At 47.2% G+C, this 288,358-nt stretch overlaps 1 protein-coding gene across 2 annotated transcripts; it reads left to right on the top strand.

Annotated features, from left to right (window-relative positions):
* The first annotated feature begins 83,306 nt into the window (after window positions 1–83,306).
* Window positions 83,307–281,305, top strand: LOC138260967 (rho guanine nucleotide exchange factor 3-like). Of its 2 annotated transcripts, XM_069209525.1 has the most exons (12): window positions 83,307–83,607; window positions 107,993–108,050; window positions 111,197–111,259; window positions 200,276–200,383; window positions 201,290–201,448; window positions 228,680–228,742; window positions 229,218–229,314; window positions 241,519–241,595; window positions 243,232–243,489; window positions 245,603–245,773; window positions 253,280–253,469; window positions 278,658–281,305. In XM_069209525.1, exons 1-12 carry the CDS (start codon window positions 83,543–83,545, stop codon window positions 278,885–278,887), a joined length of 1,539 nt encoding a protein of 512 aa, XP_069065626.1. In that variant the 5' UTR covers window positions 83,307–83,542; the 3' UTR covers window positions 278,888–281,305. The 2 variants fall into 2 exon arrangements, with proteins under 2 accessions (XP_069065626.1, XP_069065627.1); XM_069209526.1 differs by lacking the exons at window positions 83,307–83,607; window positions 107,993–108,050; window positions 111,197–111,259 and adding an exon at window positions 163,925–164,443.
* The last annotated feature ends 7,053 nt before the right edge of the window (window positions 281,306–288,358 follow it).

Here is a 288,358-nt window from a genome sequence, read left to right as displayed (position 1 = left end):
CGGCACAAACAAACAGCCCGGCGGTCACCGCCAACAGCCAAGCGGCAGACAATGTACCGTCCACCCTATCACGACTCACCAATCCGCCACCTTTTCCGGGGCGGGAGCCCCGCCGATAAAAACACGGCGGAAACAGACATTTCCAATGGAAAACGCTCACCTCGACACACTCCACGCGGAATCGGGACAGCATGGAACCGGAACTCCACATCCTCCCAGCCATTGCCTTCCTGCTCTTCTTCCAGGATCACGAACGTCGCCGCAGACGACAACGGTGAGTACTGCACCTACGAGACAGGGGAGGGGGGAGGAGGAAAGGTTACGGGCACACACATACGCCACACACCCACCCCCACCCTCACCCCCACCGAAATACCTACACACCAATGCAGATGAAAAAGTCAGAGTGACACCCCCAAACCCCCAAAACAAAAAAGCAAAGACAAAAGGCAATGATTGTAAAAATAGAACTATATTATAGCAATAATTAAGTATAGCGAACTTAGCAATATATAAAGAATTATTACACATCTAGAACTATATATATATACAAGTAGCAAAAGTCTGGCACACTTTTGCAAAGTTCAAATGTCCGTGGGCCAATGTGCAGCAACACATGGACAAAGCCCACACACAAGATCGAGTCCATTGGAGAGAACACTGCTGGGGCATCACAAAAATAAAATACTGGCACCTCAGGGGGAAGGGAAGGGGGGGCACCTCAGCCACATGAGTCCACGACGCCAGATCCACGAAGGGCCTCCATGCCCACTGTGCCATCCTGGGGAGTGCAAAGCCACAGTCTCTCAAGTCTCTACAGTGGGTGGATTGCCCACTGTGCCATCCTGGGGAGTGCAAAGCCACAGTCTCTCAAGTCTCTACAGTAGGTGGATTGCCCACTGTGCCATCCTGGGGAGTGCAAAGCCACAGTCTCTCAAGTCTCTACAGTGGGTGGATTGCCTACTGTTCCATCCTGGGGGGTGCAAAGCCACAGTCCATCAGGTGGAGAACAGAGTCCACTGGTCATGGAGGAGGCATGGTGGGCAGAGTGCCTCGTGAAGCCCTGCCCGACACAGAACCGGGCCTGCCAATGGGCCAGCGGTGCTTGACAGGAGGGCCCAGCAGAGCGGTGCTTGAGATGAGGGCCCAGCGGAGCGGTGCTTGACAGGAGGGCCCAGCGGAGCGGTGCTTGAGATGAGGGCCCAGCGGAGCGGTGCTTGACAGGAGGGCCCAGCGGAGCGGTGCTTGACAGGAGGGCCCAGCGGAGCGGTGCTTGAGATGAGGGCCCAGCGGAGCGGTGCTTGACAGGAGGGCCCAGCGGAGTGGTGCTTGACAGGAGGACCCAGCGGAGCGGTGCTTGAGATGAGGGCCCAGCGGTGCTTGAGATGAGGGCCCAGCGGAGCGGTGCTTGACAGGAGGGCCCAGCGGAGCGGTGCTTGACAGGAGGGCCCAGCGGAGCGGTGCTTGACAGGAGGGCCCTGTTCAGCGGTGCCTGTCTTGGCGGGGCCCTGTTCAGCGGTGCTTCTCACGGCGGGGCCCTGTTCAGCGGTGCTTCTCACGGCGGGGCCCTGTTCAGCAGTGCCTGTCTTGGCGGGGCCCTGTTCAGCGGTGCTTCTCACGGCGGGGCTCTGTTCAGCGGTGCTCCTCACGGCGGGGCCCTGTTCAGCGGTGCCTGTCTTGGCGGGCCCTGTTCAGCGGTGCTTCTCACGGCGGGGCCCTGTTCAGCGGTGCCTGTCTTGGCGGGGCCCTGTTCAGCAGTGCTTCTCACGGCGGGGCTCTGTTCAGCGGTGCCTGTCTTGGCGGGGCCCTGTTCAGCGGTGCTTCTCACGGCGGGGCTCTGTTCAGCGGTGCTCCTCACGGCAGGGCCCTGTTCAGCGGTGCCTGTCTTGGCGGGGCCCTGTTCAGCGGTGCTTCTCACGGCGGGGCCCTGTTCAGCGGTGCCTGTCTTGGCGGGGCCCTGTTCAGCGGTGCTTCTCACGGCGGGGCCCTGTTCAGCGGTGCCTGTCTTGGCGAGGCCCTGTTCAGCGGTGCCTGTCTTGTGTTTCGAGTGAACCACACCTGGCCAATACTTCCCGCTCAGTCAGCATCGGACCTTTCCGTTGCGGGGCCCTCCTGTGATGGAGTCCTGGGGCCCTGGGTCTCCTCCGATACCCCTGGAATGGGGCTGGTGGGGCCCTCATGGCCAGGTCGGCTGCTCCCTGCCTTTTGCGCTTTGCTGCCCTTGCCCTCCTTGGCAGACTCTCCGTGGCCCTTGGCTCCCTTACCCGATGTGGCAGGTGACGGTGCAAGGCTACCCTCCTTGGGGGCAGGCGTATCAGGCCTGTCGCGCCTGCCCTTCAGTTTTTTGCTCCTCTTCCCAGGGGGGGGGCTGGCTGTGCCTTTGCTGCTGGCCGATGTCCCTGCCCAAGGAAAGGGCGGACTCCAAAAACCAGGCACGACGTTCTTGGGAGTTGCTGGGCTGGTGGTGGCTGAGGTGTTTTTGGAACTCTTACGAGATGGAGGGGGTGGGTCAGGTGAGGAAAAGAGGTCCAGTTTATAGAGGATTAGTTTTTTAGGAGCCATGGGAAGGGTAGCTGGAGTGGGTATGGGAGTGGAGGAAGAGGATGTGGTTGTAGGAGAGTTAAGTCTGGTGTCTTTGGGTGCAGATGCTTGGGCTGGAGGCTGACGTGAGGTGGATGGCTGTTGGTTGGGTGCCTGCCTGCGTTTGTGTGGTTTGGAAGCGGGGGTGACAGACACACTGGGAGAGGACACAGGGGACGTGTACATGGCAGTGGGGGTGGTGACTGCACGTGTGCGGACTGTAATGGAGGGTGTGCTGGTGATGGGTGTACTGGCTGATGGTGGTGTGCATGCAGGTGTGAGTGTAGACGTCACAGGGAGGGAGGAGGGAGACGAGGAGGTGGGGGACACAGAGGAGGTAGTGGCTGTTGGCATGTCTGCATCTGTATGTTGCTGGTGTGAATGCTTGTGTGTTCTGTGGTGCTTATGTCTGGATGAGCTTCCCTTGGGTGTTGAGGTGTGTGCAGGCTGGTCTGTAGGTGTGGATGGGATAGGCAGAGGAACAGGGGAGTGGGACTGGGTGGAGGGAGTTAGAAGAGGGAGGCTGGAGACAGGGACAATCGCTGCCGTCAGTGCTGAGGCCAGAGCGTTGAACGATCGCTGCTGGGCAGCCTGACCCGAATGAAGGCCCTCCAGGTATGCATTGCTTTGATGCACCTCCCTCTCCACACCCTGGATGGCATTCAAAAGGGTAGACTGCCCAACAATGATGGTCCTCAGGAGGTCAATGACCTCCTCACTGAGGGCAGCAGGGGTGACTGGGGCAGGGCCTGAGGTGCCTGGGGCGAAGGAGATGGCCGCCTTCCTGGCCGTGCGGGCACGGGCCGAAGGCCGAGGGGCTGCTGGGAGGGCGGAGCTGGTGCGCTGGGTGGCGGTTGTACCTGTAGTATCGGTGGGCACGGATGTTGCCGCCACCGCAAGGGAGCTCCCATCCGAGGACGTGTCGGTGCCACTGACGTCTGCACGGGTCCCCGTGGTGGAGCCCCCCTCGCCCTCCGTCTCACTGGTCATGTCGGAGTCCGTTGCATGGCCCTCCGTGGCCATGTGAGATGCAGCTCCCTCTTGCGCCGATGCCACTTCTCCTCCGCCTGATGATGCTAATGCACACATTCACAGAAAAACAAAGAAAATGGGGGGGGGTGGAGAAATAAAGACAAGTTGAGTGCATGCATTGGGGACACCGTTGGCGGAGAGGACAGACACAGAAGCCCCCTGCACTACGCTGCGCACTTGGGGTACACTACTCATTCACTGGGACATGCCCTACAAGCCTATGGGCGACAACTGCCCACACAGAATACACAGGTCCATGAATAGCGTTACTAGGCACCCTACAGAGGTGGGGGGCGGGGGCACAGGACCATACCTCACGGAGGGGCCTAGCCTACAGAAATCGCCCTGGCCTAGGGATACCCACAGCCCTCCTCCCCCACCCAGGCACCTCCACTGCGTGCAAATATAGCTGAATGTGCTGGTACTCACCCCCTTGTGTCTGCTGTGATGTCCTCAAGCGCCCATCTAAATCGGGGTAGGCCACCGCCAGGATCCGGGACATCAGGGGGGTCAAGGTACGACTGGCACCCCTCCTAGGTTGGGAGGCCATCCCCAGCAGAGCCTCGGCGGTCTTCCTGCTCCCGCGGCGGATGTCCTCCCACCTCTTGCGGCAGTGGGTGCCCCGTCTGTTGTGGACCCCCAGGGCCCGGACGTCCTTGGCGATGGCACGCCAAATATCGATCTTCTGATGGGCGCTGACCTATGTGACATGTACAGGGGGGGAAAAGAAACATCATCACTTTTCTGCATGCTCGATGTGAGTGGCCCCCCCTCCTCAAACTTGCCATGTGGCACATGCTCTCATCTGTCGTGCCATGCATTCGTAATTCGCTCCCCTCCCCTCCATCGTACATCCACCCCACTCATCACAGGCATTGCCCACTATGCATTGGCCCCCGTGTACTCACCTGTTGGTCTGGAGGACCGTAGAGTAGCGCATACTGGGGGAGGACCCCGTCCACGAGCTTCTCCAACTCTTCGGAACTGAAGGCGGGGGCCCTTTCCCCAGTCGCAGCAGCCATTGTCACTTCCAGACCGAGGTCACAGCAGCACTTGCAGTATAGGTCCTCTCCTGTGGATGCTCAGGTCTCGTGTGATTAAGCAGAGAGAAAATGGCGGTCACGCCCGCGGCGGTGCGTACCGCGGCGGTGCGTACCGCGACCGACGGCGCACATCGTCATTGGCTCCTGAAACCCATAGGGTTCAATGTTAACCAATGCTGCTTTGCGCCGCGGTCTTCGACCGCCTACCGCCACGGCGTGCCACGCCAGCGCAATGACCTCACTTCACATTGTCACACTTCACAGGTCAGGCAGCCGCCATTTCAAGGGCCCACATGGCTTAATTCCTACTGCGTCACACATGGCTAGGCCTTGCATCGACACTCATACAAGCTATTCAATCCAGAGAGATTTGTGTACTGTGCAGGCTGTGGGAACTTACCTGTGGGTTGATTGACTCTGTGCTCCATGTTGTCCTTCCTAGGCACCGTCCGCTGGGACTTGCGAGGAGACGGAGGAATGTTCCCGTGTACAGACCGCTGGTGGACCTGTCGACAATGGAAGAACCACATGTCATACTCACCTACAGACTCAACAGTGCCACTATACAGGAACTGTGATCCCAGCTGGAGCCAGACCTGATGTCACCCATCCGCCAACCCACAGGATTCCGCCTCTAGTGCAGGTGCTGTCAGTACTCCATTTTTTGGCTAGTGGATCATTTCAAACTACAGTGGCCATTTCATCTGGGATGTCTCGGCCTATGTTTTCAAGGGTATTGTCCAGAGTGTTGTCTGCCCTGATGAAATACATGCGGAGCTACATCATTTTCCCTGAGGTGGGTGACTTGCCTACAGTGAAGGGTGATTTCTATGCCCTTGGACACATTCCCAATATCATTGGTGCCATTGATGGTACCCATGTGGCTTTGGTCCCCCCAAAAGACAATGAACAGGTGTACAGGAACCGAAAAAGTTATTATTCGATGAATGTCCAGGTGGTCTGTTTGGCTGACCAGTACATCTCCCATTTAAATGCCAAGTTCCCTGGGTCAGTGCATGACGGGTACGTCATGCGAAATAGCAGCATCCCTTATGTGATGGAACAGCTACAGAGACAGTGTGTGTGGCTAATTGGTGACTCTGGTTACCCCAACCTGCCTTGGCTATTGACCCCAGTGAGGAATCCCAGGACAAGGGCAGAGGAACGGTACAATGAGGCCCATGGGTGTACTAGGAGGGTGATCGAGCGGACCTTTGGCCTCCTGAAGGCCAGGTTTAGGTGCCTGCATATGACAGGTGGATCCCTAATGTACTCACCAAAGAAGGTGTGTCATATCATCGTGGCCTGCTGCATGCTTCACAACCTGGCTTTGCGACGCCAGGAGCCTTTCCTGCAGGAGGATGGTCCAGATGGTGGTGTTGTGGCCGCTGTGGAGCCTGCAGAGAGTGAAGAGGAGGAAGACGAAGAGGACGACACAGACAACAGGGACACAGTGATACTGCAGTATTTCCAGTAACACACAGGTAAGAATCTACTCCTGCATTTTATTATATCTGTAACAGTACTGGCTCTCTACTGTCTGACCTTTCACCCCAATGTATGGTAACTTAGTTGTGAATTTGCCTTCCTATTTCAGTGATCTTGTCCCCACGGAGTGCCCTCTGGTTTATTTCCCCATGGACTACCGCTGTGTGACACTGGTATGTTGTCATCACAATGTATTTCGACATTTTTGGTTGGTTATATCGAATACATTTGGTTTAAAAAAATAAATAGCAGACTCCAGATGGTTTTTGTGCAATAATTGTGTTTATTGAAGTGCAAAAATTGGTGTATAGTTCAAAAAGGGTGATGGGTGATGGTGGAGGCATGTCCATGGCAGAGTCCAGACTCTCGTTCGCACAGGTGCATTGTCCATATGCCTGTGGAAGGTGGAGCAGGGGCAGTTCAAGGTTGGACAGGGTGAACAAGTGGGACAGTGGGATGACATCCGGGGGGATCCGTGCATGGCGGGGGTCTTGACATCCTACTCTGTCTTCTTCCTAGATCTCAGGCCTTTCTTGCGGGGTGGTTCATGTTCTGCAGGGGGTGGGGTCCGGGTGGCCCGTTGCTGTTGTGTCGGGGCCTCCTGACCACTAGCGCCGGCGGAGGTGGTGGGCTGTTCTTCCTCCATGCTAGTGGCAGGGGCCCTTTGGGGGGCCACATGGTCCCGCAATGTGGTGACAATCTGGTTGAGTGCCACCACGATTGTACCCATTGCGGAACTGATGCTGCGCAGTTCTTCCCGGAACCCCATGTACTGGCCCTCCTGCATGGCCTGGATCTCCTGGATCTCCTGGAACCTGGCCAGGACCGTCGCCATCGGCTCTTGGGAGTGGTGGTACACTCCCATGATGGTGGTGAGGGCCTCTTGGACAGTGGGTTCCCTAGGCCTATCCTCCCTCTGTCGCACAGCAGCCCTCCCAGTTCCCCTTTGTTCCTGGGCCTCTGTCCCCTGGACGGTGTGCCCACTACCACTGCCCCCAGGTCCCTGTTGTTGTTGGGGTGGTGGGTTGCCCTGGGTGCCCTGTAGTGGTAGACACACCGCTGCTTGACCTGTCCTGGAGACAGAGGCATGGGCCCGCTGGGTGGGTGCTGTGCTGGGGTTTCCAGAGGGGGGTAAGTCTGCTGGGGCCTGTGGCTGCCTGAGGGGAACCGACTGTCTAGAGGTCCCCGATGGTCCGGGCTGGTCATCAGGTTCTAGGTCAACAGAGCTGCTGTCATCACTGGGGGCCTGTTCTGGGGGTGGGATGGACATTTCTGGACCCTCCGGGCCGGTGTGTTGGCGTTCGGGCCCTGCAGGGGTAAAAGAGTATGGTTATTGCTTCTGTGTGTGCCATGGCGTGCGATTTGTGGGTGCCCTTGTCCCCCAGTGCTGGCATTCCCTTGTGGAAGGAGTTGTGAGGGTGGTTTGGGGGGGGGGATGGGTATGTGCAGTGGTCATGCTTAGGTGATGGGTGTCCATGGTTTGTGTTGGCATTCAGGGGTTGGTGTTGGTTTGGGTGGGTTGTGCTGGTGAAACATTAGCAGGGAGGATATGTGCTGGGGGGTTGGGGGTGAGGGTGGGGGTGGGGGTTGGCATGCTGGTGGTTGGGGGGGGTGAAGTAGTTGAGATTAGACTTACCAGAGTCCATTCCTCCGCCTACTCCAGCGAGGCCCTCAGGATGCAGGATGTTCAAGACCTCTTGCTCCCATGCTGTGAATTCGGGTGGAGTGGGTGGGGGTCCGCCGCCAGTCTTCTGCACAGCGATGTTGTGTCTTGACACCATCGTCCGCACCTTCCCCCGTAGGTCGTTCCAGCGCTTTCGGATGTCTTCCCGATTTCTGGGATGCTGTCCCACAGCGTTGACCCTGTCGACGATCCTTTGCCATAGCTCCGCCTTCCTGGCTATTGTGGTGTGCTGCACCTGTGTGCCGAAGAGCTGGGGCTCTACCCTAATTATTTCCTCCACCATGACCCTGAGTTCTTGGTCCGAGAACCTGGGGTGTCTTTGGGGTGCCATGGGGTGGTGTGGATGAGGTGTGGGGTGGTGTTTGTGGTGATGAGTGTAGTGGTGTGTGGTGTTTTGTGCGTAGATGTAGTGTGGGGGATGATGTTGGGTTCCTGTGTGTGTTGTGGTTTGTGTTCCCTGTGCTCTCTCTCTGTGTATTGTGCCTTGTCTCTGAATTTCGATTTGTGGGGGTTTGTGGGTGATGTGGGTGTGTGTTTTATATCGTATTGATTGTGTGGGAGTGGTGTTTGTATGTGTATCAGGTGTGTGTATTTGTAATTGTCCAATGTGGCTGAGTTTTCTATGTGTGTGTGTATTTTGACCGCAGCGGTGTGTACCGCCAATGGGATACCGCAGTTGAAAGACCGCTGAGTGGATTCGTGGGTCGTAATGGCATGGGCGTATTTCTGTTGGCGTGACGGTGGAGGTTTGGTCATCTCCAGTTTATCGCTGACCGCTGATGTGGCGGCCTTCAGTGGAGGTCGGGTTTTTGGCGGTTTGACAGTTGTGGGTCAGAATGACCCTGGAGGGTTACCGCGGCCGCGGCGGTGTTATGGCGGTCTTCTGACCGGCGGTAACTGCCTTTTACCGCCAGGGTCAGAATCACCCCCTATATGTGTAACTCCGATAATGATAAAATCACTCCATTGGTGGCCAATTCTGGCCAATATAGCCGTAGGAATGCGGTTTTTACTGCAAGCCCCTCTATTAACAATCACAACAGATGTGTCAATGGACGGATAGGGTGCGTTCCTACAAGATCCTCAAGTGAGCGGCAAATCGCCAACCTCTTACCGTATGTTTCACATCAACCTGTTGGAACTAAAAGCTGTCTTCCTGACGTTACAAGCCTTTCTCCCAAGGATTCAGGGAACATTGGTGCTTGTCAGGACAGACAATACCACAACAATGCACTATATCAAGAAACAAAGCAGAACTCGTTCCCCTCTCCTGTCACAGGAAGCTCAGGATATTTGGAAGTGGTGCATTCACCATTCAATATCCATCAAGGTGGAACATGTCCCGGGAACTCAGAATGCCATTGCAGATTCTCTGAGCAGATTACCAACATCGACCCACGAATGGGAATTAGATCAACATACACTAGATAAAATATTCCATCAGTGTGGCAAACTGAAATTAGATCTTTTTGCAACCTCTCAAAACACCAAATGCCAATTGTATGCAAGTAGGCATATCCAAAACAGGTCGTGGGGGGGGGGGGAGGTGCATTTTCAGTAGCATGGTTCAGGGATCTATGCTTACGCTTTTCCCCCAATCCATCTTATTCCAAGAGTGATAACCAAAATCAAATCAGAACCATACCATATAATTCTGATAGCCCCGGCGTGGCCACGTCAACATTGGTATACAGAACTTCTGCTGATGTCCCTATATTCACCCTTAAGAATACAGCCAATTCTGTCACTGCTCAATATGAACCAGGGACAAGTGAGACATCCAAATCCCAAATATTTGAACTTTTCAGCATGGCTCCTGATTTCAGTGAGTTTGGCCACTTAGACAACCCAGATGACTGTAAGGAAATACTAACCAAAGCCCAGACGGAGAGTACGAACAAAACATACCGCCTGAAGTGGAAAAGGTTCTGCTTGTGGTGCAAATCTGCTAAAGTACACCCCTTATCTTCAGCTCCGGAGAAAGTCTTACCTTATCTCCTTCATCTGGCACGCTCAGGATTGCAGCATGCATCCATTAAAGTTCACTTAGCAGCCATCTCTCGTTATAGAAGACAGGCAGGTAAACCATCTCTGTGGTCTCATAGACTCATAAAACATTTCATGAAAGGTCTCTTCAGGTCCTGTCCGCCAGACAGAGCCCCCCCCCCCCCACCAGCATGGCAGTTGAATACAGTTCTAAGCCAGCTTATGAAGCTACTGTTTGAGCTTATTCACAAGACAGAAATCAGATTTCTTACATTGAAAGTGGCACTCCTCCTCGCGCTTACATCCGCGCGTAGAGTGAGTGAAATACAAGCCTTCACAACTCTAAAACCCTTTTTACAATTTGCAAAGGATAGGGTAATCTTGCGTACAAATCCTAAATTAATTCCCAAAGTCCTAAGTCTTTTTCTAAATCAAACCAGCTTTTCATAGCCTACAGTAACCCCAGAAAGGGTTCCCAGTTACTAAGCAAACCATTGCTCGCTGGATTACATCAGCAGTTATCCTCTGCCATAAGAACACTGGTCCACCTTTAGACTCTAAGGTGCACGCACATTCTACCAGATCATTATCCACCTCCTGTGCATTGTTTTCAGGAATTTGACTTCTGGACATCTGCTGGGCTGCAATGTGGAAGAGAGCCCACACTTACACGAGACACTACTGCTTGGACATTGAAATGAGCAGAGATGCGGCGGTTGGTCAAGCAGTCCTTAGACATCTATTCCAATGAAGGTGAGCCATTTTACTGTCACCCGCTATACGCTTTATTTCTATATCTATGTCTACACATTTTCAATAGTTTCCCTGTGGTTCACTTTTCTTATGCTTAGCATGGTTGCGCGAAATCAAGCATCTTTTCATTGTAATATACAGATATATATATATTATATATATATAGCTATAGAAAATGTGCTTGTTACTGTTTGCTATTCTGATTCAAGCATGTGAATCTATGAAAGTTCCAATACTGGAGTAAGAAATAAGTTACTTACCTGGATCTGTAGTTCTCCTGTATTTAAAACTTTCATAGATTCACATGCGACCTACCTGCCTCACCTGCGGAGCTCAACTTCATATTCTCAGTGTTACCTGTGATACAGCACTACTGCTTGGAAAATCTGAGGGAAGGAAGCTCCCCACAGGAGGGTTCTAAAGGGTGGAGTGATCTCATTGATGCACTCTGAAGTTTGGTCCTTTTTACTAAAACTACTGTGATATGTTACTAATCTAAACAGTTTATGCACGTAATGTATTAGTATGTTAGAGAATGATATTTTTATAACACCGGGGACTCCCATCTCGATGATGGGGAAGGATTCAAGCATGTAAATCTATGAAAGTTTCCAATACTGGAGAACTACTGTTACATGTAAGTAACTATTTTTTTACCTCTCTGCTGCAGAAACCATAGTGTGCCTAAATTACCTCTGTTAGAAGTGAGACCCTCCACATAAATGAGGTGAAGTGGCTGTCATCTTCCTTAAAATGGTGGTTCATCTGGGCATAACAAAACAAGCAAACATGGTGAGTGCATCCGGATTAAGATGAAAGAAGGTGTCCGCACACTAATCTGATTTACTGGATCTGCTGCTCCCACAGAACACTTATACTTGCCACTAAGAACAAGAAGAAGGTAGCGGCCATCTGAGAACCGTACTGCAAAGAGAGGAGCCACTGTGAAATCCAAGATGGCAGCACCCACGCGGGTCCCCGCTGTATAAGACCTGTAGCAACTGCAGAGAACAGCCTGAGGAGCAACAAGGGCTCCGATCTGGACCACAATAGAGACAAGATGAACAACCAATATTATTGAGACAGAGACCTGAGAAACCAGATGACAAGTGGCCCGACCATGTGAGGTCTAGGCCTTCCATAACCTGAGCACCACACAAGCCACAAATGAGTACTACCCACTGGCCATCCGTTGCAACTCCACTGTCTGTATTTGAATTATAAATGATCAGGTTTGACCTAGAAATGGTAGGCACCTCACAGAGCCCAAGAGCACTCACAGACCCGCACAAGTAACCACACAGGGGCCCGGTGAAACTTTGCTGTTCGCACTCTCGCCAAAACCGAGAAAGGAATGTCCTCCCAAACAAAAAGTTAGTTGTGAGAAGATTTTGCTACTAGGGTGCGCAGAGGACCATAGTGAGGCTATACGAGCCTGTTGGTTGTTGCACCCCATAATGATAAACAATAGACACAGCTCTTGCATAGACGTCTTATACTAGCAGATGAAAGAAAGTTCAGTGATGGCAGACTGTTTTAAGATAATAGACCAAGGTGAGCCTACTGTGTGAGCTCCTTGTGAGAAACTGGACGGACGCTCAGCTTGAATGCCTCTGACGCTCTCGAAATTTCCAACCAAAGGAGTGCCAAGCAGAACGATATTGTCTGAAGTTTTCATAACATTTTCCCTGATGGCCTGAAATTGACCAAATTTCACAGGAGCAGTTTTACGGGAGCTGTGGGAACCTGAGATTAGGGCAGCCATTGAAACTCTCAACTGCACTGTAACCTACCTCAGCCAAATCTAAACACAAAGGCCCTTTTCATAGCCCACCTCTGACTAAAGACGTCTGACCTGCATCTCTTTTCCCGCTGTATTTCTTTTGTCTAATGGCTCCTTCCACTTTTTTAAGCGTGCCTCACCTCTGCATCACAATTTACATTTCATTCAAGCATTTTTTTTATTTTCCACCCTTCTGTGAGGCTGTGGATCACAGTTCAGGGAATTTGAATCGGTTTTAGACACAACTATCTTCTCCACTAGTTGGAACTATATTTAAAAATGTATTTTAAAAATCGCGATCCTTTCTTGAGACGCCATCTACCCATTTTTTCCTCGAAATCCTTTTTTATTGGCATTAGGTTATTGGCAAGTTCACATACATTAGTAACAAGGCCAACGCCATTTACTTATTGAAAACACATTTTCACTGTGAATGCATATGCAACTCCATTTTTTTCAGTGAATCGCTTCATGTAAATATGTTATTAGACCTGTTTGTTTATTTATTTTCTCTCGTAGGGGATTTCCATGTATAGTCATAAGCACTGAATAGTTCCGCGCGCCTGCGGGGACCCCGGAGCACTGTTGTGTAGTATATTCTTAAGTGCAATCATCAGCTCCTTGACAAAAAAGGTCTGTGAAAAACACTTAAGAATAACAATGTGCAGCCTATGTGAACAGCTACACAGGCCAAATTGTTAGAAGAAAAAACAGTTGTAGTGTAAATTTCACGTTTAAACCTCTATTTATTCTATAAATACATAAATAAATACATTCTCATATTTTATTTACACCTCTCATGAGAATAAAACAATGTAGGGCAGTGTAGCCCATAGGCTGCCATTATACAGAATGAAAATAGAGCTGTGCCTTTAAGAAAGTAAAGTCTTCCTGTTTCCCATCATGCACAGCAAAAGGCAGTTGCCTCAGTTCTTTTTTCCGGCTCCTTTCTGACAGGACCCTGAAGCATTGAGCTCTACCTCACAAAATCCTTTTGTGACAGAAATTCATTTAAAATCTTTTGAATTTCATTTTCACTCGACGTTTTTAACATTGAGTGATAATTTTCTGTTTTTTTCTGTTAGATTCTGACAGAATTTTGAGGTTTTTCTACTTCAGAAATGCCTTCACTGTTTGACAAATGTCCTTCTTGTGGCAGAAAAAAGGCCAAAACAGATCCACATCGGGTCTGCATAATTTGCCTTCCATCCAGCCACAAACCGGAGTCGTGTGACATCTGCAAAACCTTCTCCAGAAGGACCCTTCGTGACAGGGAGAAGATCCGACTCCAGGCGAAAGAGGACAGGAGGAAAAGTGGTCCTTCTACCACAGAGCGAGGAGAAGGTCAGTCTTCTACCAGGGCTCACACTGGTTCCTCTATAACTCCGACCAGACCGGCTCAAAAACGGCACAGGTCTCCGACGACGTCGAGGGCGTCGACGTCGAGGCAAGGAACGGCGCCAACATGCTCGCCGTCGAGGAGTGGTTCGCCGGCGAGAAAGAGACATCGCTCGCCGTCGACGACGATTTCGCCGTCGAGACGGCGTGGACTTTCGCCGTCGAGATCTGGGTCACCGTCGACACGGCGAGGACGTTCCACGTCGAGGAGATCTGAATCCGGTTCGCCGTCGAAACGGCGAGATCGATCAACGTCGAGGGGTGCTCGACGTCGTAGACTTTCACCGTCATCACAGCGACGTCGAGGGTCGTCGTCGAGAGATTCTCAACGGCGAGAAGAATCGACGGCGAAGGGCACTCGCCGTCACCGTACTTCGACGTCGAGGAGTGTGTCGACGTCGAGACAATCAAAAAGACCTAGGAGGGTTTATACAACCTCAGAATCCTCGGCTTCACTCATCCTCCTTCCAGCGTCTCCACAACTCTCTCCTCGACAATCACCATTGCCACAGACGCCGGTAACACCTACGGCGCCTCTTCCGGCTCCGCCTTCAGAGTCTGTTTTGAGGACTCCAACGCGGTCTGTAAGACGTTCGGGACATTCCTCTAGACGCTCTTCTTCCTCTCGGCACCGTCATGACCCACAGAGATCTCAGCATTCACATCACAGGCATTCTTCTTCGTCTACACGGGACTACTCTCCAACCCTATCGGACTCACCGTCCCCGAGAGTGTCCCCCATAGATGATGTGAATACGTTCCAGGAGGTCTTAGTACGAGGGGCAACCAAGCTGAACATCCCGCTGGCGGTACCTGCCCCATCGACGTCAGTGATCTTCGAGACCTTGCATCACAGGACATCTTCCAGACCTTTGCTTCCACTGGTTCCAGGTCTCCTTGAACCAGCAATGGATATTTTCCTTGCACCGGCCGCAACAAAGTCTGCTCCTTCCAGACTTATTAAAAAATATCGTCCACCAGAACAAGATCCTCTATTCTTGAGGTCGGACCCAGTTCCTGATTCGGTGGTCATAGTAGCGGCAAAGAAACTGCATTCAACCTCACCATCTTCTTCTTCACCTCCAGATAAAGAGAGCAGAAAGATAGATGCTGCAGGACGAAAAGTATGCTCTACTGCAGCCGTCACGATGAAGGCAGCCAGCGCTACTGCGTTATTAGGGCGGATACGATCGTGCCCTCTGGGACTCTTTGATGCAGTTTGCGGAACATCTTCCTAAGGATAAAAGGGAAGATTTCCTGGAGGTCGTGGGTGAGGGAGCCATGGTGTCTAACCAAATTATAAGTGCTGCAGCTGACTCTTCGGTGCTATCCGCACACAATTATGCACACGGGATAGCGCTCAGAAGGCATGCATGGTTGAGACTTACATCACTCAAACCTGAAGCGCAGCAGAGAATACAAAACCTGCCTTTCTCGGGCTCCACCTTGTTCGGTTCTCATGCCGATGACGAGATGGCTAGAATGAAAGCTGATCTAGATACCTTGAAAGCGGTAGGCATGGAAAGACCGAAAGAACAAAGAAAGGTTTTCCGGCCATATCAACGACGACTTTTCACCCACCGGTATCAGTCGCCACACTGGATGTCTTCGCGCCCCCAGCAGCAGCAACAACAGCAGTATCAAAGGGGTTTCTCTACTCAGCGAAGGTCGACAAGGGGTCGTTCAACACCTCAAACTCAGGCAACTCGACAGGCTCCCACGTCTAAGCCCTGAATCTTTGCTTCCCCCTCCTCCGTTATCCACTCCGGTAGGGGGAAGTATCTCAAATCATCTGGACGAGTGGCTACGCATCACAACAGACGCCTGGGTATTGAATATTGTGAGACATGGTTACGCTCTCAGATTCACCAGTTCTCCACCATCTGTTCCACCCAAAACAGCCAACCGCCATCTCGAAGCTCTACAGTTAGAGGTCAATATCCTATTGCAAAAAAGAGCCATAGAACCCGTTCCCATCAGCCAACAAGGGAAGGGGATTTATTCTAGATATTTCCTTGTACCGAAAAAAGACAAACAAGAGTTTCGTCCCATCTTAGATCTGAGGACAGCAAACAAATGGATTCGCAAAGAAAAATTCAGGATGTTAGCCTTACACCAAATTTATCCACATCTACGTCAGGGCGACTGGCTATGTGCGATCGATCTTTGCGACGCTTACTTTCATATCCCAGTAACCAAGAAACATCGAAAATTCCTAAGGTTCACCGTCGGGAAACGCCATTACCAATTTGCGGTTCTACCTTTCGGCCTAAAATCAGCGCCAAGAACTTTTTCCAAATGCATGGCGGTAGTAGCCGCCCACTTGAGGAAACAGCGAATATTCGTCTACCCCTATCTAGACGATTGGCTCATAAAGGCCTCCAGTTGTCTCGAGACACAGCAACATTTCGAATGGACTCTACAACTGCTGCAAAAACTTGGTCTTCAAGTCAATCTCCTGAAATCTACAGCAACACCTGTTCAGAGGTTGCATTACTTAGGGGCCATTGTAGATACCAGGCTAGGAAAGGTGTTTCCTTCGGAGGAACGACGGTTATCGATTCTCCAGAAGTGCAAACAACTGCAGGAAAGACCTCAAGCCACTGCAAGAATAATAGCTTCTCTACTGGGCTCAATGGCGTCTTGTATCCATCTGGTTCCCAATGCTCGCCTCCATATGAGACCATTGCAGGAAAACCTGGAAGATCAGTGGTGTCAACTGAGGGACGATTGGGAGAACAAAGTCCTTCTTTCTCCTCACACCCTACAATCCCTCAAGTGGTGGTGTTTACCCAGCAATCTCTTGGTGGGGATTCCGTTCCAACAACGGCCCCCATCTCAAACCATCGTAACAGATGCGTCACTGATCGGATGGGGGGCGCACATGGAACATCTTCGAGTCCAAGGCGAGTGGTCACAGAGACAGAGTCTCTATCACATCAACCTGCTGGAACTTCGCGCAGTCCACCTTGCGCTCAAAGCCTTCCTTCCCTCTCTGAGAACGGAAACTCTCCTTCTCCAGACAGACAACGTGGCCACTATGTACTACGTGAACAAACAAGGAGGCACCAGGTCCAGAATTTTATCCAGAGAGGCTCAGACAATCTGGCATTGGCTTCTAGCCAGGAACCTGTCACTAGTGGCAACTCACCTGCCCGGCATCCAGAATGTTCAAGCGGATGCCCTCAGTCGGGTAATGGACGAGAACCACGAATGGGTACTACACGACGACGTCGTTCATTCCATTTTCGCACTCTGGGGTACCCCCTCTACAGACCTATTCGCAACCCCAGAAAACAAAAAATGCCAAAACTTCGCCTCCAGATATTACCATCCAGGGACACTGGGGAATGCCCTGTGGATAAGCTGGTCAGGAGCATTTCTTTACGCCTTTCCACCGCTTCCCCTGATTCCGGCGGTCCTCCAGAAGCTGTCCAATGTTCAGACCAAAATGATCCTAATTGCTCCGGAGTGGCCACGCCAGTGGTGGTTCCCAGACCTTCTTCACCGGTCACTCAAACCACACATCAGGCTACCATATCGTCCGGACCTTCTCACGAAGTTCAGAGGGCAGATATCTCATCCCAACCCCTCATCGTTGAGTTTGGCAGCATGGCTCCTGAGCTAGTGCAATATGGACACTTGAACCTACCTCAGGACTGTATGGAAATTCTGAAGGAAGCAAAGCGCCCTTCCACACGATCAGCCTATGCAAGCAAGTGGAAGAGATTCTGCATTTGGTGTTTACACAACATTGACCCGGTTTCCTGTGGGGAACAATCTATCCTGCCATACTTGTTAAGTTTGGCAAAATCGGGCTTACAACTGTCGTCAATAAAAGTTCACTTGGCGGCGATAACGGCATACAGAAAGAGTCCTTCACAAACTTCCTTTTTTCGGATTCCGATTATTAAGGATTTCCTAGAAGGTTTAAAGAAGGTTTTTCCTCCCATTAGAAAGCCCTCTCCTCCATGGGAGCTGAACGTTGTCTTATCACGTCTGATGCTGCCGCCATTCGAGCCGATACATAAGGCATCGCTGCAGCATCTCACATGGAAAGCTGCTTTTCTGGTGGCAATCACTTCAGCGCGTAGGGTCAGCGAAATCCAGGCCCTTTGCGCTCAGGAACCCTACACGGTTTTTCATTCTGCGAAAGTGGTAATGAGAACTCATCCAAAAATTTTACCTAAGGTAGTCTCCGACTTCCATGTGAACCAAACAATTTCATTACCGACTTTCTTTCAGAATCCAGCTACCCCTGCTGAGAGAACTCTGCACTCTCTGGATGTAAAGAGAGTCTTGAAATTTTACCTGGACAGGACAAAAAGCTTTCGAAAATCACAACAGCTTTTTATTAACTATGGCCCAATCAGAACAGGTTTGGGCACATCTAAACAATCGTTATCCAGATGGATTGTTTCATGTATAATGTTATGTTATCAGTTAGCAAACAAATCCCTTGGTGGTAGGCCAAAAGCCCACTCTACCAGAGGGAAAGCAGCTACTGTAGCCTTGATGAGAAATGTCCCTTTGACAGAAATATGCAAGGCTGCCACTTGGAGGTCGGTCCATACCTTTACTAAGCATTACTGCCTTGATACAGACGCTAGGGCAGATGCTCAGGTTGGGCAGGCTTTGCTCAAGAATTTGTTTGCATGATTCATGTTTTTCTCAGTATTCTTATATCTACTCCACCGCGGTTATGGGCTTGCTACTCTATTCAGTGCTTATGACTATACATGGAAATCCCCTACGAGAGAAGGAATGGTTTCTTACCTGTAACTCCAGTTCTCTCGTAGGGGTATTTCCATGATAGTCATAAGCAACCCTCCCTCCTCCCCGGTGGAGTTGACATAGAACATGAATATTATGGAGGTTGGTACTCCAACAAATGTTTTGTTTTTTCTTCATGTCAGGTTAATAGCCTCCAAAAAAAAGAACTGAGGCAACTGCCTTTTGCTGTGCATGATGGGAAACAGGAAGACTTTACTTTCTTAAAGGCACAGCTCTATTTTCATTCTGTATAATGGCAGCCTATGGGCTACACTGCCCTACATTGTTTTATTCTCATGAGAGGTGTAAATAAAATATGAGAATGTATTTATTTATGTATTTATAGAATAAATAGAGGTTTAAACGTGAAATTTACACTACAACTGTTTTTTCTTCTAACAATTTGGCCTGTGTAGCTGTTCACATAGGCTGCACATTGTTATTCTTAAGTGTTTTTCACAGACCTTTTTTGTCAAGGAGCTGATGATTGCACTTAAGAATATACTACACAACAGTGCTCCGGGGTCCCCGCAGGCGCGCGGAACTATTCAGTGCTTATGACTATCATGGAAATACCCCTACGAGAGAACTGGAGTTACAGGTAAGAAACCATTCCTTCTTCTTCAGCTGTGACTGACTGTCTCTTCCACTCGTTGGCGTACGTGAGTTTACTGTCCTTTTCATCGTGCGTTTGTATTTTAAATTCTGTCGGTCTTTTTTATCTTTTCCCCTAAATACCTATATTTTATTCAGTCATGTGCTTATGATGTTCCCTGGTCTTTCATTTCTTCTGTCTATAATGTGTCTCAATCTTCTATATAGTTCCTGCTGATTTTTCCCCTTTCTTTTAGTTTTCTTCTGTTAGGGTTGTTCTACAACTAGAGTTTTTATACTCATTAGTGTTTTTATTTTTTACAGTTCTAAATTAGCGTTCTCAATACTTTGTGGTTTTTCAATTTATTTGAGGAATTCTTTGCCTCCGATAACACTCATTTAACTTGTTTTCTCTTTTTCTTTATTTCAAAGCATTTCTTCGGAGCCACTGCAGCAGGTCAGTCTTCAGTGTCTGCAGCCACTCCCTCAGCTGCTGCACCTCTTGCACACTGCTCCTCCACAGTCCCGGAGTGGGGAAAAGGCAGGGCGGCGCACGGGGGACATTCAATTTTTTTTTTTAAACCACTTGGCTGCACGCCGCTCTGCTCCTCTGCCTCCTCTGCTGCAGGCGTGCACGGGCTCCCAGCCTGCACTGCGGCCAATCCTGATGCTACTCAGAGCAGTGTCAGGATTGGCTGGGAGCGCCCACCCTGTACAAGCTCTCTCCAGCCCAGCAACACAGTGCCGGGCTGGAAAGAGCACACTGCGCGTGTGTATTTCGGCCGACACAGAGGAAACACTCCCCCCTCACTGCTCATCACCCCATGGCCCCGCCCCTTTACAAGAAAACGATAATAAACCGTGTTTATTATCATTTTCTTGTTGCAGCTTCTGGCAGGGCGGTGACGCTCTTCTGCTCTAAAGGAGGAGCTGCCCCTGCTTCCTCCATCAAAAGTCCTGCAGGTTGAGCAGACTAGGTTAGGAGGAAGTGGGGAATATAATTCAAATTTGGACCCTCCAGGGGCCCCCAATATCCTTAGGATGACATGGGACAGATGGTAGTCTCAAATGTGTTTATTACATCCATGAAAGTGGTAACAGAATATCTATTAAGTAGGTCTTTGCTTAGTATTCTGCAACTGGTAACTCTCTCACATTTCTCCTGTAAGTTACAGTTCTGTGTGGGAGAGGGGGTATAATACTGTTTTAGTTCCGTGCGCATACTTGTGATTAAGTGTTTTATCAGTATAAATGAGGCCAGCGCTCGCCTTAAATCTGATTTTTTAGGAGACTCTGTTCGGCGGAGTTGATTAGCGGTCAGTGAGTGCTTAATCGGTTTTCCCTGGGATGTGGCGAGTGCTTGTACATGATAGAGCGGTCCGTACTAATAATTTTACCTGTTTCGGACGCTCTTTAGGCCGATGAATCTTTTGACTTAGTGGGAACTCTCTGTACTCTTAATCGATCAATTGCATCAAATCAATAATCAATAACGAACATAAGCAATACCTTGATCAACATAACACTTGACAATTAATCCAGAATACATTTCGGCGAACCCTGACCTTTCAGTCAGGAATAACCACACCAGTTTATTCAAAGTTAGTGAATTTATTTCCCTATATTAACAAAGCTAGCACAATATAAATGTGTCTCAACACCAAATGATAAACATATATGAACATTAATAGCTGTCGATAACGGCAAAACAAGTGCAATCTATGTAGCATTTGAATCACAAGGCATTCGATAATAGCAATGCAAATCACTAATACGATAATCTGTAATGAACTAATTGCATACATTTAGTCAGCATAACAAGATCTCAAATTGCATCGTGCGACATATGGAATCCTCGTCTAACCTCAAATTAGCATCGGCATGTGGGACTTCATGCAAAAACAATTTAGCAACATTAATTTAGAAAAACTCCTAACTAGGGCTCTTATCAAAATCAGCAGTTGGTTACCTAAAAGAAACACAATGCAATTTTTCAATTTCCTTTCATATTTACCAATTACGATCAGCATACAAGGAAGTCTTCGTCTCACAGGTACCGTTCTTCGATCAGCATGGGTACCGTTTCGATCAGCATGGGACGGGGCAAAAGGGGCAAGGGTGGACGGGGCAATTGCCTCACGGCGGCAAGGTAAAACTATTACTTCATGCAAAGGGATCAAAGTTAAAGTTTCTAGGGCAAGAATCATTAAAGTCTCTTTCTCTCGATTAGAGAAAGAATCAAAGTCTCTCAAAATGGCGTCGCAGCAAAGTGGGCCATAATAGCTACGAAGTCTACAAAATGGCGGGTATCGAGCTGGTAATGGCTACTTTCTTCTCGTGCACCTGGGTTTTATAGACAACAGTTCAAATCCAGTAGGGTCTTCCATTGGAGGGTTCATAGGTTAGCTTCAAATTCTCCAATCAAAAACGACAGTTCTCAAGCTTTTACTTAAGCATACATTATCCTTGGAGATGGGTACGCAAGTTGCAACATTTTATGCCAATTAACTCACTTTCAGAGCTTCCATTGTCCGCACCTGCAAATCGACCTTGGAGTAAAGAGAAAATATGCCAGGCTGGCACGAAACCTTAAGATAAGCATGTGAACGGTTTCTGTGGAAAAATACAGCTTCAAGCAAAAATACACGTTTATTAGCACCGTGGAAAAATACGAGCATCTAAACCGTGAGACCAGGCAACTAGGCCAAAGCCTCCGCTAAAGTCATGCTAAGCTAAAGCATTTCAAACAAGCAAATCATAGCACACGTTTACGATTATGTCGGATTAGTGCAATTCTAATACACCACGTTATATAAAGCACGCTTATAAATGTTGGCAAACTACTCTGAGGGCACATTTTGTCCCCGTACAATCTTTATTAGTTCGGTTAAAGTCACACATGATTATTTCACACTACGTTTACGCGTTAATAGATGTAAAACCTTCATTTTCTGCTTCATCAATCCCTCCTCTGATGACTACTAGTCATCACACCAAACCACGCCCACAAATTTTATTCCATTAAAATTCTGTCAGTTCTCTTTTCCTTTTAATTCCCCTAGTTTGCGCTTTGTATTCTTCTGCCATTCTTTTCATAATTTTCTCTTCTTTTCTTCTTTTAATTCTTTCCATAATCATTATTATTCCCCTTTTTATTCCCCATATTCCAAATATGCAAATTATTACTATTAATATTCCTTCTATTATTTTCAGTAATATTCCATTCCAAATTCCCCCAATCCAATGTCCCACTGAAGCAAGTCCTTTTCCAACCTTCTCCCACACTCCTGGTTCTTTCAATTCCTTCAAATCTGCACTTTCTTTTGTTAGATTAGCAAGCATAGTTTTAATTTTCACACTATTGTCAGGAATATAGGTACAACAGTGTCGTGCACCAAGCATTTTGCAAACACCTCCATCCTTTGCTAAAAGAATGTCTAAAGCAAGCCTATTTTGAAGAGTCATAGCTCTTTCCGCTGCAAGCTCAGCATCTATCAGGATTATAGCACCTGAAAACTTTGTCAACATGTTATCCACTATAGTAGACAACTTTCTTATCTTGATGGAATTCAACACAACTCCCAATGAAGGAATCATGGCTCCAAATATATCTCCTACCACAGCAGCTGCGGTCTCTCTTTTCTGGATACGATGGGATCCAGATGTCTTTTGAATCATCGATAGGTCATCCAGTTGATAAACCTTTGGGAACACTATACCCAAATAACATCTCCCCCACCATCCCTTTGGAAGACGATAATAGGCATTATACCCACAAATGTAATATACACCTGGAATGACAGGGTCAAGTCCGTTCATCATGAATGTCCATTTGGCCTTAAAGATAAACGTATGTTTACACTCACTAGCTCCTACAAAAATATTGTCATAATAGGATTCACATCGATATATACAAAATTTCCCTACATGCCAAGCATCTAAAGCTATTTTCCCTTGTGTCTTTATTGCAGCAAAATCATAATTATCTACTGAAGTCCTCTTATGTAACTCCTTTTCTAATTTCGCCTTCATTTGTGCTCTTCTATCATCTGTGCGATCTAAAAAGCTTATTTCTATTGCAGAGAGCGAGCAGGTAAGGTTTTCCCTATGAGCGTGAGCCGTTTCAAAAGGTTGCATTGGCTCGAAAAATTCCCTCATTATTTTAGCATCCCAATCTTTAGCAGTCTGGCTTAGCTGCGCTATTATAGGAACATAAGCAAAAGTAACATCATAATTTGAATAAAAATACTGTATGTTAGTTTGACCATAAAACCTAGACATTACTATACTACATGTAATCCCGTATGTGAGAGGCATGTGGTGATAAGTCACCCCTTCCTTCACTGATGTCGGTATCTGTGTACACACATAACAATCCTTCGCATCCATAGTCTCAACATATTCTGTTAGCAAGCGATAGAAAACGTTATACGAAAGCTCCTTCCTATCATGCAAGAGCCTCTCATCTATTTCTAATCTTTTCAATGCGGTTAATTCAGTGACAGTAACAGGAGCAATAGTAGAAGCCTCAATATTCTCATTCTCACCCTTTCCATGCATTCCAAGCACAATTGCCATTATTATTAGTACGCATGCAATTATCAAGCCTATACACACATATTTACAATATTTCTTTCTATTGTTTTGCGTCATGATCTGTATAGAATCAGAGAGCTGGAAGCACCTATAAAGAAACTACTTAGCAATTCAGTTACAAAGCTGAACGAGCGCAATGTTCACACCGTCTTCTTCAAGAGGCCAGTCACTTATCGGTTAGCAGCATTTGTCTCAATTCGGCAATAACTCAGTCTTTATCAGTTTAGCAAATGTCTCATCCGGTTTAGCAATATCTCAGCTGGTTGTTTGTTTTCACGTTATATTGTAGCAAGCAATATCATTTATTGCCCTTTCAATCGACAGAGTCCATAAAACTTTTCTTTTCTATTGGTATCTCTTCTTCTTCTTCGTTCTCGATGCTTAGAGATACAAACTCGTCAGTCCAATCGTCATTGACTACATATGCCCATTCAGGACCGGAATATCTCCTGTTTGGTATCCTTTTCCTTTTCAATTTTGCTTCTCTTTTGGATTCTGCTTCGCTGGTACTTTCCTCTTTTGTCAAGTCTTTTTCTTCACTTGAGGATTGTTCCACAACAGTTACTTCCTTTCTTTTCTCTTTCACTTTTGGCCTTTCTCCGTCGTCCAAACTTTCTTTAGTCCTTTCTTTTATTGGTGATATACTCAGTCTTCTCTTTGCACCGTGTCCATTTGATGGACCTGCTGTCTTTTCTGTGGAAGCTTGAACTTTTTCGTTCTGTTCTGCCTTGTCCCCTTCTCCTGGGGAATCAATCACGTTCTCCTTTTCCTTTTCTCTATCGTCTGCTTCTGGGAAAGCCCTCCTCTGATCAGGCTCTCCTGCTTTTTCACCTTTTTCGAGCCCTTCGTCACCGTTACTTTCGTCAGGCTCTTTATCACTTTCAGCTGCTTCAGGTTCTTTGTCACCTTCAGCTGCTTCAGGCTCTTTGCTACCCTCAGCTGCTTCAGGTTCTTTGTCACCTTCAGCTGCTTCGTCGCTGTCTGAACTTTCTCCTTGGTCTCCCCCAAGCGAGTTGGTCTCTTCGTCCTCAGAGAATATCTCTCTCTCTTCCGTTCCTGCCTGTTCGCCTTCAGTTCGGTTTTGCTCTGTCTCAGCACTCAGCACTGCTTTGTCAGGCACTGGTAATTTCAGCGCTTCAACTTCCTCATCTGTGGGACACAACACCTTCTTTGTGTGACTGGCGTGAATCCAGTTGGGAACTCCCGCACACTTCACAGCGGTAGTTGTCGTCAGGATCACTTGGAAAGGGCCTTTCCAACGGGGTTCCAGACACGACTTTCTCACGTGCTTCTTTACCACGACCCAGTCACCTGCTTTCAGTGCGTGTCCTGGACCTTGGATCGGTGGCAAGGTGGTCGCTTCCACCTGGTGAGAGAAAGAGCGAACCACGTCAGCCAGACCCTTGCAGTAGTCTAACACCATATCATCTGTAATATTCAAAAGCGCGTTTGCGGGAACTGCAGGAAGTCTCATAGCCCTGCCCATGAGAATTTCATGCGGAGACAATCCAGTCTTTCTATCAGGGGTGTTTCTCATTGACATTAGCACTAAGGGCAATGCGTCAGGCCATTTCAAATTTGTCGATGCACATATTTTCGCCATTCTTGATTTCAGTGTACCATTCAATTGCTCCACCAGTCCTGAGGCTTCAGGGCGATAGCTACAATGTAGTTTTTGCTCAATGTTCAGCGCTTCGCAAAGTAACTTTATCACCTCGTTATTGAAGTGACTTCCCCTATCTGATTCTAAAGAGATCGGGAATCCGAAACGTGGTATTAACTCCCTCAGCAATAGCTTCGCAACTGTAAGGCTGTCATTTCTACGTGTGGGGTATGCCTCAATCCAGTGACTAAAAATGCACACAATCACCAACACATATTTCAGACCTCCATGCACAGGCATCTCAATGAAGTCCATCTGCATACGACTAAAAGGCCCGCTTGCCCTACCAATGTGGCTCGCGTTCACAACTGTTCCCTTTCCTGGGTTCATCTGCTGGCAAGTGACACATCGATGGCAAACTGCTTCTGCAGCTTGACAAAATCTGGGGTTAAACCAATCAGTTTTGAACAATCTTATCATGGCATCTCTCCCTAGGTGAGCTTGCCCATGATAGAACCGCACAAGCTGTGATAAGAGACTGTTTGGCAAAACAAATTTTCCCTCATGTGAAACCCATAACTCGTCTTGTCTCTTTATACATTGTGATTTAATCCAGGAATCTCTCTCATCTTCCCTGACGTTATTCTGCAGTGCTTTTAGTTCATCTATTGTATCTACGACCTTCAAGGCAAATGCTTCAGCTGGTTCGAGTTCTGGCTCACTTATCGAATTCCAATCATCCCTGAGTAATATACAGTTCAAGGCACAAAATCTTGCGACTTGATCCGCATATGCATTTCCCAGAGAAACATAGTCCTGTCCTTTCGTGTGAGCACTACACTTTACCACTGCAACTTCGGCTGGCACTTGAATGGCGTGTAACAATTCCCTTATCCTTTCCCCGTTCTTCACTGGGGATCCTGAAGAAGTCAGGAAACCTCTCTGTGACCATAGTTGTCCAAAGTCATGCACAATCCCAAACCCGTATTGACTATCAGTGTAAATGGTGACTTTCATCAATGCAGACAGTTGACATGCTCTTGTAAGGGCTACAAGTTCTGCTACTTGTGCAGAATAGACTCCTTGAAGCCATCCCGCTTCCAAGACCCCTGTTACAGTACATACAGCATATCCTGCTTTCAAAATCCCCATCCCGTCTCTTAGACATGAACCATCAACAAAAAGAATTTGGTCATTTTCATCAAGCTTAGTATCCTTAATGTCCGGTCGGGGTTTTGTGCAAAATTCAGTCACCTGAAGGCAGTCATGCTCGACGTCTTCAGCGTTCTCAATTTCGGCATTTTCTCCAGGGAGCAACGTTGCCGGATTCAACGTAGTGCACCTTTTCAGCTGCACATTCGGGGAGCCCAGAATTATCGTTTCATACCTTGTGAGTCTTGCTCCGGTCATGTGTTGCGTTCGGGAGCGGGTCAAAAGTATCTCAACTGAGTGAGGGACCATGACTGTTACTGGGTGTCCCATCACTATTCCTTCACTCTGAGTGAGGCTGATACCAACTGCTGCTACGGCGCGCAAACACCCTGGGAGTGCTGCTGCGACCGGATCCAAAGTAGCTGAAAAATACGCTACTGGTCTGTTTACGCCACCATGGGCTTGGGTCAAGACAGACAAAGAACATGCATCACGTTCATGACAAAACAATGTGAAAGGCTTTGTGTAGTCAGGCATACCTAAAGCTGGAGCCCTGCACATGCATTCCTTCAGTTCAACAAAAGCATCCATCTCATCTCCTTTCAGCTCAATTTCATCCAAGGCATCCTTCTGGGTCAACTTCAGTAAAGGCTTTGCTAGAGTCGAGAAGTTGGGAATCCACTGGCGACAATAACCCACCATTCCCAAAAACTTCCTCACCTCCTTCCTTGTCTTTGGTGGACTCATTTGGAGTATACTCGTTATTCTTTCCTTCATTATTCTCCTTGACCCTTTCTCTATCTGGTGACCCAAGTATTTCACTTTCTTCTGACAGAACTGTAATTTGGAGGGAGACACCTTATGTCCATTCCTCCCTAAATGGTTCAACAGAGCAATGGTATCGGCTGTGCAGCCACTTTCTGTCTTTGATGCAACCAGTAAGTCATCTATGTACTGTACTAGGGTTGACTCGAATGGCAATTCTAATGCTTCCAGGTCTTTCTTTAGGATCTGATTGAATATTGACGGTGACTCAGAAAACCCTTGAGGAATTCGACACCAACTGTACACTCTGTCTAGGAATTTAAAACAAAAGAGGAATTGGCTGTCCTCATGAAGAGGCACCGAGAAGAATGCCTGTGACAAATCGATGACTGAGAACCATTCGGCATCGCAAGGGACCTGGAACATTATCACAGCTGGATTCGGTACTACTGGGCAGCATTTGACTATGATGTCATTTATTTTCCTCAAGTCCTGTACGAGTCGGACCTTTCCACTTGGCTTTATTAGTCCCATTATTGGCGAATTACATGGACTGCTTAACACTTCTTTCAGTACCCCCTGTTTTACAAATTCGTCAATAAGTTGAGCAACTTTCATGAGGGTGTCTTGTGGCATGTGGTATTGTGGGGTCTGGGGAAAGATTGCATTGGGCTTTACAGTCACTTTCACTGGTTCCACTCCTTTCATCAATCCCACCTCTTTCCCTGTCATATCCCACACTTCCTTTCCCACTGTTTCCCGTAATTCAGCTGGGATGTCTTCTTCAGTTATCATCGGGAAAAGACAAATCAGAGGATACTCTTCATCTACAGTTTCCACCTCATCCCCCTCTACACTGTCCTCTTCTTCCCCATCACTGCTCGTCTGGATTGTTATTCCTTCGTTCGAACACATTATCGAACAACCCAATTTGCACAATAGGTCTCTCCCCAATAGTGCTATCGGGCTTGAGTCACATACCACAAACTGATGTACCCCTTGATAGTTACCGATGCTGACTGGTACCGGATCTGTTATGGGGTTCGTCAGGTGCCTGTTCGCTACTCCCACCACTTGAACTGTCCTCCCTGAGAGTGGCAAATTTGGTACTTCACTGCTCTTAACAGTTGAACGTGTGGCTCCCGTGTCAACCAAGAACGAGACACGATGACCCATTACTCTTCCCTCTACGTACGGACCCTTTTGATCAACTTCCAAGGATGCTGCAAGCACACAATCTCCTTCTTCTTCTGAACTTTCACTCTCCCATACATTGTTTATTCCACTCTCACTGTGTAGTGGGAACTGTTGTACGGTGCCATTTGTACTCATTACCTGACCCGAGACCTGTGGAGGAACCATCACTTGCTGCTGACTCATTGGTGCCAAGGGTATTTGCATTTGCTGATTAGGTACCATAGGTAACTGCTGTTGCATTGGCTGCATTTGCGTCATCTGCATACGGGGCATCTGCATCTGCTGCGGCTGCATAGGTTGCAATCCCTGCAACTGATTTACAGTTTGAAAATTTGGGTTTGGACCTCTCATTTTCAGTCCTTTCATTGTCTGAAATGCATTGACATCATTGTTTTGCTGACCAACACCTACACCTGCACCTGCACCTTCCTGCACCACCATCGGGCACTCGCGTTTCCAATGACCTACGATTCCGCACACGTGACACGGCATCACCTTCTTCATTGCCTGCACACCCGTCACAACAGTGTTCAAATCCGGACCATTATTCACAAAACCTCCTCTGCCTCTTCCTCTGGCCTGTGACTGAAACGCCATGTTTCCCTGCAACTGCGGCTGCGGTTGCGGTACCTGCTGTTGGAACCCTTGCATCCCTTGCAAACCTTGCAAACCTGTCTGGGCTGCTTTAAGCTGCATCATCATCACCTTCTCTTTCAACCTTTTCTGTTTCACTTCAATTTCGTCACTACAGTATTTCGCATAATTCAACACCTCATCAATCGGTTTCGACTGCCAGCAAATCAAATGCGATTTTATCATCTGACTTATCTCTGGTCTCAGCCCTTCCACAAATCTGAAGACAAAATGGAGCATGTCCTTCGCCTCTATTGTTTCCGTCCCACTGTAGTTCTTGAATGCCTTCAACAACCTCTCATAGTAACTATGAATCGATTCTTTAGTCTCTTGGGCAGTTCGATCAATCTTCTGCCAATCCACATTTTTCGCGGGTACCTTAGTCTTCAAATGCTCAATCACCTTATAGTACAAGCTCATCACCATAGGTGATGGTGCACCCGTCTCCCTGTCTCTCTCTGGTTCACTTGTCGGCCAACCTACCGCTCTTTTGCAGTCCTCCCACAAATCTGCCGGAACCACAATCTCAAAGAGAGTATTCAGGTCTTCCCAGAGACATTTTGCGAGCTTCACAAACCTATCAGTCTGTTGATACCATTCAATCGGCTTCTCCCTCAGTTTTGGAAAATCATCCGTAAAAGACTGAATGTCACTTCTGTGCCATGGTACATGTATTAATTTTCCCCCTGCTGTCTCCCTCATTGGTAACATAGTTACTGTCTCGCTGCTCTGTGGTCTTTTCTCATTATGCTCTGTAGCACTGTCCCTCCTCTTTTCCTTCCTCTTTACCCACCTGCTTTCCCACTTGTCTAGACACCTCCACACTTGGGCACTCTGCAGCAATTCTCTAAGGTGTGTCTTCATGCCTGCTGACCTCATGTGTTCAAAATCTGTGGTCCCAAAATCCAACCTGTAGCTTCTGCTCAAGTGTTTCATCTTGTCTATGTCAACCCCGTTTCTGTCAGCTGCTTCCTGCAAGCTCTTATGTACCTTGTTCACTTCCTTCGTAATCCTGGGACATAGATACCTCAGCTCTTCTTCTGTGTAGGACTCTAACCTATTCACACCCATAGTCCCTTCCACCAATTCTTGTGCTTCCATGTTCAACCTGACCCTATTCATATAGTCTTCTCCTTTCCCACTGGCTGAACTTTGTGTAGAATTCAGACTGTTGAACCACTGTGTCAGCTGTTGCGCATTCAACCCCATCAGTGTAGCGTTCACATCGACTGCCATTGATGGTTGCGGCAACTTTTCAGTGTTCGATGTGAGAGGTATTATCAGTGGGGGACTCGACCTCACCAGTGTTGACTGAGCACATATGGGACTAAACTCCATCAAGGATCCGGGTCCATTTGGCTGAACCGCTATCGGAGTTATCCCTGGAGTGTTTTCTATGCACCTTCTTTCTGTCCCGTTCTGCAGCATTGGTCCCTGACCGCTCATACCTAAGTTAGGCTGACTGTACAAAGGTACCGGTGGACCTACAGTAATGGGTAGTGATATCGCGTCTGGGTTTTGTCCATTTCCCATGTTCTGAGGCATGTTCATTCCCACACCATGGGTCATCATTGCCGGCATGCCCATCTGACTCCCCGTCATTTGAGCATGTGCGTTTCCCCCCTGCATCTGCTTTTGGGGCATCAAAAACTGAGTTGATTCAGCTTGTGTCAATGTCTGGTTGTGACCATTCTGTACTCCCCTTACGGTTGGATCTAGAATCATTCCTGCACTGTTATCACTGCTGTAGTACCCTGGCATCTGCGGCTGATAATTTTCTGCGGGTTTCAACATGGGCACATCTGGATATATTCTCCTAACCTGCAGTATCTGCGGGGTGAACAATAAACTCGAGTCCTTAGATCCTGATGACGCTCCTGAACTCTGGGTTTCACTGTTCTGTACCGGTGCCGGAGGGGCAGAACTGGTACTTGGACCTTGTCCATTCTCCGCATAAGGTGGTGGACGGTCGTTCAGCAATTGCATTATTAACTCCTCATCCTCTAACTCCTCTTCTCTTCTCAACTTTTCCCCGTCCTCTCTATCCTTGGAACACTTCCTGTCCGTCTTACAGGTAGCTTTCTTACCTGTCTCCTCTTCTTCCTTAGTAATCGCGGGAAACAATTTAATCCCCTGCAATATATCTGACCTCCACACCTTTTGTGCATTATCCCACCTAGCATCCGCTAGTGTCTTTTCTACCTTTCTCATCCTGGTCTCAAACTTCTTCTGCTGCTGCTGTCTGGCCATTAGTTCCCAAATCGCTAGAGCCTCAAACTGGGCTGGCCTTGGAGGCACCTTCATGTCGTACATCGTGAATCTCAAATTCTCTAGGATCCTTATATTGAATGTCCCATGTATCGGGAACGCTACGCTCCCATGTTTCTCTGTCAACTTGTGCCATTGCTTTAGCCAAAGGCACGGAGCTACCCCCTTCTCTTCCATTACAATGTAAGCTGGTGTACCTTCGGGTGGCGTTTCCTCTCCTACGCTCGCTTTAATGTAAGACTCCCCCTTCATCGCACTCCTAAATGCTTTAAAGAATTTCATTTTCTCGTCTTTTATTTCACAAAGTTTGTAATTCAATAGGTGACTTTAATTCCCGGAATACTCTTCACCTGCCTTTCCCCTTCCAATCGAGCCCCACGGACTGCGTCCAATCCGTGCGCGACCCTTCTCTGCAACCAACCTATCCCAGCGCGGCTCCTAGTGACGTCACACTCACACACTCTGCGGCTGACAAAGCCTCGCGGCTAGTCCTCCTTCACTCACCTCCTCTCGTAACAACTTCTTGCGAGCTACCAAAAATAAAACAGATCTGTCGGTTTACTACAGGAAGGGTAACTCAATCGCTTCAGGACCTTAGGGACCTTTCACTAGCCTCTGCCGCTATTCCGTCTTTCTCGGTCCCCACGTTCGCAAGCAAATCTGACCTGCAGACCTACTCTCAACTTGTCAATGATCTATTCTAGTGCACTTAGAATCTTGTCAAAGCCCGAAGTCGAAGTTTCTCTCACTCCCTAACACACGTACCGACTCGTTGACCACGCCCGATCAACCTACTAAACCGCCCAGACCACAACATGGATCAACATACTCCGGAGTCTCTTGACCTCGCAGGGCCCGTCTCAACAACAACAACCACGTGGACCTTTTTATGCACAAAGCGCCACACGCACATGAAGTTCGACGACTTCCCTACTCTCACACTCGGAGTCGCACCTCCGCTATCTCTATGAAGTTCGACGACTTCACTACTTCTACACTCGGAGTCGCACCTCCGCTATCCTCTAAAGAAAAAAATCCTCGCAACCTTTTCACACACCTTGCGGCAATAAGCTGTGCAAGCGCAAAACCCTAACTTCACTCATACCATCACTAGTACCGCCAACGCTGATTCCACACCTCCGTTCTCTCCATTCGCAAGTTCCGAGATCCCGGGAAAGTCGCGGTGGACCTAGCCCATCATCATTCTGTCAGTCTGTTTTATCCAAGAAAAATCTAATTCAACTTGTCAAGTGGGGTCTCAAAATGTAAAACCTTCATTTTCTGCTTCATCATACATAATATGGAATTCACATTCGGTGAGTACTATGGTTATCTGTATTATGAGGGAGATAGTCTTAATTAATACATTCACTTCAACAAATTCGAATGACCTATTTCGAGCAACAATAATAATTCAAAAACAATCTGGAAGGTTGCAAAAAGACTCCGAGAAAGATCCGTTTTATGTTCCTTCTTGCTGAATGAAGAAGGCGCTACTGATATACTGAAGTTTTATGAAGGTAGTGGCGAAAAATAGGTAAATCGTCTATAGTTTTTCTATTTTAATGTTTTGTACACTTATGTATATGTGATGTCTTTGCAACGGTTTTTATTAGCGAAGCAAACACAACATTTTGAAATTTTAAAATTCATTGACTGCTTAAGTGCAACAATACAATAGGTAAGAACGTGTAGAAAAGGAACAGGTTTGTTTACTAAAGTACTTGAGGATTATTGCTACCGTTTTAGGGTAGCTTCTACCGAATAATACTGCACATGATGGGTAATAGCTGAAACTTAGCACATTACTTGGAAATTGCTGCTTTGTTCAACCAGTGATAAAGTGTCACACAAAGCGTCACATAAGATGCATTGGAATGTCACACGTCAGCACCAGTGGAGCTGCAGAAAGTCACACACCTGGAGCTAAATGCAAAGTGCTGCAGAAAACAGCAAAGGGTTGGCATGCAGAGCCAGTACTTAAGGGCAGTCTGGCATGGAGTCGATACCTTGCAATGTATTGTGTTCCTCCTTGGCTCGCCCCCCGCCGGACCCATTCAGGAGCTCTCTGGCCCGGTTACTGTGCTGAGGTGGTGGGAGGGGGTGCTGCAGGGGCCTTTGTTACCTGGTGGAGGTTATGTCTTATGAGGAATGACATGGTTTTTCAACTGTAGCTCTCTCAGGGGATCAGTGTGGTCCATGAACTTAGGTACCAACCACACAAAAAGATCTAATGCATGTAGAGGGCAGTGCAAGAACTGCAGATGTATTTCAGGCGTGGTGTGGCTGGAAAATACTTTCCCAGGCTGTAGTTGTAGTCGCCGACCTGGTCAGGATTCACCGCCTTCGCCCATATATTACCAACAAGCCCGTCTGCTGTATCAGCGGATATGCCAGGATTGGCACTGCCAGATCCTCCATCCCCGCCCTCAGCGCCTGCGGCAGCACAGCCCCCACGGCATGGCGTGATGGACTTTATTACTTTTGAGAGACTTGACTTAAACATAGGCTGATGGTAGCCTGTGGCATAGCACCCACCCATGCAGCCAATGCAGCAATTGCCAAACACAATCGCAACCACCATTCGTCATTTATTTTTCCAATTCTGTTTTTAGCCAAGATATATGGCCTTTTTTGTTTTTCATTTTTATGTCCACTTCAGTCCTCCCGCTTTAGAACTAACTTATTTTCTTTTTTTAAATTTATTTTATTTATGTTATATTGTCCGTTTTTTTGCCTTTTATTTTCCTTTCGGGAGCCCAAACCCATCTCATCATGAAAATCTTTCAGTTTGGTTACTGCTGTTGTACACATAGCTGCACCGTTCATCATAGTAATACAATAGCACTGCGTAATATCTTTCTTCCATTTTACTTTTTATATCATTGTCTTTTACAATCTTACTTTGTTTACTCACATTCTTCCTATTTAACTACTTCCACTTTATCCGTTACTCTCTGCTTCTCTCTCACCTTGTGTGCCATTATCTCTTCCTCTTTCTCTGTCGCTGCTCTCTGACTTGCAGTCTGTTTGTATCATATGCTGCCGCCGTCTCAATGTGTCTTTCTCTCTGACATGCTCCCTATTTTCTACTGTCATAGATTCTACTGTCATCGGATCACTCTCTTCATCTCTATGATCCTCTCTTCATCTCTATTTCACAGCATCTCTTCGTCTCTATGATTCTTTCTTCACCTCTCTGTTTCACTGCATCATTCTCATTCTTTAAGCCATTCAAACTCTCATGATCGCTAACCCTTGCACTAATAATACTTTATCTGTCTCTAATTTCGTATCCTCCATCTCACACCATCTGTTTCTTCCACTCTCTTTGTTGTTCCTTTGGTCTGTCTTTCTTCATTTGTAACTTTTTAGATGTGACTTCCTTTTCTAACTCGGACCTGCTTTTCTGTTGCATTTCTCTTTTTATATATCTGTCTGTGGCTTTCTCTCTAAACCACCGGTCTCTTTCATTTTCGCACTTTAACATTTTCCGTCTCGGTTTGTCCTGTGTTCCACATTCACAGTTCACATTCTTTCTAATTGTCATTTTCTTGCCATTCCCCTCTCGCTCTCCCCCTCCTAGCTGTGGCCCTTGTTCTACTTTCTTGGTATGCCTCTACCCTCTGACTCCCTGCATCCCATCCCATTTCTCCCTATCCCTGTTCCTCCTCCTCCTCTTCTTCCTTCTCTTCCTTGCTTTTTCTCACTTTCTGTCCTACTCTTTTTTTATCCCCTTTCCTCTCTCCATCCCTGCATTCCATTCTCTTCTTCTCTGATCTTTCCTTGTCTTTCACCTTCTCCCTCTCGAAACCCACCTTCCTTCTCTCCCTCATTCCTTCTCTCTCACCTCCCATGTATCCCCTTCTCTACCTCCCTCTCTTTGTCTGTTTCTCTTGGTCACCCTTTTCCCTCCTTTAGTCTTCCTGGCTCCTTCCCATTGACCCTTCTCTTTCTCCTCTCTGTCTTCCCATTCTCCTTTGCTCTGCCTCAGTCTTTCTCTCTCTCTGACTTATTTTCCCTCCTTCCCCACCGTCTTTCCCTACCTCTCATTCTCTCCTCTGTTCCTCTTTCTCTCGGTCCCTGCCTCCCATCTCTGACTCTGTCTGCCCCTCCCCTCTTATTCCTTTGAGTCCATTGCTCAGCTCTTGGTCTGCCTCTGTTTACCTTGGTATTCTTTTTTCCCTCCTTTGGTCTCACTTCTCCTTCCCTGCATCCCGTCTCCCTCCCTGCTTTCTTCCATCTGATACTGCGTAAATATTGTCACTGCTCACAAGTAGGATAGAATGCAGACGTGGAAAAGAATCTTGTTTATTTACAGCGCTACAGAGAGCCTGGTACACTTCAGACCAGCAACTCTGCTGAATGAAACATGCACAGGATATATATATATATGTTCAAGACACCATTGGTTATAATTGAAACACATGTCAGGAAACACAAATATATCACAGTGGGTGGTCACATCCTTGAAAGGATGTGGCTATACATGTTCCTAACAGATATACCACTTTTGGACTTCTTAATTTTAGTCTTCTTGTCTTTCCTTCATTAGTTTCAAACACAAATTTAGAAAAGACCGAACCAGAGACTTTCCAGGATAAAAACACACAACACACCGATTTCCTGCAGGACTCAGCTGTCCTCTCTTACAGAAGGGCAAGTCTTGAAACTTGAGTAATTACGAGACAGGAAAGAATAACTCTATTCGACTGTCCCCGAGTGTCAGCAACAGTTGGCAGTTAACGGTATATGAACAGATGAGCATTTCTCAAAAGTAGACTAGAGCAGGAATAAGTAAAACTTGGATGGCATTGAATAATTAAGAACTGCATGAAACATAGAAATTGCACGTTCTCACATCCATCTCTCCTTCCCTGGGAACCTTGCTCTATCTTCCTTTCTTGGTCTGCCTCTGTATCTCCATTTCTTTCTTCTCTCTTCCTCTCTCTCAATTTTTCTTTCCCTATCTCCACCCTTACCTCCCAGTCTGTTCTTCCACTCTGTATCTCTTTCTCATTCTCTCTCCCTTATTTCCTGTCTCCCTACATCTTCACACTTTACCTCTCTTCTCCTCGTCCTTCTCTTCTTCCCTGCCCTTTTATATTGCACTGTCCTTCTGGCCAGCAATCTCCCATAGCTTGTAATATCTGTCGTGCCCACATTTCTTGATTTCTTATCCCTACTTTCATCACTTCATTCTCTCCTTACCTGTCTCCCTTTCTCTCCCCCTAGACTCTCTTCTTCTCTTTCACTCTCTCCGTCATGAGTCCCAGCCTCCCTTCCCTCCCTATATCCCTCTCTCTCACTCTTTCTTTTGCTCTACATCCCTTTCTCTTTTTTTTCCTATCTCTGCCTCCTTTTTTTTTCTTGCTCACTGCTACCGTTTCCTCACTCTTCCTCTATGCCCTTTTTACTCACTCCCTTTCTTGCCCGCCCTGTATCTGCACCTTTTTCTCCCTCCCCATCTCACTCTCTGTCTTCATCTCTTTCTCTTCTGAAAATCACAATTTTCCACACAATGGCGGGCAAACCTACAACACCTGCCTAAAATGACAGCTCTCTAATGGCAATCCAATTTTGATTTGCGATTTACGATGACTTATCCCCACTTTTCCTAGTTTTTCTCCCCAATCTCATGTTTCTGCATCCTCCCCTACTACTGTCCCCTTTCCGGGGGTCTGATAGCTTGTATGGGGAACTTTTCTTTCAATGTTGCTAAAGTCACAATTCCTAATTGAAACATGATTTTCGGAATTCTGAAAGGACTGAAATCAACCAAGCACATTTGACAAAAACTGTGATTGACAGGAGTTGTAAATTACAACTTTCTTTAAAGGTTAGCAAAAGGGTTAATCTTGGGAATCCCGCTGGCATCTTTTTTAAATGCTTACATCTTAATGCTTTATGCACTTTTAAACGCTTTACACCAGCAAAGGCACTCTTTTCAGAGGACATTCTTTCATGAAATTTTGCCTCAATATGTTTAGCTCTTTTGTTGTAGGCTCAAGCTTAATTTCCTATGAGAACTGAAATGGGAAACATTGCCTTTTTTATCCCCCATGCCCTTCGCCACACCGCCTGCCTCCTTAACAGTTTTTGCTGGCACAGAATTGCACAAAGTTTGGCATGCTTGATTTTAGCAACTGCTGTTCGATTTCTTTCAAGTCTGCCCACAGCAAAGTTGTAGACAAATTAAAAAATCTTTTCAACGGTAAGTACTGTTGAACCACACCTACATAGTGGTGACTGCAGCTGCTAAAAAAATAATATATATGTATGAATGTGAGAAAAAAAAAAAATATATATATATATATATATATTACTTAGTGGTGCTCGCCACTAGGTCGTTATAGTTAGGACCTAGTTGCCATAGACGGAGCATTTCTTGTTTTGCCAGTAACTTTGGCGCTGCTTGACGAATCTTCACGAAATTTTCAAAACTTACACTTTGGTCATTTTAGCGGCTGTCTTGAAAGTTTCGGGGCGCTCCCTCAAGCCAGGAATGGGAAAAAGGGGGGTTCCCAAAATGCATTTTCCCATTAATTTTTCCATGGCTTCTTTAGACACGCCTACACCCAAACTGCTTAATGGAATTACACCAAATTTGGCAGGAAAGTAGATGTTGTTGTGCAAATTGTGCTTTTTGTATTTTAATGTAAATCAGTTCAGTAGTTTAGGAGAAATTAAAGCAAAAAAATATAGGTATCTTGGGACACGGAGCTGACTGTCCACATGCAGATATCTGATTTTTTCCCAATACTTCAACAAGGAAGTGTTGGCAAGCATCTTGGGACTCGGCTTCAGCCTAGTCTAAGGACAAAAACTAAAAAAAGAACAAAAGCAGTCATGGTAGACACACCCTGACCCCTTAGCTCTGGTGCTGGGGCTTAAAAGTCTTTTTTTGTAAAATATCATAAAAATTTGCAGATCTGCAGATTTTTCTGATGAAAAAAAAAAAAAACTGGTGGCTTCCCACCCTTTTTGTGCAGCCCCCGTGTAGGCCAAGTCCTGAGGGCATGAGGAAGTTAGGAGGGGGGTGCTCAGGGCTCCCCTTCTAGGCTTGCCACAGTGCTGCAGACCACCACCTTCCTAGGGGTTTAATCAAATTTGATGCGGGAGTCACTCGGCCCCTTTGCAACCTCGGGGACCACCACCTACCCAGGGCACTAAATAAATAGAATGCGGGGGCTGCGCTGCCCGCCCGCAGCCCTGGGGACCACCACTTCCAGTGCTTTAAATAAATAGAATGTAGGGGGCGTGCAGCCCCCCTCCTCACCTCCCACAGCCTGGGGGACCACCGCCTCCCCAGGGCTACAATAAGAGAGTGAATGGGATCCATTTCAGAGCCCTGGGACCACCAACTCCCCTGGGCTACAATGAAATAATCCGGGGGGTCAGTTTTGAACCCCCAGTTGCCCTGGGGATATTAATTGTATGCAGGGGGCCGCATGCCCCTCCTTGCAGCACAGGGGACCACCACCTCCCTGGGGCCTTAAATAAATAGAATGCGGCCCAGGGGGCTGCAACCTCCCCGGGCTTTAAATAAATAGAATGCAGGGAGGGCTGCGTACCCTAAATAGAAAGCGGTGGGGGGGGGTTGTGTCCTGGGGACTACCACCTCCCCGGGGCTACAATAAAAGAGTGATGGGGATCAGTTTCAGAGCCCCAAGGACTACTACCTCCTCAGGACAATGCTTGTTGGAGGGGGGCCACGCGCCCCCCTCACAGAGCCACTAATGGCCCTGGGGACGACAACCCCCTGGCTCCGGCTCCTGCTATGCCCTGGAGTTCCAGCCCAAATTTAACAGCAATGCTGGAGTCAGTGGTGATAATCCAAGAATCCAACACAGAATTGTTTCCTGGGAAAGAATCATGCACAGACAAACTGACAAAGAGACAAAAGAAGCAAATAAGGAAAGCAAGGAATAAAAACGCAGTGTCCAAAGGGAAAGCAACTTGTAGTCTATATCCAATGTTTATCATAAAAAGAGGAGCTACCATGGTGGAAGAACACAACGAAAAACAAAGGACAATGCAAAGCGATAATAAGAATAGCAACAAGTTTGCTAATGAAGTAAGTCCATCCACGGAAGTGAACACAACTAATTTGCCATCAGTCCACCCCTAGGCAGCGGTACCTCTAGGTACAAGCGAGATACAGAACAGAACGGCACATAAAAAAGTATCTATAAACAATGCATTGTCTACTCTCCCACCAACACAAATTGTTCCAACACAAAATGTGGCAATACAAAATGCTTGGCAATTTGCAAATGTGAATGATTTAGCATCCCCGGGTGCAACTTGCCATACTAATATGAAAGTAGAAGTAATGAGGAAATCGATTTCCCCGTCCAAATAAATGGCAAAGTAAAACACAAGCATCCACACCAAAAAGAAAGTACTTTTAAACCATTAATTGTTAGACAAGTATACTGATCCATCGGATAAATCAACCCTGTTTAAAAACTAGTACAGCGGTTTCCAACATGAGATCATGTTTTCCGGCGGTTAGGCAAAAGTACGAGGCATTAAGGAACCCAGCAGTTTAGCAATTAATTTACTTACGCGTAATCCCAAGCGATCGTCAGATAGAAGAATCTTTTAAAAATCCTTTGAGGTACATCTGTCAAACTATGTAGATTTTAATGCAAATCTCATATATACTCCAGTGGAAGATGAAACACCGACATCGGCAAATGATATCTGGAATGTGATGCTACAGTATAATTTGCCATTTAAGAGAATGGACCGCCAGGGTCCATCCTTTGTTACAGCCCTAGCGTATCTTGGCATGAGGGCCATCATGGGAGAACATCTGAAAATACCCTTCCAAAATTCACATATTATGGGACACATTCACGATCAATACTGGATTACACAATTATCGCTATTCCCTCAATTAGTGAATTATTCAGTACATTTTACAGCAGCTAGTGATCACTGCCAACAATGGGTAACACTGAGGCTAAGTCCCTTGCAACACGCAATAGCCCAAGGAGATCTTGGAACTTTGACTTCTATAAGTTTAAAACACCTAAGATGGTCTTCCACATCCCTACCACACCCGCATGATATGGCAAAGCAATCTCTGCTGGAAAGTAATCTTATGGCAAACTAACCCATTAGTGGCCTGGCCAGAATTCTGTACTCAGTTGATTGCTGATTGCAGCTTGAACATAAGATCTAAGCAAGTCATCAGTATCAAGGAAACCAAAATCTCAGGAAGAACCCATTTACTGAAAAGGGAGTTAAAAAGGGCTGTTAGGAAACTAAAAACTTTAGATGTCGATCACACGGAGTGGGATAAAGTAAAGAAGTTGAGGAAAGACTAGAAGAAACAAGTATGGGCGGATAGGAATCCATTGAAAGAAGCGTTCTGGACCAAAGTAATCTATACCTCTAAAATGTAAACTCCAAGATTATTCTGGGAGATTATCAATGGTTTGAGCAGGCCGCACAGATCCGTAAACCACATAAATGTGCAAGAGTCTTGCTGGGTGGACTACCTTATGGAGATGTTCAGTAGTGGCTCTGTGCCGGTCACATATGCTTTACCAAGTAATAACAAGGCCAGCCAAGCCCAGCCAAGGGGCAGATTTTGGAGAAAATGAGCCAGGGTTGACTCTGCCCCACCATACACACTCTTCGTACCCCCAAGAAAGAATCAGAACCGTAATTACCAGAGATCGAAGAGATGGTGTCCCTGGTCCCAAATGCCATTCCACAGGCCATTTTTAAATGTGATGCCGATTATTGGGCCTGCATGCTGTTGGTCCTATTTAAAGAAGTGCGGCTGGCTGCCGATATTCCTGCTAGCTGGCATGGCTCTATCATCTACCCAATATTTAAGGGAGGAGACCGTACAAACCCAGGCAGTTATAGGTTAATTACTTTAATAGATGTAGAAGCTAAATACTATGCATCACTTCTCCTAGAAGATCTTATAGAGTGATCAGAAATAAATCACCTTCTCCCACTGAACCAGACAGGTTTTCAAAGGGCCTGGGTACAAACACCAATGTATTAGCCATCTTGTTACTAGCAGATAAATGTAAAAGGAAACATCAGGAATTAAGTTTATGCTTTGTGGACTTGAGGGCAGCATTTGACCATGTTGACCAGGGCATCTTATGGAGGAAGCTACGAAGGTGGAATGTCTCGGATAGACTACTCCGTGGAATAGATCAGCTCTATACAGGTACTTGGGTCTGCGTAAAGTTGGGTGATGGCATACGTATATCTAGGAAGAAATCAACCAACATGTGTTTAAACCAGGGGTGTGTTTTAGCCCCTCCACTTTGCAGATCTAACACCTAAACTGGATGAAGCTAATTCACATCCCCCATGCTTGGGTTCCCTCCAATTGATGTATCTCGCCTATGCAGATGACATTGTGTTGGTAAGCCTAACAAAGATGGGACTGCAACAATTATTTAACGAGCTAAGAAGATATGCAAAATCTAACAAATCTGAAATAAATACAACAAAAATCGTGTTGATGGGGTGATAGGATGGCTCCCTTAAAATATGGTTAGGTGAATCCCCATTGGAGGAAGTTAAATCCTATAAATACGTGTGCATTTACATCAATGGTAGATTTAATTTCCAGGATAGAAACAGTATCTCCAAAAAAAGGGACAAGCCCTGGTGATGGCTTCCCGTATATTAACAAATAAGCTGGATAGACCGTTGTTTAAACCACTGTTAACTGTAATGGCAGCAGAAATATTGCCTACACTGTCTTATGCAAGTATTGCCCTACAAGGAAAAGATGCAGACTTTTTGAACAAACTCCAGGCATTAGCACATAAGGTATTTTATCTCCCCCAAAACGCATCACCTGCGCAGGTACGATTGGAGTTTGGTCTGATTAATTTAAACCTGGGGAGAATGTATGCTTATATACACCACTGCTATAAAATCAAGCAAAATAAAGACCAATCCCAATTTAACAGTGCTGTATTGTTGGATTAGCCGATGACTACAAGTTGACATACAATCAAAATCTTCAAAAGGCCTTTCAGGATAAAAACACAACAAATCTATGGGCCATGCGATTGCCTTTTGCTTCCCTTAGGAAATTATTAAACAAAACCGCAAGACAACATTCTATGTTGGTGGATAAAAATAGGCTTGGCAGCCATTCGCTTGCATGGATGGTCCTGAAATATTATAAAAGTGTGAAATCTGAAGAGTATTTGTCCTTGACTTTTCCAGCTTTATGAAAAGAAAATTGATGTCTATTAGGTTTGGCCACCTTTCAACACTGGCTGATCAACCATCTTATAGATACAGTGGCAATGTGTCATGTATACTCTGGATAGAAGCAAAAGGACTTTACACATCTGATATGCATATGTCCCTATTTGTATATCCCCCGGGTTATGCTGCTAAAAAAGGTTTTAAGGCATATGGTATTAGAACAGGCAGAGGGGCAATCATTAGAAGTCTTGATCCGGCTAATCCTCAACTAAATACTAAATTAGTTACATTTTGGTTTTACATGCCCAAACAATCTCCCATCTACGTACATGCATTTCATAGTAGGGAAGCTACTCCTAATTTTGCACAAATCTTAGCCTGTCAAGTTGACATATAAATATAGTGATACAACTATGGCAGGACATCTTGTGTTTTATACCTTAGGCCCATTGTAATTTCGGGTAAATTATAATGCACACACGCACGTTAGCCTATGTACTTGCGCTTTTAGCAGGAAAAATCCTATATATTGGCCTAAGTTTACTTTGGGCAAATTGGTTAGAATCGTAAGGGTCAAATTATGGCAGCTGTTTACCCTCTAATTTTGTCATTGAGTTTGATGAGTCGAATCTAGTATTATCATACTTTCAGCATTAAATTGGCCCAGCATGTTTGTGACTTTATAATGATTGACTATTTAATAATGTACTGTTGTAGTTTTTAGACTTTGAAGCATTTAGAAACTTGCATGTTGCACCTTAGTTATGAAACTATCTCCGTAGATAAAGTGGTTCGTCTGGATTTTTACTACAGTTTACTTTATGTGATTTTATTGAATATCATGCCTTCATTGTTATGGTTTTTGTTAACTAAACAATAAAGATACTTTTGCTTTGCAATATATATATATATATGTATTTGCATACTTATATATTTGTGGGTGGGTGTACGCACTCACACTACTTCCTCTTGTTGCTTATGTTAAAGCTGCTCAAAAAGCGACTGTCATGTCTTATAACTCATACCTGTTTATTGCAGGATACATTGATTTTGCAAAATATGAAATGCAGATGACCTGCAAATCATTTAAAAAATGGATGGCCCAGAAGACTACTACAACTCAAAACATAATGGTTGCTTTCAAGCCTGGAATATATGGATGATGAATAGCAACCTTAATCTCAACACCACAAAGACAATTGCAAAAAATACCAGCCTACTGTCACTAGGCCCAAAGAACTTTAGGCCCCTCCAACAGCATCGAGTGATGTCAGGAACCTAGGATAAACCATGGATTCACATTGATACCACTTGCCGACCAATAAAGAGCACCTTGTATACAGTGAACACTAGCTATCACATTTTCTCACACCTTGGATACCAAGAAAAAGTACAAGCTGTCCTCACACTCATAATCTCCAAGTCTCACTATACCAATAATTTATACCCAGATTAATGGTACACAAAGTAAAACTAATCCAAAATGCTGCTGCAAGACTCCATCTCTGCCTTGACCTAAGGGAGCACATGACTTCAATTCAGCAATCACTCTACTGACTACCTAGAGACAGAAGGCAACATTCAAGGCACTCTGGAGTGTCCGGTGAGACTTCTAAGGAAAAGGACCACTTTTCCTACAAGTTAAATTCAAGCAGTACAAAGAAAATTGGACACCTCGCTCCAGACTTGCACCATAGATCATCATATAACTTTACAATAATAAATCCTTAGGAGGCACTACATTCTCAGTAAAAGACACAAGGCCCTGAAACTCACTATCAGTCAAGATATGAAGCATTCACGAGGAAATACACTTTTGGAGACAGTTGAAACCATGTTTACTTCCAAGATAACTACATCATCCCACGGTCCTGGGTTAAAATCTGAAAAGATAATTGCACTGTCAAGTTAAATTCTCACTTTACATCTCACAGGAATAAAACAGGCCAACCAGCACACTGTATTCCATATGCAGGTATGTTAAAAATGGTTGACCTATGGGTAGCCTGGGTATTATATGGTAATGTCAATTCATAGATCACCCTTCTGTCACACTCTAAAGCTAGCACTATAACACTCAGCAGTAGGCAGCCATCTTTAGCTTAATCCTCTTACACTCACATACCTTATATCTGCACCAGGTCTTGTTTTTCACCCAGTGCTGTACCAACGTTTACACTAGCTACCACCAACTTAACAGGCATGGAATAACTGAAGAGATCTGCCACATACTGTTGGCCAGTCGAAGGAGTCTAATCTAATCCCTACTGCAGGCCACAATTAGCTACATACTTTTTGTAAGCCTATTGGGGTGACCAAAGAAATGTTGGCGTACACCGGTACCAAATAAGCAGTTAGTATACATGTTAGTTACTTCTTGGGTGTCCAGCAAAGTAGGCTACATAATCCCAAAATATATTACTGTTGTTGCTAGCTCACCGATAGAACTACAGTTTATCTTCTCTGTCTAGAAAGCCTTTTTTCATTCCAAATGTCTTGAAAAGGTAAATGTGCTACCCAGTCAAATATGTTTTTTTTTAAGCCGGTTTAACCTAATGACTTTGGGCCTGATTTAAATATTGGTAGGCAAGTTACTCCGTCACGATGGTGACGGATTTTCCGTTTGCCGAAATCTAAATCCCATTATATCCTATGGGATTTAGATTTCATCAGACGGGATATCATCACCGTTGTGACAGAGTAACTCTTCTGCCAAGATCTAAGTCAGGCCCTTTGTCAGGTCTAGGAAAAATACATGCAAGTCTTCAGTGTGTATGATATGATCATATAAACATGAAATAGTACACTTGTGTTGTGTGATTCCCAACACCAAATACAGGAATTGTGTACAGTAAAATTCTACCTTTACAGGTGCTCCAAGGTTGTAAATACACAGATAATCCACTGAAAGTACACAAACTATTCATCAATCATAGCTTTTGTAACCAAATAGTCTATCATGCCAATATTAGACCATGCAGTAAACACAATGTACCAAGGAGCTATAACTCAACGTGTGCCCCATAGTAAATGCCAAATAGCCTTCATTGCGTACAAGGAATTATAATTGGATAGGAACATGGGTAATAGGAAGTGCCAATTGCACCCAGTAGTGTGTATAATGGAATAACAGTAGCGGGCTGATTATGGTACCTACTATGTAATTGAGTTTCTCACCTTTACAAAGTAAAGTGCGTGCATAAAATTCAATGTCAATGATGCTGTAAATTCTATATAAAACACAAACTCAATAAATAACAAAAAAGTGAATCGTAAAGATATCATAAGAGTATATATTTACAGAGTCAAGTATCTGAAAAGAAAAATATGCAAAGAATTTCAAATGAAGCCTCAAATAGGCTAAGTGACATATAGTTTTGATGGCAGCTCCATGTCGATCCATGCAGTCAGCAGTAATTTAAAAAATGTAACCATCCCACCTATGAGTAGGAATGCTAGCAAATAGTAATGGGGACAGCATTATTCAAATGCTCCCTTGTGAAAGTCAAAGGGCATACGTAGATGTCTTGTAAGGTCTACAAAGGTTAAAGCTATAGTAGGTGATCTAAGTCAAAGTATCCACTTATTTTTATCAAATGGCTTGATGACAAAAACATACAGATGGGAGCACAAGAAGTGCCACATGTGGCATTTCCCAAAGAATTGTGTGCAAAAGTCTATAGTGAGGCTAACTACAAAAATATCTTGCCAAGTGGAAGCACTCACTATGTAGTGGATGTTGTGTACTATTACTTTTTTACATGATCAAATAAAACTTACAGCAGACTTTCCACCACATGTGGGGGGGAACACCCTCTCGTCCCCCTGTACTGGCTTTACCGTTATGTAAATATTGCCACAGGATAGTGTGACTACAAAGATTGTTCCCTTTGTTGGACAAATGAGCATCCTCCTTTTCCAAAATGTCTTTGCTATGCAACTGCAGTGAACTAATGCTGATCAGGTCAAGTCAAAGTTTGTTTATTTCAGATAAAGATATCCATAACGCACAGCAAGTAAATACAAGAATCACTGTCTTACAAAACAATAAATACAATAGAATCACTGTTTATCCAGGGAAACCCTAATTGAAAAACAATTGCAAGAAAGAAGAAAAGGTAGCTGGCAACCACATATTAGACAAATATTAAATGTCTGCAATGCTAAATTTCTTTTGCATGATCCATACAGTACTCAGACATTTGGCCACATTATAGGCTATAACATCATTAGTACTAGATCTTAAAATTCTCAATGCTCCTCGATGTTACTTGACCCCCAACTTGCGACAAAAAAATTGATTTCTTTTGGGAACCGATATATGCGTTAAAAGAGAAAAACATAAGATAGAATAGATTGTAAAGAAAAGGCTCAAAGAGTGGTATATGCTTTTCATCCAGAAGCCTATCTGCAATGGCACCATACTTATACTTGTCCAGCTCTTCTTCCCATAAAAAATAAAAGAATCTTTCTTTAAGGACAGATGTTTTTATCTAGCAAGCCTCTGTTGACCTGTCTCGTAGTACTACCAGCCCTAATCACAAATGTTATTATTCTGTGTGCTAACTCTTCCAGCCCAAACCTATATGGGCCTAATTCTTCTGAGTGCTGTATTCTCCCCCAAGATAGCAGAGATCTAAGTTTTACAAAATGCACAATTGGCTGATGGACAAAATCAATATATATCGGTAAACTATGTGCCAACTCAATAGTGACTCTAAAAATGTATTTTCTACCACAGCTAGCTGAGTGGCTTTCTCATGACCCCACAGCCCAGTCTCATAGAACGCTGACCCCAATCCTTTCATCTTTTTAATTTCCAGGGCTGGTGAAATGGTTCGAGTTTTTGTTTTCCTATGCATTTTTTAATTTTATTGTTTATTTCATAATTCGGCAGATGTAGTAACATATCATGAAATTAGCAAAGCCAGATGGTACCTTACAATACATAATCAAGTTGAGAAGTCCACCATTTAAATTATCCAAAGATAAAACAGCATAGCCCGTGATACAGAATCCCCCCCATATTGTTAACAAATCGCTGGTTTTTCCCCAAATACCCTCAAATGTACGCATGGCGCTTATGAGTTGGGCATATAGTAGCTCCTTCAGTCGCACCACTTTCATCTTGACTTCCCCTGTTGTATAAGTAGGAGGAACTGGCGACTTCCAGGCTTGAAGAATCAATGATTTAGCAATGAGGGATGCAATAAGCAAAGTTTGTTTCGCACAAGTTGACAGACCTGGGTGTTGCGAGATTGCGTGCAATGCTCCAGATGGCTCTGAAGTAAGGGTAACCGAAATTGCGGAACTGACCCTTTGAAATATTTTCTCCCAAAATTCTACCAGATATGTACTCTTAAAACTTAAGTGAAACCAATCCCCCTGACTCGCCTAACAACTCCGACAGGAGCCGGACATTTCAGGAAATACTTCCTTTAGTCAGGCTGGAGTGTAATAGAGCATCCATTTGGAGTAAAATGCAATTTTTTTTTAATTTGCCCCTCTAATTGCTTTATGTGATAGGATATTGTGTCTTCACCATTGCTGTAGGTCGATCTTACATCCTGTTAAATTCTCAGCCCTCATCAAGAACTGAGAGACCATTTCTGACGAGAGCCAAGAGTGAAGGATCCTATACCAGCTCCCTGTACCTCGTAAATTACCATAGAAGGCCTGAAACATAGTAGAGCTGGATGCATCAGTTTATCTCTTGACCGCTACTAGAAAATACTGGTTTTGAGTAAAGGAGAACCTGAGATCATCTGAAATAGTAGTCCTCTCAGTTTGACATTGAGCCCATGTCTTAATTTGATCGCCTATTAAAAAGTCTGAGAATCTCTTGAAGCCTGCCTGTTCTTAATTTTGAACATACACCGTCGAAGCCTAGCATCCAAGAATCACGAAACCTGCATGCCGGATGAAATCTAGGAATTTGACATTCCTCCTGCACTGACAAAGTCCTGGCGCGGATAATTAACGGCAGCTTGTATCTCACACGTTTAGGGAGACAAGGTATTTTGAGGAAACGGGGAAGCTGAATGCCACTTTCTACTAACATACATTTAAGATAAAAATGAGAGTTAACTGATGAGATGACTCTTGACTCTTGAGGCCCAATCCAAAAAGGTTGCCTCATAATATTTCCTGAAATTACGAAGCGCTAACCCCCCATCCTCCACTGTGAGAGCAAATTTTTCGAACTGTAATTGTGGTTTCTTGTTGGCCCATATAAATTGTCGAATCATTGAACCTATGGCTTTAAGGAATTTTTGGGGAATTTTAAGGATTATGCTTGAAAAAATAAATAAAAACAGAGGAAGATCATCATTTTAACTAATGCCACCCGCCCTATGATCGTCAAGGAAGAGCCTTGCAATTTCTGAAGTAGGCCATGAGCTTTCTTGAAGACGGATGCATAGTTGAGCTGAAAAAGATTTAAAAAATTGTGTGTTACAAATATCCCTAAATATCTAATAGGGCTAGATAGCTGGGACTGGACCTGTATTCCCATTGGCAAAATCAATCTCTTAGCATTGTACAGAAGAGCTTCAGACTTGGAATGATTAATCCTGTAGCCACTGAGGTCCGAAAAGATCTTGATCTTTGCAAAAGCTCTATTGATATTAAGTGGATCAGCACAAAGATAAAGAATCAGGTCATCAGCAAATAGTTTAAGTTTAGACGCTTGGGTGAGTGGAGGATGTATGAGATTATCTTGACGAATAGCCGCTGCCAGAGGTTCGAAAAAAGTGCAAAAAGTACCGGCGAGAGGAGGCATCCCTGCCATGTACCCTGCAAGGCTTGCACAGACCCTACTATTTGTGCATTGTTTAAAATCCTGGATTGGGCCTTAAAATACAAGCTACACAGGGTCTGAATAAACTGCACAGAGAATCTAAACCTTTCCAAAATCGTAAACAGAACTTCCCATTGGATCAGACCGAATACCTTCTCTGCATCAAGCATTATAATTGCTGCAGGGTAATTGTTATGCAAAAAATAATCAATTGACTGGACCAAACAATTAGTATTTGTGAACAACAGCCTGCCTTAAAGAAAGCCACACTGATCCTCGTGGATAAGCCCTTGGGCTACCTGTGCCATTCTGACTGCCAACATTTTAGTAAAAAGTTTATAATTATAGTTTAAAATGCTAATCGAGTGATAAGAGCCCTGGTTTTCCGGTGGCTTTGTCCTTTTTTTTAAAACTGACAACTACGGCCCTGTTAAAAGAGTGCGGAGTCTCCACCCCTCTTAATATGGCATTAAAAAGGTTAACCAAGAATTCGGCTAATTGGCCCAGCAAAGTTTTATATACTTCGGCCGAAAGACCATCTTCTCTTGAAGCCTTTCCGTTGGGTGTGTCCTGTATTGCCTCTGTTACTTCCAAGAGAGTAATAATAGCTGATAGCAAAGCTTGTGTCTCTCTGTTTAACCTTGGTAGTTCGAGTGAGTTTAAATATTGATTGATATGAGATGAATTAGCTTGCGCCGTAGCAGTATAGAGATTTGTATAATGAGAGAGGAAAACCTTCTCTATATCTTTAGGCTAGTTCACAATGACACCTCAGTCCTCGTCGAATATAGCTTTAAGAAAATTGGTATTGGACTTTCTTTTTACTGACCAGGCCAAGAATTTCCCTACATGCTCATTTTCTTCGTACTGTCGCTGAAAGATTGTATGCCAGTTAAGTATTTCCCGGGACATATAATAATCTCTCAGTCTACAAGCCCTCTCGTGATTATGTAGTATTTGCTGACTCTTTGATGCTTGATCAAGTTCTTGTTAAAGTTTAAACTTTTTCTCTTTGGCTGCTTTATCCTTTTAGGCGTTAAAGAATACTGCTTCGCCTCGTTTGTGGGCTTTGGAGGCTTCCCAAATATTAAAATGGGAGGCTGAGCCTTTATTATTGTTCAAAAAATTAGTGACTGATGCTTTGAGGGTTGTAACCCAACCTTCATTTGCTAAAAGGGACTTATCAAAGCTCCAACCTGGACGACTCATCTGCCTGTTTGTCATATTAATGCTAACTCGAGGGACAGAATGATCTGAAGAAAGGTTAGCGAGGATGTCTGAACCCTGTCTAGCGAAAGAGAATGAGACTAAAATAAAATAAATCCTCGAGGTTGTATTATACCTTTTAGAAAAGCAGGTAAATTCCCTCCCCTGGGAATGGTCTGCCCTCCAAGCATCCACCAGTGCCAAATCAGAAACCATCTTTGTAAGCAATTAAGATGCTCTCAATTTATTCTGATTTTTATTCCTGCATGAAGTATCCATCTGTATATTATTAGATATAATATTAAAATTTCCTCCTATAATGAAAAAAGCAGGAAGAATAGATAGTTGATTATATAAAGCCCGCAAACAGCTTGCATCGTCCTCGATAGGGCCATAAAAGCTCACAAAATGAATATTCTTGCAAGCTATTGATGTACTGACTATTATCCATCTTGGCTGTGGATCCCTAAAGACCTGCTTTATTACCCCAGGAAAGTCCTGTGTGACTAAGATGAGCACCCCTCCGACCTTCTGAATTGGCTGACACAAAAAAGGACGGGGCGATAAAATTAGGAAGATTGAGCAGCTTTCCCTAGAGTTTTAGATGAGTTTCCTGACGAAGGAATATGTGAGATTTCGATACCTTCAGCCAATTGAGTATCGCTTGAAACTTCAGGTTGTTATTGACCCAGTTCAAGTTGCAGGCAGCAATTTTAAGCTATTCCCTGCCATTCCCTTTATTTGTGAAAGAGTAAAGGATTAGGGAGCCACAGCCTTGCCCTTGATGGCCCTTTTTTGCTTGAGAAAATGGACATACAGCTATTGATATATGTACCTTGTAAATTATCACCTATCTTTTTTGCCCTCCCCTGTACGGTAGACCCCCATCCAAAACATGTGCCCAAATGTGTCCCCCTCCCACTACCTCCAAGCAGGACCCAACCCATCATGGTCCCACAACCCTGATGTTCCCCCCCTCCGTGCCCAAACTCCCTACCCCCACCTCCAAATGCGAGTGCACTAACATGGAACCCAAATAATCTAGAACCATGAGACAGTAAGTGCAGACCGGTGGAATCACAATCATGCACATATAATACCATGAGAATTAACGAGATCAAACTTAAAAGAAAGAGGGAAAACATATTAATTATGGTCTTGGCCCTCACTTAATTCTTCATAGCAACCATACTACTTCTTCTTGAAGGAGTCCAATAAATCCCTTGCCTGTGATGACGCAGAAAAAGAGGGTCTAACATATATCCACATATCATGTAACAAAAAAAATTCGTATAATGTAGTGTGATTTTAGTAAAGAAAATAATGTACGGGGGAAATTGTGCCCTCGGAGTAGTTCGCCAATATTATATAAACGTGCTTTATTAATCATGAAGAATTGAAAAATGTAGTAATCCGTCATAATTACAAATGTGTGCCATGATTTCTTATTGAAACTGTTTGTGCTTAGCTTAAATTTAGTAGAGGCTTTGGCCTAGTTGCCTGGTCTCAAATTCTAACTGCGTGGCTTTTCCTTGAACTAATGTAACATATATTCTCGTTTAAAGTTGTATTTTTCCAGTAGAGATGACTAATACACTTATCTCCAAGGTTTCGTACTAGGCCAGTTTCATCCCCTTTGAAGCAAGGTCAGTCTCTGCAGGTGCAGACAAAGGAGGTACAGATATCAAAATAATTGGCAAGCCATGTTACAACTTGTGTTCCAAGGCTCCAAGGACAATGTATGCATAAATGAGTACTAGTAGAAAGACATTTTTCATTAGTCAATTTTAAGCCACCTTATGAACCCTCCAATGGAAGACCCTGCAGAATATGGAATGTTTCTTACTTAAACCCACTGGACAAAGAGAAGTCAGCCATTTTTCCTTGATGCCATCTTTGAAGCTGAATGTCAAACGCCATCTTAGACGACATCTTGATACCCTTTTCTCTATTACTGAGAAAGAGACTTTGAGAATTCTCACCCTAGAGACTTTAACTTTAAATTGCCCTGTTTTGCCCATGCAATAACTTTGCCCATTCTCCTTGCTGCTGCAAGGAAACTTGCCCTTAACTTTGCCCCTTTGAAATTCTGCCCCATGCTGATCGAACCGGTACCTGAAGGACGAAGACTTTCTTGAATGCTGAGACACTTGATTGATGTTGTAATCTGTTCGGTTTAGTAGGTAGATCGGGCGTGGTCAACAAGTTGGTATGAATATTGAGGTATGAAAGAAAATTTCGACTTTGAGATTTGACGAATTCTAAAGCGCGCTAGAATAGTTCATTGATCAGTTGAGAGTAAAGTTTGCGGGTCAAATTTTACTTGCGAAAGTAGGAGACCGAGAAAGATGAAATAACTGCCGAGGCTAGTGAAAAATCCCTAAGGTTTCTGAAGCGATTGTATTACTCTTCCTGTAGTAAACCAACAGATTTGTTTTCTTCTTTTTGGTTAGTGCTCGCAATATATTGCAGAAATTCGTTTTGAGTGAAGCTGAATGAAGGAGGACAAGCCGCGGGACTTTGTCAGCCGCAGTGTGTGAGTGTGACGTCACTAGGAGCCGCATTGGGATAGGTTGGTTGGTGAGAAGGGTCGCGCACGGATTGGACGCAGTCCATGAAGCGCAATTGGTGGGGAAAGGCAAGCGAAGAGTATTCCGGGAATTAAAGTCACTTATTGATTACTTATTTTGAAATAAAATAAAAGACGCAAAGATGAAGTTTTTCAAAGCATTTAAAAGTGCCATGAGGGGAGATGTTTACATTAAAGCAAACGTGGGAGAAGAAACACCACCTGAGGGTACACCAGCTTACATCGTAATTGAAGAAAAGGGTGTGGCACCATGTCTTTGGCTAAAGCAATGGTGCAAATTAACAGAGAAGCATGGAAGTGTAGCGTTCCCTATCCATGGGTCATTTAACCTAAGGGTTTTGGAGAATTTAAGATTTGCGCTATACGACATGAAAGTACCTCGAAGGCCGGCACAGTTTGAGGCGCTAGCAATTTGGGAGCTAATAGCTAGAAACCAACAACAAAAGACATTTGAGACAAGAATAAGAAAAGTAGAAAAGACACTAGCTGATGCTAGATGGGATAGCACACAGAAGGTTTGGAGATCAGACGTACTACAGGGAATTAAATTGTTTCCAGCAATCACTGATGAGACAGAGACGGAGGGAAAGAAAGCTACCTATAAAACAAACAGGAGTCAGTCCAGAGATAAGGAGAACAACAGAAACTTGAAAAGGTCAGACGAGTCAGACGATGAGGAGTTTATTATACAATTGCTGAATGATTGCCCGCCACCATATTTGGAAAGCGAAAAAGGATTCAGCATTAGTACTGCCCCTCCAGAATCATTACAGGGTAATGTGACACCGAATTTGAGAATATCACAAAGACAGAACGGTCCCGACATGCCTTTTTCACCACAAATACCACAAGTTCAGAGAATATATCCTGACGTCCCTAGATTGGAGCCTGTCGATACTTATCAGCCGCAGGTTCAAAGACACTGCTGTGATGAGCATAACTTGAGAACAACTTCTGGCTTAGGGGCTCAGGGAGGACAGAGTTACCAAAGACCGACGTTGATTCGAGACGAATCAACACAAATTTTGATGCCTCAAAAGCAGGTACAAGAAGTGCCGAGGTACACTCGAGTAACAGAGGGCCAGATAGGTATGCCAGCAATGATGAATCATAATGTGGGGATTAACATGCCACAGAATTCAGGGAACAGACAGAATCCAGATGCAATATCTCTGCCTATCACCGTGGGTCCACCAGTACCACTATATATACAGGCAAACTCAAACGCATGCGACCAAGGGGTAATGATACAAAGTGAGACAGGGAGAGGATGCACAGAAAACACTTCAGAAATGACTCCGATAGCAACACTGCCAAATGGATCTGGGTCCTTGTCAGAATTTAGTCCAATTCCAATTTGTGCTCCATCGACTGTGGTAAGCTCAAATCCACCACTATTAAGACCGCTAACTTCAAAGACTGAAAAGTTACCGCAACCATCAGTAGCAGTTGATGTAAGCGCTACATTGATGGGACTGAACGCACAACAGCTAACACAATGGATCAATAACCTGAACTCCCCACAGAGTACATCCAGCGGAAAGGGAGAAGAATACCTGAATAAAATAAGATTGGGCATGGAAGCAGATGAACTAGTAGAGGGAACAATGGGTCTGAACAGGTTAGAGTCATACATAGAAGAAGAGTTGATGTAAAGAAATGGCTCCCTGTTGCAGTTACCCCCCACTTTTTGCCTGATACTGATGCTGACTTGACTGAGAAGTGTGCTGGGACCCTGCTAACCAGGCCCCAGCACCAGTGTTCCTTCACCTAAAATGTACCATTGTATCCACAATTGGCACACCCTGGCATTCAGATAAGTCCCTTGTAACTGGTACTTCTAGTACCAAGGGCCCTGATGCCAAGAAAGGTCTCTAAGGGCTGCAGCATGTCTTATGCCACCCTAGAGACCCCTCACTCAGCACAGACACACTGCTTACAAGCCTGTGTGTGCTAGTGAGAACAAAATGAGTAAGTCGACATGGCACTCCCCTCAGGGTGCCATGCCAGCCTCTCACTGCCTATGCAGTATAGGTAAGACACCCCTCTAGCAGGCCTTACAGCCCTAAGGCAGGGTGCACTATACCATAGGTGAGGGTACCAGTGCATGAGCACTGTGCCCCTACAGTGTCTAAACAAAACCTTAGACATTGTAAGTGCAGGGTAGCCATAAGAGTATATGGTCTGGGAGTCTGTTTTACACGAACTCCACAGCACCATAATGGCTACACTGAAAACTGGGAAGTTTGGTATCAAACTTCTCAGCACAATAAATGCACACTGATGCCAGTGTACATTTTATTGTAAAATACACCACAGAGGGCACCTTAGAGGTGCCCCCTGAAACTTAACCGACTGTCTGTGTAGGCTGACTAGTTCCAGCAGCCTGCCACACCAGAGACATGTTGCTGGCCCCATGGGGAGAGTGCCTTTGTCACTCTGAGGCCAGTAACAAAGCCTGCACTGGGTGGAGATGCTAACACCTCCCCCAGGCAGGAGCTGTGACACCTGGCGGTGAGCCTTAAAGGCTCACCCATTTGTCACAGCCCAGCAGGGCACTCCAGCTTAGTGGAGTTGCCCGCCCCCTCCGGCCACGGCCCCCACTTTTGGCGGCAAGGCTGGAGGGAACAAAGAAAGCAACAAGGAGGAGTCACTGGCCAGTCAGGACAGCCCCTAAGGTGTCCTGAGCTGAGGTGACTCTGACTTTTAGAAATCCTCCATCTTGCAGATGGAGGATTCCCCCAATAGGGTTAGGATTGTGACCCCCTCCCCTAGGGAGGAGGCACAAAGAGGGTGTACCCACCCTCAGGGCTAGTAGCCATTGGCTACTAACCCCCCAGACCTAAACACGCCCTTAAATTTAGTATTTAAGGGCTACCCTGAACCCTAGAAAATTAGATTCCTGCAACTACAAGAAGAAGGACTGCCCAGCTGAAAACCCCTGCAGCGGAAGACCAGAAGACGACAACTGCCTTGGCTCCAGAAACTCACCGGCCTGTCTCCTGCCTTCCAAAGATCCTGCTCCAGCGACGCCTTCCAAAGGGACCAGCGACCTCGACATCCTCTGAGGACTGCCCCTGCTTCGAAAAGACAAGAAACTCCCGAGGACAGCGGACCTGCTCCAAGAAAAGCTGCAACTTTGTTTCCAGCAGCTTTAAAGAACCCTGCAAGCTCCCCGCAAGAAGCGTGAGACTTGCAACACTGCACCCGGCGACCCCGACTCGGCTGGTGGCGATCCAACACCTCAGGAGGGACCCCAGGACTACTCTAAGACTGTGAGTACAAAAACCTGTCCCCCCTGAGCCCCCACAGCGCCGCCTGCAGAGGGAATCCCGAGGCTTCCCCTGACCGCGACTCTTTGAATCCTAAGTCCCGACACCTGGGAGAGACCCTGCACCCGCAGCCCCCAGGACCTGAAGGACCGGACTTTCGCTGGAGGAGTGACCCCCAGGAGTCCCTCTCCCTTGACCAAGTGGAGGTTTCCCCGAGGAACCCCCCCCTTGCCTGCCTGCAGCGCTGAAGAGATCCCTAGATCTCCCATTGACTTCCATTACAAACCCGACGCTTGTTTCTACACTGCACCCGGCCGCCCCCGCGCTGCTGAGGGTGAAATTTCTGTGTGGGCTTGTGTCCCCCCCGGTGCCCTACAAAACCCCCCTGGTCTGCCCTCCGAAGACGCGGGTACTTACCTGCAAGCAGACCGGAACCGGGGCACCCCCTTCTCTCCATTCTAGCCTATGTGTTTTGGGCACCACTTTGAACTCTGCACCTGACCGGCCCTGAGCTGCTGGTGTGGTAACTTTGGGGTTGCTCTGAACCCCCAACGGTGGGCTACCTTGGACCAAGAACTGAACCCTGTAAGTGTCTTACTTACCTGGTAAAACTAACAAATACTTACCTCCCCTAGGAACTGTGAAAATTGCACTAAGTGTCCACTTTTAAAACAGCTATTTGTGAATAACTTGAAAAGTATACATGCAATTTTGATGATTTGAAGTTCCTAAAGTACTTACCTGCAATACCTTTCGAATGAGATATTACATGTAGAATTTGAACCTGTGGTTCTTAAAATAAACTAAGAAAAGATATTTTTCTATATAAAAACCTATTGGCTGGATTTGTCTCTGAGTGTGTGTACCTCATTTATTGTCTATGTGTATGTACAACAAATGCTTAACACTACTCCTTGGATAAGCCTACTGCTCGACCACACTATCACAAAATAGAGCATTAGTATTATCTATTTTTACCACTATTTTACCTCTAAGGGGAACCCTTGGACTCTGTGCATGCTATTCCTTACTTTGAAATAGCACATACAGAGCCAACTTCCTACATTGGTGGATCAGCGGTGGGGTACAAGACTTTGCATTTGCTGGACTACTCAGCCAATACCTGATCACACGACAAATTCCAAAATTGTCATTAGAAATTCATTTTTGCAATTTGAAATTTTTCAAAATTCTTAAAAGTCCTGCTAGGGCCTTGTGTGTTAAGTCCCTGTTTAGCATTGTCTTTTTAGAGTTTAAAAGTTTGTTAAAAATTTGAAATTAGATTCTAGAAACAGTTTTAGATTCTTTAAAAAGTATTCCAACTCTTAGCAGAATAATGTCTGATACAGAGATGCAGGTGGTGGAACTCGACACCACACCTTACCTCCATCTTAAGATGAGGGAGCTAAGGTCTCTCTGTAATATCAAAAAAATAACCATTGGCTCCAGACCTACCAAAATTCAGCTCCAGGAGCTGTTGGCAGAGTTTGAAAAAGCCAACCCCTCTGAGGATGACTTCACAGAGGAAGAAATTAGTGACTTGGAGGGCAATTCCCCCCTTCCAGTCCTAAATAGGGAGACCAGGGCCTCTCAAGCCCTGTCTCCAAAAATGATAGTCAGAAATGTTGCTTCCCTCACAGGAGGGTCCAGCATTTCTGAAATCACTGAGGATGCTCTCAGTGAAGATGACCCCCTGTTAGCCAGGATGGTCAAAAGATTGGCTTTGGAAAAGCAGCTCCTAGCCATAGAAAGGGAAAGAAAAGAGATGGGCCTAGGTCCCATCAATGGTGGCAGCAACTTAAATAGGGTCAGAGATTCTCCTGACATCCTAAAAATCCCCAAAGGGATTGTAACAAAATATGAAGATGGTGATGACATCACCAAATGGTTCACAGCTTTTGAGAGGGCTTGTGTAACCAGAAAAGTGAACAGATCTCACTGGGGTGCTCTCCTTTGGGAAATGTTCACTGGAAAGTGTAGGGATAGACTCCTCACACTCTCTGGAAAAGATGCAGAATCTTATGACCTCATGAAGGGTACCCTGATTGAGGGCTTTGGATTCTCCACTGAGGAGTATAGAATTAGATTCAGGGGGGCTCAAAAATCCTCGAGCCAGACCTGGGTTGATTTTGTAGACTACTCAGTAAAAACACTGGATGGTTGGTTAACTGGAAATGAAGTGTGTGACTATGTTGGGCTTTATAATTTGTTTATGAAAGAACACATTTTAAGTAACTGCTTCAATGAAAAGTTGCATCAGTATCTGGTAGACCTAGGTCCAATTTCTCCCCAAGAATTGGGAAAGAAGGCAGACCACTGGGTCAAGACTAGGGTAACCAAAACTTCCACTGGGGGTGACCAAAAGAAAGGGGTTACAAAAACTCCCCAGGAGAAAGTGGGTAACACTAGAAACAAAGAAAAAGAGTCCTCTGTAGGCCCCCAAAAACCAGAACAGGTGGGTGGGCCCCAGGACACAACCCAAAACAAAGGTGGGTACCAGGGTAAGAACTGGGATGCCACTAAGGCATGGTGCCACAACTGTAAACAGTCTGGGCACCACACCAAGGACACTTCTTGTCCCAAAAACAAACCCCAGAACAAAATTCCTGGGGTAACCAGTGTAGCCATGGGAGATGACTCCTCAGATGAGGAGGTCTTCCTAGCCTTCAACTGGAAACAGGGCCCAACAGGTGAGTTGGAGATTCCAGAGGGAAGTAGACACTTCCACCACCTACTGGTGAATGGAATCCCAACCACTGCCCTGAGAGACACTTGTGCCAGTCACACTATTGTGCATGACAGGCTGGTGCTCTCAAACCAGTACATCCCAGGTGAGACTGCCAGGGTAAGAGTTAGCCTAGACAGGGTCACTAAGAGGCCTGTGGCTTTAGTACCCATCGAAGTGGGTGGCACTCTTAGCTGGAGAAGGGTAGTAGTCAGTACAGACCTCCCCCTTGATTGTCTCCTTGGAAATGACTACCCAGAGGTTAGTCAGGGCCCAAGAGAGGAACTGGTCCAGTGCCAGTCCTCTCCCAAGGATTCTGGAAGTCCTGCCTCTGCAGTAAATGCAAGCAGGCCCCAGAAGAAGAAGAAAAGAAAACAGAGTAGGAAGGGTGGACAACCGTTAGCCAAGGTTACAGCAAGCCAAGGAGATTCTGCTCCAGTAGGGGAGAACTCCAAAAATGGCCCTGATAAAGTCCAACCTGACCCACAAGAAGTCCTGGCTAGTCAGGCAACTGTTAAGCCTGAGTGGGTGGCTCCTCAGCTAACAGAAGAAAGAGTGGAAGAAGGGTGTTTACTACAAGATGTGGTAACCCCCCACTCTAATACAGCAGACAGGCAACCTGAACCCAAAGAAGCCTGTAACTTAGCCCCTTCCCTTTTAGGTGAAGAGCTAAAGGTGTGGTTCTGGGCACTGACAGCTGTCAGTGGCCTCTGCTGGGTGTTAGCCTTTATGGCTGCACTATCCTTAGCATGGTGGTCTGACCCCATGCCAAATAGCAAGTTAGGCCCCCTGACCCTATTGGTCATGGTGGGGTTACTCCAGCTCTGGCTAACCTCTCTGGGTAAGCTAGGGGTGACCCTGGCCAAGATAAGGTTAGCAGAGGTGGACACCTCTAAGACCAAAATAGAAAGAATGGGTGGAGACATTGAAGAGGCAGACAAGAGGCAATTCAGACTAGGTCCTATCACTGTGGAAGTGGGTCAGTTCCCCAAAGGGAATGACCTGAACAGAAGGATGTAAGGCAGAGTAGGCCCTGCAACTAACCAGCCTATTTCTCCTACTCTTCCTCGCCTGACAGACTAGGAAGACTCTCCCAGCTTGGGCTGAGTCTCCTGGCCTGTAGGCTGGGGGGGGCTTGTGTAAAGAAATGGCTCCCTGTTGCAGTTACCCCCCACTTTTTGCCTGATACTGATGCTGACTTGACTGAGAAGTGTGCTGGGACCCTGCTAACCAGGCCCCAGCACCAGTGTTCCTTCACCTAAAATGTACCATTGTATCCACAATTGGCACACCCTGGCATTCAGATAAGTCCCTTGTAACTGGTACTTCTAGTACCAAGGGCCCTGATGCCAAAAAAGGTCTCTAAGGGCTGCAGCATGTCTTATGCCACCCTAGAGACCCCTCACTCAGCACAGACACACTGCTTACAAGCCTGTGTGTGCTAGTGAGAACAAAATGAGTAAGTCGACATGGCACTCCCCTCAGGGTGCCATGCCAGCCTCTCACTGCCTATGCAGTATAGGTAAGACACCCCTCTAGCAGGCCTTACAGCCCTAAGGCAGGGTGCACTATACCATAGGTGAGGGTACCAGTGCATGAGCACTGTGCCCCTACAGTGTCTAAACAAAACCTTAGACATTGTAAGTGCAGGGTAGCCATAAGAGTATATGGTCTGGGAGTCTGTTTTACACGAACTCCACAGCACCATAATGGCTACACTGAAAACTGGGAAGTTTGGTATCAAACTTCTCAGCACAATAAATGCACACTGATGCCAGTGTACATTTTATTGTAAAATACACCACAGAGGGCACCTTAGAGGTGCCCCCTGAAACTTAACCGACTGTCTGTGTAGGCTGACTAGTTCCAGCAGCCTGCCACACCAGAGACATGTTGCTGGCCCCATGGGGAGAGTGCCTTTGTCACTCTGAGGCCAGTAACAAAGCCTGCACTGGGTGGAGATGCTAACACCTCCCCCAGGCAGGAGCTGTGACACCTGGCGGTGAGCCTCAAAGGCTCACCCCTTTGTCACAGCCCAGCAGGGCACTCCAGCTTAGTGGAGTTGCCCGCCCCCTCCGGCCACGGCCCCCACTTTTGGCGGCAAGGCTGGAGGGAACAAAGAAAGCAACAAGGAGGAGTCACTGGCCAGTCAGGACAGCCCCTAAGGTGTCCTGAGCTGAGGTGACTCTGACTTTTAGAAATCCTCCATCTTGCAGATGGAGGATTCCCCCAATAGGGTTAGGATTGTGACCCCCTCCCCTAGGGAGGAGGCACAAAGAGGGTGTACCCACCCTCAGGGCTAGTAGCCATTGGCTACTAACCCCCCAGACCTAAACACGCCCTTAAATTTAGTATTTAAGGGCTACCCTGAACCCTAGAAAATTAGATTCCTGCAACTACAAGAAGAAGGACTGCCCAGCTGAAAACCCCTGCAGCGGAAGACCAGAAGACGACAACTGCCTTGGCTCCAGAAACTCACCGGCCTGTCTCCTGCCTTCCAAAGATCCTGCTCCAGCGACGCCTTCCAAAGGGACCAGCGACCTCGACATCCTCTGAGGACTGCCCCTGCTTCGAAAAGACAAGAAACTCCCGAGGACAGCGGACCTGCTCCAAGAAAAGCTGCAACTTTGTTTCCAGCAGCTTTAAAGAACCCTGCAAGCTCCCCGCAAGAAGCGTGAGACTTGCAACACTGCACCCGGCAACCCCGACTCGGCTGGTGGCGATCCAACACCTCAGGAGGGACCCCAGGACTACTCTAAGACTGTGAGTACAAAAACCTGTCCCCCCTGAGCCCCCACAGCGCCGCCTGCAGAGGGAATCCCGAGGCTTCCCCTGACCGCGACTCTTTGAATCCTAAGTCCCGACACCTGGGAGAGACCCTGCACCCGCAGCCCCCAGGACCTGAAGGACCGGACTTTCGCTGGAGGAGTGACCCCCAGGAGTCCCTCTCCCTTGACCAAGTGGAGGTTTCCCCGAGGAACCCCCCCCTTGCCTGCCTGCAGCGCTGAAGAGATCCCTAGATCTCCCATTGACTTCCATTACAAACCCGACGCTTGTTTCTACACTGCACCCGGCCGCCCCCGCGCTGCTGAGGGTGAAATTTCTGTGTGGGCTTGTGTCCCCCCCGGTGCCCTACAAAACCCCCCTGGTCTGCCCTCCGAAGACGCGGGTACTTACCTGCAAGCAGACCGGAACCGGGGCACCCCCTTCTCTCCATTCTAGCCTATGTGTTTTGGGCACCACTTTGAACTCTGCACCTGACCGGCCCTGAGCTGCTGGTGTGGTAACTTTGGGGTTGCTCTGAACCCCCAACGGTGGGCTACCTTGGACCAAGAACTGAACCCTGTAAGTGTCTTACTTACCTGGTAAAACTAACAAATACTTACCTCCCCTAGGAACTGTGAAAATTGCACTGTGTCCACTTTTAAAACAGCTATTTGTGAATAACTTGAAAAGTATACATGCAATTTTGATGATTTGAAGTTCCTAAAGTACTTACCTGCAATACCTTTCGAATGAGATATTACATGTAGAATTTGAACCTGTGGTTCTTAAAATAAACTAAGAAAATATATTTTTCTATATAAAAACCTATTGGCTGGATTTGCCTCTGAGTGTGTGTACCTCATTTATTGTCTATGTGTATGTACAACAAATGCTTAACACTACTCCTTGGATAAGCCTACTGCTCGACCACACTACCACAAAATAGAGCATTAGTATTATCTATTTTTACCACTATTTTACCTCTAAGGGGAACCCTTGGACTCTGTGCATGCTATTCCTTACTTTGAAATAGCACATACAGAGCCAACTTCCTACAGTTGAGATACATGTGCCCTAGGATTATAAGAGAAGTGAGCAACATACATACGAAGTTACAAGAAATTGCAGACAGAAACGAGATCGATATAGGTAAGACCAAACACTTAAGCAGAAGCTACAGGTTAGACTTCGAGACAAAAGACTTTGAACACATGAGATCGGCAGGGATGAAAACGCACCTTAAAGAGATACTGCAGAGCGCACAGGTCTGGAGATGTCTAGATAAATGGGAAAGTAGATGGGTTAAGAAAAAGGACAAAAAGAAAGAAAGTACCCCAGATCGGAATGAAAAAGCACAACAGAATGACGACCTGATAACCATGTTGCCAATGATAGAAACAGCAGGGGGAAAACTTGTACGCGTACCATGGCACAGGTGCGATATTCAATCCTTAATGGATGATTTCCCCAAATTGAGAGAGAAACCGATTGAATGGTATCAACAGACAGATAGATTCGTGAAACTCGCAAAATGTCTCCGGGAAGACCTGAACACTTTATTTGAAATTGTGGTTCCGGCAGATTTATGGGAAGATTGCAAAAGGGCTGTAGGTTGGCCGACGAGCGAACCAGAAAGAGATAGGGACACAGGTGCACCATCACCTACGATAATGAGTTTATACCATAAGGTGATCGAGCACTTGAAAACCAAGGTTGCGTCGAAAAATGTGGATTGGCAGAGGATTGACAGGACAGCACAAGAGGCTAAAGAATCGATACATGCGTACTATGAGAGATTGTTGAAAGCGTTTAAAAATTACAGTGGCACGGAGACGATTGAGGCAAAGGACATGCTCCATTTCGTGTTCAGATTTGTGGAAGGGTTGAGACCCGAGGTCAGTCAGATGATTAAAATGCATTTGATTTGTTGGCAGTCAAAATCGATCGATGAAGTGTTGAACTATGCAAAATACTGCAGTGATGAGATTGAGACAAAACAGAAAAGGTTGAAAGAAAAGGTGATGATGATGCAGCTTAGAGCAGCTCAGACAGGCTTGCAAGGTTTACAAGGTTTTCAACAAAAGATGCCACAGCAGCAACAACAGGGAAATGCTATGTTTCAGCCGCAGATGCGAGGCAGAGGTCGAGGAGGTTTTGTGAATAATGGTCCTGATTTGAATACTGTTATGATTCCAAATGGTATACAGGCAATGAAGAAGGTGATGCCATGTCACACGTGCGGAATCATCGGGCATTGGAAACGGGAATGCCCAATGATGGTGCAGGAAGGTGTAGGTCAGCAAAACAATGATGTCAATGCATTTCAGAATATGAGAGGACCGAAATTGAGAGGTCCAAATCCAAATTTCCAGAATAATATGAATCAGATGCAGGGTCTACAACCCATACAACCGCAACAGGTGCAAATGCCCCGTACGCAAATGGCGCAGTTGCAGCCAATGCAACAGCAGTTTCCCATGGTACCTAATCAGCAAATGCAAATACCCTTAGCACCAATGAATCAGCAACAAGTAATGCTTCCTCAACAGGTCACGGGTCAAGTGATGAACCAAAATTACACAGTACACCAATTCCCTTTACACAGTGAGGATGGAATAAACGATGTATGGGAGAGTGAAAGTTCAGATGAGGAGGGAAACTGTATGCTTGCAGCATCTTTGGAAGTTGATCAAAAGGGTCCGTATGTGGAAGGAAGAGTTATGGGTCATCGCGTTTCATTCTTGGTTGACACGGGAGCTACACGCTCTACTGTTAGGAGTATCGAAGTACCAAATTTGCCACTTTCAGGGAGAACAGTTCAAGTAGTGGGAGTAGCAAATAGGTACCTGACAAACCCAATCACTGACCCAGTGCAAGTCAGAATTGGTAACTATCAAGGGTCACATAAATTTGTGGTGTGTGACTCAAGCCCGATATCACTGTTAGGGAGAGACCTATTGTGCAAATTGGGATGTTCGATTATGTGTCCAAATGATGGAATTAAAATCCAGACAAACAGTGATGGGGAAGAAGAGGACAGTGTAGGAGGAGACGAAGCAGAAACTGTTGATGAGGAGTATCCCCTGATTACTCTTTACCCAATTCTCACTGAAGCAGACATTCCTGCTGAGTTACAGGAAACAGTTGGAAAGGAAGTGTGGGATATGACAGGGAAAGAAGTGGGATTTGTCAAAGGAGTAGAACCAGTGAAAGTGACTGTAAAGCCCAATGTAACTTTTCCTCAGACCCCACAATACCATATAGCGCAAGACACCCTCATGAAAGTCGCTCAACTCATAGATGAGTTCGTAAAACAGGGAGTACTAAAAGAAGTGTTAAGCAGTCCATGTAATTCACCAATTATGGGACTGATAAAACCGAGTGGAAAGGTCCGGATTGTTCAGGATTTGAGGAAGATAAATGACATAATAGTCAAATGTTGTCCCGTAGTACCAAATCCAGCTGTGATAATGTTTCAAGTTCCCTGTGATGCTGAGTGGTTCTCAGTCATCGACTTGTCACAAGCATTCTTTTCTGTGCCTCTTCATGAGGACAGCTAATTTCTCTTTTGTTTCAAATTCCTGGACAGGGTCTACAGTTGGTGTCGAATTCCTCAAGGGTTCTCGGAGTCACCATCAATTTTCAATCAGATTCTAAAGAAAGATTTGGAATCGTTGGAATTACCGTTCGAATCAACCTTAGTGCAATACATTGATGATCTGCTAATCGCATCTAAGACGGAAAGTGACTGTACAGCAGATACTATTGCCCTACTGAATCATTTGGGAAGGAACGGACACAAAGTGTCCCCTTCAAAATTACAATTCTGCCAGAAGAAGGTGAAATATTTGGGTCACCAAATAGAGAAAGGGTCATGTAGAATAATGAAAGAAAGGATAACAAGTGTACTCCAAATGAGTCCACCGAAGACGAGAAGAGAAGTGCGAAAGTTTTTGGGAATGGTGAGCTACTGTCGCCAATGGATTCCCAATTTTTCGACTCTAGCAAAACCTTTACTGAAACTGACCCAGAAAGATGCACTGGATGAAATAGAGTTGAAAGGAGATGAGATGGATGCCTTTATTGAGTTAAAGGAATGCATGTGCAGGGCTCCGGCGTTAAGTATGCCTGATTACACGAAGCCTTTTACACTGTTTTGTCATGAACGTGATGCATGTTCCTTGTCTGTCTTGACTCAGGCCCATAGTGGCGTTAACAGACCAGTAGCATATTTTTAAGCTACTTTGGATCCGGTCGCAGCAGCACTGCCGGGGTGCTTGCGTGCCGTAGCAGCAGTTGGTATCAGCCTAACCCAGAGTGAAGGAATAGAGATGGGACATCCTTTAACAGTCATGGTCCCTCACTCAGTCGAGATACTTTTGACACGTTCCCGAACACAGCACATGACTGGTGCCAGGCTTACAAGGTACGAGACGATAATTTTGGGTTCACCAAATGTGCAGCTGAAAAGGTGCACTACGTTGAATCCAGCAACATTGTTTCCCAGCGAGAATGTCGAAATTGAGAACGCTGAAGACGTCGAGCACGACTGCCTTCAGGTGACTGAATTTTGTACAAAACCAAGACCTGATATCAAAGACACCTGATTGGAAGACAATGATCAAATCCTCTTTGTTGATGGTTCATGTTTAAGAGATGCACTGGGAATATTGAAAGCAGGATATGCTGTATGTACGATAACAGGTGTTCTGGAAGCATCCTGGCTTCAAGGAGTTTACTCTGCACAAGTAGCGGAATTGTTGGCACTTACCAGAGCCTGCCAACTTTCTGCATTAATGAAAGTCACCATTTATACTGACAGTACGGATTTGGAATAGTGAATGACTTTGGACAGTTGTGGTCACAGAGAGGCTTCATGACCTCTTCAGGATCGCCAGTGAAAAATGGTGAAAGAATAAGAGAGCTGTTACATGCCATCCAATTACCAGGAGAAGTGGCAGTGGTAAAATGCAGTGCACACTCGAAATCACAGGATTAAATTTCTTTGGGAAATGGATATGCAGATCAAGTCGCAAGATTTTGCGCATTGATCTGTATATTGCTCAGAGATGAATGGAACTTGATAAATGAGCCAGAACTTGAACCAAGCGAAGCCTTTGCTCTAAAAGTCGTAGATACAATAGATGAATTGAAGTCTTTACAGAACGACGTTAGTGAAGATGAGAAACTCTCATGGAGTAAATTGCAATGTGTAAAGAAACCAGATGATTTGTTGGTCTCAAGTGAAGGGAAATTGGTTCTGCCTAACAGCCTGTTGACACAATTGGCCAGGTTCTACCATGGACAGGCTCATCTTGGAAGAGACGCCATGGTCAGGCTATTCAAAACTGATTGGTTTAACCCCAAATTCCGTCAAGTTGCTGAAGCAGTTTGCCACCGTTGCGTCATTTGTCAACAAATGAACGCGGGGAAAGGAACAGTAGTAAATTTGAGCCACATTGGGAGAGCTGGAGGTCCATTCAGCAGGATGCAAATGGATTTTATTGAAATGCCTGTGCATGGAGGCTTGAAGTATGTGTTGGTGATTGTGTGTATTTTTAGTCACTGGATTGAAGCATACCCCACACGTAGGAATGACAGTCTCACAGTTGCCAAACTACTCTTGAGGGAACTAATACCACGTTTCGGATTCCCGATCTCTTTAGAATCAGATAGGGGAAGTCACTTCAATAACGAAGTAATAAAATTACTGTGTGCAGCGCTGAACATTGACCAAAAGTTGCATTGTAGCTACCGCCCTGAAGCCTCAGGTCTAGTGGAGCAAATGAACGGCACATTGAAGTCAAGGATGGCGAAAATATGTGCATCAACAAACTTGAAATGGCCTGACGCATTGCCCTTGGTATTAATGTCTATGAGAAACACCCCTGATAGGAAAACTGGACTGTCCCCGCACGAGATCCTCATGGGCAGAGCCATGAGGCTTCCAGCAGTTCCTGCAAATGCTCTGTTGAATATTACAGATGATATGGTGTTGGACTACTGCAAAGGTCTAGCTGATGTGGTGCGCTCTTTTTCTCACCAGGTGGAGGCAACCACCTTGCCACCGATCCAAGGTCCAGGACACGCCCTGAAAGCAGGCGACTGGGTCGTGATAAAGAAGCACGTGAGGAAGTCGTGTCTGGAACCTCGTTGGAAAGGACCTTTCCAAGTGATTCTGACGACTACTACCGCTGTGAAGTGTGCAGGAGTTCCCAACTGGATTCACGCCAGTCACACGAAAAGGGTGACGTGTCCCACAGAAGAGGAAGTTGAAGCACTGAAATCACCAGTGACCGACAAGAAAGTACCAGGCACCGAGACAAAGCAGCGAGAACCTGGAGGTGAACAAACAGAATTAGAGGAGGGAGAGATACTCTCCGAGGAAGAAACAGCCGATCCATTTGAGGAGAACGGAGGAGAGACATCAGAAAGCGACGGAGACCCTGAGGGTGACAAAGAGCCTGCAACAAGTGAAGAAGCAGGAGAGCCTGATCAGAGGAGGGCTTTCCCAGAAACAGACGATACAGAAAAGGAAAGGAAAATCTGATCGACCTCCTGGAAGGAGAAGAAAAAGAGGAGGGACAAAGTGAAATCGCTCAACCCCTTCTGGAATCGGTTGCAGGTCCCTCTGGTGAAAACAGTGCGAAACGTAGGCAAAGTATATCACCAGTGAAACTAAGGATTAAAGAAATACCAAATGAGAATGAAGAGCCAAAATTGAAAGAGAAAAGAAAAGAAGTGTCTGTCGCAATAGCAACACCAAGTGAAGAGAAAGACCTGACCAAGGAAGAAAGCACCCGTGAGAGAGAATCAAAGGGAGATGCAAAATTGAAAAGAAAAAGAATACCGAGCAGAAGGTATTCTGGTCCGGAGTGGGCATACATAGCCACTAACGATTGGTCAGACGAGTTCTTATCTCTCAGTCTCGAGAACGAAGAGGCAGAACTTCACTTTGGCACTTGAGAAGTGAAACTCCATGAATTTTACCGAATGAGACATTGATAACCTGATTGACTTTTAAACCGGCTAAGACATTGCTAAACTTGATTGACTCTGAAACTGATTTTAAGACAAAGCTGCTAACCGATAAGAGACTAAGCTGCTAAAGAAAACTGTGTGAACATTGAACTCGTTCAGCTTTGTATATATCTGCAAATCCGATTTGATAAAGTGTCTTCAACTTTCTGATTCTATACAGATCATGACAGGCTACACTACACAGGGGCATAAAATGAAGTGTTGTAAATACGTGTGTATAGGTCTAATAACTGCATGCGTACTAATCATTGTAGCAATAGTTCTTGGAATGCATGGAAAGGATGAGAGAGGGACGAATGATGCTTTTACTTCTAGACCTGCTACTACTACTGAATTAACAGCTTTAAAGAAACTCGAACAAGATGAAAGGCATCTGCATGATAAAAAGGAACTTTCGTCTAATGTTTTCTATTGCTTGCCGAGTGAGTATGTTGAGACCATGGATGCGAAAGATTGTTATGTGTGCACACAAATACCTACCTCAGTAGTGGAAGGGGTGACGTATCATAGCATGCCTCTTGCGTATGGAATTACATGTAGTATAATAATGTCCAGATTTTATGGTCATCAGTACATTCATTATTTTTACTCTAATTATGATGTTACATTTGCATATGTCCCGATAATCGAGTATCTGAGTAAAGTAGCCAGAGATTACTATATAAAGTTGATGAGGGGCTTCTTTGAGCCGTTGTCACCTTTCCACACAGCTCACGCACATAGAGAGAACCTTACATGCTTGCTTTCACCGCTGGAGATAAACTTCTTAGACCGCACTGACGATAGGAGGAAAGAAATGAAGGAGGAATTAGAAAGACATTCTTTTAGCAAAGGATGGCGGCGTTTGCAAAATGCTTGGTACACGTCACTGTTGTACATATATACCAGACAGCAGTGGGCGAATTAGAAAGATGCTTACTAATTTAACTAACGAAAGTACAGATTTGAAGGAATTGAAAGAACCAGGAGTGTGGGAGAAAGTTGGAAAAGGATTTGCTTCAGTGGGAAATTGGCTCAGCAACATTTGGAACGGATTATTACTGAAAATAATAAAGGGAATATTAATAATATTAATTTGTGTATTAGGCATTTGGGGAACATGGAAAGCTATCAAAATGTTAAAAGCAAGGAACAAAAGGAAAAGAGAAGAGAAAATAGAGAACAAAATAGTAGAAATATACAGAGAAAAATCAAAGGGAACCAAAAGAAAGAGGGAATTAACTGAAATGCCAAATTACTAAACAGAATTTTAATGGAATAAAATTTGTGGGAAGATTTGATGTGATGACATAATTAGTCATCAGAGGAGGGATTGATGACGCAGAAAAAGAGGGTCTAACCTATATCCACATATCATGTAACAAAAAAAATCGTATAATGTAGTGTGATTTTAGTAAAGAAAATAATGTACGGGGGAAATTGTGCCCTCGGAGTAGTTCGCCAATATTATAAACGTGCTTTATTAATCATGAAGAATTGAAAAATGTAGTAATCCGTCATAATTACAAATGTGTGCCATGATTTCTTATTGAAACTGTTTGTGCTTAGCTTAAATTTAGTAGAGGCTTTGGCCTAGTTGCCTGGTCTCAAATTCTAACTGTGTGGCTTTTCCTTGAACTAATGTAACATATATTCTTGTTTAAAGTTGTATTTTTCCAGTAGAGATGACTAATACACTTATCTCCAATGTTTCGTACTAGGCCAATTTCATCCCCTTTGAAGCAAGGTCAGTCTCTGCAGGTGCAGACAAAGGAGGTACAGATATCAAAATAATTGGCAAGCCATGTTACAACTTGTGTTCCAAGGCTCCAAGGACAATGTATGCATAAATGAGTACTAGTAGAAAGACATTTTTCATTGGTCAATTTGAAGCCACCTTATGAACCCTCCAATGGAAGACCCTGCAGAATATGGAATGTTTCTTACTTAAACCCACTGGACAAAGAGAAGTCAGCCATTTTTCCTTGATGCCATCTTTAAAGCTGAATGTCAGATGCCATCTTAGACGACATCTTGATACCCTTTTCTCTATTACTGAGAAAGAGACTTTGAGAATTCTCACCCTAGAGACTTTAACTTAAAATTGCCCTGTTTTGCCCATGCAATAACTTTGCCCATTCTCCTTGCTGCTGCAAGGAAACTTGCCCTTAACTCTGCCCCTTTGAAATTCTGCCCCATGCTGATCGAACCGGTACCTGAAGGACGAAGACTTTCTTGAATGCTGATTGTAATTGGTAATTATGAAAGGATAATTGTATTATGCATTGTGTTTTCCCCTCTAGGTACCAACTGCTATTTTGATAGGGCCCAAGCTAGACGTTTTCCAAATTTGTGTTGACTAAATTCGTTTTGCATGAAGTCCCACATGTCAATGCTAATTAGAGGTTAGTCGAGGTATGAACTTGATGCACCATGCTGAATTGAAATCTTGTCGTGCTGACCGATGTATGAAATTAGTCAAATTCAGTTGCTTATATTAGTGATTTGTATTGCCATAACTGAATGTACTATTATTCAGATATTTCGTAGATTGTGTTTCTTCCGCCGCTATGGACAGCTAGTAATGTTCGTATACATATATCATTTGGTTTTGAGACTTATATTAATTGTGCTAGCTTTGTTAATATAGGGAAATAAATTCACTAACTTTTAATAAACTGGTGTGGTTATTCATGACTGAAAGGTCATGGTGCGTCGAAATACCAACTGTTATTTGATTCCTAATATGTTATTTCGATCTATTAATTGAGTATTGGTTATCGGTTACAACAGTTATTGATTATTGATTTAAGTGACCCGACTATTCAAGGATGAGGAGAGCCCAACTCGCCTAAAAGGTTCACCGACCTCCAACGTGTCCAGGTACAGGTAATTTGTAAGGGCTGGACACGTTACCACCTGCTTGACACTCTGAAAGATGTGTGCCTGGCCCTTATGAAAGACTTTAAGTTTGGAAAGCTGGACAATGCCCGCTGAGCTCCCTAGTCTTTTGAAATCGTCGATAAGACCAACAAATTCACGACGTCGACGTGCTGCTGTCACAGACACATCGGAGAAGACCTGAAAGGACAAATCTCACTCTAGGTTAAACATTTTCCTGTTTATAGCTTGTGATAGGATTTGCTCCTTAATCCTGAAGTCCCCAAAATTCACCAAAATTGTACGTGTATATTTGGAATTGGAAGGTTTCCCCGAGGGGATTCTATGGGCCCGCATGATGGAGAGGTTTGGATATGCTGCAGCCTTATCCGGAAGAATGCATTTAGAAATTAGATCTGTAACTACTTTCGAAACCGGTGATGCTGATTCCATCTCTTCCAGGATTCCAACGAATCTGAGGTTGGAGAGTCTGATCTATTTTCAAACTCCTCTAACTTATATTGCATTTCCTCAAGCTCTGACTGGATCTGGCTGGTCGCAGATCCGCTGGTATTTTAAACATCCTCTAGGTCCGAGACCCTTTGTTCCACCTGAGAGACCCATAGCGTCAGATGCGTGATATTACAGTTGAACTGGGCTGGATGATCATTGGTCTTTCTATATGCTTCCTCATGGGAAATTTTCACGTCCTGTAGTTCCCTGAGGATCTGATTTAACATAGCCTCCATCGTTAACCTGGATGATGAGGCTAGGCATGGAGAGTACGCGCTACATGTGCTTGTAGATGGTACCGAAGTAGGATTAATATCTTTACTGAAAGCTAAGTCCGGTGTAGGCAGAGAAGGGTCTTGTGAAATTGGGATGACTGGGGCTCCTGTGACAGTGTTATCTGGGTTATTAGATTCCTCCCTAACCAAAGAGGTGTGTTTCTCTCCCCCCCTTTTGTATTGAAAGCAGAGGGTAAGAGGGCTTCCCTTTTTGATGTGGCTCCGTCGAAGATGGAGTACGAGATGGCAAAGCCACAAAATTAATAGAGGAAGACAGCCGTGGTTGATTACTATTGGGAGAGTCCCTTCTTTCTTGAGGTGAAGGGGATGAAGAGAGTTCAGGGGTCGCTGACATGTGAACTTCCTCTGTTTCCTCGCGTGACATATCGCTAGTGGTTGTTGAAGAAAATAAGGTTGACGCAGGGGCATTTGATGCCCCCTGAAGCTTCTCTATATATTCTCGATGTAGGCTGAGCCGTTTTCTTTCTACTAGAGGAGTCACACTTTTTTTCCTCCGCTTGCTTTCAGTGCTTTACTGGCTGTATGTAATTTAGATGAAGCATCCCAGGTCAAGCGCTTCATGCCGGCTGAGAGGGGATCTAGGGGGTTTTCTCTTTTTTTTTTAATCCCTCTCTTCCCCTCTCCTTTCCCTTTTTAGAGGACTAGCTGGAGGGAAATCAGAGTGTATCAAGCTGTATCTGTACTAAACAGACCGCTTCCGCTACTGCCTCCAGTCTCACACTCCACCACTCGGAGCTGCGTAGAGCAAGGTCCAAAGGTCGCTATGTACCCCCTATAAACCTGTTGTATTTGAAACCTTGATGCGATTATTATCAGAGTCACTGGGTATAGTATAACACAGCAGTCAACAATACAGGTAATACTGGCAATGGCAGTTAGAGTGAACGAAGTTCAGAGAGCGCTGAGACCCGACTTGAAATAGTCTTTAACTGGACAGGGACTGGTGTCCTCTTGGTTTGTCCTTTACCAATTAAGTCAACTTGGGGTATTTACATATAGCACAAGGCCAACTTATTTAAGAGAAAACATGCCCCCTTGAAGACTCTCATCCATAACTGTAGTTGAAAACTTTTCCTTAGATTTAAATGCTTTTACTGCCCCCTTTTTTTTTCCTTTTCTTTTCCTCCCTCTCCCTCCTTTTCAACACTCTCACTGCTCCTGTGATTAAAGCCAGTTGGAATCCTTGGCTCTCCCTGATCACATAGAAACAGGCTGCAGTTAATCCTGCTGAAGTGGGACATTGGGGAGGGGGGGTTCCAGCTTAAAAGTTCAAAGTACACCTTTTCCCCAAACGATCCTCCCCCCCTCCGCTGTAAACTGGGTTTTCTCCAATATCATGCATTCAGAGGTTTTCTAGTTACCAAACTTGTCCTTCTTTCCCCCACCTCCAATATCATGCGATGCTGTGCGCCTTCTTCGCTGCGGCCCATTACCTGCCATGTTGCTCCATTCGGCTTGGTGACATGGTGATGAAGACTGCAGGAAACTGATAGAGCCCACTCCGCTGCCCTTGATCTGCACTCTGCTCTATGCAGGTCTGGATTCCCGATTACGCGATCGTCTGCTTGCTGTCTGAGGCATATCCAACGCCACTCGTTGCATGGCTCCTTACACTCACACTAGCCGGCCGGCCATCTTGCTGCCTGCCTGCTCGATTGCAAATTCAGTCACGGAGCATGACGGGAGCTCCAAGTGACCCACTCATATCCTTTCTACGCATTCTTAGAATGGCAGATGATGTTTAATTTTAGGGCACTCTTGCTAATTTGAAATAGTCATTTTATATGTTGACCAGCCATAAACCCAGATATTCAAAGTCTGCAACCCATTCTCTCCTTGCTTACAGAATTCCATGGATCGATTTACCTTGGCCTTCAGGCGACAGAGGTTTTAAAAGCATATACTCCGCAAACAACAAATCTGGGACTTTCAATAAGCCAATTTCCAGTGCATCACTGCTGGGGATATCTAAGTGTGATACATATTGCTGATGTACAACAAGAGAAGGATTGGGGCTAGTACACAACCCTGCCTGACCCCTTTTTCGACTGCTATTTGGCTTGTTAATTAATCCATACTTCCCCACCTCAACTGGGCGTAATTGTTATTTTGAAGCAATACTATGATGGAGAGAACACTCCAGAGTTTATGAAGAGGCATCAAGTCAACAAATGCAACATAGAGATGGCCCTTATCTAATGTGACTATCTTGCTATATATGACACAGCATTAAAAATATTGTCTTTTTTCGAAAACCAGCTTGTACATCAAATACAATTCCATTTCCTTCTATCCATGTCATTATATTGTTCAGTATATGGCGGCAAAAGGTTTTTTGCAAGCCATTAGTTAAGGTTATGGACATATGATTGTGGGGGTCATCATGAGCACCTTTTTTTAGGTCAAGCCTAGGCAGCGCGCATGCCCTGTCTACAAGACCTGCTGTATTCAGTGAAAGGACATTGATCCTGCTTGCTGCCTACCATAGGTTGACTGCAGTGTTGCTCTTCTTTGCTGCCTCTTAAATGGTTCACGCAGCCGATAAGTCAGTTCCGTTCGTAGCTGAGGAGTACCGACCAAGTACAGTTTCCTTACACTTTGAATTGTTTTCTGTTGTTTGGCTGAACTCTTTTTTTAATTGTTTTCTGTCTCGTGTTCCGATTTTGAAATGTTGTTTTACTTCCTGTATGTGTTTACTCAACAGGAGTATTTGTATTTATATATATTTTTTTTTTTTAGGAACAGGAGAACAGACGCCGAGACTCGGACCCGGCTCCCCAGTTCCTAATGGCGTCTCTTAGGCGTTGAAGCCCTATAAGTGTACAAGATAGTGTTTGATATTCCAATCAGCTAATCTAAGAAATGCAGTGAAGCATCGCTCAGTACTCGTCACCTGATAAACATCTGCAGTATGCTTCCATGCAGGGGATCCGCGGGATGTGCAGATGTGCTGCTTGTCGCTTTCTGTAAATTGACTTGTTGAAGACTTGCAGATTTGTATTTTTGTTAAGATGTCTATGGAATCGGCGCATTTTGTGCAGCATGGTAAAAGCTAGCTATTATAGTTAGAACATCACTTTGCATCAATGGTTTAGGGCAAGCTCGTTCATTTTCCTCGAACAATTCCTGTTATGACAGGCCACACCGAACACTAGAATCCATTTGTGCTCTATGTGGAGCAAACAGCGAGATAAGGCAATACATTATCCAGACTTTTTCTTCCGGAGATTGTAAAATGGATTGAAAATATGTAGTGACTTTGCCCTTGAAGCTGCTTGCCCATTGAGCATTGGATGAGCTTCCTTGTTTACTGTGCATCCCCGAGTACTGACCTAGCGATGAACCGCCTGATTTCTTAAAAATGGTCTAGTGGAAAGTGGGATAGCTCCACACACCTTTATTTTGTCTTGAGCTACCACTGCTCTAGTGAGTAGTGCTCCTAGACTGTTGAAGAGCTTCTCCTGCACAGGCAATGATATTGTTAAGGTAGGAGGGTAGCTTATTGTGTTTTTTTATCAAAATATCTAGTGCCTCGTCTACTTTATTATAGATTTGGGTTAGTGTTTGCGGGCGTACTTAATTTGGGAGTGCTTCAGCGTCTGCTGCTGTTTGAGAAACACAGCTCTCCAGATTGTATAGAAATCACAGTGTCTTGGTGCTAGATATCCCTGCATTACGAGATGTAAACATTATGGTCGCTATCCACTCTCTGTAGGATGATCATATCTCTCATTGAGGGCCAGAGCCACAGATCCAACATTATATAGACTATTCTTCTGGTGCTTCTTGCTCCTTTAAAAGGATGCTCCAGTTAGGTCCCAGGGGGACCGAGCATTACATACTAAAGGAGTGGTTCCCAACCTTTTTACTTCTGTGGACCCCCACTTTATTAATACTGGAACCCGGGGACCCCCATAGAATCGTTATTGGAATCCGGGGACCCCCACTGAGCCATTACTGGGTGTGGGGACCTAATCTGTTAAAGTTATAAAATGTTCTAAGCAGTCGTGAACCCCCTGCGGAAGCTTTGCGGACCCCCAGGTGTCCCTGGACCACAGGTTGGGAACCGCTGCTCTAAAGCCTTAAATTAACGGTCATCCCCAATAGTCGGGTGGATATCTTTGTCTATGGTTTTATTAGTGGGAGCTCTGACTTTGGGTTATCTGCTTTTGATCCTCATCCATGACTTGTGCAGAGTTGTTCAGGGGCTGATATGTAATATTAAAATTCCCCTGCGACAATCAGAAGTCCCTTGTCTGGGTTACTTCTATAAAATTCTCAAGCTGATATAATGTTGCTGATTCTATGTTTCTGCCAGTATTTCTATTATGAATACTGATGACACATACTAACCCCCTCTGGAGTCTAGCATTCCAGATCCAGGATGTCGGGGAAAGTTATGGTCCTCGTTTTGATTCTATAACTAAGGGCTGTTTTAACCCATATCGCTATCCTCCCTGATAGTCTGCCTCTGCCATTTGAGACAGCTTTAATGCAATAACTAGTAAAAACTATCCATGAACTGGATTCATTAAACAATCATGTATCGAAACAGTCAATAAAAGTTCCTCATTCAGGGTCTGTGACTTTTGCATTGAGGTCTAAGGTCTAAAATCTGCTGGCCGCCTTCCCCGAAAGCATAACCTTGGCTTCCCTAGTGATTAATAATTTGAGCTACTTGAGGGCTATCTGGTTTTTGCACTTCACTTAGCATGGCCACGTCTGCACAGATTTTTTTTGTGGCTTCTTGCTTAAATATTGGGGGATTGCATGGCAATTTGTGGGGACAGTTCTTTCACCAGTGCCTTCAGTTAATCAATTTCCACCTTTAGGTATTTCACAATAAGAACTAGATCATCGGGCTTGGTTACATGGGGGTTCTAGGGTTTTGACATTGATGACTTCCATTAGCCATGGACTCATTGTTGGACTCTACAGTTGGCAGCGGTTCGAAATTGGTTCTACATATCACTGTTGTTTCTTGTGGGGAGATTGTGAGTTTTGTTGAGGATGGTGGTCTTGCGGCTCAGTAGTGTTCACTGTCCCATGGGGTAGGAGCTGCTTGCCTCCTGCCTTAATTACTTTCTTCTGATTCTTAGGGCCATGTGTACTAAAGCATTTTCCCATAGACACAGAATGGGTAAAACCCTCTGATACATTTGGCCCTTAGTGACCAGTTTTCCTATTGGGTTGTCGCAAATAGTTGAAGTTGCTACATTCTTTGGATTTAAAATAGTCTCTACCTCCTCTGATAAAAGGGCTCAGACTGGCCCCTCTTGGCCCAGGCATAGCCATGGTTTGTCTCGTGTTGCAGAGATGTGCTTTTCCTTTCCAATGCTTTTTGGCCCCTCCTCCAGAACGTCGAAGATGAGCCCGGCTCCAAGGGGCGCCTGGACCTTGCGCTCCATAGACTGCTAGCTGGTAAATGGTGCCCCACGCTGTGGGGATGCGTGCTTCATTTTCTGTGCCTTTTGGCCCCCCCTCCAACATATGGTAGATGAGCCTGACTCCATAGGGGTCTGGACCTTGCAGCCAACAGACTGCTATCTGATAGATAGAATCCAAAGGCTAATCATGAAGTGTGTGGGCGGATCTATAGTTTATCCAAAGCTTTGCTTAAATGTCGTCACAAAGAAGTTTGTTCAGGACACACCTGGCAGTCCCAGGTAGCACATGGGATCTTCTCGGACCACAGTAATTAATCAGGCATCTTTCACTTCTGCCAACCCATGATTCCTATGAACATCTCCAAATTCCCTGTGTACTTTCTGATGCCACATTGTGTGAATCACCCCCTTTTTCAGACCAATCTGCAGTTTTAAGAGCATAAGTCCTCACTTCTGACCGCTAGCGGTTGGTGCTCTATGTCCTCTACCAGGGCCCACCGGAAGCTTTTTGGTTTGTGAAATCTTTCTGCTACCGTTCAGATGAAGGAATGCCCATACCAGCACACCATGAATGATGCACCTCATTAGAGAGACCATCATTATGAGAGACATTTTGTTGCTTATAACCTTCTCTCCCATCTTTGCTGACACTCGCTAAGCAGGCCGGCGTACCACTCAACAGCTGAACTTCCAGCTCCCAGGGCCTAAAGCGAATCAGGGTTCAGCTGCCGAAGTAGGACTCTCGATCCTGAATGAATGGAAAGAGAGACCTCAAGTCATCTTCCCTAATTGGGCAAAGCCCACTTGAAACTCCTTGTGAATTGAGTTTGAGCTATAGGAGACGCCTTCCTGTAGCCAGATGTTTGGATGGGATCCAGTGGTTGAAACTGAAGATTTTTTTTAACCATTTCGGTTTCCCAAAGTGCAGGACTGTACCGCCTTGCAGGGGGATCTTAAGGATTTTGGGGGCCTTGGGCCAAACGTATTTTTGGGGGCCCCTTTTTGGAACATCTTTGAATACATGATCCAGTTTCATCTCTTTCATGCCCTCTTTGGCCAGGTCACTGACAGTGCACAGTCACACTCGTCCAAATTCTAAATGTTTGTATCTAATATCTAGAGATAGCGATGTGTGTTTGCAATATTGTAATAGCAGCAACTCACTAATATTATGGCAAATAATCTCTGTGACACACTCCCATTTCCCATATGTGAGGTCTGCTTTGATAAAAAAAAATAGGAATGCTGCTCGAAACATGAACACAACATTTCTCTGCAAAATGACTATAAAAGACTCACACATCACCCACATTAAAAATAACAAAGGAAAACAGTATTTAAAACAATCTGTTTAAGAATTATTCAAGGTCGTGAGGGCAAGACTCTCTAGAGATAGAACAGAGCTGGCTCTATCAGGAGTCCCCTGAAAGGGTTTGGGCCTTGGGCCAGAGCCCACTTTGCCCCTGCCTCAAGACGTCTACGCTCCCTTGTGTAGTCGAACCCCTCATCTCTGCCCCTCGCGAGTAGAAGCAGACTTCCTGTGGGGTCAGGCAGTGCCTGGGTGAGCTTCTGTCTCTGCAGTGACTCATCTGTGAACCTGGCAGCACAAACCGCTGCACTTCCTATTACTGTCACAGAAACAGGCCCTCTGAAGGGCATTGTTTCACCAACTAGACCCACTTCGGAGGAGTCTCGCGAAGGCCCTCATTGCCAGGGACCTCTTATTTTCGACAGGCAGTAATATCAGTTACCAGCCCCATCAGAATTATGGGGGCTGTGGTGTTCCCGTTCATCTGTTCATTTTCACGGAGATTTCGGCTGCTGAAATCAGCCCAAGTCTCTGCCTGTAACTAGAATTAGAGATTTTGCCTCGTAATTTCTTGTATTTAAGGGAACCCTTAAAATCTAACTTGTAGTGCCTGAATTGTCCCCACACCCAGGATTTACCAGTGCCCCTGGTATTGGTCACTCCGAGGGTGGTGAAAATCCAGGTACCTGTACAGTACATTCGCAATGAGGTCTCAGGTCACGAGCTCCAAACACGTCAATGGGGTCTCACTCCTACTTCATAAGTGGGCTTACGCTCATCAGTACCTCATCCCTCTTGTCTTATCACCAGGCTGGTAGACTTGAGTGGAGTCTCACTCTTTCCATATCACTGACCTCGTACACTTCTGTGGAGTCTCACTCTTTCCGATCACTCACCCCGTACACTTCTGTGGAGTCTCACTCTTTCCGATCACTGACCTCGTACACTTCTGTGGAGTCTCACTCTTTCCGTATCACTGACCTCGTACACTTCTGTGGAGTCTCACTCTTTCCGATCACTCACCCCGTACACTTCTGTGGAGTCTCACTCTTTCCGATCACTGACCTCGTCTCACTCTTTCCGTATCACTGACCTCGTACACTTCTGTGGAGTCTCACTCTTTCCGTATCACTGACCTTGTACACTTCTGTGGAGTCTCACTCTTTCCGATCACTGACCTCGTACACTTCTGTGGAGTCTCACTCTTTCCGTATCACTGACCTCGTACACTTCTGTGGAGTCTCACTCTTTCCGTATCACTGACCTCGTACACTTCTGTGGAGTCTCACTCTTTCCGTATCACTGACCTCGTACACTTCTGTGGAGTCTCACTCTTTCCGTATCACTGACCTTGTACACTTCTGTGGAGTCTCACTCTTTCCGTATCACTGACCTTGTACACTTCAGTGGAGGCTCACTCTTTCCATATCACTCACCCCGTACACTTCAGTGAAGTCTCACTCTTTCCGTATCACTGACCTTGTACACTTCTGTGGAGTCTCACTCTTTCCGTATCACTGACCTTGTACACTTCAGTGGAGTCTCACTCTTTCCATATCACTCACCCCGTACACTTCTGTGGAGTCTCACTCTTTCCGTATCACTGACCTTGTACTCTTCTGCGGAGTCTCACTCTTTCCTTATCACTCACCCCGTACACTTCTGTGGAGTCTCACTCTTTCCGTATCACTGACCTTGTACACTTCAGTGGAGTCTCACTCTTTCCATATCACTCACCCCGTACACTTCTGTGGAGTCTCACTCTTTCCGTATCACTGACCTTGTACTCTTCTGCGGAGTCTCACTCTTTCCTTATCACTCACCCCGTACACTTCTGTGGAGTCTCACTCTTTCCGTATCACTGACCTTGTACACTTCAGTGGAGTCTCACTCTTTCCATATCACTCACCCCGTACACTTCTGTGGAGTCTCACTCTTTCCGTATCACTGACCTTGTACTCTTCTGCGGAGTCTCACTCTTTCCTTATCACTCACCCCGTACACTTCTGTGGAGTCTCACTCTTTCCGTATCACTGACCTCGTACACTTCTGTGGAGTCTCACTCTTTCCGTATCACTGCGCTTGTACACTTCTGTGGAGTCTCACTCTTTCCGTATCACTGACCTTGTACACTTCAGTGGAGTCTCACTCTTTCCATATCACTCACCCCGTACACTTCTGTGGAGTCTCACTCTTTCCGTATCACTGACCTTGTACTCTTCTGCGGAGTCTCACTCTTTCCTTATCACTCACCCCGTACACTTCTGTGGAGTCTCACTCTTTCCGTATCACTGACCTCGTACACTTCTGTGGAGTCTCACTCTTTCCGTATCACTGCGCTTGTACACTTCTGTGGAGTCTCACCCTTCCCTTATCACTGACCTCGTACTCTTCTGTGGAGTCTCACTCTTCCCTTATCACTGAGTTTATACACTTCAGTGGAGTCTCACTCTTTCCTTATCACTGAGTTTATACACTTCAGTGGAGTCTCACTCTTTCCGATCACTGACCATGTACAGTTCAGTGAAGTCTCACTCTTTCCGTATCACTGAACTCGTACACTTCAGTGAAGTCACACTCTTTCCGATCACTGACCATGTACAGTTCAGTGAAGTCTCACTCTTTCCTCGTACAGTTCAGTGGAGTCTCACTCTTTCCGATCACTGACCATTTACAGTTCAGTGGAGTCTCACTCTTTCCGTATCACGGACCTTGTACACTTCTGTGGAGTCTCACCCTTTCCTTATCACTGACCATTTACAGTTCAGTGGAGTCTCACTCTTTCCTCATCACTGAGTTTATACACTTCACTGGAGTGTCACTCACTGACATCGTACACTTCAGTGGAGTCTCACTCTTCACTGAGTTTATACACTTCAGTGGAGTCTCACTCTTCCCTTATCACTCACCCCGTACACTTCTGTGGAGTCTCACTCTTCCCTTATCACTCACCCCATACACTTCAGTGGAGTCTCACTCTTTCCTTATCACTGACCTCGTACACTTCTGTGCAGTGTCTCTCTTTCTGTATCACTGACCATGTACAGTTCAGTGTCGTCTCACTCTTTCCTTATCACTGACCATGTACGGTTCAGTGTCGTCTCACTCTTTCCTTATCACTGACCATGTACGGTTCAGTGTCGTCTCACTCTTTCCTTATCACTGACCATGTACTGTTCAGAAGAGTCTCACTCTTTCCTTATCACTGGCTTTGTAAATGTACTTCAATGGATTCTCACTTTTCCTGTCATTGACTTTCTACACTTTATTGGAGTCTCGCTCTGTGCATCACTGGCGTCGTACACTCCAAGGGAGTCTCTTATTAACTGGACTCGTTCTCCAGGGCAGTCAGTCTCTGTCCTGAGCTCTAGCACCCCACACCATGCTGATACGGACCCCTGACACAGCTTTGCAAAAGCACCTCTATGCTGGCCGCAGCCTTCCCCCATAAGTGCAGAGATCCCCTCCTCTGCATATCTTCAAGTGCAACTCCCTGTAATACACGTGATTGCAAAATTAAAGTTACGAACTCTTCCTGTTAGAGAACCAGTTTCTTGGGTGCTACCAAATGTTGGTCTGTTTGAGGAGCCCAACACCTCCTGCTTTCCAGTATTGAGACCCCCAGGCAGTTCTGCCAACACCCTTTGCTATTTTAGCCCAACGAGCATCAATTCGGACCTCCAGACCCTACTCATAACCTCTAATGCACCTCAGGCCAAACCTGCAGGCCCAGAAGCTTCCAGGGCTTAGTCTTGGCTTTAAGCAATGCACCTAAATCTTCACTTGCAGCATTCAGCGCTACGCCAGTTCTAATACCCCCCAGCGCTGCAAGGGCACCTTATTCCAGCCTTGCACACAAGGGTCCCCTGTCCTCCGGTTCACCAGCCGCACTGATGGTTCGTAATCATCGCTTTTACCGGAGGCAGCACGATTTTGCAAGCAGGAAGCCTCCCTCCCTGCACCTAGTGCAGGGTCTGTACATGTTCTCAGCGCTGACAGGAAGCAGCGGCCACAGACGGAAACTTCAAGCCAGCCTAGATATTTTCACAGCCTCTTCACTGTTCTGCCCTCTTCTGAAGCGGGCGCATCACTGTCCAGGAGAGCAGCTGGGACAGGGGGTGGCAGGAGGAAGAGCAGAGTAAGAGGGGTCCCCCATGGAGCAGTCCATGGCCAGCCACTGCGGGGGATCTCTGGTACTCCCCTGACCAGGGCTAGGGAGGACTCCGGAAGGCACTGACTCAAAATGGAACTGAGCCCAGAGACACCTGCCGGCGAGGACTCCGATGTGGACCTCTGTGAAACAGCCTGGTAAGACCGACCCCATCACCGCTCTACAGCAGTCTAGAATGTGCTCTCGCTGACTTAGAAACACTTTTAGAAAACAGAGGAGGGTCTACATTTCAGATCAGATCATTCAAGACAAATTAGTAGGTTGCGGCCTGTAAATTGCTAATATACAAGATTATTTCCTATTACTCTTACGCTTTTGCAACATTGTTGATAAATCAATGTGCTCAGTGTAGCAAAGAATCTGGCAATATTTCCCTTGTCCTTGCAGTCTGCCACATTCTTAGAAATTAGGGTAAGTTTCAAAATGAATTAAGAGTTATTCTTGAAAAAGAAGTTATTTGAGCCAAGACTCATAGGATGATGGGTCTGTTTGAGGATCACTCTGCCCACAATCCACTTTCCTTTTTTATTTCCCTAGCTCTTGCTCAGATTTGTATCCAGAGATTGGACCAAATGAACTTTGCCCTCTGCTGGTGGTTGTTTTTTAAAATGAACTCCACCTTTTATTATTGGGTGGTGTAGATCCAGGGTACAGATGGTAATGATACTTTAACAAACAATCTGAGGTCCCTTCATTGGGCTCCTGATCTCGCTCGCCTCACCCACACACATCACAATGAGCATATTTTGACTTTTTAAACATCTTTTTCTAATAAATTGACTCATAAAAATAACACGTCAACTTATATGTTTTTCTGCTATGTGGGTTTCATATTCCTTACCAAGTAATTGAGTTGCAATGTATATATTTGTGTTATCAATTAAAATAAAATTATTAAAATATACATGCAAGTATGACATAACCTCATAAAAGTTTACCGACTTGTTTTGGTTCAGTCTAGTTTAGACATTACTACCCTCCCTCAAACAGGGAAAATACATCACGACTGTACTGAAACAAGTTGTTACAGCAGAGGTGTGACGCCACAGCGGTGTGAAAGGCAGGTCACTGAACAGAATCACAACTATTGCTTAAACAGTTAAAATGAGAACTAGCTATCCAGTTTCCTTACTTCTCAATGTTTCCCCTGAAAATTCACAGGAATTAGGTAATATAGAGACATTTATGGGGCATTGTTTATTTATTGCGCTGTTGGAGTTTCTTACAATGAATCAAGAGTTTATCTGTAATGTACAGGATATTTTAACAGTCAGTTTTGAAAGTGACTTCCATTAAACTATTGAAAATATATGTTTGCAACAACTCACAAAGGGTACCTTGGTGAGTGTATTTTCACAGTTCAAATTCCACTTGTTGTACTCCTCTGGAACTTCAATATCTCTTTTCTAAGAAGGAACATGAAACTAAGGACTTACAAGAGGTTTTGGTGAACGGTAGCGAAGTAAACAATTCTTAAAAGGATTAACATAACTTCTGGCCGATCGTTGTATGTCAGGATGTGGGTGACAAAATTATCATCTCACATAAAATGTGTCCTAAATATTGAGTAAAAAAAATATTGTATCAGTTGGTGTCAATTTTGTTTATTGAATTTAATGAGCAATATTTTTTAAAGAACATTTAGGACACAATATTTTAGTCAGATGATATGTAGTCCATAATCTTCTGGTAAGATACCTAGCATACAGTATAAAAAATTGCAAACCACGTCTCTCTCCTTAGCTCTATTGAACAGCTTCATCTATGGTGTTTTATTACCTATAATCCGCAGTGATTTGCAATCTTCATGTAGCACATGACAGAGGGCACCCTATTCCATATAGCACTCATTCATTAGGATTGAATTACAATATGGGCTATTCCTGCACTCTTTCACTTTTGGTAGATGTCAACCACTGTTACTTTCAAGATGAGAATGTGGCGTTACAGCCAGCGCTGCCAACTTTGGAACTGGGGAACTAGTATCGGGTCTAAACATCTTGTGATTCTGGGAAAATCACGGAATTTCCACATGCATAAAAAACATAAGCAAGCATTGGCAATGCCAATAGGTCCTGACAATCTGGCAATCCGAGAGCTATAGACGCTGGCAATGTAAATGTATTTGTGTACGGCTCTCGGGCTGTTTTTATTAATATACACAAATGCATTAACATTGCCAATGTCTATAACTCTCAGTTAGCCAAGTCCTATTGTCTTTGCCAATGCCTGTTTGATTGTGTTGTCCACGGGACACTCTCCAATGCTTCGAACTATTGGTACTACTATTTAACACCAATCACGAGCCTCTGAATGAATCACCAATGCCTTCACGCCAGAGAATGCATCAGCTCAGATTTGCCTATTGTGCCTAAGGTTCACTCTTCCGAAAGGAGAAGAGAAGTAAACAAGTGAAGCAATTAAAAGTAAAACGCAATAGAAAAAGAAACTGAGACCCTGATATAGCAAGGAGCTTGGAATATATCGGGATAGAGGAATGAAATGAAGTGAAGCAGATAAAACCCAGGGAAAAATGAAAGAACAGTAACACTGGCAGGGAAGATAAGAAAAAAAAGCGACAAGCAGCGAGAGGCGTTTAGGCACTACTAATGATCGGGGAAAGAGGAGCCAGGCAGCAACATGCGATTTAAAAAATAAATAAGCTTGGCGCTAATTAAAACAACATCGCTCCTAATGTGTTGTGGGACTGGTCACCCATTAAAAAAAAAAAAAAAAAAGTAGTTCTGAAACAGTGGATAGAAAATGGCTGCTGCAGTGGTGCTTTTGGGAGGGCATGATTTATGCATGCCCTTGTCAAATGGGGATAACGAAAAATGGAGTGACGATGGTGCCAGCAAATGGGAAGCCTATGGATGGGCAGTAAGCCCACGAAGTAAATACAGCATGTCTCATTTTGAGACAGTGCATGCTTGCCGTCTAGAGACGAGACATAAAAAATAAAGATGACCTTTTGTGATGTGACTGGTGCTCAGGTGAAGCACTCCAATACCTTGGGGTTGAGTCCATGGTATATAAAAATGCAAGAAAAAATACTAACAATCATAGCTGGAAAGATTTTCCTGAAATTCAGTAACTCCATCATGGAACATGATGGGGCTAAAACACGTACTCTAGGAAGCAGCTGCCCTTTTGTACCTTCCACTCAACCACCAACCCTAGATTATTTTCTGCAGACACGGACGCCATCATTGATGGAAATATATCCTTGATTAAAAATGTGTTTTATTGTAAAATCATGTCATCTTCAAAATTTGGCAGCCAGGACATCATTAATTGTAGTACAACACTGTTCTAAACATTATTCTAATCCTCTCCTTACTATATAGCATTTCTGCACTCTGCACAAACCTGGAGTTACCCACCACCTTTCGGACAACTGCCTCTATCCAGAAGTACACCTTACACCTGCGAGAGGGGGAAGATTCCCCAGTGCTAGACCAGGCCAGGCACCGTGACCCACTACAGATTGCACAATGCTAATTTGCTTTTCAAGTGCAGTGCTGCCCTAATTAAGTTTAGTCAAGTGCCAGTGTGCCGCTAAACAATTGGTCTGTTTCTAGGGCTTTAGTTACAATGAAATAGGTTCCAAATATTTTTTTCTTGAAACATACCATTCGAAATAATATTCTCAAAATGTAAGCTTCACGCAGTTTGGTACTGAGGTTGTAGAACACCTGTCTAAAAAATAATTGATTTGTGATGTGATAGACCGATTGGGCTATTCTAATTCCACATTGCCGGTATGTTAAGGTAGGCTTATATCAGCTATGCTAGTCATAGACCCCTTTGCCAACCCACTGATGACAAATAAAAAAACAAATGCTGTTATAAAAATGAAATGGAACCCCTTACACTTATTTCAAACTTTTCAGTTTTAGAATTATTCTTTTTAACATCTCGTTTATATTTTTAGGTTAGTATTTTACTTATTCACATCTTCTTGCATTGAGTTGAGTGACCTATACAAAAGAACGTTTTCGATTTCCAGCTGCTCTGTGTACAATTTAAAAAAAAAATGAAATATAACTTTAAAATCAAATACAGGCCCTCATTCCGACTTCGGCGGGTGGCGGGCACCGCCCGCCGTTCGGAAACCGCCGAAAGACCGCACCGCGGTCATAAGACCGCGGGGGTCATTTTGACTTTCCGCTGGGCCAGCGGGCGATCGCCAGAAGATCGCCCGCCGGCCCAGCGGGAAAGCCCCTGCAACGAGGAAGCCGGCTCTGAATGGAGCCGGCGGAGTTGCAGGGGTGCGACGGGTGCAGTGGCACCCGTCGCGATTTTCACTGTCTGCAAAGCAGACAGTGAAAATCTGTATGGGGCCCTGTTAGGGGGCCCCTGCACTGCCCATGGCAGTGGCATGGGCAGTGCAGGGGCCCCCAGGGGCCCCACGACACCCGTTCCCGCCATCCTGGTTCTGGCGGTTGCTGGCGGGAAGGGGGTCGGAATCCCCATGGCGGCGCTGCAAGCAGCGCCGCCTTGGAGGATTCCCTGGGCCAGGGGAAAACCGGTGGGAAACCGCTGGTTCCCCTTTTCTGACCGCGGCGGTAGAATAGCCCTGGAAGCACCGCCAGCCTGTTGGCGGTGCTTCCGCTGCCCTCCGCCCTGGCGGTCAGAGACCGCCAGGGTTGGAATGAGGGCCACAGTGTCTTATTTATAGGGCACCAAGTTGGAGTCCAACTCGGCAGCTTTTCTTGAACTTATGATTTACTGCCAGCTCTATCCTGATGTTCTCTTTGATAAACTAGCCATGGTTTTCTTCCTCAACGCCCGTCAAGCATGGAAACAAAGTGTGGTTTCTGGTCCTAGCAGTCAGCAAGGACTTAGAGAGATTGGCGAAGCCTAGAGGTCTAGGTGACAAACAGGGTAAGTGAGACTCTGGAGTCCACGTTCATCGCACCTCATCCAGGTCTAATGTGGATTAGACCCTCAGAAAGTTCCCCACAGTGAGTATTTCAGCTCGCAGCATTGGGTTCTTATGTGGGTCCCTATGGGACAGGGTTTGAAACATCAACCCAGTTTGAATCTCTGTGGAGATGTAAAGTCTAGAATACCCCATAACAAAGTTCAAATGTGGAGCAGTAAAAGTATTGTGTGAGCAGCTCTCTCGGCTATTCCCTTTCATTAGCTGTGCTGTGTAAAATCTGAGCCATCACAGCCTCAGGGGAAGACTGGAGCTCCAAGCCTCGCCAGCTGTTCCTCCAGAGCTTGGGGCTCACAACGAGGCTGATAGGCTGCCCAACAGTGCAGTATGAAATGGGTGCTCGAGTACAACACTAGCAAATAATTCAAGAATATAATTGTTTGCAAGTTAGCAATGCTGTAGCCTTGTAATTGCAGGCATGTTATTTTTCCTTCTGTTCAGCTTTCTCCATTCTCGACCTAGCACCACTTTGAATGGTGCTAGGGTTAGTGACAAAACTGCATTTGGTGAGGCTGGAGAGCGCATGTGCCTCTCCACCTGTGCGCTGCCTATGCTTCTTTTTCTGCCCCCACCCTCCATTACATCTTGCAGCATCTTCTACTTGCCAGTACACTTCTTCAAGAAGTGTGGGGGCAGCTCTGCTCTCATGCCTATCTACGCCCCTATAACAACCTGTTCTTTATGTAGCACCCTTTGGAGGAAGTTTGTACCAAACCTCGGCATTGATCACATATGAGTAATTTCTACCACCAGGGCCACTCTGGCTCTGATATGCACAAAGGGTTGGAAGACTCCCAAAGGGAAACCCTTCTCACAGAGTGTCAAATCGTGACGTAGTTCTGAGGCCCAGTCCCTTTCCCTGGTTCTCAGAGCCATCTGGTAATGATAGGACCTCTCTAAATCCCTTAGAATTGGCAGCCGTCAAGTCTCTTCAACTCATTCAAGCTCAAGAACAGGAGGAAGGATAGGGAAGATTTCTTAGCAAGGAACCTCAGGAAAAGGTCCCGTTAGCCTGGAAAGAAGACATCCTGCAAAATACAAGTGGTCAAGTTGGAGGAGGACAGAAAACGGGATATCTAGCAGAAACTGGCAAATGTCTCATCTGCCCTCCTTACAGTCCCCTGCTTCTTTTGAAGACCTAAGAACACAGTTCACAAAATACCCAGTGCCAGATAAAATGGTATTGGAGGAGAGCCCTGCTTAGGTGACCCCTCTGATGCCGTTCCCACTTGTGTCCCTATTTCTGGAACAGTCATTTAAACCACGATTGTCCAGGACAGAAAAAGTCCAGAAACGTCCCCAGCATGGGAGGAGCTTGACAACTGCTTGGGGTCTGTCTGCATAAAAAAAAACATAGGTGCAGACCATTCCCCCATGCCAGAATGGCAGACCTGCTTCATATTGTTCACTCAAAGCAGCTCCCACCATTGAGCCGAGAGATGCCTGAAGGGGAACTATGCCAAGGGCGAAAACTTGTGATTCAGCTTACAATGAGAATCCAAAGTCAACCACAAATTGTAATTGCCATGTTAAATATGCAGGGGAACTCAACCCGCTCCTTGCCGCCCTTAAAAGTACCGGCTCCAAGACTTCCTTGAAGTCTCAGATGATTGCTTGACAGGACCAGTGCTCACATGACTAGAGACAGAGGATTGTGGCAATGAAGAGAGATTATGTACTGAAGGACTCTGGCGATGCAGGGTGGACTGCGTGAAAAGATGCATTTCGGAGACAGAAGATGGTTGTGCTTCTGAGTTCTTCGGCTCCCGACATCAGTACAAGATGTAGCATTCTTCTGAATTAAGTGAACAGAACCCTATTAAAGACCAGAGGTGTCACTGCATTTATTCAGGCCCCCAAAATAGATCCAGAGGAAACCTTCCCTAACACCTCAAGAGCACTTTTGAAACCTGACAGTAGGCAAAAGCACCACACCCCCTTGACCACGATGCAAGCTTTACAGCCTGTGCTCAACCAGCTCTTTCTGGCTTCACTGGTTCATCAACTTTCTCAGTCGTGTTCTTGGCACAGAGAGTTGCTTGCACTCAAAACACTTTCCCACCTCTTTTATAACATCCAGCCTGCCCTGGTTACCCTTTGGCTCACAAATGCTACGCCCATCTGGGCCCAGGGTCCATCCAACCAAGCTAGGCCCCTTGATCCTTACTTTCATGCTCACTTCCATGTTGCAGAGCAAAAGAGTCAATGGCCAATATGCACACCAAAAACAAGCAACGGGGGAGGCTCAGTAGCATCCACTAACCCCCCCCCCCCCATCCACCAAAGCAGCTAAGTGGGGGCTGCCTCTGGCCTGATGGGCTACCAAGATGGATCACAGCAAAATCCAGACTAGGTTTTTATGGGTTTTTGGTGATATGTAGGCTGATCATGGGCCTCCTACTGCCATCATATGGATGTAAAGTTCTATCGGATAGTTTTGGTTACCATCACAGTGGTCACTACCACAGCGCTATTGTGTACTCTGCAGCTATTACTTAATTCCTGATTTTGTCATAAGTAGGAACTAAACCTTTCGAAATCAGGGGAATTCCAGCCTCCTTAATTAAGCACATAACACAGTTCACACTCTTCGATACTCCAGAGGGAGATTCCTCAAGATGCTTGATGACACTAGATGCTTAACAGATATTACTAAGCCTTGAAAAAGTGGCAAATAGACAAAACACGTGTCGGCTAGCAACATATAAATTGCCAATAAAGATTGTGGGACTGCGTAAAATATGTTTTCAATAAATCTCTTACATTTTGAAACTAACCATGAATGACTGGTCAAGTGTGCTTCGGTATGAGTTTGTTACAATTAAGCCTTTATGGACCTCTTTTGCCTGCGGGTTTGGGGACAAAAAGCTCATAAATGGCAAAGGGGCTGAGGGCTGAGTACAGACATAGATGTGCAAATAGAGCAGGGGAGAAAGGGAAGAAACAAAAAGTAAGGGATCAGAAGACGAAAGATGCGGAGATGCAAATGGGGAAGAAAGGAGAGATTAAAGGTGACAGGAAGAGAGGTGAAAGGAATGGTGAAGGGGCAAATGGATGAGAGGAAGACCTTAAGGAACCAAGAAAAGGTGAGAGGAAGAAAAGATGGAGAATTGGTGAAAAGATGGAGGAAAAGAAGGTTAAGTAAAGGGTGGGTAAATGGATGAAGGGTGGAGGATAGATGGAGGGGTGAAAGAACAAATGGCTGAAAGAATTGATGGCTGGAAAGGAGGAAGGACCTCTTCTATGGAGATTCATTCTTTGCTTATGCAATATCATTAGAAGCATACGTCAAAGTGGGGGTGCGTTAATTTTCTGGCTCTTCCTTGGGGTGAGGTGACAAGCTTAAGTGGAACGTTCTATCCTGTTCCGTCCCGCTCCCATTGTGGCCTTGCCCCAGGAGTCAGGGTACATTACTCCCTTTCATTCTTCAGCTAATGTCCCCATCTCAAAAAACGACGAAGCTCACTTTTTAAAGCTGGAGAAGTATATCTCTTCATTTGCTGGTCATAGGCAGTGGAATAATCATCCATTAACCAGAAATACAGAAACAACGGTGACGAAAGGTCTAGAGATCCATAAATGTGTCAGCTGATGCTTTAGGTATATAATAGTCTGTGATCAATCATCATGGCATTATGGGTGCCATTTTGGAGTCAGGCACTTCAGTTTCACTTATCGTACTAATGTGTGATACTTTTGAGCACCTTAAGGTGCCTCAAGGGGTGCACTGTGAGCAAATAAATGCAGAGAGAAAGAACATTTGATGAGCCAAGTGACTCTTATTTGCACATCAACGTATCTTTTCTATGGTGCCAGAAAAGTGGGTTTCAAAACAAATGGTCCCCACATGAAAGCTCAGCTTTAGCCATGAGCCCCTCTGTAGGCAAAAGAACTACATGAACAAACTTCCAGCCACACAAACACTCAGTGTCAGTGAATACGATAGGTATGCTACGGATGTTGGTCAGCAAAGCACTGAAATAGAACACTGGAGCCATCATTAATTGCAGCAGGAACAGTAGTACGAGGTGTGAGGGTCTCAAAGCATCTATGTTGCAGCTGTCATGTACCACCCTGGTCGGAGGGGAGAGGAGGGTGAGAGGCCCATTTTACTTGCTTTTGTTAGGTCCCATGGCCCCCATTCTACGTCACTGCGATAGAATAGAAACTAAGACCCTCATTATGACTTAGGCGGTCTGTCAGCAAGACCGGCAAAGCCACGGGCGCCAGAAGACCGCCAGTGCCAGGGCGGGGATGTTGTATCTGGAGGGGGGGGCGCTGTACTTGGTGGGGGGTTAGAGGGGATTGTGCATGGGAGGAGTCATCTACTGGTGACAGGGAAGAAATTCCCTGTCACCTGTAGCATTTCCGCCAGGGTTTTCTTGGTGCTACCACCATGGAAACCCTGGTGGAAAGGCAGCTCATAATACGGCAGGCGGTCTTCTGTGGACCGCTGGGTCAGAGATGCTCATCTTCGGCCCAGCGAGTCTGAGCACCCTGCTGGTACAAGTGGGGATGTGGCGGGTTAGCAGAGGCCAACTCGCCAGACTAATAATGTGGCGGTCTCCACAGCCAGCCTGTTGGCGGTAAAACTGCCACCTTTGCCCTGGCAGTCAGAAGACCGCCAGGGTCATAATGACAAATATTACCAATGTAGGTATGAGGGTACAGAAAGTGGTAAATACATAACAGTTCTGTGTACTTCCCTTCCGCGTACTTACAGATGTGTTCGCTTTTTCTCCCAGAAGGTAGAGATGTACCTCCTCTATTTCCATCTACAGTCCCATCTGGTGTTTCAGCACGGGGACAAGCCCACAGCTCTGCAGCTGTACTTCATTTTTGCCAGTGGTTGCAAGTAGTGGCTGTGGGCACCTGCTCTTGTTTTTGGGGACCAGGACTTATTGTTCACCATTAGGTTTTGGTCAAGAGTAAAAGAAAAAAAAAAGTGGAAAAAGGAGGAAGAAGAATTCCTTAAAAATATATGTTAGGATTATACAGATGGAGCAGAATGTTCCCATTGTTGGCCGAACCTCATCGGCTTCCAGTTAATTAGCTTACCTGGCTCAAGTGCATGGGCATAATTCACTGTCCCTTTTAAAAACAAGGGACACTTTGGGGGTGAGCCCGCCAAGCGGGAACCGCCAGAAGACCGTACCGCGGTCGAAAGACCGCGGCGGTCATTCTGGGTTTCCCACTGGGCTGGCGGGCGACCGCCAAAAGGCCGCCCGCCAGCCCAGTGGGAAACAGCCTTCCCACAAGGACGCCGGCTCAGGATTGAGCCGGCGGAGTGGGAAGGTGCGACGGGTGCAGTGGCACCCGTCGCGTATTTCAGTGTCTGCAAAGCAGACACTGAAATACAAGGTGGGGCCCTCTTACAGGGGGCCCCTGCAGTGCCCATGCCATTGGCATGGGCACTGCAGGGGCCCCCAGGGGCCCCGCGGCACCCCCTACCGCCATCCTGTTCCTGGCGGGAGACCCGCCAGGAACAGGATGGCGATAGGGGGTGTCAGAATACCCATGGCGGCGGAGCGCACTCCGCCGCCATGGAGGATTCTCAAGGGCAGCGGAAAGTCGGCGGGAGACCGCCGACTTTCCGTTTCTGGCCGCGCCTGAACCGCCGCGGTCAGAATGCCCAGCGGTGCACCGCCAGCCTGTTGGCGGTGCTACCGCGGTCATTCGCCCTGGCGGTTTTTACCGCCAGGGTTAGAATGACCACCTTTATATACTGGCAAAGTAAAGCCTTACAAGCCGCATAGATACTTGTGCTCTCCCAGAGGAACTTTGCTTTGCACTCTGTACTATGAAAGATCAAGTTTAGGTGGCTGTTTTTTAGGCCGGCAAACTACACAACAGGTCTGGATTGTGACGATGCAGCTGGCAAACAGACGTATTGCTAGCAATATCCTTAAAGTTAGCTTTGGGTTCCCCCTTTCAATCATTGGCTTTCTTCAATCAGCCTCTCTCAGACATTGGCTTGAGACTTTGTCAATCACATATTTCCTCACCTGAGTAGGGCATAATATCTCTTGGCTTTTTGAGTGTATCCTTATGCCTCATTCAAATTGAAATGCACGAGGGACTACTTTACTACTTTATCCCTCTCGCTCTGCTGCTGGCCTCCTACTATGTGCCTTGAGCTAATGTTCCAGTGCTCCATATGTTGTTAGCACATTAACTCCAGAGTTATTTGCTTTTCCAATGCTTGTTTCTTCTGGTTGCTAAACAATGGAATCTTCTTCCTTTAGCTCTGAGGTCTCTTCTGACCATCTTACCTTCAGAAAAGCCTTGAAGCCTTTTTTTTCAGCAAATATGCAGCCTTATCTTCCAGTCGAGGTGTTATACACACACCTAGCGCTAGGACACCCCTGAGATAATAATTTTTCTTTTTGAACATAACAAGAAAGAAAAGAAAAATATGAAACTAGTGACAAAGTCAGAAGAGACAGAAAGCATAGTTACAAAATCACCCTGCAGGAGTGAAATAAAGAGACAGGAAGTGTCGGGTGGTGAAAGAAAGAGGCGTTAGGAAATGTTGGTGTTCGGCAACCCTAACATTTTTAAGTACTGAGGAACTTTGGGTCCATGCTACACTTTCACAAATTAAGCAATGAGTGCTGTGCACCTCTGTCTGACTCCGCTGCTATCCCCATACTGAACTACACATCTGCTTGTGCACTGAAACTCACAGGTGTGGCCCCTGTTGTTCTGGTACAGAAAGCCGCATTTATGTAGTGCTTACTACCCCTGACGAGGCACAGAAGTACGATATGGCAAGTAGCACACTTCTCTGGAACCCACAGTTAGTGGTTAACCCAGTAGCTGTTGGAATTAGCCTTCTGCTGTCAAGGAGAACATTCTTAGAGAAAGGAGTTATGCAAAGGATGCAAAGTAAGGAGAGGGCCCTTCAAAAGAAAAATGAGAGGCATCAATCATACTTTCAGTCAAGCTCAAAATGTTCATGCAAGGTGTTAGGAACAAAGGGCCACATGAATGAAAAAATGTGTTTGCGATGTAACTAATTGCACATTTTTGCGAGTCGCAAACAGTGATGTACTAAAGTGTTCCAAGCACTTTCAGGCATTCCCAGTGGGTTGCAAATGGATATACTTAATTAATATTCATGAGGTTAGTTGCAATTTGTGACCCATCGAGGATGACCAAATATCACATGGATGGTAACCTGCTGGGGCCAGAAGACCACCATGTCTGTGATTACTTTTTAAGTAAAGCAATTTTTTAATGCAGCCCGTTTTCCTTAAAGGAAAACGGGATGTGTTTCAAAAAGAAAACCAAAAAGTTTTATTTGTATTTTTCCTAAGAGTAAGCAGTGGTCTGTTGACCGACGCCTGCTCTTAAAAAATGTTTTCATCCACATTCACAAAGGGGAAGGGGGCCCTTGGGGATCCCTTCCCATTTGCAAATGGGTTACCACCAATTTGAAATTACTGCTTACCTGCAAAGGTTTTTTTTAACACATTTCGGTAGCAAAACATTCTTACATCCCACTGTGAGTCGCTATTGGAAAGGGACACCCTTAACACGCCCCTGGCTAATACCGAATCGCAGACCCTATTAATAGGTTACTGAATCGCAAAAAGGGCCTTAGTACATCCCAAAATGTTTTTTTGCAATTGCACACTGTCCTATTCTGCAAATCGGACTGTTTGAGACCGGTAAAAACTTTCGTATATATGGCTCATAGAGTAAACCTTTGCAGTAGCTTGCGGTATGAGGATGCAAACCTGTAGAAAGACACATCATTATTTGCATGTGAGATGGAGCGATACTACCCACAATACAAATACGTGTGCACACATGCACATACACTTACCTCCCCTCCTGTCGCTTATGTGAAGCCTGGAGTCCGAGCACCTCTACCTTCGGCTTCTACTCAGTAACGTGGACTTGTTCTCTTCAACCCTGGATGCTGCTCTCTTGGTGCACCCCAGGCCTGACCCGCAGCATCCCTTTCTACTCCAGCCCGAGACCCACACACAGCTCTGCCAGTGCACCTCAGTACTGACCTGCAGCGTCCCTTTCTACTCCAGCACCGAGACCCACACACAGCTCTGCCAGTGCACCTCAGTCCTGACCCGCAGCATCCCTTTCTACTCCAGCACCGAGACCCACACACAGCTCTGCCAGTGCACCTCAGTCCTGACCCGCAACGTCCCTTTCTACTCCAGCACCGAGACCCACACACAGCTCTGCCAGTGCACCTCAGTCCTGACCCGCAGCATCCCTTTCTACTCCAGCACAGAGACCCACACACGGCTCTGCCGAAGCACCTCAGTCCTGACCCGCAGTATCCCTTTCTACTCCAGCACCGAGACCCACACACAGCTCTGCAAGTGCACCTCAGTCCTGACCCGCAGCATCCCTTTCTACTCCAGCACCGAGACCCACACACAGCTCTGTCAATGCACCTCAGTACTGACCTGCAGCGTCCCTTTCTACTCCAGCACCGAGACCCACACACGGCTCTGCTGATGCACCTCAGTACTGACCCGCAGCGTCCCTTTCTACTCCAGCACTGAGACCCACGCACAGCTCTGCTGATGCACCTCAGTCCTGACCCGCAGCGTCACTTTCTACTCCAGCACCGAGACCCACACACAGCTCTGTCAATGCACCCCAGGCCTGACCTGCAGGGTCCCTTTCTACTCCAGCACCGAGACCCACAACCAGCTCTGCCAGTGCACCTCAGTACTGACCTGCAGCGTCCCTTTCTACTCCAGCACTGAGACCCACGCACAGCTCTGCTGATGCACCTCACTCCTGACCTGCAGCGTCCCTTTCTACTCCAGCACTGAGACCCACGCACAGCTCTGCTGATGCACCTCAGTCTGACCCGCAGCGTCCCTTTCTACTCCAGCACCGAGACCCACAACCAGCTCTGCCAGTGCACCTCAGTACTGACCTGCAGCGTCCCTTTCTACTCCAGCACCGAGACCCACACACAGCTCCGTCAGTGCACCTCAGTCCTGACACGCAGCGTCCCTTTCTACTCCAGCCCGAGACCCACGCACAGCTCTGCTGATGCACCTCAGTCCTGACCCGCAGCATCCCTTTCTACTCCAGCACCGAGACCCACACACAGCTCTGCTGATGCACCTCAGTCCTGACCCGCAGCGTCCCTTTCTACTCCAGCCCCAAGACCCACACCGCTCTGCCAGTGCACCTCAGTCCTGACCCGCAGCGTCCCTTTCTACTCCAGCCCAGAGACCCACACACAGCTCTGCTGATGCACCTCAGTCCTGACCCGCAGCATCCCTTTCTACTCCAGCACCGAGACCCACACACAGCTCTGCTGATGCACCTCAGTCCTGACCCGCAGCATCCCTTTCTACTCCAGCCCGAGACCCACGCACAGCTCTGCTGATGCACCTCAGTCCTGACCTGCAGCGTCCCTTTCTACTCCAGCACCGAGACCCACACACAGCTCCGTCAGTGCACCTCAGTCCTGACCTGCAGCGTCCCTTTCTACTCCAGCCCGAGACCCACGCAGAGCTCTGCTGATGCACCTCAGTCCTGACCCTCAGCATCCCTTTCTACTCCAGCACCGAGACCCACACACAGCTCCGTCAGTGCACCTCAGTCCTGACCTGCAGCGTCCCTTTCTACTCCAGCCCGAGACCCACGCACAGCTCTGCTGATGCACCTCAGTCCTGACCCTCAGCGTCCCTTCCTACTCCAGCACTGAGACTCACACACAGCTATGTCAGTGCACCTCAGTCCTGACCCGCAGGATCCCTTTCTACTCCAGCACCGAGACCCACACACAGCTCTGTCAGTGCACCTCAGTCCTGACCCGCAGCGTCCCTTTCTACTCCAGCCCGAGACCCACACACAGCTCTGCTGATGCACCTCAGTCTTGACCTGCTACGTCCCTTTCTCCTGCAGTATCGAGACCCGCACACAGCTCTGTCAATGCACCTTGATCCTGACCTGCAGCGTCCCTTTCTACTCCAGCACTGAGACCCACACACAGCTCTGCTGATGCACCTCAGTCCTGACCCGCAGCATCCCTTTCTACTCCAGCCCGAGACCCACGCACAGCTCTGCTGATGCACCTCAGTCCTGACCTACAGCGTCCCTTTCTATTCCGGCACCGAGACCCACACACAGCTCCGTCAGTGCACCTCAGTCCTGACCCGCAGCGTCCCTTTCTACTCCAGCCCGAGACCCACGCACAGCTCTGCTGATGCACCTCAGTCCTGACCCGCAGCATCCCTTTCTACTCCAGCACCGAGACCCACACACAGCTCTGCCAGTGCACCTCAGTCCTGACCTGCAGCGTCCCTTTCTACTCCAGCCCGAGACCCACGCACAGCTCTGCTGATGCACCTCAGTCCTGACCCTCAGCATCCCTTTCTACTCCAGCACCGAGACCCACACACAGCTCCGTCAGTGCACCTCAGTCCTGACCTGCAGCGTCCCTTTCTACTCCAGCCCGAGACCCACGCACAGCTCTGCTGATGCACCTCAGTCCTGACCCTCAGCGTCCCTTCCTACTCCAGCACTGAGACTCACACACAGCTATGTCAGTGCACCTCAGTCCTGACCCGCAGGATCCCTTTCTACTCCAGCACCGAGACCCACACACAGCTCTGTCAGTGCACCTCAGTCCTGACCCGCAGCGTCCCTTTCTACTACAGCCCGAGACCCACACACAGCTCTGCTGATGCACCTCAGTCTTGACCTGCTACGTCCCTTTCTCCTGCAGTATCGAGACCCGCACACAGCTCTGTCAATGCACCTTGATCCTGACCTGCAGCGTCCCTTTCTACTCCAGCACTGAGACCCACACACAGCTCTGCCGAAGCCCCTCGGTCCTGACCCGCAGCATCCCTTTCTACTCTAGCATCGAGACCCATGCACGGCTCTGCCAATGCACCTCAGTCCTGACCCACAGCGTTCCTTTCTATTCCAGCACCGAGACCCACACACAGCTCTGTCAATGCACCACAGTCCTGACCCGCGTGTCCCTTTCTACTCCAGCACCGAGACCCACACACAGCTCTGTCAGTGCACCTCAGTCCTGACCCGCAGTGTCCCTTTCTACTCCAGCCCGAGACCCACGCACAGCTCTGCTGATGCACCTCAGTCCTGACCCGCAAGCGTCCCTTTCTACTCCAGCATCGAGACCCACACACAGCTCTGTCAATGCACCTCAGTCCTGACCTGCAGCGTCCGTTTCTTCTCCAGCACTGAGACCCACATGCAGCTCCGTCAGTGCACCTCATTCCTGACCCACAGAATCCCTTTCTACTCCAGCCCCGAGACCCACCCACAGCTCTGTCAATGCAGCTTGGTCCTGACCTGCAGCATCCCTTTCTACTCCAGCACCGAGACCCACACACAGCTCTGCCGAAGCCCCTCGGTCCTGACCCACAGCGTTCCTTTCTATTCCATCACCGAGACCCACACACAGCTCTGCCGAAGCCCCTCGGTCCTGACCCACAGCGTTCCTTTCTATTCCAGCACTGAGACCCACACACTGCTCTGTCAATGCACCTCAGTCCTGACCCGCCGTGTCCCTTTCTACTCCAGCACCGAGACCCACACACAGCTCCGTCAGTGCACCTCAGTCCTGACCCGCCGTGTCCCTTTCTACTCCAGCACCGAGACCCTCACACAGCTCTGTCAGTGCACCTCAGTCCTGACCTGCAGCGTCCCTTTCTACTCCAGCCCGAGACCCACGCACAGCTCTGCTGATGCACCTCAGTCCTGACCCGCAAGCGTCCCTTTCTAATCCAGCATTGAGACCCACACACAGCTCTGTCAATGCACCTCAGTCCTGACCTGCAGCGTCCGTTTCTTCTCCAGCACTGAGACCCACATGCAGCTCCGTCAGTGCACCTCATTCCTGACCCACAGAATCCCTTTCTACTCCAGCACTGAGACCCACCCACAGCTCTGTCAGTGCACCTCAGTCCTGACCTGCAACGTCCCTTTCTACTCCAGCACCAAGACCCACACACTGCTCTGCCGCAGCACCTCAGTCCTGTCCCGCAGCGCCCCTTTCTACTCCAGCACCGAGACCCACACACAGCTCTGCTGATGCACCTCAGTCCTGACCCGCAGCGTCCCTTTCTACTCCAGCACCGAGACCCACAAACGGCTCTGCTGATGCACCTCAGTCCTTACCCACAGCGTCCCTTAGTACTCCAGCAGCGAGCCCCGCACACAGCTCTGCCAGTGCACCTCAGTCCTGACCCGCAGCGTCCCTGTCTACTCCAGCCCCGAGACCCACACACGGCTCTGCTGATGCAACTCAGTCCTTACCCACAGCGTCCCTTTCTACTCCAGCACCGAGACCCACACACGGCTCTGCCGGAGCACCTCAGCACTGACCCACAGGGTCCCTTTCTACTCCAGCACCGAGACACACATACAGCTCTGCTGATGCACCTCACTCCTGACCCGCAGCGTCCCTTTCCATTCCAGCACCGAGCCCCGCACACAGCTCTATCAGTGCACCTCAGCACTGACCCGCAGCATCCCTTTCTATTCCAGCACCGAGACCCACACACGGCTCTGCTGATGCACCTCAGTCCTTACCCACAGCGTCCCTTTCTACTCCAGCACCGAGACCCACACACAGCTCTGCCAGTGCACCTCAGTCCTGACCCGCAGCGTCCCTTTCTACTCCAGCACCGAGACCCACGCACAGCTATGTCAGTGCACCTCACTCCTGACCTACAGCGTCCCTTTCTACTCCAGCACTGAGACCCACGCACAGCTCTGCTGATGCACCTCAGTCCTGATCCGCAATGTCCCTTTCTACTCCAGCACCGAGACCCACACACAGCTCTGCTGATGCACCTTAGTCCTGACCCGCAGCATCCCTTTCTACTCCAGCCCGAGACCCACGCACAGCTCTGCTGATGCACCTCAGTCCTGATCCGCAATGTCCCTTTCTACTCCAGCACCGAGACCCACACACAGCTCTGTCAGTGCACCTCAGTCCTGACCCGCAGCATCCCTTTCTACTCCAGCACCGAGACCCACACAGGGCTCTGCTGATGCACCTCAGTCCTGACCCACAGCGTCCCTTTCTGCTCCAGCACTGAGACCCACGCACAGCTCTGCTGATGCACCTCAGTCCTGATCCGCAATGTCCCTTTCTACTCCAGCACTGAGACCCACGCACAGCTCTGCTGATGCACCTCAGTCCTGATCCGCAATGTCCCTTTCTACTCCAGCACCGAGACCCACACACAGCTCCGTCAGTGCACCTCAGTCCTGAACCGCAGCGTCCTTTTCTACTCCAGCACCGAGACCCACCCACAGCTCTGCCAGTGCACCTCAGTCCTGAACTGCAGCGTCCCTTTCTACTCCAGCACCGAGACCCACACACAGCTCTGTCAATGCACCTCAGTCCTGATCCGCAGCGTCCCTTCTACTCCAGCCCCAAGACCAACCCACAGCTCTGTCAATGCACCTCAGTCCTGATCCGTAGCGTCCCTTTCTACTCCAACACTGAGACCCACCCACAGCTCTGTCAATGCACCTCAGTCCTGATCCGCAGCGTCCCTTTCTACTCCAGCCCCAAGACCCACCCACAGCTCTGCCAGTGCACCTCAGTCCTGATCCGCAGCGTCCCTTTCTACTCCAGCAGCGAGCCCCGCCCACAGCTCTGCTGATGCACCTCAGTCCTGACCTGCAGCGTCCCTTTCTACTCCAGCACGAGACCCACACACACCTATAAACAGCTCTGATAAAGCACCTCAGTCCAGACCTGTTAGATTCCCTATATGGGATGTATTTTCTGGAGCATTAACTTAGGTCGTAGATGCCGTGTGGATGTACGAGTGTTTTGTACACCATAGCAACAACACTGAGGCCGTGCATCACTTTGTCAATGCAATATAAACTTCATTATTGTAAGTGGCTCAGATCCGCGCCCTTGCAGCTTGCACACTTTTTAAAGTAACCCAGTTTAAATGGCTTTGTGTTCCTGGAGGCTGACGCATCTGCCTCTTTCGCTGTCCTCAGCGTGTTTTTGATGTTTCACTGCATCTGCCAAGAAGGTAGAAAGGAAGTGAGCAGGAAAGTGTCAGTAACAGGAACCGGCTCTATTTATAAACCACATCCCAGCTGCACAGGCGTGTGTGCGAGAGAGACAAGTGGGGCGTGTCCTCCTCACACCCTCAGCCACATCCTGGGTTCAAGGTCTATGCAAGAGCATTGTGTGGAAGAGGAGAACCGCACGGCTAGGCCTCAGAGCCTAGGCCCAGACCTTTGAAGTGTTACAATTCGCATGTCACGACCGAGCGATGGCAGAGTCTCGGCTCAGAGCCTGAGAAGGGCCTATGGACGAGATCGCATACTCCAGGATTAAGCTTCACCTGAGTCCAGACCCCTGAGATGTGCCTAATGAAGAGGTGACATACAAAGACCCTAGGCCTCACCTGCGTCCAGGCTCCTGAGAGGGGCTTATGGTAGCATACACTGAGACTGGGCCTCACGTGGTTCCAGACCCCGGAGGGGGGCCGATGGTAGCATCCACCGAGGCTAGGCCTCACCTGAGTCCAGACTCCTGAGAGGGGTCTGTGGTAGCATCCACCGAGGCTAGGCCTCACCTGAGTCCAGACTCCTGTGAGGGGTCTGTGGTAGTAAACATTGCAACTAGGCCTCACCTGAGCCAGACTCCTGAGAGGGGTCTGTGGTAGTAAACATTGCAACTAGGCCTCACCTGAGTCCAGACTCCTGAGGGTGTTGTGGTAGTATACATTGAGACTAGGTCTCACCTGAGTCCAAACTCCTGGGAGGGGTCTGTGGTAGCATAGACCGAGGCTACGCCTCACCTGTGTCCAGAACCCTGAATTATCGTTGAATATACAGAGGATAGTCCTCACCTGAGACCCCAGAAATGGGCCTAATGGTGAGGTAGCTTACACAGAGCCTACGTCTCATATGGGTCCAAACACCTGAAAGGGCCTATGGTAGCATACACCACTCACCAGAGTCCAGAATTGTGGGATGGGCCTAATAAAGTGGTAACGTACACCAAGGCTAGGCGTCACCTGAATCCAGGCTTCTAGGATGAGCCTTTGGTAGGATATGCAGAGTCTACTCCTCCCCTGAGATCAGTTCCCTGAGAAAGGCATGTGTAGGAGGTAACCTATACCAAGACGAAGCCTCGCCAAATCTTGACCCCTTAGGTGGGCTACAGAAGAGGTAACATATATCAAAATAGGGCCTCACCCGATTCCATACCCCTGAGATGGGCCTATGGCAAAGTTAACATATTAGAGTAAACAAATAGGCCTCAGAGTCTTACAAAACCTGATTGGGGTCTTTGGGTGAAGTAGCATATACCAAGGCTAGGAACCTTTCAGAAGGGTGTTGTTAGACCTGGCATCTTTTGCGTGGTCTCCCCTGTCTTTTTTGTCTATGCTTCCTATGTTTTGACTGTGTTCTGGACTTTGTTTTTGCTGTTTTTGGTACTCTAGGCACATTACCACTGCTGGCCAGTGCTAAAGTGCAAATGCGCCCTGTGTAAATTGCATGTGTAATTGGCTTTTCCATGATTAGCATATTTGATTTACTAGTAAGTCCCTAGTAAAGTGCACTAGAGGTGCTCAGGGCCTGTAAATCAAACTCTACTAGTGGGCCTGCAGCACTGATTGTGCCACCCACATGAGTAGCCCTGTAAACCTGGGTCAGACCTGCCAATGCAGTGTCTGTGTGTGCAGTTTTGACCTGCAAGATCAACCTGGCAGCACACACCTTCCTTTTTAGTATATGTAAGGCACCCCTAAGGTAGGCCCTAGATAGCCCCATGAGCAGGACACAGTGTATGTTAAAGGTAGGACTTGTACTGATGTGTTTTACATGTCCTGACAGTGAAATACTACCAAATTTGTTTTTCACTGTTGTAAAGCCTTTCTATCTCATACATGGGGGATGCTTTTAAATAACTCCTGAGTGCAGTTTCCCATTGGGAGCAGATAGAGATAGGGAGTTTGGGGTCCCTGAACTCACAATTAAAAAATACATATTTTTGTAAATTTGTTTTTGAAATTGTCAGTTTGAAAATGGTACTTTTAAAAAGTGGGCATTTTCTTGCTTAAACCATTCTCCGACTCTGCCTGCTTGTGTATTCCCTGTCTAGGTCAGACTGACAGTTGGGGTGTTTGTGAATCTCCACTAGACAGAGACACAAAGGGAGCTGTGGTGTAGCCTGCCTATCCTGTTGGGCCATCTGGGCTAGAATGGAGGGAGGAGTGGTCACTTACACCTGAATGGGCTGTGCCTTTCCTCACACATTGCAGTCTCCAACCCTCTGGTGTGTGTCTGGAGCCATGCCTGGGCAAGGCAGGATCTTGTGAACAACAGAGACTTTCCTTTGAAGTTTGTCTACGAAAGGGTTACAATTAGTGGACACAAAAGCCCAGAATTTCAGGTTACTTCTGACCCCAAGAGAAACCTCTGCCAAGGAGAAGAGCTGAAGAGCTGGAGTAGGAGGACTGCCCATTTGCCTGTGACTGTGCTTTGCTGGGTTGGCCTGCAGTTGCTTATTCTGCCTGAAGGAGGACAAAGACTGGACTTTGTGGTATATTCCTGCTTGTGAAGTGTCTCCAAGCGCTTGTACTGAGCTTGCCTCCTGTTTTGAAGTCTCAGGGCCATCAAAGACTTCCTCTGCCAGCACCTGGACTTTCTGCTGAGACTCCTAACCTGCCAAGTGGTGCGCTATCCAGTCTCTGGGTCCTTGAATGTTGAAGCTGGTAGAACAAGGATTGAAATCCATGCACAGGAAGCCGCGCAGGGAACATTTTTACGCACCACTTGCAACACGGCTGTAAAAACGACGCACCACCCGCCTTGTGGTTGGGAAATCGATGCATCACCTGCATCGCAGCTGGAGAAATGACGCAACACCTGCTTGCGGCTGCTGCAAATGATGCAAACCCTTTGCAGCACGGTTTTTCAATCACCGTCGGCCGGACTTTGCTCGCATCATCACTGGGTGTCAAAATCAACGTGAAACTGTGCAGACCTAAGGTGCCCCGTCTGGAAAACGACGCACGGCCTCACTTGCGAGTGAGAAAACAACACATCGCTGACTTTGTCAACACGCGCTCACCCGTGCGGCTTTAATTTTTTACTCAAACCAGGTTCTTTGTGCAACAACAATGTTTCTGTTGTTTTCTATGGAGTAAGAATATATTATTTTAAAAATTCATACATTTACTTCTGTATTTTGGATTTTTGTCATTGTGGTCTTGTTTGATTTAGATAAATATTGCCTATTTTTCTAAACTGGTGTGGTGTCCATTTTGTAATATTTTCACAGTATTACTGTGTTATAAATACTTTACACAGTGTCTTTGAGATAAGCCTCAAGCTATCAAGGGGGTAAGCAGGGGTTATCTTAAGTGTGTATCTCCCTTGCCCGGACTAGAGTGAGGGTCCCTGCTTGGACAGAGTGCAAACTGAATGCCAACCAGAGATTCAATTTCTAGCAGGTGTCATGGGTCAGTGATTGATGTTGGGAGTTATCACTCGTCTAGCACAAAAGATACGCATAGTATGGCTCGGTTTGCCCTGAACAGACCATGGAGCCTGTTTCGTGTCTGAATAAATTGAGAAGGCATTATGGTTAAGAACATTTTAGAATTTGGTTTTGGTCTCCTACAAACATGGACACACCACCCTTCTCAAAAGAACGCCTGACTTGAGGCTATCCCTACTTCATACAAGACTAGACATCAGTGACCGCACCAACAATTCAAAAGGGCATTATTTTTTTTTTTTTTACAGCTTTGTATAATCATCACAAGTCTAGATCCTGGTTGCATCGCTGGAATCAAGATCCAACCAGTGAAAGATCAGCCCAGTATTATACAGGGGTTCTAGTGTGGGAAACCAAAGGTGACTAGTGCCGTGCAAAGTTACATTTCAGGGGTAGTCTCTCTCTCCAGCATGTGAGAGGAGGAGGAGAAGAAGAAACCAAGGAGATGCTAGCACTAACATCATCAGTCAGTGGAAAAAGAATGTAGGAAATAGCCAAAATGTTAGTGGATGCTCCACACCGTGAATAGAGATTGCCCATGAACCACGAAGGAAACAAGGAAAGAGACCATGAATGAAGAAGGAATCCCAGTCTTTCTGAAGGTACTATGCTACCAGAGAAAGCATCAGTGTTTCAGCTTCACGTGTCCAGGTGTTGGTGGTACCACATTACATGGATCAGATTACATAGCTAGCTGTCACTGCCTGCTTCTGTGCCTAGGAGGAGAGTATCAGACATGTAACACAAAGAAAGACTGGACCCAAGACCACAGGCTCAGCAACATGAGATGAAATCCAGGGCCAGGTACCACATAGTGCAACTGTGGTTCAGAGTCCACAAGACCCCCTGAGACAGGTCTCAGTGCTTGAGCTGATTCACCTGAGAGGACTTCAAGGGTGAGCTATAACATAACATGACTGTGGCCCAGAGTCTGCCAAATTCCCTGAGATGGATCTCAGTGCCAGTGCTCATTCAGATGAGAGGAAATCCAGGGTCAGCTACAACATAACATGGCTGTGGTTCAGAGTCCACAAGACCCCCCTGAAACAGGTCTTAGTGCTTTTGCTCATTCACCTGAGAGGACACCCAAGGTCAGCTACCGCATAAAGTGATTGTGGTTCAGATTCCACAAGACCCCCTGAGACAGGTTTCAGTGCTTGTGCTCATTCATGTGTGAGAACTTCAAGGATCAGCTGCAACATAAAACGACTGTGGCCCAGAGTCTGCCAAACTCCCTGAGATAGATCTCAGTGCCTGTGCTCATTCACATGAGATGACATCCAAGGTCAGCCCCAACATAACACAACTGTGGTTCCAAGTTCACAAGTCCCCCTGAGGCAGTTCTAGGTGCTTGCACTCATTCACCTAAGAGGACTTCAAGGGTCAGCTACAACATAACACAACTGTGGCCCTGAGTTTGCCAGACTCCCTAAGGTAGATCTCAGTGCATGATAGACTTCCAGGATCAGCCACAGCATAACATGACTGCTTTCCAGGGTCCGCCAAACCCCTTGAGATAGGTCTCAGTGTCTTCGCTCAATCACCTGAAAGAGCATCAACTGGCAGGTATGACATAAGACAACTGTAGATCAGTGTCCACCAGATCCCCTTAGGAAGGTCACATTGCTTGCGTTCATTCACTTGAGTGGGCATCAGGGGTGAGGTATCACATATTACAACCGTATCCCAGAGCCGGGGCCCATACATCTGCTAAGGTGTTAGTGATCATGTAACCCAAGATAGGACTAGACCTAAATGCCCAAGGACAGTCATCGCAGCAATCATTATGTGTCTGGACAGGCGTTTTATAACTGGTCTACTCTGAGCCACCTGCAGGTCAATCACTACAAACTAGAACATTTCTAGTCACTTATGTGCATAAGAGTGAATCCAATCAACCTAAGAGTCTCTCGTCAAATCAACACTCAACTCCCTCTTGTGTGTACTTGTCCCCAGAATACCACTGCATTTTTCTTTGATATTCCCTCATAAGCAGAACTTTCTCAACCAGGGGCCTTGGGCATCTGAACCATTGTTTGTCTTTTGTTTGCAGGACCCCGGTGCAGCGAGAAAGATCCTACACATCAGGCTCCTTATCTGACTCTTCTGGGGTGAGTACACTGTGCATCTGTCACTAACCAAATAACTGCATTTATGTAGTACCTTTTACCTTCCATATGATTGCAGACACAAAACACTTTTACTCCCAAAATTTTAAACCACAAGGCATAGCGGTTCTAATTGGCACCTCACCCAGATACCGACACATTGTAAGCAAGGACGTATTTTTGACTTCAGAAAAAAAAGTTACATGATTCCTAAAATTCTACGACTGGGTCCTTATGTTTCTGTCTCAAAGTCTTTACTGAACTTTCCATGAGTCATTGTTTTATATGTGTTGAAGGTAGCTGAGATGGTGTTAGGGACCGGGCAACAGTGACCTGCCCTCACTTTCTTAAGAGACAGTGGGAATGCTGCCATGTGGTGGCCCGGCTTCTTGTGCCAGTCTGCGTCATAGTAACACAGAGGGGTTGTGATGTGCTATGGATGGAGTGATGGCTGGTGTACAATGTTCAGTGAGGAGTGTGGTTTCGTCTTGGAGGAAGGCAGTGGGGAGGTGTAGTTGGTGATGTCAAGATCTTAAGTCGTTGTTGGAAGGTGATCTTGCATGCAGTAAGAATTGCGAAAAAGAATTTGAGTTGGTCATTTGTCCAAGTTTTTCAGTGGCTTTCTGTCTGTTTGTAGATTTTTTTTCATAGAAGGGGTGGAACTTGACTTACCTACTGAGTTGAAAAGTGTATTTGGCTAACTCCATTGTGGAATGTGGTTTGTGGGGTTCTGAAGAGAATTTGTGCATCTGAAGGGGTTGGCTGTTGGAAGTGGGATTGCAGCTGAATTGAGTTACTGTGTTTTGCTGTTGGGCTACTGTAAATTCACCTCTTTTTCATCCGATTGATGGACTTGAGCTTATAGAGGAGTTTGAAATGTCCAGCACTGGTTGCTCTACAGTGGGTCAGTTACCTCTCTGATCTAATTTTTATGTTTAAAAACAAAGAACATGGAGTGAGGCACCAACAATTTAAAGTAAAATACTGTTGCCGTTTACACACTCAACACAACCAAGATGTAGTACGCCCAATATTTATTTCATTAGCAATCTTGATTCATTGAGCAAATGGGCTTCTCGCCTATATAAAAACAAAGTTCTTCAAAGTTCACACTTCAGTGTTTAACAGATTTTCGTGAGCGTCCTTTAAGAGACTTTCATTGTCCAATAAAGCACGTGACTTCAGTCGACACATGTTAGTCCCTCATTATGACCACGGCAATCCGTGGATTCCCGTGGTGGAAGTGGCGGTCCCAATGCTGTGGGCCCGGTGGTGCAGACTGCCGCATTAGGAGCACGGCAGTGTGGCTGACAGACTACAGCCACACCTCTGCCAGGCCCGCCAGTGCGGGCAGACCTCCGTGGCTAGCGGGGGCCTCCTCCAGGCTAGCGGAATGCCCCACAACGCCAGCCGTATTTCAAAGGTGCTTACCGCCCTGCCATGAAAACCCTGGCAGTAACGCACCCGACGACAGGAATAAACATTCCTGACGCACATACACACACCTGACACTTTCACATACCCGTACGCACACATGCACACACACGCAAACCTCACACACATGCACGGCAGGCACCTCCCCATTACAGTCGACCCACCTACCTGACTGGGCCACACTGCAGCCCACGTCGAGGGGGTCGTCTGGGAAGGGGGAGAGGTTGGCTGTGACGGCAGCAGCATACCTGACTGTCACCGCCGGTGACAATCATCATGGGCCCCAGTCCCCCATTGCAGCAACGCGATCCTATTGGACGGTACAGGCGGTGTGAACCGTCAAGGGTTCACCGTCATGCAGGGACCGTTGTGTACAAAAGTGCATCGTAATATGGTGGGCGGAGTCGTGGCGGTGCTGGTGGTGGGACTGCCTCTCTCACATCCTTGTTCAGCCTGGGGACCTGGTGGTGTCGAATTTCGGGCTGTTTTATGGCGGTTTTCGCTTTATGAGTCGTAATGCTGCTGTGACCGTGGTGGCGAGTTTTTGCATGGCGGTCCGGCCCAACAACCGCCGATCTTGTAATGAGGGCCTTGGTTACTTTTTCAAGGTTTATAGATAGCCGAAAATAAGCTAATTAATATATATATATATATATATATATATATATATATATATATATATATATATATATATGTATAATAATCCTTCTGTCAGCCCTCTAGCTATGAAAGTGTATGTCTCTGTGATTTCAGACTGACTTACTGAATCTATCCTCCTCTATCATGAATAAAAATTGGCCAGTTTGACAATCTAAAAGAGTGGACTGTAATCCTTTCTAGTATGACAAAAATCCTTATTATGGTCTCCGCATATTGACAGAGTTTACAATCTGAATTACAAATGGCTATTAACCAAACCACATCTTGCGTCCAAACCTTTGGCGAAGAGGCCTTCTGTATGTAATCATTAAAATATGGCTATTAATGTTGACACAAATGGCTCAGTGAGGTAAGCTATGGTGCAGGGACATTACAATCTCAGCGACAACAATTTAGTTGAGATCTTTAAACTGTGTACTAAAATGGCTCATAGTAATGCCTGATACTTGCAGAGCTCAGGAAAGTATAGTTTGAAGAGATAAATAAAAAAGTTATTCTTTTTATCGTACCACCGTAAGAGGGGTTGTTAAATATATTGAACGCATACTTACTAAGTGCCAAATAAGCAAGTACTTATTCATGCAGGCCCAGGCCTGTGTTCACTTTTTAAAGAAAACAATAGATAGATTCACATATCAGCTATGGTCTGAATTTACTTTGTGGCAGAACCGGTTCCTGTGACATCAGTACTCTTTCCTTGTGTTACTACAAACATGCATCTACATGGTCTTCTACAGAAATTGCTAGCCAACACCCTGTAGTCAGGTATAGAGCACCACCAACGGAGCCCATCTTCTGTGCCGGCAGTGGTCAGGCTCTCCTAAAGGATAGTGAGCTAGGCGTTCATCCCCTGGATCCAACCGTGGAAGGAGCACATCTTAGACTGCATGGTGGTCGAATGATGAGAAATTTCACCTCATGACACAGAAGACATGGTGTCATTAGGCCATACATGCCTTTAAAGTACAAAGTATATTTCATGAGGTTATCCCCTAACACATATATGCGTGTGGTTGGAGCCACCTCTAACAGCTTTGCTTTCTTTCCCTCTGCAGAAGAAGCGGAAGCAGGGGTCTCCAGTGGAGGAAAGGAGGGAAGTCCAGACACCAGAAGATAAGGTAACCACTTCATATTGTTGCAGAGAGGCCACTTTCTGAACTAAACATGTGTTTAAGAGCCTTCTATTGCACCAGATGTCTATTCAAGATGGCTGAAATGGCGAAGCTGCAGCATTTTCCACAAAATTATGCATTTGCGGCATTTGAGATATAATGCACCATCTGCTGCATAGTTTGCACATTTCACACAAAAAGTTTGTAGCTCAAACGGATCAAAAGATACTCAACAAACAGCACAACAGGTTGTTCCGCACATTGGCGGGCCCTTTGCAAATGTTTACCTCTCATCTTTTAGTTCTAATTGCTGTATTCAGGCGTTAAACTGCTAATAATCATGTAATAATGAAACAATACTTCTACAGATTATGCCACATTATGTTGCATAATGTGCCTTTTATAGAACCGTAAATTTGTAAAACTTTCTACATAATTTGGTTCTGCACTGGTGCATAACTCCAGAGACACTGGAAGCATGTATTCATTAAGATCAGTCATGGAGATCATTTTCAGTTTGTCAAAACCTCTGAAAACAGAACACACTCTAAACCAATCATTGACAAAGCTAATAAGTCTGGCCTTTGCAAGACTCAGACTTTTTTAAAATTTTAAAGGAATTTACCATTAAAAGTTATTAAAAGTGAATTTGCCACCAACACAAAAGGTGGCTTGTATATTTCTCCAAACATGGTGAAAAATGACCCACCGCAAAAGTTAATATATAAAACCATGAAACAAAAATAGAAATGAAAGCGAAGATTGGCTCACCAGCACTGATAGTGAAGCAAACTACTTGCTAGGTGCAAGTGCACATGCACTCAACCAAAATGCAAAGATTTGCGTGGATTTGCAGAGCACATCCACGCCAGGAATAAAAACCCTGTGTCGCGACTACGGCAGCACAGGCACTCAGTATCCTCTCTCAGGCCTATTTTATATAATTGTACAGGAATATACTAAAAACTGTGTATAAACATGCAGTTGAGTCAGTCTGTGTCTGTCATGTAAGGACACTTTTTTAATATCTGATCAGCAATATCTCCATAACTCGTATGTTATTTTCCTGTCTAATTTAGCCTCCACTGCATCCATGTCTTTGCGGGAACCGTGGATGCAGAGCTCCACGATAGCGCACATAGGCAGGAAATTGTATGCAATGGGCTAGGACTACATATCCCATCTGTTAGCAATGGTAGGGTCCAGGTTCGGTTGGGAGTTCTGGAAACGTTGCCTTGAATACATTGCAAATTTTATAATATAGAAAAATATAATGTACTGTTATCTCTGAAGTGAAGTGTATATTATCTAGATCACATAACACACTGTAGTCATAGAGGTCTCCGAGTATGGCTACATGCATTCTTTCATGCTGTGCATGAGCACCTCTCTCCTGGTGAATTGGAAACCAGGCGCATCAATCCAATCTCATAGCTGGGGAATATACACCCTACCTCCATTTTTATGGCGTAGCAGGAGGCAAGCATATTCAGTATTCCTAACTCGATCCACTCAGTTATACTTCCTGCAAGTCTACTCAAATAGCTTTGCAGCACATTTTGTGAGAGCACATGTGGTGTCATCGGATAGATGTGTAACCAACTGCACGCACATTGGATCTGTGAGATAAAATAGTGGCGCTCAAAGTCTGGGGCCACCAGGCAGCCTTGTTCATAAGGGAGGACAAGCAAAGTCCAAGCAGTACGGGGTTGTGAGCCCGCTCAGGCTAGTTGAACCATTAGTTGATTGAGGTTATAAAAAATGGTTTCAGTGAGGGCAATTGGTATGTTCAGGAAGAGGTACCGGTGTTTCGGTAATACCACCATTTTCATTAAGGTGATCATACCAGTCACCATCAGCCGGAGTTTCACCTGTTTGGCGACACTGTCAGAGTGTTCAGCGAGCACCACTCCATTGTTATTACGGATGTCCTCTATGCACTTTAATCCCGAGACAGCGAACAGTACTCTGCTGTAGTGGAAACTCAAGCGGGCAAACTGTGGCAGCATCTTTCAGAGGGAAGACCAAGGACTTATTCCAATTAATCTTCAATCCCAATAAATTGCTGAATTGTACAATTCTCACATCCTATGCCCTTTCTCCAAGTACTGATCTGGATATGTGCCACACTCTATATACGTCAATATAAATGTAGAGCAGATGGTTACAGAATTCTTGAAATATTTTTCTTTTTGGAGCAGTTCCTGCTTATGCGCAACAAGTGTTTAAATGGGCCTGCCCAAAGTCATCGATGATTAGTGTGGTCAGTCACTTTCGTAAACAAACCAGTCAACTATTTTCAGTAAATGTAAGAAGGCAAGATTGTGACTGTTAAAATTTAGCGTGAACTTTAAATCATGGCATTGTGAATTAGGTCCATCCCAAATACAAAAAGGGGTTGATTTAATGAAACCAGTTCCGTAGATGACTTTTAAATGAGTTTGCATCAAAACATACCCAGAGGTCTTCAGTGCAACACTTATGAGGAATAGCAAGATTCTTGAAAAAGAGCTGTTGCTTTGACCTTAATCTGTAGAGTGAATGATTATTTTTTTTAAATGCAATTTTTGAGAGGGATAGATCAGTCGACTTAATTATTAATCGTGTAGAACTTCTCTGAGATTTAGAATGACTATTCAAAAACAGTTCAAGAACTTCCAAGGTTTGATCCTGGAGCATGGGAGTACATGTCATTTCCGCATCAAACTGAGCCAGCAGATATTTGGTGGAGTTCAATGCATATGTTGTAACAATCTGCAAAATGTGTAGAATCTTTCACATAGGATTTTGTGTGTGGTACAAACATCTTTAGGAAAAAAAGTCTTCATACTTGGGATCACAGCTCCCGGAACGTCCCAGAGCCTGAGATCATACATCTCCTTGGGTGGAATTTTAGAGACTTTTATACATTCTTGGAAGAGGGTAAAGGGACCAGGATATTTTGTGTTAAGAAAATCATGTCATAGACTTCTAAAGTCAAGTCCTTAAATTGTGCAAGTAGTGATTTTGTGGGATGCCTGTCTGGGATGCCAATCTGCGCGGCAACAGTGGGTGTTGTTGTTCAATTGTCTTTGGCCTTCAGGCTTACACTGGCCGTCGGTATGGTACCAGAATATCGAGCTTTAAATATCAGGCTACCAAACTATCATATCAAAAATGCTGACAACCAAAATATCGACAAGGTAAGTGTTTATTATATAGGTAAGTACAGTTTTCCTATACTTAACTTTACAGATTTGTACCTTAACAATATGTAAATCTTTAAAGTATGTAGCTGTGGAGTTAGGAATAGAAAAGTTATATTCACAAATTTACCTTGGTAATGTATTGGTTGGGGATATCATTTTGGTGAAATAATTTCGTAGGATGATATTTAAAACTTGATATTCTGACGTGCACTCCAGGCTTATTTTTCCCCAGGATGTCTTCGACTTTACCAGCCATCCTGTTTAGAATCACGTCTTTGGGGCCCAGTACTCTCATGACTTATTGTTTTTCCTGAGGAACAGCTGGAAGACATTTCATTCTCTAAGTGTGTACTTCTGCTGGCATGGTGACAGCTGAAGGGGTGAAACTGAAAGGGTTGCTAAGTCCCATGGTGTTTATGAAGATTTCACAAGCATTTTCTGGGAAACATATACATAGTCTGATCTTTTTAAGAGATTGTTGTACCTCAAGTTTCATTTTGCTATCATCATTTTATGACTAGAAATAACACCAGTTCCTTATGTAACACAGATATTTTTTAAAGAGTCAGCAAATGTTTAGATGAGTTGAAAATCAGAATCTCTTTTAGGGAGTCTCCACTGCCTGTCAACATTTTCTGGTGAAAACGGATCATCTGCGACTTCTACTTAACAGGTCTCTGTTTACAAAATTATTGTAGTTGAACAAGCTTTCCGTAGTTATTTGGACATTCATTGCCCATTATTAATGGGGTGCTGTCCGTTTAAGCACTCAAATCGGACGAAGAGATATCAGAAAAAGAGATGAATACCTTCCTTGATCTTTCTTGGAATTTGTGGGGTAATTGTTCTTGTTAGGTTGTCGGCTTATACGCTCTGATCATAAAGAAGAATACACAGTCTCTGTACATTGCAAGGAGCCCCCATCACATTGGTTCCTTTCAAGATACTAGGGGTTTGGTGGATGGTCACTGTCTTTTTTGGTGGCCGGCCAACACTCTTTTTTTTTTTACATTTTTTGTATTTCAGAAACAAACTCCCAAAGATGGAGTTTGTTTCTGAAAATCAAAAAACTAATGCCCTACAGATCCTGGGAGTTTGCTCCCAGGGCTGAGAATCATTATTGTGTTTTCTCTGTCGATCATCACCAGGTTTATCCTGACGGTACTGGACAAAAAAATAAAGACATTACAGCGTCCACCCTAAATAGTGCGGACAGTGTAATGTCCTTTCTTGCATGGCCCCTACTTCATGGGGCTGCCAGACGAAGTATCCCGTTGAAGAAGCCAGCAGGGGTTTCATCAATGGAATACTTAAGGCCTTCCTGGCTCTAAGGGCCATATGTACGAACACATTTTCCCATTGACACAGTATGGGAAAAACCCTTTGCTACATCTGGCCCTAAATGAGGTGGGCAGACCAAAGCTTTGGGGACGGTACTCTGTCACATTTACAATGGAGTGCCCTGTCCTTAAGACTCTAAATTCATGCCCTTGGAGTTTGGGTACTGTGCCACAAACATGGCCAAGTACCCTGTCTGCCAATCCCTTGGTCTATCTGTTCTACTTTGAGGTGGGCAGATTGTCTGTTTTTCAATTATGTGGCCCCCTCTGGCCCAGTGGTAAGAAAACTTACTCCAACGGCCCAAGGGAGCATTAGACTGCCCTCCCTATATAGAGTGGAAGGTCTGGTGTTCTTTTTGTATGTCCTTCACCGCCAGGTAAAATGTTTCAGGGCACCTCCTTCGTCCCCCCATTCAGCCTGAGGCCACTGAATATCTTGGAGATAACTGAGACTCTGGGGGTCCTCATCACATTTTGCATTGGGGGCATCATTTGGATTGTGCCACTGTGGTTGGTAGAGGTTATAATTCCTGCCAAACTCTAAATAAAGCCCTTTGTTTCTATGCATCAGTGTCTCGATGTGCCCATGTTCAATGTCAGTGACCTTCTGTAAGTAATGGCAGCGCTAGTGTTCTAGTTAAGCATCAATATCACCTTACCATGTGTCCACATCAATGCTTCTGTCAGTGTCACGGTTCCTATATTTGTTTGTCAGTGCCCCTCTCTAGGGGCCAGATGTAGCAAAGGTTTTTCCCTATTCTGTGTCTATGGGAAAAAGTGTTTGTACATATGGCCCTAGCTGTATTCATTTGCAAATGTTGGTGCCCCAGTGTCTGCGTCTTCCCGGCAGATATTGCGCGTCAGTATAGGTGCAGTAGTGCCAGCAGTCCAGTGTCGGTGCCTCCAAGCTGGTACCCTCATGCCTGTGTCTTCATCTATGGACTGCAGCATCCCTCTGTCAGTGCCCAGTGCTGGTGCTCTTGTCTCTGTGTCTCAGGACATGTTTGTTGACTTGTTACTGTTCCTGGAGCAGTGTCCCCTCTCAGTTTCAGCACACACGTGTCAGTGTCCCTCCGTTTGTTCCTCCTGGCAGTGTCCCGACTTCCCTCTTTACCTGTAACCTAGAGCCACTGTCCCCATGTCATTCCTTCTATGTCATGGTCCTTGTGCCAGTGTTAACATCTCAGAATCAATGTCCCAATGGTTTCATGGTCTCTTATCAGTTTCCTCTCATCCCATTGTACCCAGTGTGGGTACCCAGGCAGCATCACAGTATCACCATGTCATGGTGCTCTTGTGTCAATGTCACAACATCTGTGTCCCAGTGACAGTGCCCCAGTGTCATTGCCCTTGTGTCTATGTAGCCATATGATTGCTGGTGCTGATGTGTCAATGCCCTAGTTATCAATCTTTGAGACCTAAATCAAATTCCCAGTGTCTCTGTTGCCGTGTCAGCATCACGATGTCATGGTGGTAGTGTCCATGACAGTGCCTTCCTGTGAGTGTCTTTGTATCAGCACCCACTGTCACTATCCGAAAGGCAGTACAGTAGTGTCACATCCCCTAGTCAGTGTCCCTGTGTGTGTCAGTGTCCCGGTGTCATGCCACCCTTCAGCGATTGTGTCCTAGTGAGTGCCAGTATCTTATTGTCAGTATCCATGCGTCTTTGCGTTCCTGTGTCAGTTTCTGAATGAAACTACCTAGTGACAGTGTCCTAACATTAGTGTTTGTGCCCCGTGTTTGTGCCCCATGTCAGTGCTCCCCTACTACTATTCCCATATCAAAATTGGTGCTTCAGTGCAGGGTTGTACTAGAACAGAAATAGGCACAGGCACCAAAATAAAAATGCTCCCTGTAGGAAGCTAGCCTGGTGTGTGCTGAGTACCTACGGTATTATCACCTTATACCAGGTCCGGGTATCCCCTATTAGTGAAGAGTAGGCAGTGTCTAGAAGCCAGGCTTTCTAGAGGTAGCTGTGGATGAGCAGCCAAGGCTTATCTATGAGACATGCAAAGCTCATGCAATACCACTGTAGTCACACAGCACTTACACACATGAAAGAAAGCACTCAGTTGTGCAAACATAAAGGTACTTTATTTTAGTGACACAAATACCAAAATACTATATGGGCAATACTCTGTTATCAGGTGAGTAAATATACTATTATATACACCTTAGTTGTCAGGAAAGCACATAGAAAGCAATAGAAAACAGTGCAATAGCAATAGACAATAGTGATCCTAGGGGGAGCCCAAACTGTATACTAAAAAAATGGAATGCGAATGCGGGACCTCTACCCAGGTAAGTGGAATCTGTAGAGGGGAGCTGTAGGAACTAGGGACCCCAAAAGGTAAGTACCAGAGTGACCTCCAGTGATCAGGAGAGAAGAGGTAAGTACCTGATTTTTCAAAAACCCACAGAGAAACTTTGGAAAAGGACTGTACAAGACTCAAGCAACACTGCAAGAAACAGAAGATGGATCCTAACGGAAGAGGACCTGCAAATGAAGGGGACTAAGTCCAGTTCCAGTTGGAGTGTCCGATTGGGGCAGGAGCCACTACCCACACTTCTGGAGATGCAGGACCAGGTCGACAGTGAAGACCAGGAGTTGGCTATGCAGCACAGGAGCACAAGAACAGTTCCAGGAGTGATGCAGTCGATGTCCCACGTCGGAAGAAGAGTTGCAGTCCGTCAGTGGTGTGGAAGAACTACCAACAAGCCCTGGCAAAGGCAAAAGTCGTAGAAGAAGATTTGCAGAGCTGCCGGGGACCAGGAAGGTCCGAGGGGACTTAACCCAAGAAGGGGAGTGTCAGGCATCCCCCAGCAGTCAAGAGAGTAAGAAGTCGTGGATGCAGCCCCCACAGGCAACTCACAGGCAGCAGGCACAGGAATCGCAGTGAGGCCCACTCAGCACACCTGGAAAGGAGTCCCACGTTGCTGGAGCAGCAAGCAGGAGACCACGTGTTGAAGGGAAGAGTGCTGGAGGCCGGGGCTACACGGAGCCTGAAGATCCCTTGGAAGAAACGCCAACAAGCCTTGGTAGCTGCAAGAGTTGCGGTGCATAGGGGTACTGACCTGCAAGGAGAGGCAAAGACTCATCACCTCCAATGTCAGACAGCTGGTAAAGGGGACCAAGTGAACTACTCAGCACCACCACCTGTATTGGGGAAAGTAGATCCACTTGGCGGGTCATCGTTACAGCTGGTGCCTGCCTACGACCTATCAGGAGGGGGTGTGATGTCACCTGCCTGACCTAGCCACTCCCAGGTTGCTGCCAGAGGCCTCTGCCCACCTTGGATTCAAGATAACAGAATCCAGTGACCCTCTGGAGGAGCCCTGGGCACCACCCCTTGGGTGGTGATGGACAGGGAAGTGGTTACTCCCCTTTCCATTGTCCAGTTTCACGTGAGAGCTGGGTCTGGAGGTCCCTGAACCGGTGCAGACTGGTTTATGCAAGGAGGGCACAAATGTGCCCTTCAGAGCATACCAGTGGCTTGGGGAGGCTAGCCCTCCCAAGCCAAGTAACACCTATTTCCAAAGGGAGAGGGTGTTACCCCCCGTCCCAGAGGAAATCCTTTGTTCTGCCTTCATGAGCTTGAGCTGGTCAAGCAGCAGGAGGGCAGAAACCTGTCTGGGGGGTGGCAGCAGCGTGGGCTGCCCAGAAAGCCCCAGAAAGCTGGTAGGAGCAATGATGGGGGGCCTCTAAGGAGCTCCCAGAATGTATGGAATCATACAACCAATACTGGCAACAGTATTGGGGTATGATTCCAACATGTTTGATACCAAACATGCCCAGGTTCGGAGTTACCATTATGGAGCTGGACATAGGTACTGACCTATGTCCAGTACACGCGTAAAATGGCATCCCCGCGCTCACAAAGTCCAGAAAAATGGAGCTGGAGTTCGTGGGGGCACCTCTGCTCATGCAAGGGTGCCCTCACACACAGGTACCTGACCCTGTCCTCTGGGCTAGGAGGGCCTGGTATACAGGTGACTTGCAGTGACCTGGTGCAGTGAGATGGAGAGAGTCCTTTATCAGCCCCAGAAATCCCCAGCTACTGGACTGAGGCACAGTCACCTCATTTTATGGGATTGCCACCTGGCGAGGGGGTGTTTATGATGCGGTGCACTAAAACCCACAGGTGGAGATTGGGAGAGAACCTGCGTACCTGGAAGGGAAAGGCTAATAACACATTGTCAATTTATGTTAAATAAATCAAACAACTCTTGGCCAAGAAGCGTCTTTAAAATGGACCTTCTAAATTGTGAAAAGCAATTAGGTCCTCATTCTTTCATATTTAAAAGTGAGGGCCAGATTATGACCTTGGCGGAGGGTTTTACTCCGTCCCACATGTGACGGATCTCCCGCCTGCCGTATTACAAGTTCCATGATATCCTATGGAACTTGTAATATGGTGGATGGGATATCTGTCACATTTGGGACGGAGTAATCCCCCGTCACATTTGGGATGGAGTCCTGAGTTTTCTATCCAGTGTTTATCACTTGTGACGAGGATACACAACATTTCGATGGAGAATCTGTTCTTTAAAAATGACAATACCTTACAATATTTTAACCATATACTAGTAGTGTCTTCTCTAAAATGCACCACTGGACCTCCACTACCCCCAACGAATGAGTTGGCTCATTTAACGCGCCAAATCTTTCTCTGACACTTTGATTTTTGAGATCACATATACATTTAGTATTCGGGTGTCGGTGGTCAGGAGCTCACTATAAAACTGTTCCAGCACCTCTGCTTAGGCAGAACCTTTTTTATAATTTTTTTACACGTCTTGGATTCAACCATGACCAAATGACAAAAGCAGGGGTGTGAGCTTAATGCTGTGCATGGCAAAACTAAACCTCTTCATTTGTTTCGCTTTTGCCTTCTCTAATCATTAACTCCAAGGCTGTCTCAACTCAAAAAAATCCCCCCTTTTTGCACATATGGGTACAGTGCCTAGTAGACTTCAAGACTTTGTCATGCTTAATAAGGCTCTGGTTCCTTTACGAGGGATAGAAGGGGTGGTGTTGTACCAAAATATGGAACTTTGAATATCGACCTCCACTTTATGTTCACTGCATAGTTTCGACGACCAATTATTGGCATGGTAAGCAGTTATGGAGCTAATTCTGTTATTTCCAAATGAATTCCAAATTAAACTAAATCTGATATTTTCAATTTGCTATTTGCAAGTAAGTAATGGGTTGCTTACTATGCACACAATTTGCTAGATTGCAGAGCCCACCGATTGCGATTCACATTTCAGCAACATAATATTTAGATCAATTAAATGTATTTACTTTAATTTACTGCCTCCGAATTAAAAATATTTTTATTTATACATTATATGGAGTGGTTTACAGGGGGAGGTATGAGAAAAGATCAGTATTGTGATGGAAGGGGAATTTAATTTATTTAAATTAATTTACTTGAATATTCTTTGATACAGTTTTGTGAATTGTGGCGATAAAGGGAAAAATCATTAGGATAAGAGGAGTCTACCACAGCTAGGTTCGGACTATATAAATATCTCATACGTACACTAAACTTTTAGCTACTTTAAATAGTATCTGTTCTATGTATGCTGGAAAAATTGGCTGTTTTGTGTTTGGCTAGTTTGAGTGTGAGAATAATTTAATTGGAGTCCTTTGCCTGTAGTAGAGCACAGGAGTACTGTGTCTTCCGTAGGCCAGAAGGAGGGAGATGTTGTCCCTCTCTAGACACTGACATGGGCTGGTTGTGTCAATCAATTGATACAGACTTACAGAGCCTCTGACCTCTGTACCATCTAAGTGAACTGGCACGTGTGTGCAAAATGTTTACGCCTCCAGGAAAGAAACTTTTTAGGCAGAGGTGCACAGAGCCTCCCACACACAGAGGCAAAGAGCTGTACCCTGCTTGTGTAATGGCTATACCTAGAGGGTGACCCAGTGCGTGGATTGCTTAATGGGTTGTAAAATTAACAGTTTATGTTCTGTTGCTGAATCCCACCCGATGCATGTGAGTAAAATATAAAACAACATTAGAACCAACACTCCCTTCTCCTAACTAACAGATATTATCCAAACAAGATACATAAATAAAATACATAGTGTTAAACATTAAGGGCCATATGTACGAACACTTTTTCCCATAGACACAGAATGGGTAAAATCTTTGCTACATCTGGCCCTAAGATGTGAAAGTCATTCCATCTGAAACCATCCCCATCAGCCAAGCAGAAATAGAAGATGAAGGTGTGACAGGTACTCCGATCAACAGAATACTATGCAGAAGAAACAGAAAATAAATCACACAAGGATGCAGAGCCTCATGACTTCAATTTCAAAATCGGGCTTCTAAGGTTCATATAATAGCATAAAAGTTGTAAGCGTCTGTTTAAAGCTGATCCTAGTGGGACTGAGGAAATGTTGCGGAATCAGGTTCTAGATTTAGCTGTTACTACTGCCAAGGACCGGCACAGCTCAGCTGGGAGTGTATTATCCTCAATGGTTGATTCACCAGTTTAAATCTGTGACCTAGGCTACCCATTCAACAACTGGCCACCGGTCCCAATGATGGCCACCTCACCCTGATGGAGGGGAGCATAATGATCGGATGAGGGGGTTGTGGCATTACCCCGTCACTCATCTTTCCTGCCAATGTCTCCATAAAACGGCCAATGAAAATGTGGACTGGCTCCCTGTACATCAGTCATCTGTTATTTGCATGGAGGAAACAACCGTAGCTTTGGGAGTCTGTTTTCTCAATTTCATTTTTAAATATTTTTATTAAAGTTTTGCAGACTAAACAATAGCAACACACAAACTAAAAAGAAGTGGAGGTCAGAGGAACCCATGTTACTTGTTGACAGGTATAGCAGGCATCCTATGTTGCATTTGTCATAGATAAAATAACTGTCTGAACAGAACAGCTTGGGAGAATCATTCAAGAATGGTACAAAACCCTTCGGTAGACCATGCTACTTTCCTATTACAAATATTACGTAACCGGACAGGTAATGAGGCAGATATGTGTTCATTAAACAACACAGTTCATGTTACCCTTGCAAATAAGATCATGATCCATTAGGGATTTTAACTAATGGAATGGATTTTGTTTCAATCTGTTTAATTTCAATGTGTGTTGGTTCTGCCTTGTCAAGGACCATCATGCTCCAGTTATCTGTATCATCAGAAGTGTGTGTTCCCGCAACAGACCCTAGATATGTGTGGGTCTTGCCCTTGTTGGTTGGAGGGATACATACATTATCATCACAGTGTACAACATCTTCCTATTTTCCCAATACAAAAACGTTTGCTGAACAGGCACTTTAGAGACAATGGCACTTTAGAGATGATATCTGCTCCGCAACCCATCAATGCAGTCAATGCTGTGAAAGGAGCTGCCAGACCATCCTTCAGAGGGATTCCTACCAGGCAGGGCGATAGCCTTCCACCATGGACCCCACCACTCCTCCCACAGAGGACCCACAGACCACCCGCCACAATGTATATAAACCCGCTCAGAGCTTCTTATTTTCTTTCTACTTGGATTTACCTAACCTAGTTCATCACAGTAATTAAAAACATGATCATTTATTTACATTTATTATTTTGTGAGATCCAGGCTCAAAGGTTTTAGCGCACATTACACAGAAGAGCAACACGATGGGTGAAGGTAAATACACAATGCATAAAATGTGTAAATTGCTTCATTGGGTAGGAAAGTACAGGAAGGTGTACATAACTACGTACATTAAGGAGTAGAGTTTAACATTATCATCATGGTGTAGCAAATGGCCCGAATATCCTGGTTCTGGGCAGTGTGCAGTTTAGAATTTTACTTTTGTGGAAGTTTCTGGGTCATCCAAATGGGAGACGTGGTTACTTGTTTGCTAGGTCCTCCAGACTCAGAAAGGTAGCCTGAGGTTGATGAAGAATAAGACTTACCTTTCTCCTGGCACTAACTACTCAAAGAAGAACAAATATTGCTTAAGTGTATTTCTGAGCTTAGGTCTGCTGGAGACGTTCAGTTTCACTTCCCACCTTTCAGCACTGTGTGGTAGCCAAGATGCCTGGAAAGCCCCATTGCTACTTCTCGGAGGTTTGGAACTTTCCATCCTATACAGAATACCTTATGTTTGGTTGCTAATGGGTATTTTTTTCACTCTAGCATAGAGAAAATCTAAGATTTTGTTAAAGACAAAGAGGCAGATATAAACATACCTCTTCCTTACTTAGAATTCTGAGAAGCAGTGAAAGAAAAGTGAAAGTTTTGTGATGCCACAATGAAGCAACTCAATAGAAGACTACCAAACCAAGTTCCTGTCCTCTTTAACTCTACAAACAAAGGTGGCTATTTAGAGTTTGGAAGATGTGGGGCAGCTACCGAATATTAGTGGATGGCTTGTACGCTCTATTTGAAGGGACAGCAAATTCTTTATGACCGGTACCCACATCCACCAAACTCTAACTAGCCCTGAAAATGGAGAAAGACAACAAACCATGTGGGCAAAAAGGCAACATGTTCCATTTTCCAACACATATTATGAACTGAAGGACAGACAGAAAGAAGGCATAGGACCTGGGAAAATGTGTATTGGGCAGAAACCTCAAGGTGGACATCACCTTAACAGACACAACATCAGAACGCCTGGGAAGAACGGAGGGGTTATAATGTCCACCTTTTAGTCTTTAATAAAATCTTGGATTTATTTCTAGAATCAAGTTTGGAAGATCCCAATTTAAGGCAGAGTGACGAGGGACACTTTATAGTTATGTTCAAAGCACTTCAGGAATTGCGTAAACCATGTTACCCACCGACAGAAGTTCCTGAAGATCCTCTATAAAATGTAAGTATGTGATCTGCAGTGGCTGTTCTTAGAGGCTTTGTGTTGTGATTGACACTCTAAAACAATCCACAATGCCCAGTGAAGGTGCCAAGAGAAAATAAAGTTAAAGGATGGAATGGAAATAGCCTTAGTCTTGTTCATTGGGCATGATAAAGAACATAGCCACATTAGGGTAGAAAAAGGGTAGAACCAAGACAGAGTCTGACAAGAGACTTGGCACAAGTGCACATTCAGTTTCAGGCAGAGGCCCTTGAGATACAGGTCTCTGTTAAGAGGAATAAAAGATGGTTTACCATTCTACTACTGTGTGTCTTTTGAGACAGCAGTGGCCATCTGGTGAGGCAACAACTGCGTCAATCACATAACTAGGTTTACAGGCGAACAGCTGACTGTGGTATCTACATGAGGGGGATTGTCTTTCTAAGACCTTTAGACTCGGACCATATCTCTTTTACGTTTATCAAGAAATGTGATTTGTGTGTTTGCACGTTACTTTTTTAAAATATGTCCTGATGAAGGTGCCTGTGCTAGTTTAGAGGTGCTGAAACTAAGTTGATGACTTGAGAGTGTGATATGTGAGAACTAATGTCTACAGTGACAATAAAAAAAGCATATTTTTAATGGTTTTTGAAGAGGGTCTAAATATATTAGCAGGCTGTACCAACAACACTTTTTATAAATATATATTCACAGATGTCTGAGGGAGCACTTTCACATAATATTTTCATGGGGCATACATGATGGGGGATCCTCCAGATTGCTACCTGTGCACTGCATTGTGTGGCCCAAATTCATATTTGTAATCAAAAAGATGGCAAGGAGTTAGCTAAACCCAATATAAACATGTTCATCGGCCACAGTCTCCTAAAGGAGGCTTGTTGCAGGAACTCATCATAGTCCTTAAGAGCTGGGGGTGATGGGGAGAGCACATTTTGAGTTGAGATTTGATTTCCTCAGTTTCCCACACAAGAAGCTTCATGGTGTCCCCTGTTCTTGGCTCCTTTTAGTACAGCTAGTCTTTATATATTGGACCAGTTATGATTTTGGAGACCCATTCCTTATGGTAAAGGAATCAGTGAGAACCTTTACCTATATATGGGCAGCCAGCTGACTACAGAACAAGGATACTGTGCTATAAAGTTATTAGATTTAGACTGATCACTATTAATATTTTGTGCCTGTTAGAGGGGTGCCCGTGAAAGGAGTCCATGGCAGTTCTAGGGAAGTGAAAACCTCCCCGGTAGAGCAGTACCAGTGAAGGAGAAGCCAGGCGGTTTGATGACCTAGTCATTGCCGGAATCACAACCAAAATCATACATGGAAAAACAGTTCAAATCAGCCCTACACTACAGTAAGCTGTGACTAAAATGGAGAAGTGAACATGCAAACAGTGCAGGGAGTGGAGGTTGGTTCCCCCAGAGAAGGCAAGTGTTGCTAATGAAAGGAAATAAATGAAGCAACTAGTTTACTACAGAGAGGTTTAGCATAGAGGCTGGAGTCCGCAAGTAGTGTCCTTTTATGGAGTGGCTAAGGTGTGGCATCACCATATATGTATTTATTATTCTTCAGAGATCCAACAAAAAAAGAGATGTGCATATAATGTGCACCTCCTTGTCTTACCATAAAATGATGCCTTAGTTGATTTAATTTTGTTAGCAGAGGGACATCACAGTATGTGCATCTGTAAATTTGTTGTGCTTCAGTTTGGACTTTTTGTATCATTTCAAGCATCCCCAGTGCATCCTCTTGCTTCTGTTTGTCAAACTTGAACTACCTGTTGTCGTTGTTTATTGCCATTAAGGTAACTGTGGTTTTAACTCACAAGGGCATTTACAGTCTGCAAGCAGTTGGGGTCATTGGTAACATCGTTTGCATCAGCATTTATATCAAGTAGAATCTGTGCATCATTAATTTAACTCTGATACCTGGATCCACGAAGACAAATAAATCAAATAGACACTGAAAAGAAGGGAGGACTGGCCAGAGCCCAGGAAGACCCTTGAAGAGGGCTTATTTCTCCAGGGCACTGGTTATCTGGCAGTGGGAGACTCTGTTTCCTATAGGGCAGCTGTAAGGAAATGGCTCCCTGTTGCAGTTACCCCCCCCCACTTTTTGCCTGATACTGATGCTGACTTGACTGAGAAGTGTGCTGGGACCCTGCTAACCAGGCCCCAGCACCAGTGTTCTTCTACCTAAAATGTACCATTGTCTCCACAATTGGCACAACCCTGGCACCCAGGTAAGTCCCTTGTAACTGGTACCCCTGGTACCAAGGGCCCTGATGCCAGGGAAGGTCTCTAAGGGCTGCAGCATGTCTTATGCCACCCTAGGGACCCCTCACTCAGCTCAGACACACTGCTTGCTAGCTTGTGTGTGCTGGTGGGGAGAAAATGACTAAGTCGACATGGCACTCCCCTCAGGGTGCCATGCCAACCTCACACTGCCTGTGGCATAGGTAAGTCACCCCTCTAGCAGGCCTTACAGCCCTAAGGCAGGGTGCACTATACCACAGGTGAGGGCATAGGTGCATGAGCACTATGCCCCTACAGTGTCTAAGCAAAACCTTAGACATTGTAAGTGCAGGGTAGCCATAAGAGTATATGGTCTGGGAGTCTGTCAAAAACGAACTCCACAGCTCCATAATGGCTACACTGAATACTGGGAAGTTTGGTATCAAACTTCTCAGAATAATAAACCCACCCTGATGCCAGTGTTGGATTTATTAAAAAATGCACACAGAGGGCATCTAGAGATACCCCCTGTATTTTACCCAATCCTTCAGTGCAGGACTGACTGGTCTGTGCCAGCCTGCTGCTGAGAGACGAGTTTCTGACCCCATGTGGTGAGAGCCTTTGTGCTCTCTGAGGACAGAAACAAAAGCCTGCTCTGGGTGGAGGTGCTTCACACCTCCCCCCTGCAGGAACTGTAACACCTAGCAGTGAGCCTCAAAGGCTCAGGCTTCCTGTTACAATGCCCCGGGGCACTCCAGCCAGTGGAGATGCCCGCCCCCTGGACACAGCCCCCACTTTTGGCGGCAAGTCCAGGAGAGATAATGAGAAAAACAAGGAGGAGTCACTGGCCAGTCAGGACCGCCCCTAAGGTGTCCGGAGCTGAGGTGACTCTGACTTTTAGAAATCCTCCCTCTTGCAGATGGAGGATTCCCCCAATAGGGATAGGGATGTGCCCCCCTCCCCTCAGGGAGAAGGCACAAAAAGGGTGTAGCCACCCTCAGGGCTAGTAGCCATTTGGCTACTAACCCCTCAGACCTAAACACCCCCCCAAATCGAGTATTTAGGGGCTCCCAGAACGCAGCAAGATAGATTCCTGCAACCTAAGACGAAGAGGACTGCTAAGCTGAAAAACCCTGCAGAGAAGACGGAGACACCAACTGCTTTGGCCCCAGCTCTACCGGCCTGTCTCCCTCCCTTCTAAAGACACTGCTCCAGCGATGCTTTCCCCAGGACCAGCGACCTCTGAATCCTCAGAGGACTGCCCTGCTCTAGAAGGACCAAGAAACTCCAGAGAACAGCGGCCCTGTTCACCCAAGACTGCAACTTTGTTTCCAAAGGAGCAACTTTAAAACGACTGCGTTTCCCGCCAGAAGCGTGAGACTTGCAACTCTGCACCCGACGCCCCCGGCTCGACTTGTGGAGAACAAACACTTCAGGGAGGACCCCTTGGTCTCCCATTGATTCCAATTGAAAACCCGACGTGTGTTTGCACACTGCACCCGGCCGCCCCCGTGCTGCTGAGGGTGTACTTTCTGTGCTAACTTGTGTCCCCCCCGGTGCCCTACAAAACCCCCCTGGTCTGCCCTCCGAAGACGCAGGTACTTACCTGCTGGCAGACTGGAACCGGGGCACCCCCTTCTCCATTGAAGCCTATGCGTTTTGGGCACCACTTTGAACTCTGCACCTGACCGGCCCTGAGCTGCTGGTGTGGTAACTTTGGGGTTGCTCTGAACCCCCAACGGTGGGCTACCTTGGACCCACACTTGAACCCCGTAGGTGGTTTACTTACCTGCAAGAACTAACAATTACTTACCTCCCCTAGGAACTGTGAAAATTGCACTGTCTAGTTTTAAAATAGCTATATGTGTTTTATTTGAAAAGTATATATGCTATTGTGATTATTCAAAGTTACTAAAGTACTTACCTGCAATACCTTTCATTTGAGATATTCCATGTAAAATTTGAACCTGTGGTTCTTAAAATAAACTAAGAAAATATATTTTTCTATACAAAAACCTATTGGCCTGGAATTGTCTCTGAGTGTGTGTTCCTCATTTATTGCCTGTGTGTATGTACAACAAGTGCTTAACACTACTCCTTTGATAAGCCTACTGCTCGACCACACTACCACAAAATAGAGCATTAGTATTATCTCTTTTTGCCACTATCTTACCTCTAAGGGGAACCCTTGGACTCTGTGCATACTATTCCTTACTTTAAAATAGTGCATACAGAGCCAACTTCCTACATTGGTGGATCAGCGGTGGGGTACAAGACTTTGCATTTGCTGGACTACGCAGCCAATACCTGATCACACGACAAATTCCAAAAATTGTCATTAGAAATTGATTTTTGCAATTTGAACTATTTTTCTAAATTTTTAAAAGTCCTGCTAGGGCCTTGTGTTAGTCCCTGTTAGCATTTCTTTTAGAGTTTAAAAGTTTTGTGAAAGTTTGAATTACGTTCTATAACTAGTTGTAGATTCTTAAAAAGTATTCCAACTTTTAGAAACATATGCCCTCATTCCAACCGAGGCGGGCGGCGGTCACCGCCCGCCTGGCTGGAACCGCCATATGGCCGCACCGCGGTCGGAAGACCGCTGGGGCCATTCCGACCTTCCCGCTGGGCCGGTGGGCGCTAACATTGTTAGCGCCCGCCGGCCCAGCGGGAAGGCTGCCTGCAACACAGAAGCCGGCTCCGAATGGAGCCGGCGGTGTTGCAGGTGTGCGACGGGTGCAGTTGCACCCGTCACGCTTTTCACTGTCTGCTAAGCAGACAGTGAAAAGCTTCATGGGGCCCCCAGGGGCCCCAGGACACCCGTTCCCGCCAGCCTGTTCCTGGTGGTAAAAACCGCCAGAAACAGGCTGGCGGGAAGGGGGTCAGAATCCCCATGGCGGATTGGGCCAACCGGGGTTACTCCGGCGGGAAACCGCCGGACCCGGTTTTCTGACCGCAGCTTTACCGCCGCGGTCAGAATGGCCCAGGAAGCACCGCCAGCCTGTTGGCGGTGCTTTCCGTCGTTCGCGGCCCTGGCGGTTTTTACCGCCAGGGTCGGAATGACCCCCATAATGCCTGGTGCAGATGAGAATGTGGTGGAACTCAACCTCACACCTTACCTCCATCTTAAGATGAGGGAGCTAAGGTCTCTCTGCAAAATAAAGAAAATCCCAGTTGGCTTGAGACCCTCCAAACAACAGCTCCAGGAGCTGCTGGCAGAGTTTGAAAAAGCCAACCCTTCTGAGGATGACCTCACAGAGGGGGAAGATAGTGACTTGGAGGAGAATTCCCCCCTCCCAGTCCTAATTAGGGAGATCAGGGACCCTCAATCCCTGAGTCCAACCATAATAGTCAGAGATGCTGCTTCCCTCACAGGAGGGGCCAGCACCTCTGTTATCACTGGGGAGAGCCTCAGTGTAAGGAAATGCCTCCTTGGCATGGTTGCCCCCTGACTTTTTGCCTTTGCTGATGCTATGTTTACAATTGAAAGTGTGCTGAGGCCTGCTAACCAGGCCCCAGCACCAGTGTTCTTTCCCTAACCTGTACTTTTGTATCCACAATTGGCAGACCCTGGCATCCAGATAAGTCCCTTGTAACTGGTACTTCTAGTACCAAGGGCCCTGATGCCAAGGAAGGTCTCTAAGGGCTGCAGCATGTCTTATGCCACCCTGGAGACCTCTCACTCAGCTCAGACACACTGCTTGCCAGCTTGTGTGTGCTGGTGAGAACAAAACGAGTAAGTCGACATGGCACTCCCCTCAGGGTGCCATGCCAGCCTCTCACTGCCTATGCAAGTATAGGTCAGTCACCCCTCTAGCAGGCCTTACAGCCCTAAGGCAGGGTGCACTATACCATAGGTGAGGGTACCAGTGCATGAGCATGGTACCCCTACAGTGTCTAAACAAAACCTTAGACATTGTAAGTGCAGGGTAGCCATAAGAGTATATGGTCTGGGAGTCTGTCAAACACGAACTCCACAGCACCATAATGGCTACACTGAAAACTGGGAAGTTTGGTATCAAACTTCTCAGCACAATAAATGCACACTGATGCCAGTGTACATTTTATTGCAAAATACACCCCAGAGGGCACCTTAGAGGTGCCCCCTGAAACTTAACCGACTGTCTGTGTAGGCTGACTAGTTCCAGCAGCCTGCCACACTAGAGACATGTTGCTGGCCCCATGGGGAGAGTGCCTTTGTCACTCTGAGGCCAGTAACAAAGCCTGCACTGGGTGGAGATGCTAACACCTCCCCCAGGCAGGAGCTGTAACACCTGGCGGTGAGCCTCAAAGGCTCACCCCTTTGTCACAGCCCAGCAGGGCACTCCAGCTTAGTGGAGTTGCCCGCCCCCTCCGGCCACGGCCCCCACTTTTGGCGGCAAGGCTGGAGGGAACAAAGAAAGCAACAAGGAGGAGTCACTGGCCAGTCAGGACAGCCCCTAAGGTGTCCTGAGCTGAGGTGACTCTAACTTTTAGAAATCCTCCATCTTGCAGATGGAGGATTCCCCCAATAGGGTTAGGATTGTGACCCCCTCCCCTTGGGAGGAGGCACGAAGAGGGTGTACCCACCCTCAGGGCTAGTAGCCATTGGCTACTAACCCCCCAGACCTAAATACGCCCTTAAATTTAGTATTTAAGGGCTACCCTGAACCCTAGAAAATTAGATTCCTGCAAACTACAAGAAGAAGGACTGCCTAGCTGAAAACCCCTGCAGAGGAAGACCAGAAGACGACAACTGCCTTGGCTCCAGAAACTCACCGGCCTGTCTCCTGCCTTCCAAAGAACTCTGCTCCAGCGACGCCTTCCAAGGGACCAGCGACCTCTGAATCCTCTGAGGACTGCCCTGCTTCGAAAAAGACAAGAAACTCCCGAGGACAGCGGACCTGCTCCAAAAAGACTGCAACTTTGTTTCAAGGAGCAGCTTTAAAGACCCTGCAATCTCCCCGCAAGAAGCGTGAGACTTGCAACACTGCACCCGGCGACCCCGACTCGGCTGGTGGAGAACCAACACCTCAGGGAGTACCCCCGGACTACTCTCCGACTGTGAGTACCAAAACCTGTCCCCCCTGAGCCCCCACAGCGCCGCCTGCAGAGGGAATCCCGAGGCTTCCCCTGACCGCGACTCTCTGAAGTCCCGACGCCTGGAAAAGACCCTGCACCCGCAGCCCCCAGGACCTGAAGGACCGGACTTTCACTGGAGAAGTGGCCCCCAGGAGTCCCTCTCCCTTGCCCAAGTGGAGGTTTCCCCGAGGAAGCCCCCCCCTTTCCTGCCTGCAGCGCTGAAGAGATCCCTTGATCTCTCATAGACTAACATTGCAAACCCGACGCTTGTTTCTACACTGCACCCGGCCGCCCCCGCGCTGCTGAGGGTGAAATTTCTGTGTGGGCTTGTGTCCCCCCCGGTGCCCCACAAAACCCCCCTGGTCTGCCCTCCGAAGACGCGGGTACTTACCTGCAAGCAGACCGGAACCGGGGCACCCCCTTCTCTCCATTCTAGCCTATGCGTTTTGGGCACCACTTTGAACTCTGCACCTAACCGGCCCTGAGCTGCTGGTGTGGTGACTTTGGGGTTGCTCTGAACCCCCAACGGTGGGCTACCTTGGACCAAGAACTGAACCCTGTAAGTGTCTTACTTACCTGGTAAAACTAACAAAAACTTACCTCCCCCAGGAACTGTGAAAATTGCACTGTGTCCACTTTTAAAGTAGCTATTTGTCAATAACTTAAAAAGTATACATGCAATTGAAATGATTCAAAGTTCCTAATGTACTTACCTGCAATACCTTTCAAACAAGATATTACATGTTAAATTTGAACCTGTGGTTCTTAAAATAAACTAAGAAAAGATATTTTTCTATAACAAAACCTATTGGCTGGATTTGTCTCTGAGTGTGTGTACCTCATTTATTGTCTATGTGTATGTACAACAAATGCTTAACACTACTCCTTGGATAAGCCTACTGCTCGACCACACTACCACAAAATAGAGCATTAGTATTATCTATTTTTACCACTATTTTACCTCTAAGGGGAACCCTTGGACTCTGTGCATGCTATTCCTTACTTTGAAATAGCACATACAGAGCCAACTTCCTACATTGGTGGATCAGCGGTGGGGTACAAGACTTTGCATTTGCTGGACTACTCAGCCAATACCTGATCACACGACAAATTCCAAAATTGTCATTAGAAATTGATTTTTGCAATTTGAAAAGTTTTCTAAATTCTTAAAAGACCTGCTAGGGCCTTGTGTTAGATCCTGTTTAGCATTTCTTTTAGAGTTTAAAAGTTTGTAAAAGTTTGAATTAGATTCTAGAACCAGTTGTAGATTCTTAAAAAGTATTCCAACTTTTAGAAGCAAAATGTCTAGCACAGATGTGACTGTGGTGGAACTCGACACCACACCTTACCTCCATCTTAAGATGAGGGAGCTAAGGTCACTCTGTAAAATAAAGAAAATAACAATGGGCCCCAAACCTACCAAAATACAGCTCCAGGAGCTTTTGGCAGAGTTAGAAAAGGCCAACCCCTCTGAGGGTGGCAACTCAGAGGAAGAGGATAGTGACTTGGAGGAAAATTCCCCCCTAACAGTCCTATCTAGGGAGAACAGGGTCCCTCAAACCCTGACTCCAAAAATAATAGTCAGAGATGCTGGTTCCCTCACAGGAGAGACCAACACCTCTGAAATCACTGAGGATAACTCCAGTGAAGAGGACATCCAGTTAGCCAGGATGGCCAAAAGATTGGCTTTGGAAAGACAGATCCTAGCCATAGAGAGGGAAAGACAAGAGATGGGCCTAGGACCCATCAATGGTGGCAGCAACATAAATAGGGTCAGAGATTCTCCTGACATGTTGAAAATCCCTAAAGGGATTGTAACTAAATATGAAGATGGTGATGACATCACCAAATGGTTCACAGCTTTTGAGAGGGCTTGTGTAACCAGAAAAGTGAACAGATCTCACTGGGGTGCTCTCCTTTGGGAAATGTTCACAGGAAAGTGTAGGGATAGACTCCTCACACTCTCTGGAAAAGATGCAGAATCTTATGACCTCATGAAGGGTACCCTGATTGAGGGCTTTGGATTCTCCACTGAGGAGTATAGGATTAGATTCAGGGGGGCTCAAAAATCCTCGAGCCAGACCTGGGTTGACTTTGTAGCCTACTCAGTAAAAACACTAGATGGTTGGATTCAAGGCAGTGGTGTAAGTAATTATGATGGGCTGTACAATTTATTTGTGAAAGAACACCTGTTAAGTAATTGTTTCAATGATAAACTGCATCAGCATCTGGTAGACCTAGGACCAATTTCTCCCCAAGAATTGGGAAAGAAGGCGGACCATTGGGTCAAGACTAGGGTGTCCAAAACTTCCACAGGGGGTGACCAAAAGAAAGGGGTCACAAAACCTCCCCAGGGGAAAGGTGGTGAGACAGCCAAAAATAAAAATAGTCAAGAGTCTTCTAAAGGCCCCCAAAAACCTGCACAGGAGGGTGGGCCCAGAGCCTCTTCACAAAACAATCCTGGGTACAAGGGTAAAAACTTTGATCCCAAAAAGGCCTGGTGTCGAAACTGTAGTCAGTCTGGACACCAAACTGGAGACAAGGCCTGTCCCAAGAAAAGTTCCACTCCAAACTCCAATCCAGGTAACACTGGAATGGCTAGTCTCCAAGTGGGATCAACAGTGTGCCCAGAGCAAATCAGGGTCCACACTGAAGCTACTCTAGTCTCTGAGGGTGGGGTGGATTTAGCCACACTAGCTGCCTGGCCTCCTAACAAGCAAAAATACAGGCAGCAGCTCTTTATTAATGGGACAAGTGTAGAGGGCCTGAGGGATACAGGTGCCAGTGTCACCATGGTGACAGAAAAACTGGTTTCCCCTGGCCAATACCTGACTGGAAAAACTTATACAGTCACCAATGCTGACAATCAAACTAAAGCACATCCCATGGCAATGGTAACTTTAGAATGGGGAGGGGTCAATGGCCTGAAACAGGTGGTGGTCTCCTCAAACATCCCAGTAGACTGTCTGCTTGGAAATGACCTGGAGTCCTCAGCATGGGCTGAGGTAGAGCTAAAAACCCATGCAGCCATGCTGGGTATCCCTGAACTGGTGTGTGTAAAAACAAGAGCACAATGCAAGGCACAGGGTGAAAAAGTAGAGCTGGAGTCTGGAAAAATGGCCCAGCCTACCAAGAGAAAAGGAAAGTCAGTTGGGAAACAAACTGCAACACAGTCAGAAAAAGAGAACCTCTCTTCTCAGGAAGAAGTTCTGCCCTCTGAGGGAACTGAGCCTTTGGAACTTGAACCTTATCAGGTTGAGCTCTTAGGCCCAGGGGGACCCTCAAGGGAGGAGCTGTGTAAGGGACAAGAAACCTGTCCCTCTCTTGAAGGCCTTAGGCAGCAAGCTGCTGAAGAGTCCAAGGGCAAGAAAAATGGAACACATAGGGTCTATTGGGAAGATGGACTCCTGTACACTGAGGCCAGAGACCCCAAACCTGGTGCCACTAGGAGAGTGGTAGTGCCTCAGTCGTTCAGAGAGTTTATTCTGACCTTAGCCCATGATATTCCCCTTGCTGGGCATTTGGGACAAACCAAGACGTGGGAGAGGTTAGTCAACCACTTCTACTGGCCCAATATGTCCCAGAAGGTTAAGGAGTTTTGCCTCTCCTGCCCCACCTGTCAATCCAGTGGTAAGACAGGTGGGCACCCAAAGGCCCCCCTCATTCCACTTCCAGTGGTGGGGGTCCCCTTTGAAAGAGTGGGTGTGGACATAGTTGGTCCACTAGAACCTCCCACAGCCTCAGGAAATATGTACATCCTAGTAGTAGTGGATCATGCTACTAGGTATCCTGAAGCTATTCCCCTTAGGTCGACTACTGCCCCTGCAGTAGCCAAGGCCCTCATTGGTATCTTTACCAGAGTGGGTTTCCCTAAGGAGGTGGTGTCTGACAGAGGTACCAACTTCATGTCAGCATACCTAAAACACATGTGGAATGAGTGTGGAGTGACTTACAAATTCACTACACCATACCATCCACAAACTAATGGCTTAGTTGAGAGATTCAACAAGACATTAAAAGGCATGATCATGGGGCTCCCAGAAAAACTCAAAAGGAGATGGGATGTCCTCTTGCCATGTCTGCTTTTTGCTTACAGAGAGGTGCCACAGAAGGGAGTAGGATTCTCACCCTTTGAACTTCTGTTTGGCCACCCTGTAAGGGGACCACTTGCTCTTGTTAAAGAAGGCTGGGAGAGACCTCTTCATGAGCCTAAACAAGACATAGTGGACTATGTACTTGGCCTTCGCTCTAGAATGGCAGAGTACATGGAAAAGGCAACCAAAAACCTTGAGGCCAGCCAACAGCTCCAGAAGTTTTGGTAGGACCAAAAGGCTGCACTGGTTGAGTTCCAACCAGGGCAGAAAGTCTGGGTTCTGGAGCCTGTGGCTCCCAGGGCACTCCAGGACAAATGGAGTGGCCCTTACCCAGTGCTAGAAAGGAAGAGTCAGGTCACCTACCTGGTGGACCTGGGCACAAGCAGGAGCCCCAAGAGGGTGATCCATGTGAACCGCCTTAAGCTCTTCCATGACAGGGCTGATGTGAATCTGTTGATGGTAACAGATGAGGATCAGGAGGCAGAGAGTGAACCTCTCCCTGATCTTCTGTCATCAGACCCAAAAGATGGCTCAGTAGATGGAGTGATCTACTCAGACACCCTCTCTGGCCAACAGCAAGCTGATTGTAGGAGAGTCCTACAACAGTTTCCTGAACTCTTCTCCTTAACCCCTGGTCAGACACACCTGTGTACCCATGATGTGGACACAGGAGACAGCATGCCTGTCAAGAACAAAATCTTTAGACAGTCTGACCATGTTAAGGAAAGCATCAAGGTGGAAGTCCACAAGATGCTGGAATTGGGAGTAATTGAACGCTCTGACAGCCCCTGGGCTAGCCCAGTGGTCTTAGTCCCCAAACCTCACACCAAAGATGGAAAGAAAGAGATGAGGTTTTGTGTGGACTACAGAGGGCTCAATTCTGTCACCAAGACAGATGCTCCTCCAATTCCTAGAGCTGATGAGCTCATAGATAAATTAGGTGCTGCCAAATTCTTAAGTACCTTTGACTTGACAGCAGGGTACTGGCAAATAAAAATGGCACCTGGAGCAAAAGAGAAAACAGCATTCTCCACACCTGATGGGCATTATCAGTTTACTGTTATGCCCTTTGGTTTAAAGAATGCCCCTGCCACCTTCCAAAGGTTGGTGAATCAAGTCCTTGCTGGCTTGGAGTCCTTTAGCACAGCTTATCTTGATGATATTGCTGTCTTTAGCTCCACCTGGCAGGATCACCTGGTCCACCTGAAGAAGGTTTTGAAGGCTCTGCAATCTGCAGGCCTCTCTATCAAGGCATCCAAATGCCAGATAGGGCAGGGAACTGTGGTTTACTTGGGCCACCTTGTAGGTGGAGGCCAAGTTCAGCCACTCCAACCCAAGATCCAGACTATTCTGGACTGGGTAGCTCCAAAAACCCAGACTCAAGTCAGGGCATTCCTTGGCTTGACTGGGTATTACAGGAGGTTTGTGAAGGGATATGGATCCATTGTGACAGCCCTCACTGAACTCACCTCCAAGAAAATGCCCAAGAAAGTGAACTGGACTGTGGAATGCCAACAGGCCTTTGACACCCTGAAACAAGCAATGTGCTCAGCACCAGTTCTAAAAGCTCCAGATTATTCTAAGCAGTTCATTGTGCAGACAGATGCCTCTGAACATGGGATAGGGGCAGTTTTGTCCCAAACAAATGATGATGGCCTTGACCAGCCTGTTGCTTTCATTAGCAGGAGGTTACTCCCCAGGGAGCAGCGTTGGAGTGCCATTGAGAGGGAGGCCTTTGCTGTGGTTTGGTCCCTGAAGAAGCTGAGACCATACCTCTTTGGGACTCACTTCCTAGTTCAAACTGACCACAGACCTCTCAAATGGCTGATGCAAATGAAAGGTGAAAATCCTAAACTGTTGAGGTGGTCCATCTCCCTACAGGGAATGGACTTTATAGTGGAACACAGACCTGGGACTGCCCATGCCAATGCAGATGGCCTTTCCAGGTTCTTCCACTTAGAAAATGAAGACTCTCTTGGGAAAGGTTAGTCTCATCCTCTTTCGTTTGGGGGGGGGGTTGTGTAAGGAAATGCCTCCTTGGCATGGTTGCCCCCTGACTTTTTGCCTTTGCTGATGCTATGTTTACAATTGAAAGTGTGCTGAGGCCTGCTAACCAGGCCCCAGCACCAGTGTTCTTTCCCTAACCTGTACTTTTGTATCCACAATTGGCAGACCCTGGCATCCAGATAAGTCCCTTGTAACTGGTACTTCTAGTACCAAGGGCCCTGATGCCAAGGAAGGTCTCTAAGGGCTGCAGCATGTCTTATGCCACCCTGGAGACCTCTCACTCAGCACAGACACACTGCTTGCCAGCTTGTGTGTGCTGGTGAGAACAAAACGAGTAAGTCGACATGGCACTCCCCTCAGGGTGCCATGCCAGCCTCTCACTGCCTATGCAAGTATAGGTCAGTCACCCCTCTAGCAGGCCTTACAGCCCTAAGGCAGGGTGCACTATACCATAGGTGAGGGTACCAGTGCATGAGCATGGTACCCCTACAGTGTCTAAACAAAACCTTAGACATTGTAAGTGCAGGGTAGCCATAAGAGTATATGGTCTGGGAGTCTGTCAAACACGAACTCCACAGCACCATAATGGCTACACTGAAAACTGGGAAGTTTGGTATCAAACTTCTCAGCACAATAAATGCACACTGATGCCAGTGTACATTTTATTGCAAAATACACCCCAGAGGGCACCTTAGAGGTGCCCCCTGAAACTTAACCGACTGTCTGTGTAGGCTGACTAGTTCCAGCAGCCTGCCACACTAGAGACATGTTGCTGGCCCCATGGGGAGAGTGCCTTTGTCACTCTGAGGCCAGTAACAAAGCCTGCACTGGGTGGAGATGCTAACACCTCCCCCAGGCAGGAGCTGTAACACCTGGCGGTGAGCCTCAAAGGCTCACCCCTTTGTCACAGCCCAGCAGGGCACTCCAGCTTAGTGGAGTTGCCCGCCCCCTCCGGCCACGGCCCCCACTTTTGGCGGCAAGGCTGGAGGGAACAAAGAAAGCAACAAGGAGGAGTCACTGGCCAGTCAGGACAGCCCCTAAGGTGTCCTGAGCTGAGGTGACTCTAACTTTTAGAAATCCTCCATCTTGCAGATGGAGGATTCCCCCAATAGGGTTAGGATTGTGACCCCCTCCCCTTGGGAGGAGGCACGAAGAGGGTGTACCCACCCTCAGGGCTAGTAGCCATTGGCTGCTAACCCCCCAGACCTAAATACGCCCTTAAATTTAGTATTTAAGGGCTACCCTGAACCCTAGAAAATTAGATTCCTGCAAACTACAAGAAGAAGGACTGCCTAGCTGAAAACCCCTGCAGAGGAAGACCAGAAGACGACAACTGCCTTGGCTCCAGAAACTCACCGGCCTGTCTCCTGCCTTCCAAAGAACTCTGCTCCAGCGACGCCTTCCAAGGGACCAGCGACCTCTGAATCCTCTGAGGACTGCCCTGCTTCGAAAAAGACAAGAAACTCCCGAGGACAGCGGACCTGCTCCAAAAAGACTGCAACTTTGTTTCAAGGAGCAGCTTTAAAGACCCTGCAATCTCCCCGCAAGAAGCGTGAGACTTGCAACACTGCACCCGGCGACCCCGACTCGGCTGGTGGAGAACCAACACCTCAGGGAGGACCCCCGGACTACTCTCCGACTGTGAGTACCAAAACCTGTCCCCCCTGAGCCCCCACAGCGCCGCCTGCAGAGGGAATCCCGAGGCTTCCCCTGACCGCGACTCTCTGAAACCTAAGTCCCGACGCCTGGAAAAGACCCTGCACCCGCAGCCCCCAGGACCTGAAGGACCGGACTTTCACTGGAGAAGTGGCCCCCAGGAGTCCCTCTCCCTTGCCCAAGTGGAGGTTTCCCCGAGGAAGCCCCCCCTTTCCTGCCTGCAGCGCTGAAGAGATCCCTTGATCTCTCATAGACTAACATTGCAAACCCGACGCTTGTTTCTACACTGCACCCGGCCGCCCCCGCGCCGCTGAGGGTGAAATTTCTGTGTGGGCTTGTGTGTCCCCCGGTGCCCCACAAAACCCCCCTGGTCTGCCCTCCGAAGACGCGGGTACTTACCTGCAAGCAGACCGGAACCGGGGCACCCCCTTCTCTCCATTCTAGCCTATGCGTTTTGGGCACCACTTTGAACTCTGCACCTAACCGGCCCTGAGCTGCTGGTGTGGTGACTTTGGGGTTGCTCTGAACCCCCAACGGTGGGCTACCTTGGACCAAGAACTGAACCCTGTAAGTGTCTTACTTACCTGGTAAAACTAACAAAAACTTACCTCCCCCAGGAACTGTGAAAATTGCACTGTGTCCACTTTTAAAGTAGCTATTTGTCAATAACTTGAAAAGTATACATGCAATTGAAATGATTCAAAGTTCCTAATGTACTTACCTGCAATACCTTTCAAACAAGATATTACATGTTAAATTTGAACCTGTGGTTCTTAAAATAAACTAAGAAAATATATTTTTCTATAACAAAACCTATTGGCTGGATTTGTCTCTGAGTGTGTGTACCTCATTTATTGTCTATGTGTATGTACAACAAATGCTTAACACTACTCCTTGGATAAGCCTACTGCTCGACCACACTACCACAAAATAGAGCATTAGTATTATCTATTTTTACCACTATTTTACCTCTAAGGGGAACCCTTGGACTCTGTGCATGCTATTCCTTACTTTGAAATAGCACATACAGAGCCAACTTCCTACACTCAGTGAAGATGACCTCCTGTTAGCCAGGATGGCCAAAAGATTGGCTTTGGAGAGACAGCTCCTAGCCATAGAAAGGGAAAGACAAGAGATGGGCCTAGGTCCCATCAATGGTGGCAGCAACTTAAATAGGGTCAGAGATTCTCCTGACATGTTGAAAATCCCTAAAGGGATTGTGACTAAATATGAAGATGGTGATGACATCACCAAATGGTTCACAGCTTTTGAGAGGGCTTGTGCAACTAGAAAAGTAAACAGATCTCACTGGGGTGCTCTCCTTTGGGAAATGTTCACTGGAAAGTGTAGGGATAGACTCCTCACACTCTCTGGAAAAGATGCAGAATCTTATGACCTCATGAAGGGAACCCTGATTGAGGGCTTTGGATTCTCCACTGAGGAGTATAGAATTAGATTCAGGGGGGCTCAAAAAACCTCGAGCCAGACCTGGGTTGATTTTGTGGACTACTCAGTGAAAACACTGGATGGTTGGATTCAAGGCAGTGGTGTTAATGATTATGGTGGGCTGTACAATTTATTTGTGAAAGAACACCTATTGAGTAATTGTTCAAATGATAAACTGCATCAGCATCTGGTAGACCTAGGACCAATTTCTCCCCAAGAATTGGGAAAGAAGGCGGACCATTGGGTCAAGACTAGGGTGACCAAGGCTTCCACAGGGGGTGACCAAAAGAAAGGAGTCACAAAGCCTCCCCAGGGGAAGAGTGTTGAGACATCCAAAAACAAAAATAGTAAAGAGTCTTCTACAGGCCCCCAAAAACCTGCACAGGAGGGTGGGCCCAGAGCCTCTTCACAAAACAATTTTGGGTACAAGGGTAAAAGCTTTGATCCCAAAAAGGCCTGGTGTCGTAGCTGTAATCACCCTGGACACCAAACTGGAGACAAGGCCTGTCCCAAGAAAAGTACCACTTCCAACTCCACTCCAGCTAACACTGGAATGGCTAGTCTCCAAGTGGAATCAACAGTGTGCCCAGAGCAAATCAGGTGTCACACTGAAGCTACATTAGTCTCTGAGGGTGGGGTGGATTTAGCCACACTGGCTGCCTGGCCCCCTAATATGCAAAAATACAGGCAGCAGCTCTTAATTAATGGGACAAGTGTAGAAGGCCTGAGGGATACAGGTGCCAGTGTCACTATGGTGACAGAGAAACTGGTTTCAACTGGTCAATACCTGGCTGAACAAACTTATCCAGTCACCAATGCTGACAATCAAACTAAAGTACATCCCATGGCTATGGTAACTTTAGAGTGGGAAGGTGTCAATGGCCTGAAACAGGTGGTGGTCTCCTCAAATATCCCAGTCGACTGTTTGCTTGGAAATGACCTGGAGTCCTCAGCATGGGCTGAGGTAGAACTGAAAACCCATGCAGCCATGCTGGGTATCCCTGAACTGGTGTGTGTCAAAACAAGGGCACAGTGCAAGGCTCAGGTGAAAAAGTAGAGTTGGAGCCTGGAAAAAGGGCCCAGCCTACCAAGAGGAAAGGAAAGACAACTGGGAAACCAGCTGCAACACAACAACAAAAAGAGAACCTCTCTTCTCAGGAAGAAGTTCTGCCCTCTGAGGGAACTGAGCCTATGGAGTTGGAATCTTATCAGGTTGAGCTCTTAGGCCCAGGGGGACCCTCAAGGGAGCAGTTGTCTAAGGGGCAAAAAACCTGTCCCTATCTTGAAGGCCTTGGGCAGCAAGCTGCTGAAGAGTCCAATGGCAAGACAACTGGAACACATAGGGTCTATTGGGAAGATGGACTCCTGTACACTGAGGCAAGAGATCCCAAACCTGGTGCCACTAGGAGAGTGGTAGTGCCTCAGGAGTTCAGAGAGTTCATACTGACCTTAGCCCATGATATTCCTCTTGCTGGGCATTTGGGACAAACCAAGACGTGGGAGAGACTAGTCAACCACTTCTACTGGCCCAACATGTCCCAGAAAGTCAAGGAGTTTTGTGTCTCCTGTACCACCTGTCAAGCCAGTGGTAAGACAGGTGGACATCCAAAGGCCCTCCTCATTCCACTTCCAGTGGTGGGGGTCCCCTTTGAAAGAGTGGGTGTTGACATAGTGGGTCCACTTGAACCTCCCACAGCCTCAGGGAATATGTACATACTAGTAGTAGTGGATCATGCTACTAGATACCCTGAAGCTATTCCCCTTAAGTCGACTACTGCCCCTGCAGTAGCCAAGGCCCTCCTTGGTATTTTTACCAGAGTGGGCTTCCCTAAGGAGGTGGTGTCTGACAGAGGTACCAACTTCATGTCAGCATACCTGAAACACATGTGGAATGAGTGTGGAGTGACTTATAAATTCACTACACCCTATCATCCACAAACGAATGGCCTTGTTGAGAGATTCAACAAGACATTAAAAGGCATGATCATGGGTGTAAGGAAATGCCTCCTTGGCATGGTTGCCCCCTGACTTTTTGCCTTTGCTGATGCTATGTTTACAATTGAAAGTGTGCTGAGGCCTGCTAACCAGGCCCCAGCACCAGTGTTCTTTCCCTAACCTGTACTTTTGTATCCACAATTGGCAGACCCTGGCATCCAGATAAGTCCCTTGTAACTGGTACTTCTAGTACCAAGGGCCATGATGCCAAGGAAGGTCTCTAAGGGCTGCAGCATGTCTTATGCCACCCTGGAGACCTCTCACTCAGCACAGACACACTGCTTGCCAGCTTGTGTGTGCTAGTGAGAACAAAACGAGTAAGTCGACATGGCACTCCCCTCAGGGTGCCATGCCAGCCTCTCACTGCCTATGCAAGTATAGGTCAGTCACCCCTCTAGCAGGCCTTACAGCCCTAAGGCAGGGTGCACTATACCATAGGTGAGGGTACCAGTGCATGAGCATGGTACCCCTACAGTGTCTAAACAAAACCTTAGACATTGTAAGTGCAGGGTAGCCATAATAGTATATGGTCTGGGAGTTTGTCAAACACGAACTCCACAGCACCATAATGGCTACACTGAAAACTGGGAAGTTTGGTATCAAACTTCTCAGCACAATAAATGCACACTGATGCCAGTGTACATTTTATTGCAAAATACACCCCAGAGGGCACCTTAGAGGTGCCCCCTGAAACTTAACCGACTGTCTGTGTAGGCTGACTAGTTCCAGCAGCCTGCCACACTAGAGACATGTTGCTGGCCCCATGGGGAGAGTGCCTTTGTCACTCTGAGGCCAGTAACAAAGCCTGCACTGGGTGGAGATGCTAACACCTCCCCCAGGCAGGAGCTGTAACACCTGGCGGTGAGCCTCAAAGGCTCACCCCTTTGTCACAGCCCAGCAGGGCACTCCAGCTTAGTGGAGTTGCCCGCCCCCTCCGGCCACGGCCCCCACTTTTGGCGGCAAGGCTGGAGGGAACAAAGAAAGCAACAAGGAGGAGTCACTGGCCAGTCAGGACAGCCCCTAAGGTGTCCTGAGCTGAGGTGACTCTGACTTTTAGAAATCCTCCATCTTGCAGATGGAGGATTCCCCCAATAGGGTTAGGATTGTGACCCCCTCCCCTGGGGAGAAGGCACAAAGAGGGTGTACCCACCCTCAGGGCTAGTAGCCATTGGCTACTAACCCCCCAGACCTAAACACGCCCTTAAATTTAGTATTTAAGGGCTACCCTGAACCCTAGAAAATTAGATTCCTGCAACAACAAGAAGAAGGACTGCCTAGCTGAAAACCCCTGCAGAGGAAGACCAGAAGACAACAACTGCCTTGGCTCCAGAAACTCACCGGCCTGTCTCCTGCCTTCCAAAGAACTCTGCTCCAGCGACGCCTTCCAAAGGGACCAGCGACCTCTGAATCCTCTGAGGACTGCCCTGCTTCGACGACGACAAGAAACTCCCGAGGACAGCGGACCTGCTCCAAAAAGACTGCAACTTTATCCAAAGGAGCAGCTTTAAAGAACCCTGCAATCTCCCCGCAAGAAGCGTGAGACTTGCAACACTGCTCCCGGCGACCCCGACTCGGCTGGTGGAGAACCAACACCTCAGGGAGGACCCCCGGACTACTCTACGACTGTGAGTACCAAAACCTGTCCCCCCTGAGCCCCCACAGCGCCGCCTGCAGAGGGAATCCCGAGGCTTCCCCTGACCGCGACTCTGAAACCTAAGTCCCGACGCCTGGAAAAGACCCTGCACCCGCAGCCCCCAGGACCTGAAGGACCGGACTTTCACTGCAGAAGTGACCCCCAGGAGTCCCTCTCCCTTGCCCAAGTGGAGGTTTCCCCGAGGAAGCCCCCCCTTGCCTGCCTGCAGCGCTGAAGATATCCCTTGATCTCTCATTGACTTCCATTGCGAACCCGACGCTTGTTCTAACACTGCACCCGGCCGCCCCCGCGCCGCTGAGGGTGAAATTTCTGTGTGGGCTTGTGTCCCCCCCGGTGCCCTACAAAAACCCCCTGGTCTGCCCTCCGAAGACGCGGGTACTTACCTGCAAGCAGACCGGAACCGGGGCACCCCCTTCTCTCCATTGAAGCCTATGCGTTTTGGGCATCACTTTGAACTCTGCACCTGACCGGCCCTGAGCTGCTGGTGTGGTAACTTTGGGGTTGCTCTGAACCCCCAACGGTGGGCTACCTTGGACCAAGAACTGAACCCTGTAAGTGTCTTACTTACCTGGTAAAACTAACAAAAACTTACCTCCCCCAGGAACTGTGAAAATTGCACTGTGTCTACTTTTGAAATAGCTATTTGTGAATAACTTGAAAAGTATACATGGAATTGAAATGATTCAAAGTTCCTAATGTACTTACCTGCAATACCTTTCAAACAAGATATTACATGTTAAATTTGAACCTGTGGTTCTTAAAATAAACTAAGAAAAGATATTTTTCTATAACAAAACCTATTGACTGGATTTGTCTCTGAGTGTGTGTACCTCATTTATTGTCTATGTGTATGTACAACAAATGCTTAACACTACTCCTTGGATAAGCCTACTGCTCGACCACACTACCACAAAATAGAGCATTAGTATTATCTCTTTTTACCACTATTTTACCTCTAAGGGGAACCCTTGGACTCTGTGCATGCTATTCCTTACTTTGAAATAGCACATACAGAGCCAACTTCCTACATTGGTGGAACAGCGGTGGGGTACAAGACTTTGCATTTGCTGGACTACTCAGCCAATACCTGATCACACGACAAATTCCAAAATTGTCATTAGAAATTGATTTTTGCAATTTGAAAAGTTTTCTAAATTCTTAAAAGACCTGCTAGGGCCTTGTGTTAGATCCTGTTTAGCATTTCTTTTAGAGTTTAAAAGTTTGTAAAAGTTTGAATTAGATTCTAGAACCAGTTTTAGATTCTTAAAAAGTATTCCAACTTTTAGAAGCAAAATGTCTAGCACAGATGTGACTGCGGTGGAACTCGACACCACACCTTACCTCCATCTACAGATGAGAGAGCTAAGGTCACTCTGTAAACTAAAGAAAATAGCAATGGGCCCCAAACCTACCAAAGTACAGCTCCAGGAGCTTTTGGCAGAGTTTGAAAAGGCCAACCCCTCTGAGGATGGCAACTCAGAGGATGAAGATAGTGACTTGGAGGGAAATTCCCCCCCTCCAGTCCTACTTAGGGAGAGCAGGGCTTCTCAAGCCCTGACTCCACAAATAATAGTCAGAGATGCTGGTTCCCTCACAGGAGGGACCAACAACTCTGAAATCACTGAGGATAACTCCAGTGAAGAGGACATCCAGTTAGCCAGGATGGCCAAAAGATTGGCTTTGGAAAGACAGATCCTAGCCATAGAGAGGGAAAGACAAGAGATGGGCCTAGGACCCATCAATGGTGGCTGCAACATAAATAGGGTCAGAGATTCTCCTGACATGTTGAAAATCCCTAAAGGGATTGTAACTAAATATGAAGATGGTGATGACATCACCAAATGGTTCACAGCTTTTGAGAGGGCTTGTGTAACCAGAAAAGTGAACAAATCTCACTGGGGTGCTCTCCTTTGGGAAATGTTCACAGGAAAGTGTAGGGATAGACTCCTCACACTCTCTGGAAAAGATGCAGAATCTTATGACCTCATGAAGGGTACCCTGATTGAGGGCTTTGGATTCTCCACTGAGGAGTATAGGATTAGATTCAGGGAGGCTCAAAAATCCTCGAGCCAGACCTGGGTTGACTTTGTAGACTACTCAGTAAAAACACTAGATGGTTGGATTCAAGGCAGTGGTGTAAGTAATTATGATGGGCTGTACAATTTATTTGTGAAAGAACACCTGTTAAGTAATTGTTTCAATGATAAACTGCATCAGCATCTGGTAGACCTAGGACCAATTTCTCCCCAAGAATTGGGAAAGAAGGCGGACCATTGGGTCAAGACAAGGGTGTCCAAAACTTCCACAGGGGGTGACCAAAAGAAAGGGGTCACAAAACCTCCCCAGGGGAAAGGTGGTGAGACAGCCAAAAATAAAAATAGTAAAGAGTCTTCTACAGGCCCCCAAAAACCTGCACAGGAGGGTGGGCCCAGAGCCTCTTCACAAAACAATCCTGGGTACAAGGGTAAAATCTTTGATCCCAAAAAGGCCTGGTGTCGAAACTGTAGTCAGTCTGGACACCAAACTGGAGACAAGGCCTGTCCCAAGAAAAGTTCCACTCCAAACTCCAATCCAGGTAACACTGGAATGGCTAGTCTCCAAGTGGAATCAACAGTGTGCCCAGAGCAAATCAGGGTACACACTGAAGCTACTCTAGTCTCTGAGGGTGGGGTGGATTTAGCCACACTAGCTGCCTGGCCGCCTAACATGCAAAAATACAGGCAGCAGCTCTTTATTAATGGGACAAGTGTAGAGGGCCTGAGGGATACAGGTGCCAGTGTCACCATGGTGACAGAGAAACTGGTTTCCCCTGGCCAATACCTGACTGGAAAAACGTATACAGTCACCAACGCTGACAATCAGACTAAAGCACATCCCATGGCAATGGTAACTTTAGAATGGGGAGGGGTCAATGGCCTGAAACAGGTGGTGGTCTCCTCCAACATCCCAGTAGACTGTCTGCTTGGAAATGACCTGGAGTCCTCAGCATGGGCTGAGGTAGAACTAAAAACCCATGCAGCCATGCTGGGTATCCCTGAACTGGTGTGTGTAAAAACAAGAGCACAATGCAAGGCACAGGGTGAAAAAGTAGAGCTGGAGTCTGGAAAAATGGCCCAGCCTACCAAGAGAAAAGGAAAGTCAGTTGGGAAACCAACTGCAACACAGTCAGAAAAAGAGAACCTCTCTTCTCAGGAAGAAGTTCTGCCCTCTGAGGGAACTGAGCCTTTGGAACTTGAACCTTATCAGGTTGAGCTCTTAGGCCCAGGGGGACCCTCAAGGGAGGAGCTGTGTAAGGGACAAGAAACCTGTCCCTCTCTTGAAGGCCTTAGGCAGCAAGCTGCTGAAGAGTCCAAGGGCAAGAAAAATGGAACCCATAGGGTCTATTGGGAAGATGGACTCCTGTACACTGAGGCAAGAGATCCCAAACCTGGTGCCACTAGGAGAGTGGTAGTGCCTCAGGGTTTCAGAGAGTTTATTCTGACCTTAGCCCATGATATTCCCCTTGCTGGGCATTTGGGACAAACCAAGACGTGGGAGAGGTTAGTCAACCACTTCTACTGGCCCAATATGTCCCAGAAGGTTAAGGAGTTTTGCCTCTTCTGCCCCACCTGTCAATCCAGTGGTAAGACAGGTGGGCACCCAAAGGCCCCCCTCATTCCACTTCCAGTGGTGGGGGTCCCCTTTGAAAGAGTGGGTGTGGACATAGTTGGTCCACTGGAACCTCCCACAGCCTCAGGAAATATGTACATCCTAGTAGTAGTGGATCATGCTACTAGGTATCCTGAAGCTATTCCCCTTAGGTCGACTACTGCCCCTGCAGTAGCCAAGGCCCTCATTGGTATCTTTACCAGAGTGGGTTTCCCTAAGGAGGTGGTGTCTGACAGAGGTACCAACTTCATGTCAGCATACCTAAAACACATGTGGAAGGAGTGTGGAGTGACTTACAAATTCACTACACCATACCATCCACAAACTAATGGCTTAGTTGAGAGATTCAACAAGACATTAAAAGGCATGATCATGGGGCTCCCAGAAAAGCTCAAAAGGAGATGGGATGTCCTCTTGCCATGTCTGCTTTTCGCTTACAGAGAGGTGCCACAGAAGGGAGTAGGATTCTCACCCTTTGAACTTCTGTTTGGTCACCCTGTAAGGGGACCACTTGCTCTTGTTAAAGAAGGCTGGGAGAGACCTCTTCATGAGCCTAAACAAGACATAGTGGACTATGTACTTTGCCTTCGCTCTAGAATGGCAGAGTACATGGAAAAGGCAACCAAAAACCTTGAGGCCAGCCAACAGCTCCAGAAGTTTTGGTATGACCAAAAGGCTGCAATGGTTGAGTTCCAACCAGGGCAGAAAGTCTGGGTTCTGGAGCCTGTGGCTCCCAGGGCACTCCAGGACAAATGGAGTGGCCCTTACCCAGTGCTAGAAAGGAAGAGTCAGGTCACCTACCTGGTGGACCTGGGCACAAGCAGGAGCCCCAAGAGGGTGATCCATGTGAACCGCCTTAAGCTCTTCCATGACAGGGCTGATGTAAATCTGTTGATGGTAACAGATGAGGATCAGGAGGCAGAGAGTGAACCTCTCCCTGATCTTCTGTCATCAGACCCAAAAGATGGCTCAGTAGATGGAGTGATCTACTCAGACACCCTCTCTGGCCAACAGCAAGCTGATTGTAGGCGAGTCCTACAACAGTTTCCTGAACTCTTCTCCCTAACCCCTGGTCAGACACACCTGTGTACCCATGATGTGGACACAGGAGACAGCAGGCCTGTCAAAAACAAAATTTTTAGACAGTCTGACCATGTTAAGGAAAGCATCAAGGTGGAAGTCCACAAGATGCTGGAATTGGGAGTAATTGAGCGCTCTGACAGCCCCTGGGCTAGCCCAGTGGTCTTAGTCCCCAAACCTCACACCAAAGATGGAAAGAAAGAGATGAGGTTTTGTGTGGACTACAGAGGGCTCAACTCTGTCACCAAGACAGATGCTCATCCCATTCCTAGAGCTGATGAGCTCATAGACAAATTAGGTGCTGCCAAATTCTTAAGTACCTTTGACTTGACAGCAGGGTACTGGCAAATAAAAATGGCACCTGGAGCAAAAGAGAAAACAGCATTCTCCACACCTGATGGGCATTATCAGTTTACTGTTATGCCCTTTGGTTTAAAGAATGCCCCTGCCACCTTCCAAAGGTTGGTGAATCAAGTCCTTGCTGGGTTGGAGTCCTTTAGCACAGCTTATCTTGATGATATTGCTGTCTTTAGCTCCACCTGGCAGGATCACCTGGTCCACCTGAAGAAGGTTTTGAAGGCTCTGCAATCTGCAGGCCTCTCTATCAAGGCATCCAAATGCCAGATAGGGCAGGGAACTGTGGTTTACTTGGGCCACCTTGTAGGTGGAGGCCAAGTTCAGCCACTCCAACCCAAGATCCAGACTATTCTGGACTGGGTAGCTCCAAAAACCCAGACTCAAGTCAGGGCATTCCTTGGCTTGACTGGGTATTACAGGAGGTTTGTGAAGGGATATGGATCCATTGTGACAGCCCTCACTGAACTCACCTCCAAGAAAATGCCCAAGAAAGTGAACTGGACTGTGGAATGCCAACAGGCCTTTGACACCCTGAAACAAGCAATGTGCTCAGCACCAGTTCTAAAAGCTCCAGATTATTCTAAGCAGTTCATTGTGCAGACAGATGCCTCTGAACATGGGATAGGGGCAGTTTTGTCCCAAACAAATGATGATGGCCTTGACCAGCCTGTTGCTTTCATTGGCAGGAGGTTACTCCCCAGGGAGCAGCGTTGGAGTGCCATTGAGAGGGAGGCCTTTGCTGTGGTTTGGTCCCTGAAGAAGCTGAGACCATACCTCTTTGGGACTCACTTCCTAGTTCAAACTGACCACAGACCTCTCAAATGGCTGATGCAAATGAAAGGTGAAAATCCTAAACTGTTGAGGTGGTCCATCTCCCTACAGGGAATGGACTTTATAGTGGAACACAGACCTGGGACTGCCCATGCCAATGCAGATGGCCTTTCCAGGTTCTTCCACTTAGAAAATGAAGACTCTCTTGGGAAAGGTTAGTCTCATCCTCTTTCGTTTGGGGGGGGGGGGTTGTGTAAGGAAATGCCTCCTTGGCATGGTTGCCCCCTGACTTTTTGCCTTTGCTGATGCTATGTTTACAATTGAAAGTGTGCTGAGGCCTGCTAACCAGGCCCCAGCACCAGTGTTCTTTCCCTAACCTGTACTTTTGTATCCACAATTGGCAGACCCTGGCATCCAGATAAGTCCCTTGTAACTGGTACTTCTAGTACCAAGGGCCCTGATGCCAAGGAAGGTCTCTAAGGGCTGCAGCATGTCTTATGCCACCCTGGAGACCTCTCACTCAGCACAGACACACTGCTTGCCAGCTTGTGTGTGCTAGTGAGAACAAAACGAGTAAGTCGACATGGCACTCCCCTCAGGGTGCCATGCCAGCCTCTCACTGCCTATGCAAGTATAGGTCAGTCACCCCTCTAGCAGGCCTTACAGCCCTAAGGCAGGGTGCACTATACCATAGGTGAGGGTACCAGTGCATGAGCATGGTACCCCTACAGTGTCTAAACAAAACCTTAGACATTGTAAGTGCAGGGTAGCCATAAGAGTATATGGTCTGGGAGTTTGTCAAACACGAACTCCACAGCACCATAATGGCTACACTGAAAACTGGGAAGTTTGGTATCAAACTTCTCAGCACAATAAATGCACACTGATGCCAGTGTACATTTTATTGCAAAATACACCCCAGAGGGCACCTTAGAGGTGCCCCCTGAAACTTAACCGACTGTCTGTGTAGGCTGACTAGTTCCAGCAGCCTGCCACACTAGAGACATGTTGCTGGCCCCATGGGGAGAGTGCCTTTGTCACTCTGAGGCCAGTAACAAAGCCTGCACTGGGTGGAGATGCTAACACCTCCCCCAGGCAGGAGCTGTAACACCTGGCGGTGAGCCTCAAAGGCTCACCCCTTTGTCACAGCCCAGCAGGGCACTCCAGCTTAGTGGAGTTGCCCGCCCCCTCCGGCCACGGCCCCCACTTTTGGCGGCAAGGCTGGAGGGAACAAAGAAATCAACAAGGAGGAGTCACTGGCCAGTCAGGACAGCCCCTAAGGTGTCCTGAGCTGAGGTGACTCTGACTTTTAGAAATCCTCCATCTTGCAGATGGAGGATTCCCCCAATAGGGTTAGGATTGTGACCCCCTCCCCTGGGGAGGAGGCACAAAGAGGGTGTACCCACCCTCAGGGCTAGTAGCCATTGGCTACTAACCCCCCAGACCTAAACACGCCCTTAAATTTAGTATTTAAGGGCTACCCTGAACCCTAGAAAATTAGATTCCTGCAACAACAAGAAGAAGGACTGCCTAGCTGAAAACCCCTGCAGAGGAAGACCAGAAGACAACAACTGCCTTGGCTCCAGAAACTCACCGGCCTGTCTCCTGCCTTCCAAAGAACTCTGCTCCAGCGACGCCTTCCAAAGGGACCAGCGACCTCTGAATCCTCTGAGGACTGCCCTGCTTCGACGACGACAAGAAACTCCCGAGGACAGCGGACCTGCTCCAAAAAGACTGCAACTTTATCCAAAGGAGCAGCTTTAAAGAACCCTGCAATCTCCCTGCAAGAAGCGTGAGACTTGCAACACTGCTCCCGGCGACCCCGACTCGGCTGGTGGAGAACCAACACCTCAGGGAGGACCCCCGGACTACTCTACGACTGTGAGTACCAAAACCTGTCCCCCCTGAGCCCCCACAGCGCCGCCTGCAGAGGGAATCCCGAGGCTTCCCCTGACCGCGACTCTGAAACCTAAGTCCCGACGCCTGGAAAAGACCCTGCACCCGCAGCCCCCAGGACCTGAAGGACCGGACTTTCACTGCAGAAGTGACCCCCAGGAGTCCCTCTCCCTTGCCCAAGTGGAGGTTTCCCCGAGGAAGCCCCCCCTTGCCTGCCTGCAGCGCTGAAGAGATCCCTTGATCTCTCATTGACTTCCATTGCGAAACCGACGCTTGTTCTAACACTGCATCCGGCCGCCCCCGCGCCGCTGAGGGTGAAATTTCTGTGTGGGCTTGTGTCCCCCCCGGTGCCCTACAAAACCCCCCTGGTCTGCCCTCCGAAGACGCGGGTACTTACCTGCAAGCAGACCGGAACCGGGGCACCCCCTTCTCTCCATTGAAGCCTATGCGTTTTGGGCATCACTTTGAACTCTGCACCTGACCGGCCCTGAGCTGCTGGTGTGGTAACTTTGGGGTTGCTCTGAACCCCCAACGGTGGGCTACCTTGGACCAAGAACTGAACCCTGTAAGTGTCTTACTTACCTGGTAAAACTAACAAAAACTTACCTCCCCCAGGAACTGTGAAAATTGCACTGTGTCCACTTTTGAAATAGCTATTTGTGAATAACTTGAAAAGTATACATGCAATTGAAATGATTCAAAGTTCCTAATGTACTTACCTGCAATACCTTTCAAACAAGATATTACATGTTAAATTTGAACCTGTGGTTCTTAAAATAAACTAAGAAAATATATTTTTCTATAACAAAACCTATTGACTGGATTTGTCTCTGAGTGTGTGTACCTCATTTATTGTCTATGTGTATGTACAACAAATGCTTAACACTACTCCTTGGATAATCCTACTGCTCGACCACACTACCACAAAATAGAGCATTAGTATTATCTCTTTTTACCACTATTTTACCTCTAAGGGGAACCCTTGGACTCTGTGCATGCTATTCCTTACTTTGAAGTAGCACATACAGAGCCAACTTCCTACAATGGGGCTCCCAGAAAAACTCAAAAGGAGATGGGATGTCCTCTTGCCATGTCTGCTTTTCGCTTACAGAGAGGTGCCTCAGAAGGGAGTAGGGTTCTCACCCTTTGAACTTCTGTTTGGCCACCCTGTAAGGGGACCACTTGCTCTTGTGAAAGAAGGCTGGGAGAGACCTCTTCATGAGCCTAAACAAGACATAGTGGACTATGTACTTGGCCTACGTTCAAGGATGGCAGAGTACATGGAAAAGGCAAGTAAAAACCTTGAGGCCAGCCAACAGCTCCAGAAGTTTTGGTATGACCAAAAGGCTGCAATGGCTGAATTTCAACCAGGGCAGAAAGTCTGGGTTTTGGAGCCTGTGGCTCCCAGGGCACTTCAGGACAAATGGAGTGGCCCTTACCCAGTGCTAGAAAAGAAGAGTCAGGTCACCTACATGGTGGACCTAGGCCCTAGCAGGAGCCCCAAGAGGGTGATCCATGTGAACCGCCTAAAACTCTTCCATGATAGGGCTGATGTGAATCTGTTGATGGTAACAGATGAGGACCAGGAAGCTGAGAGTGAACCTCTCCCTGATCTCCTCTCATCAAACCCTAAGGATGGCTCAGTTGATGGAGTGATCTATTCAGACACCCTCTCTAGCCAACAGCAATCTGATTGTAGGAAGGTCCTGCAACAGTTTGCTGAGCTCTTTTCCCTAACCCCTGGTCAGACACACCTGTGTACCCATGATGTGGACACAGGAGACAGCATGCCTGTCAAAAACAAAATGTTCATACAGTCTGACCAAGTTAAGGAAAGCATCAAGGTGGAAGTCCACAAGATGCTGGAATTGGGAGTAATTGAGCACTCTGACAGCCCCTGGGCTAGCCCAGTGGTCTTAGTCCCCAAACCTCACACCAAAGATGGAAAGAGAGAGATGAGGTTTTGTGTGGACTACAGGGGACTTAATTCTGTCACCATGACAGATGCCCATCCCATTCCTAGGGCTGATGAACTGATTGACAAATTAGGGGCTGTCAAATTCTTAAGTACCTTTGACTTAACAGCAGGGTACTGGCAAATCAAAATGGCACCAGGAGCAAAAGAAAAGACAGCATTCTCCACACCTGATGGGGATTATCGGTTTACTGTTATGCCCTTTGGTGTAAAGAATGCCCCTGCCACCTTCCAAAGGTTGGTGAATCAAGTCCTTGCTGGCTTGGAGTCCTTTAGTGCAGCTTATCTTGACGATATTGCTGTCTTTAGCTCCAACTGGCAGGATCACCTGGTCCACCTGAAGAAGGTTTTGAAGGCTCTGCAATCAGCAGGCCTCTCTATCAAGGCATCCAAATGCCAGATAGGGCAGGGAACTGTGGTTTACTTGGGACACCTTGTAGGTGGAGGCCAAGTTCAGCCACTCCAGCCTAAGATCCAGACTATTCTGGACTGGGCAGCTCCAAAAACCCAGACTCAAGTCAGGGCATTCCTTGGCTTGACTGGGTATTACAGGAGGTTTGTGAAGGGATATGGATCCATAGTGACAGCCCTCACAGAACTTATCTCCAAGAAAATGCCCAAGAAAGTAAACTGGACTGTAGAATGCCAACAGGCCTTTGACACCCTGAAACAAGCAATGTGCACAGCACCAGTTCTAAAAGCTCCAGATTACTCCAAGCAGTTCATTGTGCAGACAGATGCCTCTGAACATGGGATAGGGGCAGTTTTGACCCAAACAAATGATGATGGCCTTGACCAGCCTGTTGCTTTCATTAGCAGGAGGTTACTCCCCAGGGAGCAGCGTTGGAGTGCCATTGAGAGGGAGGCCTTTGCTGTGGTTTGGTCCCTGAAGAAGCTGAGACCATACCTCTTTGGTACTCACTTTATAGTTCAAACTGACCACAGACCTCTCAGATGGCTGATGCAAATGAAAGGTGAAAATCCAAAACTGTTGAGGTGGTCCATCTCCCTACAGGGAATGGACTTTATAGTGGAACACAGACCTGGGACTGCCCATGCCAATGCAGATGGCCTTTCCAGGTTCCTCCACTTAGAAAATGAAGACTCTCTTGGGAAAGGTTAGTCTCATCCTCTTTCGTTTGGGGGGGGGGTTGTGTAAGGAAATACCTCCTTGGCATGGTTACCCCCTGACTTTTTGCCTTTGCTGATGCTATGTTTTGAATTGAAAGTGTGCTGAGGCCTGCTAACCAAGCCCCAGCACCCGTGTTCTTTCCCTAACCTGTACTTTTGTTTACACAATTGTTACACCCTGGCATCCAGGTAAGTCCCTTGTAACTGGTACCCCTGGTACCAAGGGCCCTGATGCCAGGGAAGGTCTCTAAGGGCTGCAGCATATCTTATGCCACCCTGGGGACCCCTCACTCAGCACAGACACACTGCTTGCCAGCTTGTGTGTTCTGGTGAGGACAAAACGAGTAAGTCGACATGGCACTCCCCTCAGGGTGCCATGCCAACCTCACACTGCCTATGCAGCATAGATAAGTCACCCCTCTAGCAGGCCTTACAGCCCTAAGGCAGGGTCCACTATACCATAGGTGAGGGCACCAGTGCATGAGCACTATGCCCCTACAGTGTCTAAGCAAAACCTTAGACATTGTAAGTGCAGGGTAGCCATAAGAGTATATGGTCTGGGAGTCTGTCATACACGAACTCCACAGCACCATAATGGCTACACTGAAAACTGGGAAGTTTGGTATCAAACTTCTCAGCACAATCAAAGCACACTGATGCCAGTGTACATTTTATTGTAAAATACACCCCAGAGGGCACCTTAGAGGTGCCCCCTGAAACCTTAACCAACTACCTGTGTAGGCTGACTGGTTTTAGCAGCCTGCCACACTCGAGACATGTTGCTGGCCACATGGGGAGAGTGCCTTTGTCACTCTGTGGCTAGTAACAAAGCCTGCACTGGGTGGAGATGCTTATCACCTCCCCCTTGCAGGAGCTGTAACACCTGGCGGTGAGCCTCAAAGGCTCACCCCCTTTGTTACAGCGCCACAGGGCATTCCAGCTCGTGGAGTTGCCCGCCCCCTCCGGCCACGGCCCCACTTTTGGCGGCAAGGCCGGAGGAGATAATGAGAAAAACAAGGAGGAGTCACTGACCAGTCAGGACAGCCCCTAAGGCAACCTGAGCTGAAGTGACTCTGACATTTAGGAATCCTCCATCTTGCAGATGGAGGATCCCCCCAATAGGGATAGGAATGTGACCCCCTCCCCTTGGGAAGAGACACAAAGAGGGTGTAGCCACCCTCAGGGCTAGTAGCCATTGTCTACTGCCCTCCCTGACCTAAACACACCCTTAAATTCTGTATTTAGGGGCTCCCCTGAACCTAGGAACTCAGATTCCTGCAACCTAAGAAGAAGAGGACTGCTAAGCTGAAAAACCCTGCAGAGAAGACGGAGACACCAACTGCTTTGGCTCCAGCTCTACCGGCCTGTCTCCCTCCCTTCTAAAGACACTGCTCCAGCGACGCTTTCCCCAGGACCAGCGACCTCTGAATCCTCAGAGGACTTCCCTGCTCTAGAAGGACCAAGAAACTCCCGAGAACAGCGGCCCTGTTCACCCAAGACTGCAACTTTGTTTCCAAAGGAGCAACTTTAAAACAACTGCGTTTCCCGCCAGAAGCGTGAGACTTGCAACTCTGCACCCGACGCCCCCGGCTCGACTTGTGGAGAACAAACACTTCAGGGAGGACTCCCCGGCGACTACGAGACCGTGAGTAGCCAGAGTTGCCCCCCCTGAGCCCCCACAGCGACGCCTGCAGAGGGAATCCCGAGGCTCCCCCTGACGGCGACTGCCTGACTCCCAGATCCCGACGCCTGGAAAAGACTCTGCACCCGCAGCCCCCAGGACCTGAAAGATTGGAACTCCAGTGCAGGAGTGACCCCCAGGAGGCCCTCTCCCTTGCCCAGGTGGTGGCTACCCTGAGGAGCCCCCCCTTGCCTGCCTGCATCGCTGAAGAGACCCCTTGGTCTCCCATTGATTCCAATTGAAAACCCGACGTGTGTTTGCACACTGCACCCGGCCGCCCCTGTGCTGCTGAGGGTGTACTTTCTGTGCTAACTTGTGTCCCCCCCGGTGCCCTACAAAACCCCCCTGGCCTGCCCTCCGAAGACGCGGGTACTTACCTGCTGGCAGACTGGAACAGGGGCACCCCCTTCTCCATTGAAGCCTATGCGTTTTGGGCACCACTTTGAACTCTGCACCTGACCGGCCCTGAGCTGCTGGTGTGGTAACTTTGGGGTTGCTCTGAACCCCCAACGGTGGGCTACCTTGGACCCAAACTTGAACCCCGTAGGTGGTTTACTTACCTGCAAAAACTAACTAACTCTTACTCCCCCCAGGAACTGTGAAAATTGCACTGCCTACTTTTAAAATAGTTATATGTATTTTATTTGAAAAGTATATATGCTATTGTGATTATTCAAAGTTCCTAAAGTACTTACCTGCAATACCTTTCATTTGAGATATTACATGTAAAATTTGAACCTGTGGTTCTTAAAATAAACTAAGAAAATATATTTTTCTATACAAAAACCTATTGGCCTGGAATTGTCTCTGAGTGTGTGTTCCTCATTTATTGCCTGTGTGTATGTACAACAAGTGCTTAACACTACTCCTTTGATAAGCCTACTGCTCGACCACACTACCACAAAATAGAGCATTAGTATTATCTCTTTTTGCCACTATCTTACCTCTAAGGGGAACCCTTGGACTCTGTGCATACTATTCCTTACTTTAAAATAGTGCATACAGAGCCAACTTCCTACAGTTGGGTAACTGGAAATGAAGTGCATGACTATGTTGGGCTTTATAATTTGTTTATGAAAGAACACATTTTAAGTAACTGATTCAATGAAAAGTTGCATCAGTATCTGGTAGACCTAGGTCCAATTTCTCCCCAAGAATTGGGAAAGAAGGCAGACCACTGGGTCAAGACTAGGGGAACCAAAACTTCCACTGGGGGTGACCAAAAGAAAGGGGTTACAAAGCCTCCCCATGAGAAAGTGGGTGACACTAGAAACAAAGAAAAAGAGTCCTCTGTAGGCCCTCAAAAACCAGACCAGGAGGGTGGGCCCCGAGACACAACCAAAAACAAAGGTGGGTACCAGGGAAAGAACTGGGATGCCACTAAGGCATGGTGCCAAAACTGTAGACAGACAGGGCACCACACCAAGGACACTTCTTGACCCAAAAACAAAACCCCTAGCAAAATCCCAGGGGTGACCAGTGTAGCCATTGGGGATGACTCCTCAGATGAGGAGGTATTCATAGCCTTCAACTGGACAAAGGGCCCCACAGGTGAGTTGGAGATTCCAGAGGGAAGTAGACACTTCCACCACCTACTGGTGAATGGAATCCTAGCCACTGCCCTAAGAGACACTTGTGCCAGTCACACTATTGTGCATGACAGGCTGGTGTTCTCAAATCAGTACATCCCAGGTGAGACTGCCAGAGTAAGAGTTAGCCCAGACAGGGTCACTGATAGGCCTGTGGCTTTGGTGCCCATAGAAGTGGGTGGGACTTTTAGCTGGAGAAGGGTGTTAGTCAGTACAGACCTCCCCCTTGATTCTCTCCTTGGAAATGACTACCCAGAAGTTAGTCAGAGCCCAAGAGAGGAACTGGTCCAGTGCCAGTCCTCTCCCAAGGATTCTGGAGGTGCTGCCTCTGCAGTAACTGCAAGTAGGCTCAAGAAGAAAAAGAAAAGAAAACAGTGTAGGAAGGGTGGACAACCTTTAGCCAAGGTTCCAGCAAGCCAAGGAGATTCTGCTCCAGTAGGGAAGAACTCCAAAAGTGGCACTGGTAAAGTCCAACCTGACCCACAGGAAGTCCTGGCTAGTCAGGCAACTGTTAAGCCTGAGTGGGTGGCTCCTCAGCTAACAGAAGAAAGAGTGGAAGAAGGGTGTTTACTACAAGATGTGGAAACCCCCCACTCTAATACAGCAGACAGGCACCCTGAACCCAAAGAAGCCTGTAACTTAGCCCCTTCCCTTGTAGGTGAAGAGCTAAAGGTGTGGTTCTGGGCACTGACAGCTGTCAGTGGCCTCTGCGGGGTGTTAGCCTTTATGGCTGCACTATCCTTGGCATGGTGGTCTGACCCCATGCCAAATAGCAAGTTAGGCCCCCTGACCCTGTTGGTCATGGTGGGGTTACTCCAGCTCTGGGTAACCTCTTTGGGTAAGTTAGGGGTGACCCTAGCTAAGATAAGATTAGCAGAGGTGGATACCTCTAACCCCAAAATAGAGAGAATGGGTGGAGACATTAAAGACCCAGACAAGAGGCAATTCAGACTAGGTCCTATCATTATGGAAGTGGGTCAGTTTCCCAGAGGGAATGACCTGAACAGGAGGATGTAAGGCAGAGTAGGCCCTGCAACAAACCAGCCTATTTCCTCTACTCTTCCTCGCCTGACAGACGAGGAAGACTCTCCCAGTTTTGGCTGAGTCTCCTGGCCTGTGGGCTGGGGGCTTGTGTAAGGAAATGGCTCCCTGTTGCAGTTACCCCCCCACTTTTTGCCTGATACTGATGCTGACTTGACTGAGAGTTGTGCTGGGACCCTGCTAACCAGGCCCCAGCACCAGTGTTCTTTCACCTAAAATGTACCATTGTCTCCACAATTGGCACAACCCTGGCACCCAGGTAAGTCCCTTGTAACTGGTACCCCTGGTACCAAGGGCCCTGATGCTAGGGAAGGTCTCTAAGGGCTGCAGCATGTCTTATGCCACCCTAGGGACCCCTCACTCAGCACAGACACACTGCTTTCTAGCTTGTGTGTGCTGGTGGGGAGAAAATGACTAAGTCGACAGGGCACTCCCCTCAGGGTGCCATGCCAAACTCACACTGCCTGTGGCATAGGTAAGCCACCCCTCTAGCAGGCCTTACAGCCCTAAGGCAGGGTGCACTATACCACAGGTGAGGGCAAAGGTGCATGAGCACCAAGCCCCTACAGTGTCTAAGCAAAACCTTAGACATTGTAAGTGCAGGGTAGCCATAAGAGTATATGGTCTGGGAGTCTGTCAAAAACGTACTCCACAGCTCCATAATGGCTACACTGAATACTGGGAAGATTGGTATCAAAGTTCTCAGAATAATAAACCCACACTGATGCCAGTGTTGGATTTATTAAAAAATGCACACAGAGGGCATCTTAGAGATACCCCCTGTATTTTACCCAATCCTTCAGTGCAGGACTGACTGGTCTGTGCCAGCCTGCTGCTGAGAGACGAGTTTCTAACCCCATGTGGTGAGAGCCTTTGTGCTCTCTGAGGACAGAAACAAAAGCCTGCTCTGGGTGGAGGTGCTTCATACCTCCCCCCTGCAGGAACTGTAATACCTAGCAGTGAGCCTCAAAGGCTCAGGCTTCCTGTTACAATGCCCCGGGGCACTCCAGCCAGTGGAGATGCCCGCCCCCTGGACACAGCCCCCCCTTTTGGCGGCAAGTCCAGGAGAGATAATGAGAAAAACAAGGAGGAGTCACTGGCCAGTCAGGACAGCCCCTAAGATGTCCTGAGCTGAGGTGACTCTGACTTTTAGAAATCCTCCCTCTTGCAGATGGAGGATTCCCCCAATAGGGATAGGGATGTGCCCCCCTCCCCTCAGGGAGGGGGCACAAAGAGGGTTTAGCCACCCTCAGGGCTAGTAGCCATTTGGCTACTAACCCCCCAGACTTAAACACACCCCTAAATCGAGTATTTAGGAGCTCCAAGAACGCAGCAAGATAGATTCCTGCAACCTAAGAAGAAGAGGACTGCTAAGCTGAAAAACCCTGCAGAGAAGACGGAGACACCAACTGCTTTGGCCCCAGCTCTACCGGCCTGTCTCCCCCCTTCTTAAGACACTGTTCCAGCGACGCTCTCCCCAGGGACCTGCGACCTCTGAAGCCTCAGAGGACTGCCCTGCATCTAGAAGGACCAAGAACTCCCGAGGACAGCGGCTCTGTTCACCCAAGACTGCGACTTTGCTACAAAGAAGCAACTTTGAAACAACTTGCGTTTCCCGCCGGAAGCGTGAGACTTGACACTCTGCACCCGACGCCCCCGGCTCGACTTGTGGAGAACAATCACTTCAGGGAGGACTCCCCGGCGACTGCGAGACCGTGAGTAGCCAGAGTTGCCCCCCCTGAACCCCCACAGCGACGCCTGCAGAGGGAATCCCGAGGCTCCCCCTGACCGCGACTGCCAGCTTCTAAGATCCGACGCCTGGTAAAGACTCTGCACCCGCAGCCCCCAGGGCCTGAAGGATCCGACCTCCAGTGCAGGAGGGACCCCCAGGTGGCCCTCTCCCTTGCCCAGGTGGTGGCTACCCCGAGGAGCCCCCCCCCTTGCCTGCCTGCATCGCTGAAGAGACCCCTTGGTCTCCCATTGAAACCTATTGAAAACCTGATGCGTGTTTGCACACTGCACCCGGCCGCCCCCGTGCTGCTGAGGGTGTACTTTCTGTGTGGACTTGTGTCCCCCCAGGTGCCCTACAAAACCCCCCTGGTCTGCCCTCCGAAGACGCGGGTACTTACCTGCTGGCAGACTGAAACCGGGGCACCCCCTTCTCCGTTGAAGCCTATGCGTTTTGGGCACCACTTTGACCTCTGCACCTGCCCGGCCCTGAGCTACTGGTGTGGTAACTTTGGGGTTGCTCTGAACCCCCAACGGTGGGCTACCTTGGACCCAAACTTGAACCCCGTAGGTGGTTTACTTACCTGCAAAAACTAACAAACACTTGCCTCCCCCAGGAACTGTTGAAAATTGCACTATCTAGTTTTAAAATAGCTATATGTCAATTATGTGAAAACTGTATATGCTATTTTGCTAATTCAAAGTTCCTAAAGTACCTACCTGAAATACCTTTCATTTGAAGTATTACTTGTAAATCTTGAACCTGTGGTTCTTAAAATAAACTAAGAAAATATATTTTTCTATACAAAAACCTATTGGCCTGGAATTGTCTCTGAGTGTGTGTTCCTCATTTATTGCCTGTGTGTGTACAACAAATGCTTAACCACTACCCTCTGATAAGCCTACTGCTCGACCACACTACCACAAAATAGAGCATTAGAATTATCTCTTTTTGCCACTACCTCTAAGGGGAACCCTTGGACTCTGTGCATGCTAGTTCTTACTTTGAAATAGTACATACAGAGCCAACTTCAGCCTAGTACCTATAAGCTCAACCGAACTATGCAATTCTTCAGCCATTGCATTTTGCATTATGTATCCTTTCAGAGGTATGGATTTACCTCTTAATTCATCAACTGAGGCATAATTTTCCGATTAAAAATATGTTTTTAACTTGTATGGATCAGAAGTTACAAGATCATCACTTGGTAGTTCACAGATGACCCTTTGCAAATGTTCACTGGACCCTCTCCCTTAACATAAAATGGTGGCTGCAACTTTCTGTTCCAGTTGTGTACAGCCAATTAGAGCACTTCTATTTATGAGCGTATTTGCTAAAATTCCCGAATATTCGTGATATATTCACAACCTCCGCTAAACAAATTTGGATTTTCTTTAATTTCTCATAAACTAAACGGATTTACACCAAATAAGCGAAAGCTTAATCTGTGTACTGAAAGTTAGCTTTCTGCCAAATTTGGTGTATTTCCATCCAGTGGTTCGAGCTGTAGTCACATTGAAAGGTCCTATGGGAATTAACTTGGGAGAAAAAACTTTTTTGACCCTCCCTTTTTCTCGGCCCCGCCTTGACGGATCACCCCGAAACTTTCTGTGTGCAAAAAGAATCACTGGGGCACTTTTTAAAGAAAATGTTGTGAAGCTTTGTTAAACGGTGCCAAAGGTATAGGCAAGTCAAAAAATGTTTTTTTCTATGAAAATAATATATATAATTTATTTTCATGCACTTCATTGCTTGATTTTACTGCCAAATCGGTGCCAAGTAAGTGCCACACCAAGTGTCACGCATTTGGTCCTTAAGTGCCATTCCTAAAGAAGTAAACAGAAACCATGGAAATAAAATGTCATACTCAGTGCTTTAAATGGACAGGTACTGTCCGGTACTGAGTACCTGCACTTCTTGAATTTGAAAGTGAGAGTACCTACACTCCTCAGCGTTGCTGCAATACATTTAATGGGAGACTACCGGCACTTCTCTGGAGCAAGCAGGTACTCTATAGTGAGTACCTGCAGGTCTATATTTCCATTTAAAGCACTGGTCATACTTAAGCCTTCTGAAAACGTGGGAGCTATGAGTGTCACTCATAAGTACTCCATAACCGTGGAAATGTCATCCGAGACCTTGGCAGCTTTGCATATAACCGCCTAGTATTTAAAAACGCAAAAAAATCACGCGCTTCCTCTGACTTCGCTAACGGGCGCCGGTAGCCGTTGAAGGAAAGAGGCGTGTCCTCGTGCGGGTGGGCGCGGCTTCCGCTCCTGGGGCGCCGCGCGCCTCGGGCCATGTTTCTCTCGATGGGCGGTTCCCGCGGCGCGCGGGCGGGGCCAGCGTGGAGGGGGCGTGGCCCGACGTCAGCCTCGCGCCCCGTGTTCAGTCTGCAGCTGACCTCCGAGGAAAGCAGGTCGGGCTCATGGCTGAAGTTGTATCCGCCTGGGCGGAAACTCCGTGTCCAGCGACGGCCACCGCCCGAGATTGTATTTATTAAAGTCCTGCCGGGAACCCCCCATTTCCCATGAGGGCAGTGTACTTCCAGCCTGCTTCGTAGGGCGTTATCGGATGGAAAAGGCCCCGCAGTACCTGCAGACCCGCTCTTTACCCTGCGGTGCAAGCTGCCCTGCACGGACAGCGCCACCTCCGGGAGATATTTGTCTGTGACCGTTCCTGCCCCAGCCCTGGTGCAGGAGCCATGGGAGTGCCCCAACTGCCCAGCTTTCTGCTGCCCAAGAAGATCGGCCCTGGGGAGATTGAAGCTCTTCAGAGACAGGTAAAGGGGGGGGGGGGGTGCTGGGGCTCCAGCGGAGCGCTCTGCGTGTCCGAGAAGGGGTACGGGGCCACGCTGGCTATCCGTTTCACTCTTTGATGCAAATACATCATTTCCCGTCCCTGGCTTTTCAAAAGAAGTGTTTCGTTGCTTAAATTGAAACTAACGAGGACTGCAAATCCCAGAATGCCCTTTGTTTTTTAAATGACAGACTTGTGCTGCCCTGGTGGCATGGAGCCATTTGAGGACACGAGGCGCACAAAATGCGCCTTTATGTCTGAAAATGGCACTTTAATCTCGGCACACTTCGAACTGGAGATAATCATTAGATCTGGATTTGAACCTAAATTGATCCCTTATACACTCTGTGCTGTTATCACTGTTCTGCGGAGAACGCTCAGTTAGTCCAAACTTACCTATATGTGTATTGGGGGGTGAGGAATGCACAGGTGACTCTAACAAGATTTCTGGAAGAAAAGGGCAAACAAGTTTTGGTGCTTTTTTTAAAAAACATATTTTGTAAATAAAAAGTCACCGGTTTCACAGACGGGTCTGACGATAATCTCGCGAAATACTTCCAAATGTAAGTATGTGCACAGTCCCAGGGAGCATTATTTTTCTCCTGCAGCATATATCTATGGGACGGCAGGAAACGTGTGCGCGCTCAACCGCTTTTAGTGCTGAATAGGGTGAGAGGCAACAGCCCTCTGTTGACCCTTGACCTCCAGCAGGGGCGAACTGGATCAGAAAATTGTCCCGGGCACCAAAATTAAAGTGACCCCCATTAGTAAAAGTGCTTAAAAAGTGGCCCATGTTTGAAAATTGTGACAGTTTTGAACTGTAAAACCCGCTGTACAAGTATTTTGCAAGGTATAGTCGACAACATGGATATGAGCTTGCTGCAGGCAAAGTTTGTTTTATTATCGGGGAAATCAATAATATGTCTGGCCCATAAGACCATCAAACAGGTCCGCAAACAGCTAGAAAACCGACCCCGGCACTGAACTTTCAGCCCAGTCCGTCGGGCACTGCCTACTTGCTCGCCCACCCTGCCATCCTGCATACTGAATTGTTTCCCCTGTCTCGTATGGCCAGCTCACTCCTGCACGGGGTGCATTCCCAGAAGCTGATAGGGCCAAATGGTCCACGCTGTGAAGATGCAAGGTGTGAGGGGTGCTTGCTCGCCCCACCCCTGGATGCTGGGAGTAGGATGTGATTTCCGTCAGATGCTGGCATTGGGTACCTGTGGCACCACCAAGTTAGCAACAGGCAAAGCTAACCTTTGTTCAATTAGCACCATGGACGAAGCCAAATTTAGCCCCCCTCCTACTCGTCCTCTAATTGTCTGTGTCAAAAATTTGGGAGAAGAAGGAAGAGCTTCACAGGGAAAAAAAGACAATTTGCAGATATGGGTGCGGCAGCTTTCAAAAACAGTATTAAAACACTTTTTGGTCCCAGGTCTGAGGTAGACTGCGGCAGCCAGCTCCTGTGCCACTCTGGATGCTGGTGCCCCGGCCGTGGGCACAACTTGCATATGCTAACAAAAAGGCTTGCCCTGGCTATAGGCGGGCTCTCCCTGCACAAGCAGTACAGGAGGGAAGACATGCGTAAGCTATAGAATCTGGCAGGGGTTGTTTGGTGTACAGCAAGGACCTTCAGTCAGTGAGCTAAAAGGAACAGTAGGTGCACCCCACAGATGAGGGTGAACTTTTGGTTCAGTAACTTGTGCACACTTGCATGTTGGACATCCCCCAGTGGACCCATGTGAGTGCTAGAGGTCTCACGTTGTGCTCTCATGAAGGTTGCAAGTTGTCTCATAGTGCGCTATTGCTGCTGGATCACTCATTGCCCTACTTAAGTGGCATTTTGGAAGAGGTTGTACTCTTTAGTTCTGAGGAGGAGTGACTCATTACAGCAGCACTTGGGTGATGGGGCTCACTCATTGCAGCAGCACTTGGGTGATGGGGGTCACTCAGGTGCTTGTGATGATCTCATTGCATCGTGTAGGTGCTGATGGGGATCACTCATTGCTTCGCTTAGGTGCTGGTGGGGATCACTAATAACGCTTGCTTGGAGTTGGTTGGGTCTCTTATTAACAGTCAAAATGGGGAGCACCCTGTCTTCCATTCCAGCATTTGTGAACCCAAGGCATCATGGTAAATGCAGTCATTAGCACGAATTTGAATAGAGTTTTGAAAGTTTTTCACCATAAGTTGGTGCGGCGAGTGCCGTATCTTCAAAAAGACTGCTAATGACTGCATTTACCAAATGCTGGAATGGAAGACAGGGTGCTCCCCATTTTGACGGGTCTCTTATTAAACCTGCTTAGGTGCAGGGGAGTTACTCATTGCACCCACTTAGGTGTTACTCATACTTGCTGAAGTGTTGGGGGGGGTCACTTGTTGCGGTCACTTATGTCCTTGGAGATCACTCATTACACTCACTTAGGTGCTGGGGGTTACTACTGTGCTTAGGTGCTGGGTGGTCACTCATTACTTTCTCTTATATGCTGACAGTTACTCACTATACCTGCCTAGGTGCTGGAGATCACACACCTGGCTAGGTGCAGCTGGGGTCTCATTACACTTGCTTCGGTGCTGGACCTCAAGCATTGAACATACCTTGCTGCTAGGGGGATCACTCATTACTCTTGCCTAGGTACTGCTGGGATTGCTCTTTACGCCCTCATAGGTGCTGGAGGTCACTCACTACACTCACTTAGGTGCTGATGGTCACTAATTGTACTTGCTTAGGTGCTGCGGGGCACTCATTGTACTCACTTTTAAATTAATGAGATCTATAAAGCTCAAACCTTGGTCAAAGCAATGCAGTCCTGTGCACGAAGGGGATTCTCCAGGGAACAGGCCTCCAGCCTCCCAGACTCTGGGGAGTGGTTAGAGGCAGGGCCACATCGCTGCGAGGGGGCGGGGTATTGCCCCTCTGGCTGCAGACGAGGTTACTGAAGGGGCAGAAGGTAGGGCGATGCTAATGTTTGGAGAGGGGGAGGCACCAGAGGTACTACAGAGAGGGTGTACTAAGAGGTTACACTTTGACTAGACGTTGGGCGAGGAGGAGAGACTTATCTCTTTCCTGAAGCAGAGTTGGAATGGAGCTTGGTGGATCTGGGCCGGGCTGGCACTACCAGCATTTGGGGCATAACAGAAGAAGACGTGATTCCTCATTTTCTTCTTGCGCCTCTTGGATCCCAGCCTTATTCTGCCCCTGCTACGTGTCTTGCGTGACCCCGTCCACAGTGCTGTATCTTACCTGCCAGGTAGGGTGTTGTGCCGCAATTGATTGCTTTCACCTAAAAGTTGAACTGCTGGGGGGCTCTATTGCACCTGCTTAGGTGCCGGTGTCACCTATTGCATCCACTTAGGTGTTGTAGGTCACACTGTGTTTATGATTGTGCCAGTGGATTGGTAGATTTTAACGTGTGGTATTTTTAATATGCATTCAGTGTGTCACGTTTCCTGGACTTGTACCTGAAAAGATTTTGCTCCTCAGCCTCCCATATGAGTGCCAAGCTAGGGCTCGTATGTGCCATCTTGATTGGAGGTGGACTTGGCTTCTTGACAGCATGCAGCAGACGTGATGGCACCGTCTCCTCTCCTTTTAATGGATGCTTTGCCTTTTCTGGGAGGGAGTCCACCTGGCAGTCACTTGTTGCAGTGGGTAATGTTATGTTAGTTGTTTATAAAGCGCACTGAAACCTGAGGGGTGTCTTGACGCTAAAGAAGTTCATAAACTGGAACCAGAAAAGGATGTCCTTGCCTAGTGGTTGGTTTCCTGGATCTAGATGGCTTGCCCTGACTCAAGGAAGAGGGAGTACAGGCCTTCCCTTGTCTGTGTCCTGAGGACCGTCCCCTCCTCGTTACAGTGATGGACCAGATGCGGGGCAGGGCAGCCTAGGTCCATCACAAGCTTTTGTTTGGAATATAAGACTGGCACTGACCTTGTATGTATGTTCGGTAGCTTGTGATCGGCTGGATGGGGAAAGCAGAGAGAGGCTCTTGAACCAAAGATGTCATTCATCTGTTATTGCAGCTAGACGGGCCCAGCTTTACTCGTGCCGCCAGGTCTTGCATCAGCTCTTGGTACTTGTGCATTACCAGTAGCACCATCCCCAGGCCACCAGGAGTGTACGCAGCAGAATCTGAAAACTGCCTGTGCAAACAGCACGTTGATGGAGTGGAGAGCCACCTGGGGGGCACAATCCCCCCTCCTCTATCAACTCTGTGTTTAGAAAGATGATCCACCTCTCTTACTTTCTTCAAGGTCTTTCCGTCTTTATGTGTCTTAGGTATTTTCATTGCTTGTTCTCACAGATTACCCAGTGAGCAGATGTTTGCTCCAGCTCGGGATTAGTGACCAGGGAGTTCCCATTTCAAGTGAGGAAACGGGCCAGTGGGGGTGTAAGGGAGAAGCAAACCGTGGGCATGGGCGCCATCTCCACTGCCCCATCTTAAAGTGACTTGACACCGGTGCCCAAAGCTAGCTTCAGGAATGTTGGTCTTGTGGCCTCCCCGATCCTTTCAACGCAGGCTGGGACCAGTGACCTACATTACCTGATCTCTCTGGCTCTGTTGGTCCCAAGCTAGTAATGCAAGGGGTGCCGCAGGGCAGGCCATGGAGCCCACCTTGTTTAATGTTCACGTGGCTCCCCCGTACATCTGATTGGAAGCTTTGGCTGTAATTTTCTGACTTGCGTAGATCACATCTATTCGAAGACCCCTTTGGGGATCCGGAAGCCAATTTAAAAAACTGTCTCGGCAATGACTTGTTGGGTGAGGTGAAGTGTGCTGAAGATGAATCGTAAGACGGGGGTCCTTGCCTGCAGCTTCGTTGTAGAAAGCCTCTTCTCGAGGCCGCCTATTGCAGTGTGCTCTTTGTGGTAGTTCCCCAATGCTTAACACCGGAATAGAAAAGCCCTGCACGTTGGGCGCCCGTCCACTCCGTGGCACTTACCTTGGCATGCGTGGGGCAGAGTGGGCGAGTGTGCAATCCCACTGAAGGTGCACCAACCCGGCCTGCACACGAGGGGGCGCAGATCTTCCTGCAGGCGGGAGTAGTGAATGACTGTTCCTGCCATATCACCCCCGTTCAAGGGGCGTCCTCGGTGGCACCGTGACTGTGTCCCTCCTGATGGCCTCTTCGCCTCCTCGACTGCGGCTACATGACTGTGCGAGCGCAGAGGCAGTGTGCATTCACTTGCAGGGGCGGGGACCGCACGAGAGCTGGTGCCCTCTGCTGCAGGGGGGCTGCCCAAGCAGGTTCTGTAATATCAAGTTGCCCCAGTGGGAGCGCGCGCCCCTGGTGCCCCAGGGCACATGTGATCCCTGTGGATAGCTGTTAATGGCTGCCGTACCCCGTGTCCTCGTTTCAATACGAGGCCTTTTCATTCGTATGTTAGGGCTCTGACATCAGTGTGGCTTACTCGGGGTGCTATTTCGGTTCATAAGCAAATAGCATGTTATTACAGCAGTTTTGATGAAACTAAGCAAACGTGTTGGGCAGTAAAAACTTTGGGGAGCAGTGGAAGATTTGAAGAACAGTCTCGTGTTTTAACTCGGTTTTGTTTTTGGTGTTGTTTTTTTTATTATAGTAGCGTGTTTGGTGTTTAACGTAGAGGGCGAGGATAGCTTTGTCTCTCAGTGGGGCGCTCGGAGCACAAATATCTCTCTTCGCAACCTGCTACCAAAGGCGCGATGCACTCTCCCTCAGAGGGGCGCCCGTGCCCAGGAGGGAGCGCTGCTTCTGGTCGAGCCTCTGTGTTGGGGGTGCTGTGGACACCCTTGTTTGCGCTCACACAGGAAAGGGAGAGTTAGGACGAAGGCCCTTCCCGCTTGTTTCTGTGAGGAAGAGGATGGGCGTCCTCGGTATACCAGCTGCATGCTGGGGACTGGGACGTGTTCCGCTGCTATCCGGGTCCAGTTGTCCGGCGGGAGATGCCTTCCTGCTTCTTGTTGCCCAGTGCAGCCCACGCTGCAGGTGCAAGACCCCCTCATCTTCACAAGCCACGGGGTGGGGGCCGGCTTGTGAGCCTGGCACGCGGAGCGCCGACAAAGTGGGGGCTGAGGTTTATTGGGGATCCTTGCTGTTGGACCAGTCGCTTATTTTCTGAACCCACCTTCTCGGTTCACGGCAGACGTTTGTTGATCTCGCCTACAGACTCAAGCTTTGGACAGCAGAGCTATCCCTCACGGTAGAGAGCTCTTACAATGTCCAGAGTTCTCTTGCACAGACTTTACTTGCCTGGGCTTTCGCCTCCAGGACTATCCTTCTCGGTACCTTATAGGATCAAACATCACACAAGAGGTCTTCCTTCGCAGATTTACTGATGTCAGAGGTTACAGAGATCTTACAGGCCTCAGACACCACTACTATCCATTTGATTAAATAGATGCTGCAGGCCAGTGTCTTGACAGCAGAGCTATTTCTCAAGAGTCGCAATACAACCAAACCAGGACTGCACACCAGAATGTTAAGGCACCCACACTTACAAATTGGTATTTGTGTATTTCACAATTCTGAGGTTTTTTTGTGCCTGAGGGATCTCATTTTTGAGAAAAAATTGTCACAAATTGGGCATCTAAAAGTACTTCTGGCTGATTATATTTGGCAAAACCAAGTGGGATTTCAAGGCAGGTTTATGTGGGCTTTTTGGGTTTAACTAACATCATTTCTAGAGAAATCAGGAGCAGGTAGTTCATTTTACGGTGCATATGCTCAGTAATGTTGGTGGAACGAGTTTTAAAGGCAGTTTGACCGGATAGTAGAAACCGAGGAGCTATAGGTGTTCTACAGGAATTTGAATCAAAAGGCGTGGTAAACTGTGCATTGATAACATAGGTTAAAACCGGCCTTCTCCAAAATATTTTGGAAAAACTTGTGGAACATCCCGTACAAAGTAACTTATATTTATCCTCTTTGTTGATGTGTGTTCTTCAAAGCGTGCATTGATAAGAAAACCAAGACGACCTGGTATTGGCTCTCCATTCTGGAAAAGAGGAAACCCATCAGACTTCAGGACACCGGTGCAAGAGGATACACTGTTCATCTGAGTCCCACTACTTTCAACCAGCACCCCCGACACACACTCTAGACGGGCTCCCCTACAATTCCACATAACACGCAAGGCCTGGTGCATCACCTACCAGGCTCTTGTTCTGTCCTGTGTGCTGCTGTGCCATATCCACCCTGGTCTTTAGGATGCACAGGCCTCACAGGTGCCAGCCTCAGGTGGCACTGCGGACCCTCAGGGGATATATATCTTATAGGCTCTGACAGTTGGGCTTTTCCTCAAGGTACCCAGATCTCCTGGGCTCAGGGTTCATGAAGAACAACTATTTTTTTCCAGTAGCACAGATCTCACCGGCTCAGACAGCAGAGATCAGAGAATAAGGCCTCCGATAGTTACACTTTTTTTCGTGGTTCACAGATCTCACAGGCTTCGGGCTCAAACAACAAAGCTCTTCATGGTACACAGATCACACAGGCTTAGGACTCGAACAGCAGAACTCTTCTTCGTGGTACATTGATCTCACGGTCTCCAGCTGTAGAGCTGTTCTTCTCGGTACACAGATATCCCAGGCTCCGGCCTCAGAGCTGTTCTTCTCGGTACACAGATATCCCAGGCTCCGGCCTCAGAGCTGTTCTTCTCGGTACACAGATATCCCAGGCTCCGGCCTCAGGGCTGTTCCTCACGGTACACAGATATCCCAGGCTCCGGCCTCAGAACTGTTCCTCACGGTACACAGATATCCCAGGCTCCGGCCTCAGAGCTGTTCCTCACGGTACACAGATATCCCAGACTCCGGCCTCAGAGCTGTTCTTCACGGTACACAGATATCCCAGGCTCCGGCCTCAGAGCTGTTCTTCACGGTACACAGATATCCCAGGCTCCGGCCTCAGGGCTGTTCTTCACGGTACACAGATATCACAGGCTCTCGTCTCAGGGCTGTTCTTCTCGGTACACAGATATCACATGCTCCGGCCTCAGGGCTGTTCTTCATGGTACACAGATATCACAGGCTCTGCCCTCAGAGCTCTTTTTCATGATCCGAATCAACAGGCTGTTGCCTCAGGTGTTCTTCATGGTACACAGGTATCACAGGTTCAGGTCTCTGAGCTGCTCTTCATGGTGCACGGATCTCACAGGCTCCAGCCTTGGAGCTCTTCTCCATGATACACAGATTGTTGTAGTTGGACTCTTGCTCTAGGCAAGACTGCTGGTTTAAGGATGGCAGCACTTTTGTTTGTAGGCGACTAGGCCAATCCTACAACAAGTTGCAACTCTCAGCCCAACCCTCCTGGCTCACAAGCAGTAAGTACCTCACCAAAAACCCAAATAGCAAAAGGAGATTTGTGGCCGCGTTTATGCATGGACTCGAGTGCGACATCTCAGGAGAGTCGTGGTTAATCAGAGATTATCCATTTCTCACATGAACAACAAGTCTCACTCGCACACAGGCAAAGAAGTAGATGCAGTAAAGTTTTTCAATAGGTTTCATTAACAAGACTGCAATCTACTGTAAATAGCATGGGCTGCAATGGTTAGTATAATGAACAATGCAAGAAACAGAATTATAAAAATGAGTCATGAATACAAAGACCCCCACCATCTTGCAATAACATAAGATGTAAAGTAGGTGTTAAATTAACCCTAATACCTTAGTATGATGAACCTTATCATTAACCTAAAGAGAGCTAGGTGTGATAAACCTAACCTGCCAGTACCATGTCCATGAGAAGAGCCCCCCAACCCTTGTTACTTTGGAATGAGGTCTCTAATTCAGACTCCTTGAGGACACAAAGACTGGGTTGCATCAAGGCGACACATAGCATAGGTAGCATTGATGGCATCCGGTAGGAATCCCTTTGCTAACCCTGTCTGCATGAGATGTATTTATACAGATCTGGTAGGACCCCTGACGCAGTTATACAAGCAATTCCCTGAAAAAGTTCATGTTGCTGTCATACGTAAGTGGGAAAGTACATGATGTGAATACCTACTTATTTCATTTGTCTTTGACGCTGATAGTGACGCCTTCACAGAGTGGCACTGATAACGTGAAATCAAAATATCTACCTAATTATAAACATAGCAGCCATCCTAGAAGAAGTAATTAAATAAATGCGCTAAAACAAAGCAGGCTAAGCAGGTTAAGTCACTAGGTGATGGTGGGCACAGGCCTGCAAGCCAGAAAGCTAAGCAAACTCCTGGGTCCCAATAAAACTAAATAGGATCCACTACAAGATCTGGCCTCGGCACTGCTGTTCATGTTACACAGATCTCACAGGCTTCAGCCTCAGAGTTAGTCTTCATGGTACATGGATCTCACAGACTCCACACCCAGAGCTCTTGTTTATGATACACAGATCTCACAGACTCTGTCCTCAGAGCTCTTCTTTGTGGTACATGGATTTCACAGGCTCTGGCCTCAGAGCCCTTCTTTGTGGTACATGGATTCCACAGGCTCTGGCCTCAGAGCTCTTTTTCATGGTACACGGATCTCACAGGCTCAGGCCTCGGAGCCGTCCTTCATGTTACACAGATCTCACAGACTTTGGCCTCTGAGCTGTTCTTCATGGTACACAGATCTTGCAGGTTCTGGCCTCAGAGCTCTTTTTCATGGTACACGGATCTCAAAGGCTGAGACTTCAGAGCTGTTTTTCATGATTCACGGATCTCAGACTCCAGCCTCAGAACTATTCCTCATGGTACACAGATGTCGCAGGCTCTGGCCTCGGAGTTGTTCTTCATGGTACACAGATATCACAGGCTGAGACCTCAAAGCTGTTCTTCGTGGTACACAGATATTACAGGCTGAGACCTCAAAGCTGTTCTTCGTGGTACACAGATATCCCAGGCTGAGACCTCAAAGCTGTTCTTCGTGGTACACAGATATCCCAGGCTGAGACCTCAAAGCTGTTCTTCTTGGTACACAGATATCCCAGGCTGAGACCTCAAAGCTCTTCTTCGTGGTACACAGATATCCCAGGCTGAGACCTCAAAGCTCCTCTTCGTGGTACACAGATATCACAAGCTGAGGCCTCAGAGTTGCTCTTCATGGTACACAGATATTGCAGGCTCTGACCTCAGAGCTGTTTTTCATGGTACACAGATATTGCAGGCTCTGACCTCAGAGCTGTTTTTCATGGTACACAGATATTACAGGCTCTGACCTCAGAGCTGTTCTTCATGGTACACAGATATGATAGGCTCTGACCTCAGAGCTGTTCTTCATGGTACACAGATATTACAGGCTCTGACCTCAGAGCTGTTCTTCATGGTACACAGATATGACCGGCTGAGACGTGCAGTAGAGTCAGAGGTTCAGGGATGGATGGAACTAGACTGCCATGAAGTTGTCCTAATGCAGAGGCAAACGAGATGTATGCCTTGGACCTCTTGTCTCGGTCTGGAGCTGGGTGTGCTTTTGTGCTCCATGTCAGGGTTGAGGAGCACTGATGCAGCTGCTTGTGGGGTTTTACTTGAATGGTAAGATGTGTGGCCTGTCTGGACGGAGGCGCTTTGGCAGAGCTGCGTGAAGTTCTAAGCGCTAGTGCAGTTTAAGGCGGACCCGCATTTACAGAGGTGTGTGTGGTGTCCCAGCAATTGGTGTAGAGGAGGTAACTGTCACCAGGCAAAAACGATAACCAAACATGGTTGTGATTTATAAGAGTTGTCGGAGATATGTGGGTGACCTTTCTTTAGCCAGCCCATATGTTTTTCTCACTCAGTTAAGCCTGAATTTACAAATCTCCAAACATGCCCTTATACATGTCCAGCAGCACGGGTTTTCGCTCGGTGCCAGCTTCCTGTTTCCCAGGATGCCGCTGGTTGCCACAGAAACAGGACAACACAAGCCTGGCTGGAAATTCGACAGAAACAGGCATTTCCTTACAGGAAGGGACACATTGTTTCCCTGAAAAAGAAACTTCAACCTCCCCTTTCAGGAAGGGATCCTTAAAATAATGACCCGGTAAGGCCAGAAACTCGCAGCGGCGTTATCCAACTGGAACCCCCACTCTGCCGTGGAAATTTCCGAACTTTACCCCATACACTGTCTTGTTTCCAGCCGTCCGGTATGTGTTGTTTCAAAAAGTGACCCATGAAAGTCGTCAGTGGACATCATGCGTCCCTCCCTTACCCTCCGGCCCGAAGCGCTGTCTGTCCCTCCCATGCCCTGCGACATGCAGAGCATTTAAGTCCACAGAAGTGATAGTCAGTCACTTACCTGTCATGGGGTACACAGAGAGCTCCTAACCCTCCTCCCCCTCCTCCAGTGCCACCCCCCTCTTGTGTGGACGGTGCACAGGGTGCTTCAACCTCAAGCCTGCGAGACCCTCTCCTGGGGTACACAGAGAGCTTCGACGACCCCCCCCCCCCCCCCCACCCCGCCGTGCTTCCCCCCTCTTGTACTGCTAGACCCTCCCCTGGGGTACACAGAATTTCAGCACCCAGTGCTACCCCCTCTTGTGTGGATAATGCACAGGGAGCTTAAACCTCCAGTACTGCAAGACCTTCCCCTGCCGTAAACACAGAGCTTCGACCCACACGACTGCTGTCCCTTCCCTGTCCTAGGCTATGACACACCGGTGTTTTCAGGCCTCGGCACAGTCAGTGTCTCTGTTGTAGCGTAATGCAGACTGTACCAGTCTCCGGTACTGTTAGCCCCTTCTTTGTAATGCAGTAGTTTTTGGGCACCAGCCCTTAGTACAGTCAGCCCTCCTGTCGCAGTGAGATCCACAGAAGGCACCAGTCCAGGGCAGTCTGCCACTCCGCTGTAGTGTAATGTACTGAAGGCACCAGTCCAGGGCAGTCTGCCACCCTGCTGTAGTGTAATGTACTGAAGGCACCAGTCCAGGGCACAGTCTGCCACTCCGCTGTAGTGCAATGTACTGAAGGCACCAGTCCAGGGCACAGTCTGCCACTCCGCTGTAGTGTAATGGACAGAAGGCACCAGACCAGGGCACAGTCTGCCACTCTGCTGTAGTGCAATGTACTGAAGGCACCACTCCAGGGCAGTCTGCCACTCCGCTGTAGTGCAATGTACAGAAGGCACCAGTCCAGGGCACAGTCTGCCACTCCGCTGTAGTGCAATGTACTGAAGGCACCAGTCCAGGGCACAGTCTGCCACTCCGCTGTAGTGCAATGTACTGAAGGCACCAGTCCAGGGCAGTCTGCCACTCCGCTGTAGTGCAATGTACTGAAGGCACCAGTCCAGGGCACAGTCTGCCACTCCGCTGTAGTGTAATGTACTGAAGGCACCAGCCCTCGGCCCCTCCTTTATAGTGTAATGTACAAAGGGCACCAGTCCAGGGCACAGTCTGCCGCTCAGCTGTAGTGTAATGGACAGAAGGCACCAGTCCTGGGCACAGTCTGCCACTCCGCTGTAGTGCAATGGACAGAAGGCACCAGTCCTCGGCCCCTCCTTTATAGTGTAATGTACAAAGGGCACCAGTCCAGCGCACAGTCTGCCACCCTGCTGTAGTGTAATGGACAGAAGGCACCAGTCCTCGTCCCACCTTTATAGTGTAATGTACAAAGGGCACCAGTCCAGCGCACAGTCTGCCACCCTGCTGTAGTGTAATGGACAGAAGGCACCAGTACTCGTCCCACCTTTATAGTGTAATGTACAGAAGGCACAAGCCCCTGGCACTATCAGCCCTCTGTTGTAGTAGACTGTACAGAAGGCACCAGTCCCCAGCACTGTCAGGCCCTCCGCTCTAGTGTAATTTACAAAAGACACCAGTCCACAGCATTGTCAGGCCCTCTGTGCTAGTAAAATGTACAGAAGGTACAAGTCTCTGGCACTGTCAGGCCCTCCGTTGTAGTATAAGGTACTGAAGGTACAAGTCTCTGGCACTGTCAGGCCCTCCACTGTAGTATAATGTACAAAAGGCACCAGTCCACGCACTCTCAGCCCTCCGTTGTAGTAGAATGTACATAAGGTACCGGTCTCCGGCACTGTCGGGCACCTCGCTGTAGTGGAACGTACAGAAGGTACCAGTCTCTGGCACTGTCAGGACCTCCTTTTGTAATCTAATGGATGGAGGGCACCTGTCCCGGTCACTGTCAGTGCATTTATTGTATTATAATGTACAAAAGGCACCAGTCCACAACACTATCAGCCCTCTGTTGTAGTAGAACTTACAGAACGTACCAGTTTCTGGCTTTATCGGCCTTCGCTGTAGTACAATGGGCGAAGGGCACCTGTCCTGGTCGCTGTAAGTGCATCCGTTGTGTTATAAAGTACAAAAGGCACCAGTTCACAACACTATCAGCCCTCCGTTGTAGTATAACGTGCATAAAGGACCTGTCACTGGCACCGTCAGGCCCTCTGTTGTAGTATAACAGACAGGGAGCACCAGTCCCTGGCACTGTCAGGCCCTCCATTGTAGTATAATTGACAGAGTGGAAGTGTGGTCCCTCCGCACTAGTATAATAGATGGGAGGGCACAAATGCCTTGCACTGTCTGGCCCTCCATTGTAGTATAATGGACAGAGGGCACCAGTACACAGCACTGTCAGGCCCACCCTTGTAGTATAATGTACAAAAGGCACCAGTCCACAGCACTTTCAGGCTCTTTGTTGTAGTGTAATGGACCGAAGGCAATTGTCCACGGCCTCTCAGCCCCTCCTTTGTAGTATAATGGGCAGAGTGGCACTGTGGACCCTCCGTTGTAGTATAATAGTTGAGAGGGCACAAATCCCTTGCGCTGTCGGGCCCTCCATTATAGTGTAATGGACAGAGGACAGCTGTCCCTAGAAACATTCAGGCCCTCCTTAGTAGTACAATGTACAGATGGCACCAGTCCCCAGCACTGTCTGACCCTTTGTTGTAGTATAATGTACAAAATGCACCAGTCCAGAGCACCGTCAGGCCCTCTATTGTAGTATAATGTACAGAAGGGACCAGTCCCCGGCACTGTCAGGCCCTCTGTTGCAGTATATTGTATAGAAGGTAGGGGTCCCAACACTGTTGGGTTCTCCTCTGTAGTATAATGTACAAAAGGGATCAGTCCCCGGCACTGTCAGGCCCTGTGTCATATTATAAAGTACAAAAGAGACCAGTCGCCGGCACTGTCGGGCCCTCTGTTGTAGTATGATGTACAGAAGGCACCTGTCTACTGCGTCTCAGTCTCTCCTTTGTAGCGTAATGGACAGAGGGCACCCTTCCCCGGTGCTGTCAGTTCATCCATTGTTGTATAATGGACAGAAGGGACCAGTCACTGGCACTGTCAAGCCCTCCGTTGTAGTATAATGGATAGAGGGCACCAGTCCCTGACACTATCAGGCCCTCCTTTGTAGTACAATGGACAAAGGTCCCCATTCCTCAGCACTATTGGGCCCACCGTTTAGTACAATGTACAGAAGGCGCCATTCCCAGCACGATCGGGCCCTCTGTGGTAGTGTATTGTACAAAAGGCACCAGTCCCTGGCACCGTCAGGCTCTCTAGTATAATGGATGGAGGGCACAAGATCCTGGCACTGTCAGGAGCGTTCTTTGTAGTATGCTGGGCAGAGGGCACCAGTCTCCGGCACTGTCAGTTCATCCATTGTTGTATAATGTACAGAAGGTACCAGTCCACGTCATTATCAGCCTTCCGTTGTAGTATAATGTGCAAAAGGGACCAGTCCTTGACACCGTCCGGCCCTCCGTTGTAGTATGATGGACAGAGTGGCACTGTGGGCCCTCCTTTGTAGTAAAATTGGCAGTGGCCACCAGTCCCCGGCATGGTCAGGCCCTTCGTTGTAGTATAGAAGGGACAAGTCCCCTGTACTGTCCGATCCTCTGTTGTAGTATAATGTACAGAAGAGACCAGTCCCTGGCACTGTCAGGTCCTCTGTTGTAGTATAATGTACAGAAGAGACCAGTCCCTGGCACTGTCAGGCTCTCCATTGTAGTATAATGTATAGAAGGTAGGGGTCTCCAGCACTGTGAGGTCCTCCTCTGTAGTATTATGTACAGAAGGGACCAGTCGCCGGCACTGTCAGGCCCTCCGTTGTAGTATAATGTATAGAAGGGACCAGTCCCCGGCACTGTCAGGCCCTCCGTTGTAGTATAATGTACAGAAGGGACCAGTCGCCGGCACTGTCAGGCCCTCCGTTGTAGTATGATGGACATAGTGGCACTGTCAGGCCCTCCGTTGTAGTATGATGGACAGAGTGGCACTGTCAGGCCCTCCGTTGTAGTATGATGGACAAAGTGGCACTGTCAGGCCCTCCGTTGTAGTATACTGTACAGAAGGTAGGAGTACACGGCACAGTCAGGCCCTCCATTGTAGTATAATGTATAGAAGGTAGGGGTCTCCAGCACTGTGAGGTCCTCCTCTGTAGTATTATGTACAAAAGGGATCAATCCCCGGCACAGTCAGGCCCTCTGTTGTAGTATAATGTACAGAAGGTTCCTACCTAACTAGTGTCAGCCTGTCTACCAAGGCAACAGAGCAATCCCTCTCTCAAGTATTACTCATTTGCCCTTCAAAAAGGGCCTCTCCCTTGAGGCCTGCCTTTTGGGCCAACGCCAGTGTGGCTTCTTGCAGAAGGGAGGTAAAACACTGCAATCTGAGCATCAAGTTGGGCTTAATGTAACAAGTTGTTTGAAAATGTAAATATGTTGCACCCTGTTTTAGGTTCTCTGGAGGCCTGCCATAGAGGGGTTCTTGTAGTATTACAGAGCGGGGTTTGGCTGTGCCATTGCTTTAAACGGCAAAGTTAGGCTAGCAGTTTAAAGCTGCTCTTACAGTCTGCAGTGGCGGACTGGGGCACTTGTTTTACTTGTGTAACACTCTGGGTGGCACAACCAGTGCTCAAATCCCTGTGGTGACTCTCTAACTTAGATGCGCTGGGTACTATATACTAGGGACTTTTTAGACGAGTCAGCCTATGCCAATTGAGTATAGCTAATGTAACATACACGCTTTGGGGTCAGGGAACTGGCACAGAGGTCTGGGTAGGAGACCTCTGTGCACTCTGAGTTGAAAAACCAGCAGCATGAGTCCAAAAACGTGGGGAGCAACCATACATAAAGTGCCACTTCCGTACATGTTTTTTCTATATTGATCCATGAGACCGACCAGTCGCCTGCAGTGGAGAGCATTGATAAGAGACCAACAGCGGATTCGTGTTCTTCTTTTTATACCGATCATTGGGATAGACCGGTTCTGTGCAGTAGAATAACTGGATTCCAACAGCTGTTCTGCGGTCCTCCCTGTACTGATTCACGGGATAGACCAGTCGCCTGCAGTGGAGTGACTTGAACGATTTCCAGCAGCGGATCCGACTTGCCCTTTCTGTACAGATCACTCAGTCGGACCAGTACTCAGCAGTACAGTGGAATACCTGAATCCAGTACCTGTTCTGAGGTCCTGTCCGTACCGATCCACGGAAGAGACCGGTGGCCTGCAGTGAAGGGAATGGCACAGATTCGAACAGCGGATCCGAAGTTTCCTCGGTCGTCTTCAAGCACGTGTATACTGTAGTAGCAGTGTCGTTAGCTACGTATCGTCTGGCGCGATAGCTACGTATCGTCTGGCGCGATAGCTACGTATCGTCTGGCGCGATAGCTACGTATCGTCTGGCGCGATAGCTACGTATTTTCTGGCGCAGTACCTATGTATTCTACATGTTCTCTGGTGCGATAACTGCGTATTCCATGACACAGTACCTATGTTTTCTCTGGCACAATAGCTTGTGTGTTCTTCGGCATGATAACTATGTATTCCCTGGCACGATACCTGTGTATTCCCTGGCACGATACCTGTGTATTCCCTGGCACGATACCTGTGTATTCCCTGGCACAATACCTGTGTATTCCCTGGCACAATACCTGTGTATTCCCTGGCACGATACCTGTGTATTCCCTGGCACGATACCTGTGTATTCCCTGGCACGATACCTGTGTATTCCCTGGCACGATACCTGTGTATTCCCTGGCACGATACCTGTGTATTCCCTGGCACGATACCTGTGTATTCCCTGGCACGATACCTGTGTATTCCCTGGCACGATACCTGTGTATTCCCTGGCACGATACCTGTGTATTCCCTGGCACGATACCTGTGTATTCCCTGGCACGATACCTGTGTATTCCCTGGCACGATACCTGTGTATTCCCTGGCACGATACCTGTGTATTCCCTGGCACGATACCTGTGTATTCCCTGGCACGATACCTGTGTATTCCCTGGCACGATACCTGTGTATTCCCTGGCACGATACCTGTGTATTCCCCGGCACGATACCTGTGTATTCCCCGGCACGATACCTGTGTATTCCCCGGCACGATACCTGTGTATTCCCCGGCACAATACCTGTGTATTCCCCGGCACAATACCTGTGTATTCCCCGGCACAATACCTGTGTATTCCCCGGCACAATAGCTTCGTATTCTCTGACTCAGTAACTGTGTTCTCTGGCAGAATAGCCATGTATTCTGTGGCATAGTGATTGATGAGCATATATTCTCTAGCACCATAACTGATCGGCATACATTCTTTGTACAGTAACTGATTTTCAGGCACCCTAATAACTGTATATATTTTCCGGTAGGTGATAGACCGGTATGTATTCGTTTGCACTGTAACTGATGAACATTCATTCCCTGGCACCCTGTGACCGTATGTTCTTTGCACAGTAACTGAAGAATTTCTTCTCTGGCACCTGGTTGACTGCATATAATCTCCGACGGGGTGTTACCTATATTATATATAGGCTATATATACCTTTGCAGGGTGACCAATGATCATGTGCTTCCTGACACATGGGCTGGGGTGCACAGCATCTCTCGCTACACCAGACCTGAGAAGCGTATGGTTTTTGCAGAGAAACCAATGGCCACAGAGAATATATTTATTGCCTAGTACAATAACTGATGGGAACGGTGAGCACAAAGTTGTAGAGAGAATGACATAAGTAAGAAATGCCAAGAAGGCGGAGTTCTAGACGGACTGTGGACGAATGATAAGAGGTGTATTGTGCAGAGTCCAGAGTGATCATGCATTAGAAGCACTACACCGAGGTAAGGCGATAAATCGATGGAAGATGGATGCAATGGGGTCGTAGACGTTATAAACTATGAAGGCGGTGCACCACTCCAAATTATTAAAACAAAGTATACAGAGAAAGTCCAATTCTCCTATGGTAGTGATGAGACCAATCTTCTCAACAGAAAGGTCGTAGACGTTGCCTGTTATGTCCTCCTTTTATACCTCATCTTCGATTGGTTATCTCATGCTGTTCCAGCGCTTCTTACACGTGACCCACTGGTGTGCACGTACTCTCACCACACTGTGCCAGATAAGCATGTATCCTTGGCACAGTAATGGATCAGCACTGTACCTGATGAGAATATATTCTTGGCACATTAAGTGGGGCGCAGAGACTCGCCACATTGGACCTGAGGAGCATATGTCCTCAGCAGAGTGACCGATGGGCAGATTTTCTCTCACCACACTGCGTGAGCATAAGGTATATACATGGTATGATTGGAAGTATGTGCGAGGGGGTGCAATTCCCCATATAATAACGTTTGTTGCAGTTATGCATAAGGCAGCCTTTACTGTTGGGAGTACTTGAAATATCTGTAAGTGCGCCCTGAAAAAGATCAAGTTGAAGCCTGCGGTGAAACGTTTTGACTCAACCATGAAACTCTAAGATGAAGCATGCCTTCAGGATTCCCTGAAGGGTGAGAGTTTTACAGGAAAATCACTCACGTGCCGGTACTGCCTAGACGCGGCGCCTTGTTTTGATTTATATTCGGGCACATACGCTTGCCACACTGTACCTGATAAGTTTGCTTACTTTGCCCAGTAACTGTTGTGCACATATTCTCTCACAATAGTATACCTCTCACCACACTGTACTGTAGGTTGGCATATGTTGCCACATACCTTGACTACTGGGAGGGGCTGGAGGAAGTCACTTGCAGAAGAGAAGACTGTAAGGTGAGACAAAGCCGAATATTTATTATAAAAAAATACTAAAAATTAACTGTTCGCATCCATTTGACCATGTGAGCCACAAAAAGGTTTGTGTTTGCAAACTTGAGAAATTACAATAAAAGGTTTTATAAGTAATCAGTGGGGCCTTGGTCATAATAATATTTACTATATTAATTTATTGGGCGCTTATGCCTAAGCACCGTACTTTTAAGGTACAGAAGCAAATGAATGAAAACCCAATTACAGTAGCTGCTGGATAAAATGGATACATACAACAGTCAGGTGCCACTAGCCTCGACCAATTGAAAAATGGTAGGAAATACCTGGAAAGGAGGGAATTCTGCAAAAAAGTATAAAAACCATTAAAAAGTGAAGAACGATCTGCAGATACATGTTGAATCCTGTACTTCCGGTGAGTTTAAAAAAAATCATTTGAGTTTGGATAGGGCAAGAAGGCATGAAAATCCTGAGGGGTTCCAAAGCCTTCCATTATCTTGTTGGGAGCTGGTGGTGGAGATATCTGAAGATTATGAAAATCAACTGATTAGGAAAGCACGCTGCCGAGCTCTTGGATCGACACTGTGGTCGTTTTTGTTTTTTTCCCCAAATGATGTGAAAACCTCTTCGCACAACATATGGTGAATGAACCATCACACACAGGTCTCTGCTGTACTAGAAAGACTGATGTTGGTCACAGTTGATTGTGTTCAGAATTTTGTAATTTTTAAGTATTTTTTTTCAGACGGTGTTGCCAAAGGCAGAGTTTCTGCACCACATCTGTGACGTGTCCGTGTCCGGCCACCGTGGTCTTCTGGTCACGCTGCTTTGAGGCTGTGGCACAGGAGCAGAAGATTCACTGCTAGCCTTCCCAGGAGACTTTCGGGTTGTGTTGGCGTCTGCTCCTGTTCACACACTGCTGTTGTGTCTCCTGGCGCTCAGCCTTCCAGGCGCTTCAGCACGGTACATCAAGATAGACCGACTCCTCCAAAAGCCAGGCAGAATGGTCCTCTAGCCCTCTGTCAGAGTTTGAAGACTGGTTTATCCGGTCCTGGAAATAATATTCTTTTCACCAGGGGCTTTTGCGGTTTTCAACAGCTTTTTAAGATGGTGGCAGATTACAAATAATACTGTATTAGAATTACACACAGTATTACAAATAGTACTGTATCACTGATTTGTAAGTTTTTGAGCATAATAATTTACCAGTGTTGAGCCTCTGAACCTCATGTCTGCCCACTTTGTACTCTACATTGAGCACTAGGACGTGGCATGGTGGCTGCCATCTGTAATGATGTGCCTCGCTATGTTTCCATAAGTGCTGCACAGAGAGTTTGTTAGCACTAGGTCTCCCATGGTGCTTCTTGTTACTACTTTAAAGCACTATTTTATGGGAATGTGATGTAGCCTGCTTATGGTGCGGTTTTCTGCATCAGACTGAGGCATCCATTTGACCCTGTAAAAAGAAAGAAGTCATCTCTTTCCCCTGTTCGAGAAATGAATTATCCTGGCAAGGAGAAAAGAGTCATGGACTCTGAGGGAATTTCCCAAGAACTTGTCAGCCTTGGCGACTTTTGCCAGGCAGCCCAATCCACATCTATATAGGGCAGGGTCTGCATTACTGGAATCCTATAGACAAAAACATAGTTTGCACCGCCGTCTGTAAGGTGGCACAGGGTAGGGATGGCAAACCTAAACACCGCTTTGCTTTGCAGTATCCTTTATGTGAAGACCCATCTTCCGTCCATGAACTTCTAAGCAAAACCAAAGACTTAGCCCGATTGGTGAAGAGAGAGGTGTGACCATACCAACTTAAACCTTTCATCGTTAGCTGAATGGATAATTTACAGTGCTTGCCATGAAAGAAAAACAACCTGATGTTTGTGGATTCATTCTTAAGCAGTTTGAGGACAACTACCTCTCGTTAGAATGAAGCTTGTGTCTTGAATAGAGAACCCCACTGTATACAAAGAGTGGCATCTGATCTAGATAAGCAGGAATACAAAGTCCATTCACCAAGACTCCCAGCTGCTTTATATACAAACTATATCATGGGAGCCGGATCAGACCCATGGAGCACACAGAATGGATCTTCATAGATCTGGAATTCCTCACCTTCACTTCAAAACAATCAGTCCGGCTCTCCAGTCAGCCCTGTAAGTGATTCTACCCTGCAAGGGCTAAGGGGGCTTCTGGGAGTCGTGGTGCGCCCGCTTTGAGATGTGTGAAAAAATACCCTGGGAAAATAAATGTTTGTCAAACAGAGCAGAAGGGAAGGAGACTAGCACGTGGCAAAGGCTTCATACCATTGATGGGATCTGTGTGAAGATCTTCTGTATCATATGTTAACCTGTTCCCATAACTCTGTCCTATAAATTATGTTGGTTACTTCACTTCTAAAGTCAATGGGTGCCAGTTCATACTTAGGGTTGCTAATGTCTTTTTATAAAGAAAACCAGCCACGTTTACAGTCCAGGCTTCTAGTGCCTGGCTACAACAGAGATTCGTTTTACTGTGCAGCAGGCCACGTTTATATAGAACATTGTCAAGTTGAGCTTCTTTCAAGAGTTTGTGCACAAACAGCAGGCTGATCTCCCAGTCGGTGTCATAAATGCATAGTGTCATGCAGAAAAACCCGGGGGTATGGGTGCGACAAACAATTGTGTGTAGTGTGTTCTTCGGAAGACTCATTGTGCAAGAGGTGGATTACCGTCCATTTCCTCTTTGAAGCTCTTATTCTCTGGTATCATCTCTTAGAACATTATTAATCGCTGAAGTCTGGAAAATTGATCACTTGCAAATATAATCAGGAGGCACGATGTTGGCAGCCTTTATTAGCTGGCCAGGGGCGTAGGAGACACAAAATTTCTGGGGGGGACAGGGACAACCCTGAGGTAGGCCCTCTGCACAAAGTTTGCACCCAGAAGGGTTGCCGTGGGGGAGGAGGGGGGGGGCGCGTTGGGGGGAGGCGGTTGCCTCCAGTCGAGTCCTGTGCAGCCATCAATTCCCGGTCTGCTGGGCCCCTGGCTGCCTATTAGGCAGCGACAAGTTCTGTGCTGCTGTTTGCCTGTGTGAAGTCCTAAGAGGCATGTACTGCCTGCTGGGCGCAGTGCTTCCTGTCGATTCCTGTGCTGCCTGCAATGCACTGTGCTGCCTGTTAGGAGCTTTCTTTCTAGTCAGGCTGTGTCAGTCTCTGGCCCCCCGCCTGCCTGTGAAGGTCAGTAAGGCCTATGATTGCTGCTAGGTCCTTGTCTGATTGTCAAGTGGCAGTCCCTGTGCTGCCGCCTTCCTGTGAACTGCTGTGCTGTCTAACAGGGCCGGCCTTAATGCTGGTGGCGCCCTGTGCGACATTGTTTGATGGCGCCCCCCCAGTGACCACCTCCGCCACGGATTCCCTCACTACAATCCATCACAACTCTCTCAGATGCATTTCATTCGTTTTATAGCACCACTCATACCGGGAAATATCCCTTACAAGGCAATCAATGCAATGCAATGCATTGACCACGCTGCCATTACCACAGATCTGGGGCTAGCATGGTGGGGTAGGTTTTAGGGAACAGGGTGGGGGTCATGTAGTATTTAGGACAGAGCGGAGTAGGTTTTAGGGTTCAGGGGGGCAGAGGCGTCAAGGTAGTTTTTAGGGCAGTTCAGGGTAGGTTTTAGGGTTCAGACTGGGGGCTGGGTAGTTTTAAGGACAGGGCAGGGTTACTTTTAGGGCTCATGGCAGGGGGATTAGGTCTCAGGGCAGGGGCAGTTATAAGTGCTTGGAGGGGTGGAGTATGGTATCAGGTGTAAGGGGGCAGGGCTAGGAGAATTTACCACGCATGTTCCTTTACCAAACATTCTTTTACAGCAATTTGTTGTAAAGGCATGAGTAGTAAAGACGCGGTCGTTGTTGAGACCGCAATGTTAAGGCATGCATGATATACGCATGTGTTGTTCCATCATTCAGCCCTCATACCAGTCTAGGGTGTCAAAGCACTTTACATCACACAGACAGTACGCAGAGACAATCATCATATATGTGTGAATCATTGTATATGAAATGTTACATAAGACAGAGGAGTACAAGGTGTAGGTGTCACAGGTCATCCATACTGGTAGCAGGTATAGTTTCAGAGTGCTTTATCTGGAGAAGCACAAACTCTGAATTAAAAACATAACACCATGGTTGGGGGCTCTCTTTAATATTAAGAATTGATTTGCGCTCAAATTAACTTGTTTTGCAACATTAAGTTAATCAAAAAGTGGGGGGAAATCATGACGCTCTAATCTATACCTTGATGTTTGCATGCAGCTCTTTGATGAGTTCATTGCTCACTGTTCTATATTAATTTATCATTTATAAATTGCAGGTGACAAAAAAGGAGCGGGCTCTCTGATGTAGGAAGCTGGCCTGGTGTGTGGTGAGTACCTATGGTATTATCACCTTATACCAGGTCCAGGTATCCCCTTATTAGTGAAGTGTAGACAGTGTCTGTAGCTGTGGATGAGCAGCCAAGACTTATTTACGACACATGCAAAGATCATGCAATACCACTGTAGTCCCACAACACTTACACATATGAAAGAAATGTGTGTTACGAAATTAAAGGTTCCTTATTACAGTACCACAAACACTAAAAAACTAGATAGGCAATACTCCAATAGGATGTAAATAGCACACTGTTATATGTACAGTAGCAATCAGAAATTGGCATAAAAAGCAATAGAAAACAGTGAAAAGCAATAGGCAACACTGAAGGCCTAGAGGGGACCAGACCATATACTTAAAAAGTGGAATGCGAAAGCCGGGTCCCCATGCAAGGAAGTGTAATCAGTAGAGGAGAGCTGCGGGAACTGGGAAACCCCAAATGTAAGTACCAGAATGCCCCCCAGCGACCATGAGAAAAGAGGTAAGTTACTGGTTTTTCCCCAACCCACCAAAAGGACTTCAGAGAAGGATATTGCAAAACGCAGGCAAGACTGCAAAAAAACTATAGGTGGATCCTGGAAGAGGAAGACCTGGGAAATAAGGGGACCAAATCCAGTTTACGTAGGAGTGTCAGGTTGTGACAGGAGCCACTACCCGCCCATCTGTGGATGCAGGAGTTGGTGGACGGGGGGAGAAGACGGTCAGCAATGCAGCACTGGAGCAGATGAAGAGTTCCTAGCTGATGCAGTCGATGTCCCACGCCGAATGAAGAATTGCAGTCAGTCTGTGGTGTGGAAAACCCACCAGCAAGCCTTGGCAAAGACAAATGCCGCAGTAGGTCAAAAGTGGAGCTGCCGGGGACCAGCAAGGCCCAGGGGGACTCAACCCATGGAGGGGAGTCCCAGGTGACCATCAGCAAGGCAGAGAGTCTGGAGAAGGAGAGGCAACCCCCACAGAAGACCTACAGGCAAGGGGCCCAGGAGCTGCAGAGAGGCCCACGCAGCACCCCTGGAGAGAGGTCCTACGTCGCAGGCGAAGCGCGTTGAGGGCTGTGCTTCACAGAGAAGGGGGCTGGGGCCACATGGAGCCTGAAGATCCCTTGGAGGAGAAAACAACAGGCCTTGGTAACTGCAAGAGACGCAGTGCATGGGGGTACTGTCCTGCATGGTAAGGCAAGGACCTACCGACTCCAAAGTTGGACAGCTGGTAGAGATGACCAAGGAGACCACTCCAGACTACCACCCCTGATTCAGGATCCACGCAGCTCAAGAGGAGAGGAGATCCACGCAGCCTGTCGTTGTTGCAGTTGGTGCCTGCGGATGCAGCTAAGTGACTCCTTCACTCCAAGGAATTTTCCTTCTTTCTTCTCCTGCAGAATGAAGACTTGCTGCCATCAGAGGAAGCACAGCCGGGCAAATGTTGCAGTTGCTAGAAGGAGCCAGAGAAACAATGTTGCAGGACGAAGTCGTTGCTGGAGCTGCAGATTGTAGGTTCCTGTGAAGTCCAGTTGCGGTTCCAGTGTCCAGAAGTCAAACTAAACGTTGCAGAGGAGTCCTGCTGGAATCTTGCACATTGAATCTGAGGACCCACCGAAGAGGGAAACCCTAAATAGCCCAGAAAGGGGGATTGGTCAACTAGCAGGGTGACCACCTAGGAGGGGGCTGTGACGTCACCTGCCTGACCTGGCCACTCAGATGCTCACAGAGGCCTCTGCCCACCTTGGGTTCTAGATGGCAGAATCAAGTGGCCACCTGGAGGAGCTCCAGGCACCACCCATGGGGTGGTGATGGACAGGGGAGTGGTTACGCCCATTTCCATTGTCCAGTTTGGCACCAGAGTAGAGGCTGAGGTCCCTGAACTGGTACAGACTGGTTTATGCAAGGAGGGCACCAAATATGCAATCCAGAGCATACCGGTAGCTTGGCGAGGCTACCCCTCCCAAGCCTTGTAACACCTATTTCCAAAGGGAGAGGGTGTTGCCTCCCTCTTCCAAAGGAAATCCTTTGTTCTGCCTTCCTGGGCATGAGCTGCTCAAGCAGCAGAAGGAGGGCAGAAATCTGTCTGAGGGGTGGCAGAAGCATGGGCTGCCCGGAAAAGCCTAGAAAGCTGATGGGAGCAATGCTGGGGATCCTCTAAGGAGCCCCCAAAGTGCATGGAATCATACAATCAATACTAACAATAGGATTGGCGTATGATTCTGACATGTTTGTTACCAAACATGCCCAGGTTTCGGAGTTGCCATTATGGAGCTGGTGGTGACCTATGTCCAGTACACACGTAAAATGGCTTCCCCGCGCTCACGAGGTACAGGAAAATGGAGCTGAGTTTGTGGGGGCACCTCTGCTCCTGCAGAGGTGCCCTCACACACAGGTACTTGCACCCTGCCCTCTGGGGCTAGGAGGGCCTGCCATAGGAGTGACTTACAGTGACTTGGTGCAGTGCCTGAAGTGAAAGGGTGCAAGCACCTTTTCACGCAGGCTACAATGACAGGCCTGCAGACACAGTTTACATGGGCTCCTATGGGTGGCATAATGCATGCTGCAGCCCATGGGGCACCCCTGATCTCCCAATGCCTTGGGTACCTGGGTACCATATACTAGGGAATTATAAGGGGCACCAGTACGCCAAATGTGGGGTGTGTGTGGTCCAAGCAACCAAATGTAATGGGAGAGAGCACTGGGGTCCTGGTTAGCAGGATCCCAGTGAACACAGTCAAAACATAATGACAACAGGCAAAAAGTGGGGTAACCATGCCAAAAAGAGGGTACTTTCCTGCATCGGACAAAAGCAGTAACTCACTGACCTATTCACATTATATACACTTTGTGATCTGCATGTAGACGTTCTTTGTAGCAGGCATAGTAACCCTGTACGTTATGATGAGTCAAAACTCCGACTAGACAAAACTTCAATCTCTCTCCAGGAACACCATTAATCACCGGAATTATCTTGAGATTTTTATTGTTGCCTGAAACTGTTGGTGGCAAGGAACACCAAGCAGGTGCTTTTAAAGTCACAATATACTTGCAAACACAGCACCCCCATCCTAAGTCAGCACCCAGTGCAGCAGCACCAGTTGCATCGCCCTAGAGCTGGCCCTGCTGCCTTACCTAGCCCTGTCCATCTCTCAGGCCATCTGGTTCTTCCTGGGACCCGTGCTGTGTGCTAGTCTCTCCGCTGTCTATCCAGCAGTGCCAGGCTCTGTTCCACCACAGCCTGTTAAGTCCTGTAAAGCCTGTGACCTGCTACAGTGCCGGCTTTGCATCCACAGGCCATTGGCAGGAAATGAGATTTACAGACAGCCCTTGCCCTTCAGAGCGGGCTTTCACAAATACCAGGAAGGCTGAGGGAGAGACCGGGGATAGAAATGTTGGGGGGGCAGGATGTCAACTTAGGGGACAATAATTAGCACTGGGGCAGGCAAGCTGGAGACAGAGGAGAGAAGAGAGAGAGGTGGCAGAAAGGGGGGCCCTAACATTCATTGGCGCACAGGGTGCCACTAGCGCGCTAAAGCCCGCCCTGCTCATATCTCTAGTAACTCAACAATACTGTTTTTAGAAAGGGAGATACTCTGCAACACAGCACTGTATTTAAAAAGAAAGGGAGTTACTTGGCAATACTTTATTTAATTACCCAAACCTCCTTATCTTCAGAAGTTTTGCTGCTGTCTTCAGGGTTCGATTTTCAAGGGAAGGGAAGGGAAGGGTAGGGCTCAGGAGGGACTGGATGCAGACAGCAATCAACAAAGGTCCTCTCGTCTCCCTTTGTTCTCAGAAGTGCAGACTGCAGGCGGCTGTGGGGCAAGGTGAGAAAGAATCCCTTGTGTGCTGCAGCACAACAAAGGAGAGGAGGGCAAGTGTCCTGGAGGCAGGTCACAGGTCAAGTGCAGGGCCATTATAGGTAGCGCTTTCATGCGCTAATGGCCCTGCGAAATACAGAAGAGAAGGGAAAATTATTCTGTCCCCTTGTCCCCCGTGTCCCCCCCACTCCAAAATCTGGGGGGGACATATCCCCCGCGTCCCCCACACTTCCTACGCCCATGTAGCTGGCGTCATATTGGAGGCCATTGATCCATGACTCAATATTCAGAGGGTCATTACTTACCGGCACAGTGTTCCGAAGGCCAGGGTCTTTGTCACATTAGCCTGAGACACATTATTTCTGGTCATTAGCGAGGACTTTTTCTTTGCCAGCTGACTGATGGGTAGAATTCCACCGCTCCGCTGTCAGAGGGCCATTACTCCATAGCACTGTATTAGTTATCTCTGGTGCTCTCTATTTTACCCCAATACATTACTCGACAAGTCTGATCTCCTAGAGCAAAAGTTCTACCTGGCACAGTATTCTCTTTGACCAGTGTGTACGCCTGATGGCAACACTGCGTGCTTCTTATACTGTATTTAGCGTGGTGTCGATGTGCTTCAAGGTACGAAATGTATAGGTGGGCGGCGGGGTGGAGCCTGACGAGGAAGAAGTAAACCGGAGGAATGGAATGGAATGGAGTGGACTGTCATGATTTGAGAAAGCCTCCTTGCAAGAGCTTGGGTTCCGGGTTACATGGAAGCCGAAGGGGAATTTACTCTTTGGTGGAAGCGAGTTCCGAAGGGGGGGGGCCCAGATCAGCGAAATTAAAACCTCTCAGGGGTTACTGCATGACATAAGTTTGGTTCAGTTCTTGGATTATGGCCACCACTGAGCTCTTCTGCACTGCAGGACCAAACTGTACATCAGGTATGAGGCAATGTGTCATCGCGCCATGGAATCAAGGGCAAGTCATGCTGCACACTGCAAGATTTTGATAAAGATATATTTATGTCAAATGGGTGCAAAACATGGGAAAATACGATGTTTTCTTGAGAAACAAAGCTGTACACATTGAACATATATGACGGAAAAAGTGATTCACCATCAAATTAACGATTTTGACTTGCATAGCAACTCAGTTCCATACTTTCTTCCGTTCTAAACTGGTTTGCTGATAGCAACCTCATATACGCCGTACACAAAGCGCAAACCGCGTCTTCACACTTCCTGTAGCAAAACCCATCCATTTACACGAGCCCAGGTTGTTTATTCTGCATTTACTACGTGTGACGCCTGGATTCACCGAAGAGCCCTATGGAACAAAATATACATTAAACACTTGTTGTGCCAGTGTCTCGGTAGGAATCACTAAGATTGAAGGCACCAGGCCTTAAATGGATGCAGAATATTACAGGGTTATCTAAATTCTGACTCTCTTAAAATAACTACTGCCTTGAGAACATAGCGATGTAATCATGAATTGGCATGAGCAGTGAGAATGACCGAATGAATCCTTCCTTCCAGGTTGCTTGAAATAGATGTAATTCTGCAGAGTGTTGGTTCCCTTCTGCATACTAAGCACTAGTACCCCACCCCATCAGGAGATGAGGTACTGCGGGAACATTTACACTAGGAGCCTCTTGCTCGTTCTCCACGCCTGCCGTATATGCCTCATGTAGTGCTCTTGGTAATTGTTGATTAGGTTGTGCTAGAAAAAGCTTTGTGTTCGCTTATGTAGGTTACACATCAGATGTTTATGGGAAATTTGCCAAGGAATCCCAGAATCCCCTGGCTCTCAGCATAGTTGACTGGGCAGTGAGTACCTTTTGATCCTGCTTGCAGGTGGGAGAGCCAAGGGTTGTGGAGGGCATATGGATGAGACAGGTGGAGGGAGGTGTTTGAGCTCCACAAAGCTGGGACAGGTATTTAGTAGAGCACAGCCAGGCAGGCTTGGTGTCTTTGAATGGACCGATATTGAAGATCAATGAGCAGCTTTATTTCAGATGCATCTGAGCTTTCTGGTAAGAAGAGGCGCAGCCGCCATGGGAGGTTTTTGAATAGTGCTAGTCTAGGAAGGACAATCATTGTGTGGCTTAGAATTTTAATGCAGGAAGTGGAGTATAGTTTACAGCAGGAGGATATGGATAGTTATGTGCCTTTTATGAGATCTTTGAGTGTTTTGCAGAGAGATCTGGATAACACAAAACTCAGAATATGTAGTGTTTTTATCCGGTGATGGTGGAAAGTGTAAATAAAGGCAGCAAGTTAATTTAGGAAGCTGGCTCTTTATGTGGTATACCAAAATGAGATATTCCATGCAAATAGTTCAGGGGTTGCCTTACTAGTGGACAGGGGCTTGCTCTAGAAATCCTAAGGTGCTCTGTTAGGGGGTAGTGTGGTTGACCAGCCTCAGGCTTAGCCGAGAGAAGTGTTAGACATTTACCATAGGCACACAGTCCGTACATTAGACACACGACTCAATAAGGAGGCCCACACCAATTTACAAAAATAACAAGTATCTTCATATATGTTTAGGCACCAGAAGCAGTACGATCAGATAATTACGTTTTGCAATAGAAATTATCACAGATTTGAAATGTTGCAATTTTCTGAGCTGCAATGATACCCTGTGGGAGAGAAAACATACACAGCAAACAGGTACTCCACAGCAGCTTACAGGACCTCTCCTCCGGACTTAAGGTGAGTACGGGTCAGGGTCCTAGGCTACACCAACAGGCCATCTTGGGCGGCATTGAGGCAGCCCAGTGCTGTAGTGCAGTTCAGTGTTTGGTGCCCTGTTTAAGTCAATGGAGATCGGTCCAGGCAAAAAGATGCTGCAAGTGAGGACTGGGGAATCAGTCTGGGTTAACCACCAAGTGTGCTCAGGTCTCATCAGCCTCTGGGACGTAGATACACCAGTGGTCCTCTCCTCCTTGGTCCGGGTGCAGTGGACCGTCAGGTTTCCGTCACCGGAGGTGGTCGCGGTTTAGGGAGGCCTGCACAGAGAGGTTGCAGGTGTTGGTGTGAAGGTCACACTAAGGGGAAACCCACGATGGACTTTGTCTTGGAGAGGCTGGGCACAATGCTGGCAACATGGCCCACTTCAACTTGGGCTAGGGGGCACGAATGTAGTGGTGCTGTATAGGGTTTTGGCGGTCTGGAGTCCTCTTCAGAGTTTCTAGTGTGCGTGCAGGGAGGCAGCTCTGCTACTCCACTGGAATTCCTTGTGCTGGGGTGAAGGCTGGCAGTCTTCCTTGGCTTTTGGAAGTTTCAGCAGCTGGAGGCCGAGGCTTCTTTCCTGCAGTTGTTGATGTCAGCTGGCAGGGTTGCCGCTGAGTCAGTCACTGATCTTCAGTTCTTGCCTTTTGCATCTCTGGGGTGTCCTTCTTCTCCAGGTCAGCAGGGATATGATTTCATGATGTAGGGAGCTCCCCTACATACTGATTTTAGTGGTATGTAGGGGAGTGTAGGGTAGTAGCCATTACCCCTAGGGTCACTAGGCCCCCTATATGGTCACTTCCGGTGGAAAGTGAACATAGTCCTGTCCCAGAGTTCCTAGTTCTGCATCACCAAGATGGCAGACTTTCAAAAGTTGTGTCCACATCAGGTAGCTCACCTTAAGGGTGGGACTGACCTGAGAGATGGGCATGTCTTTCTGACAACCAATTTTACCACCTGTCCAGGTGCCATTTGGGTCCTGGGGCAGGGGGTTTGGCATCCTCCCCTATGAGGGAAGCCAGACTGTATATCAAGGGTGGTGGACTTCTTTGAAGCCCCTTGCTTTGGAATGCAGATTTACCGGTCATCCTGTTGGGAGGGGTACACCTTTGCCACAGCAGGCTTTATTCCTGTTCCCCCTGAGAGCAAAGGCTCCCCCCCTTGTGTGGGGTGAGGGGCGGGGTCAGAATCCTATCTTGTGGTGGCAGGCTAGTTAGCACTAGTCAGCCAACAGATGGGTAAATGGTAGTTTTTTCAGGGGTCACCTCTAAGGTGCCCTCTGTGGGCATATATCAATAATTCCATCACTGGCATGAGTGAGAGTTTATTAATACGAGATGTTTGATACCAAACATCCCTATCTTCAGGTAAGCCATCATGTAGCTGGGGGGGGGGGACTCGAATTGACCAATGTTTAGCACATGTACTTAAAATGGCTTCCCTGTTCAATTACTATGTCTAAGAATGGACTAATACATAGCAGGGGCATATCTCCTCTTGCAAATATGTTCTTGCATGTAATATAATGCACCCTTCCTCACGGCTGTAAGGCCTGCTGTATTGATGACTTACATAGATTACATGCGTTGTTGGGGGACATGGCATACAAGCTGTGCGCCATTGTAGGAAGTTGGCTCTGTATGTGCTATTTCAAAGTAAGGAATAGCATGCACAGAGTCCAAGGGTTCCCCTTAGAGGTAAAATAGTGGTAAAAAGAGATAATACTAATGCTCTATTTTGTGGTAGTGTGGTCGAGCAGTAGGCTTATCCAAGGAGTAGTGTTAAGCATTTGTTGTACATACGCATAGACAATAAATGAGGTACACACACTCAGAGACAAATCCAGCCAATAGGTTTTGTATAGAAAAATATCTTTTCTTGGTTTATTTTAAGAACCACAGGTTCAAATTTAACATGTAATATCTTGTTTGAAAGGTATTGCAGGTAAGTACATTAGGAACTTTGAATCAATTCAATTGCATGTATACTTTTCAAGTTATTCACCAATAGCTATTTTAAAAGTGGACACAGTGCAATTTTCACAGTTCCTGGGGGAGGTAAGTTTTTGTTAGTTTTACCAGGTAAGTAAGACACTTACAGGGTTCAGTTCTTGGTCCAAGGTAGCCCACCGTTGGGGGTTCAGAGCAACCCCAAAGTTACCACACCAGCAGCTCAGGGCCGGTCAGGTGCAGAGTTCAAAGTGGTGCCCAAAACGCATAGGCTTCAATGGAGAGAAGGGGGTGCCCCGGTTCCAGTCTGCCAGCAGGTAAGTACCCGCGTCTTCGGAGGGCAGACCAGGGGGGTTTTGTAGGGCACCGGGGGGGACACAAGCCCACACAGAAATTTCACCCTCAGCGGCGCGGGGGCGGCCGGGTGCAGTGTTAGAACAAGCGTCGGGTTCGCAATGGAAGTCAATGAGAGATCAAGGGATCTCTTCAGTGCTGAAGGCAGGCAAGGGGGGGCTTCCTCGGGGAAACCTCCACTTGGGCAGGGGAGAGGGACTCCTGGGGGTCACTTCTGCATTGAAAGTCCGGTCCTTCAGGTCCTGGGGGCTGCGGGTGCAGGGTCTTTTCCAGGCGTCGGGACTTAGGTTTCAGAGAGTCGCTGTCAGGGGAAGCCTCGGGATTCCCTCTGCAGGCGGCGCTGTGGGGGCTCAGGGGGGACAGGTTTTGGTACTCACAGTCGTAGAGTAGTCCGGGGGCCCTCCCTGAGGTGTTGGTCCTCCACCAGCCGAGTCGGGGTCGCCGGGTGCAGTGTTGCAAGTCTCACGCTTCTTGCGGGGAGATTGCAGGGTTCTTTAAAGCTGCTTCTTTGGATAAAGTTGCAGTCTTTTTGGAGCAGGTCCGCTGTCCTCGGGAGTTTCTTGTCGTCGTCGAAGCAGGGCAGTCCTCAGAGGATTCAGAGGTCGCTGGTCCCTTTGGAAGGCGTCGCTGGAGCAGAGTTCTTTGGAAGGCAGGAGACAGGCCGGTGAGTTTCTGGAGCCAAGGCAGTTGTTGTCTTCTGGTCTTCCTCTGCAGGGGTTTTCAGCTAGGCAGTCCTTCTTCTTGTTGCAGGAATCTAATTTCTAGGTTCAGGGAGAGCCCTTAAATACTAAATTTAAGGGCGTGTTTAGGTCTGGGGGGTTAGTAGCCAATGGCTACTAGCCCTGAGGGTGAGTACACCCTCTTTGTGCCTCCTCCCAAGGGGAGGGGGTCACATCCCTAATCCTATTGGGGGAATCCTCCATCTGCAAGATGGAGGATTTCTAAAAGTCAGAGTCACCTCAGCTCAGGACACCTTAGGAGCTGTCCTGACTGGCCAGTGACTCCTCCTTGTTGCTTTCTTTGTTCCCTCCAGCCTTGCCGCCAAAAGTGGGGGCCGTGGCCGGAGGGGGCGGGCAACTCCACTAAGCTGGAGTGCCCTGCTGGGCTGTGACAAAGGGGTGAGCCTTTGAGGCTCACCGCCAGGTGTTACAGCTCCTGCCTGGGGGAGGTGTTAGCATCTCCACCCAGTGCAGGCTTTGTTACTGGCCTCAGAGTGACAAAGGCACTCTCCCCATGGGGCCAGCAACATGTCTCTAGTGTGGCAGGCTGCTGGAACCAGTCAGCCTACACAGATAGTCGGTTAAGTTTCAGGGGGCACCTCTAAGGTGCCCTCTGTGGTGTATTTTACAATAAAATGTACACTGGCATCAGTGTGCATTTATTGTGCTGAGAAGTTTGATACCAAACTTCCCAGTTTTCAGTGTAGCCATTATGGTGCTGTGGAGTTCGTGTAAAACAGACTCCCAGACCATATACTCTTATGGCTACCCTGCACTTACAATGTCTAAGGTTTTGCTTAGACACTGTAGGGGCACAGTGCTCATGCACTGGTACCCTCACCTATGGTATAGTGCACCCTGCCTTAGGGCTGTAAGGCCTGCTAGAGGGGTGTCTTACCTATACTGCATAGGCAGTGAGAGGCTGGCATGGCACCCTGAGGGGAGTGCCATGTCGACTTACTCATTTTGTTCTCACTAGCACACACAAGCTGGTAAGCAGTGTGTCTGTGCTGAGTGAGGGGTCTCTAGGGTGGCATAATACATGCTGCAGCCCTTAGAGACCTTCCCTGGCATCAGGGCCCTTGGTACCAGAGGTACCAGTTACAAGGGACTTATCTGGATGCCAGGGTGTGCCAATTGTGGAATCAAAAGTACAGGTTAGGGAAAGAACACTGGTGCTGGGGCCTGGTTAGCAGGCCTCAGCACACTTTCAATTCAAAACATAGCATCAGCAAAGGCAAAAAGTCAGGGGGTAACCATGCCAAGGAGGCATTTCCTTACAGCCATGTTCTTTTTTCACTTTAGCTGCACCAAGACACACATCCTGCCTTGGCAGTCTGCATGTGCTAAGTGAGGGGTCCCTGAGGGTGGCACAATACATGCTGCAGCCCTTTGGAACCCTCTTTGGTACCCATGCCCTAGGTACCATTTACCATGGAATTACAGGGGTGCCAAAGATATTTCCAATTGGGGAACAGTTGAACGGTTTTAGGGAAAGAGCTGGCACTGAGGAACTGGACAGCAGGAACCAGTGCACTTTGTCAAAATTGCATCAATTTCCAGGCAAAAAGTGGGGGTGACCATGTCAAAAATGGCCACTTTCCTACAGTTAGCTTGGAATGTAAAAGAAATGGAGCGATGGTATTGAGGTTTCCTCATCTTTGAGGTGCAGCTCTTTGTAGTGGTCGGCTTTGGGTGTGAGTGGGTGTCTTCGGATCTGTACAGGGAGCATTTGGCCACTTCACTGTCACAGAGAAGGGTGGAGATGCAGTAGTTGTTAGTGTAAATTTCCATACCGAGCGATGACATTTTATTAGGAGAGGGCAATTGCGTGCTTTGTATTGCAGGGTATAAAACGTCTTTTAGATTTTTTATGATTATGGCATGTATGCACAATATATAACTCCAGTAACTGTTGATGATGATGCAGACTCTCTGATGGTAGTTTTTGATGCTGAAGTAGTGATAAAGGGTTCTTCTTATATTATATTACACTGTAGTTTGGCACAGTGCTTTAGACAGGCACTACTACTGCTGTGGGTAAGAGCTTTTTCTGTTTTTATAGGGCATGTCACAAATTCTGTGTCAAACACATCTCTTTGATGCTGCATGGTCTAACGACTTTAGACATTGAAAAAACTTGAAGGTTTGGATACAGTCCCAACCAATTTACTTGAAATATGTTTGTGGAAATCTTTACCTTTTTAGCCTATTCAGTTAGATTGATTTGATTTGAAATGTTCCTTTTCTCACTATCCAGGTCAATTCTGAGGAGAATATTGTAGTATGATGCTCTCTTTGAGCTTGCTGAGTACCTAAAGAGCAGTAGGCATCTTACATGCTTTGGTGAAATAAGGGCTCTCATACGAGGTTTATAATGACCCCAGTGAGCTGCAGCCTCTCACCAGGATCACTTCATGGCCGCTGCTACTCTCCAATGAGGTGGCCAGGAATTGTGGATAAAAGCCAAGTGAGATTCTTGCTCTTTGATCAAGTCAAATAGTCCTAAAATCTTTGAGTGATCGCTCATGCTTAAAATGTACTTTCAGTGTTGGATAGAGGGAAGCAGTTACTTGTTTGAGGGACAGTATAGGTAGTGGAGCTCTTTCAATAGGGTCACATTCTGTTCTGGATGCACTATTTCCAAATAGGCACTTAATTTCTTACTGGGCACATAACGTACTTGGGACATAATTTCTGTTGGGCATATTATTTTTTGGTAGGGACCTAAGTAACGTGCACACTGTTTCGGTGGAAGGCGGCCCTACCATAAACAGATCTTTGTTTTTGTTGTTGCAGCCCCCTCTGATGGTATATATCTCTGTTGCTATCCTTTACCCTCCTGTTCTCCCGAGCTGTGGCTTACGCTCCACCATTTTATTGTCTTTGCATAATTTACCTTCTGTTTGTGTCTGCTCTTTAAGGAGCCATGCAACAAGCGGGTCAAGCCGGTTTCCAAAATGAAGGTCCCAGTCTGCAATGACCCTCCAGCCAAAGTGACTCCTCTGAAGCGGCTGAGCCAGTCCATCCAGGTACGTGTCCTACCTGAGATCAAATGTGCCAGAATTAACCAAGAACTAATATTGAGGTGTGTTAGGGCAGTAGTTGGGAGATAGAAGCACCTCTGTAGTTTGAGCGAGGTGGTGTGGAACTGGAGGAGTCACTGGAGTGTATGAGGGCAGTGAAGAGGAACTAGGGCACCAGTTGAGTGTAGGAGGCCATGGGGGGGTGGGGGAGACAGGAACCACAGACCCACCACTGAAGTGTATAAGGGCAGTAGTGGGGAACTAGAGGCATCTTTGGAGTGTATGAGGACAGTGGAATAGAGCTATAGAGGCACCTCTGGAGTGTATAAGGGCAGGGTTGTGGAACTAGGGTCCTCACTGGAGTGTGTGATGCAGTGGATGGGAACTAGGGTCACCAGTGGAGTGTGTGAGGGCAGTGAAGGGGACATAGAGGTACATCTGGAGTGTATGAGGGCAGTGGATGGGAACTAGAGGCACATCTGGAGCGTGAGGGCAGTGAAGGGGAACTAGTGGCACTACTGGAGTGTGTGAGGACAATGGAGGGGAACTAGGGGCACAACTAGAATACATGGGGGCAGTGGTGTAGGGCTAGATGCACAACTGGAGTGTGAGGGCAGTGGTGCAGAGCTAGAGAGGCACCACTGGAGGGTATAAGGGCAGTGGTGCAGAGCTAGAGAGGCACCCCTGGAGTGTGTGAGGTCAGTGGTGTGCCCAAGGGGCCACGTAAGCTGCAGTTAAAGACCTGGCATGGAGGTGTGTATGAGAACAGTGATGTGTCGTGAGGTGCCAATGAAGTGTATGAAGCCAGTGATGTGGGAATGAGCGAGACTCCACTACATTATGCAAGACAGTGATAGTGAATGAGCGATCTCTAAGGTGCCTAACCTGGTCCACAATCCTCCACTTTCTCAGAGGTCCATCAGCTTCAAGACTGACAGCCGCTTGTTCAGCTTTGCTCCTCGCCCACGGAACTCCTCCGGGAACTCGAAGAGACGGAACAGCAAGCTCTGGTGTGAGACCTTCGACCATGTCAGCGAGGAGCTTTCCGCCAAGGAGATCAAACGCCAGGAGGTGAGAATGAGGCGTGCGACTGCTGGGGCTGTGAATGAGCCTCAACTACGTCTAGTGTCGTATTAGCATTTTTCACATCCAGGCTAAATTCTTTGCCAGAAACTCCTCTCTGACATCTGACCCTATATCCCTACAGCCAAGATGGATCATATTTATTGGAGGCCTTCTCCGTTCTGCCCCTGAAGTAGTGTCCATCCACTTGGCTTTTCTGTCTTGGCTGTGCATAGATGGAGCTATCGGAGGCATGCTGAATATGCTAGATGCTGGCCTCTTATGCCAACCATCTGTGAAAGGAGCTGCGTATCCTGCAGGGGTTGCAGAGTGATTTCAAGTAGCGCTAACCCCATCGTCCTCCCTTGTTGCTTAGCTCTTTCATCTTTAGTGTAGCACGAGGCGAGGAGTTGAGAAACCGGGCCTAATGCAGTCTACCCATAATTAGTGTAGTAGTAGACTCCAGGCAGATTACTGGATCCTTCTACCATAGCAGCTATTTCTGTCCCTTTAGTGGGGTCTCAAGTGGTGCACGTCCATTTTTAACATAGCCCACAGCACTCTTGGTCCCCTGCCTTTCCCTTTTACTTTTCTATCTTAGCCATACAGCTGATACCTATTCCGTCAGCCTCCCTCCTTGTGCTTTAGGTAGATATGTGTCATTGCCTCCCTTATTGGTTCCTGCTAGTTTGCCTCTTCTTTACACACAATCCCACCTTTCACCTCTGCTCTTGCATTTAGATTGTACTTGTAGCCCTTCCCCTCCACACATGAAGCCCCACTATTTGGCTCTCCATCATTCATGTCCCAAGGTCTTCTTCTCCTTAGCCCATCTTATTCTTATATTTGGCAGGATCTCTCACATTGTTTCTTTTTCACCCATAACAACAGAATTTTGCCTAGCTCCCCAAACCTCCTAGGCCACCTTACTGGCTCTTTTTGTGTCCCTTCAGAACCCTTTTAGCTCTTCAAGCGCTGAGGGATGCCCCTTTTTACCCTGGACCCTCTCCTTCAGCCTCAGCCCCTGTGTCTTCCTCAGCTCATGTACTTCCAGGAATCCTCATTGTGGTCCCATTCTCCACCAAATACTTAAGTTCCCTGCTTGGACATCTTTCCCAACTCCCTCTTGTTACCCCTCCCCAATGACTTCTGAGTATTTCTCAGCTGTCCCATTCCACTCCACTCATGTGTGTTACCACTCTGTTATGATGCCTCCTCTCTGGCTGCTTCCCATCATGCCTGCTTATTCCTTCTACCGTCATCATTTACCAGGCCCTCCTGCCTGTTTCCTCAGCCTATGATACCCTGCTCATTTAGCCTTACTCCTGTACCCGGGCTATATCCTTTCCTCCCCCAGGCCTCCCATGCACTAGACCAGTGGATCCCAACCTTTTGACTTCTGTGGACCCCCACTTTACTCCAGTATTGGAACTTTCATAGATTCACATGCTTGAATCATTCCCTGTCGTCGAGATGGGAGCCCCCGGTACAATTACACAAGTAGTGTTGAAATATATTAACACAAGGGCCCTAGGCCTCTTCAATTTAATAGTCTATCATATTCATTTTAAGAAAAAAGGACCAATCAGACGACACCACCCTCTAGAATCCTCCCGAGAGAAGCTCCAGCACCTCAGGTTTTCTACTGCACGTCGTGCTAGGGAGTCTCCTCAGAGCTCTGCTCTCTCTTCACACCTTTGGATTAGCTTGAAGCTATTTTTTCTCTGCTAAAACTTGTTTTGACTCATAGGGGTTAACACCTACAACATGTCTGACCAGGAGAAGAAGGGTTTATTCAGAAATAGCAAAACCTGTGGTAAGAAAAGACTACATTCTGAAGACCCTCATCAGGATTGTATATACTGCCTCTATCCAGACCTCTCTGCCAAGGACTGTAAGGGTTGTTGTACTTTTTCCTCCAAGACTCTTAAGGATAGAGAAAGCATATTATTGTTTTGGCTGCAGAAACTGAAGTACAGAGATAATCCAGTCTCTGATTCTGATAGTGATGACTCTTCAAAATCCAAAAAGTCATCAAAAAGGGCGAGGTCAGACACAAGATCTCCTTCCCAACAATCAAGAAAAGCCCACAAAAAGACTGCTTCAGTGTTTTACAAGGGCCGCAGCCCCTCTACCTCACCTCATAAATCTTCCAGGAAAGGGGAGAGAGGTCATGCCAGCAGTTCTGAAAGGAATAAGAAGTTCTCCTCTGTGCCTTTCAAAAGGCCCTCATCTACGTCTGCAGCTAAGAATGTACTGTCGGCGACGGACTCATCGTCGATGAGACTGTCGGTGAGTGCTTTTCCACCGTTGACGACGACTTCCACTGTCGACGACAGTTGTGACGATGACATCGTCGACGACGAGTGCCAAACCGTCGACGAAGATCTACACCTCATCATCGTCAACGGCGGTAACAACGGTATCTTATTTACCATCTTCGACGGCCTCGTCAACGGTAGACTCTTTGGTAAGGCTGTTGACGATCAAGATCTCCATGCGTTCGTCGTCAACGACTCCACCGTCGACGAAGGCTATATCTGCGCCGTTGACAAGGGGAAAAACTACATAAAAACAAGAAAGACTTACCCCAAAGCACACCTCACCTTGTAAGGTGACCCCTCTCATACCAGTTCACTTGTTAGAGGGGGATGAAGAGTCAGACGACAAGGGCCCGTTCGGAACAGCCCATAGCCCTTCTCAATTGAACGTCAAATATCAGGAAGAAGACGAATATGATGAAACGTATGACCCTCAGTGCTATGGAGGAGATCAACAATATCAGGAAGGGGCATACATTCCAACCTTGTTGCTATCTGACCTCCGTGCTATGCTGGCTGATTACAGTAGGCGTTTTCCTCCTCAAGGGGAGCAACCTCCTCCATCGCCCGTCTCCGGGGTTACTACTCCACGTCAGAGACCGACCTCTTTGCCACTAACAAATTTAGCCACGCCGAATATGACTTTACCTCAGGACACAGACATGTGGGAAGGGGATCAGGAAGAATGGGAGCTCCTTGACACTCATTCCGAGTGGGATTAATACATCATTACGGCTCCTCCTTCTCCTTCCCAATCAAAGGTGGATTCCCCTCCAGGCGACATCGGGGATTTCATAATCTTCTGGAAAGAGCAGCTAAGCATTTGGCTTTACCAATGCCGTCAAAGCAAACAGATTGCTTCCTATGTGATTTTAAAGAGCCGTTCGAGAAATCTGTACATTCTATTCCACTGGTCAGCTACTTATGGGAAGAAGTGATAAAAGTGATGCACAGCCCCGCTGCTGTCACAGCAGTACTGCCCCTTCTAGACAAGAAATACAAGGCACTAGAGGATGCCCCAGCATGTCTAACTGGTCATCCTCATCCGGACTCAGTGGTGGCCCAGGCGGCACAGAGGAAGTCCAAGAATCAGTCTGCTCCGATTTCTGCACCTCCAGACAGACCGGGTAGACGGTTAGACAATATTGGACAGCGGTTCTCGTCGATGGCTAGCCTAGTGATAAGAGCTGCTAACTCCCTAGCGGTATTAGCCAGGTATGACAGCTATGGGCAGACATCACCCCGCATATTGACCAGTTGCTGGAAGATGGAAGATCAGAGGCAAGGAAGACGTTGCAGGAAGGTCAGCACACGTCAGCAGAACTCATAGACTGTGCAATGGACATAGCCACAACTGCATTTCGCCAGCTCGCCGGTGCGGCTGTACTTAGGAGACAAGACTGGCTAAAGGCTACATCATTCCGGCCTGAGGTACAAAATATAATTTTAGACCAATCTTTCAATGGCCAAGCATTATTTGGTAAACATATTGATGAGGCTTTACAATCTATCAAATCCAACACAGATACTCCATGATAGTTAGCGACTCTCCAGTTCCGGAAGCCTTCCTTTCGAGCTAGAGGACGTGGACTGCCTTCATATAGAAGAGGCTATCGGCAAAATAGACACTCAACCTATCCTTCCTCCTCTCAGCAGTTCCGTCAATACTACCCACAAAGACAACCACCACAAGCAGCTTATGGTAGATCTGGCACCAGGGGACGCTCAATTCGCCCTGCTAAGGACTCTGCTCGTAGAGCCTGATACATCCAGGGCTCCGGCTACATCCAACCGTCCTCCTCTGGTTTTAGGGGGAAAGATATCCCTGTTTCTCAAGCAATGGCAAGTCATCACATCAGACAAGTGGGTCCTCTAATTAGTGAAACAGGGCCACACTCTGGAGTTTATCCAACTACCTCCCTCCAATCCTCCTCGCAGGGTCCCACCAAGGTATCCAGAACAGCTCAAGAGGAAGATCACCAAGATGCTCCTCAAAGGAGTTATAGAGAAAGTACCTCTGCCACAGCGAGGAAGGGGCTTTTATTCCAGGTTCTTTTTCATTTGCAAGAAGTGGAGGGACTGGAGGCCGATCCTCGACCTAAGAGAACTAAACGTCTGCTTTAAAAAGCAGTTGTTCCGCATGATAAGCCTACAGGATGTCCTCCTGCGACTGAACAAGGGAGATTTCATGTCTACACTAGAACTAAAAGACACATATTTCCACATTCCCATCCACCCAACCCACAGACAGTGCCTGAGATTCATGGTAGCCGGAAGCCATTTTCAATTTCGTGTCCTTCCTTTTGGCCTAAAGTCAGTTCCCAGGATATCTACCAAATGCCGAGTGCCAATCGCAGCTTTCCCCAGGAGGAGAAAACACCAGATATTCCCATATCTCGACGATTGGCTGATAAAAGCAAACACCTACGCAGGAGCGCGCAGGTCAACAAGGATGTGCGTTTCCTTACTCAACAGTTTAGGCTTCCCATCAACTGGGAGAAGTCCAAACCTCTACCATCACGCAGTATTACCTTTTCTGATGGATACAACTACCTGTGGATTCCTCACCTTATGAATTCGATCCCTGCGCCAGAATCCGACGGAAAGTCTTCTTCCTAGCTGTCTACGTCGACGAGGACGTCCTAATGGCACAGCTCCACGTGGCTCCGTCTGACGTCAGTGTGCCAATAAGAGGTCCCCGTCGGCGTACTAACGTCAGTTTTTCCTTTTTCCGTGCATTCGACTTCAACGGTTTTCTTCCTGGCCCGTTGGTTACTGTAGCGATCTTGTGAAGTTACAATGTCGCCTCCAAAGAAGTCCGGTTTTAAGCTGTGTAGGGAATGCGGGGGTCGGATGTCAGTGACCGACCCCCATTCGGATTGTATTTGGTGCTTGAGCTCTGAGCATGATGTGGAAGGCTGTTCTTCGTGCCAGCGCATGAATCCGAAAGCTCTGAAGGAGCGAGAAGCGAAGCTCTTCTGGGCCAAGGCAAAGAAGAAGGAACACAAGAAGGTTTCTTCCCATGCTTCTCCCAAAAAACATAAGAAGCGGCGTCATCATGACTCTCGGCGCCGTCATGACTCTCTGCGCGGTTCGGAGCGGAGCCGATCGAGGAGTCGGTCGAGGTCTTGTTCGTCACGGCGCCAGAAGACGTGGGAGATGAGTCCTACGGTCACGCCTCAGCCGGAGAGTCCGAGGTTGTCACCGGCGCCTTCAGTCTATGAGGTCACTCAAGATAGTCCTCGTTTCTCACCGGCGCCGAGGGATCCTGATGTTCCCCAGACATCTACACAGCAGTACCCAGCGTTCCAGACTCCAGGGACGGATCCGGCCGCATTTTTGAATGCGATGTATGCTGTGTGTCAAGCCATGGCCCCTGCTGGTGCACCGGCGGGTCCCACGGGGCCATTGGCATTCAATTTGGGCTCGCCGGCGTCGTACAGGGCTGCTCCTTTCATGCCCTTCTGCCCTTCAGAGCCTGGTGGTCCGGCGCCGGGGGTTTCCCGTGGCAGGAGTCCTTCGCCTGGGACTGTGGATCCGTCGGCTTCTCGTCCGACTCCTTCTCCGCGCCATCCGGTGTCTTTGGTGGCCTCATCCAGACCGGCTCCATCTCCTTCTGCGCATTCGAGGAGGTAATCGGCTGACTTCGGGTCTGCGCCGACGCCAGTTGAATCCGGGGGTCTTCCGGAACCAACTCAAGGTTTGAGGTCATCGGCGTCGATGGAGTCCTTGTCGACGCCGGCTCTGGAGACCCATTTAAGATCTCGGAGGAAGGCGCTGAGGCTTTTGGAGGAAGAGGAGTACAGAAGGCTTGAGGAAGGTGAGATAGAGCCTTCTGATGATTTTCAAGGACTTACCACTGCAAGTGGCTTGGATACTTCCCCGGAGTGGGACATTGCTTCTCCGGGGGAGTTTACTGAGGAGGCCTCCTCTTTCCATGCTGTGGTGAGGAAGGCGGCTGACTATCTAGATTTGCCTTTGTCCTCGGCAGAAGTCAAGACTAACTTGCTCACGGAGGTTCTTCATCCTTCTTCCTCCAGTGCTGACCCCTTGTTGCCTTTTAATGAGGCGTTGACTGAGCCTATTATGGACCTGTGGAGAAAGCCAGTGACATCTCCTGCGGTGAACAGGGCAGTGGCGAGAAGGCATAGGAGTGCCCCAGGTGATCCATCATTCATATCTCGTCACCCGACTCTGGAGAGTTTGGTGGTTCAGGCATCATGTTCTGCGAAATCTGCCCCTGGTACATTCCCTGGTGTTCCAACAGACAGAGAATCCAAGAGGATGGAGCAATCCTCGAAGAAAATTTTTCTCTTCTTGTAGCATGGCCCTGAAAGCTACCAATTCCACTTTTGTGCTAGGCAGATACATTCATGCCCTGATGGACTCTGCGAAGGAGATGGCAAAAGATCTGCCACAGGAAGTGCGAAAATCTTTTGGGGCCCTTTTCTTGGACGCGCAAGCGGCTGCACAGCAGATTATTCAATCTGGCCTGTATACTACGGATTCTATAGCCAGGGCCAAGGGAACATCGGTGGCTACGAGAAGGCATGCCTGGCTAAGGACTTCGGGTTTCTCGACAGATGTACAGTCCACGTTAATGGACCTTCCATTTGATGGGGGAAAAGCTGTTTGGGGACAAGGCAGATTCTGCCCTTGAACGGTTTAAGGACTGTCAGGCTACAGCGAAGTCCCTGGGTTTGCAGACCCCTTCTGCTACTATGTACAGGCCTTTTCGTAGGTTTCGAGGGTTTGCTAGAGGCTCTGCCTTTCGTAGGTCTCAATCGTATGCCCAACCACCTGCCAACCCGCCCTATCGTGCCTTCAGGGGGCGAGGTAGGGGCAGGGCTAGAGGTCCAGCCCAGCTGCTCTCTTCTTCTTCATTCTCCTCGGGTGGACAGCAGCAGAAGCAGCCCTAGTTTTCCACACTTTATAAGTCACACTTTTCCTGTAGGAGGAAGATTGAGTCTTTTTCTGCAGCAATGGAGGTCAATTACAACAGACTTGTGGGTGCTAGGAATTGTGGAAAAGGGCTATGCTCTCCCCTTTCAGGAGTTTCCTCCTCCCTTCCCTCCCCGTCCCTCCTTTTGTTCAGAAGAACATCTTCTGTTGTTGCAACAGGAGGTTGTAGTCATGTTGGCAAAGGGCGCTATAGAGTTGGTACCGTTGCAGGAAAGGGGTCAGGGGTGTTATTCAAGGTATTTCCTGATTCCCAAGGTGGACGGTCGTCTAAGACCGATCCTAGACTTAAGGATTTTGAATTTGTTCCTCAAGCAGGAAAAATTCAAAATGCTGACCCTAGCGCAGGTGCTATTGGCGTTGAACGAAGGAGACTGGATGTGTCTGTCGATTTGCAGGACGCGTACTTTCATGTTCCCATAGTCCAGTCGCACAGGAAGTATCTCCGTTTTGTGGTCGGATCTCAGCATTACCAGTTCGCGATCCTCCCGTTTGGTCTTACTTCAGCACCCCGGGTCTTCACAAAGGTGATGGCAGTTGTTGCAGCACATCTCAGAAAGAGGGAGGTAGCGGTTTTTCCCTACCTGGACGATTGGTTGATCAAAGCCAAGTCTCCAGAGATTGTGTTGTCTCATCTGCGAATGACAACGCAGTTGTTGTTCGATCTGGGTTTTTCAGTGAACGTACCTAAATCTCACCTGGAGCCCTCTCAACGCCTCCTGTTCATAGGGGCAGTATTGGACACGACGAGGTTTCGGGCCTACCCCCCGCCTCAGCGGGTGCGGGACATTCAGGCACTGATTCCTTTGTTTCAAAGAGGAGCAGCAGTTCTAGTCCTCAAAGGCTTACGCCTGCAAGGTCTGTTTGCTTCTTGCATTCTTTTGGTCACTCATGCTCGCTGGCATATGAGGGCTCTTCAGTGGTGTCTCCGCAGACAGTGGTTCCAGCACAAAGGGGATCTCAGAGATTCAATAAAGATCTCCAGGGACGCTGTAGCGGATCTTCATTGGTGGTCAGTGGACGGAAACCTTTCCCAAGGGAAACCGTTTTCACTACCACCTCCGGTGGCCACAGTGATATCGGATGCTTCCACTCTAGGGTGGGGAGCTCATCTGGGGGACCTGGAGATCAAGGGTCGTTGGTCTCCAGTGGAACAGATGTTGCATATCAATCTGTTGGAATTGCGGGCTGTACGTTTGGCGCTCAAGGCCTTCCTCCCTTCCCTTCGCGGTCCGTCAGTTCAGATCCTGACGGACAACACTACCGCGATGTGGTATATAAACAAGCAAGGAGGAGTGGGGTCGTATCTTCTTTGCCGAGAAGCCCTACGACTCTGGTCCTGGGCTCAGGACCATCAGATTTGCTTGATAGCAAATCATTTGGCCGGAGTGTTGAATGTACGTGCGGACGTTCTCAGTCGTCACTTCTCATTAGATCACGAGTGGCGTCTCCATCCGGATGTAGTTCTCCACATCTTTGAGATGTGGGGTACTCCTCAGGTGGATTTATTTGCCACTCGGGAGAACGCGCATTGCCCGTTATTCGGCAGCCTCCAGTATCCGATGCAAGGGGCATTGGGGGATGCGTTTCAGATGTCCTGGAACGGCCAGTTGCTTTACGTGTTTCCCCCCCATACCCTTGATTCCTCGGGTTTTGAGGAAGGTTCGTCAAGACCGGGCCCAAATCATATTGGTGGCACCGGACTGGCCGAGAAGGGTATGGTATACAGACCTACTTCAACTCTCTCAGTGCCCTCCGCTCCGTCTCCCGCTCAGGGCAGATCTCCTCTCTCAATCGCAGGGGCAGGTTCTACACCCCCACCTCCAGAGCCTGCACCTTCATGCCTGGAGATTGAACGGGGCAACCTGAGTTCTTTTTCTCTCCCACCGGATGTAGTGGATGTTATACTATCGTCCAGGCGACACTCCACTAAGTCTATTTATGCCAGAAGGTGGGCACAATTTGTGTTGTGGTGTGGAGAGAACCAAAAAGATCCTTTAAAGGCCCATCTTTCAGATGTACTTTTGTTTGTTCTCAGTTTGGCGAAGAAAGGCTGTGCTATAGCTACAGTTAAGGGTTATTTGGCAGCTCTGTCGGCGTTTCTTTGCCTTCCGGATCAACCATCTTTATTCAAGTCTCCCATTGTACATAGGTTCCTTAAGGGTTTGGTGAATAGCTTTCCTCCTACTCCTTTTCACATGCCTCAGTGGGACTTTAATCTTGTTTTAACATTTTTAATGGGTTCGCCTTTCGAGCCCATGCATTCATGTCCATTGAGATATTTAGCCTTCAAGACTGTTTTCTTGATCGCGATTACTTCTGCTAAAAGGATTGGTGAGCTTCAGGCGCTCTCCGTTAAGCCTCCTTTCACTGTGTTTTTCCCTGATAAAGTGGTTCTAAAAACCAGGGCTGCATTTCTTCCGAAAGTTGTCACCCCTTTTCATTTAGGGCAGAATATCACTCTTCCTGCTTTTTACCCTCCTCCCCACCCGTCTAAAGAAGAAGAGAGACTCCATAGGTTGGATCCTAGGAGGGCCCTGAGTTTTTATCGCGAAAGAACTAGAGACTTTCGTTTGAATGAGCAACTGTTTGTTGGGTATGCTGGTCAACAAAAAGGCAGAGCTGTACAGAAAAGGACACTCTCCAGGTGGGTCATCTTGTGTATCAAGATCTGTTACTCTTTGGCAAAAAAAGGTCCCTCCTGAAGGTATCGGGGCCCACTCTACGAGAGCTAAATCTGCATCCTCTGCTCTGGCGAGGGGAGTTCCATTGGTAGACCTATGTAAAGCGGCAACTTGGGCGTCCCTCCATACTTTCGTAAAACATTACTGTTTAGACTCCGACATGAGGACGGTCATTTTGCTCGCTTGGTATTGCAGGATTTCTTAGTGTAATCAGGCGGGCACCCACCACCGACTGCGGTACTGCTTGGGACTCTATTCATAAGGTGAGGAATCCACAGGTAGTTGTATCCATCAGAAGAACAAGTTACTTACCTTCGGTAACGCTTTTTCTGGTGGATACACTGACTACCTGTGGATTCCTCACGGTGCCTCCCGCCTCCCCGTTGCCTGCCTGGTTACACTTTTATCTTGCAGTATTTAGCCTTATATTTATTTAAATGAAAGCGTATGTGTGTGTGTGTGTATATATGTAAATGTGTGTGTGTGTATATATATATATATATATATATATATATATATGTATATATGTATATATATAGTGATATTTCTCTATTTATTTTGTATATTTATATTTATGTATTCCCGCTCTCACTAAGAATGGATTAATTAAAGGATCAAGGTTTTTGTGTGTGTATATCTTTCTATATTATTTATCAATTTTCATGGTCGGTTTACTCCTATTTGCTTTAAAGGCACGAAAAAAGTGAGGTGAAACTGACGTTAGTACGCCGACGGGGACCTCTTATTGGCACGCTGACGTCAGACGGAGCCACGTGGAGCCGTGCCATTATGACGTCCTCGTCGACGTAGACAGCTAGGAAGAAGACTTTCCGTCGGATGCTGGCGCAGGGATCGAATTCATAAGGTGAGGAATCCACAGGTAGTCAGTGTATCCACCAGAAAAAGCGTTACCGAAGGTAAGTAACTTGTTCTTTAGGGGCAAACCTGGACACTCAATCCACCATGGCATGTCCCACAGTAGAGAGACAACAGAAGTTACTGACTCTAGCGAAGTCCATACAGAGAAGAAACTCTGTTTCAGTTCGCCTTTTCAAATCCTTGTTGGGCATGATGTTATCATGCATACCTCTGGTTCCTCTCTGCAGACTAAAAATGCGACCGCTACAGGAGCAACTCAACCTTCAATGGCTCCGGATTTCGGGAAGTTTCGAAGATCGGATAAGTATAACCACAGCACTGGTCAAAGCTCTGGCATGGTGGTCTTAAAGCAACATCTGTTTGTCGGCCTTTGCATTCTACATCGTCTGGCTCCGTGGACTATCACTACAGACGCCTCTCTGGAGGGCTGGGGAGCCGTTTTACAAGATCTGCAAGTAAGTGGCAAGTGGCCGCTAGAGTTGAGGGCGATGCACATCAATCTGCTAGAGCTCAGAGCAGTTTATCTCGCTTTGCAGGCTTTTCTTCCGAAGATAGCGGGATCAGAGGTACTAATAAGAACAGACAATACCACTACGATGCATTACCTCAACAAACAAGGAGGCACGAAATCTCTCACCCTCTCCAGGGAAGCCCAACATTTTTTGAATTGGCCCTCGCAGCAAGGCATCAGACTCTCAGCGGTCCATCTGCCGGGGATAGACAACAAGATAGCGGACTCACTCAGCAGACAAAGATCGAGCTGCCACGAATGGGAGCTGGACCAGTCCACAGTGGATTACATTTTTTCCAAGTAGGAAACGCCAACAATCGACCTGTTCGCCAGCAAGTGGAACGCCCAATGCCAGTACTTCGCAAGCTGGCATCACCAAAAGGGATCTTGGCGGAATTTGTTTTCCATAGTTTGGTCAGGCATCTTTGCTTACGCCTTTCCTCCAATTCCATTGATCCCAAGAGTCCTCACGAAGATGAAGGCAGAGCCGTGCACCCTGATATTGATAGCTCCGTACTGGCCTCGCCAACACTGGTTTGCAGAGCTTCTTCTATCAAGGAAGCCTCACGTTCTGCTGGAACCGTCGCTGCTCTTACTAACAATGAACAAAGGGCAAATATTGCACCCAGATCCTCACTCGATGCGATTGTCAGCATGGCTCCTGTGCGCAGGGAGTTTGCGCATCTGAATATCCCAGAGGAATGTAGGGACATTTTGTCCAGAGCTAGAGCAGATAGCACTACTAAGGCTTACTCTTGCAAATGGAAAATATTTTTTTTCTGGTGTCACCAGTGGCAAATTGATCCACTATTCTCACCACCAGAACAATTGTTGCCTTATTTATTATATTTAGCGCAATCAGGCCTGGCGCATTCCTCTATGAAGGGTCATCTGGCGGCAATAGCATCATACAGGCGCTCGGACTCCTCTCCTTCACGGTATTCCTCTAGATTAATCAAACGTTTTTTTAAAGGACTTTTCAGGGTCTTTCCTCCATTCAGGCCTCCTCCTCCCTCTTGGAACCTGAATATTGTTCTAGCACTGTTAATGGAGCATCAGTTTGAACAGATCCATCAAGCTTCTCTGAAATTCCTTTCTTTGAAGGTTGCTTTACTGGTGCCTCTCACATCAGCCAGACGGGTCAGTGAGATACAGGCCCTCTCCATACAGGAGCCGTTCTTGCAGATCAAACAAGACAAAATACTGCTACGTACAAACCCGCATTTCATCCCCAAGGTCCCTTCGGATTTCCACATGAACGGGCCATTAGGTTTTAAAACCTTTTTCCCACACCCATCTACTCCTGCGGAAAGAGCATAACACTCCTTAGACATTAAGAGATATGTTAAATTCTAGCTGGACAGAACTAAGTCCTTTCGCCGCTCCAATCAATTGTTCGTAGCTTACAGTGCACCCAGACGAGATCAACCGCTCTCCAAGCAGAGTATAGCCAGATGGGTCTCCTCAGCCATTCGAATCTGCCATCAAGCAGCGGGTAAACCACTGCATTCATCGGTCCGTGCTCACTCTACGCAACAGTCTCTTCCTCAGCAGCGCTGTTTGCGGAGGTTCCCCTGCAAGACATTTGCAGAGCAGCGAGATGGAAAAGCTGCCATACATTTACGAGACATTACTGCTTGGAAGCAATATCTCAGGGAGAGGTAGCAGTGGGTCAGGCAGTCCTCAGGAACTTCTTCAGGTGAAGGTGAGCCATCTCTTTCATCCCTTCATCCTAAGATCAGGTATGCACATTGTTTGTCTATTACTTTTGGATAGGGGGTCCAATGGTTTGCATGTTTAAAAAAAAAAAAAAAAAAAAAAAAAAAAGAGAAGTAAGGATTGGGTTACCAGACGATATTTCGTTTGAAGTATTGCTTTATATATGTATTGTATACTCAGGTGTTTTGTGACATACATGACTACAATGTTCCAATGTGCATAAGTACTGATCGTTACTCTGATTCAAGCATGTGAATCTATGAAAGCTCCAATACTGGAGTAAGAAAATTAGTTAATTACCTGTAACTGTAGTTCTCCAGTATTGGAATCTTTCATAGATTCACATGCGACCCACCCACCTCCCCGGAGAAGCTCACTTTCACATATATATATCCCCCCCCCCCCCCCCCCCACATCCCTATCCTTAATGCACTTGTGCTTTGAAAATCTGAGGTGCTGGAGCATCTCTCTGGAGGATTCTAGAGGGTGGTGTCATCCGATTGGTGGATGCTCAAGTTTGGTCCTTTTTTCTTAAAATGACTATGATAGACTATTAAATTGAAAAGGCCTAGGCCCTTGTGGTAATATATTTCAACACTACTTGTGTAATTGTACTGGGGGCTCCCATCTCGACGACTGGGAATGATTCAAGCATGTAAATATATGAAAGATTTCAATACTGGAGAACTACAGTTACAGGTAAGTAACACATTTTCTTATCATTATGGGGACCCCCACTGAATCATAATTGGAATGCCGGGACCGCCCACTGAGTCATTATTGAAAGCTGGGGACCTCATCTGTTAATGTTTTTAATTTTCTAAGCAGTCGTGGACCCCCAGGGATCCCCAGACCACAGATTAAGAACCACTGCCCTAGACAGTGCAGCCACTCCGTCTCCATCCTCCCCCCATTCCTCTCCTGTCCTTTTACAATCAATGGATCACACAGTACTGCACGAGGAGGCATATCCTTCAGTAGGACATAACATATTGGTCAGAACCTCTGTCAATTGTCTTTGGCAGAATGGAACATTTTTTGGCACGGCGTAGCAACATTCTTTTGAAGCAATGAGCAACTCCGTTCAATCAGTTATGTGCAGCATGAACACAGCAATCAACTACAGGCTAGTACAAAGAAAGGCAGTACTGTTTAGTGGACGTAGGTACTCTTCAGCACAGCGATTGGTGCAGTAGAGTGTCTTCTATGGCACAGTGGCTGGCAATGTTCTGTGCGCCAGTGGCTGGCAATGTTCTGTTGGGCAGTGGCTGGCAGTGTTGTGTAGGGCAGTGGCTGGCATGGGGAAACTCACAAATGTAGGATAAGATGTCACTTCCTGGGGACTTCACTGAGAACTTTTTAAAAGTACAAAACTGCATCTTGCGCAAAATCAACAAGATAAATCTGTTTTGCCAGATCCTTTCCCCAACTGTGTTAATATTTTTATCATCTGGGTGATGGAATGACTTGTCACACTCTGTTGCACGAGTGACCCTCATTCTCTGACCTCCGCCATTCTCATTGGCCACACCCAACTCAAATTAAAAAATGAAAGATTTACGAAAAGCTGATATATATATGTACATGGAAATATTACAAAACGTGAAGAAATGTTGACAACATGGAAAGTTCTGAGTTACAAACAAAGGCAAACTCACTATCCAACCAGGAGAAACTTTTGAGGTGCATGCCCCGCTCTACTCTATCACAATGGCTACTGAGAACCAAGCAAGGTCATTTTCACACAATCCTCCTTCCATCTGTACTGTCCCGAGGTCAACTATCCCACATTACTGTGTCCTAGAAATCACCACTCTACGTCAAAATACTAGCAAACCATGGGCCTTTTCTAACCTCGCTTCTGTAGTGACTGATGAAGACCATGTCCACCTACGTCTACCCCGCTCTCCAAACGCCACCACAGTCGCCTTCAAGATCCTACTAGACTGCCAGGAGCTAGTGCATTGGCATCACCAAGGTTCACAATTTCTACCTTGCCATCACAAATGGTAACATTTTGGGTGTTGGTAGAGCTCAGTGAGTGTCCACTCTAATTCTCATGAGGCAGATCTGTCTCTACTCAAGAGTTCAAGTACCACAGATATTGTCAACCACTTCAAAACCCAGATCTGTATCTAGGGGTGAGTGTTTGAAACGTTTCAGCACTCCGTCCGTCATCCTTTTGTGTTGCTAAAGTTGCCCTAAGTGGGAAGGGTATGCCCTGATGTGGGTCCCGTGCCACTGGGTTCAAGCTAGCCTGGCTGATGAAGGGTGATACCCTGAAACCGGTCCCAGGATGCTTATTTCTGGTCCTGGGAGGTCCTTAACTGGCAGCTGGACTGTTCCTATGGGGAACAGGGTCAAGACTGATTTGCATATAGCTGGGGCAAAACTGGGTTGGCGTGGTGAGCAAAAGAACGATGAATTAAACCCAGATCTGTGACTGGGGGTGAGTGTTTGAAAATGTTCAGCATTCCGTCCATCATCCTTTTGTTTTGCTAACAACTTCAAAACATTGCTGGAGGTCACAGAAATCTAGATGTCGTCAAGCAGGCTGAAAAGTAATGCCTTAAAAACGTATAATGCATTCAGTATCTACCATGCCTTAACTCAGCTATTGTTCATATTAGCATTACACCCTTACCACCAGAAAAAAACAAAATTCTTAACAAGTGTAGCTGGGCAAAATCTGTACCCTGTACCGAAAAATAAGATGTAATTTGTACCTCCCATCTCTTGATATAAGAATATGCCGTTCTTGTTTCACCTGAAAGATGAACTTGATGCTAATGGTTTCTAGCTTGTCTCAACACTAAACTACATTGTCCCCCTGCCTCCCAGAAAGAATCCTGACAGAATAACAAAAATACTGGTAATACTCGTTACATTTTTCTAGGGGTTCCTTAGTAGGACTCCATACGACTGAGGAACAAAATTAGACACAACTTAAATTAAATTCCACAAACTATTAACGTGCAGCAATAGTGCACTCTCTGTCTCTTCGTGTAGTTCTTAAATGTAGAAATAACTATCTCTACAGGCGTGGATCTAGTCCCGCTGCACACAGTCCTTCATGCTGAAAATCTTCAAAAAGCTACAACAGCTGCTTATGAGCTCACAGAACAAATGTGCTTCTCTTCCAGGGGATCCTCATCAATAGTCATAAACATTGAATATTCCCGCCCTTGTGCGGGGACCCCGGAGCATATATAAAATATATACCTATAAAGTATGAAATATGCACGAAAAAAAAAATATATATATATAGCATTTTTAGTAGACATATCTTTCATACTAAATTCATATATACATGTGTAAAACAGCAATGCAGGCTATAATCATAAACAAGCTAAAATGCTTTATTTCTATGGAGTTTTTTTTTTTTTTAAAACCTCATAAAATTACAATAGAGAATAAATATCTACCCAAGCCCCCAAAACTGGGCTTAGGGAAATAAGCAGCAGCAATATCTAGAGAAAAAAAGAGAAAAACTACATTGAAAAACAATGGAGCATTCTTAGCCAATAGGCTGCATGCAGGTTAACACAGGAGAACCATAAAAACTTTGGCACCGTGCCTTTAAGACCCTGAGAACCTCCAGTATCCCACCATGCCTCAGGGGTGAAGGAAAGGTGACAGTTGGTTCACAGTTAGGTCAGTTCTTTTTTCCGGCTTCTTCTGAGAGGATCCTGGAGCATTGAGCTCTCTGTTTTCTGAGATTTTCTCAGAAAAATCCTTTAAAACCGCGTTTTTTTCCTGTTTCACTCGACAGATAACATCTTTGTCTGAGTTTGGCAGTTTTTTCCTGACAGAAAAATGCCTTCACTTTTTGTTAAATGCCCTTCTTGTGGGTAGAAGAAAGCCCAGTCAGACCCACACTCTTTGTATTGTGTGCCTGCCTCAGAGTCACTGCCCTGACACTTGCAAGCACTGCAAAAATATGTCAAAGAGGACTCTGAAGGACAGAGAGAAGATCAGGCTACATGGGCTTCATGAGAGGCAAAAGACATCGTCCTCTTCACTTCCCAGGCAACCAGCAGGCCATTCTCAGGAGAGAATGGCCAGGTCGACGTCAACAGGTAGGAAAGTACCTGTTTGTTCCCCGTCGACGTAGTCGCTGCCACCGTCTCACCGGCATAGGTCGACGGCGACCCGCCCGACGTCGAAGGATACGGCGTCGAGGGAACATGGTCATTGCAGGGGCATATCTCCGTCGACGGCAGCCCGCCGATCGATGTCGAGCCATCACCGGCGCGCCCTTTCGCCGCCGAAGACTTCACGCCCTCTGACGTCAAGAGACACGGCGTCGAAATCGCCACGACGGCATGAGCGACATCCGCCGTCGGCCACTCGCCGCTCCACGTCGAGGCACACGACGGCGAGTAGGTCAAGGTCAAGAGATCGCCGCTCGACGTCAAGACACTCCACGTCGAGACATTCAACGTCGAGACCGGACCAACCAGTGTGCCCTTCGACATCGGCACAGCCGTCGACGTCGACACAGGTTTTACCTGTCTCGCAGGGAGTAGAGCATCGTCCTCCAGCGGATAAGGCACCATCTCCAGTGGTCTCCATACGGAGCGACTCATCTCATTCGAGAGCGGCATCATCAGGGCATGTTTCTCCCATCAACTTATCACCTAGATGGTTGGAGAGCCTTAATAGACCAACGGCCTTCCCGGATTCACAATACTCTCGAATGTACTCTCCTACTGCCTCTATCCCGAGAACACCATCGCCGACAGCGCAGGCAGGACGGGCTCGTTCTGCTCCTCGTCAACCGACCGTGAGGCCTGGGCGCTCTGTTACAGCATCTCGCAGCAGGTCTCGTTCCCAACGGAGATCCGGGTCACGATCACGACACAGAAGATCACCCTCTTGGTCGCCGTCAGGATCATCTGTTGGGCGTTACTCCCCCACCCTAACAGATTCTCCACCTGCTAGGATCTCACCGGTGGATGACATTACCACTTTTAACGAGGTGCTGTTAAGGGGAGCGCAGAAATTGAATATAGAGGTTCCGGAGCCATCTACCTCCTTGTCAGTCATCTTTGAGACTCTGCAGCACAGATCAGTGTCGAAAAAGCTACTACCACTAGTGCCGGGCTTATTGCAGCCAACCATGGACACTTTTCTGACCCCAGCCACACTCAAGTCTGCCCCGGCTAGGATCCTAAAAAAAATATAAGGCTCCCGAACAGGATCCTTTATTCCTAAGAAAGGATCCGCCACCGGACTCTGTTATATTGGCCGCAGCCTGAAAAACCCACTCGGTGGCATCATCCTCCACGGTCCTCCCGGATAAAGAGAGCAGGCATCTAGACTCTCTGGGGAGAAAGATGTGCGGTACGGCGGCATCTGCAATGAAAGTCACCAGCGCTTCTGCACTCCTGGACAGGTATGACTGTTCTCTGTGGGACTCCCTCCACAGATTAACAGAAAAAATTGCCCAGAGAAGACAGACGGGACTTTCAAGAAATTCTGCAAGAGGGATGCCTGGTATCCAACCAGGTCCTCAGCGTGGCGGCGGATGGGGCGGACTTAGCTGCGCATGGGTATGCGCATGGAATCTGTGCTAGAAGGTCTTCCTGGCTAAGACTGACTGGTTTAAAGCAGGAAGCACAGCAGCGCATCCTAAATCTCCCTTTCAGTGGGAACTCGCTGTTCGGTACCCATGCAGATGAAGAGATGGCCCGCATGAAGACAGAGGTGGACACCATGAGGGCAGTAAGCCTGGAAAGGAAGAAAGATTTCAGGCGGAGGTACAGGCCTTATGACAGGCGCCCCTTCCAGCAGAGGGTTCAAACCCCTCACTGGTCCCAAAGGCCACAACAACAGCAAGGACGCCCCCTTTTTCAGGCTCGTAAGCCCACAAGGGAGAGAGGGTCAAGTAGACCTCAACAGTCCACACCGAAAGCGCCGGCCAAACAATGAGATCTCGCTTCCCTCGACACTGTACACCACTCCGGTGGGGGGGAAGTATCACAGGTTATCTTCACGAGTGGCACTCTATCACAAAAGACAAATGGGTGCTCAACATTGTCGAAAATGGCTACTCTTCTTTTCAGACAGCCTCCACCACACTTGCCACCAGCCAGATGCATTCCATCTCATCTCAGCCTGCTGCGCAAAGAGGCTCTCGCCCTCTTACAAAAGAAAGCAACAGAAAAGGTTCCACCTGCGCACAGAGGAAAGGGGGTTTACTCCTGTTATTTTCTGGTGGTGAAAAAGGGCAGAGAGGGTGTTTTCAGACCAATTCTGGACTTACGGCTGCTGAACAAGTACATAAGAAAACAGAAGTTCAGGATGCTAGCTCTTCACCAGATTTTCCCGCAACTACATCAGGGAGACTGGATGTGCTCCATCGACCTGCAGGATGCATATTTTCACATCCCAATAGCTCCCAAGCATCGGAAATTCTTGCGTTTCCAAATAGCTTCACAGCACTATCAGTTCAGAGTTCTACCATTCGGCCTGAAATCTGCCCCCGCGTCTTCTCGAAATGTGTGGCAGTGGTAGCGGCACATCTTCGAAAACAAAAGATCTTCATCTACCCATACCTAGATGACTGGTTACTGAAGGCTTCCTCTCCGGATCAGGCGAGAAGCCATCGGGACATTCTGCTCAGGGTTTTCGAGTCTCTAGGTCTTCAAATCAACTACCAAAAGTCAACCTTGATTCCAACACAGAACCTTCACTACCTGGGAGCTATACTAAACACAGAGCTCCAAAGAGTGTATCCTTCGGAGGAACGACTTTTATCGATACACAGGAAGTGTCAAGACCTGTTAAAAGCTGACGCACCTACTGCCCGTCAGGTGACATCGCTACTGGGCTCCATGGCTTCATGCATTTTCATTGTCCCAAATGCCAGGCTGCACATGAGGCCCCTTCAAGAGGCATTGGAGAGCAACTGGAGCCAAAGGACAGGTCGCTGGGAGGACAGAGTGCGGCTACCGACAGCGGCACTTCAGTCATTGCAATGGTGGATGCACAGACCTCACCTGTCAGTAGGTTCTCCGTTTCGCCAGGTAATTCCATCTGACACTCTGGTAACGGATGCGTCTCTTCAGGGATGGGGGGCTCATCTGGGTCCCCTCCAAGCTCAGGGCCTGTGGTCCGACAAGGAAAGGAACTACCACATCAATCTGCTGGAACTCAGACCGGTACATCTGGCCCTCAAGTCTTTCTCTCCATTGATTCAGGGGAAATCTCTCCTAATACAAACGGACAATACAACCACGATGTATTATTTGAACAAACAGAGGGGAACGAGATCCCTACCCCTATCTCGAGAATCCCAAACGATATGGCATTGGCTCCTGGCCAGGGGAATGTCACTTACAGCGGTTCACCTGCCAGGTCAACAAAACGTGGAAGCAGATTTCCTGAGCAGACACCTAGAGGACCCACACGATTGGGTCCTACACGGCGAAGTCGTCGAGGACATCTTCGCTCAATGGGGTCGACCTCAATTGGATCTCTTCGCAGACGAAGTAAACAAGAAATGCCCAGACTTCGCATCCAGGTTCTACCGTCTGGGATCTCGCAGGAATGCCCTGTTGATCGACTGGTCAGGGATATTTCTCTACGCCTTTCCACCGATTCCCCTCATACCGGCAGTGATCAACAAACTTTACAAATCCAGAACCAGAATGATTCTCATAGCGCCACAATGGCCCCGTCAATTCTGGTACACAGATCTCCTCAACCTTTCGGAAAAACCTCACAGGAGGCTGCCGTGCAGACCGGATCTTCTGAGCAGGATGGAGGGCAGGATTCTACATCCCAACCTACCCTCTCTGAGCTTAACAGCATGGCTCCTGAATTCCTGCAGTATGGACACGTAGGGCTCTCGCAGGAGTGCATGAACATCTTGAAAGAGTCCAAACGACCTTCCACGTGGCGTTCTTACGCTTTTAAGTGGAAGAGATTCTACATATGGTGCTGTCAACAAGGGCACAATCCCATACGGGATCAGGAGGATGTCATACTGTCTTATTTACTTCATCTGGCAAAGTCCGGTCTGCAGGTATCATCTATTAAGGTACATTTGTCTGCCATTACAGCCTATCGTAAGTCACCTTCTCAGGAATCCTTCTTTACGCAACCAGTAGTCAAGGATTTCTTAGGTTTGAAAAAAGTTTTTCCGCCCATTCGGAGACCCTCTCCTCCATGGGAACTGAACATAGTACTGTCAAAACTTATGGGCCCTCCTTTCAAACCTATACACAAGGCCTCTTTACAACACCTTACGTGGAAGACGGCTTTTTTGGTAGCCATTACTTCCGCGAGGAGGGTCAGTGAAATTCAGGCTTTGTCTTCCAAAGAACCTTACACAGTTTTTCACGACAATAGAGTGGTTCTGCGAACTCACCCATCTTTCCTTCCGAAGGTGGTGTCAGAATTCCACATCAATCAAACTATATCTTTACCGACTTTCTTTCCCAATCCGGAGACTCCGGCGGAGAAAGCATTGCACTCCTTAGACTTGAAAAGAGTGCTGAAATTTTATTTGGATAAGACAAAATCGATTAGACATTCCAACCACTTGTTTGTAAATTATGGTAATTTGAGGACAGGAGAGGCAGCATCTAAACGAACGATATCAAGATGGATAGTTTCTTGTATTGTTAATACTTACCAGCTGGCTAATAAACAATTACTAGCTAGGCCTAAAGCGCATTCCACAAGGGGAAAAGCGGCTACTGCTGCCCTCCTTAACAATGTCCCAATCTCTGAGATTTGTAAGGCTGCTACATGGAAGTCTGTACATACATTTACTAGACATTACTGTTTAGATTCAGATGCAAGAGCAGACGCCCAGGTTGGGCAGGCATCTCTGAGAAATGTATTTGCATAATACGTATCTATTCCTGCACTTCTATTAGACAGTCCGCAGAGCTTAGGGATGGGCTTGCTAATCTATTCAATGTTTATGACTATTGATGAGGATCCCCTGGAAGAGAAGGATAAGTTACTTACCTGTAAATCCTAGTTCTCTTCCAGGGGTATCCTCATCAAAGTCATAAACAACCCACCCTCCTCCCCGGACGCACGTCTCCTAGAAGTGCAGGACAGACTGTCTTTCGAATCAGTTTCACAGATTGTCACCGTAAAAAAGTACTGACCTAACTGTGAACCAACTGTCACCTTTCCTTCACCACTGAGGCATGGTGGGATACTGGAGGTGCTCAGGGTCTTAAAGGCACGGTGCCAAAGTTTTTATGGTTCTCCTGTGTTAACCTGCATGCATACTATTGGCTGAGAATGCTCCATTGTTTTTCAATGTAGTTTTTCTCTTTTTTCTCTAGATATTGCTGCTGCTTATTTCCCTAAGCCCAGTTTTGGGGGCTTGGGTAGATATTTATTCTCTATTGTAATTTTATGATGTTTTAAAAAAAAAAAAAGCATTTTAGCTTGTTTATGATTATAGCCTGCATTGCTGTTTTACACATGTATATATGAATTTAGTATGAAAGATATGTCTACTAAAAATGCTATATATATTTTTTTTTCGTGCATATTTCATACTTTATAGGTATATATTTTATATATGCTCCGGGGTCCCCTGCACAAGGGCGGGAATATTCAATGTTTATGACTTTGATGAGGATACCCCTGGAAGAGAACTAGGATTTACAGGTAAGTAACTAATCCTTCTATAACATGACTAAAGATGCAGTTGAACCCATCAAATCGACCAATAGACAGTCTTTTAAAGAAAACAAATCAATCTAGATTCACCTTTGTGTCACAATTTTCCAATACAAGTCCAAAGATAAAAATAATCATCAACATTCACTGGGAAAGTTTGCAAGCAGAAAACTATTTCGGTGATCTGTTCAAAAATAGACCACTGTTTACTTTCCACTGCTCTAAAAATCTAAAAACTCTTGTCTAACAAACATAAAACATGTGCAGAAAGCAGCTTTTCTTTTAAAGGAACCTTAAGATGCGGCAGTTGTGTTCACTGTAACAATGTATTATTAGAGGACTGTCACCCATCCTCACCATGGTCACAAAATGTCTTTAAGACTCACAGCGAGCTGTGACGGTATGAACTGTATTAAAGCTTTGAAATGCCTATGCGGATAGTTAAACATTGGCGAGACTGAATGAAAAATTAAAGTAAGAACTACAGAGCACAAACGCAACGCAGGTAACAGATTGAAAACCTCAGGGAACCCACTGATTGAACAATAATCGCAACACCATTTAATTCTGGTTTCAAGTGCTTGAACTAATTCTACGAAACCCTGAGATGGACAATAAAAAACTGTTACAAAGAGAAATCTTTTGGATAAATCTTTTCACTACTCCACAGCCAGTGGGCATGAACGACAAGTTAGAAATGCCTTTTTTTTCCCTCTAATATAGACACTCAGATTGCAGCCTGAGTTTCATTAGGGTCGAGCCTGCGTTGCATGCGCTCGCGCATGCCTATCGCAGCGAGACGCTTTTGTATTTAGAAAAGGGCTCGGAGCCCTGTCAACTTCACGTCAGTGTTTTTTATTGGTTCGTGGGCTTGCCTAATAAAATCTTCTTGCTTTCATTAGTCGAAGGCAAGCATACGTCATGCCTTTTCCGGTGGCTAGCCCTCCTCCAGCGCAGCGACCAAGTACAGAAAACATGCGAGGCTCGCTGTTTTCCATCGGGCTCGTGGACTTCTTTTTCTCTAATTTACGAGCGCGATCTCGCTTGGCAGAAGTCGAGCGCTTTACATAGTTAATTTAACTTTTTCGGGTTGTGTACACAAATGTACTTTTGCCCGATAGGTGAAAAGTCGGGTTAGGAGTTTACAACGCGATCAGCTCTAACATGAGCAAACGCGAGACCCGTTGCATTGTAAATGCTTGTTTTATACAGTTATCACAGACTGTACTGCAAATATCTTGTTTGAATTGTTTTAATTCACTTCAGCCATGAGTTTCATCATGTATGTCAGTTTTATAAGATATTCATTAAAAAGCATATCTTTTTTAAAGCATAGGTGAAATGTTGATCTGTTCGTTTATTTCTGAATTTTCTCTATCTGAATTCCAAAATTGTTAGTGGGTGTTTTTGCCTTTTGTCTACCCTTTGGATTTTCTTATCCTAGGTTATTTATCTGTTGTGGATTAGGAGTACATAGTTCTATCATTGGAGCTCACTCCCACAGTGTCGTCATTGACCACCTGTCATAAATTATATACATTATTACAGTGGTGTTCACCTACAAGGCAGGGAGAAGAGCTTTTGGTTTACATTAACTTTACTGTGCATCATGAGCATGCAGTGTCATCTCGTTTCCGGGTAGCTGTTGTCCATACAACATACACTGTGGACCTTTCAATCATGGAGTCATTTTGACAGGTAGTCAGAGATGTTTCTGGTTAACCTTTAACCTTAGTTCACATGACATGGCACTAACCTCTGATAACCACGGTCACACCTCTATTTCTATTATCAGTCTCGTTCTTCAGAGGAGGTAAAGTGTGAGGGCCACTAGGTAATAGATTGATACAGCCTTGAGCACCTAAACGTTCACAAGGGGATTATTGGTACTTGTTGGATCATGCTTAATGTGCCCTGAGTTTCTCACTCTGGTTGGCGGTACTAGTGCTGAGCATCTTTTCTCAAATGTATTTTTGACGACGATTTGTTTGGTGTTTTAGGGCAGTGTTAGGCACTTTTATGCATGTAGTAGGACCGTTTCCGTATGCATGGGATTCTTGACTGTAACTGGTGTTGATTAACCTTGTCTGACTGTCTTAAATCCACGTTTCATTATACCATACAGCAGTTCTTCGCTTGCCAGGTGGCAATGAGGTTGCATGATATTTGTGTATCTTTATCTTAATATAGGTGTTTTGGGCAGTGTTGCTCTCTTAGCTTCGTTTTCCTTATTGTCTAACATTCTTAAGATTATAGATGACTGATTGTTATTGTTGCTTTCAGCAACTTTCTCTGAGGAAGGGCGTTTGTTGCCTGAAATGCACCCAGGACCTATGTAATATACACATTGTACAATGGATGTGATTTTTGAACCCTCAGTTGTGTTTTGGATAATCAAACTAGACCATGTATGAGCACTTTTGATGTATTTCTTTTGGATGAGTTGAAAACAATAAATTAAATAAAGCACTGTTGGTCTGTGAACGCAAAATGTTCTTGAGGTTTTTTGAGGATTTTTCAGTTGGGTAACACAAGCCTGTATGAGCATCTACTGTAAGACTGTGCAGTGGAGCTAAAACTCTCATTGAGGCACCAACCATAGCACTTGATAAGCAGGACACTCCACTGGCTACCATATGATCAAGTACAACATTGCACAGGCCATCCAACCCAATAGATTTTGTAGAGATTTCCACCACCATCTCTGCTCTGCCAACTGTAAATTCACTAGAACTTCAGCCTCCACGTTTGTAAACTTTTGTCTGAACCCTATGAACAGAATTGTAGCCACGATGCAGCATTGTAGTTCCCTTAGAGTTCATCAGCAGCTTTGAGTATATTTCTTCTGCTTTTCACTTAATATGTCTTACTGGATGCAGAGTTAGCCCAACCAAATAAATTGTTGTCATGTCTAGCCAAGACAAAATATGAAAATATAACCTTTCGTAAATTGCCCACCGCACTCAACCAAATCTAATTCCCAATCCAAGCCAGACAATAATGGACTTATTCCGGCCTTTTGCTCATGAGGTTTCAGGCTCAAGTTGAAACCCAAAGCCCGGCTCATGCATTTCTGATAGTCAACAATTACAATTTTCTAATTCCTTTAATTTAAAATAACAATTTATAAGTGTAGATACACTTTAAGATTGTCATCCACGGATAGTAGGTGAAGGGTTGAAGAACATACCATGACTTAGCTATTCACTTTGTGTGAGATTATAAGACAAGGGTAAATATTAATGATGGCAGTGAAAAATACAGAGATAGATTAGTGGGAAAATGAAAAACAAATTCTTATTATTTTGTGAGGTGAAGGAAGGAGCGAGGTTTGTACCCTTGGGGAGTAGTTGCCCTCTTATGGGATTTGGAGGGGGACAGTACCAGTGGAGAGGTGTTAGTCTCCTCTGAAAATTGGAAGGATGCATGTACTGATGTGAAGTGGTGCCCTCCTGAGATTTGTAGGGGGACAGTACCGATGGAGAGTGGTTGTTCTCCTCTGAGATCTGGAGAAAGGCATGTTACTGATGTGAAGTGGCTGCTCTCGCCTGGGATTTGGTGGGGGGACTCTACCAATAGAGAGCAGTTGTTTTCCTTTGAGGGGTGGTTGCCCTTTTCTGATATTTTGAGATTTAGAAGGAGAGGTGTATTCATGGGGAGTGGTTCAATCTAGTGACATTTGGAGATTGAAATATGTGAGTGGGAGCGGTTGCCCTATACTGAGATTTGGCTCAAGATGTGTACTGATGAGGGGTGGTTTTCCTCTCTTGAGATTTAGGAGGGGTGTACTCGAGGGAAGTGGGTGCCTCTTGTGAGTTGTGGAGATAAAGATATACGCTTGGGAGCGTTTGCCGTCTTGTGAGACTTGGAAGGACGAGTGTGCTGTTGAGTGTCCTACTCTGAGATTTGGAAAGACGCTTATTCTCATAGGCAGTGATTGCTTTTTCTGATATTTGTTGGGAGGCATCCACTGAGGTTTTAAACTTGCATATGTTTCAAAAGTTCAATGATTTGCACATGACGTGACATGTTAAAATGCAATGTTCTGTATTTGTTTTACCATCCTTGGGTTGTGGGGTTTAAGTACTGGAGTAAAAGTAGTTATTACCGTCCTAACATAGTACTCCCTGAACAAGTTGCTCGTTCAGTCACCCGGTAGTACTCTGGGCTGTGTGCATGTAAACAATACCATGCCAAGCACAGACACATACATTGGAGGGAATATTTTCTATTGGTTAATTTCCTGATGTTCTCTGTTTCATAGTCCAAAAAGGGCTCCAGATGGTCTTTTTAATGTCAGTAACCTACAAGAGAAATCATTAGCATCTTTCTGGTTGAATTTGTTGACAGGCAGTATCTGACCACCTATCTGTGTTAGTGCTCAACAACAAACTGATTGCTGTGCCTGGTGTCTCCATCATCCTGCTTCTCTCTGGTTGGGGAAAATGCAACTGAATTTCTAGGTTTACTGGAAAAAAATACATTAAGCTTTTGTCCATTTTTTTCACAGGTTATCTTTGAGCTTATGCAGGGGGAACAGCAGCTGGTGGACGACCTGAATCTGGTCAAGAAGGTAAAGATGCTGATGGCCGAGAAGATTGCACCGTAGCCACCTGAGTGTGCTTGATCTCTTGTGTAAGAGAAGCTTGAGCTGCAGCATGTGCTGTGCCGGCCTCTGAGAGAGTTTCAGAGAGGCCGATTATGCAACCCATCTGCTAGGAGTGTGTGCTGCTCTTGCTGACTGTGCTGCACTACCTGCAAGGGAGGAATGGCTTGTGCTGCTTGTGCTTGTGAAGCACTTGACTCCTGTGATGGAGGGATGTACTGCGCTGCTCCTGACCTTTTCAAGGAGCACTTGCACTGATCCTACCTGTGCTGCATCTGACCTCTGCGAGGGATGAAGGTTCAACTCCGAACTGTGCTACATCTGTGGGAGACGCTTGCACTGCTGATGCATCTGCTGTAGATTTTTTGTTTGTGCTGGAGCTTGCACTGTGGATGTGTGCTGTATCTGAGGGTACTTTAATAGTTTATTTCTTGCCCCTTAGAATTACTATGAGCCGATGCTGAAGCTGGCCATCATGTCTGAGGAGGAGCTGACTGAGATCTTCAGCACTCTGGATTCACTCATTCCCCTGCATGAAGGTAAAGTGACGTGGTGTCCCTTTTGAGGTGACTGTCTGTCACAGGGGCGTAGCACAGTTTGCTGCTGCACGTGTGGTACTCTTGTGCTTGAGGTGTGAGTTGTGCCCTAAGCTGTAGGATCTGCCTGACCCCTTAATGCACCTGACATATTCAGACTTCCAGCTCTTGAAGAACTCTTGACCCGGTAGACCCAGTTTGAGGGTATCCTATATGCACAGGCACTAGTGTAAGGAAATGCCTCCTTGGCATGGTTGCCCCCTGACTTTTTGCCTTTGCTGATGCTATGTTTACAATTGAAAGTGTGCTGAGGCCTGCTAACCAGGCCCCAGCACCAGTGTTCTTTCCCTAACCTGTACTTTTGTATCCACAATTGGCAGACCCTGGCATCCAGATAAGTCCCTTGTAACTGGTACTTCTAGTACCAAGGGCCCTGATGCCAAGGAAGGTCTCTAAGGGCTGCAGCATGTCTTATGCCACCCTGGAGACCTCTCACTCAGCACAGACACACTGCTTGCCAGCTTGTGTGTGCTAGTGAGGACAAAACGAGTAAGTCGACATGGCACTCCCCTCAGGGTGCCATGCCAGCCTCTCACTGCCTATGCAGTATAGGTAAGACACCCCTCTAGCAGGCCTTACAGCCCTAAGGCAGGGTGCACTATACCATAGGTGAGGGTACCAGTGCATGAGCATGGTACCCCTACAGTGTCTAAACAAAACCTTAGACATTGTAAGTGCAGGGTAGCCATAAGAGTATATGGTCTGGGAGTCTGTCAAACACGAACTCCACAGCACCATAATGGCTACACTGAAAACTGGGAAGTTTGGTATCAAACTTCTCAGCACAATAAATGCACACTGATGCCAGTGTACATTTTATTGCAAAATACACCCCAGAGGGCACCTTAGAGGTGCCCCCTGAAACTTAACCGACTGTCTGTGTAGGCTGACTAGTTCCAGCAGCCTGCCACACTAGAGACATGTTGCTGGCCCCATGGGGAGAGTGCCTTTGTCACTCTGAGGCCAGTAACAAAGCCTGCACTGGGTGGAGATGCTAACACCTCCCCCAGGCAGGAGCTGTGACACCTGGCGGTGAGCCTCAAAGGCTCACCCCTTTGTCACAGCCCAGCAGGGCACTCCAGCTTAGTGGAGTTGCCCGCCCCCTCCGGCCACGGCCCCCACTTTTGGCGGCAAGGCTGGAGGGAACAAAGAAAGCAACAAGGAGGAATCACTGGCCAGTCAGGACAGCCCCTAAGGTGTCCTGAGCTGAAGTGACTCTAACTTTTAGAAATCCTCCATCTTGCAGATGGAGGATTCCCCCAATAGGGTTAGGATTGTGACCCCCTCCCCTTGGGAGGAGGCACAAAGAGGGTGTACCCACCCTCAGGGCTAGTAGCCATTGGCTACTAACCCCCCAGACCTAAACACGCCCTTAAATTTAGTATTTAAGGGCTACCCTGAACCCTAGAAAATTAGATTCCTGCAAACTACAAGAAGAAGGACTGCCTAGCTGAAAACCCCTGCAGAGGAAGGCCAGAAGACGACAACTGCCTTGGCTCCAGAAACTCACCGGCCTGTCTCCTGCCTTCCAAAGAACTCTGCTCCAGCGACGCCTTCCAAGGGACCAGCGACCTCTGAATCCTCTGAGGACTGCCCTGCTTCGAAAAAGACAAGAAACTCCTGAGGACAGCGGACCTGCTCCAAAAAGACTGCAACTTTGTTTCAAGGAGCAGCTTTAAAGACCCTGCAATCTCCCCGCAAGAAGCGTGAGACTTGCAACACTGCACCCGGCGACCCCGACTCGGCTGGTGGAGAACCAACACCTCAGGGAGGACCCCCGGACTTCTCTACGACTGTGAGTACCAAAACCTGTCCCCCCTGAGCCCCCACAGCGCCGCCTGCAGAGGGAATCCCGAGGCTTCCCCTGACCGCGACTCTCTGAAACCTAAGTCCCGACGCCTGGAAAGACCCTGCACCCGCAGCCCCCAGGACCTGAAGGACCGGACTTTCACTGGAGAAGTGACCCCCAGGAGTCCCTCTCCCTTGCCCAAGTGGAGGTTTCCCCGAGGAAGCCCCCCCTTGCCTGCCTGCAGCGCTGAAGAGATCCGTTGATCTCTCATAGACTAACATTGCAAACCCGACGCTTGTTTCTACACTGCACCCGGCCGCCCCCGCGCTGCTGAGGGTGAAATTTATGTGTGGGCTTGTGTCCCCTCCGGTGCCCTACAAAACCCCCCTGGTCTGCCCTCCGAAGACGCGGGTACTTACCTGCAAGCAGATCGGAACCGGGGCACCCCCTTCTCTCCATTCTAGCCTATGCGTTTTGGGCACCACTTTGAACTCTGCACCTGACCGGCCCTGAGCTGCTGGTGTGGTGACTTTGGGGTTGCTCTGAACCCCCAACGGTGGGCTACCTTGGACCAAGAACTGAACCCTGTAAGTGTCTTACTTACCTGGTAAAACTAACCAAAACTTACCTCCCCCAGGAACTGTGAAAATTGCACTGTGTCCACTTTTAAAGTAGCTATTTGTCAATAACTTGAAAAGTATACATGCAATTGAAATGATTCAAAGTTCCTAATGTACTTACCTGCAATACCTTTCAAACAAGATATTACATGTTAAATTTGAACCTGTGGTTCTTAAAATAAACTAAGAAAAGATATTTTTCTATAACAAAACCTATTGGCTGGATTTGTCTCTGAGTGTGTGTACCTCATTTATTGTCTATGTGTATGTACAACAAATGCTTAACACTACTCCTTGGATAAGCCTACTGCTCGACCACACTACCACAAAATAGAGCATTAGTATTATCTATTTTTACCACTATTTTACCTCTAAGGGGAACCCTTGGACTCTGTGCATGCTATTCCTTACTTTGAAATAGCACATATAGAGCCAACATCCTACATTGGTGGATCAGCGGTGGGGTACAAGACTTTGCATTTGCTGGACTACTCAGCCAATACCTGATCACACGACAAATTCCAAAATTGTCATTAGAAATTGATTTTTGCAATTTGAAAAGTTTTCTAAATTCTTAAAAGACCTGCTAGGGCCTTGTGTTAGATCCTGTTTAGCATTTCTTTTAGAGTTTAAAAAAGTTTGTAAAAGTTTGAATTAGATTCTAGAACCAGTTGTAGATTCTTAAAAAGTATTCCAACTTTTAGAAGCAAAATGTCTAGCACAGATGTGACTGTGGTGGAACTCGACACCACACCTTACCTCCATCTTAAGATGAGGGAGCTAAGGTCACTCTGTAAAATAAAGAAAATAACAATGGGCCCCAAACCTACCAAAATACAGCTCCAGGAGCTTTTGGCAGAGTTTGAAAAGGCCAACCCCTCTGAGGGTGGCAACTCAGAGGAAGAGGATAGTGACTTGGAGGAAAATTCCCCCCTACCAGTCCTATCTAGGGAGAACAGGGTCCCTCAAACCCTGACTCCAAAAATAATAGTCAGAGATGCTGGTTCCCTCACAGGAGAGACCAACAACTCTGAAATCACTGAGGATAACTCCAGTGAAGAGGACATCCAGTTAGCCAGGATGGCCAAAAGATTGGCTTTGGAAAGACAGATCCTAGCCATAGAGAGGGAAAGACAAGAGATGGGCCTAGGACCCATCAATGGTGGCAGCAACATAAATAGGGTCAGAGATTCTCCTGACATGTTGAAAATCCCTAAAGGGATTGTAACTAAATATGAAGATGGTGATGACATCACCAAATGGTTCACAGCTTTTGAGAGGGCTTGTGTAACCAGAAAAGTGAACAAATCTCACTGGGGTGCTCTCCTTTGGGAAATGTTCACAGGAAAGTGTAGGGATAGACTCCTCACACTCTCTGGACAAGATGCAGAATCTTATGACCTCATGAAGGGTACCCTGATTGAGGGCTTTGGATTCTCCACTGAGGAGTATAGGATTAGATTCAGGGGGGCTCAAAAATCCTCGAGCCAGACCTGGGTTGACTTTGTAGACTACTCAGTAAAAACACTAGATGGTTGGATTCAAGGCAGTGGTATAAGTAATTATGATGGGCTGTACAATTTATTTGTGAAAGAACACCTGTTAAGTAATTGTTTCAATGATAAACTGCATCAGCATCTGGTAGACCTAGGACCAATTTCTCCCCAAGAATTGGGAAAGAAGGCGGACCATTGGGTCAAGACAAGGGTGTCCAAAACTTCCACAGGGGGTGACCAAAAGAAAGGGGTCACAAAACCTCCCCAGGGGAAAGGTGGTGAGACAGCCAAAAATAAAAATAGTCCAGAGTCTTCTAAAGGCCCCCAAAAACCTGCACAGGAGGGTGGGCCCAGAGCCTCTTCACAAAACAATCCTGGGTACAAGGGTAAAAACTTTGATCCCAAAAAGGCCTGGTGTCGAAACTGTAGTCAGTCTGGACACCAAACTGGAGACAAGGCCTGTCCCAAGAAAAGTTCCACTCCAAACTCCAATCCAGGTAACACTGGAATGGCTAGTCTCCAAGTGGGATCAACAGTGTGCCCAGAGCAAATCAGGGTCCACACTGAAGCTACTCTAGTCTCTGAGGGTGGGGTGGATTTAGCCACACTAGCTGCCTGGCCGCCTAACATGCAAAAATACAGGCAGCAGCTCTTTATTAATGGGACAAGTGTAGAGGGCCTGAGGGATACAGGTGCCAGTGTCACCATGGTGACAGAGAAACTGGTTTCCCCTGGCCAATACCTGACTGGAAAAACGTATACAGTCACCAATGCTGACAATCAAACTAAAGCACATCCCATGGCAATGGTAACTTTAGAATGGGGAGGGGTCAATGGCCTGAAACAGGTGGTGGTCTCCTCAAACATCCCAGTAGACTGTCTGCTTGGAAATGACCTGGAGTCCTCAGCATGGGCTGAGGTAGAGCTAAAAACCCATGCAGCCATGCTGGGTATCCCTGAACTGGTGTGTGTAAAAACAAGAGCACAGTGCAAGGCACAGGGTGAAAAAGTAGAGCTGGAGTCTGGAAAAATGGCCCAGCCTACCAAGAGAAAAGGAAAGTCAGTTGGGAGACCAACTGCAACACAGTCAGAAAAAGGGAACCTCTCTTCTCAGGAAGAAGTTCTGCCCTCGGAGGGAACTGAGCCTTTGGAGCTTGAACCTTATCAGGTTGAGCTCTTAGGCCCAGGGGGACCCTCAAGGGAGGAGCTGTGTAAGGGACAAGAAACCTGTCCCTCTCTTGAAGGCCTTAGGCAGCAAGCTGCTGAAGAGTCCAAGGGCAAGAAAAATGGAACACATAGGGTCTATTGGGAAGATGGACTCCTGTACACTGAGGCCAGAGACCCCAAACCTGGTGCCACTAGGAGAGTGGTAGTGCCTCAGTCGTTCAGAGAGTTTATTCTGACCTTAGCCCATGATATTCCCCTTGCTGGGCATTTGGGACAAACCAAGACGTGGGAGAGGTTAGTCAACCACTTCTACTGGCCCAATATGTCCCAGAAGGTTAAGGAGTTTTGCCTCTCCTGCCCCACCTGTCAATCCAGTGGTAAGACAGGTGGGCACCCAAAGGCCCCCCTCATTCCTCTTCCAGTGGTGGGGGTCCCCTTTGAAAGAGTGGGTGTGGACATAGTTGGTCCACTGGAACCTCCCACAGCCTCAGGAAATATGTACATCCTAGTAGTAGTGGATCATGCTACTAGGTATCCTGAAGCTATTCCCCTTAGGTCGACTACTGCCCCTGCAGTAGCCAAGGCCCTCATTGGTATCTTTACCAGAGTGGGTTTCCCTAAGGAGGTGGTGTCTGACAGAGGTACCAACTTCATGTCAGCATACCTAAAACACATGTGGAATGAGTGTGGAGTGACTTACAAATTCACTACACCATACCATCCACAAACTAATGGCTTAGTTGAGAGATTCAACAAGACATTAAAAGGCATGATCATGGGGCTCCCAGAAAAACTCAAAAGGAGATGGGATGTCCTCTTGCCATGTCTGCTTTTTGCTTACAGAGAGGTGCCACAGAAGGGAGTAGGATTCTCACCCTTTGAACTTCTGTTTGGCCACCCTGTAAGGGGACCACTTGCTCTTGTTAAAGAAGGCTGGGAGAGACCTCTTCATGAGCCTAAACAAGACATAGTGGACTATGTACTTGGCCTTCGCTCTAGAATGGCAGAGTACATGGAAAAGGCAACCAAAAACCTTGAGGCCAGCCAACAGCTCCAGAAGTTTTGGTATGACCAAAAGGCTGCACTGGTTGAGTTCCAACCAGGGCAGAAAGTCTGGGTTCTGGAGCCTGTGGCTCCCAGGGCACTCCAGGACAAATGGAGTGGCCCTTACCCAGTGCTAGAAAGGAAGAGTCAGGTCACCTACCTGGTGGACCTGGGCACAAGCAGGAGCCCCAAGAGGGTGATCCATGTGAACCGCCTTAAGCTCTTCCATGACAGGGCTGATGTGAATCTGTTGATGGTAACAGATGAGGATCAGGAGGCAGAGAGTGAACCTCTCCCTGATCTTCTGTCATCAGACCCAAAAGATGGCTCAGTAGATGGAGTGACCTACTCAGACACCCTCTCTGGCCAACAGCAAGCTGATTGTAGGAGAGTCCTACAACAGTTTCCTGAACTCTTCTCCTTAACCCCTGGTCAGACACACCTGTGTACCCATGATGTGGACACAGGAGACAGCATGCCTGTCAAAAACAAAATCTTTAGACAGTCTGACCATGTTAAGGAAAGCATCAAGGTGGAAGTCCACAAGATGCTGGAATTGGGAGTAATTGAGCGCTCTGACAGCCCCTGGGCTAGCCCAGTGGTCTTAGTCCCCAAACCTCACACCAAAGATGGAAAGAAAGAGATGAGGTTTTGTGTGGATTACAGAGGGCTCAATTCTGTCACCAAGACAGATGCTCATCCAATTCCCAGAGCTGATGAGCTCATAGATAAATTAGGTGCTGCCAAATTCTTAAGTACCTTTGACTTGACAGCAGGGTACTGGCAAATAAAAATGGCACCTGGAGCAAAAGAGAAAACAGCATTCTCCACACCTGATGGGCATTATCAGTTTACTGTTATGCCCTTTGGTTTAAAGAATGCCCCTGCCACCTTCCAAAGGTTGGTGAATCAAGTCCTTGCTGGCTTGGAGTCCTTTAGCACAGCTTATCTTGATGATATTGCTGTCTTTAGCTCCACCTGGCAGGATCACCTGGTCCACCTGAAGAAGGTTTTGAAGGCTCTGCAATCTGCAGGCCTCTCTATCAAGGCATCCAAATGCCAGATAGGGCAGGGAACTGTGGTTTACTTGGGACACCTTGTAGGTGGAGGCCAAGTTCAGCCACTCCAACCCAAGATCCAGACTATTCTGGACTGGGTAGCTCCAAAAACCCAGACTCAAGTCAGGGCATTCCTTTGCTTGACTGGGTATTACAGGAGGTTTGTGAAGGGATATGGATCCATTGTGACAGCCCTCACTGAACTCACCTCCAAGAAAATGCCCAAGAAAGTGAACTGGACTGTGGAATGCCAACAGGCCTTTGACACCCTGAAACAAGCAATGTGCTCAGCACCAGTTCTAAAAGCTCCAGATTATTCTAAGCAGTTCATTGTGCAGACCGATGCCTCTGAACATGGGATAGGGGCAGTTTTGTCCCAAACAAATGATGATGGCCTTGACCAGCCTGTTGCTTTCATTAGCAGGAGGTTACTCCCCAGGGAGCAGCGTTGGAGTGCCATTGAGAGGGAGGCCTTTGCTGTGGTTTGGTCCCTGAAGAAGCTGAGACCATACCTCTTTGGGACTCACTTCCTAGTTCAAACTGACCACAGACCTCTCAAATGGCTGATGCAAATGAAAGGTGAAAATCCTAAACTGTTGAGGTGGTCCATCTCCCTACAGGGAATGGACTTTATAGTGGAACACAGACCTGGGACTGCCCATGCCAATGCAGATGGCCTTTCAGGTTCTTCCACTTAGAAAATGAAGACTCTCTTGGGAAAGGTTAGTCTCATCCTCTTTCGTTTGGGGGGGGGTTGTGTAAGGAAATGCCTCCTTGGCATGGTTGCCCCCTGACTTTTTGCCTTTGCTGATGCTATGTTTACAATTGAAAGTGTGCTGAGGCCTGCTAACCAGGCCCCAGCACCAGTGTTCTTTCCCTAACCTGTACTTTTGTATCCACAATTGGCAGACCCTGGCATCCAGATAAGTCCCTTGTAACTGGTACTTCTAGTACCAAGGGCCCTGATGCCAAGGAAGGTCTCTAAGGGCTGCAGCATGTCTTATGCCACCCTGGAGACCTCTCACTCAGCACAGACACACTGCTTGCCAGCTTGTGTGTGCTAGTGAGGACAAAACGAGTAAGTCGACATGGCACTCCCCTCAGGGTGCCATGCCAGCCTCACTGCCTATGCAGTATAGGTAAGACACTCCTCTAGCAGGCCTTACAGCCCTAAGGCAGGGTGCACTATACCATAGGTGAGGGTACCAGTGCATGAGCATGGTACCCCTACAGTGTCTAAACAAAACCTTAGACATTGTAAGTGCAGGGTAGCCATAAGAGTATATGGTCTGGGAGTCTGTCAAACACGAACTCCACAGCACCATAATGGCTACACTGAAAACTGGGAAGTTTGGTATCAAACTTCTCAGCACAATAAATGCACACTGATGCCAGTGTACATTTTATTGCAAAATACACCCCAGAGGGCACCTTAGAGGTGCCCCCTGAAACTTAACCGACTGTCTGTGTAGGCTGACTAGTTCCAGCAGCCTGCCACACTAGAGACATGTTGCTGGCCCCATGGGGAGAGTGCCTTTGTCACTCTGAGGCCAGTAACAAAGCCTGCACTGGGTGGAGATGCTAACACCTCCCCCAGGCAGGAGCTGTGACACCTGGCGGTGAGCCTCAAAGGCTCACCCCTTTGTCACAGCCCAGCAGGGCACTCCAGCTTAGTGGAGTTGCCCGCCCCCTCCGGCCACGGCCCCCACTTTTGGCGGCAAGGCTGGAGGGAACAAAGAAAGCAACAAGGAGGAGTCACTGGCCAGTCAGGACAGCCCCTAAGGTGTCCTGAGCTGAAGTGACTCTAACTTTTAGAAATCCTCCATCTTGCAGATGGAGGATTCCCCCAATAGGGTTAGGATTGTGACCCCCTCCCCTTGGGAGGAGGCACAAAGAGGGTGTACCCACCCTCAGGGCTAGTAGCCATTGGCTACTAACCCCCCAGACCTAAACACGCCCTTAAATTTAGTATTTAAGGGCTACCCTGAACCCTAGAAAATTAGATTCCTGCAAACTACAAGAAGAAGGACTGCCTAGCTGAAAACCCCTGCAGAGGAAGACCAGAAGACGACAACTGCCTTGGCTCCAGAAACTCACCGGCCTGTCTCCTGCCTTCCAAAGAACTCTGCTCCAGCGACGCCTTCCAAGGGACCAGCGACCTCTGAATCCTCTGAGGACTGCCCTGCTTCGAAAAAGACAAGAAACTCCCGAGGACAGCGGACCTGCTCCAAAAAGACTGCAACTTTGTTTCAAGGAGCAGCTTTAAAGACCCTGCAATCTCCCCGCAAGAAGCGTGAGACTTGCAACACTGCACCCGGCGACCCCGACTCGGCTGGTGGAGAACCAACACCTCAGGGAGGTGTGAGTACCAAAACCTGTCCCCCCTGAGCCCCCACAGCGCCGCCTGCAGAGGGAATCCCGAGGCTTCCCCTGACCGCGACTCTCTGAAACCTAAGTCCCGACGCCTGGAAAGACCCTGCACCCGCAGCCCCCAGGACCTGAAGGACCGGACTTTCACTGGAGAAGTGACCCCCAGGAGTCCCTCTCCCTTGCCCAAGTGGAGGTTTCCCCGAGGAAGCCCCCCCTTGCCTGCCTGCAGCGCTGAAGAGATCCGTTGATCTCTCATAGACTAACATTGCAAACCCGACGCTTGTTTCTACACTGCACCCGGCCGCCCCCGCGCTGCTGAGGGTGAAATTTCTGTGTGGGCTTGTGTCCCCTCCGGTGCCCTACAAAACCCCCCTGGTCTGCCCTCCGAAGACGCGGGTACTTACCTGCAAGCAGATCGGAACCGGGGCACCCCCTTCTCTCCATTCTAGCCTATGCGTTTTGGGCACCACTTTGAACTCTGCACCTGACCGGCCCTGAGCTGCTGGTGTGGTGACTTTGGGGTTGCTCTGAACCCCCAACGGTGGGCTACCTTGGACCAAGAACTGAACCCTGTAAGTGTCTTACTTACCTGGTAAAACTAACCAAAACTTACCTCCCCCAGGAACTGTGAAAATTGCACTAAGTGTCCACTTTTAAAACAGCTATTTGTCAATAACTTGAAAAGTATACATGCAATTTTGATGATTTGAAGTTCCTAAAGTACTTACCTGCAATACCTTTCGAATGAGATATTACATGTAGAATTTGAACCTGTGGTTCTTAAAATAAACTAAGAAAAGAGATTTTTCTATATAAAAACCTATTGGCTGGATTTGTCTCTGAGTGTGTGTACCTCATTTATTGTCTATGTGTATGTACAACAAATGCTTAACACTACTCCTTGGATAAGCCTACTGCTCGACCACACTACCACAAAATAGAGCATTAGTATTATCTATTTTTACCACTATTTTACCTCTAAGGGGAACCCTTGGACTCTGTGCATGCTATTCCTTACTTTGAAATAGCACATACAGAGCCAACTTCCTACAACTAGTGTATGTTACCATAGTTGGACATTTGCACACAGGGTGTAGGGCTCTGATCTGTGGAGTACCCCGAGGATTCTCGCTCAGCTCCACCCTCTTCAACACATGTATGACACCTCTGACCAGTTTCGTCAAAACCCACGGATTCAACATCAAATCCTACTCTGACACACCGCTCATCTGCTCCCTCTCCAAAGACACCATCAACCCGAAGACCAACTTCTACAACTGCATGACAGATGTCGGCAACTGAATGAAGGATAACTGCCTGAAGCTCAACACAGACAAGACCGAGGTACTGATCTTCGGAAACAAAACATTCCCATAGAATGCATCCTGGTGGCCCTCAGAACCCGGACTTACTCCTACTCCCACTGACCACACTAGGAACCTAGGCATCATTCTGGACAACAAGCTAACCATGATGACTCGGGTCAACTGCATCTCCTCCTCCTGCTTCTTCATCCTCTGCATGCTTCATAAGATATTCATATGGCTACCCCAAAGCTCAAGACACAGCATCGCCCAGGCCCTCATCTCCAGCTGACTGAACTATGGCAACGCCCCCTACACAGGAATCGCAACTCACCTCAGATGACTACAGTCCATACAGAATGCCGCAGTCAGACTTGTTTTGGATCTTCCTAGGTGAATCCACATCGCCCTCTACCTCGGGTAACTCAACTGCCTCTGTATACAGAGATAGCAGATGCAGAGGTCACCAAAGACCTGGCTATTTGGCTAATCAACTGCACCCTGCCAGTGCCCGGATACCCTCACGGGTGACAAGAAGCACTCTACAAATCTACTGATCGATTGAAGGGATCTGTCAAAACACAACACAAATTGAACACCGAAGGTGAAGTGCAGCTGGAGATAGCAGTACTGGTGCACGTGTGCTCTCATGCACTCATTCTTTGGCATGTGTGCTGATTGACGCTGATATTTTGGCAAGTATCCCCAGGATGCGGTTAGCAATCTGCTCTACTTCACTTATAAGTATGACGAGATCAGGGTGTACTAGGGAGCACCATGGTGCATTACAGGAGATCACATATTGTTTCAGGTTTGGAAGGATGTGGGAAGTCAGAGCTGCCTTCTGCTTTCCCTTTCTTTCCTTCTGTCTTTTCCCAAAATATTTTGTTCCTCACTCCCACTGGATTTTTTTAGACATCCGAATCACTTTCTTCAAACCTCCATCGCCTTCCTCTGTTCCTCCACCCGGCCCTTCTCTGTTCCTTCTCCAGACAATCGTCCCCATCTCTGGTCACTTCCTGACTCCTTTGCACACGCTTTTGACCCACATTCATCCTTATCTGTTAATCCTTCAGAACCTTATCCCCATCATGTTTCTTCTCCTGACCCTCACCCCTTCTCTGTACCTCCTCCAGACCCTCATTCATTTTCTCTATTCACTCCCTAGACCCCTATTCCTCTCATTTGCTCACCTTCCGCACCCTTATGTCATCCTTCATTGACCATCCATATCCTCATCCATTCTCCTCTGCTTCTCTTCCAATATCTCATCCAACCATCTTTGTTCATTTTTTTTAGATCTGCTCATCCACCTGGGAAGGATGAGGCAAGAAGATGGGACCATTGATGAGGTTGGGCCCACCATGCTAGACTGGGTAAGTGCCATACATAAGACCAGTCAAAAAGCTCAGCTAGCACTCGTGTCCTTGGAGGAATATGGCACACTGTTTTAGAATAGGGAAATATAACCTATTCCTATTTCTAGCATTTCTTAAGCATGTTAAACCCTCAGGCATCAGTGCGCTGAAGATCAAGAGAGACCAGATAGAAGAACTGCTGAAAAGCTACATTATAAAGAGCCAGGTTTGAAGTTTCTTGTGGAATCGGAAATACGAATTCAGACTCCTGATGTGAATTGGAAGAGAATTCCGTAGCCTGGCTGCTGGTCACCCCACCTTGCTTTGTACAGCGTGATACAGTTACATTAAAGAGCTCTTCAGAGCTCAAGGGTCGGCTTGGGGTATACCACTTCAAAGCAGACTGCAACTTCCCAGACCCTTGAGAATGAAGGGCTCTATAGTCAGGCACAGGGCCTTAAAAGATACTCGTTTTTTTATCGGTAACCAGTGAAGATGTCTCAAACCTCCCCTGAATGAAGAATGCTTGGGTAGTCCTAAAACCAGTCGTGCAGCCGCATTGTGGATAAGCTGAAGCTTAGTCAAGGAATATTTTTTGATGTTCAAATACAATACAATGCATTGCAATAGTCCAATCTCGATGTACTAAGTACTAGGACCACCGGTACCCAGAGCTCTTTAGGTACAAAAGGTAGACCTTTTTTTAAATTCCTGACCATCCAGAAGCAGGAGCTAACCACTCTGTTAACCTGAGTGTCAAAAGCCAGAAAATTATCTAACACCACCCCTAGGTTCTTGGTTGCAACTATTGGAGTAGGTAAAGTGCCACACGTCTCTGGCCAAATAAACCTGTCCGCACCGAATACCATAATCTTCGTTTTGTCCCCATTCATTTTTAGCCAGTTTTGGTTCATCCACATACTGACTTCCCTCATACAGCCATGATACCTGTCTTCCACCTCTTCCACCTCTTCCCAGTCATCCAAAATGGAGACGATGATCTGGGTATTCTCCGTGTATGAAGCAACCTGGAACCCAAAAGAGTGAACCCGTTTTGCCAGAGGGGCGATGTACAGGTTAGAGGGTTGGGCTGAGGGAAGACTCCTGGGGGACACGACAAGGGAGCTGAAAGGGGGCTGCTCTGCAATCTTCACAACTAACTGAGATAGATCTGTCGCACAGAAAGGACTCCAGCAACCCAAACGCGGCATCCCTCAGGCCTGCCTGATGCAGCCGCTGCACCATTAAATGAGGAAAAATGATGACGAAGGCTGCAGATAAATCCAACAGCACCAGTATAGCTGCTGCCCCTGATCCACCTGTCTGCGGATGGTATATATTAAGAAGAAGAATTTTGAAAAACCACACAATTGTAAAACAAAAAAAGAAATATATATATATCTGGCTTTCCAAGGCCTGACCTATTGGCTTTGCCACTGCATTCTTTGTAAGCAAACTCCCTCATAACACTGACATTACTTGAACCAGACTGAAGTCCTGTTCTAACATCCTAGCCAGTTTAGTGTCTAGAGCCAAGTTATGGTAATGACAATGTTAGCCCATGTAATAGTTCAATAATTGCTTAATGTTTTCTGTGGTGTAACACATTTATGTAATGTGCACTATCTTACTGTAGTTCTTTTTGCATATACAGCTGCCGTGCCTCCACGCCTACAGGAACTATTGCTGTAATCAAGTGGCAGCCAAAGCCTTGCTGGACTATAAGAAGCAGGACCGGCAGGTGGAGAACTTCCTGCGCCTTTGCCAAGAGTCCTCGTTTAGTCGCAAGCTGGACCTTTGGAACTTCCTGGACTTGCCTCGTAGCCGGCTGGTCAAATACCCCCTGCTGCTCAAGGAGATCCTGAAGCACACTGCTGCGGACCATTCAGACCAAGCATCCCTGCAAGAGGCTGTGAGTACTTTTAATCACTGGAGTCTTCCTCGCGCATGCCCATTGGTCACCCATGCATTCATACTGTTGGCCACTGTGCCAGGCATTACCCATCTGGCTATACTGATCCAACACAACTAGGACCTGCATGTGACTCAATGTGATGTCTGTATTGGCGGACAGTGACTGTTCAGTCCTCCCTTACTCAGTTTCTGAAACATAGTCTGCTGTTGTAGTAGAAGAATTCTATTGTATTGTATTTTGGTCAGTGGGAAATGCTGCCTAGTAATGTGCCAGTGACTAGGCGTCATGTGGAAAGTTAAGCTTGCATCAGTCTTTCCGGTAGTTACTTTTAAGACGTATTTTGAGCCTGGTGGGTTGCTTGGTGTGAAGCTACTCTTGAACCCAGGGTTGGTGGTTAATCCAGTGGTTTTATTGGTTATTGGATTCGTCATGTGCTCAAGAAAAGAAAGAAAAAAAACATTCCAGTTGGGTCTGATTTAGTGGCAGCTGTGTGGTTTCAGGATTAAGGTTGATGATATCAATAAGCTAGCAGAGGTTGCAGAGACACCGTTTTAAAGAAAGAAAGGTTGTGATCTACAAAATGATGTGAGCCATTTGCAGAATGACAATAAAAACATTAAGACAAATGAGCTTGGTTGAGAGGAGGCTATACTCAGAAACAGAAGGCATGCATACAATGGAAGGTAAGGATTCAGTCGTATTGAAGAATTTGACAAAAGGACAGGAATCCATCAGAAGTAACCACGGTCAATTTTACATGCAGGTTTTTTGCAGTATTGTGGAAAGAGGGTTTCTGAAATAGACACATCTGAGGATGTAAGCTGTAGATATATACATACATACAAAGATGGGAGGAAACCTAGACACATACACACATACATACACACACACACGGGAGGAGACCAGGCTCCCATAGAAATTCTATTGGGTCCTTTTGCTGAGAGGGACTGCAAGTTAGCCTCTCTGTGGCACTACCATTTGACAGAAAGTGGGGCTGAAGGGTGGGACTGTAGTCTTTGCTGCTTAGTCGAATAAGGGTCCTTTAGGTGAGGCCAGACCCTTGTCTCTTGTCCTGATCACTGTCTGTGTGGTTGATATCCAGCTGTGGAAAGTTCAGAGTGTTTTTGTACCTCTCTTGTGGGTACTACTGTGAGGAGACGTACCCTTCATAAAGTCTGTGTTTGTAGAACAGGCTGGGGAGGCTCCTGAAAAATGCAACCACCCCAGACCATTTCTGTGTACCTTCTTGGAGTGAACCAGTGTGTTTCTTAATCCTCTCAGCATTTTACAAGCCTTATCAGTGCAGTCAGCCTACCAGGAATCCGAAAAGGAGAGGGGCCACCCTGCTTTCAACACTCCAGCACTACATTAATACGCCTGCTGCAGCAGCTTACGCACACGTTTTACCACTGGAATGACATTCACCACCCTGTATCATGCATTGTCAGTCAGAGCCGTCAGTTCGAGATGAGTAAAATTGGGGTCTTCTTAGACAACCGCCTCAGGAAGCCACAAGCACTTTACCGGCACCTTTCCACATTTAACCAGCCCCACCACACCACTGACCATGTGTCCCGCTCCCATCACTTCCCATTACACTTACCGCGGTCACGGGGAGGTTCCAGCCCAGCCAGACAAGGTCGTACTAGACAGACCGTCCACTCCATCCAGCCCCAGTGCAGTATATGCTTGTTCTGTGGCGGCCATTGATGTACCTGTTGATTGGGATAGGGAAGCATGCAGTGATACTGCCCATGCTTTACCAGTTCATTGAGTAAGGGAGGCTTGCTCTGCTTTAACTTCCTTGGTATGTGTTCTGCGTGAGAGAAGCTTGTTCTGCTGTAGCAGGTAGGTGTGTGTGTGTGTGTGTGTGTGTGTGTGTGTGTGTGTGTGTGTGTGTGTGTGTGTATGCTTGTGCCACTGCTGCACCTTTTGTCACCCCTTTAGTGTTTCTTGGAAACACTTGTGCTGATGTAACCTTGCTCATGCAGTACAAGCTGCAGTTTTGCTTTTGCTTACCATCCTCTACCATCATTTTAGTATCCGAAACGTCAGCAGTTGGGCTGGCATTTCTGAGGGCATGGGTTCTAATCTGCCTGTCTCCTTTTAGATCGCTGTGATCCAAGAAATCGTGGGTCTGATAAACAGTAAAACTGGGGAAGCAGAGTGCCAGTACTACAAGAAGCGGCTCATCTTCTTGTTTGAGTCTCAGCAGGACTGCTTATTGGCCCGCTCCAAGCTCCTTCACTGCCACGGAGAGCTGAAGAACAACAAGGGCCAGGTTTGTTTCCGAGTACTGCATCTAATGTATTACTTACTGATAGAGGACAGTAGGCAGCTGCTTTTTCTTTGTTATTTTTTGGATCTTTGGAATTCATATTCAGAATACAGCTCATTGTGTAAAGATTTGGCAATGTGAATCCTCCTGGGGCAAGGGTTGGACTTTCAGGGAATATTTTGTGCTAGACTAGTGAGGAAATTGCCTGTTATCAGCACCCTTCCTATGGAAGATCAGTGGCAAGACCCTTTATAACCTCATAGTTTACCTTTTCCTCCTGCACTGAATCCTGTGCATCTTTCAAGGCATAAATCTGTGTCTGTCTGACTCAATTCAAGGGGCCACAGAATACACTGGCTAATTGGTACCAACCATGGTGGTTGAGGTCATTGTTCCTGAAATCCTGGGGATCTGTCAAACTATGGCTCTGCAAAGTGGCTCAAGTACAGCCCACTTTGCACTTGACTCTTAGAAGAGCAAGGGTGAGCCATCACAGGCTTCTGAACGAGGTGGTGTGGAGAGCAAGGGCTCACTACTCAACAGTCAACCAACAGGTAAAAGAAAGCACTTTAATCTCACAGCAGAACTAAATACTACTCACTTAAATGGGAACTTAATCCAGAGTTGTAATCTGTTGTGTTTAACAGTCAGGCACAACACTGCTGCTTTCAGCATCCTATCCCTGCTAGGTTTGGATCCTATGTCTACAATCGCAACAAATTGATTTGGGCATTGATCAAGCCCAGGTGCAGATCATCTCAAACACTCTCATTGGCCAAATGTGCCATTCAGCTTCTTTCCTCCTTTCCTCCATCAGAAGTCTCATGCATGCACAGCAGACTCCCCTGCACAAGCTCTTCTCTGGTTCAAGGTGCAGCCTAAGCCCTACATTTACCACCTGGTTATTGATGCATCGGTAGCAGTGTTGCATGCTACCACCCTCACTGTGGCTTCTCTCCTGTGGGAGGCTGTGTTTGTGGTTCCTCTCCTTTTAGGGCCCCAGCAGCAGCTTTGCCTCTAGTATGTGTTCGTGGGATAAGATCAGCAAGGCAGATCTGTGCAGAACCCTGTCTTCAGCTAGGATGTCCTTCCCAGCAGGTTGTTTACAGGAATTCAGAGTAACCAGTTGTGGGCTTGGGCCGATCAGGTCTTCCCACGTCCTTGATGAAGCAAGCATCTCAGTAATGCTTGATCTTTAACAGTCTTAGCACTGCTCACACAGGAACCATTCTAGGGGACCAGGCTGGAATATCCAAAACATGGGCACAATAAACTGCAAGATCTCTGCCCCTGGCACCCATCACCTTCTTGAAGCAGTAATAAGAGATAGACAAAATGACAGACCCTGACTGAAGAAGTCCTCACCATGATCCATGATCAGCAGAGGGTGCAACCCTCACCCCTGCCATACCAAGAAGAACTAATTATCAGCCCTCATTGAATGTATAAGGAAAGCCCTGTCTCTGTCCTCCCCAACCTCAATGTCTGGATTTACCCCTCCAGCCCCAGGAATGCAGGCAAAACACTTTCACAATGGAGAAGCTGTCCTTACCCTCCATCTCGTGCCTTCCTAGACCAGGGGCATCCAAACTGTCCACAGTAACCTTAGTCGTACACCTTACAGAGTCCTACTACCATACATGTGCTGTACACTCACTGCACATATACACAGTCACCATGCAGATAGAATGTCAGTGCAAGGTTCTAAGTTTCGCATAACCTCAGAACTTTTCATGAGAAGAGCCAATAAGCACACTTGACACAGAGACAGTCTGGTCACATTACTGATTTACAAAATATGGTATTCGGCCACCTCTGCATCATGTGCCCTGGACAGTGCCCCACTATAAGGACATACTCTGTGTCTCTCTCCAGGTCAGAGGACAGGTTCTGGAACTCATATTTTCATGGACAGCTCTAGACCTCTGTGCACACACTAAGTTACTATGATATTGAGGCCAAATAAAAGTCTAGGCACCAACTATATATGCAGACCTGTATTAAAGGCAGGGATACAGGCCCATTTGCCATGCAGGGGACATTCCCACCCGATCACTCTCCTATAAGGAAGAGATAAGTCACACACAGCAACTCTTCCTCAGGAGCACCATCAGTGAAGCCTATTCTCCCCAGCGATCTGGATTTTGATCAACCTTCTCCTAAATGCAGACGCAGGAGTTCTCCATAATGATCTTCCAAAGTACCCTCCCATTCCAGTGATGATACACTACCTTCATGTATACCTCCATCTTTAACAGGTTCTTCTCTGACGATCTCACCCTTGGGCAATATCCCCAAATTCCATGATATGTTAATTTTAGAAACGCCTCGCCCTCTATTCATTTTTTTTGGGGGGGTTTGTTTAATGGAGACTCTACAAAGAAGAGCTTTGCCAGACCTATGCTCCCTCTTGTAATGGGACTAATGGAGCTCATGGAAAAAATATTTTTAATACTGGCCGTTCTAGAAGTGGCCATGCCGCACTTGGTAAGAAAGTACAAACCTCTCAAACAAGATCCTGTTTTCTTTGTTCAAAACCAAACCGGAATGTTGTTGCTTCTGCATTTTTTTTTTTGTCCTCATCTCACTAATCCATGTCAGTAAAGGAAGGATCCACTACTCATTGACCCCCTGGTGTATAGCCCCACGATATCAACGGGCCACTCCACCTGCCACTCTCTTCCATGGATCCCCCCCTGTGTCCTTTGCAAATCCTTCCCAACTATCCGCCTAGTACCATAACTGGACAATATGGCTAGACGCACGGAAGGGGGGGAATCAGGTATAATCATCCGACTTCATAACCAAACTGAGCACCTCCAATCAAGCAAGGATTTGACAAACATTTTCCCATCCCAGACAAAAAATATCTTTTTTGCTAATAGGCCCGGCTCTGTCCAACTTATATAATCGATCTACCGAGTTCTGCCACTCCTGCACTGTGGGAGGTGATGAGCATACCCATTTATAACAGATTTGCTGCCGGGCAATAAGCATCAAAACAAACAAAAGACATTGCTGTGGTTGGGCTTTCAAATCACAAACCCCAAATAAAACTAAAACAGGATTCAATGTTATTCCTTCACCAAATATCTTGTTTAGGACTTTCTGCACGGCTTCCCAAAAATTAGCCAGCCTGGAACGATTCCAAAACATATGAATATCATCCGCATTTGGGTCATCACATCGTGGACAGTTTTTCTGAATTTAGCCAATGCGGGACAGCCTTGCTGGAGTCCAGTACACTCTATGCAAAGTAAACAAATGGTTCCTCCTCATTGCCGCTGATTTAACAGTGGACCAAAGATTTGAACATGACCTTTGCCACAACGATATTATATCAATGGTTGGAAAAACCTCTCCCCACTTCTGGAGCGGAAGGGGGAATCCTCCTCAGTTGCCTCCAACAAGGCTTGATACCAAAACGCGATTTCCTTAAGTAAAGGTCTCTGAATTAATTTCTCCTCCCAACTAGATCTACCAATTTCTCCTACTTGTAACGATTTAATCCAGCTAGCCAACTGATATTTAAATTTAGAAATGGACCCCCCCCCCCCCCCGCTCTCTCCAAAAATGTAGTCCATGGAATCAACTTCACATCTTCTATAATCTGCCCCCACCATAGTACCCCACTCACTTTCAGCAGGATTGATAGCTTATCAAGAAGACATACCAGGGTACCTGGTGAATCCCAAATTGGGGCTAATCCAGAATAATAGGCTATCCCTAGTAGGCTTCGAATCTGTAGCCAGACCTTGCAGGCCTGCCGTGGAATCTTAAGTCGGACTTATAAAAAAAAACCTTGGATGACCAAATTTATACAAAAAAATGTTGGCAAAATTATAATCTTCAAAATGTTAGATCTACCTATTAAAGAGAGAGGAAGAGCCCTAAGGAGTTTTAGTCTCGAAATGGACTTTCTCAAAATTTATCCTTGCTACCTCCCCCAGATCCTTTATAATCTGAACTCCTAAATATCTAATCTCTCGTTTAACTAACGGGGTTTCATATAACATATTCCAGCACATAATCTCTGTCTTCTCAACATTAACATTATAGCCCGACATTCTACCAAAACCTTCCATCACCAAATTTATAGAGGGAAGAGAAATAGAAAGATCCCTAGTGTAAATCATCAGATCATCTGCATACAATGCAACTTTCTTCTCCCAACCCTTACTCTGAAAGGAAAGAATTTCCCCGTTATTTCTACGCGATATCGCAAGAGGCTCAATATATAAATCAAATAAAAGAGGGGATAAGGGACAACTCTGACGTGTCCCTCTAAAAATGCCTACTTCCTGTGATAGCACATCATTAATCAAAATTCTCGCTGTTGGTGACCCATATAGCTCTTTGACTGCTCTAATGAAAGTGCTCCCTAATCCAAATAGCTCCATTGCAACCTGCAAAAATAGCCAATTCACCTGATCAAATGCCTTGGCCGCGTCAAAAGTTATTATGGCCAGAGGGAGCCTCTCAGGATCCGAAAGAAAGTCTGGTGGCATGCAACAGGTGTGTTGCACTTCCCTCTCGAGCCCCCATTGCAGCTCCAGCAGAACAGGAGCATGATCAGATAAGAATTTGCCCAGATGTTTGACCACAATAATTTGGGAGAGAGTCAACCCCCCTAGCAAAAACAGTCCAAGCGGCTGTACTTCCTGTGCATTTTTGAATGGCAGGTGTATTCCCATCTAAATGGGGTGGACCTCTCTCCAACCATCTAGGAGCTCCAAACAGTCCATCATCCTCTTGAGTGCCCTCACCAAAAGTGGCTTAGTCCCCTGCTTAGGTGGAAAGCAGTCTTTTTTGCCATCCATTGCACAGTTAAAATCATCTGCCCAGAGAATGGCGGTTCCCAGCTGCTACCTCCAGGAAGTCTGTGATCCTGTCATAGAATGCATGATCATCTGTGTTGGGTGCATACATATTAAGAAGTTATAGGTTTCTCCTCCAGAGCGCCTCGCAGAAGTAAATATCTGCCCTCCACATCTGCCTCACTATATGTGTGTCTAAATGGGACCCCTGAAGCTATCTGTAGGGGCACACGCCACGCAGAGGAGGAGTATGCAGAGGTGAACCGCTCTCCTCACCATTTTCTGGCTAGCTTTTTTCATCACCCATCAGATGTCTCTTGGAGGCACGCAATTTGTGTACCCTGTCGCCATAGAAGTGAATGTATTTCTGTAGTGTGTAACGTACGGCCTGAGCCCCCTGACATTCCACGTAATTACCTTTAATCGATCAATCATGTGCTGCTATAGCTATATTGGAAATTAATTCTATCTTAATAACTTTTAACCTCGCCTGTGATATGAACTATGACCGGTTTACCCCTTCATACCAGCATTTAGTAACAGATGCCTGAAGGAAGGTAGAATGGCCCACTCCAAATGGAAGTCAGTAGAAGGCACTGAATGGAAATTAGTTAATTAGATCTAACATCTGCAGCAAACTGTCTCCCAATTTCTCCATTAAAAGGCCTGGCAAATGTGATAGATGTCGTGCTGTGCTGAAAGAAATGGTGCCGCCCTGGGGTCTTGGATTCCAGCTTTTAGCTCTTTTGGATGAGGCTGGTAAAATCTTGGCATTCATTGATAAACTGTGTACAGGAATAGAGGAATGACAACTGTTTTAGGCCTTGGTGGCTCTCGTGAGTGGAGCGGGGAAACTGAACTGTGCTTTAGATTGTGCTTTTCAAAATATGTTGTTCTCAAGAAGGTCCCACTTGTTTTTCTAACTTATGTTAGTGTTTACTATGGGACATCAAGATCCTTTAAGAGTCTAGATCCGTATTGTCCATTACCTCTTCTACTTACACGGACCATACGTGTTGTCTTCAGTTCGCCAATTGGGAGAACAATTTTCAGTTAGTTTCTAGCTTCAGCAGGTGGAACACAAGGGAGTGATACCTCTTTATCTGGCTTTTCAACCATTTGAAGTGATATTTAGTAATCTTGAATGTAGATGCCCCTATGCTTAGTGGTGTGAAAGCACCGCCTCTGCTGGTCACAGATGATGCTGGAATGCTTGTTCTATCGAGGTGTCTATGCCTAAAAGGCTTACAGGGTTCTGTTGCATCTTATTCAAGAATAGCTTATTTCAGAAACAAAACTAAATAGTAATAAAGGGGCACAAACTTCTCCCAACCTTCCTCCTGGCACAAATTCTAGAAAGTGTCCCCACTTGGACTGAGCTGTGGTGTCCATGTTGAGCAAAACCATTGTGATACGGACCTGCCTCACTTGTTGGAGCCGCCCCTTCTGATTGGACAACATTGAGTCATACTAATTCTGAGGCAAGAGGTGAGTACTCGTGGAAGCTGGCATGGGTTCAGGGCTGAGGAGTGCCCGGTATCGGATACACAACAAGTTAGTAGGAAAATAGCAATCCCTGAATTCAGGTTTACTTTTAAACTATCAGTGCGTGATTTGCAAGAAGTGACACTGGAAGCAAGGAGTACCTCTAAATTACTCCCCAACCCCTGCTCTCAGTAGACTTTATGGCATATTACAAACGGAAGCGGCTGGATTTACAAATGCACTGTACTACCAAAAGGTTACCTTGCACCTGTAAATCCCTTTTGGTGGTCTGAGGCTTTGTAAGCCTTGGAAGTTTGTGAACTTCCATTAACATGTTAGGTTGTAGCCATTCACAAACTCCTGATTTCCTACCCTGAAACCGTCAGATTTACTCCTAACACATGCTATTGCATGTAGTCTTGGATTCTTCAACTGGCTTACAGGCTGAAGCAGTAATTCACAAAAGCTTTCTGGGTGTAAGCCTGGAAACCCTTGACCAGTCTATGCGTCCCCAAGATTAACTGTGAATTGGCAAAAGCTGTATGCCTGCACCGGGTCAGAAGTGTGACTCTGCGGTTTAATAACAGATGGCTACCTTTCTTTGTGAATTGTTGCCCTATGTCATTCATACTAAAGATGGAATGCTTGAATTTATCTCCGCCACTGGTTATCACCGGCGGGGTCGCATTCCAACCCATCATTATTTTGCACACCATGTCCCCTCAGTTTGGACCCAGCTATATGCAAATCAGTCTTGATTCTGCTCCAGTTCGAACAGTCCAGTCCAAACTGCGAAGTCCGGTCCTCCCTGAACTGGATGACGAGCAACCCAGGACTGGTTTCACCCTAGTTATGGGCGCATGGGCCTGGTATAGCTTGGTTTCAATGACCGTGTCTTTTATAGTTTGCTTTTTTCTGCAGAGAATGTGGGGACCTATTTCAGGTTATAAGTCCCATTTTTTCCACACAGTGCTGAAATGGAATCTTCCAATAAGTGACCTTAAAAATATGAAATAATCCTTCATCCTTCATGTTAGTGACATTGTTTCTTGTCTAATGACTGGATGTATTTCATGCTTTAAATGTATTTCATTGACTGAAGCTGTCCAGTCTCTTAATTACCGAAGATCGCCATCCAGTCGTGTGTCTCTGCAGACAAAGGTATTAGGCTATGATCTGAATGCTCTTGTTTCTTCTCCCCGCTCAGCGACTCCATGTCTTCCTGTTTGAAGCCGTCCTGGTAATCACAAGGCCACTGACGCAGAATGACCAGCTGTACTACCAGGTGTACCGCCAGCCCATCCCTGTAAGGGACCTCATCCTGGAAGACCTATCTGATGGAGAGGTGCGGCTCGGGGGCTCCATCCGTGGCGCCTTCACCAACAACAATGAGCGCGGTAAGGACATATTTTGTCTCACACATGCTGTCACCTGGAGGGACCCTGGGCCCAGCTTGTCTGGCCTCACAGAAATCCTATTTACTGCATTCGAAAGAGATGTCATTTAGCACAAGCATATTTAGCCTTTCTGTGGTGGAGGATTGCTTGCTAGAGATTTGTGGTGTTTCCTTTTAAACAGCCCCTAACTGAGTAACAGTGTCGTACTATAAAACATTGCAGTTCACAGGTAGACCATAGACTTCAAAAGCAAAATAAAGGCCACTGCCTGGCTTACAAAGTCCCGGCCTGCAGGTGTTTTAATTTGGAAAGAAAAAGACCCCCTTAAAGCTCTGTGCCAGATATGTTTTTCTAACCAAAATAATAAAGTACATGTAAGGAAATGCCTCCTTGGCATGGTTACCCCCTAACGTTTTGCCTTTGCAGATGCTAAGTTAAAAGTTGAAAGTGTGCTGGGGCCCTGCTAACTAGGCCCCAGCAACAGTGTTCTTTCCCTAAACTGTACCTTTGTCTCCACAATTGGCACAACCCTGGCACTCAGGTAAGCCCCTTGTAACTGATACCCATGGTACCAAGGGCCCTGATGCCAGGGAAGGTCTCTAAGGGCTGCAGCATGTCTTATGCCACCCTGGGAACCCCTCACTCAGCACATGCACACTGCCTCTCAGCTTGTGTGTGCTGTTGGGGAGAAAATGACTAAGTCGACTTGGCACTCCCCTTAGAGTGCCATGCCAATCTTATACTGCCTGTGGCATAGGTAAGTCACCCCTCTAGCAGGCCTTAAAGCCCTAAGGCAGGGTGCACTATACAACAGGTGAGGGCGTATGTGCATGAGCACTATGCCCCTACAGTGTCTAAGCAAAACCTTAGACATTGTAAGTGCAGGGTAGCCATAAGAGTATATGGTCTGGGAGTTTGTCAGACACGAACTCCACAGTTCCATAATGGCTACACTGAAAACTGGGAAGTTTGGTATCAAACTTCTCAGCGCAATAAATGCACACTGATGCCAGTGTGTAATTTATTGTAACATACACCCAGAGGGCATCTTTGAGATGCCCACTGAATACCTACCCGACTTCTAGTGTAGGCTGACCAGTTTCTGCCAGCCTGCCACACACCAGACCTGTTGCAACCACATGTGGAGAGTGCCTTTGTCACTCTGTGGCCAGGAACAAAGCCTGTACTGGGTGGAGGTGCTTCCCACCTCCCCCTGCAGGAACTGTAACACCTGGCGGTGAACCTCAAAGACTCACCCCTTTTGTTACAGCGCCCCAGGGCATCCCAGCTAGTGGGGTACCCGTCCCTCCGGCCACTGCCCCCACTTTTGGGGGGAAGGCTGGAGGAGATAATGAGAAAAACAGGGAGGAGTCACCCACCAGTCAGGACAGCCCCTAATGTGTCCTGAGCTGAGGTGACCCCTACCTTGAGAAACCCTCCATCTTGGGTTTGGAGGATTCCCCCAATAGGATTAGGGATGTGCCCCCCTCCCCAGAGGGAGGAGGCACAAAGAGGGTGTACCCACCCTCAAGGACAGTAGCCATTGACTACTGCCCTCCCAGACCTAAACACCCCCCTAAATTAAGTATTTAGGGGCTCCCCAGATCACAGGAAATCAGATTCCTGCAACCTGAAGAAACAAGAAGGACTGCTGACCTACAAGCCTGTAGAGAAGGAGGAAGACGACAACTGCTTTGGCCCCAGCCCTACCAGCATGACTCCAACTTCGAAAACCTGCTCCAGTGACGCATCCGACAGGGACAAGTGACCTCTGAAGCCTCAGAGGACTGCCCTGGACTAAAGGACCAAGAAACTCCCGTGAACAGCGGCCCTGTTCAAAACCAGCTACTGCTTCGCAAGAAAGAAGCAACTTTCAAAGACTGCACGTTTCCACCGGAAGCGTGAGACTTCACGCTCTGCACTCGACGCCCCCGGCTCGAGATCCAGAGAACCAACACCTCAGGGAGGACTCCCTGGCGACTGCGAGCCCGTGAGTAACCAAGGATGACCCCCTTGAGCCCCCACAGCGACACCTGTAGAGAGAATCCAGAGGCTCCCCCTGACCGTGACTGCCTGTAACAAGGGACCTGACACCTGGAACCTACACTGCACCCGCAGCCCCCAGGACCTGAAGGAACCGAAGCTCAGCGCAGGAGTGACCCCCAGGGACCCTCTGCCTTGCCCAGGTGGTGGCTGTCCCAAAAAAACAAGGCCCCCCCCTTTGCCTGCCTGCACTGCTAAAGTGACCCCCAGGTCCCTCCATTGTTTTCTATCTGAAACCCGACGCCTGCTTTGCACACTGCACCCAGCCCCCCCAGTGCTCTACAAAACCCCCCTGAGGACGCAGGTACTTACCTGCTGGCAGACTGGAACTGGAGCACCCCTGTTCTCCATTGGTGCCTATGTGTTTTGGGCACCTCTTTGACCTCTGCACCTCTCCGTCCCTGAGCTGCTGGCATGGTAATTTTGGGGTTGCCTTGAACCCCCAATGTGGGGCTACCTATGCCCCAGAACCGGGACTTGTAAGTGTTTTACTTACCTCCTAATCTAACCTTTACTTACCTCCCCCAGGAACTGTTGATTTTTGCACCGTGTCCACTTTGAAAATAGCTTATTGCCATTTTTACAAAGACTGTATATGATATTGCTTTTATTCAAAGTTCCTTAAGTATTTTGTGTGAAGTACCTTGCATTTAAAGTGTTTAATGTAAATCTTGAACCTGTGGTTCTTAAAATAAACTAAGAAAATATATTTTTCAATATAAAATCTATTGGCCTGGAGTAAGTCTTTGAGCGTGTGTTCCTCATTTATTGCCTGTGTGTGTACAACAAATGCTTAACACTACCCTCTGATACACCTACTGCTCGACCACACTACCACAAAATAGAGCATTAGAATGATCTACTTTTGCCACTATCCTACCTCTAAGGGGAACCCTTGGACTCTGTGCACACTATTTCTTACTTTGAAATGGTATATACAGAGCCAACTTCCTACATTGGTGGCAGCGGTGAGATCTAACACTCTGCATTTACTTGACTACTCAGCCAATACCTGATCACATGACTAAATTCCCAAAATTGTCTTTTAAAACCGATTTTTGCAATTTGAGCTATTTTTCTTCTACATTACATTTTAGATTCCTTTAATTCTTGGCGCACACATCATCCGAGAGAAGGGCTTGTTTGTTTTTCGCATTAAAAAAAATCCGTATAGTTGACCAGTTCAGAAAATGATTAGGTTGTCCTGAACTTATGCTGCTTTTTGAAGGATTGCTTTCCTGCTGGTTAAATGATGAAACTGTTACGAGAATGGTAGTAAGTACACCGAACCCGTGGTGTTTTGTGGCAGCTGAGCCTGCAGTGTTATCATGTATTTGCCCTTTATGTGCCGCAGCCAAAGCACATACTGCATGGTCATTGTGTGTGCGCGGCAGCAGGTGGGCTCGAACCCTCTTTAAGGGACTGTCCCCATCCACAATCAGCATGGACGTGGCAAATGCACGCCGTGCGAGCATTGGAAGTGCAACCCAAGGCATTTTTTTTTATTCTAAAAAGATTATGCAGCCAAGTAAATTATATGTATGGAAGCGACTTCACAAGGAACCCAGAAGTAATTCAGAGATGCCAAGACTACCAGCTGTTCGCAAAGCCAGTATGATTGGATATTCATTAGCGAAAGCACATAGCAAATTGATGTACAGGTGGTGTGTGTGCACGGATATACAAGCGATTGATTGCTTGGGTTATGATGGGGGGTGTTCTGGATCCCTGTGAGTGGATGAGTTGTTGAACATAGATGGATGAATGGGTGAGTGAGCAGCTTCATCTGGGATGCAGAATAGAGTCCTGCCACCAACATAACTCGAGCCTATCGTGCACTCATGTTACCAATTAATCCAGCCATGCATTTTCCATCCACCCGTTCATGTGCCTTTTTGAGTCCTCACATTCACCCACTCAACAATCTTTTAAGTTATTTATTTAAGCCTACTTGCAAGCAAAGTCAAGCGTTCTGGCTTATTTTACACGTGTGTTTGTTTTTTATTGTTCGGGCTGGAGAATGTTATGTGATTTGTTTTCAAACACAAACGTATAAAACACCCCCACACCATATACAAAGGCACAGTTGCACATACCGAAAGCAAACCTCTAGGCAAACATGCTTGCAGACCCCTGGGCATTTGTAGACAGGGCAAGTGGGTGGTAGATTGGTGATGTGTTGGCTGCCTTAGTGTTTACAAGGATGGATAGATGATTGAAAGTGAATGCTGGTTGATGAATGGGTATAGGAGCATGGCAAGATGAACAGACAACGGGCTGGATGATAAATGCCAAGCAGAAGGTAGAGCAGATGAATGAATGAATGAATGGATAGGTGGGTGAATGTATAGACTTGGGGTTGGAAGGATGGGAGCATATACAGATGAGCACATGGGTGACAAAGAGTAAGAGGATGTATGGGTTGGTAAGTGCAGGCGCAATGATACTGTTCCATACCTCAGTGGATAAATGGTCTGAAAATTGTGATGTGGTGCTGATTCACAGTTTATAGCAACTCTGCATTTTCGGATTCCATGCTTTCAATATTAAAAGCAAAATGATACGTCCCAGATTCTAGTGTGCAATTTGTTAAACAGCCAGGTTTACCTAAAATTGTCAGATATGCCGTGTGGCCACTTAGCAAGTATATTATAGGCTCTGTCTTCCTCAGCCGGACTGCCCATTCAGCATTCTTCTAGGCGCTCTACCTCTCCTGCCCCTATTCAGCAGGACTGTGCTAAAAAACCTTGGTATATGTGCATTCTCAAGAGAACTATGTGCATATCCTAGCCTGACCATATCAGAGATGTCTTAAAATAGAATTGACAGGGTCTGATCATTAAATATAGGTGGTGCATGTCCTTCACAACAGTATGAACGGAGAAGAAAAGTATATAATGAAAGTACAAATAATTTGCTGTAAGCCTGGTAAAAGTGCAGTGGTTTATTGATATATTGTTTCATAACTGTAGAAACCACTGGTTCTTTTTTCCAGTTAATGTATAGAGATGAGTACAGTACTTTTTAAACAACCATGACCGTCATTTTTTGTGGTGTTTGGGGACAGCAATGCCATTCCTAGTGTTGCTCCAGAACACATCACCAAGAGCAGAATCACCACCACTCCCCTAACCCAGAGTTACTTGTTGATCCTAACTGATGTGCTCTCTATCGTCTTGGTCTCCCCCTCCTCCTCTGTATACATCCGTAGGAAAGTGACCTCTTTCTTGGCATTGGTCACACCATTTTCTGCCTGTTGGCAGTGTGTTTGACTGTGCCCACTGGGGTCCTGTAACCAAGACCCCAGTGGTTATGCTCTCCTGTAAACTGTACCTTTTCCTTCCCACAATTGGCACACTATTCCCCCCAGGTAAGTCCCTAGGATATGGTACGCAGGGCACTGGATTACTAGGGAATCCCTGTGGGCTGCAGCAGTTACTTTGCCACCCATAGGGAGCCCAAACAAAGGGTCCTGCCTGCCTGCCTGCCATTACAGTCTGCGTGAAACTGGTGCATGTGCCCGTTTTCACTACAGGTCACTGCACCAGGTCACTGTAAGTCACACCTATGGTACGCCCTCTCAGCCCCAAGGGCAGGGTGCAGGTACCTGTGTGTGAGGGCACCCCTGCACTAGCTGAAGTGCCCCCACAAACTCCAGGCCCATTTTCCTGGACTTTGTGAGTACAAGGATGCCATTTTACGTGTTAACTGGACATAGATCACTACCTATGTCCAGCACATAATGCTAACTCCGAACCTGGGCATGTTTGGTATCAAACATGTCGGAATCATACCCCAATACAGTTGCAAGTATTGGAAGGATGATTCCATGCACTCTGGTGGCTCCTTAGAGAATCCCCAGCATTGCTACCACCAGCCTTAAAGGGTTTTCTGGGCATCCCAACTACTGCCACCCCTCAGACAGGTTTCGGCCCTTCTGCTGCTTGAGCTGCTTGAGCCCAGGAAGGCAGAACAAAGGATTTCCTTTGGGAGAGGGAAGTAACACCCTATCCCTTTGGAAATAGGTGTAACTGGCTTGGGAGGGGTAGCCTGGACGCCCAGTCCCTTCTCTGGCACAAAACTAAACAATGGGAAGGGAATGACCACTTCCCTGTCAATCACCACCCCAGGGGTGGTGCTCAGAGCTCCTTCAGAAGGCCCCTGTGTTCTGCCATCTTGTTTCAAAGGTTGGCAGAGAACTCTGGGAGCATCTGAGTGGCCAGGCCAGGAAGGTGACATCAGAGCCCCCTTCCTGATAGGTGTTTACCTGGCTAGGTGACCAATCCCCCTTTCAGGGATATTTAGGGTCTCTCTCTTGGGTGGGGTCCTCAGATTCGGCTTGCAAGACTCTAGCAGGACTCCTCTACAACCTCTACTTCGACTTCTGGCCTCCGGAACTGCGACTGGAACCTCCAGAACCTGACAAGCTGTCTCCTAGAAGAACTCTTCTGCATCATTGTTTCCAGGGCTCCTGCCAGCAACTGCAACATTTCCACCGGCTGTGCATCCGCTGAGGGCAGCATGTCTTTAATCTGCACTAGAAGAAAGAAGGAATCTCCTTTGTAGTGAAGGAGTCACTCCCCTGCATGTGCAGGCACCTACTGCAACAACGACCGGCTGTATGGCTCTCCACCAATCTTGAGCTGCATGGTTCCTGCATCACAGGTGGTGGTTCGGAGTAGTCCTCTTGGTTCTCTCTGCCAGCTGTCCAACTTTGGTGGCAGTGAGCCTTTGCCTTCTCACCCAGGACAGTACCACCGTGCACTCTCTCTTGCAGCTGCCAAGGCTTGTTCGCATCCCCTCCAAGGTATCTTCAGGCGACGTGTAGCTCCAGTCCCCAGCGCTTCTTTCTGCGATACACAGTACCCTGCGTGGTTCTCCTGCGGCGTGGGATGCCTTTCTGTAGTGCTCTGTGGGCTCCCTCTGCAACTTCTCTGTCCCCATCCTGTGGGACTCCTGTGGGTGCTGCCTCTGCTTTGGGGATCCTCTGTGACTCCCCCCCCTACTGGGTTCAGTCCTCCTGGGCCTTGCTGGTGTCCGGCAGCACCACTTTTCCACTAACTGAGTTTGCCTTTGCCAAGGCTTGTTGGTGGAATTCCTGCACCGACACCTGTCTGCAATCTTCACTCCAGTGTGGGACATTTTCTGCATCCATCAGGAATTCTTCTCCGGCACCAGGACTGCAGTGCTGACCCGATTTTCATCACTGTCGGCCAACTCCTGCAAGTACAACTGAGTGAGTAGTAGCTCCTACTCCTCATGGACTCCACTGTGACTCTTGGCCTTGGTTCCCCCTCTCCACAGGTCTTCTCCAGAATCCACCGCTGGTTTCTTGTAGTGTTCTCTGGGTGTCTTTTTTTTTTTTTCTTTTCCTTTCTTTTGGGTGGTTGTTATATTCCAGTGATTTACTCCTGCTCTCCAGGTTGCAGGGGGTACTGTGTTACTTACCTCTATGGTTTTCTAGTACTCCCAGCTCCCCTCTACGCATTCCATTTACCTAGGTGGGGGTCCTGTGTTTGCATTCCATTTTTTTAGTATGTGGTTTGGGCTCCCCCTAGGGTCACTTGTGTGTTGCTATTTGCACTGTTATCTAACCGTTTCTATGCCTATTACTGTTTACTGGTGTATATATCTAGTGTATTACTTATCTCGTATTGAAGGGTTGCCCTTGTTGTATTTTGTGGTATTGTGTTCCAAAATAAAAGTACCTTTTTTGTACAGCTTAGTGTGTTCTTTCATGTGTAAGTGCTGTGTGGCTATAGTGGTTTTGCATGAGGTTTGCATGTCTCCTAGATAAGCCTTGGCTGCTCATCCACAGCTACCTCTAGAGAGCCTGGCTTCTAGACACTGCCTACACTTCACTAAGAGGGGGATCCCTGTATCTGGTATCTGGTATAAGGTGTAAGTAACTTGGGTACCCACCACACACCAGGCCAGCTTCCTACAACATATCACTTATTAAAACTGGGCCACAGCAATTACCTAAAAGAACGGGTATAGTGAAGTGAAACAGTGGGCTAGGGTTTGGTCATTGCATGTGATTGAATACTCCTTTTTTTTTTTTTTTTTTTTTTTTTTTTTTTTTACTTGAATGCCTCAAAAATGTGGTTCAGCTACTGTTTTTTTTTTAATGCAAATGTTGGGTATCTTTTAGCCAGCACAGATCAACTTGAGGGAAAGGTGTTAGCAGCCTTTTTTTTTTGTTTTGTTTTTTGTGTCAGATAACCATTTGTATGTTGGACCTGACATTTCATTGATATGATGGCCCATTCAAATTAGAGGTCACTGAATGCATGGTGCTTCTGGCTAAAAACCACAAGCTGTAGAAAGTGTCGTAGAAAGCCTGGAAATTGACCAGCTGACTTGTACTTCTTGCCTTTTTTCTCTCTCACACCTGCTCTAGCCCTCCCCTTTCACTCGTTTTCTTATCCTTGAGTCTCCTTCTTGTGAATCTGAATTGAATCCACATCGCTGATGCTGGAGGCTGGTGTGATTACTTAAAGCATTGTTCCTAGATGGTGCCTGGTGATGACCAGAGAAAGGACACATTTTCTAGTCATGTGAAGAAACCACAAGGCTGGGAACCCTCTGTAATCAATGTTCAGTTGCAGTGTACCTGCATCATTGGAAATTCATGGCCAATTTATAACTTATTCAAATCATATTACTCAAACTGGTGGCCAGTCAGGGGGCAAGGCACCCTTTCTCTCCCCTGAGATGCTCCAACTGCTAGATTTTTCACTTCACATCTGCAATTTGCTCCAGTTACTTCAGAAAAGACTTGCTTTTGAAAGAGTTCTTCCAGAATATCATTTTGTATGTTAAAACGCTTGCTTTGCACCAGCAATTAATGAAAGAACATTGATAGATTATCTTTTTAATTAATGTGACAAATGTGGAAAGAGGAAGATATAGAGGCGCAACAGGTATGCCCACTGTAAAACCTTCCTGCATCCAGATGTTGATGCAAGGTATTGTGAGGTTTGTTTGAAATCTGGCAGAGAAACGGGAAGATAGAGATAGGCGATTGGCATTGGTCTAGATGGAGGCGCATGGCAGATCAGTGCCTTCCAGTAGTACACAGTTGGAAGATTTGAAGAGGCCTTTCGAATTTCAGCCGGTACCACAAAAGATCTTCTAAGAAGACTTATTCTGGTTTGAAGGTATAGACTGCTGGTTCGCTGCAAAGGAGCGAGAGAATCTGAAAAATAAAGAAAAGTGTGAAAGCGACTGTGAAGAGATACTTTCTTCATCAGATTTCCTTAGAAACCAGTGAGCCCATGAAAGCGGTACCAAAAAAACAAGTATTCCTAGTTGAAGTTTTAATTTCCAGTCGAAAAAGCAAAGGTGTTACTGCCTCAGGAGGTGACGATGACACTGTCAACTGTTTTATCAATGAGGAAACTCCTTTTTTCTAAAGTGACAACAGCTTTGCCCGTTGCGTCGACAGTGAGTCCAGTGAAATGCACAAGTGTTGTCTCCTCTTCATCATCCATGCTGGTTCTGGGGACAAGTGACCTGATGAGTGTCTCTCCATTGACGAAAGTCAAGTCAACTAAGTTAGGCTGCCTCACTGTTCCATTGCTATAGATGTTTTCCATATACCAGCACATCCATCAATGACCTTGTGGGTTGCCTCATCAATGGGTATGCCACTAGTTCTGTATCCTCCTTTCTCATTTGCTTCAACAACGCCCTTCTATACCTTGGCACCATTAACAACTTTTCCATCAGTTGTAACAATCATGCAGGTTCTCGCCATTTCTCCAATTACATCGACTGTTCCTCTACATTTATTTGTATCTAAGTATCATCACATCCTCCAGAGAGGATTTACAATATTCATCCTCTGAAGCGGAGGATAAAGGGTTGAAAAGCTCCCAAGAAGTGCGGTCTCATTCTTACACGGTGGCTTTCGTCCCATAATCGAAATATGAACATGAACCAGTTATAGGGAGCAAGGTTGCATCAACTCTCAAAAAATTTGAACATTAAAAATGTCACTTTTGAATCAGACGATGAGCTTGAGGAGGAATACAGCTGTCGCGAATTACCTAATCAGCTACCTCCATTGTTGCTTCATAATGGAGTTGATAGGCAGTGTGATACATTGCATGCACCCATGGTGAATATGCCACTGGAAAAGTTGATAGGGTTGCCAAGCATGATATTTGAAATTTATAACAGATTGCTCAACCCTAGGCTTTAAAATTCTGCATCTTTAATGCTGCGCTCAAGAAAAGGTTCAACGCTGTTTCCAACTTAGATGTTTCCAGTTGTTCCTATGAAGCTTCCACATCCTCTTTATGCTCCAACTCGGTCTCCTGTGCTCCACCTCTGCTGGTATGGCCTATGCTTCATGTATTCAAAGATAGAAGACTCTGATTGTTAGAAATGGGGTCTTTGGTTGGCACTCAGGTTACCCCTTGTCCAAGCAAGGACCCTCACGCTATTGAGGGCTAAGGAGAAACACACCCGGTTAACCCCTGCTCACCCACCTTGGTAGCTGGGCACGAGCAGAAAGCCAGAGACAATGTGTAAAGTATTTGTACCAACACACACACACACACCGTAATACAGTAAAAACATTACAGAATTACTCCACACCAGGTTGAACAATAGGCAATATTTCTCTGAGCAAAACAAGACCAAAACAACAAAAATCCAACATACACAATTCAAGTTATGAATTTTTAAAAATTAAACAAAAATAGCGCGTAGAAACACAAATGCTTCGATTATGTGATATCATGGTGTTGTGACAGTCGTTCCCAATAATCTGACGCCAGTTGGGCCAGTCACGGAGTCACACGGACGCCCAGGCACAGTAACTAATGCAAAAACAAGCCGGTGCATGGAGTCTGGGAGTGTGGCGTTGTTGGATCAGAGGCAGTGTTGGTTCTGGTGCTGGGGAGCGGAGGCACCACGAAGAGGCGTTGGGTCCTTGCTGCAGAGTAGTGGAGGTGAGGCAGCGTCAGTGGGAAGCATTAGATCCGCGCACTTCCATTGGAGTCTGTATCTTGTGGTCACAATGTGGTGCGGTGACTTCCACAAAGTCGCAGACTTCAGCAAGGCTGCTGCAGTGTCAGGCCTGCGGGGTCGTCACACTCCAGAAAGGACCACAGCTTCGGTTGCAGGTGGCGTCATGGGATTCGACAGCGGCGTCAGTCCTAAGTCATCCGAAGTCAGTTTTTCTTGTTTTTTCCATCAGCTTCTCCTTTCAAGGGCCTAGGGACTGTATTAGGCACCACTTGACAGGGCAGGAGTCTCAGCAGAGAGTCCAGGTGCTGGCAGAGTAAGTCTTTGATGGCCCTGAGACTTCAGAACAGGGGGCATGCTCAGTCCAAGCCCTTGGAGATTCTTCTCAAGCAGGAATATACCACAAAGTCCAGTCTTTGTCTTCTTTCACAAGCAGAAGAAGCAACTGCAGAATAGCCCAATAAAGAGCTGTCACAGGCAGGGGCAGCACTTCTCCTAGGTAGAGGTTCCTCTTGGTCTCCGAAGCAAATCTTGAAGAAATCTAATCTCTGGGGGTTTGGGTCCAATACTTATACCCCTTTCTGCCTTTGAAGTTGCCCAACTTCAAAGAAAAGTATCTGTTGTTTCCAGGATTCTGCTTTCCCCCGAAACACACCAAGGGGTTGGAGACTGCATTGTGTGAGGGCAGGCACAGCCCATTCAGGTGTAAGTGACCACTCATCCCTCCACTCTAGCCCAGATGGCTCATCAGGATATGCATCTACACCCCAACTCCTTTTGTGTCACTCTCTAGAGGGTATTCACAAGCCGTCCAACTGTCAGTCTGACCCTGTCAGGGAATCCACAAACAGGCAGAGTCACAGAATGGTTAAAGCAAGAAAATTACCACTTTCTAAATGTGGCATTTTCAAACTAACAATCTAAAAACCAACTTCACTAACAGATGTATTTTTAAATTGTGAGTTCAGAGACCCCAAACTCCAAATTTCTGATAGATACAACTACCTGTGGATTCCTCACCTAATGAATACTCCCATTGCGCCAACATTCAACGGAAATCTTCTTCCTAGCTTCTGCACGTGGACGAGGACGTCACAATTGCCCACGCGACTCCGTCTGACGTCATACAGGCAATAAGAGGTCCTCGCCGACGTCGGTTCCCTTTTTTCCGTGCCATTCGAAACGGTTATCTTCGAGGGAGCTACTGTTGCGGTATCGACAGTTAGTGTGTTTTTGGCTGTTTTTACTTTGAGACATTACAATGTTGCAAAGAAAGTCAGGATTCAAGCCCTGCCGAGAGTGTGGAGGCAAAATGTCGGTAACGGACCCACATTCTGACTGTTTGTGGTGTCTTCGTTCCGACCACGATGTTGACAAGTGCGATTCTTGTCAACATATGAATCCTAAGGCCCTGAAAGAACGGGAGGGCACGCTTTTTCTTGCGAAATCGAAAAAGAAGGCGAAGAGACGTCACCGAAAGTCGTCGTCACCGAAGTCACATCCGCGTCATCAGGACTCCCGGCGTCGTCGAGAATCTCGGAGTAGGGAGAGGTCTCGATCGAGGTCACCATCGACTCGACGTCGGAAGACTTGGGAAGTTAGTCCCACTGTTTCTCCCCAGGCGAAGACGCCGTTACCTTCTCCGGCTTCACCGACTTCACCCATGTCATCGGTTAATCCTCCTTCAGTGTTCGAGGTTCCACAGCCTCAGTTGTTTTCTCCGTCTATGCAGACGTCGAGACAGATGTCGCCTTCGGACCAGGCACCTCAGTACCCGTCTTTCCCTAACCCTGGAGCTGATAGTACCGCATTCCTGAATGCGATGTTCTCCATCTTCCAACAGAGATGGCTCCAGGTGGTGGACCGGCTGGTCCTTCAGGCCCTTTGGCCTTCAACATGGGTGCTCCGGCTCCACTTCGGCCGGCACCCTTTATGCCCTTTCTTCCCCCTGGGAAACGTGGGCTCGGCTCCGGTGGCTTCGGCTCCTACGGCTTCGACGTCTCAGCCAGCGACGCGGACTAGACCTCCTCCGACTCCGGGAAAGTCTTCACTCCGTCCGGCTCCACGTTCGGCGCCGAAGAAAACCATGGTGCCTTTAGACCTGGCGTCTGACGGATCCGAGGATCAGCGTCAATCTTCGATGTCTGCTGACGCCAGGTCGACGCCGAGGATAGAGGAGAGGCTGCATTCGAGGAGGCTTGCTCTTCGCCTCCTTGAAGAACAGGAATACCGGAGACAAGCTCTGGAGGAAGGGGAGATTGAGGACTCTCGTGAGGGTCTCCATGGCCTGGACACTGCTAGTGGTCTGGATACCTCCCCTGAATGGGACTTGTCATCACCTGGGGAGTACACAGAGGAGGCAGCCACTTTTCACTCAGTTATTAGAAAGGCTGCTGATTTTCTGGACCTCCCTTTGCCAGTGACTGAGGCCAAGCAGAACATCTTGACGGAAGTGTTGCACCCTGCCTCTACATCTGCAGAGCCACTTTTGCCTTTCAATGAAGCACTACTGGACCCCATTATGGAAGTCTGGAAGAAGCCGGTGTCTTCTTCGGCCATCAGTAGATCTGTGGCTCGGAGGTATTGGGTTGCACCGGCTGACCCAGGCTTTCTTTCCAGGCATCCAACACCTGAAAGCCTGGTGGTCCAGGCTTCGTGCTCAGCTCGATCTGCTCCTGGGTCCTTTCCAGCTGTACCCCCGGATAGAGACTCTAAAAAGATGGACATGTCATCCAAGAAGGTTTTCTCGTCTTGTAGCATTGCTTTGAAGTCCACCAATGCTACATGCATCTTAGGGAGATACATTTACGCCCTGATGGACGAGATTAAATCGACGCACACAGAGGTTCCTCAGGAATTATTGAGCCTGGTCTCTGATGCTCAGGCAGCTGCAACCCAGGTTATTCAATCTGGGTTGGATACATCTGACTCGGTTGCTAGAGAATTGGGCACTGCTGTGGCTACGAGGAGGCAGGCCTGGCTTCGTAGCTCTGGTTTTTCCTCTGATGTGCAATCGACCCTATTAGACCTTCCTTTTGATGGTGACAAGCTTTTCGGCGCCAAGGCGGATTCGGCCCTAGAAAGGTTCAAGGAGAGTAGGGCCACTGCCAAGTCGTTGGGCTTGCAAGCCACTTCTTCTACTTCCTCCAGATTTTTTAGGAGGTTTCGAGGATTTGGTCGTGGTTCCTCCTACTCCTCCTTTCGAGGGAAATTCCAGCAACCCACCTCTGCTCTCTCCTATAGATCTTTCAGAGGGAGGGGTAGGGTCCGTACCAGGGGAGCCACTCAGCAGCACTCTGCCTCTTCCTCATCCTCTGGAGGGGTGCAGCATGGGAAGCAGCCTTAGGCTTCCGCCAATCCCTTCTCACTCCACTCCTGTAGGGGGGAGGTTACTGAATTTTTCTCCACAAGTGGGACGTCATAACAACAGACTCTTGGGTTACCAGCATTGTGAGAAAAGGCTATACCCTACCATTTCTGGAGTTTCCGCCCCCCATCCCGCCCGCCCATCTTATTGCTCAGAAGAACACCTCCTGTTGCTAGAACAGAAGGTTCAAGTCCTCCTTTTAAAGGGCGCGGTGGAGTTGGTTCCAGAGTAGGAAAGGGGTCAAGGTTGTTACTCGAGATACTTCCCGATTCCCAAAAAGGGTGGTCGGTTGAGGCCAATCCTGGACCTGAGGATCTTGAATTGGTTTCTCAAACAGGAAAAGTTCAAGATGCGGACTCTAGCTCAGGTGCTTTTGGCGCTGAACAATGGAGATTGGATGGTGTCTGTCGACTTGCAGGATGCTTACTTTCATATCCCGATACTCAAGTCGCACAGGAAGTATCTCCGGTTTGTGGTGGGGTCGCAGCACTATCAGTTTGCGGTCCTCCCATTTGGTCTTACTTCAGCACCTCGAGTCTTCACGAAGGTGATGTTGGTGGTTGCAGCGGAGCTCAGAAGGAAGGAGATAGCAGTATTTCCTTATCTGGACGACTGGTTGATCAAAGCCAAGTCTCCGGAGCTCGTGTTGCATCACCTACAGTCGACAACCCAGTTGTTGTTCGACCTGGGTTTTTCGGTGAACGTGCCCAAATACCTAGAGCCCTCTCAGCGCCTCCTGTTCATAGGGGCAGTACTGGATACAACATTGAATCAAGCCTTTCCTCCGCCTCAGCGGATTCAGGACATTCAGGCGTTGGTTCCAATGTTTCGAATTGGAGCGGTTATTCCGGTCCTCAAGGTCCTACGTCTGCTCGGTCTGTTTGCTTCTTGCATACTGTTGGTCACGCATGCTCGCTGGGACATGAGGACTCTTCAGTGGTGCCTCCGAAGGCAGTGGTCTCAACACAAAGGAGATCTCGAAGGTCCGGTAAGGATCTACAGAGATGCTGCCACGGATTTGAAATGGTGGATTGCGGACGGCAATCTTTCCAGAGGAAGGCCGTTCTCGCAAGCTCCACCTGTGGCCACAGTAATAACTGATGCTTCCACTCTAGGGTGGGGAGCTCATCTGGGGGACCTGGAGATCAAAGGTCTTTGGTCTCTAGTAGAACAGATGTTTCATATAAATCTGTTGGAGTTACGGGCTGTACGTCTGGCTCTCAAGGCCTTCCTCCCATCCCTTCGCGGTCCGTCGGTTCAGGTCCTGACGGACAATACTACCGCGATGTGGTATATAAACAAGCAGGGAGGGGTAGGGTCGTACCTTCTCTGCAGAGAAGCTCTTCGGCTATGGTCCTGGGCAACGGACCATCAGATTTGCTTGGTAGCAAATCATCTGGCCGGAGTCTTGAACGTACGTGCGGACAGTCTCAGTCGCCATTTCTCGGCCGATCACGAGTGGCGTCTCCATCCGGATCAAGTCCGTATAATCTTCCAGATGTGGGGGTTTCCTCGGATAGATCTGTTTGCCACTCGGGAGAACTTGCACTGCCCGTTATTCTGCAGCCTCCAGTATCCGGGACAAGGAGCATTGGGGGGACGCGTTTCAGATGACCTGACGCGAGCAGTTGCTTTACGCGTTTCCTCCCATACCCTTGATTCCTCGAGTATTGAGGAAAATTCGCCAAGACCGGGCCCAAGTCATCTTAATAGCTCCGGATTGGCCGAGGAGGGTATGGTACACGGACCTTCTCCAACTCTCACTATGCCCTCCGCTCTGTCTCCCTCTCAGGGCAGACCTCTCGCAGGGGCAGGTTTTACACCCCCACCTCCAGAGCCTGCACCTTTATGCCTGGAGATTGAACGGGGCAACCTGAGTTCCTTCTCTCTCCCGCCTGATGTAGTGGATATTATCTTAGCGGCCAGGCGACACTCCACTAAATCCATCTACGCTAATAGGTGGTCTAAATTTGTGGTTTGGTGTGGAGAAAGGCAGATTGATCCCTTACGTGCTCACTTGTCAGATATTTTATCTTTTGCATTGTCTCTGGCACAGAGGGGTTGTGCAGTGGCTACGGTTAAGGGATACTTGTCTGCCCTGTCAGCCTTTCTTTGTCTTCCAGACCAGCCTTCTTTATTCAAATCTCCTATAGTACTTCGATTCTTGAAAGGTCTTATTAATAAATTCCCTCCTACTCCTTTCATTATACCTCAGTGGGATTTAAACTTGGTTCTAACTTTCCTTATGGGGTCCCCTTTTGAGCATATGCATTCTTGCCCCATGAGATTATTGGTCCTGAAGACAGTTTTTCTGGTTGCAATTACTTCTGCAAGGAGAGTGAGTGAGTTGCAAGCTCTATCTGTAAAACCCCCTTTATACATCTTTTTATGGGGATAAGGTGGTGTTGAGGACCAAGGCTGCTTTCCTACCGAAGGTTGTTTCACCCTTTCATATGGCCCAGACAATAACTCTTTCCACATTTTATCCTCCGCCTCATCATTCAAAGGAAGAAGAGAGACTTTACCGCTTAGATCCAAGGAGGGTACTAAGCTTTTATATGGATAGAACAAAGGATTTCAGGCTGGAGGATCAGCTCTTCATCTGGTACGTGGGAAAGAGGAGAGTAAAGGCAGTCCACAAGAGAACACTCTCCAGGTGGGTTGTTCTTTGCATTAAAATGTGTTACTCTTTAGCAAAGAAAGAACCCCCTGATGGTATAAGAGCTCATTCCACCAGAGCTAAGTTGGCCTCTTCGGCCTTGGCTAGGGGTGTTCCTGTGGTTGACATCTGCAAGGCCGCAACTTGGTCGTCCCTTCATACTTTTGCGAAGCATTACTGCTTGGACTCTGAGGTCAGAAGGGAGGCCCATTTTGCACGGTCGGTGCTGCAGGATTTCTTGGTTTGACCATTCAGGCACCCACCACCGAGTGCGGTACTGCTTTGGGACTCTATTCATTAGGTGAGGAATCCACAGGTAGTTGTATCCATCAGAAGAACGAGTTACTTACCTTCGGTAACGACTTTTCTGGTGGATACATTAGCTACCTGGGGATTCCTCACGGTCCTACCCGCCTCCTCGTTGCCTGTCTGGTCTAACCAAGTAATTCTTGAGTGTGCTCCTCTTGGTTTTGAGGACTTGTATATATTCTGTATATATATGTTCATATGTATATATATTGCTCATATATTTATTTACTTGTTTAAAAAAAAAAAAAAATGAAGAATTAAGTTCTTAGAATGATGTATTTATTTGGAATATCATTAAATATTGCTATTTGTTCTTTTATCTCAATGGCCTATTATTCTCAGGCAGGTAAAAAAAATATTGGTACTGACGTCGGCACGTCGGCGAGGACCTCTTATTGCCTGTATGACGTCAGACGGCGTCGCGTGGGCAATTGTGACGTCCTCGTCGACGTGCAGAAGCTACGAAGAAGATTTCCGTTGAATTCTGGCGCAATGGGAGTATTCATTAGGTGAGGAATCCACAGGTAGCTAATGTATCCACCAGAAAAGTCGTTACCGAAGGTAAGTAACTCGTTCTTCTATCTGCTCTCAAATGGAAACTGCACTTTAAGGATATTTAAAGGGAGCCCACATGTTAACCTATGAGAGATATAGGCCTTGCAACAGGGAAAACCAAATTTGGAAGTATTTCACTCTTAGGACATGTAAAACACACAAGTACATGTCCTACCTTTAACATACACTGCACCCTGCCCAAGGGGCTACCTAGGGCCTACCTTAGGGGTGCCTTACATGTACAAAAAGGGAAGGTTTGGGCCTGGCAAATGGGTACACTTGCCAAGTCGAATTGGCAGGTTAAAAGTACACTCACTCTCTCACTCTGCCAGTGGCAAGTCTGAGCCATGTTTACAGGGCTACTTGCGTGGGTGGGACAATCAGTGCTGCAGGCCAACTAGTAGCATATGATTTACCGGCCCTAGGCACCTCTAGTGCACTTTAGTAGGGATGGAATAGTAAATTATGGAAAAGCCAGTTACACATACAATTTCACCTATGGAGCACTTGCACTTTAGCATTGGTCAAAAGTGCCCAAAGCAAGAAAAACAGAGTCCAGCACACAGCATCAACATGGGAAGTAGAGGGAAAAAGTTAGGGGAGACCACACCAAGGATGCCAGGTCTAACACTGATAACAGTTCAGTTGATCAGATAAGTGGTGAAGATGTCAATGCAGATGTTGATATCCATATATCTCAAAATGATGGAAACAACAATGATTGCAGTCCTTGGTGATGAAAGGTTCCGAGTGAGATGGTTTTGTGTCTCCTGAAATAAGTCCTGTACTGAAGCCAAAAGATTTCCTTCCCAATTACACTGACAGACTTTATACTGTAATTTGCCATTTTCTTCAGGCAAATTTAGTTTGGCAGGGTCCACTTCACAAAAAAAAAATGGTTTTCAAAATAGTTTCCCAGAAGGGGCATGAACGTTTATTAGGACACTGCTGATTCTAGATTATTTACGCTAAGATGTTCAACTGACAATGAAAAACCCAGTGACCGTTTTGGCAAACAATCATTAAATTGTTAAGAAGTACAAAAGCATTTCACCAGCAGGATGTTTAACCAGACGGAAGCAGACTCTGTGTCAGCTGCCATATTGAAGGAGGGCCACAAACCCCGCTCCATCCTGCACAGCTCTGCTGGGCAAAGGGGGCAGGAAATGGGATTCCATTGGCAAAAGAGCCAATCTACGAGCTGCAGGCTCTATTAATAATTGCCAACGTGTCGACAGTTTTGCCTAGCTAAGACTGCCCGTCGCACGTGGCTCCAATTTTAGGTCGGAGAAAAGTAAAGAAATGTGTGAAAAATTGAGTTAGTGAATGATCACGTTGCAGTAACAAACTCCCTTTGACAGGAAAAAAAAAGTTTTCTGGCCTCAATAGATCCAGAGAACATCTGTTTCAACATAATAAGTGATGCCAGCCATAGGAAGTACCTGCACATCGCAGTAGATAGTCTTCATTATAAACTAGCACCAAGAATGTTCAAGTATGTGTAGCCTATAGGTAGCCGGCTGATTACGATGCCTCGGCATGGCACTATACCAGTACGTAGACAATCGGGTGATCAAGCCTCGGCCTTATTGTCAGGCATGCAAAGCCTCCTAGAAGACAGTGTCACACCTTGCTGCATTAATACTTGCACTACATCTAAACAAATCAATCTGACCCAATCAAACACTATGGGTTTCCTGCCAGCAAACATTGTGAAAGAATAGATGAAGGTTTTTCCCTTGCAAGAAAGAAATCTGGAACTTAAGCAAATACCTCTTTTGTAGAAGTAAAGAACATAGTGTTAAAAAAACTCAAACTAAACATATTATAACGATGTATGTCATCATGCATTCTCTTGAACCTACAATGTCACCAAAACATGAGACCAATTCAAGAACAACTAAATGTTCTCAGAAGGAGGACTATGGGACTTCAAACCAACATAACAAAAACTAAAATATTTGCCAAGTTGGTGTCTTGCAAATAACAGCATGTTAGCTGAGCAGCTGCTTGACTCACTCATACTCTCAAGTGTTCTTGACAGGAGATCCCTCTCAGGATGGGGGGAGGGCATGCATTTGTAAGGCATGCATGTAGTCAAAGGTGGTGTTGATTGAAATCTAAACTTCACATCAATCTATTAGAGGTCTGAGTGGTTAAATTAACCCTCATAGCTTTCCATAACATTGCAAAAAAAAAAAAAAAAACGTTGATTCAGACATCACAGCAATGTTACATTTGCAAGTAAGGTGGCACACAATCAGTTACCATCATCACTGGAACCCCAGAAGCTCTGGTTTTGGTCCATAGAATATGCAAAATATATGCCTGGATGGACAATGTCTGTGTAAACGGTCTCGGCCTCAAATGACAGATACTCCTAATTGGGTATGAAACAGCAGGCAGTTAGATCTCCTCTTTGACCAATAGAGGACTGAGGTTTGGGACATGTTTCTAACTCTTGCAGATGTCGGTAGTTTGCAAGCTGATGCTTTTATCCAGGATCCAAAAGGAAACTTTCTCAGTCGATTGGATGAGCACATTCATAAATGTGTTTCCCTCAAATTCCTCTAGTGGTCAGAGTTATCTGCAAAGTAAGACCAAAATCCATGCAAAGTAATATTAAAGCTCCAGTAGGGCCAGAGCAACACTGGTTCTCAGAACTTTGGAAAATGGCTGTCAAGACTCTGTTGCAGTTCAAACAACCCTCTTGTCCTCCTTCCTTACAGCTTGGTTCCTCAAGAGTTAGAATTTGGCATACTGGATAGACCAAATGAGAGTCGTAAAATTTTACAGGCAGAGAGAACACGTTCCACTTTGAGATCCTATGGAACTAAATGGAAAAGTTTTTGCAATGGGGCTCTTTCCAGAGATCTAGATCCAATAAACATATCTCCTTACCAGTATTTACCCTTTTTCTTCTGGCAAATCAGGACATTATTGTTCAGTCAGAGTACATTTAGCAGCTGTCCCACACTATTTAGGAAGACCAGATCAGCCTTCACTTTTCTCTACAAACATCAAGAGTTTATGAAAGATCTGTTTAGATCTTTCCCTCCAGTTGCTAAAATTCCACCTTCCCTGCAATTAAATACAGTTCAGAGAGCATTGAAGTCTATGTTGAGCCTATCAACAGATCAGCATTTATCTTGTAATACAGCTTTTGTATTGGCTTTAAGGTCGCCCGATGAATTTGTGAGGTTCATGTTCTATCTACTGAGAACCATATTTATGTTTATACAAAAGTAAAGAAATCAACATAGATTAATCACAAAGGTTCCATCTTCATTTCGTATGAATCCACAGATTGTGCTTGCAACCTTTTTTCCGAATCGCACAACGAATGCGGGAAAGGTATTGTATTCCTGAGATGTCAAGAGATGCTTGATATTTTATTTTGAGCGGACTGAACATTTTCCCAAAACTGAGCAGCATTTTGTAACCTGTGGACTTGTAAATCAAAGGAAGTACCTTCACGATACATGGCTTTAAAAATTGATTATTGTATGTATTATATTAGCTCATAGGACAATGAACAGACCTATCGGTGACAGTCCAAGCCCATGCTACAAGAGTAATGGCATCCACATCAGCTCTAATATTGTCAAATTAGGAACATATGTGATGCTGCTACAAGCAAGTTAGCACACATATTTGCTAAACATTACTGCACTGGGATGAAGTCTAAGGTGGAAACGGCAGTGGCACAAGCAGTGTTGCGGAATCTCTTTGCATAATGTGAGCCTCTATTTCCACCTTCCTGGATGTGTTGAAGCAAAAACATTTTTTTATTTTTTTTACTGAATTGTGTTCTCTATTCAAGCAAAAGTATAACTTGCACTGCTGAGTTACACAGTTTGTGACTTCACATAATACAGTGCTGATGGCATCTAAACTCTTTAGTGGTGCAAGTTATATTTACGTATAACTGACTTTCATTTTTTTTTGTTTTAAAACAGAAGTTTTTAAATTATTACAGTATCTATATATAACTTCACTTTGACCTTTGTTTTTCAGTGAATGTGTAGAAAGTTGGATGAATTGCCATGGCCATAAGCCGACAAGCTTAGAAATATCGAGCAGTTTGAGCCCCATGTGGGGAGTAGACACGGATGGCTATCCCTCTAATTTGGCCAGCTTTTGGGTAGTTTATTTTACAAAGTTGTTGTGCAAGGTGCACTGCTGTTGAACATTTATTACAGGGAGTTTTCAGCCTGATGACGGGGAACTTTTCGTGCACATCAATCTATGAAAGATACCACTGCTGAGGAACTGGGGTAACAGAAAAGTAACTATTTTCTTGGGCAATAGAATATCTGAGAAACTTTTGTTAAAACAATTTGTGAGTTGTCACTTAAAATGTTAAGCACGTCTCAAACGATTACATTTTTCATGGGTTTAAATTAATAATTAATGTTCCAAAGTTTACCATAATTAATATGCATATGTACTTAAACGTAAAAATGGTCAAATACCTTTGTGACTTTAAAAGAGATGTATGTTATTCTTCATGGTTTTACTGTTCTGCTGAATGGAAGTGCCCTCAAGTTTACAGGTAGACAGAATATGAGATGTAAAAATCTTTAAACAAAACATGTCTGCAGCACATCCCGGCCATGGTGCAACTCTGGCACTTCTGCGTTAAAAACCAACTTGACATGTGGTGCATGATGTGACTTTCATGCATAACCCTAAAACAGCTCGCCAGTATATCTCGGATTGTGCGAACAGTTGTCTTTCACAATTCAGTCACCAGCAAAAGGCCATCCATGAGCAGCTGGGCGACCTGTTACATGCAACGCACATAACAGTGGAGCCCCAAACTGACACACCGGCTAGCCATTGTGAGGTTGTTGCTGTAAATAGACTCCTCTGCAATAAGGTCGACCCCGAACCCTGCTCTATATTTTTTTGTTAGGATGTGAGTTTTCGCAAATGGTTGGTTGGAATTTGATTAGTAAGTGCAGTTAAAGACAGCATCAACTAACATCTCCTTTGGATAACCTGTTCAGTCTTCTGCTCTGTTTAGAAACCTATGAGTTTTATGTGTTTCATTCCGCAAACCTCGCCTGGTCACTGTAAATGTACCCACTCTGGAACCTTGCAGTGGAAGGGTGAAAATCCATGTGTCTCCGAAAATGCTTCACCAACAGTAAAATCTGAGACATTAAGCAAACGAGACAGAATTCTGAGAATTTGTGGGCGGTAAATGTTTTACATACTTGTTTATTAAGCTCATTTTGACAAGAAACCCTTTACATAGCAACAAAGAAGGTGCAGGAAAAACGAAGTAGTTTGGGAGGGGTACAGCCAGGAGGAAATCAGACATAATTAATAGGAACTATTACAAATTACGATTGAAAGGCATGAGGTGAAAAATGCAAGGAAGATTAGTGAATCCACACATTTCTAAGCAAGCCTTGGCATTGACTGCCCCAAGCTGTTCCCCTTGCCATCCTTTCTTATCCACCTGTGACATTTAGATGTAGATTCAGTGAGGAGGAGTCTTCAAGCCAGATGTAAATGCTGGCAGAACATATAGCATCTATTTCACAGGGATTCACACGTCCGTGTAGGTGGTGCATTAGGTAGAATGATTGGAGCGTTGGAGAAGCTCACGCCTCTATAGACCTGGTAAATAAGTGTTCGAAAGCAGAGTGAAGGGCCCGAGATGAGATTTCAGTGTAAGCTGCTTAGAACAGCTGGGGTAGGTGGGAGACTTGCCCTAGATTGAGTTAGATGAGCAGGTTGTTGAGGTTGCTGCTTAGCAGAGAGCCAGCTGACATGGAGATGGCATTGAGATGTGTGGAAGTGGCCTGGGAGACTAAAATGGGAACTGATAGCAAAGTTTCAGGGTGGAAGAAAGTGGGATGACATAGTGGTAGTGTCAGAGGCCAGTAACGAGGCGGTTGGTCATCATTAGGGTGTTATTGAGTGATTTAGTAGTGTGAAAAGGTGGATTTGGCAAATGTTTTGTTCTGGATACCTGCCCACCGTTGTGGTGGTGGAGGTAAGGCTATAGTACATGTTGCTGAGAAAGTTAGATCTCAGACTTCGGCTTGCAAGTAATGCAGGATTTAGTCTGGTGGAAAAAGATTGGAATTGGCCAGTGATGCTCAGGATGTCTATACTGGGAAGTGAATTCCTGTTTAGGGGTGGAAAAAGGGATTAGTCTTGAATTAAAATTGGGGAAATACTAGGTTCCATGTGAGCACTCTGCATGGTAGGGGAAGAACCAGTTAATTGTAGCTTCCATACCGCTGAACAGTAAAAGAGGCAGCTAGCAAGGTTAGGGGATCTTCCATAGTGCCAAATCCAGGGCTACTGAAGGATGAAGGAGAATGAAGATGGAAGAAGGGTGATGGGTGGGGAACCTGGAAGTGATGAAGTTGGAAACATGGATTAAACCTGTCTCAGTGGAGTGGGGTCAACAGGGATTTAGGAGGGTGCTGGGATTAGAAACTGGTTGAAGTCACATACACCTAGCAATTGAGTATTTCTGAGACAAAGGGAAGTAAAGAAAATGAGCATAAAGGTGACAAGTCAGCTGTAATTTTTAAAACTATGGGAAACATAATGGACGACTTACAGGAGGATGGTAAGATCAGTTGTGAAGAAGTAATTAATTAGCTGAGAGCGGCAGGATATAATCCAACAAGAGCGATAGATAATGCTTTAACACTTTGAGGGCAGAGATCCAAAGGGTGTACAGGAAGGGTTGGCTACCCATACGGCTTGTAAAAAGGCCTGTAGGTGAAATGAGGCAAGGAAGACATAATGAAGGTAGAGCAGGGAGAAGATGAGACATGAATAAGACCCTACAACTTCCAGACTTTCGTGTATCCCACAACACTCCACAAAAAGTGTACTATGGAATAACCAGCCATTGACTGACAAAAATGAAGTGCATGATCTAGGGCATACGTTTATATGGGTAGATAGCAGTCACTATCATGGATACCCGGACCTGTACAAATTTAGAAAGGACAGTTTAGTCTTTTCACAAGCAGATCTTGCAGTCATCTCGCACTTGAATGTTGTCATAATATGCCACACTGATCGTTGTAGTCCTGCTGAAAAGCCTGCTTGAACCACCACAAAGTCTCCCACCCCATGCCTCAAGATAGTGCATGTTGCCCTTCTGGAAATTCCGTAGAACATATGAATTGGTTTATTCATAAACTTTCTTGTATAGATTTGGCAATACTGAATTGATGTTCATATAGAAATAGGACATATTGGGTCTCAACAGCATTCTGCCCTTTTTCTTCTGTAGCTAAGAACTTCTTCCGGGTCAGCTTCCGAGATCGAACACGGGGCCAGTCGCACACACTGCAGGCCAATGACTCCTTCAACAAACAACAGTGGATATCCTGCCTCCGCCACGCCATCATTGGGTACCGAGACCGAAGCTTTAGTGAGTCGGAAGGGTCGCTGTTGGATATGACAGACCTTAGCCTCCAGACCAGTAACAAAGCCTCGGACATTGAGATGGATGACGACTAGCATTCTGCTGGAGTGGAGGTGAAGCATTCTCTTGCACTGATGGCTCTTGGTGGGGTTAGACCGCCAAATTCAAGGACCAGCCTTTGTTGAAATGCCAACGTTAAACTCATAATTCCTCCGCTTACTGACTGATAAAGAACTGTTCGAATCACCTTTATTTATGTTCTTCAAGTTGCCTGCATTACAAGGGACCTTCTTTAATATTGATGTTATTTTTTTAACCACTTCAATAGCTTCCAAATGCATGTGCTCTGCCACCTCTTGGGTCTTGGCAGGCCTTTGAACTTCTGAACTTTTAGAAAGATGGGACAATTTCAGGGGTAAAGTGGAAGCGCATGACACTGTGTGGTAGTCTCAACGGATTGCACATTTGAAAATTTGGTGGTTACTAGCTCGAGAACCAACTTTATCTTTCTGGTTAGACATTGGTTTGTTTCCAGGCATACTGGTTATCAGTAGAGGCAGAATAACGGGGATGTCACAAATGTGCAGCAATCCTTCTGTGTTGCGTACTTCTGTCCATGCATCAATGTCATTCTAAGCGCTGGGATTGCCACCATCCGTGACCTTACAAGTGCCACTGGCTGGTTCACTTGTTCTTTTTGCACATGTTTTTGTTGCCAGCACTTGTACCTCTGACAGAGATTTTTTTTGCAGACAGAAGCCTAATTTGTTGGCCCCATGACAGTTTTCTAGGAGGACAAATGGAAAGTGTTTGCAAGGTGGAGGGGGTGGAGCTTCCGTTACCTGTGAGTTTCATTTGGACACAGCTCCTGGAGTTTGGTTGCTGGTGATCCTGCTCATCACTGTTATATGGGGGTTTCATTCGGTTATGTTCCATTGATTTATAGACTGTTTCGTCTGTCAGCTACATTGCTTTTATTTTTTTTATATGTTGGCTATATCTGTTTTCCTATTAATGTTAATGAACTTGAATGGACTAGCGTACTCTAAATGTTTGTGTTATCTTTGTAGAGAATATACAGGTAATACTAGTCAATCTTAGGATTCTTCCTCTTTCTAAAGTGTGGCTGTGCTACAACATTGAAACCATGTCACTGAGGAACGTGGCTACCAGGTACCACAGCAGCAGATTATTGGTCTGAGTGAAAGAACAGTTTGTGAAATACCTGGATTGTTAAGACTGGAGATTGCAAAATTGATGTTTTGCTAAATTGTGTCCTAGCGCAACATTGTTGGACTGGACATATTTTCTGCTTCTTTCTCCCACGTGGTTTCCATACATGGGTACGTATAAACGGGATGCAATTTACAGAAGTGAGGTTTCGTCCGGGCTATGATGTTGATGTATAGATTTTGAGGTATACCCTGTAGGTGCCCGCTCGGTCTTCTCTCACTCATACATGCTTATCCCTGTGTACCTGTGCAAGAAAAAACAAAAAAACTGCAGAATGAGTCTAGTATCTTTTGTGAAAGAGCGCATTGATCATTTTCGTGGAACCTCCACCCGTGTGACATCTTATGCTCACACCTCCAACAAAAAAGGGACTTTTTGTGAATTGGCTGCAGCATTCTGCAGTCCGACTTGTACATCAGTGAGGGCCTCCTACTACTCACATTTATTTTCCTCGACACCCCCCACATACACAAACAATGGTGTTACCCCCCACTTCCATGTGAGTGACTGCACCTTACCAGTGCTGACATTTTTATATCCAGATCATTTACTTGCCAGGGTCGAAGTGGTGTCTTGTCCCACACAGCAGAGTGGCTGTGTTTTTTTTGTTTCTATAATGTTGCAAGTGCCTCAGACTATGAAAGTCCACATAGATGCTAAAGGATTTCCCCCAAGCATTGGAGAAGCCGCATGTCCATGATTTGTAATAGCTTAACACTCGGCAAGTCACAGTGATGTGGAATTGGGGTTGCCCATAATGACTCTAAGATGGCCGCCTCAGTGTCCTTTGTCAAGAGCTTCAGCTTTCATCTGTACTGGAATGGGGGAGGGTAAATATTGTTTGGGTTGAAGAGAAGAAATTCTAGAGTGACAAACCACATTTAGCTTCTACCTTAAGGAATCTTGCCACAATTGTTTCTTGAAGCACCTGTTAACCCCAGAACTCAGTGTGACTGGTGTTTTGTGCCGAAGAGTTTTGTGTACTGGCGTTTTCTCTCAGCATCCCAGCCTTGTGTTTTGGCATAAATTGATTCAGGTATGATTATGCCTGTTAACATGAGTGCAAGAATCTGGTAAGCCGACCTGGAATCTTCTAAAATGTATTGGTGTTGTTTTCCTACCAAATAGAAAGGGTGGTTAATTTCTCCTGAATATCGTGGGTGCCGGAATGGCAGGCAGATCATTGCGCCGTTTGAATATTGTTTTTTAACACTGTGATTTTTGACATTTCCTTTAAGGTTTGCACATTGTGAAAAAATAAATATGTTGGATTTATTTTATGTAACTCTTCTTTTTCCTAAAAATGTGTCAGTAAGTGCAACAAACATCGAAACAAGTTCTCATTAGTTGTGTATTACACCTACCATTCTCTTATAAGATTCTGTCTCATACCCATAAAGAACAGACTATATCTGGATACGTGGTTAAAAATATATATATATTTGAACAGTACATTTTGCTGTTTCACCACTTTCAAAAAGGAACATCTTTAAGCATTCCAGAAGGGTATTCGCCTAACCATCATGCATTGCTGTGTCAGTCTTTCGGTTTGTTTTTCCAGGGCTATTTTATTGATGACACTCCATTTTTCGGGGGGGGGGGGGGACTATTATCATTTGTTGTCTTTTGACAACCCCACTATTTTCCACCAGTATTTTGTTGCGATTGGCACCTTTATCCTTTGTAGTTCGCCTAGCTCTTGACCTCGTCTATTCCTTCAGCTACACTGTCCACTTTTATTTTTTGTCAAATATCTGTGGGGGTGTTTTTTTGTGGGGGCAGGGACAACAGAATGCCCCAGGTCGAGAGGTTTAATGTTGGAGCGTTTATTGAGGGTTTCAGGGACTTCTCAATTGACTTGGAAGTACTCATCAGAATCAAGATCCATCTCAACCTCAAGGGCCTCAGAATCCAGCTTTGGGTTTCCCTTGTCCCTTTCAAAGTTGAAAGGACATATCCTGACAAGTAATAAAAGGGTGCACACCTAGGGGCACATATAAGATAGTTATTCAGATGGATACTTCTAACCGCAGATTTCTAACCTCTAGAATATCCCGAAGCGCCAGACTCGATCTGGAAAGCTTTCATAGCAGTGCTCTTGCATGCTGGCAGTAGCATTGCTATGGAAAGTGTGGCTCCACAGTGACTGTTTCACCCTGGAAGTGATGGAACAGAGATGCATATAAGCACCACCCCTGGGCACGGATATCAATTCCTTTATTTCTGCACCTTCAAAAAGTTATCAGGAGTTCTGCTACCCTTTTGCCTTCTTGGTTTGACGAGATTTGTACTCCGTAATTATCTTACCAGTGCGCATGGGAGAATTATGTACCCTGCTAAAACTACAGGATTTAATTCTTTCTAGCACTGTCAAAAACACACGTCTGTGACAGACCTGAACAGTGTATGCCTTTGGTGTTTGGGCTCGGGACAACTTCAAGCTGTTATGTGAGGAATGTGCCCTCTTGAATCTGAAGGCAATGTGAAGCAAACTAAACGTTTTCAAACATTAGTAGAATCAGTGCAAGCTCCATTCCTGGTTGAAGTTTACAAGGCAGGCCCAAGGTCGTTCCTGTGACAAATCATCATTTCTGGTCAAAGTTTTTGTGCAAGTCAAAACCGAAGCAAGGGAGAAAACACAAAAAAATTAAGGGGGACTCGTCCCCATCCTGCCACCTGCAGAGAAGTCGTAAGGGCATCAACATGCCAATCAGTCTCACTTTCTGCCCCCCAGGGAGCCGATTCCACAATTGGTCCTGATGCACCCCGGGTCATCAGTGACATTGCAATAAATGAAGGCTGGTAGAAAAGCCATGCAGCGCATCTTTGGTGCTCTTCTAGTTTCCCATGGCGTGTCTTCTGACCCCAAGGATTGAGGGGGCCTCCAGTCGGGTTACTGTTGACGGATCTGTCCTTTATGCGTCTCTGCCTCTAGAACCCTCTTCAAGTTTTGCCTCTATGCCAACTTCCATTCAGATGCCAAAATCTGTGAAAATCTGTGCTGCTCCCTTTGGCTTTGACACCAGCCATTGGCACTGGTGGAAGACCCTCTACCAACACTGGTGTGTGGCTCTGAGCTGAACTCGTCTTGGCTTAGGCGAAGACTGCGCCCAGAATCCTCTGGAACGCATCCAGTCACCATTCTCTTAGATTCCCATCGAACACTATCTCTGTCATAGAGCCATCCTCAGGTGCTCCACCAACATTTTGGTTCTGACTCTGATCAGTCAGACAGCCTTTGGTGATGACAATGGGGATGACTTGCCCAGGTTGTCAGTGAGCTGGAAACTTCCCGTTTTAATGGCTTGATTCCCCTGAACCAGTCTGCCCAGCAATTTTGTCCCTTGGCATGCAGGCGGCATTAGGCACCCCTGCTCGTGCAACAGTCAACCCAGTCCTTTCGGGGACAGGGCTCAGGTAGACACCATGCAGGTTACCGACCATCCTAATCCCCTCAACCCTGCAACATCAACCTCAAGTCACTCTGGCTTGCCCTTAGTGGGCACACAACCGCCTTGCAGGATGCCTGATCCTAATCATTCAACAGGCCAGCGCCCCAACCTTCCTTTCTGACCCCCTGCATCTTCCACGCAGATCAAAAGGGATCTCAGAAGCACCGGCCCGTTTTGTTGCAGGAAGGGTTGTATAGAGGGTATCTTGGAATTTGGACTGATTACTCCTGCTATTTCCTTGTGCCAAAGAAGACATTCTATTATCAATCTCCATCCTCTGAATACCCTCCGGAGGAAGGATAGATTCAAGATGCTCACGCTGGCCCAGGTTTTGTATGCCCTGGACCTGCAGGACTCATATCTTCATACACTAGTAAAGCAGTCTTCCTATCGTCCATCAAAGAGAGGCTGGTACAGATCCTCCTAGACAACATCAGCTCCACCTGGTACTGCAATAACCTGGGCAGACTGGGGCCCTGGGTTCTGTGCTAAGAGGCCCTTTATCTCTGGAGTTCTAGCGCTGGAAAGCCTGTCTTTAGCCACGTGCTTTATAAATGATATAATATAACATAACATTGGGGACACCAGGGCATTGCTGCAACATCAGGTTGAAAGCTGTCAATTGTCACCGCTCAATTCCCATGCATGAAGGAGGAGGGTTGACATGTTTAGGTGGAAAACCCTCCCCTACTGCTGCAACAGAAGAACCACCCAAAGAGGCAGCCAGATTGGAGAACCAACAGCCATCCTCAACAGTTCGGGATACCAAGCTCTCCAAGCCCAGTCCGGAGCCACAAGGATAACCTGGGCCCAGTCGTTCCTGATCTTCTTGAGAACTGTGGGCAGGAGTGGTACAGTCTGAAAGGCATACAGGAGGCCTGAGCTCCACTTTAGATGAAAAGTGTCGGAGCAAGGCCCACCTTGGAAAGTTCAGCATGCAATTTGCTGACATTCTGTGCTCTCGGGGGTGGCGAACAGATCTAACCAAGGCTTTACCCACCTCTGAAAGTGACGTTGCACCACCTCCAGTTGGAGATGCCATTCGTGATCCAATAGGCATCTTTGGCTGAGTTCGTACTCCCTGATGTTCAGACAGCCTGCAGGTGTTGAACCACCAGGGAAGTACCCTGACATCTCAGCCATGTCCAGAGGCGCAGGGCCTCTTGACAAAAGGTCTACGACCCGCCCTGTTTGTTGCAGTACCACATGGCAGTGGTGGTGTCCTTGAACACTTCCACTAGCCTTTTCTTGATGTGGAGTAGAAAGGCTTTCAGTGCTAGCTGGATCACTCCAACTGGTTAAGTAAGGATTCCACTTGAAGCCTCTGATCTCCACCTCTCCCAGATGACCTCCCCCCCCCCCCCCCATCCCAGGAATGGTGCATATGTCCCTATTGTCAGAGCTGGTTGGGGAACGGAGAGGTGTCTGTCAATGACCCAGTTATGATCCGTTTACCATCACTGCAGATGTTTCACAGTGTCCTCAAAGATCTGGACCATGTTGCAGAGATTCCCCTGCTGCTGCTCCCACTGGAACTTCAGGTCCCACTGCAAAGCCCGTACGTGCCAGTAGGTATGTTTCACAAGCAGGAGACCATGAGGCCTAGAAGAGTCTGTCAGTCTCACCAAAAGCCTGGACAGAGGCTGAAAAATTGGTATCATAGTCTGAATATCCTGGACTCGCTGTTCAGGAGGATAAGCCTGAAAATGCACCTTGTCCAGACAGCCACGATGAAAGGGAGCGTTTGAGAAGGTGTCCGGTGTGACTTAGGCACATTTATAGTGAACCCCAGCGAATGCAGGGGGTCCGCTGTAGTCCGGAATTGGGAGAGGACTGCTTGGGACGAGCCCACCTTCAACAGTCAGTTGAGATATGGGAAGACTGACACCTCTAATCTCTGCAGATGAGCTGCAACCACTGCCATCAACTTTGTGAACACCTAAGTAGAGGCTGGTCGGGCCAGAGGGGAGCACGGTGACCTGGAAGCAGTCATGACCTACCGTAAACTGCAGGTAACGTCTGTGGCAAGGCAGGACGGAAATGTGGAATTATGCATCTTTCAAGTTCAACGCTACCATCCTGGGTCCAGGGCAGACAGCACTTGAGTGAGCGTAAGCATTCTGAATTTCTACTTTCAGGAAGAAATTGAGAGGGTGCAGTTCTAGGATAGGACGAAGGCCTCCATCCTTCTTGGACACCAGGAAGTAGCAGGAATAGCAACCAAAAGCTACTTCTGCTGCTGGCACCTGTAGGAAGCTGGCTCTTTATATAGTGGACCAAGATGAGGTACACTGTGCAGAGTCCAGACAAACCCCAAAGGTTTCACAGTCACAAATGACATCCCAACTGCTCTCTCTTGTGATAGTGTGGTCAAGCAGTTAGGCAAAGCAGAGAGTAGTGCGAAGAATGTAAGGCACACACTCATACAAAGTGAGACACACACTCAAAGAAATCCAGCACCAATTGATAAAAATAACACATACTTTATGTAAACTTTGATACCAAGATCACCCGAATCAGGTGAGTACTTTTCGAGATAGGAATTTCTACACTTAGTGCAACTTTTGGGTGCAGTAATGCAAATGGGGGAGAAACGTGTACTGCATTTGGCCACTTCACAGCGATTTAGGGGACTGTTTTGGACTTAAGGTGAATATGGGGCAGGGTCTGAGGCCACACCAACAGGTCACATTGGGAGGCTCTAGGGCTTCCAGGTGCAAATGTGTGTTACAGCATCAGGTGCCTTATTCACTCCTATGGGAAACAGTCTGATTGCGTGAGGGTCAGTCTGGGGAACCCCACGGGGGGCTCGACCCTTGAGGTCCTCTGACACCGTGGGGACACCGTTGCTCCACTTCTCTTCGGGCGTGTTGGGCTAGGGTACAGTGGTATCTTTTGGCATCTGGTCCGGTGCTGGAGCTACTCTTGGTTGGCGGGGGGCCCACAGAACCAGACTACAGCAGGGACTGGGGGGGGTCCCGTCCAACCAAGCCTACGAATGGGCTCAGGTCTCACCCGGCTGGGAGATGTGGGGACATCCCTGGTTCTCTTCTACTCGGTGCAATGGTGTCCTGAGGCATCAGGTCTTTGTCTTCAGGTCACTCGCAGTTGCAGAGGGGTCTGCAGAAACAGGCTACCGACACCATTGGTAGGTCCACAGAGGGCAAGCCCGGGGAGGCTTTGTCTCTGGAGGGCCTGGGAACCACGCTGGCCCCGTTGCCCCACTTCAGTTTGGGCTAGGTGGCTTGGGTCTAGTGGTGCTGTCTGGTATTGGGTATTTTTTTGTCAGTCTCTGTCCTCACAGTTCTTTCTTTGGTTGTCTTCAGAAGTAGGGAAGCAGTTCCTGTGTTCCAAGGGAGTTCTTGGCGATTGACGAAGCAGTGGCAGCACTCCCGGTTTCTTGGAAGCGGCCTGACAGGTCAGTTGCTCCTTGAGGGTGGGGTGGGGTGGAGTGGGGTGTAGCAGGCAGGGTTGATGCCAGGTCTGTTGTGCTCCTTGGTTCTCTGGCTCAGCAGGCAGCTTTTCCACTCCTGTGTCCGGCTAAGATCTGGGGTCCGGGTATCAGGAGGGTCCCCTAAATACCCAATTTAGGGGGTGTTGAGGGGAGTGAATGGTAGTAGCCAATGGGCTACTTACCCCTGGAGTCACTGCACCCCCTAGATGACTACTTCCTGTGGGGAGTGGGAATCCCCTGTCCCAGAATTCCTAATTACGCCTCACACAAGATGGCAGAATTTCTAAGGCTGTGTACATCTCAGGCTGGGCACCCTAGGGGTGTGTCTAGCCTGGTAGTGCAACATGCCTCCCACATAGCTAATTTTCCCAACTGTCGAGGTGGTGGTTGTTTGGGTTTGGGGGGTTTTGTGGGTCGTAGGGGGGGTGGTTTATGGGGGGAGGGGAGACTGGGGCAGGGCATTAGTGGTCAGGATCCTCCTCTGAGGAAGGCCAATACCAAAGCCAGTGGACTTTTCTGAAACTTCCTGCCTTGCAATGCAGATTTGCAGGTCATCCAGTTGGGAGGGGTGTGTGAACACCTCTCTCAGGGCAGGCTTTGATTCCGGCCTCCAGAGAGCAAAGGCTCTCACCCTTGGATTCACATTCTCATCTGTTGGTGGCAGACTGGCTAGAACTAGTCAGTGAGCACATCAGCAGTTGGTAGGTTTTCATGGGGCACTTCTAAGGTGCCCTCTGGGTGTATGTATTAATAAATCCATTCCTGGAATCAGTGAGTTTATTAATACGAGATGTTTGATCCCAAACATCCCTTTTTTCATTGAAGCCATGATGTAGCTGAGTAACTCGTATTGACCAGTGTCCAGTACATGTACTTAAAATGGCTTCCCTGTTCACTTACTGTCTAAGAATCAACCAAAATAGTAGGGTATATATGCTCTTGCAGATATGTCCACACATACTATAAGGCCCCTGCCTTAGGGCCGGAATGCCTTCTGTATGGGGGGACTTACAAATATTACATGCAGTGTTTAGGGGACATGGCACGCAGACTGTGTGAGATGCCACGTTTTCACTTTTAGGGAGCATCTTGTCACGCAGCCTGCATTAGGTTAGCACTGGGTCCTTTACAGTGGCACAAGTTGTGCTGCAGTTTTTAGGGGTCCTCTTCAGTACCCAGGCCCTAGGTACCTGGGGTACCATTCACCAGGGACCTACAGAGATTCTGAAAGGTCTGGCCACTGGGGCAAATCAGGTGAAAATGTGTCTTGTTTTGGGGGAAGGAACACTGGCACTGGGGACCTGGTTAGCACGAACCCCGTGCACTTCAGTCAAAGTTGCATCAAAAACCAAGCAAAATGTGTGTGGTGGGGGAGGGGTGGGGAGTTGTCTACAACCAGAACACAGCTTCCTACAGCACCCCCTCTA

Source organism: Pleurodeles waltl, chromosome 10 (assembly GCF_031143425.1).
Source record: "Pleurodeles waltl isolate 20211129_DDA chromosome 10, aPleWal1.hap1.20221129, whole genome shotgun sequence".
NCBI lineage: Eukaryota > Metazoa > Chordata > Amphibia > Caudata > Salamandridae > Pleurodeles > Pleurodeles waltl.
Note: the sequence above shows the minus strand (reverse complement) of the source record. Positions and strands in the feature narration are given on the sequence as shown.

What these genes read in the sequence shown, in the direction of transcription:
- LOC138260967 (XM_069209525.1), top strand. Translation starts at nt 83,543, where the DNA reads ATGGAACTGAGCCCAGAGACACCTGCCGGCGAGGACTCCGATGTGGAC. An exon ending in GACCTCTGTGAAACAGCCTG is followed by an intron (nt 83,608 to 107,992) that starts GTAAGACCGACC and finishes TTTTGTTTGCAG; the next exon opens with GACCCCGGTGCAGCGAGAAA. An exon ending in AGGAGATCAAACGCCAGGAG is followed by an intron (nt 201,449 to 228,679) that starts GTGAGAATGAGG and finishes TTTTTTTCACAG; the next exon opens with GTTATCTTTGAGCTTATGCA.